Raw genomic sequence first — 288,358 nt, forward strand, 5'->3', positions numbered from 1 at the left:
AAAATTACAAAGACATTAAAATTAATAAACAATGAATGACAATGAAGATGAAGAAGCAAATCAACCAGAAATTTGCTTCTTCACCTTAGCCCTAAAAGTACTGAAATAGTCAGCAAAAAGGTCGGGACAATCATCCATACCATCGTAAAGACAGCATATACGCTCGATTGTACCATTAAAAGAAGTGTTGTTATGAAAAATTGGTGGATAAAAAAGATTTTACATCTGGTGAAACGGGCATTAACGTTAAAATGAATTTCGTTCAAAACAGATGTGTCAAGTATACCATTAGCAATCTTGTATAAAGTAACAAATCAGAAACCCTTCTGCGCTGAGACAAACTTGCGATTGAAACACAGGAGAAGAGAACAAACTACGACATATAACCTTAGTTGGCTGAGAACATTGAAGCTCAATTCTACACAGGATTTGAAGATTGCTTACCACACGAACTTATTTATTAAAAATACTTATTTCGTCACACACGCTAAATGAAAAATCAACCTTTTGAAATTCCAAAAAAAAAAACACAAACTTTTAATTAGTAAATTATCTGAAATCCTCAAGCGGGTGAAAGTTGAAGTTTCCAGGATCCGATCTTCTTCAAAAACCGTCCACCATATAAGTTCTAAGGTTCTAAATTTAAAACCGTAGCGAACATACCTTTACAAACATATAATTACATAAAAGACGTATTTTGTCACACTTCATGCTGATTGTTCGTCCAGACAGACGTTAAACCGACAGTACGCATGCGTGTCTGTCAACTGACAAGACAATGCGCATGCGCTGATTTATTATATTATTTAGTCTTTTCTTTTTGTAATTTTTTTCAACGCCACCATATTGGGCAGTTCAATGTTCGACGTTTACTCTTTCATCGTTTTACAGTTCGACGTTTACTCATTAAAAATTACATTGAAACAAAAAATCTGAATTATTCCAGCATCTACAAACTTAAAATTTGATACAAATTCAAAAATGGACATATAATGTGCACCAAGCTATCGATATAATGATTGCTATTATTAATTGATTTCATTTAAAATACAGCATATAAATCAAGTTTTGAGTAAAAAGGATATTATGGTTCAATATGAAGTATGTGGTTTTACAATTTATTGTTGTAGATATCTGAGGTGACAAATTTCACAAAAAAAGATTGGTTAGAAGAGCAAAGAAAGCGTACAAATCAAAAGTGCAAACATACATACTTCAAAAGCGGAAATGTTCCGTAATGCCCATTCTGCAACATTTCACCACTTTCGCTTGAGTTTTAAACGTTTTAACGCTCAGTGTAAATTTGGGAACATTAAATAAAATTTTAAAGAAAGTTAATTGTGACAGTCATAATGTCATATTCGATGGAAACATTTTTTTCCAATTCACCAAGAATAAGATATTTCACCTCTTCAAATTCCAAAAATAAATACTTATTTCTTTACTAACCTAATTATCAGACATTCCTCAAGCGGATGAATTTTGAAGTTCCCTTCCAAAATCCACGATAGTATATCAAATTTAATGGTTCTAAATAAATTGAAAACCGTAGATTTGTATAGCGAACATACAAAAATCTATATATAACATAAGAAAAGGCGTATTTCAACACACAAACGCTGATTGTTCGCACAGACGTTACACCTACAATACGCATGCGCTGATGCATTGTTTTATTTGTTTTTGTATAATAATTCTATTCAACGCCAACATATTGGACAGTTCGTTGTTCGATTTTGCGTTTACGTATCTTCAGAGTTGAAATAAGAAGACGCAGTTCAACGGAAACAACAGAATTCGATGATTTTGCTCGGGGTGAGTGATCTTTTCACTTCATGGATTTAAAAAGTTCACTTTTAATCAAGTGCACAAACGTATGCGCTAAGGCTACTAATCTTTGTATATGTGATATATTTTGTATATACAATTACCCATACCTCTACCCTACTACTCCTTTCCTTTTGGGCGTACTTGGGATATAATTCGGAGAAACTTTCGTTTTGTTCTCCAGCTACTACGTGATAATACGTCATGTCCGTGATAGCTGAAACAGTTGGGACTTAATGTTACTAATTACATAATGTGCGTGGTAGACATCATTATTTGATAGTTGCACCTCCTGCCCGCACAGATTTTAAACGGATGGCTCCTATTCCAAGAGCTATCATACTTCTATGCCTGAATGTGATATTTTCCACCTCAGTGAGTGTAAGTTATCGGAGATTATTCCATCCTGTCTGGTAGCCTGCGCTCATCATTATTTTTATAATTGTATGTGATGTATGAGTAGAATTTTGATCTTATCTCTTCCGTTTGGACCTCGCAGGGATATTTTGAATTTACGGCTTTTTCTTATTGTATATTGGTGCTGGCTGTGGATGCTAGACATTCCCTAGTATGTATCCTTTTATTTGTTATTTTTACTGTTGTTAATTGTTTTCACAAGCCTCTTCTATATTTCACTTCGCTCTTTCGTCTGACATTTGATTTTTTTATGAGTATTTATAAATTTAGTCTAAATATATACATATCCTTTGTCTCCTTTAGTTTTATTTTCGACAATTGTGACGCATTAGGGATTCCTGTAATGCCAAAATGGCCCAAACGTAAATAAATAAATTTTTGTATATGTAATAATTAAATGGTTCTAAATTAAAAACCTTAGATTTACTATATATAATATATAAAAGGCGTATTTCATCACACACACGCTGATTACACCTACAGTGCACATGCGCTGATGTATTATTATTTATTTATTTATTTGGAAAATTTACAGTTTATAAAGTTACATAGATTGATAGTAAAAAAAAACATAATTATGTTAAGTAAACCATTAATAATTTTCACATATAGGTAAATTTCACATATTATATTTGTTCTTTTGTTTTTAAATAGTAATTATAATCAACGCCACAATATTGGACAGTTTTTTTTTCGATTTTGTGTTTATGTACGTCGCTTCAGAGATGAAATATTAAGATGCAGCACAGCAGCTACAATCGAATTCGATGATTTGATCTTTTCACTTTATGGATTTCAAAAATTTTCATAGATAAGGGGAGTCTAGTCGAGGCACAATAAAACATATTTAATAGTTGCTCTTGTGGTGTACTGAGACCAACCCGCCGGCTTTTATACATGTTTGTAAGCCGCGCGGGTTTGGTCGTTGAGCTGAACACACTCATTGGTCGGTGAGCCGAGCTCTCCGATTGGTCGGCGAGTCGGGCTCTCTGATTAGACGGCGAGTGCCACGCGCTAATTCTTCTTGTTGTATTTGCCTTTTGCCTTGCCTCTTCTGTGTTGTATTGAGCTTGCATACTATTGTATATATATTTCCGCGATTTATTTTCAATTTTGAGACCACATCTTTCCATTTACACGAAACACATAAAAAAGGCATCAAGATCGAAACGGCGTGATGATGATTGGTTTGTGGCGTCCGTTCCGGGAATAAATAGACGCACGCCCCTGGCGTCGCGCAGCCGCACGTTTTCCCGGGAACATCGACCTGACGGGCGCTCGGCGTCGCCTGGCAACGTCAACCAGAACACTGACAACAACCGCGGGCGCCGGGTCTGCTGCAACCGACACTGGCTGCCGGGTCCCGGGGACCGGAATCTGCTTGCGTACCGGACACTACTGGATACCAGCAGACTCCAGTTCCCGTGAACCGGCGGTCGCCTACTGAATCCACTTGACCCTGACTAGGGTTCATGAAACATCTGCAACTATGTACTTTTATTGAAAAATTACACGACTCTTTTTAATCAAAGAAATAAAGTTTGAGAATCACCGGCGCCGTGTATTCATCGTTATCGAATTAGTGTTGCATGTTTCTGTGCTATTATCATCAACTGACGATTTGTGTTTTCCCCCCCATACTAATCAGCCCTTAGTACTGAAGGGAATTGCGTTAATGATCTCATCAATGTCTACATTTAACACGAATTCCGAATTGAATACTTGACACCCTCGGTGAAACGAATGTGGGTCGTGACCCATAGTTTGACAAACAAGGGACGATTTCGTGTCGGGATTTATGAGTATGTACCATAAGTATGTCAATGAAATATAAATAAATTTGGAAGTGTATGAAAAATTGTTTAGAAATACAAAAGAAATGCTAATGATGATTTATGATTTGGTCCGTTTTTAGTGTGTATACAACGCAAGGAAAACAAAGTAAAAAAGAAAAACAAACAATATGAACGAATGAATAGTATGAACAAAAGATATAATGTGGAAAAACAACTTTCAAATTTGCATATTGTTGACTAAACGCCTCATCTTGAGTGTGATGATTTACAAAAATTATTAGGTTTATAAATGTTGTGAGATCTGTATATTTCGTAGGAATATGGAAATAAAATTTTATTGTTTCTGATCTCCACAAGAATATTATACAGAAATATTGATGGAAAAAAATTTAAACTTTTGCAGCAGTAAAATTTTATTAATAAACAATATATGCACATAAGAATAACATTAATATAATATATATATCAATAGAAACCTCAACCGAAATAAAAGAAGAAGAAAAGCAAAAATATAAATCGACGTAATGGTATTGCTTAAGAATATTCAATACTTATGTTCTTAAAATATTTAATAGTTCAATTACAAAGAAAGTATTTGATAATACAGTTTATGAAAAATGAAATCTTATAAACGTGATTTTAAAATAAATCAAGCAATTCCTTAAAAATATCCAAAATATAATATCCATCGTTTCGTTTATGCGTATCAGATATGCATCACTATTAAAAAATCCTAAAAATCGTAAAATAATATGATACTTCCAATTACCACAATATCTCAATAGAGATATAATCGACAATAAAATGTATAACATTCGATTCGGATCTTTAAAATTGCTATTAATAAAGCATTTGTCGTATTTGATTTTGTTACAATTGACGTAAGTGTAGCACTAAAATAATTTCTAATGATATACATAATTATTGAATCAATTTTAAGCAAAAATTACATCCTCGGCGAAAGCACCCAAGACTCTGAACTCGTCATTTTTAATAATGACCCTCATCATTTGAAGAGTGGACGTTGAAGTGGATGATGGACGCCGGGCCATTACACGCAATACGAATTCCTTCTGAGATGCTGCGGGGAAAGGACTCGCTCTTGACGAAGACTTGGAAAAATCGAGGTCCCTATCAACGTCAGAGGCCTCTTGAAACATTTGCACAACATGAGAGCCAATTGGGCCACGAGCTCCACCAGGAAGATCGGCTTCTTCACCGCTGAGAACTTCCGAAAGAAATTTAATCATATCGTCGTCTGCAGAATTTTTACTATCAACTTTGAACTTCAATCTCAAAGACTTTGATTGAGCTATAGCTAATTCTATGGCGTAAATGTATTCTGAAAGCACTTTGTACTTTTCAGATTCCACACGTTCCCTGGTGAATTTCATAGCAGATGTCAATAATCTGTCAAACGATGGTTTCAACTGCGGAAGTTCGGGTCTATTTTCGCATTCTCCAGCCACTTTAGATAAAACGGCATGAGTTAGCGACGGCAATAACAAATCTACAATCTGAGCAATGTTTCTGGATTCTAAAAAATGTAATATCTTCTCTGCTTCAGTAGTATCATCGAAGAGTCGTCTTTGTCTCTTGGCTGGCACTGGTTTAGCAGATGCCCAAACTTTGACCCACATATTATCAGGGATGAGCATACGAGTGCTTAAATGACCCTTTTTTTCTCCGTCTTCGTTCTCTTCTTCGATCCAATCTCTTGGCGAATACCATCTGACAAAATCATCGAATATTCCATCAGGATTGGCCGCTTTGAATGACTCCATATCGGATAGTAAAGAAGCACTCATTATATTGGCGCGCATTTCAGATGCTTGAGCGTCAGTACCCAACTTCAACATCACTTCAGCATCTTGCTCGAGCTGGTCTTCAGTTTTGGGGACTGGTTCTTGAGTGATAGGTACATAAAGGGGTTCTCCAGTTTCTATGAGCTTCATATTGCCAAACTTTCCGAGACGACCGACCGGTTTATTCCATGGTAGATATGTCTTTTTCGATCCAGATCCTCCTTCGTTGTCTTCCGCATCACATTCGTAGAACTCATCTTCGGATTCCGATGATTGATCTTCATTTGAAACGTTGGTCAATTTGGCAGCTTCGTCTCTTCTCTTCCGTCGATCGATGCAGATGTTGATCATCTGCAATTTTTGATGCAGAAGGCACGTACGTGAATTGGGAAAGCCGTCCAAAAGTCTGCGAACACAAAAACAATAAGTATTACTTTTATGAATCAGACGAATCACTTACAGCGATATCGAATCTACCTTGTACTCATTGATCGATTTAGAAAATAAACGTTACTTTCTCTGGCGGTATACAGTGAAATTTATAGTGTCGTTTCATTAAAATGAAATCTTTTTTTTTTTTGCGCTTTCTTACTTGCACGTCGACATTGTTGTTTTTACTCTCAAAACGACAAACGTTTCCTCAATTTCTTGTTATTTAAAATGGGCATCTTTCGACGAAGCCAGTTTCCCAAGCTTCCCAAGAGCGGTAACGCACTTATGCAAAAACTTATGGAAGCCAAGTGGTCTTGCAATACTTATGACAAAGTTGATGTGTGTCATGGAAATTTCAAATTTTGTTTAAGTCCAAGTATCTATTATACATACAGACATTATTACAATCGATTATTACAATAGAAAATAGCAAGCGATTCATTCATTATTTGCAACATAGTAAACAAATGTTTCGTAACTAGAGTAATTTGGCAAATAAAAAAAAGGTTAATTTCTTTTTGACGAGCGAAGTGCGTAAATGTGGAGCGTGCGACGTGCACCTTGAACAATTGATCTTCAGATCAAACAATTATACATAATACCAAAAAATGAATTTACTGTTGTTCGCCAATGAACGTCTCAATTATTTTGGTTTCTAATGGGGCAACACCATCAGTTAACGGTAGACGTATAGCAGTAAACGCCAATGCAGAAACCAAAACAAGTCGTTTCAATTTGACGTATACCGAAATGTACGAGTATATATCGCGCCTTATCTGAGACGATTAACACACTTCGAACCAGAGCAGATACGAAACATCTCAAATGTCTGGCACAGGCTGAATTGTGAAGTCGAACATTGAAAACGACACAAACAAGTGGAACAACTGACGCTAGAATAAATAAATATCATAGAACTTTCTCGTATTTTTCCTTCGTAACATTGACGCGTAAAGTCAACTCGGTACACTTACATACATACATATATAAAACAAAAACAACCACGATTGATCGAGGTTGTATTTGTGGGAATTTATAGCATTGTAAAAAATATATGTCGACGTGTTTATTATGGCCTAATTAAAACCGAAATAAATAAATTATGATCACAAATTATGGCATTTTATTTTACATTATACATATGTATGTACATAGATTACAGTCGAAGTGTATTTTCAGTTGTAATACATTCCAACTGGCATTTTAGGTCATTTATATTCGAATACAATTACATATATCTCTACAAGCGCATATACATACACTTTCAACAATGTGCGCCAGTTGTGAATTAACAGTCGAGTTTTGACAGCTCTGATGTTTTTACGAATGCTTTAGAATTCAATGATGCGTTAATATTTGCTAGGTATTACGGACAAAGGTACCGTATTACGATAACTCTAAGAATGTGTTTAAAACAAAAATGTGACTTTTCAACTCAATTTAGTAGTCGAGTGACGTTTTCACGAAAACGTAACCTCTCCATACCAATTTATTGTTGAACTGTATTTTTAGTTGTAATTTATTTTGACCAGTTGGAATGTAATTCGGCATATGAATCAACTTACGTGGGTTAGACGGAATATATTCCAACTAGTCAAAATATATTACAACTGAAAATACACTTCAACTATAGCGGTAGTTGGTACTATGTTAGATGGAATATATTTCAACTAGTCAAAATATATATATTACAACTGGAAAATATACTTCAACTGTAATATAGATATTAAATAGAAGTAGGTTTACGTATATCACTACGAAAGCTTACTTTTTTATTATGAAAAGTATAACCATTGTAGTTCTGTTTTACAACTTGAGTTCTGAAAAATACATGTACATAGATGGTAAAAATTACAATTGGAAAATTTTTAATTAGAAAAAAAGCACACATTTATGTACCATTACATGTTTACTCAAGGCGCTATCTATGGACAAAGTTGTACATACATATATATGTAGCCACATATATATAGGTAGATACTATAGAGATGACAAATATGAGGGTAGGTGGCCATTGATGAACCGTTTCAATAATGAAATCAGATAAATTGGCAAACTCTGATTGGAAAAGATCGACCTGGAGTCACATACATACATACATATATCCAAGGTCTGGACAGCAACACCTGGTCACGGGTTCGAGCCCTAGCCTGGTGTTGCTAGCTAGACCTTGGATATATATGACTCCAGGTATATCATGCAGGGCCAAGGCTCAAACCAGTGGCCGGTATTGTATTTTATTAATATTTTCCCATAATATTTCAAAAGGAAAATTCACTTACTTATAGAAAAAATAAAATAAAATCCATTCGGGATTTTTTTTGATAACACGTATGTATGCATAATGATGTTGAAAATTATAGACTTGTATTTTATTTACTGGTAAGTTTTTAGTCTTTTTGCCAGTATTTAGATATGAAGTCAGTATTTATATTAAGTGGCCAGTATTTATACTAAACAGCTAGTATCCATCGTTCAGTATACAAGTGGTCAGTATAACTAATAAAAGTTCAGTATTTAAAAATAAATGGTCAATAGTTATGTTGAATGGTAAGTTTTATTTTGACCAGTATTACTTTTTGATTGAAAATTCCATCCAACAGGCATTGCTATTTGTTCTGGCGAATGTATATCAGATTTCCAATTTATTTTAGACTGTCAATTTGTTATTTATACTGAAATTTAATAATATAATACTGACCATTTTGTTAATAAAATACTGGCCGAAAACTGATTTATATACTAACCGAAATCTGATTTATATACGAAATTGATTAAAATACTCGCCATTTAATTTGTTACCAACAAAATATAATACAAGAAGTTCAGATAACTGTTTTTTTGTTAAAAAAAAATCTACTTCATGATAGTTTATGAACTACGACATCCATTAAAATATGTTAAATTTCCAAAAAAAAGTCATTAGAAATCATTGCTGAACTTCGTACGTCAAAAAGGTTGACTGGTTAAGCCTTAACCGTGCAAAGCGTTAAAAGTTTACAAGATTGACTAGTTTTTTTCCACCTGTCCATTTAATTCTAAACAAATAAAATACATTTGAAATCGAATGCCGTGGACCGTCAAACAAAAAACACAAATCAAAGATTACGATTATCGGACCTTGGAGAACGTGCAGTTCTCACGTTAATATTAAAACGAAGTAAAAGTAGTTTACAAGTGGGCTTTTTCAAATGTCGTACTTGTCTATTATATCCGCGTCCTTCGAATTACATACTTTACATTACAATTGTTTGTTTGTGATGTATTAAAAATGTGTATGGTCCGTTAAATAAAAACAATCAAATTATTATAACTTAGCCAGGAGTGTTTTTTGGCATGTGATCAAATCATCTCTCTAGTGAATATTCCTGTCTAATAAACGGCTGCCGTAAACACTGCCGTCATAATGCGACACTTGAAAGCTTTATTTGCTGGAATTTTCCATTTTTAAAAATACAAACAACAATTACGTCAATACGCGTTGTAGAAATGGAATAAGAACCGCCACTTAATCGCAACCGCAGTAAGTTTTTTCAAAATAATACCATACATAACAGCCAGAAATTGAATACATTTCACTTTCAAAATACATATTTTACGTTCATGCAAGACACAGAGACATATTACTCGTCCGCTATACGTATGTACATACATATATACATATATATCACTACATCAACTAGGTGAATACAAATTAAAAGATTCCCACGTGGAATACGGACAGTGTTTTGTTATGTAATATTATGCACCTGTGAAAGTAGTGTTATATGGAAACAACGGTACGGTATAATATGTAGTCTTAAAAAGACGTGAGAAAAACTATCAAATATTGCGCAAAAACAAGTTAAACAAAACTCTCCAATATTTCTCCATAATGTAGGTATACATATATTATTGTATAATACAAACATGTATTAAGTATACAAAGACTTATTTTAAAAATTAAAGATTTAAAGAACACTACTAAAAACCATGTGATAAATTAACGACACATTTTATTTAGGACTATTCAAGCTTCTAACTAAATATGTAACATTAACAGCCGGCAGTATATCTCGGTGGTTGCATTAATGCTAACCATCGAGAGGTTCCCGGGCTCGAGCCCTTGGTTGACCTTGATTGAAAATAATACAATCGAAGTATGTCTTGTAGTGCTGCTAGTCAGACTTGGATATTTATTACTCCAAGTCGATCGATTTCTATCAGATTTAATTGTTGAAACGGTTCCTCATCAAATTGACAAAACCATCCTACTTACTATTTGTCACCACTCTTATAATATGATTTAAAATGTATATATTTACAAGTGTAATACCAAATGTGTCGCTCAGGGGGCAATACGTTATGGCTTCATGGAAAAATTAAATTAAAATAGGCTCTTTGTGCTTAACGCAAACAATACTATGAATCTGCGTTTTCTTTTGGAGCGTAAATAGCATAAGATTCAATTTGAATAGGTCAAGGTTGCCAATTTGCTGAGATCATTTTGATGAAATCAGATAAATTGGCAAACTCTGATAGGAAACGATCGAGCTGGAGTTACATATGCAAAGTCTGGCCAGCAGCACTGGGCCAGGGATTGAACCCGTGCCTAAACGGGTGAAAAAAGTACACTTCAACCACTGATCTATGCCGCTGGTTAGAATATGATATATGTATAGTAGAATATAAATATATAAAAGAATATGTAAAAGATATCTCGATTGCAGTAAAATTGTCTACTACGTGCGTTCAAATTCGATTGAAATCCTATGCAACATTGTGTCTAGATCAGCGATTTCCAAACTGAGATTCGCGCCTCCCTGGGGAAGCGCTATCTAGTACAAGGGGAGGCGCGAAAAGTCAGTTTATAACATAACATAATAAAATAGTGTATACTTATAAATTAACTTTCAAAACATTACATTAAAATCCGTTCCTGAAACGCACGTAGTTTATGACTGATTGCAAGAGAAAATCCAATAATAATGAAAATACTGACGGTGAAACAAGTACAGATAGTAGGAATATAAGGGAACAAGGAAGTAGAAATATCAAGACAAGAAAATACAATTCATCCTATTCACAAGTGCTATTTTGCATAGATGGCTTGAAAAGACCAATATATTTGCTTTGTACGAAAGTTTTGGCTGGAGATAGTATGAGACCAAGTAAATTAAAATGACATATTGAAACTATGCATTTTGAATACGTTGGTGATCCCATATAATTTTTTCAAAGAAAACTAGACCAGAAGCAAACGTGCGAGAAAAAAATTGTTTGTATTTCATAAAATGCATTGCTAGCGTCGTATAAATTTTCTTACAGAATCACAAAATTTAAAAAACAACAAACAATAACATAGACATTATTTTTTCGGCAGCTATTAATATGGTTGAAATTATTTTAGGAAATAATGAGGTAGAGGGAGAGGCACTAAGATTGTTTTTTCAAAAGGGAGGCCTAGTAGCAATACGTTTGGAAACCACTGGTCTAGATGCAAGTTTAATTTTATGTAAGTATATGATCGAATATGTATGTAAGTATATGATCGAATTTAATACGTAAATAGGTATTATGTATGTGGAAATAGACCGAAGATTTGGCTGTTCTACAATATTAATAATGCCAGTAACCTATTTAAGGAACGTACACATTTGTACATGTTAGTAGTTAATTTAATATGAAAATATGTACATATGATTCGGAGACACTATTGGCCGCGAGGCGTGCCTAAAGTAGCACAATAGCTAGTTAGAAGTTCAAATTTTAGAACAAAAGGTTTTCTTGGTGCTTAATTCGAAGATGGAGTGTGGAACGTGCGTGAGTCGAGGCAAACGATACGAAATCAAGATTCCCGCGTTGTTTTTGACACGTATGAAATATGGCGTTCCCGTTAGATTTATGGTGCAAATTGCCGCGTATTAGAAAACCTGCGGGCAAAGTGTGCTGTGCCAAGAGCGAGCACCGATGAACAATCGTCGAGAGCAAAAAACAACGGAAACTGACGTGAAGACGTGTGAACGACCGTCCCCGAGCTCCGGAAGTGGACCACTTAACAACCCGTGGACAAAAGGTTGTGCACCAATTGCAGCTCAGGTGCATCGAGAGCGCACAATTTCGCACTCTTAACTGCTCAATTCAAAAGCCGTACAATAAAAATAAGCAAATACGCAAGTGAAACATTTAATGCTTCATTATCATCATCTTCAACCTTTGACCATTAAAAGAATCCCAAACGTATGTCATATTTCGCAATATTGCTCATTCGCATCAACAATGTCACCAATTTTGCAAGAAGTGCTGCAGAGTGCAGTTCGACTATCATCGATGGAATATTTGATATACTAGGCGCTCTGTCGATGTTGGGACAGTTGGGTATATAATTATATATATATATATATATATATATATATATATATATATATATATATATATATATATATATATATATATATATAATGGTAAATAAATTCATTAATCTAATATATAATTTCGAAAGAGACTTTGTATGTAACTATGTATTTATGTATGTAACTATTGTTGGTTCGTAAATCCGTGACGTCATCGAACAAATGAATATTCAAATAAATTTAATAAAACGTTAACTATTAGATTGGCCATGTTTAAGCGGTTTATATTACAAATACTGAGCGAAGCCGGGTAAAACAACTAGTATAAAATAAATAAACAAAGTGAATGATATACATATGGTTAATATATATGTATGTATAAACTGGTGTTGTACCCGATGACATATCATACATAGCAAGGGTGTTGACATATTAAGTTATTAAATACAAAAAAATTAAAAGAAATGTGTTGTCATGGTCATGAGTTCGAATTTTTTTCAAATACCTTTTAAATACATTTAATTTAATATTTATATTTAATTGTTTAATATAAACAAGGTAAAAAATACCTACCTACCTACATAGATAATAGACAGCATAATGGATCGGGGAAGCTATGCTTTGCGACTTGTCCTTTATTAGGAGTGAGCAGGGGTTAGGTGTGAACCTGCTGAATCATTGAGTAAATGCTGTGAAGCGACTTTGGCCTTTCATTTGGATCCTGAACCCACCCCTACGCAAAAATACTGTATAATTGTTTATAATAGGCCAGGAAAACGCATTGGGGGTAACCTGTTAGGCTTTCCTGGTATAATATGTATATGAATAAAATAAAAAATAAAAATAAATTATAGTTCAGGTGAATATGCCATGTCACACCCAATACCGCAATCTCAGTCGCTGAAAATGCAATTGATCTGATCAACAGCAACTACATATGCAACGAAGCTATTTCCATACTGCTACTCCTGGGTACTATTTGAGTCACTATTATCTCATTCGCCTAGCTATAATCTCCACTTCGGTCATACTATTCACCCACGTCTTTCTGTTTTGACATTTCATGACACCAAATTCTTAATGGTATTCCCTCTTTTATGCGGCCAGTAATTTATACGACCTTAATTAAATATATATAAACACAAATAAGTATTGAGCGTCCTGAAATAGAAATTCAAAGGTAATGGGTAGGTACGGTTATAATTAATTTAACTATCGAATTTCAGTGCATTTGAAAAGATAACCCGGCGACAATATACTGCAAGATTGGAGGATAATCATCTTCGGAGACTACATACATACATAAATAGAGGGTATTTACAAGAGGAGAGGCAGCAAGACGACGGGTTACCCGAACTAATGACACGGTTACCCAAATCACTGGACTCGCTTTTAATAGGATTAATTTGGGAGAGCATTGAGGTCTACGTGAAGGGTTACGAATGGCGTAAACAAAGCCGCAAAACCATACATGTATTTTGAATTTAATTCCACGACAAAAAATATAATATTATAATCTATTTTCAAACAGAGACATTTATTGGGTGGCTGCGTTTGAAATTCGGCGTTGACGACTTTGTATTTAAACTACACTTTTGAACGATTTCATTGTGAAGAAAATTACTAGGCCAGGTGAGAAAATAAACTGCCATACAGGTAGATGATGATTTGAAAAAAAAGTCGTGTCAATTGCATCATTAGAGACAACGAAGTGCTAGAGACAATAAACAATATTTTTACACGTCTTGTTAACAATGCCATAAGCGGCTAAGGTAATAATTACAACAAGTGGTAAATAATGATGTATTATTGTTAATGTATAGTTTACCAGAATGACTGTGAACCAATTTTACAACATGTAACAGCATCGAAGTGTCAAAAAACACCAAATTCACTCGTAGTGAATATACATATGTACATATATTGGTGACCAGAAAAATGCACTCGAGATAGTTGCACTCTCGCGACATCCAAACTTTCAAAGATGCACAAGGAGAACGAACCCAATATCATTCCTCAAAAAAGCGTCAAGGGATATTTGTATGTTATCCGAGGGTGCTAACCTTGTTTTGTGGAATTCTATTGCGTAGGTTCTTTTTGAGCGCCTTTGAAAATTATGACTTCTCGAAACTACGCTACTGTTCAGTGCAATTTAGTGCATCTTTCCGGGAACCATGTATATACATATGTATAATATACATATATTTACATATGTATGTACATTTTACAATACACAAAAATACAAAACTTTTGCCAGTGTTTTCTAATGGTATCTGCTTTCTTACCTTCATTTTGTTAGGATGTATTTTTTCTGTTGACATTTTTTAGAATACATATTTTTCAATGCAATAATTTTCTCCCTTTAACCATTAATTATAAAGATTTATTAAGAAATTGTCTTTTGTCTTCAGAATCTCACGCATTGTTATTCCGAACTTAGGAGAGACCGAATGATATACATATGTATTGTATAACAATGTATGTACATATATTGTCTACCGAATTATTTTATTTTTATTTTATTTATTTGGAAAATTTACAGTTTACAGTTTATTAGATTGATAGTAAAAAAAATATAATTATGTTAAGTAAACCATTAATAATTTTCACATATAGGTAAAAAAAGAAAAGCTCAAACATTTAAAATAAGAAACAAAAATGATAATAGAGTAAGATAGTTAAAGAAAACAAAAAAAGAAAAAAAATAGAAATAACAGTATAATAAAAATATCAGAATAATAAGAATAATAATATGATAAAAATTATGAAATAATATAAAAAATATAATATATAACAAAAAACAAAAAGACAAAATAAATACATCAAAATAAAAATTCATAATCATAATCATAAACTTTCATTAAAATTAATCATCGAAAAACAAATTTGCAATAATTACTCTAGCTTGTATAGCATTAATATTAAATAAGTCAAACATAGAAATTGTTAAGATTAGTGTGTTGACGGTGGAGCTTGCACGCCAGATGAATGAGCTTCTTCCATAATTAGAAAAAGTATTAGGTATGTAAAGGAGCTCATTACATCTAGTCATTCTATTTGGTACACGCAATGATAGTCTGCTCAATAATTGAGGACAGTCAATCGAGCCGTTAAGGATGTTCAAAATTGTTGAGATGTCAGCTATCTCCCTTCTTTTGACAAGAGGAAGTAGATGCTGACACCTACAAGCATCTTCATAGGAAGTATAGGTTAATCCAAAACGGCTACTGACGTACCTCAGGAATCTCTTCTGAATGCGCTCCAATCTGTCTCTTGCACCAGAGTAATCTGGGTTCCAAACTTGGGATGCAAACTCAACAATACTTCTTACGTATGCACAATATAGTATTTTGTATGATTTTATAGAAGTAAAGCATTTGGAGGACCGGATGACGAACCCGAGGGCCTTCGACGCTCGAGCTACAACATTGTCAATATGTTTACTAAAGGATAGATCAGAGTTTAAAAAGACTCCCAAATCCCTAATTTCCGATACCCTTGTGAGTCTATGTCCGTTAATTGAATGAGGAAAGTCAACTGGACATAGTTTTCTGGTGAAGGTTATGCAGGAGCATTTTGCTACATTAATTTCCAACTTATTTATGCTGCAATAAGCCTCTAGTCTGAACAAATCATCTTGTAGGGCCAAAGCATCATTTCGGTTGTCTATTCTCTTGAAAATCTTCATATCATCAGCAAATAATAGTACATTTGAATTCTGAAAACATTTTTCAATATCGAAGATGAAAATATTGAATAATAGAGGTCCCAAGAGGGAGCCTTGTGGAACACCAGAAGGAATATTCATCCATTTCGATATAAATCCATTTAATGAGACAGCCTGTGATCGACGCGTAATGTATGAGGTGAACCATCTATAGAGATCACCATGAATACCGATCTGTAAAAGTTTTTCAAGGAGAATATCGTGATCAATCTTGTCAAATGCCTTACTATAATCTGTATATATAGTATCAACCTGAGACCGATCGTTCATGGCATTAGTAACGAAATCATTAAATAGTAGTAAATTTGTTGTAACTGAGCGTCCTTTCTGAAAACCATGTTGTTGCATACTAAGAGATTGCGAGATAGCTGGAAAAAGTTGGTCGTACACTAATTTTTCTAATATCTTAGCAAATATACATAGCTTTGATATAGGCCTGTAATTGGAAATTTCGTTTTTTTTTCCTTTCTTATGTACAGGAGATATGAATGCTGATTTCCAGATACAAGGTACAAGGCCCTCACTAATAGATCTTTTATAGATAATGGTTAGTGGTAAAGTTAGGCTTTCAGCACATTTTGAGATAAAAATTGGAGAAATTAAATCTGGGCCTGCTGTTTTATGAATATCAGTTGATTTCAAAATATTTAATACTTTTTCACTTCGAATTTCAATTGATCCAATTTCAGAGGAAGATGTGACAGAACAGACGTTGGTTGGTAAGGGATAAGAGGAAGTCGATTGATTAGAGACCGGTTTAAGGAACGTCGAGTAAAAGAAGGAAGAAAACAAATTACAAATGTCCACCCCCGTATCAGCAGTAATGTCACCATGATACAGAATATGAGGTAGGACGTTGTTTTTGTTCCTTGATTTAATGTAGGACCAGAATGCTTTGGGATTCAAGGAAATGTCGTTTTCTACTAAAGTCATATAATTTTTGAAACATTCTTTCTCTAAAGTTTTTGCCCGATTGCGTAATAGTACAAAGGTATGATGGTCAGCCAGGTTGTTATAATTTTTGAATTTCTTAAAAAATTTGTACTTTTCCTTCAGGACTTTTTTTAGGGGTGCAGTATACCAAGCGGGAAATTTTCTACTTTGAACATGTTTCTGTGGGATATATTTATCCCTTAAATTATATATAAGATTATAAAATGAATTTACAGCATCATCAAGAGAAACAGTATGTAAATAAGACCAAGAAACAGAGTTTAATTCATTTTGAATCTCGTTATAGTTACCAAGATCAAAAAGGAATCTAGTATAAGGTTTAGATTTAAGTGATCGATAAAAAGTTAGATCAGCAGTAATTAACAGAGATTTATGATAAGGATCCTCAGGAACGAGAGGATCTAAACAGGCATCTACTACCAAATGTTCATTTGATAAAACTAGATCAAGAATACGGCCGAATAAGTTAAGTACTCCATTATATTGTTTAAAATTACAAAAATGTAATGCATCAATAAGAGTCATTTCGGTGCTTCTTAACGAATTGATAGGTATAAGTCCTCCTCTGGAGATATCCTGGGACCATTGGATGTTACTTAGATTGAAATCTCCAACAATTAAAAATCTATCATCCGGGTAGTTAGTTGAAATAGTAGACATGTTTTCAAGAAAATTAGTAAGTTGAGTATTAAAAGAATTACCTATGTTCTCAGAACATAAATACAATACACATATATGAAATTTGAGAAGGTTGCGATGATTAGTGGTGCTGCGTAAAGTGAGAGATATCCAGATATCCTCCGCAGAAGAGTGCCACTCTGGACGTGAAACAACTCCAAGTTCACGCTTAGTTGCCACAAGGCAACCACCACCACGTATTTGGTTTAAGCTAACATAATTACGATCTCTTCGCCACACTATATATCTTTCATCAAAGAGTTCCTGATCACTTATAGTGTCCATCAACCAAGTTTCAGTAAGCAAAATAATATCATAATTGGACATGTTTATATTTCGTAAAAAAATATCAGTTTTTGTACGGAGACCACGTACATTTTGATAATATAAATTAATAGAATCCATTAAGTGGTCTCAGAAAAATAATAAAAAGGTACTCACACACATATATATATGTGCATATACAAATGCATATAAACACATACACACATATGTACATACAATTATACACGAAAATACACATGTCAATATGTATGCAAACATAAAAATGAAACGTATTAATAGAGTAGGAAAATAAAGCACATGGAAATAAGGAACATGGAAAGTACACAGAATAAAATATAGCAATGTAATAAAAATAAGATAAATTGTAAAACGTAAATAGAATTGGCAATTGATGAGTACGTAGTGATAGACGTGTAGATATCTAGAAGCATAAATATCAGCAGTTATGTGTATATGAATATAAATATACACATACATACTTGCATCCATAGAAGCGATACGGAATTACCGAGCAAACCATCACTCGTGATAACAATTGAGTTAAAATAAAATTAATAAAGCGAATTATATAGTTTTTTGGCAAGTATTTGTTCATAATATAATAATAAACAATGATTTAGATGACAATTGATGATAGAATTGAAAATAAAGTGCGTTCAGAAATATAAGAAAGAACCAATAATTAATAAAGAAAACAAAAACCATAATATATGGGTAGAATTGATAGAGTGCATAAAGATAGACGTATAAGCCTACATGCGTAGGTAAGCATAGACATATGTATACAAATGAGCATGCATCAATAATTATAAACAAAGATATAGAACTATTGTTCAAATAATAATCATTGATGGTAGTAAATGAATCTGAACATTATCAATGTCAAGATGAAACGATACAATATAACATTTTGAAATATAACATCAACATTAAATAAAATGCTTATAAGACCGCTTTCTGATGACTCTTTGCTACATTAAGGTCCGTTTAGCACTGCACGTCAACAACTCGGCACAATACGGAAAAGACTACTAATATTCATACTATACTTACGGTGAACATACGTCCTATATTTAAGAGGACAGTCCTTTATTTCACTGCTTTGTATTTATTTTATAAATTTGCCCTTTTGTTCTTTATTTTGCAATATGGACTATCGATAAAAATAATACCGCCGATGCAATTCATAAATTTTATCAAGTATATTGTATCAAGTACATTGAGCAACGAAAAAAAATACCGGAGCGGAGACATTAATATTTACTAAAATTAAAAATAGAAAAAAACATCCGACTATTGATTACAATACTCACTTTTGGCATATTAATACTAGATTTTCAGCTGAAAACTGTAACAGCCAAAACACTGTAAAATTGCGCATTTTTTTAAACGTTTATATCTCGTAAACAAAAAGAAACCTACAAAAATCATTAAATGCCATATTCGAATCATGGTGGATTAAATTTTAAAATCTTAATCTAAGATTCTAATTTTAATCCACCTTAATTCGAATATTACAATGATTTTTGTACGTTTTTTATTGTTTATGAGATATAAATGTTTAAAATAAATGCGCAATTTTAAAATTTTTTGGCTGTTACAGTCTTAATACTTAATACAGGCTGTTACAGTTAGTAATACTAGACTCAAAATCTAGTATTACTATGCCAAAAGTGAATATTTTAATCAATAATGTAACAATGTAATGTACTAATTCGAGTGGTAAATGTCTTTTAAATTTCAATAATGTGTAATAAAAATGTCCTTTATTTTCTTTAAAAAAAATATAGTCACCGTAACTAGACTACACCGCCCTTTCCGGCATACTTATTTTGGACGAGTGCAAGGCAAAATCAGCTTACTTATACATACATTACAGACTGCGACGATACGGCGCAATATTGCTTGCATCGTATCGTCGAGTCAATGTTGTCACAATATGATGTTTCACATGCACAGGCCAGCACTTTCGTTAGCTCGAGTGCACTCGCCAGTATGACGTCGTGTCGTGCGTGAATATTTTCACCGTGGCCAAAGAAAGCCGTTTCTGCTTGATACATTTCGGTGACATATACATATGTATTTACTGCTGTATAATATGAGTAGATCGTGTCGGTTGCTACTGTTTTGGTACATCACATACATAATATGTAACATATAAATGTTCCCATATATGTAGAATGTAATAGGTTTTAGAGCTCTTTTTCCTATTATGCTGTATATTAACATTAGAATAATATAATACTATGATTACTAACAAAATTAAATTAAAATTGTAAAATAGAAAATGATCAGTGGATTAGTAGCTATTAAAATGGACATAAGATCTATTGTGAACATCTTATGTCTATATATGTACATCGTATTCGTAATAATAAAAAGCATTTAAAAATCAAAAAAATATAGAATGTACTGAAGATTATTTTTCGTATTCGTAAGTATTCTTCAATATGTTATTTTGATTGAATTCAAATTAGAATTGTATAGCAATTAGTGGTTCTAGTTTTTAGTTCAACAATATAGAGTTACCTAAGTCACGTTAAGAGTTGGTGAGCAACGTATAATAAGTGTTAGAGTATAGCTTATTTAGAATGATTCCTACCACATTTGATAAGCATCATCGCCAGCATAAAAATAATAAAAAAAAATTAGCACATGACAAAGAACAAACGCATGCGGTGCAGTGCAAGTAGTGCATTGTGTCGCACTTATCAGGCTGTATCACATACATAGCTCGCACGTCGCATAGCAAATTGTAGGATCGTCATCGTCGTCGAATGCGATGATCCCTCATCATAGCGACAACTAGAGCGCATCATCAGAATATCCCACCCGATAACCTAGATGTTTGCTCGATCCCTTTGATGTTCCGAATCTGTATTGTCGCGAATTAGCTGCGAGTGCCGTTGGAATTTAAACTAAAAGTAATATGGAATTCCAGTTCAATTCGTAATAGGTATCTGTGATGATTTTGAAAGCGAAGTGCGACCGAATATGCTACAATGGTCACAATCGCATTTAAGTAGACTAAGTCAGCACTTTCCTAGCGACAAATCTGACGACAAAGGACGTACGACATTAAAGGATTTTCACTTCTGTACGAGATTAAATGCTTTGCATGGGATTTGCAAACCGATTCGGCCGAGAAAAGGTAGAATAATCCGAAATAGCCATTATAAAATTCAACGAGCACATAAAAAAATATGTAAATATTGGAAAAATCACTTATCGAACATTCTCATAGCGCACGAACACCACGACCACGCTTCGAATTCGCAAATTCGGATGACCTAACGCTAAAAAATGTGATGATGTCAGTTTTGACATGTGAAATTAATGAAGAATAAAACCGTCTAAATTTAACACGTGATTGTGAAAAATTTCACAACATTTTTTTTTTTTTTTTATTTATAACAAGACGTAATTTTAAGGCATTTCCCGGATGGAGTCGATGAGCTCGATTTCGAATAATGTAATTATTTTACATAACACTCAGGTCTGGGTTCCAAAACCAATCAATTATACAGGAAATCCATCCGATCGAAACAATTGACCCTCACTAGTTCGTGGCCGCTCCACTGAGATTTTTCTTTTCGATAAATCTGACTAAATCTTTGCTGAAAGCATTTTTTCATTCATCCGTAGAATGTGCCCCAGCCAGTTTTGCTATCGATAAAATCGAATACATACATCGCATAGAAAACTCAATACAGTGCTTTATTACCGTTTCCTTTAAGCTATTTTTATGATAATAGTCAAAGCATAGTACACCACTAAGCATATAAAAAAAGTAAATATAAATAATAAAACACGTTCAAATAATTGTACAGAACACGGGATCTATCAGAACTAGGTGACGTCATATCAAGTCCCCTTGTATCCAGCTCGCGCACACGTAAGTGAGGATGTGCGATAAAAACAGAGAGATTTCCACGGTACTCCACTGGTAAATACATACATATATAGCTTGGAGCAGCATATCTTGGTGATTGCGTTAATGCTAACCACCGAGAGGTTGCCAGGTTCAATCCCGTAGGTTTACTTCGACTGAAAATAATTTATTCCGAGTATTATTTGTAGTCCTCGGATATCTGCGACTCCAAGTCGATCGCTTCTTATCAATGTTTGTCAATTTGTCTGATTTCATTGTTGAATTTCCTCAAGAAACAGGCAAAAACCATACTACCCACAATATCACCACAATTTGAATGTGATTTCAAAATTTATATATTATATATGTATATGTAGGTAGACATATGGGCAACCCAAAAAATTACATCGTGGGAAAATAAACTTGCGTTCATCGGCTATGCCGCCTTTAAAAAGTATATGTAAATAAACAAATATACCTATATAATTATGTATTTTCCATCAGTTGTACATAGGATGACACTTAGGTAAAACGCACATGCTATCTTTTTCACCTGATTTCGACCAATAGCATTTCGCGCATCCAAGTTCTAAGTCTGCATGAAATGCTATTGGTCGAGGGGTGGTGAAAGATATAGCATGTACGTTTTTCCTAAGTCTCTTCCTACAGCGGACCAAGGACAGTTCACGTAATACTAATATAATACAGAGGAAAACTTAGGTTTTCCCATGGAAAATTATTTCCGAAAAGTATTTAGGTGTATTACTAATATTTTACTAATATGCAGTACACATTTTTCAGCACCATTATTAGATTTGGGGTTAGAAAGCTACATATCTATTGAGAATTAGAAGTGTTACAAGAATTTCAAGGCTTTCGAGAATTAATTCCTAAATACATATATACGGTTATGATAAAGATTTTCATCACAAATGAAAGTTTCATTTTATTTATTAAACTTTACCACGACTTCAATATATTTTTTAAATACTGCACCTGCGTAGGCTCGATAAAATTATAATACAACGCATACCAAAATTATTCATACTTGAATTTCGAACGCGCATGCCAAATATGCAATTCGCTTTCGCGAAGACATAAATTTGCATTAAAATATCATTGTAAAACAATTTCGATTTCACGTACCCAAATTTCGTAAAGTTTATCAGCTGAAAACTAAACTTAAGCAGTTAACCAACCACATTTAACGAAAATTCTAATTAAGATAAACATTTAAGAATTTTCTACATATAAAACCAGCACTCATTATCGGAACGACTTTCGAACATTATTCACTCGAATCTCTCTTAATGTTCACACCTACTTAACTTTTTTGGTTGATTCGTTACATTGATTACGCGTAGGTTTACCACACGTTTTGTTTTGGCCCGAATTGTCTCCATTTACATACTTCACCATGAAACATATTACATTCGAAATCGAGTAATCGTCGTATATATGTATGTATTTATGTACATATGTACGTACACTTAAGTATTACCTCTGTGTTACCTCTATAGTATGTATGTACATTCATTGAATTTCGGGAAATATTACATGAGCTGCAGCATAGACCAGTAGATAGCGTGTAATGCTTTCAACTGAGTAGTCACGGGTTCAATCCCTGGTCCAATGCTGCCGGTCAGATTTTGGATATATGACTCTAGGTCGATTGTTTCCATCAGAGTTTGCCACTTCATCTGATTTCATTGAAACGGTTCCAACAAATTGGCAACCTTGTTCTATTTCTAGCAAAATTCAAGTTTTCAGCATCTCGAATGTTTAATTTATAAAATGCAAAAATGTTTGTCAAATTTATCCACACATGTCTCTATGATGCTCTGTAAATATCCCGTTTATGTTTAGCTGGTTGGAGCTGGTCAGAATTGGATATCTTTGACTCCAAGTCAATCGTTTCATATCAGAGTTTGCCAATTTATCTGATTTCATTGCTGAAACGGTTCCTCCAAATTGGCAAAATCCATCCCACCCGCTACCCACAAATATCTGAATTTGATACTTATTTATTAAGAGAATTATATACAAGCCTAAATCCATAGATGTCTCTATGGATTAATTAATTGTTAATTTCTTGTTCTTCAGCCTCTTAAAATACAGCGATTTATGTAATAAAAAAAATGCTGCAATGTTTGTAATTAATTGTCTAGGAAGGCGCTTTAGGCTCTACCTGTAAAGCCTTCCTGGTATATATCTATGTAAAATAAAATAAAATAAAAATATGTAGACCCCTTTTACAGTTGCCTCGATAATTATGTGTATAACCCAGCATTTATCTTCGTATAATATGCATATCACGTAGGGTTTCTAGCTAGGATACTAATCGTAGACACACGACAAAAAATATCTGATGTCTGAGAAAACGATATGACAAACAAATTACTACATGGATGAGAGCCTTTAAAGCTGAAACCATTGTTCGTCATTTTCTTCAATAAGTCCTTAAGAGGGCTGTACACCCGAAACCTTAATTTTGTTGCCGTTCCTTTCTTCGATATATATATTGAGTGAATGCGACAATATATGTCAATATATACATATATTGAGTGAATGCGATAGTTGCGCTTCGTCCAGATAATACGTATTTTAAATCGACAAAATCGAGGTTTCGTATTCTCCAGTTTTCTCCTCCGAAACTGGACCAATTTAAAAAAAAAATTCATCATCGGTATGAGAAAGATATTTTATATGTTTGTGTGCTCGTATTTTTTTAAAAATCAACCGTTAAATAAGCACGCTGGACTCTTTTCGTGGGTGTAAAAAGGAGGCGATTTTATAGATGTTTGGCGGCTCCTAGCTCCTATAAAAAATAACGAATCAAAAAAAGTAAAACCACAGAAACATTCCTATGGTGGATATCCATAGCATATTAAAAAATAATTTCTCTAGTGCCATAATTGAGGAAGGGAGAAGTGTAATACGTTTGTATGGACAAGGCGCTGGTGTCCAGCCCTCTTAAGAGGGCTATACACCCGAAACCTTAATTTTGTTGCCGTTTCTTTCTTCGATATATACATATATTGAGTGAATGCGACAATATATGTCAATATATACATATATTGAGTGAATGCGATAGTTGCGCTTCGACCAGATAATACGTATTTTAAATCGACAAAATCGAGGTTTCGTATTCTCCAGTTTTCTCCTCCGAAACTGGACCAATTTAAAAAAAAAATTCATCATCGGTATGAGAAAGATATTTTATATGTTTGTGTGCTCGTATTTTTTTAAAAATCAACCGTTAAATAAGCACGCTGGACTCTTTTCGTGGGTGTAAAAAGGAGGCGATTTTATAGATGTTTGGCGGCTCCTAGCTTCTATAAAAAATAACGAATCAAAAAAAGTAAAACCACAGAAACATGCCTATGGTGGATATCCATAGCATATTAAAAAATAATTTCTCTAGTGCCATAATTGAGGAAGGGAGAAGTGTAATACGTTTGTATGGACAAGGCGCTGGTGTCCAGCCCTCTTAAATTTCCCAGCTTAAAGCACAGTGCGTCAGAGACCCAAGACGCGATTGGGCGTGCTTAATGAGTGACACAACGCACGCGGGAGGAATTCCTCAAGTGCACCGATGCACCCCGACAGAACCAGTGGGTGGGTGGTGGGAGGAGGGCGAAAAAACAAAACAGAAAAAGCATAGGAAACAGAATGGTGGCCGTGATCGTGAGGCTCTACCACGTGGGAGAGGCTCGAGGCCGCGAGCGATGACCTGCACTCAGTGGTAGCTGAGTCGCCGCGGCAGTCGCTCGCACACGGAATGCTCCGCGTATCTTACCCCAAACTGACATGACCGATAAACAGTGATACGAACCAAGTGTTAAGACTACCACCCCGCAAAAATCTGTGCTATGATCGACAAGAGGTGATTGTGTTTCGTTGGTTGCGCGTCGCGTTGAAACTTGTGCCAGGACGATGAGGACTCCCGAAGGATCTCGGAGATCCGCCCGAAGGTGCTCGAAGGACTCAAACGTAAGACCACACTCTAATAATGGTATTCCAGTCGTGATTGTGCGCTAAAGGTGAAGGTCAAAACGTGAGCCGAAAGTAGGCGGATGCGCGACTTGTTGCCCTCGTTTGAAGAACCCCTCCGCGTCCAAGTTCGCAAAAGTGCAACGGATCGGTGTTACGTACTTAATAAACGCTATCTGACTCACCGATCGCAGTAAATTACGTGTATTCACACATTTTAACGTAACCGTTTTAGTATTTTACACCCCTTAAACGAGAACGTGAGAGTTTCGTTTGTGGGGCGTGCACTCGCTGATTAAACGCAACAGTTCAATTCAATTACTACAATGTGCTCTAAGAGCGATGAATCGGAAAATTTCTCTTTGTAACTCTTCGATTTTCAATGGTAATTTATTATTTAATTCAAAATTATCCAGTTTTGAATTCAAATTATACACATAATGCGCTTACAGCTCTGTAGTTATAATTCAATGAACGTATCTACATATGTAGACATGTTTAGAATATGTACGTGTAGGAATTGATGTAATACAATTATCTAATATCACAAAGAGTTAATATTATGGTATTATAACTATATTATCATAACTGATATTTGATTTTTAAATGCTTTTTATTATTACTAAATTATATTCGCAATGCATCTAATATCTATTTTAATAGCTACTGATCTACTGATCATTTTCTATTTTATTTTTGTTAGTAATCTATAGTTTTATATTATTCAAATGTTAATGTACAGCAGAATAGGAAAAAGAGTTCAAAAATCTATTTATAACTGATATAAAATATATTTAACCTTAAGAAAAAGTTTAAAAAAATATAATGTTAAATATTTTATTATAATCTACCCCTAATAAAAAGTTAGAAAATTAGACGTTAGCAACTTTACCAAAGCAAGTTGGGTTGAAATATGTATAATAAAAGTATCTTAAATAATTATGTTTCATTTAAAATAGTTACAATATGTCTATAATGCACTTTTATGAGATCATATATGTATTCTTATATTATATATAATAACTTATCGCACGCACTTGCTTTAATGTTTACAAAATTTATATCACGCTATAAAATTACTATAATAAAATACTCGGCATGAAAGAACGTCGTCTGCATGTTAAAATTTATCAAAACTTGTTTTTGATGATGTAGTTTTAACCGTACAAAACAAAAAAAAACTTATAAAGAGGAAAAATTCCAATGAAACCCAAATCATTAGAAACGAAAATCAAAGATAAATTTCGATACATTTTCAATATCGCACTTAATATATGTATTTGTAGTATAATTCGATAACGGTCTATTTTAATGCACTTATTAAATATTCGACCAAACTAACTGTAAAGTTTCACACGAATATTAAATTCCAAAAAAGTATAAAAAAATGCCAACGTATGATAAAATATTCCACCATAATATCGTTTTATAATACACGGGAATAATTTATTTATATATATACTATGTATGTATATGTATTTAAAACGTATGAATGAACACGAAATTTAATGACGATGCATCAAAATAAACAATCCGATACGTCGTATAAAGAAATACATAGAAGAAGAAAAACACCTTGAATATCAACAATGAAATTAATTATAATGACGAAAGAAAAAAAGCAAAACAAAGCAAATCGGATAAAATAGATCGGCCAAATATATATGCACACATTGCATTCGCTAAAAAAAATTCGAGAATGCGTTCGAAAATAATAATAATAAATGATTGTTAATTATTATTCGCTTCAATTAGTGGATAATTGTTTAGATATCGTTATGGTTGTTTTCACCGTTCGAGACTTTCGCGTTCAACGTTCGTAATAAACGTTATCGTTTCAAATATCGATCGAATTCCAAGCTCGCGTAAAATTTTGAATTATTATATGTATAATAGTATCGTGATTTATTCATATGGATTATTCGAAAATTTTCAAACAAATTGCGGCCAGCCGAATTTCGAATCCGCTTCCTACAAAAGGGTGAATCATTAATCGCACACGCACTAAATGCACTTTCACCTGTGCATGATTCAATTTTGTAACGGTTCTAAATTGTATTCATAAACTTTCAAAAACTATGAATAATACATATTCTGCGATAGGATAAATATATATTGCTGACATGTGTTGTGAATGTTTAAAGACTGATCTTCAGAACACAAAAAAATATTTTTTTATAATCATGACACGATATTCAAACTAAAATGTACGTAAAATTGCATACCTTGTGGAATTGAAAACAAATAAAACAAACATGTACGAGTATAATAACATTAATAACCTGATAAACCCTCTCACAAATTGTCCTTGGATATCTTTCAACAATCAACTTTCATTTAAGATTGAATTAAATTATAATCACTTTTTTATAATACATGCACTGTATAAATTATTTTGTAATAATAAAAAAAATGCACACAAAAAACATATCCTTACATTTTAACTACGGTGAAAGCTTAGTGGGTATGGCAACTTGTAAAGTATGGCAAAAATTTCATTAAATTGTCGAGTTCTAAAACTACAATTAAGATACGAATAATAGATAAAATTAAAAGTCGTCGACTTCAATGCCGATTTCTGCCAACTTCAGAAAGAAGGGGATATTATATTAGAGAAATATTCCAATTCACTAGATGGAAAATAATATACATATGAAGAAAACTAATTAGGTAGTATAAAAATAATAAATTTATATCTCAATACATGAGCCTGAACAATACAATATATGTGGCGGAAGTCTAATTTTCATTGGTTGTGGCTATTTGCAGGTACTATATCTGCGAATTATTTGCTATTTGCAGGTACTATATCTGCGAATTATTGGCTATTTGCAGGTACTATATCTGCGACAGGCGCAAAGCCTTCTGCGCATGCGCGTGAACTTATAATCCGATTATAATTTCTTACATTTAATGTACATATGCTACACTTGATTGAATTAATAATATGAAATAATTTGGATTATATTTTTTACTCTACGTCACTTTACGAGTTCGAACTAAATTTTAAGAGGTTTAAAACAAAATTTTAGCAGTAAACACGCTGGCAGTGACAGTTGCAGATATAGTACCTGCAAATAGCCAATAATTCGAAGATATGGTACCTACAAATAGCCAATAATTTGCAGATATAGTACCTGCAAATAGCCACAACCATTTTCATTTCCAAAAATACCATTTCTGTTTCAGTTAATTCATAAATTGCTAGCGCTTCTATTTTATTTATTTATTTTACATACATATATACATATTATATGTATGTATATCCCAGGAAGGCCTAACAGGTAAGCCCCAATGCGCCTTCCTGGCCAATTACAAACAATGCAACAATTTTATTAAGTCGCTGAATTACGAGACACTAAAAAAACTCGAAACTAACGATACATCTATGAATTTCAAACTTGTATATAAATCATACTTCAATTTAATGGAGGAACCGTTTCAATAATTAAATCAGAAAAAATGGCAAACTCCAATAGGAAACAATCGACTTGGAGTCACAAATATCCAAGTCTGACCAGCAGCATTACAGATAATATACTCGGAATAAATTCTCTTCCAATAGAGGTCAACTCACGGGATCGAACTCGGCGATCAGACATGCTGCCGGCTTTTAGTGCTTTTAATTCGATATGTCCAGAATCTCGGAAAAGCAGAATAAACGTATTACATGCCACCAGTATTTATTTTAAATATTTTTAAACGCAAAACATTATATTTAATGTTTTGCGGGATATTTTTCGAAATGAAGAAAAGTGGACATACGCCAATTTCAAATATAACGGCTCAAAATGTATATAAATAAATCAGGGAAGTCACGTTTGATCGCTGATTATATTCTATATTTGACGAAAGGCTGCCCATTTATCGACTTTCCATATTTTCTACACATTTGCAACGACTTTCACAATTATGCATCAAGAAAAATTAAACACGCATCGTGTATCGGTGGCGATTTTAATAAAAATATAATCTCACTATTTTATTACGCTAAATCGTACGGAACTATGTATGTATGTATGTACGAGGCACAGTTATCTTTTTTCTGAAGAGGTGAAGAAGCGGTCCTGACGAGAGCGGTGAATGATGTAAGGACCACTTCGCATCAAAGCGGTGATCCCACGCCAGACAACCTGGACTGGGTCGTCGAAACAGGTCGGACGAAGCCTCATCATCCTCGACAAGGCCGAATTCCTAACGAGATTCCCGACGAGGGCGTACCCCGATCGTTCAGAAACCAAAATTAAATGGAGACGAGACAGTAATTGTTGAGTTTACCGATTGGAGCTATACAACTGTTATCCAACGTTGTGGCTAAAAGCCAAAATGCGCAATCTGAACGATCTAAAATTTTAAGTAATTGAGCAATTAAAGAATGTATGTGTTTCTGCTCGTATCGTTCCATCTACACACACAATACATTCATACATATACATATGTTTCTGCTACAATTACTCGATTTTCAAGATCTTACATAATTGGAAATTAATTTCATGTACAAAAAACGTTACTTTTATATACCTATATTTTACAATACCAATAACACTGTTCGACACGAAAAATGGTTCAGAGCCGAGATATGACTTTTCTTATAGATCTATGCCCAGTAAACACGAATCTGGTAATAAAAAATGTTGATTGGCTCGAGATTCGGAGATATATTTGTTATTTAAATCGCGCGATTTTTCTATATCTTGGTGTTGTTCGGTCGATGTCTCAAAATCTGTCAATTTCCTGTTCAAAATAAATATTAGAATCTATAGTCGGGTATTTTATCTTTGATTTGTAGTACTTTTCAGCTTTCAAATCTCTCTAAGTAGTCGTCCAGTTTAAATCAAAAGTCAAAAGTACGTAATTTCACTCGGGATTTTTTTCCACTGTTAATACTATTTTATATTGAGTATTTTCTATTGAAGCATGTTTATTGGGATAGTGTTCTGGCCACACTATTTTGTTTTCGTTTAAAAGGGTTAATTGGAAGTGTGCTGAATTTTAAATCGGTAAAATTGCGAGCTAAAAGCTTGTACTAGTATTTACACGAATCTGAATTAAATTATTAGGGATAATATATTATATTGTCTTTATATGAGAATTAAATAAAATTCCACTTAGAAAAATCAAATTTCGACTATTCTTGTGGATTAATAACAAAAATTCGTTTATTTTATCGAGGTAAGCCAATAGAATTCTCATCTCTGATCTGAACCAAATAAAAAGTCGTCATTTTCGAATAGTGTAATCAATCAATTGATGCGTTTATTATTTAATGTATCATTGACGGTTTCAAAAGTTAAGATTTGCACTACATAAAGCTAATCATACAAGAAACAACGTATGAAATTGAAAACAGAGGCAACAAGTTTAAACATTTGTATTTCAACACATCAAAGGATATTTCATGTACATATAAGAAACACAAGATGAATCAACAGAAAGGAACGTGCTGTAGACAAAGGGAAAACATGTCATTGCATTTTACACGTATGCACAAATGTATGTATGTGGGAAGCACCAATGAAGATGTTGACACAAAAATGTCAACACTGTTGCTTTTATGAGTAGGTATAAGGCTTAAGACGATATTGAGAAGAATTTATGATTCGGAGTTTGAACATTGTTAATGTTAAAGCAACATTGAAATTGAAAACAATGAATCTCTCCACATTAGAGACGAGAAGAATGCGAAGCGATCTTATCGAAGTTTATAAAATTATAAATAACCACTACAATTGTTCCATGATTAACCTCCTTACGTTTAAAAAATACATTCATCTGCTAAAATTTGGAATAAAATACATAATCAATTAGTAACCCTAACCCATTCAAAAATAAACTTCATGATTTCCTAAAAATTAATGGATTTTTAGTTATTTTTTTTTCGGTTACTTCTATTTTTCTTTCACTTATGTAACTATTATTGTTTCTATCGGCAATTCAATATTTTCTTTCTTATTTTATACAATTTTCTACATTAGTTTTATTTGTTGCATACATACTTCATTTTTTAAACTGATTCACAACCCCCTTCAGTTCATCAGCTATCCCACCTCTCCCAAATATTTTAAATAAAACCACTCAACTCTACTCCAACCCAATTTACTACATATATTTTAAAAGCTCGACTTATGATAAGAACGCACTGAAAATATGTGAAATACCGTCATCGATCACTGTCAAAAAAAGGATTAAAGATCACCTAAAACACATCAGGGGGTGAGTCTTTCCATGGATCGCGACAGCGTGCTAGCGTTATTTATGCATGCGAAAAACACATTATGCGTACTTGCACCTGTATTGTGTCTACAACGAGGAACAAACCAGCAAAACATAAACCAGCCCAAACAAACGTACGTACATACAAGTGTGTACTCCAGACAGACACACCTTCAATCGACCGTACCCGAGTAGACTTGAAAAGCCTATACAAGCAGCCAACCTTTAAAACGGTCAAGAAGCGTTCAATTCTAAGTACACATATCTACAAACAGGGCATAGAATCGACTCAAAAAAGGCATAGAGCGATCGAATCGTGCAGAGCAAATACACAGTATCTATGGATGTACATAGAGCCGAAGGCAAAGAGCACGACAAACAACACGGTGCGAGGCGAACGTAACGGTTCCGGACGATCGGGTACCGGTGTGGGGCGCATTCCTCGCACCTCAAGTTCAACGTAACCAAACAATGAGTGGTGGACATGCAAATACTGACAAAGACGACATCGACGACCTGGATTCCTCGTCGGCCAATCGAAACCTTTTGCGGATGCGAGAGCGCGTGCCGAAACCACCTGTAATTTCGCCAGATCTCGTCGAACCCCGAGCCGAACGGGCGTGTGTGTGTTATTATTGAAAATCATCGATGCTAAAATTTCCAATATATTCCATGTACTTTCACGTGCTGTGATCGTGAAAAGTTTACGATGAAACGCACTCGTGTATTTTATCGCCTTCAATCAATTTTATAAAATGGAGTCTGCGTGCGTACATCATAAACCGTTTTTATTTCATACGCACTCCGCACGCACTAGAACGTTTTTAGGATGCTCATTACAACAGCAAGTTAAATCTATAAATACCTGCAATATTTGCATGTGCATATTGTAAATGTTGTAAACATACCCAGTAGAATATCTCACAGTGGTTAGCGTATTTGCTAGCGACTGACTGAGAGGTCCCAGGTTCGAGTCCTCGTTAGATCTCGATTGAAAAGCAATTTTTGTGACTCCAGTCGAACGACTCCTATCTAAGTTTGTAAATTTATTTGGTTTAAGGTTTGTTATACCAGTACAGATGTGCGTAAACAGCAATAAGGAAAATATTATTTAGTACGTTCTATATGGACACATTCATTCATAATGTGTATGTGAAGTATCCGAAACAGCAGCCGACACGATCTATTCATATAATACAGCAGTACATGTCATCGAAAAATACCAAGCAGAACAAGTTTTCTTTGGACATTGTGGAAATATTCGCGCATGACGTCATGTCATAGTGGCTAATGCACCCGTATTAATGAAAGGGTTGCTATGTGTATATGAATATTTTTGGAAACGTCATATTGTGCCAATATTCGACGATCCGGCACGTATCGTCATGCTGTGTAGTAAATATATAAGCCAATTTTGCCTTGCACTCGCCCAAAACAAGTATGAACGTGCCGAAAACGGGCGGTGCTGTATAGTTTGAATAGAATACGTCTTTTCAGTGCAATGCTGTGCCTAGATGTTGACGTGCAGTGCTGGACCTTAATTGTTGAAACAGTTTCACACAAAATTGACTAAATTGTCCCACCATTTATCACCAATGTCTAAATTCATACAAATTTCAAATTCATATATAATTTATATTATGAACGTTTGGCCATATGTGTCGATTTGCAGCAACCTGTTATGACAACTACAGTAAAAATGATAATATTGTTGATGATACTATTTGAATGTTGTCAAATCCAGCCGACTATTGGGAGAAAAAAAATTATTTGATTATTCAATATATCGAGATGATTTTAATTGCGATAGATTTCACATCAAGAGATCTTATCTTCCTTGATCAAAATCAAACTTCTAATATTGTATACGTTAAATACCTCTACGAATGTTTCCAATTGAATAATTTGTAAAAGTGCAATCCTAGCTTGGGATTTGCTTAAAACTATCAGCGCGCTGACGAAAAATGTTTTAAAAAAATGTAAAAATATTCATAATTTATTTATTTATATTACAAAAATACAACCCAAATAAAATAATGAATCAATAATAATAATAATAATATTAATTCTTTAGATTTATTACACATTAGTGGTACTACCCGGCTTCCTTTAGTAAGTGGAAATGAAATGAAAACCATGAAAAAAAATCTTTATTTGCTTTTTTATTAAATTAATTTAATTTGAATAAAAAAAAAATTATATTATTTAACGACCAACCAATCACAAACCTTTTTGACCAATCCTGCTAATCAGAAACGACTTTGACGACAGCCAATCAGAAACGAATTACAGACGTCGTTTCGGTTTTATATACATATAAGATAACCTATTCGCAATCACATAAACACAATAAAGAAATATCTCTTGATTTCGATTTGACTTGATTTAATAGATAGGACAAAAAAGCCGCAGTCTGCCTTATTTACATGTGAAATCTCATGCAAAAAGAGACACTAAATAACGCGCAACAAATCTCCATGCAAACGTTGCGTCAATTACACGCATTATTTCATCAAATGTCCAAGATACAAATTTTCCCTTTGTAATATATCATGTACAAATCCCGCAACGAGGTATGCATTGTTCAACAGTTGACGTTAGAGCGCTTTCCCACGTTTTCGCGAATTTCAATTTTCATGGATCAAAAAACATTCGAGATGGCTTTTCGAACCGATCCGCGTAAAACATTTCCCGTTCAGAGCGTTTAATTGAAACGCAGACGACGATCGAATTTCCAGCGTCGATCCGAAGAATAATAAATACATTACATTAATAAATAAATACATTACACATAAAAAGGTTCCGAGTTATTTATCGCCTCTATAAAATAATTATCGAAATTGAAGTGCCTTGCCGCATACTGAGCGGTTGTAGGCAAGTTAAATTTTCCGGTCGTAAATCGTCACGAAACAGTTGTAAAATTAAAGAGCAATAAACGAGAAAACGTATCGAGTTTGTACCTCGTCGTTATCGATCGTTTGTCCGAGACGCTCTGATTCGCAGACAGACTCTTCATGGAAAAATCTGCCACAAGAAAGGTACGCAGATCACTCTCAGATAAGAAAAAGTTTCCAACCGTGGTCGCTTGCGCAGTACCGATCGTGACTATATTAATACGACCGGTTGTGGTCGAAATCAAACACACATATCTCTGATCCAATCAAGTTACATTTGTGAATCCTAAACGGTTATAATCTATGATACAAATTGCGTAGAACAACAATTGGTGTTCTACAATATTAATAGATTCTACCAAATACATCGACGAGGATTGGTCTGCGGCGAGACAGTTAAAAATCTTTAAAACAAATATCAGGAGTTGAAAAACTTATATTTGAAAAAAAATGAGAAGCACTGGTACAGAAGATTCGTTATCTTTAATTTTATGCAACCGAATGCAAATGCATGTACATATTTTAAGGGGTAAACGGATTATTTTGGACATTGTGATCGAGAAAATCGCGAATACGGAATATCTGGCACTCGAATTCTCGTTAGAATGACAGTTCGCGTGGATAAACCTCGATGAGTGGAATCTTCGACTGCCAGATATTCCGTGATCGATATTTTAGTGACGTGTGCGAGGTCGCCTTGTGCAAAATAATCACCGAACCATTTTAAGGACTCAAAATATTGAACAAAGCATAAAGTACAAGGCTAAAACTACAACCGCCATAAAGCTTTATGACGGTCTCGCGAAAGTTTAATTACTTTATCTATGTACGTAGTAACAATAGATGAAGTTTTGTGATCATGCGAAAATTCGAACTCAAGATTTTGATTGGTTCGAACTCAGAATCGATCACTGATCACGTTTTCAAAATCTAGAAAATATATGTGTGTGTGTCTGTGTATTTGGGGATTTTTTGAACACCAATAATCCTATTGAACTGAAACTTAGTATTGGTTATTGAAATTCTTATCGACACGACGTTAATTTTTTTCAAATTTTTAAGTTGACCGGAAATGGTACCTCCCCTTATAAATATCCTCTTTTTTTGAAGTTTTTGAATTCAATTAATAGAAATTATAAATTAAATCTAGTTTTTTACTTTTGTCGACATTTACTTCATATTCCAATTATTTGGTTCAGCGAAATAAATTTGTGAACCCTGGGACTGAAAAACATTTCAATTATTTTCATTGCAATCGGAAAATTCCGCAAAACAAATACTATTTTATAATTTTGTGAAAAAAATGTAGGCCCCAATTAGGCTCTGGCAAAAACTTTTTTTGTAAATGTTGTGCCACGTGATGTTTAATTCTGAGTATGTTTTAATTCTTATCGGAAATAAAATATAATATATAGGAAATCACTTTTGTCCTGCGCGGCTAATTGGCGTGGCTTTTTCGGGGTGCCTTTACAAGCACATGAAAGTTTTGACTATTTTAATCTGAAATTGAATCATTTTCATCGAATTTATGCAAAGTAGACTGTCACTGACACTCTAAAAGCAGGAAATTTCCTAGCCAGTGGGCAATCGACGGAATTGACCGAAAGTTCTTTCAAAATTTATCATATTTTTCCAGCAATATGTACGATACGATACTATATAATTATGGTAATACAAAATTTAAACGCCATTTTTTTAAAGGACTTACTGGAAAGTTCAGAACATCCGTGTGGTTCAATCCAAGTCCATGGTTATGTGCATAAATATATTTCTTCATAAACCTCAAACCTTTCGAATAATATAATATATACATGAATGTATGTATATACTGTAATTTAATAGATAATTACTTCATTTATAAACATATAAAATAAATACTCTTTTATTTTATGTAAAATTTTAAATATTTATAATATATTATTATTATCATCATAGTAACAAAATAACATACGAGAGTCAGATAGTTAAAAACTAATGGATAATTACTATAATAAATCATAATAAAATACAATGATTGATTATAATTTAAAAAACGCTAATGAACGACTCCATTTCTAATCCATTTGCTATTGTCATTATGATTGATACACTCTTACTTTTTCGATTGGATAAAATTCAGAAAAGTCATTCGACAGTCGAAATCCCAAATACAGATCAAATCAACAGAAACAGAATAAAATCGCGCATTAGTATAAAAGTAACATGTCTAAAGGCTACGCGCGAATGATTCCAAACACTTGCATACATACAACGTGGAAAGTAAAAGATTGCATTTACGCATTTCGAAATCAAGACCGATCAGCGCGTGCAATGATGCGAATAATCGCCGCAGTGAATATCGAAAAAATTAATTGAACGAAAGCAAAATACAACGAGAGAGAGGAAATTAATTACCGAATATTAACGATTGGAAAGAGTAAACGAGCAAATTTTTAAATAATAATTTTATAAAATCACTATATGTATGTACGTATGTGTATGTATGTACCTAGTCGGACAACTATCGGATCGAACCGGTCAAATATGGGACAATCGATCGCAAACCGGTCACGGAGATACTCGATTGTAAGGAGTTGGTCTCGCATGCACAACCAGCCTGCTTCTTCAGTTGAAATTTGCCTGAAAGCAACGAGCAAATGCCGAAAGTGAAAATGTAGAACGAATAACGGGGCGGATCGGAAGACAACAACCGGTCGAATATTATCCAAAGGCCTCGGTTCAGTTTTCGTCACATCCGGACACGAAATTACGACGAAGACCCTCGTCAGATGCATATCAACGAGGAGATAAATGCCTCGACGCAGCTAATTGCACGCGTATCCAACCGGTGATTATAAACGCATTTCTGACAAAACAGCTTCGATATAATGTATTTACGCACATACCTACGACAACTTTAGCGACACTGTGAACTAATTCCGAGACGAAAGCATGCATGTATTAAGGCCAGTATGAGTGCACAGAGAAACGTAAATTACATATGTCCTTAGAACAAAGGTGACTAATGTCGCTGTTGCTAATCACTGAACGTTACGATTTTACATTCGAAGCGTAAACTTCAAAGTAAATGTATCGACAAGTAAATGAAAGAAAAAGAGGCAGACCCCTGAATCGATTGATGTTGAGCATAAATAAATTCATAGCACTATGGACCAAGGACAAAGATTCTTAACCGTGTTTCTGAGGTTTATTGTGTAATTTTTCAGACATGTTGCCGACAAATATAAGTCAGTTTATAGAAGACTAGTAATTAATACAATTATGTATTAGTGTAAAGGTTGTTACTACTTTATTCAATGTGACGCATCAAACATCAACTTATTCGATAAAGTCTTTCCATGTGTTTGATTTGATTTTGGAACGTGCTCTGCTCTCAAAAAAAAAGACGAGACGAACTGGTTGCCTCTTTTTTTATAATATCTTGACATACGAAACAACAATTATCTGGAATGTTAATGTCATAATATTCTAATTCAGTAATAATTATTTATATTTAGGGCAAAAAAATAGACATGTCCGGTAGTAATTAGTAAAGAAGAGAAAATATACATATAAATGTATGAAATAAGAATGGAGTGCTTTTGGACGAACGAACGCCGCTTTTAAATCAAAAATGTAACTTTGCATCAAGAAAAAGATCTTCGATCAATGTGTTTTGCCAGTAATGACATATAGATGTGAAAATTGAACCAGTGGTGTGCCGTGGAAATCTGCCCGTTTTAATCGCACAATATTATTTACATGTGCGCGTACAGGATACAAGGACACTAGGTGACTTGTATCCTGCTCCCTCACACAAGTGAGGCTATGCAATTTGCAAGTGCAAGACAAAGAGATTTCTACTGTATTGAACACCAAATATGTTACACAAAGTCCAATACACTCAAAGAAGTATTGAACGCTGTATGCTCGGCATAACTAGAAGATGTAGGAAACGGAATATGTGGGTGAGAAGTATGACAAGGGTAGTGGATATAGTGAAGAAATTGAAATGGCTATAGGCGGGTCACGTAGCTAGATGAATGAACGAAAGGTGGATAAAAGAAGTTTTAAAATGGTACCCAAGAGAATGTAAAATGATTAAAGGAAAGCCGCAAGGAAAATGAGTGGACGAAATCAGAAAAATGTATGGGGTGATGGATAAGAGTTGCGCAAAATAGAGACGAATGGAAGCGTGTTGGAGAGGCCTTCGTCCATCAGTGGATGGTGAATATTCGGCTGTCAACATAAATATAGAATGTATGGATAGGCCCTTTCATAGAAATTTGTGGACCTAAAACGTGCCATACGACGAGGGGGTTTAAGGGGGCTCGCAGGGTTAAAAGTGCGGAACTATTAGAACCAAACACACTATATTTTTGCTGTTTTGGAACCATTTTCATGGTGACGTTTTTGGCAAATAAATTCGCATCTACATATACATTATACATCGATGAAGACAACTTACACTGACCACTGTCAACGAACGACAATTAGAACCAATACATTTTGTTGCGACTTGGCAAGTGAAGGCGCTCGCATTTAAATATACATTATATATCGATGGCTGTAAATGAAGATGATGAATGCTCTAATAGTGAGTAAACAAAACATTACATAACAACAATACTATATTAAAGTACTGTATTTTGATGCAAGTTCACGATGGTTTATTTCGGCTTGTCATCGTGTATGTTGATTATATTTTTACGATACATATTATATTTAAGACACAGCTTGGGTATACTATACATATTCAAATCAATTAATTCAGGCATATATTTTATAGCAATGTACGGATTCATAAATACAATGTACATATTATATGTAGCGAGACACACGCTTTTGTCAAGCGAAAACTAATCGCATGAGCACACCTTTTACGCTGCTAAATACGAAAGTGTGCTAAATATAAAAATAAGCTGAAAAAGAAACATACATAGGTACGCAGTAGAAGGAAAACGATTTTAAAAAAGACTGATTACTATTAAAAGTGGAACGAACACCTCAAAGGAATCCATTGACGGAAGTTACGCATTGAAAACTTATTCATGCAGATTTTTTTGCCGAAATAATTTCATAGGAATCGTCTACTTTTTCGTCAATTCATTTCTCTTTTTTTGTTTAAATTCTTCTCTTAAAAGAAAATTAAGTGCTCAGACGTCGTCGTGGTTAGGAGCGTATTTGGACAATGGCTTCTTAACGGAATCGCGCAAAAATCGTGACTATTTATTATAGCCAGCAGCATAGCTCGGACGTTAAGCTTCTGCTTACCGTCAAGAAGGTGCCGGGTTCTATCCCTGAATGAAAATGAATTTTTCAGAGTATGCTGTTGGTCAGACCTGGATTTGTGACTCCAGGTTGATCGTTTCCTATCAGAGTTTGCCAATTTTCTCTGATTTCATTGTTGAAACGGTTCCCGGAAAAAAAAATTGGCTAAAAATCCTTCCTACCTACTATGTCACCACTATTTGAAAATTTGATGGATGTACAATAAGAATTTATGTACAATTCATAGATGTCTCGTTAATTTGCGAGTTTTTTCAGTGTCTTGCAATTCAACGAATTATAATAAAAAATGCTGCATTTGTATTTGTAATTGGCCAGGAAGGCGCATTGGGATTTTCCTGTAAGGCCTTCCTGGTATATATGTAAAATAAAATAAAATAAAATATAAGAAAATATAAACGTTACTTTTTTTATTTCTTTATATACGGCATTTCGCGTCATTGTTACTTCATAATAATTAGCTCAAAAGAGGCATTATAACGCGAAATACACTAACATGTATCGCCGTGTTGCCTTTTAATTAAAACAATACGTCATCATTGGAATCTCACGATTTTCGGAAATACCCTGACGAGCGAACGAATAAAAAAAATCCCAATTTATTTTCTCGTCTATACGAGTCCGCAAAAAAACAGATGATAATTAATTCCCGGCATCGCGTTACCCGATACTTCAAAGTCAAATCGGTCATATTTAAACAAAGAAAAAAAAATACATGAAAGCTTGTAAAAGTATAGCAATTTCAGACACAAGTTAACACCGTACTATGTGATAATGAATTTACAGTTAGACGTGTACCATGTGCGGTTGAGAAATTATCGGGTACCGGTTGTTAGTATACGGGGAACTAAGCTAACCGTTATTGCGTACAACGCGGAATACGCAATTCATTAATAATAATGCCTTGTAACAACTGAACCAGTGCCAAGGACGTCATACTGTTTGAAACGGTGCAAGTGCCCCTGTAAATCAAACAGGTCTGATCCAAGTCGATGAGACTTCATTTGGAATCATGTGTACCTACGCAGATGAAAAGTTGTGCAATCTATCAAAATGCAACATATGTATGTAAATGTGTAAGTTACTGTTTAAATACATCGTGAAATATAAATTCATCATCAATACAAAACCAGCGGCGTGGACTAGTAGTTAGCATTTTATGCTTTCGAGCGGAGTGGTCACGGGTTCGAGTCCCAATAGAGTCCCACTGCTGGCCAGACCTTAGTTTGTGACTCCATATCGATCGTTTCTTATCAGAGATTGCCAATTTTTTTGATTTATATTGAAACGGTTCCTGTAAAATTGGTATCTCATTTCTTATCTCTCTTCAAGTTATTCAGCGTCTTGAGGTTCGCCAATTTGATTATAAAATGCTGCAAAAATTTCTCCGTATATTCATATGTCACTGTGGAAGTTTGTATGAATTTGCATTGTATAAAATGCTTATGTACATATATGTATATATTTATTGTATTGTACCTGTTTAAGTGCATTCGTCTGTGCACTTAAACAGTGATTAAAAGTTATCTGTAAAGGCGAGTGTTCAAGTTCTATATAATAAAACAAAATCATTATATTAGTACTCACGAGGGGTATCAAAATTCTATTGATCAGGTTTTAAATATGTACATACATAGGAAACGAATACATGCACGATGGAACTGTATTAGTGAACAATTATTGTAAATATCTTATTTTATTTTATTTATTTCATAATAGGTTAAACAAAATAGCCACAGCGTAGTGCATATGTAGAGAGAGCTATTTTATGTATATCAGTAGATAGGTCGTGCTAAATTCCGGCTAAATACGCTGCTGGAGAGGTCTCGTGGTTATTAAAACACAGTTCTATCGTCTCCTATTAGAGTTTTTAGATTTTTCTAGCTTAGATTTTTTTGTTGTAACGGATCCAATCAAGCTGTCATCACGTCGATCTGACAGTCGATTCTGATGAAATTTTGATGATTTCGTTAATGATTAAATTCTTCTAGACTTATTTCGCAGACGTTTGCTTACTTTAAGTTAACTGTCATAGTCAGCTCACAAATATTGCACCACGTACTGTCAGTTAAACTAATAAAGAGTTTGAAAAAAATGGCAAAAATTCCCCCTACCAATAAAACTATGTACTCCTGTTGTCAAAAATACATTAAGTGCATAGTTCTCAAAGTAATAAATGATCTACGAATTCTCAAAATCATATCAATAGTGTTAGTAAAACTACTTAAAAAAAAATTTCATTATCAAAAATTATTAACGAAGGGATAAAACTGTAATGAAAAACGTGGCAAAAAGATAAAAGAAATAACATGAAAATTATATACATATATTATTTGTCATGTCATGATAAAGAAGATATAATGTACATATGTACATTATATCTAAACAATATATCTTTACCTTTACCTTTACCTTTACCTTTTTCATTTGTTTTATATTTGTAAATTTCAATTTCTTCTTATATTCTTTTTTATAACCTTTTCCAAATATTTTAATACTATAGTTTAATTATGCAATGTTCTACATATTTTGTCATGCCTTTATTCTTTACTTTTTAATTTGTTTTCCTTATATTTATCTTTTTCATTTTTGTAAAAATCTATTATTGGACTCGGATGTTACATATATTATTTATTTACTATTTGTTTTTTTATACATATCTATGTACATCCTGTCTGTTGATGTTTCAATAAATAAAATAAAAATAAAAATAAAAAATAAAATATCTAAAACAATAAAAAGAAATCGGTAAAACTAAATAAATATTTCAAATCACTCAGGAGCCTTGAATCGTTTGATTCAAAATAATACTTTTGAAACTGAGAAGATCTATATAGTAATAATAATAATCAAAAACTTTATTTTCATGCCGTAAAAATAACTGTCAAGTCGTGTTGTTGAAGTTTGATGAATAGTTCAAGTTGCTGACAAATCGAATTTTCCGCGATGAAACACGTTTTCAAACGCTCAATAGAAAATGTGAAAACTGCCACCAAGGAAAGGAAGACTCGTTGTTTAAATTAGATCAAACAACATCAAGATAATTTCACTAACGGAACACCGTTTCACACAGTCATTCAAAATTCTGATCGTCATAAAAAAAAAACACCGTTTTGACATAAAATAAGCATATGCTACACATATTTACATTCATTATAACATTAGCATTATGATATGTGTAAATAAATTATGCGATACAGAATCATAGCCGTCACACGGATAATACATAACGTAACACATTATATTATATTAACGTTAATTTCCAACACAAGCGCGAGCGAAAAGCACGGAAAATAAATTGGCATTAGATCAACCTCAATAGTTGAACATTAAATATAAGTATGGCGAAAAAAACACTACTTTTAATACGGTCTTACGATGTTTATCGGATGAATTGCAAAAAAAACCAAAACTGCTCTAATTTCAACGAAATGCGTTTAAATACCGCAAATAGCGGACAGTTAACTGGTTCGCTAAGAACAGTTTTACTACTGGACTTTAAATTGTAAACGGATCATAATTTACGCGTATTACTTTCTGTAACATGCGACAGATCAGATAACTGAAACATTTCAATTAACTATTAGAAGATTTAAATAAGAACCTTCAATTAGTTTAACCAGCAACATAACTCAAGTGTATATCGTATAATGCAAACAACTGAGGGGTCACGGGTTCGAGCCCTGTTCCGGTGTTGGTGGCCAGACCTTGGATATATGTGACTCCAGGTCGATCGTTTTCTAGCAGTTTTATAACTTATCTGACTTCATTTCTGAAACGGTTCCTACCAAATTGGCCACCTATCTAAATTTGTCATCATTATTTTGAACTTAATTTCAAATTTATAATATTATAAATTTACATATAGTATATACATATGTATGAAGTTGGACGTACATAGGTGTCGCCTTAAGGCAATCCCGCAAGACACCATGGTAAAAATAATAAATAAAAAAAATTATCCACTTGCTATTCCGTAAAAGGGATCAATAACTTTCCAAGGACCATCGTTAGTAAGAAAATCCTAGACATTGTTAAGATGAGTTGTAATATCAATTTCATCAATTTTATCAATATGTCCTCTTTCTTATTTGCTTTATTTTCCCAACAGGCGTAAAAAACATTATGGAGATTAAAATAATTTAATTACTATTTTTTATAATGCACCTGTATTTGTATATTTTTATAATGAGACTGTTATTATTTTTTGAATAATAGCACTGAGTAACAAAAAAATCACAATCACCATTAAATTACGAGAGCGGAAAAATAAATATTGAGATTGAAAACCAATTTTTATAAACGAAGTGAAATATAAAACTGGCCCAATAAATTATAACTCGAGAAAAAAATGAGTAAAAAAATGTACATATATTTTTGACTTCAAATTCGTTAGATAATTAATTAAAATAATTTTAAAACAATAAAAATCGATCAAAATCTCAAAGTCGAATTTTTGCATGATCACAAAGCTTCATCTATTGTTACTATGTATGTACATACATACATAGATAAAGTAAATATAATATATATTGATATAGAAAACCAATCCTTATAAACGTGGTAAAGTGAAAAATTAGCGAAATAAGCTCATGTCGCGGAAAAAAATTGTATCTTAAAGCAATAAAAAATCACAATGGATAGAAAAAACATCTGACTATTGATTCCAATACTCACTTTTGGCATAGCAATTGGCAAAAAATTGCACATTTTTTCAAACGCTCATATCTCATAATCGAAAGCAAACCAACAAACACCATTATCATATTCGAATTCAGTAAGTCAAACTTAGTAAAGATTGATTAGTCTCCGCTCCGGTAAGTTAAGTTGCTTTGTTTAGTTAAGCAGGTCTACAGATTATTATCTAAATATGATTTTTCTAAGTGGAAAGTTTAATATATTATCCCTATTAATTCAATTCAGATTCGTGTAAATACGAGTGAATACTAGAACGAGCTTTTAGCTCGGAATTTTACCGATTTAAAGTTCAGCACACTTCCAATTAACCCTTTTAAACGAAAACAAAAAATAGTGTGGCCAGAACACTATCCCAATAAACATGTTTCAATAGAAAATACTCAATATAAAATAGTATTAACAGTGGGAAAAATCCCAAGTGAAAATACGTACTTTTGACTTTTGATTTGAACTGGACGACTACTTAGAAAGATTTGAAAGCTGAACAGTACAACAAATGAAAGATGAAATACCCAACTATAGATTCCAATATTCATTTTGAACAGAAAATTGACAGATTTTGAGACATCGACCGAACAACACCAAGATATAGAAAAATCGCACGATTTAAAAAACACATATATCTACGAATCTCGAGCCAATCAACATTTTTTATTACCAGATTCGTGTTTACTGGACATAGATCTATAAGAAAAGTCATATCTCGTCTCTGAACCATTTTTCGTGTCGAACAGTATAATCGAAGACGCCCGAAGTCTTCAGTTATCATGATTATCATCCCCATCAAGATGCGCGTGCATTAAAAGCCGAAAGTTGACCATTTGAGATCGTCCATAATTCCAGGCGTAGACGTATTAGTCCTGTCGGAGACAGTTGGACGATAATCCGAGAATCGAAGTGGATCAATGTAACGGCCGCTGACCGTGTCTGACCGTCAGCCGTTACATGAACCGAACGGTAACGCAAACGGATCACTCACTAGGTCCAGTACGGTTCCTCATTGCACATTGCACTAAATTGCATCCGGACACATGTCTCGATTTCGTACAACGAAACAATCTCGAAAGAAAGTGAATCGCGTAGGATTACGCTCGACTAATCAGATGATCCAGTCTAGTACGAATACGCCACTTTCACGCGTGCGTAATAAATAGTGATAATTACTCAACGCTCAAAAGGTAAACTATTGACATTTGTATTATAATACATATAATAAACTGGTCCCGAGTGTATGTACGTGTTTGAGTAGGTATAACAAACGCTTAAAAAATTATATGCACGCATGTAAAGCGTTAAATAATTTACGTAACGTAACTTTCGGATATTTGTAGACGATTTCTAAAATATAATCTCGCTACTCTAAGAACCCCCTTTTTTTTAAGCTCTCCTCTAGATTATATACTTTCTATGAAGATAAGATATTTGATTGTATTCGATGAATGGATAAATTACAATATGCGTAGGCTCACACACACGAATTTGCAAGAAAGCACGTTCAGTGTGCGAAAAAAGACGTTGTGTAAGCTACGTCTTTTTTAGGAGAAATTTATTGTAATTTTTAGATACTATTAAAAATAAGTTTAATATACAGAATACACTTATCAAAGAAAAAACAATATTTGCACTGGGTTTATATTTTGTAGAACGTTTATATTATAGCGAGGTATTCATAATCTTATGTAGCTTGGTTCCTTTATGCTACTTTTATCGAATAAAAATGAACAAATATTCAATTAAAACACATACATATTTATCTATATGTACAAGCGAGTATGAAGAAAAGATTTGAGAGAACAAGTATTGATGTTTTTTTAATTACTAATTAAATTCCTCCGAGAACGCTCCCGTTGTTTTTTGTTAATTTTAGTATTTTAAAATTTTAATCTCATATTTCATTAAAATTGAATTATATTTTTTAAATTTTTGAGAACGGCTATTATTTGATTCCTTTGGGATTCTGTGAAAATTGGACTATTTTTTCAAGCAACGTCGCCATATCTCATTTAATTAACGTCCATAATTAAATGAATTTTATTATTTTTAGCAATTTCAGTTGCCGAATGAAAATAGAAAAATTGCAGTCTCAATTTAATATCTCAAATGCGTATAGCGTAAATTTACGACCGTTATAATTTTTTTTTAGTATTATAGTCAACTTACAAACTACTCGAATTCTATCGAAAAATAAATTTGATTTCACAATGAACGTTGTTGAATGTATATTCAACGTCAGATTTCGATTTCACAATGAACATAGGAATTAAACAAAAATGACACTTTATTGTATCCGATTCACGTCCTTGTGGTTATAACAATCTTAAGAAATTTTCGAAATTGAAGCAAAAAAAAATTCAATGCGTAGGATAATTTGTGGGTTCAGAGATAAAAACGTGACAAGACTGCCTACTAAAACCTCATGTCAGGGTCGCAACTATACAAAATTGTACATTAGCAAATCGTAGGACGTTTAAGCTCAGAACAAAATTAGAACCACAGCTCGTTAGAATATAAAAGATAAGCATAAAGCACAAGACTGGCCAGTTGCGAATGCATTATAAGATACATTCAAGGTTGCTATCGAAGCACAAAGAACGCAATCAAAATTTAAATGAAAAATAAAAGATTATCATTCCAGTTTTTGGCATACCTACTATACACATGCAAATTTTCCTCGAGTGCTGACCAATCGGTATTTCATTCCACCATCAATCTTCTTATTCGGAATTGATGGTAGAGGTGAAATCGTACAAGAAAAAAATCGCACGACTGATACCGTCATTAAACTTGCGCAATACATAATGCTCAAAGTTGCACAACCGAGTGTGTATTGTAAAAATTTGGGTGCGGCTTCTTAAGTCACGCACTTCATACATATATACATATCTCTCAAACTAGACATTTTCACTCTTAATCTGTATTGCTCAATAACTTATCAAACGTGATTATGTGATATAAATTTCCTATTTTATTTTCCTTTCAGATTATGATTTGGTTGCTGCCATCATTAGCATTGTTTAGTGTGCTAGCAGTTGTTGATGCACAATGCCCGTGGCAACGCGAAATACAAGAGTTGCAAGTCGCATGCCTATGCGCTTACAATCTTGGTCATGAACTTTCAGTGCAGTGCGACCAGGTATTATAATCATCCCATATATTTTTTACGTGGTATTACATCATATATTTCACGTATTAATCCATGGTAAATTGTTTCAACAGGTGGATTTTCCATTGCTCTTGAAAGCTTTAGATACCTATGCGAAAAATACACCTTTAGATCTGTTGTACATTAACAATTCGACTATAAGAAAATTAGATGACAATATTTTCATCAACCTTCGCATACACAATGCACAACTGTCCGGATGTAAGATAAAATCGGTAGGACCGAACGCGTTCCGAGGACAGGAACAGCACATTAAAAATTTGAACTTGCAAGATAACGAAATAACAGAAGTTCCCGTCGACAGTTTGAAAGGTTTGGCGAACCTGGCACTGCTCGACCTGTCCAAGAATAGAATATCGAAGATTCAGGACAATTCGTTCTCGACTCTGAAACGACTCACAACGTTGAAGTTGTCCGACAACAATGTAACGCTGACTGCGGGATCATTGAAAGGATTAGATGGCTCACTGAAGAACTTAAATCTGAAAGGAACTAAGCAAAAAAAAGTACCAGATTGTATACGAGGACTTAAAACTTTAGCCTTCCTTGATCTATCACAAAATAGTATAAGGGAATTGCCAGGTTTGGGTGGGATGAAGACATTTGAAGGACTAGATTCATTGACGGCATTAAATCTAGAAAGAAATCTCATACAAAGTTTAGGAGATGCAGCTTTTGCAGGAATAAGAAAAACTTTGAGTTCTCTCAGCTTACTGAATAACTTATTACCAGATTTTCCGACCAGTGCCATAAGCACTCTATCTGAATTACGGGTGCTAGACATAGGTTTCAATTTACTGACAGGTCTCCCTGAAAATTCTTTTGTGAAAAACCCATCGATCACACTTCTAGCATTGGATGGTAATCCACTAAATACCGTACCACAAAAAGCCTTTACACATTTGAACAACACACTGAGAGGTCTAAGTTTGGGAGGTAGATTTTTGCACTGCGACTGCAGATTACGTTGGGTCACTGAATGGATTCGAAACGGGGATTTACAAGTTACGTCCAGAGAGAGAAATCCACAGTTTTGCGGAAGTCCACCTCGTTTTAGAGATCGAGGATTTTACAGCATACAACCGGACGAATTGACTTGTTCGAACGACAACGAAGTCATCGGAGTTGCAACAGTAATTCACGAAGACATAAATACTACAGTGGCTGAGAAAAAGACTGAAGCATCAACCAGGTCAACTACTATAACCACAACTGCAGCAACGACCAGGGCTAGCACGCCCAAAACGACAACCACAACGACCACGACGACTACAACAACAGCGAAACCAACGAAAATCAGCACAACAACGACCAGTTCCTTACATACCAGATCTACGATACCACCATGGAAGCAAAATAGTCAACATCAGAGACCACCACTTGTCCTTGGTTTTCCTCCACAGAAATCAAAAATCGACGATTCGAACGAAGTAGTAGTAAAAAATGCATACAGACAAGACAACTCCGTTATAATACAGTGGGATTCGGATACAGCAAACATTTTAGGATTCAGAGTTGTATATAGACTGTTTGGAGACAAAAGTTTCAAACAAGGTCCACCATTGGAAGCCAGCGAAAGAGAATTTAAAATAAAAAATGTACCATCACAAGTAAGTATCAAACAATTTTTTTAAATATAATATCATATTAGTAACATGAAATAACTCTGGATTTTCATTGCAACAGGAATGTATAGTAGTCTGTGTTATTTCATTGGAAGAAATCAACGTAAGTCCAGATACAGTTCCGTACACTCAATGTAGGGAAGTCAGAACGGTGTCATCGGCAACGTCTAATATGGACAAAATAACGATTGCTGCAAGTGCTGCAATTTGTGGAACAATCGTAATTGCAGTGATAGTATTTGTGGCAGCAAGTCGTCGCAGATCTCGAAAAATGCACAATTTACACCAACAGCAGTTGAGTGGAAAAGCTGGACTTCCGATAGGCGGACTGCCCGTAAACTGCTGCACCGGGATGGGAACTACACCGAGCCCTGGAGGACCTTTATCTTCACTTGCTACTCTAAGCGCATTTAATAAGCATCAGGTATGCGACAATTCATAAGTTTAAAAGTCACTAAAATATGAAATTATACTAAGTTTTTGTATGTAAATAATTTTAGGATTGGGATCAAGTGTCAGCATACAGTGGAAGATCCATTCCGAGGGCTCGAATGTATCCAGAAAATGGCGCAGCGCTGATTTCAGATGATTTAAGATCACACGTATCTCATTTCAGCAATACGGGAGGAAGCAAACTTGGTAAAACTCGCTCGATAGCCGATGGACAATCACAACACAGTTTCTCAAATCATTCCGGAAGATATTTAGCCAATAGTGCTTTTCCAAGCAACTTAGTCAGTTCACGTTCAGGTATTCAAATTGAACCTTTAAAAATTTTAAATGCATATTATTCAATGAATATATTACGACGATAATTGAAATATATAAAATTTTAGATTTAAGACAGTCTCGACAATCGTTAGCCGGAGCTTCTGATCGCATGTCAAGAATGTCGTTCCCCGGTACACACATACACCATGGGGCACCTTCGGTAGCCTCGTCGTCAAGACGAGCTCGTCCCCGTAGTCGTTCAAGAGACCATACTGCTTTGCACGCCCGGCCTGGCAGCAGGTACTTCATGAATGATTACACATAATAATCCTACACGGCATTTGCCTACAAAATGTAAAAATCAGTATGCCTTGTTGGGCTCTCACAGATACAGCACAGCTGGATCGACACACACGCTCAACAACTACTGCGGGGATACATCAGACAATTGGACGGACCACGATATGGACATCTATATGGCCCGCAATCCCACCGCCCGGGGAGGACTGGTGCCATTATAGGACGAATCTTGTCAATGACTGAACTTTTGTGATTGCATTAAATAAACGGATATAAATAATGCACCGAAGTAGACAGTACTTTGGTACGAACGAACGAACGTATAGATACAAATGAACGCTGCTCAAGTGACGAAAAAAAAATAGAGTGTACCTGTAAATATAGATGATTTAAGGTGTGACGACTGTGGTGTATAAAATGTATTTTTAAGCATACAAATTGTGTGTGTACTATATTTAGTAATAATTAATTGTGAAATAAACTTCAACGATTAATATTTGATACTACTGAATTTTTAAATGCCATTTTATGAATTATTGGCCTTATATTTTTATATGGATAGTATTTTACGCCTAATAAGATTTCAAAACTGAAAACTGATTAAAAATAGTAACATGATTGCCTTATACTGTGAAAAAATTGTGTGAATATATGAATGAATAATTCTAATGCATATTAAATTATTGTAATACTAGTACATATGTATGTACTTTTATGAGAATTTAAAAGAAATGTGATTATATTTCATGACAAAATAGATCATTTAAAAATTGTAAATAATATAAAATATATTCATATACATATGTATAAGACAAATAAATTGTAAATATATTTTTTTCTAATAACAGTTAAAATATAAAGTTGATATTTATCATGTTAATCATAACAGACAACGAAAAGAAGAATGAGATAAAATGTTGGAAATCAACTAAGTTATTGTAAATCTTATGATTTCTCATTTGTAATCAATCTCAAAAAAAAAAAATCAGAATATTGACAAAATGTGTGCTTAGGTTTTCCTCATTTCAAATAAATTTATAAAATAAATTAAAAAATTTGTAAATTTTTAGATTACAAATCTTAAAAATCTTTATTCTTTCATTTTCAATCCAGAATAATTAATAATACACCTCCCCAATATATAGAATTTAATTGCCTTTTAATTTTTTTATAAAACTAAATTGCCTTTTAATTTATTTTCGTATATTATAAAAAATATAATATACGAAAATAAAAAAAAGTAAGGATGTCTGTGTGGGTGTTTTGAGTGCATCAATAAGTATAAAGATTTCAGAAAAACAAATATTATTGTATCGATTTCGATTCCAGTTCCAATTCCAATCTCAATCCCGGTTCCGGTTCCAAGTCCGGTATTGTTATTATACTGACTTTATATTGACTTTTTTTTAAATCATATATCATTTCCTTTCCGAAACTACCCGTTGAAATTTCACCGAGCACAACACTAGTATTATTATAATACGAGTATAAAATAAGAATTAAAACAAAGTAAATGACAAAAAAATGATATTGAATGAAAATATTTACATACCCTGGGATTACTATTGAATTTTCCCATCTGTACCGCAATTCTTGACAAAATTCATACCAAAGTTGAGCCACAGCATTTACACCACCCAATGCCTGAAAAACTTGAGCTGAAGCTACAGCTAACCTCCAGACAAGACTATTATTTGGACTGGCTTTTAATGTCTCTGCACCAATATTAAATACTGGTTTTATGGTATCCTAAAAGAAGAAACATCTTGAAATTATTTTAAATTTAATAATCGATACATTATGTTAAGGCTTTCTCGTTCATACTTACAATGGATTGCTCTTGATCCAATTTAATGTGTGAAAATAAAAATTTCAATAAAGAAACTACAATTTCGTTTGAAATTGGTCCAACTGGTTCTTTTTCAGAAGGAGTAGGCGATTTATCGAAAATTTTGGATGAAGTCATCATTGTAGAATTTTTCAATGGAAATCTTGAATTTTTTACATTAAAATCTAAGCTATTTGTTTCTATCAGCAACTCGCTTAGCATCGAATCATTTTTATATAAGCTCAAAAATTCATTATAAAATTCAAACAATAAAGAAGACGACTTATCGACCATTTCAATTTTCATTGAACACATTGGCGCTAGCAGTGGATCGAAGTCTGTATAGCTTTGAGAATCTACAACTGTATCATCCGACAACTGCATCCACGTAGCAAAAAGTGAGAACGATTTGATAGGATCGTACACTGCTCCAAACGGCAATGACGAAAAATTACTTATTCCCACACTCTGTCCGTGCATGAAATCAAAATCTGGCGGTTGCTGAGTCCAAGACAACGATGGCCAGTCAAATAAATAATATGAAAATCGTGCCGATATATGAACACTATCTAACGACACCGTAGAAGCGATTTTCCCTTTGAATAAATCCAATATTCCAATCAGATTATGACACTGAGTTGGAATTCTGCGTAAGTGAATGGTATCAAATTTTAGACATAATCCTTTACTTTCACAGATGCCAAGATAGCAATTTTGCCAGGCTTCTCGACACTGAATAAATATCGGTACTTCACAACCAGTATTATTGACCGCGATTGTAATGGAGCTCAAGAGTAACTTAATTCTTCTTTCGCTGACAATATCACCAAATGACAAGACAACAAAATCTCGTAAGCCAAACCAAACTGCCAAAGGAGGTACGTCATTTATATATTTGTAACCAACGCTATCGAAGTCGTTTTCTGATGTGTATAAATCTGAAAAAGCCTGACAATATTTTTCGTTTTCTTCAATATTGTGAGTGCTTTTATCCACTTCCGGTAACATTAACTGATAGCGAACTATTGTAAATATCTCTTCGTCAAAAGTAATATTTTCCTTGACAATTTTCCAAGGGTATTTATGGAAGTCTTTATAACGTAATGGCCGTTCCTTTGTAGTAAATGCTAATTTCCATTCGTTTATTGCTTCTTCTATTTTTAAAATAAATATTTCCCATTCCGACACAGCTGTAAAATCTTGGATAATCAATCCGGACTCTTCGATTTCTTCATTCATTCTAAAAATACAATTGAAAAATATAAAATGAAATGAAAGCAAACTGATATAATTTAAATAACAAACATCATACTTCTTGAATTTTAATTATAAATTTATTTAAAATTCCATGTGTTTTAGCCACGGTTGGATGTTTTACAGAGCAACGTACATTCTTGACAATAAACACCAGCACCACTCTGACAGCTGACAAATGACAAACGAATGAATGTTGCCAGTACACATTAAACATCTTCACATTAGGCCAATACTACGACAAAACTTTGTGTACAAAACGGTAAACGAATTATTTCTCACGGTTTGGTTATTATTCCGCACAAAGTGATCTCACACACGTCACTAAAATCTCGATCACGGAGCATTTGGCAACCAAAAATTCCATCCATCGAGAGCTAACCACCCGAACTATTATATTAAAGAGAACTCGAGTGCCAGATATTCCGTATTCACGATTTTCATGACAACGATTATCGTGTGGGCGATCGCAATGTGCAAAATAATCCATTTACCATTTCTTACATTGCGATCGCGCTTTCGACAAATCAGCATTCGCCCTCTTTTTTATTGCAATTTTTTGTTTCGAATTCTTTATCAGCACTCTTTATAATTTAATTATAATTTACCGACTTGCATGTTTACAAATAAATTACATTTTTGAAAAAAATTGTAAACAATAATATTGAAAATATGATATACATACATGATCAACAGATTTCGACCTGTTTAAGGTCTGTTCATACTTAACAGCACTGCACCGTTTCAAATATGTCATTTTATTACATTTCTATTCATATCTACCTACACGTCGCGGTCACGTCACGTTCACAGCACTTTAAAAAATTTAAAATTTTTTAAATATTTGCGCCAAAACCATGTCGAAAGACTGAACAGCTGTCAACTGTCACTATCGATAATTGGTCCAAAACAGCAAAACAGCAAAGCGGCAGACTCATGGCACGTAATTCGCGTGTATATTTCCACGATGGCCAAAAAAACGGATACGATACGTTGACGAATGTTGCTGTAAGGTATGAACAGGAAATGTCGGGTACTGCTGTAAGCCTGCCGTGGCGTAAACGTGACGGTTAAAATGAACATACCCATACAAAATGTACCAAAGAATACTTTTCGTACGGCCGGATACCTGCTGAAGTCGGTACGTGCTGACTAGGTATGAACAGACCTTTACGGGGTTTGTAGGGGTTCTCCTGGTTCTATACTTGTCGATTCGCAGCCAGCTATACCAGCTGGCGGGCAAAAAGCTCGAGACCAGGTCACGAAAGGCACTCTCGTCGATGCTGGCTGTGGCGAGGTCTTTTCTTTATGTAGACGGCTTTTGACTGTTCTGTTAACAGATGCGTGTGAAGAGGGCGGGAGCTCCAGGAACTATAGAGCTACTACTAAGCTCGACTGCACTTGGGTTCCTCGGCTCAATTCTTGTGATGATAATAGGACAGAAGAGCGATCTCTCGACCGTGTCCGTTGGAGGTCCGATGAGAAGAGAGCGCGTTTCTTCTCGCATTTATTATTCATGTTGCGCCGCGCAGCAAATGTTTTGCCTAGTGTGCGTGCTGCCATTCAAATATATGGGAATAAAAAATACTTCCTGAAGCATTAGCAGTGTATGTGCTGCATGCGTATTTGGTGTACAGCCGGACTAAGAATTGTGTCTCCAGATATGTTTGAATTGTAGCATGGATATGATTCATACCTAGTCAGCACGTACCGACTTCAGCAGGTATCCGGCCGTACGAAAAGTATTCTTTGGTACATTTTGTATGGGTATATTCATACCAACCGTCACGTTTACGCCACGGCAGGCTTACAGCAGTACCCGACATTTCCTGTTCATACCTTACAGCAACATCCGTCAACGTATCGTATCCGTTTTTTTGGCCATCGTGAAAATATTACCGCGAATTACGTGCCATGAGTCTACCGCTTTGCTGTTTTGCACCAATTATCGATAGTGACAGTTGACAGCTGTTCAATCTTTCGACATGGTTTTGGCGCAAATATTTAAAACATATTTAAAAAAAATTTTAATTTTTTACGGAAATATTTAAAAAAATTTGTCCATCATCCATAAGCTCCTTATACAGTGTCCAAAACTCTCCTTCGGTTTTTCTATTTTTTAACATGGGATGCACATCAAAACGCCTCCGTGCTTTTTTATTGCCTTCTTGAGTTTCTTCTTCCAACAACAGCGCGATTATACATAATTTTTCGTTCGATAAACGTCGAAACATTTTTGCCGACTTGTATTCTGACGCGTAGCTACGAATGCACGTGTATGCATTCATATTGCAAGTACTCGACGATACGACGTAAGCGATATTGCGCTGTATCGTCATGGCCTCTAATGTATAAGTAAGCCGATTTTGCCTTGCACTCGGCCAAATTGCTGTAAACGTGACGTGACCGCGAGGTAGATATGAATAGAAATGTAATAAAATGACATATTTGAAACGGAGTCGTGCAGTGCTGTTAAGTATGAACAGACCTTTAGTCTTATGATTCCCTAAAAATATTTAAGTAAAAAGAAACAAATTTTGTTTACTTTCATTATGGAGTGGTAGTACTGCATGTCTTGTATATTGGCTATCCGACTGTCATTGTTCATTGTTGACGTTTGTGTTGACGTTTATCAACGGTAACCTGGGGAATTCGTGACACTCGAAGCTAAAATGTCGAACGAAAATGACAGTGGTGGTGCAGATAATGGCACTCGTCTTTCGGTAGTATGGCGCGCATCAGAATTCGTTAGAGCCGTCACCAGCGCGCTTTGGTCTCTACGAGGCGCTGACTTGCTTACGGATGTGACATTAAGTTGCGTGGATGGCTCTGTTCGTGCTCATCGAGTACTCCTAGCCGCATGTAGCCCCTACTTGCGCAACTTATTCAAAGACAACCCTTGTCAACACCCTATACTTATATTTCGAGACATTAGTCATGTCGATTTGGCTGCATTACTTCACTTCATGTACCACGGTGAAGTCAGTGTGCCCCAGCAGAGACTCGCCTCGTTCCTCTCAGCTGCAGATCTACTGCAGGTCCGTGGGCTCACACAAGAGACTGCCAACGAAACCCACACACCCGACAACACTCCCAAGGAAGACAGAGACGTCAAATGTGTTTCACCGAAACCCAAGCGACGCAGAACGTTCAGTCCCACAACTGTAGTGGACGATTCCCTTGAGATACAGAATCCAAGCTCTGTCTGCACGGAAAACACGATAGAGCCGACTACTTTAGAATATGCGAATATTTGTGATAGCGAGAGTGTCCTAACAGACTCTGATTTAAAACCTAAATCCTTAGATCCAGACAATATTTCTAAAGGTGAATACTATATACTGTTTCAATATAATATGTATTTAAAGTTGATACTCATTTGTAATTAACCATTATTTTAATGACCTACAGACTCATCAACAGACTTCACGCTGCCATTAGACAATTTATCTGAAGAAACCAACCAAGGTAAATAGACGTATCAAATTGAAATAATTTTCCATTCAAAGTGTTACGATCGGCCACACACTTGTTTGTAAGTGTTTATTTGAATACATTCGCTGACTAAATCTGAGCTGGATTGTAAACAAACACCTATTTTAAACGATTCTACGTACCGATGGCACACACATGCACTAAACGGATTCAGAATAAGGTGGGAGTTTGTTTTCAAAAATATGGCTTTTGCTTTATTTGAGTCAGTTCTGGATTTATTCTCTTCAAACACTTTCCGGTTAACTTCGACATGAAAGTTTACGTTCTCGCTTTCTTTTTATCGAAAATTTAACTAACAATTTTTTTATAACTGTTAAAATGGAAGAACTTATTGCTGATAATCTATCTGATTATCCACCAAATTGAACTTTGATTAGTAGTGATAATTATTTTAACATCGAAAGTGATAGAGAGTATGTGGATGGGATTATGATTACAACTTTAATCTTCCGAATCGATAACAACACCGACTAGATCAATGACAACCTTGAGGCCTGTAACGGTTTCTGAAGATGATTTACGGTCAGAAGTAGATGTTCTGCCAAAACATGGAATTTGTAACAATTATGTAAAGAAAAGTTTTCAAAAAAACTAACAAATGAACTAAGCAGGTGTGCATGTATTTAACAAATTGTGCGATATTTGATGCATATGAATATCACTGGGATAAAATGAAGCAAAAAACATTATCTGGACTGTTGCAGTCAATTGAGGAACACACACTACTATCGAAGATACTATTAGTGAACCTTCGAAACGAGCAACAAGAATTGATCCACAGTACAGATTGTCAATGGATTTCAAAAAACATAAATTTCAACGGATTGCAGGCTTAGGAAGACAAAAATGTTCAAAGGCTGTGCAGTGTTTGTGTCAAAAATAAAGTAAGAAGTCTAACCAAATATAGGTGTGGATTATGTGGTGTTCTTTTACATTTGAGACTGTTTCCAGAAATATATGGACTTGACAGATACTGATTTCTTGTGAGTAGAAATTATGTTTTTACGTATATTATATGAATACTTGCATTATTTTGTAATGATAACCCATTCATTGTCAGTGGGAAATAAATTATGTACTTTATTAACCTTATCAAGTTAAACTTCCTACAAAATGTTTCAGGTTTTGTTCAACACAGACGAAGCATTCAGCGTGACATTGAGACAAATCTGTTAAATACCAGATTAAAATGAATATGAGAAACCGAAGCAGACAAATCCACACAGTGGTGCTCAGATTTTATTAATTCTCGATTTGCTCAATTTTTTATACTGACGAAGCATTTAGCGAATTCTCATGTAACGAAAAAACTGAATTGAGCATTCAATATAAATAATACAATTAGTATTTGTGTGTAAAATAAACTATGTATTAAAATTTGTATAAATGATTTAAAAAAAATACCAAAACAAAAAATGGGTTAATTATTCCTGTATTAATTTACAGTATGAAAACAAAGAGTATACAAATTTTAGAGTTTTGGCGATTTTAATTTACGAACTTCTTTTCGAGAATTAAAAAACTACCGTCGAATGCTCATTAGCCTAATTAGTGAGTACAACGTCCATTAAGCAATAGCATTATTTTCAGATGGAGATGAAGTGAAATTTCGCTGCCAATTGTGTTTGAAAAGCTTTAAGCATCCCATATCGCTTTCCCTTCATAAGGACTCCCACGCTGGAAAAACGCAATGCCCAATTTGTCATCGATTCTTCTCACGCTCATATGATATGCGATGTCACCTGACCAAAATCCATCAAGACCAACCGCCAGAGATTAAACTGAAAGTGACAAAATCCTCCCTCGAAAACAACACTTAGCAAATAGTGTAATTCCATGATCACGCAGTGCCTTATGATAACTGAAAGACTGAAATTACATTTCACTTATTTACTTCAACTTTAAAAAAATTGTCCAAGACAAGAATGTTATAGGTCAAAATAATAGTTAAGCATTTAATTTAATCTAATTGTGTGAGACACCAACTTTCTCCCTGATTTAATGTAAGAAACTGACATGTACAATGTGGAGATACAGGATAATAAATAAAAAACAGTATGTTAAAAAAACAATAATTAGTATTTTCTTTATTTCTTTCAACATTAGTTTCGATAATATGTTCATAAACGGATAACAATTTCTTCAGGATCTGGTGTCTTCTTAGTATGTGTGTGATAATGAGACTTGTTTCTTCAGCAAAACTTCTTGTTTGAAATAATTTATTAGTTGCATATATGTCCAACGTTGTCATATTGATGTAAATTTCAAGTTAAAAAAACTCGTCCAGGTAATGAATCGTTTCTTCTTTGTAAAAGTAAAACTGGCATCATATAAGAGTTATGTGGCAGGAATGTTTGGAGAACTGCCTTTCCCTTTCAGCTAACGGTTTATACATATAAAGATTGCAGCACATGGTGTAACCAAACGAAGAGACCAGCTGGGCTTACAGGCTGGATTTCCCTTTACCCACCTCGACGCACTTTTCCTCGTCAGGCCATCAGAGGCCTGATAGAATATTGTCAAAAGTAATTATTGAATAAAAACACATTCTTGTATATCATACCTTCAATAAAAGTGTAAATTAAATCTCATGATAAATATAATGACTTCCTTTGAAAGAGCAAAAATATAATGAAAAGAAATATATAAGAAACTAAATAGTGACGTTTCTAAATTGCAAACCCTCGACAAATAGATTTAATTTAACACATTTTTTTGCATTTCTTTGGATACTATTGTAGTATATATTTTAACAAAATCAATTTTCATCATAATTTACGATAATGAAAAAAATATGTTAAATTAAAGTTTTTATATACTTAAAAAAAATCAAATTTTGATGTGTGAAATACTTATCCCTTAACTAAACCTGATTACTGAAAATATTCGAATTCCCAACATGAAATATCTACATATAAACTAAGTTGTACACTACCGTTTACCTTTTCTGCAGGAAACATGCACAAATTGTCCTCTATGATTGATTACTTAGTAAAAACTTACTCAAAAGAAAAATCTGTGCATATTAAAACTTTGTAGTATGAACGATCAGATATTTTATCAAAATGATTATTGCATTTTGATATGGAAATCTTATGCTAAATTTTATTTTGGAGAATATCAAAAGAAAAGGGGAATTTATAAGGAACCGACCATAGTGAGTAAAACTCTGCTATGACTGGTCCACTCTAGTTGCAGTAGATCATTGTCATTTGACAGCTCAGATGCACCCTATCTATGTCTGTGGCCGGACGCATGATGTGAGGTATGTCGTGACATTCTATGTTCCTCAGCTGCTCTACGCAACTCCTCCATTCGTCTTTCGTGTTCAGCCATATGTTTACGTCTTTGTTCTTCTTTCACTAATATCTAAAAAACAAAAACGACAATCAATTACGTGTAATTAAATTATAAGCTTATCATTAAACTCTTTAGTACAATTCCACTTACAGTCTCTGCATTTAATGGCAACCAATAAATACAAGGAGTTGCCTTTGTCTTTTTAAATAAATCATCAAGCAGTTTAGAGGGAGCTTCTTCCTCTTTCTTTTTAAATTTACGAGCTGAAAATTTAAAATTAAAATATATCAACACATATTCAATATGCGAAATTGACGAAAAAATTAAAACGAAATAAATATGTACCAGGAGAAGGACTTCGAGATTTGGTACGTCTTTTCCTTCTCTCTACCTCGTTAGGATCACGATGTCTGTTATTATGTCTATCTAAAAACTCATCCCTTCCATCTCCTTTTCCAAGATCCCACTCTCTGACAACTGTTCGTTTTTCAAAAGTTTTTTCATCTAATTCCTGTAAAAATATAAACAAAACAAAATGATAACAAAATACATTATTTCAATATATTCCAAAAGACAAAAGAAGCCAAAACATACTATTCCTGAATTTTTCACATCTTTAATAGAATCTTTTGGCCAAGCCTCTACAACTCCAGGTTTGTCTTCTTCAGTGCTAGCAACAGCTTCATCCATAGATTCTTTTGAACCAAAATCTACATTGAGAGTTTTAGGATTTGAAACTGGCCAAGTGACCCCGTGTAAAGCGTGTCGAGTCTCAATAGCTTCACTAAAAATTGAAATAAACATTAAAACACGTATAAATGTTTAAGCAATCTACAAGTGGCTACCATATAAGAATACTTACTCTTCCGTTTCATATTGTACATAACATTTTGACTTTATTTTGTCAATCCAAAATCCATTCTCGACTATTTTGCCAGTTCTCTGTAATAGGTTCTTCAATTGAGGCAATGTGAACGGCCTGACAAGGTTTGTTATATATAATACTGTGGATGATTTGTACTTTGGTGGACTAGGAGGCGATTGCAACTTTGTTGCTTCTTCATTTATAATGGATATTTTACGATGAGATAGACTACCGACAAGATCTTTATCGACTACATTTTCAGAAACACTATATTTCCCATTCGTATTCGGACTATTGTCAATGACGATCTTTTTTGGTTTAACTTCCACATCCTTAATTTTCATATCCGATAATATTTCTTCGGCGCTCACTGGTTCCACATTTGATATCAAATTCTTTAACGAATCAGTAGATATATTTACAGAAGGCGCTTTAATTAATTTCGGTCTAGATCCCCACTTCCTTTTCCTAGACGAATTCGCCGACACAGCCTCTACCTTATGCGTCTCTTCAACATCATTCTTTACAACGGGCGGTGCATCGTGCACCGAATTATTCGACTTCGGCTCATCCCTTTTAACATGCCGAAGCGGGGAACGACGAGGCGGAGGAGTTTCGCTTTTCTCAACAATCACAGGAGGTTCTTCATCGTCAATTACTTCAGACTTTTTCGCACCGACCTCTTTAACCTCCGGTACATCTACAGGAACTTCCGCTTGCGAGTCTGGCTTTTTAACTTCGACTTGCGAGTCTGGCTTTTTAACTTCGACTTGCGAGTCTGGCTTTTTAACCTTGACTTGCGAGTCTGGCTTTTTAACTTCGACTTGGGAGTCTGGCTTTTTAACTTCGACTTGCGAGTCTGGCTTTTTAACTTCGACTTGCGAGTCTGGCTTTTTAACCTTGACTTGCGAGTCTGGCTTTTTAACTTCGACTTGGGAGTCTGACTTTTTAACTTCGACTTGCGAGTCTGGCTTTTTAACCTTGACTTGCGAGTCTGGCTTTTTAACTTCGACTTGGGAGTCTGACTTTTTAACTTCTACTTGCGAGTCTGGCTTTTTAACCTTGACTTGCGAGTCTGGCTTTTTAACTTCGACTTGCGAGTCTGACTTTTTACCTTCGACTTGCGAGTCTGGCTTTTTAACCTTGACTTGCGAGTCTAACTTTTTAACTTCGACTTGCGAGTCTGACTTTTTAACTTCGACTTGCGAGTCTGACTTTTTAACTTCGACTTGCGAGTCTGACTTTTTAACTTCGACTTGCGAGTCTGACTTTTTAACTTCGACTTGCGATTCTAGCTTTTTAACTTCGACTTGCGAGTCTGACTTTTTAACTTCGACTTGCGATTCTAGCTTTTTAACTTCGACTTGCGAGTCAGACTTTTTAACTTCGACTTGCGAGTCTGGCTTTTTAACTTCGACTTGCGATTCTAGCTTTTTAACTTCGACTTGCGAGTCTGACTTTTTAACTTCGACTTGCGAGTCTGGCTTTTTAACTTCGACTTGTGAGTCTGAATTTTTAACTTCAACCGCTTCCACAGAAGTGGTCGCATCGGCAACTGCAATAGGAGGATCGGGTGATTTTTGATCGGTTTCTGTAGACTCTGCAATAGGTTCAGTTTCAACTTCCATGGGTTTAGGTTCAGATATGGCTTCTACTATAGGCTCTGGCATTGTGACCGGCTCCGGAGGAGTTATCGTTTTGACTTTTTCGTCTTCTATAGGTTTAACACGTTCGACGGATTTGACGGGAGCTTCTTCAACGATTGGGTCGGGCTCAGGTTCTGTAATTTTTTCCGGTTGTTTAGATTCTACGGGTTGCTCGGGTTTTATAACTTGTTCCGGCTGTTCAGATTCTACAGTTTTCTCAGGCTCTTTGGATTGTTCCGGTTCTTTAGAATGTTTCAGTTCTTTAGAATGTTCCAGCTCTTTAGATTGTTCCGGTTCTTCAGATTGTTCTTGTTCATTAATTTGCTCCGGTTGTTTTGATAGCTCGGGTTGTTTTGATAGCTCGGGTTGTTTTGATTGCTCGGGTTGTTTTGATTGGTCGGGTTTGTCCGGCTCCTCGGATTTTTCAAGTTTCGGTTGGTCACACTGTTCAAGTTGTATGGACTGTCCTGGCTGTTCAGTGTTGCCAGGTTGATCGCTCGGCTGGGAGTGTTCTGATTGGTGTGCGCGTGCGACTTGAACCGCCACTTCCGGTTCCGGTTCCGGTTCGGTTTCCCCTTCCGAGTCGGCTTCGGGCTCGGGCTCCGGCTCGGGCTCGGGTTCGGGTTCGGGCTCTGGCTCCCGATTGGACGTTCGCCTGGAGCGATGTCTTGATCGTCGCCTCTCGTCGGGCGAGTGGTGCGCTTGTGCAGGCGTAGCAGCCGGCGTGTCGAGGTCGCGTCTGCGCGTGCGCGTCTCCACCTCGGAGGGCGCGGGGGTGGAAGGGGTGGGAGGGTTGGGTCTGGCGAGACATATTTTGAGTTTGTGCGGCTCGCCCGGTTCACCGCCGGCCGTCTTGACGCGCCAAACCTGCTCGGAGTCGGAGCGGGCGTCGGCGCGTTCGCCCGCGGAGGCCGACGCGGCCGACTCGCCCCCCTCCGACGACGACGACTTCTTCCGTTTGCGCGACGGCCGCCCGCGCTTCGGCTTCTCGCTCTTCTCCGGCTTCTCCGACTTGTCCGCTTTCTCCGCCTTCTCCGGGGACGCCTTCGCCTTGTTGCGCTCGCTCTTGCGCCTCATCGTCCCGCTATTCGCGACCAGCTATCGCCAAACCGAGCACCGAACACCGAACACCGAACACCGAGCACCCACACCCACACCCACAATCACACGACCACCACAGCGCGCGCACTCGAGAGCGACCGCGCGTCGTCGCTGCCTTTCTTCTTCTTCTTCGCAATAGCGCAGGCCGTAACGCACCAAATTGCGGCCATCACTTTCGACCGAATGTACGCGTCGTAATTGATGCGGTGATTATGTACATCCCAAATGTGAATCGCTACCAGGATATACGCCACTACGAAAATCGCCGAACGGAAAACTCCCCAAATATTGTTCAGCAAATCCTTTTTCTTGCAAATCTTACGCTATTTTTATTTTTGTTTTTTATTTTAAATCTCTAAGTTTTTCTTTTTTTTTTTTACCTATATGTGAAAATTCTTAATGGTTTTACTTAAAATAATTATGTTTTTATTATCAATCTATGTAATTTAATAAACTGTCAATTTTCCAAATAAAATAAAATAGAATTACCGACTAGAGTCGGTTCGGTGATTACTAGTCAAATATGAACCGGTCACAGGACAACCGGTCGCTCTAGATCGGTCATATATGATCACCCATCACACTAAAACTGGTCACACCCTAAAACTGGTCACGATAAAACTGGTCACACCCGAAAATTGATCACGAAAAAACTGGTCACACCCAAAAATTAGAAATTGGTCGAATTTTTGGGTATGACCAGTTTTTTCGTGACTAATTTTCGGGTGTGACTAGTTTTCTCGTCACCAGTTTTAGTGTGACGGGTGATCACGTGTGACCGATCTAGAGCGACCGGTTAAGGTCTGTTCATACCTAGTCAGCACGTACCGACTTCAGCAGGTATCCGGCCGTACGAAAAGTATTCTTTGGTACATTTTGTATGGGTATATTCATACCAACCGTCACGTTTACGCCACGGCAGGCTTACAGCAGTACCCGACATTTCCTGGTCATACCTTACAGCAACATCCGTCAACGTATATCTGTTTTTTTGGCCATCGTGGAAATATACACGCGAATTACGTGCCATGAGTCAGCCGCTTTGCTGTTTTGGACCAATAATCGATAGTGACAATTGACAACTGTTCAATCTTTCGAAATGGTTTTGGCGCAAATATTTAAAAAAAAATTTAATTTTTTACGGAAATATTTAAAAAAATTTTGTCCATCGTCCACAAGCTCCTTATACAGTGTCCAAAACTCTCCTTCGGTTTTTCTATTTTTTAACATGGGATGCACATCAATACGCCTCCGTGCTTTTTTTATTGCCTTCTTGAGCTTCTTCTTCCAACAACAACGCGATTATACATAATTTTTCATTCGAGAAACGCCGAAACATTTTTGCTGACTTGTATTCTGACGCGTAGCTACGAATGCACGTATATCAGTGGCGGCTCGTGATAATTTTTAGTGGCGGGGCTGCACTGAAAAGATGTCTAAAAAATGTCACCATAATTGTTCTATCATGTCATAACAGGACAAAATAAGCACAATTTTTAGCGTACGACCACTTACATGTGGATTTAAGTACTATTGAAAAAAAAACTAGCAAAATTCACCACCCATTAAAGGGGTGCGTCCAAACGCGATGAAGATTTCGAAAAATACGCTGCTACTCCAGTAAGATTGCTAAAAAAAATTCGCGCTTGCTGGTTTCGCGACCCGGCTTTCTCAACAACTAAATTAAGTTGATGAGCATAACAGTGAACGAAGTGTGCATTTTTATAAGTTTGTTTCAAAATTTTCTGTACACCTCCCCTCTCTCCGCTCATTACAGCGGCACCGTCGTAAGTTTGAGCAATAAGTTTTTCATTGTCATCGTTTAAAACTAGTTTTAATTGTTCAGTAATGCATGCGCTCTTATTTTCCGGATTAAAAAAAACCCCAAAAACTTTACCCCCTAATTCGTAACGAAAAACATTAACCTGTTGACAATGCATCGATACATCGGTTGTTTCATCTGCCATAACAGCTAGATAAGTTGCTTTTTTTTTATTTCAGCACTTATTTGTTCCCTACACACGTTCAAAATAAAATCTTAAAGTTCATTTTGAATAGTTTTTGATGTCCCTTTAAAAACCGAAGAAGTTTGAAAATGTTTTTTTAAAGAATCGTCGAAATTTTGTGAATATTCTAGAAGCCCCCGAAAAACTCCTGGATTTTTTGAATTATCTGTTTCATCGTGTCCCCTCATTGGCATTTCAAATTTACCGCAAAATTTAATCAATAATTTTAAATAAAACATCCCGATTTTTTTTGACGTTTTCGTTATGCTTATCTATTTCCCGCCGACAAGCTTCGCTTAAATGGGTTTTTATGTTAGCCGATCACAAAATCGTGAGATTACACACATTTTTTAAGTGTTCGACACTTCCCTCGTGTTATTTAATTTTATCGTTTAAATGTTTTAAGTCAATAACTCCTGTTTTATAAATGTCTGGATTAAATTTTCGCGAGTAACTAAAAGATCTACTAGTTGCAGGCTGTGAAATAATTAAATTGGGCGTGAGGCAGCCTAATGCTTTTATAGCGACTTTTTCGGTAAGTTCTAGTCGCGAAAAGTGCAAATTTTGTAAATATTTTACTGAATTCTTTTTTTCTTCCATTTTTAAAAGAAAAAAAAACTTAATATATTTAAATAAAAATTACGAGAAAAAGTTAAACAGATTTGATAAAATTTTGCTGTTATCAAAATGAAAACGACTCACCGAAGATTTGATGAGGGCTCGTACACAACCAATTAAGAGTAACGAAAACGAATAAAGCTGTGATCGTGCGATTCAACTAATCAAATGTAAGATCAAGCGCGCGAAATCTTAAACAAACTGACAGATGAATGTCGTTTAACAGGCGAAGGCTGCCGACTATCCAGCCCAAAACGCCAGAGTGAGTGAAAGAGAAAGAGCTATCTGCAGTTGCAAATAGCTCTTTCTCTTTCTCGTTCCGCAACTCCGGGCTGCGTGGCGTTCAGGGCGGCGCTGTAAAACTTTACAGCCAGTACAACAACATTTTAATTCATCTGTCACCATACAAGTTAGTAGGGTCTTCGAAACGGTCAACATTACTTACAATATCACCCTTTTGGATATGGGTGATATTGTAAGTAATATTTACTCTGTCGAAGGCCCCAATAGTTCGTCCACCCAACTAATAAAAAAAATATCATTAATAAATAAAATATTAAATGTATTATTAATATATTTTAGAATTTTATAGGAGGGGCTGCAGCCCGGCAGCCCATTAGGACGAGCCGCCACTGACGTATATGCATTCATATTGTAAGTACTCGACAATACGACGTAAGCAATATTGCGCCATATCGTCATGGCCTGTAATGTATAAGTAAGCCGATTTTGCCTTGCACTCGGCCAAAGTGCTGTAAACGTGACGTGACCGCGACGTGTAGGTAGATATGAATAGAAATGTAATAAAATGACATATTTGAAACGGAGTCGTGTAGTGCTGAAGCCGTGCAGTGCTGTTAAGTATGAACAGACCTTTATCCTGTGAGTGGTTCACATATGACTAGTAGTCCGTTTACCATTAGAGTCAGTGGTTCTTAACCTTTTCAGTGAGCCGCACCCCTTTGAATCTGAGAATATGTTCCCGCACCCTCTGGAAAAATGAGTTTTGGAATCTTTAATTTAGAAAAATACATTTTTTGTAAGGTTTTTTTTCTTAGCGCAAATATATTCCACTTGACACTTTTAACAAGGGCTTTTGAATTGTTGCGCCACATAATTTCGTGATTGTACCACTGGCATCACATCGAGCCTTCTTTGACTTCGAGATGTTCAGACTATGACCTGCACCTTCACCACCATGCACATTGTTGAAATGTTCTAACAACTTTGATGGTTTAAGATTGGAGTTTGAAAATATCTTGGAACATAAGAAGCATTGAGTTCGTTGTGTACCATATTTTTGTGTTGTACAAGTGAATCTGTAACCAACATAATCGTCATTCCACCGACGTTTTTTTGACATGGCGGGGTTTATTACGGTCAATTAAATAATAATTAGAAAGAAAGTAAATTCTTACGTTTGTGTTATCATTATACATATTCTATTCGGACTTTAATCACTGAAAAATTAAGTATGTATTTGTAGGAATATAGCACAACTTGTGCTATTACGAATCAAAACCAGTGTTAAACAATAGCTATATAACACGCGCCTCGAAAACAGGTCAACACGTGTCCTGGAAATGAAGACAAAGCATCTGCACACGGCACGCTTCAAGTCAGAACGTATATAAAGCGACGCACCAGCTCCCAACACCAGAGTGAACCTCTGGAGTTCAACCAGCTCACTTCTTCGAAGCTCAACCTCTTCGTACATACAATAACCATTGTAACCATTGAACAAAGATAGACGATCCTCTTACAAACACAAACGGTGTTTTCTAAGACCGGGACACAGTCAACACATCTGTCCCGCATACTAAATATTTGTTTATGCTTTAAAATAGTAGATAACGTTTGAAATCGAACTTTCGCGTGTGTACACATGCTAGTCTCAAGAAGTTTTTGCTAAAATGCCAATGTTGCAAAAATAATTGTAAACAGTATACCAGTAGAGACGACGGTGTGCAAATTCTGAGAAAACTGTCGTTATTATTTGCGAGAAATGAGGAGAGATCTTGAGGCGATATCCTGCCATAAATTATATTATTTTAGTTCTAGCTGCCCAAGTGCTTTCGTCCCGAAAATAATTAGCCGATATCATCGAAAATCAAAATAATTTTCAAATATCACAAAACTAAATTTATTTAAATTTAGGAACGCCTCCCGCACCCCCCGACATGCCTTCTCGGTAAACGGACTACTAGTTATATGTGAACCAGTCACAGGACAACCGGTCGCTCTATGTAGATCGGTCACACTAAAACTGGTTACGAGAAAACTGGTCACGAGAAAACTAGTCACACCCCAAAACTGGTCACGAGAAAATTGGTCTCACCCGAAAATTAGTCACGAAAAAACTGATCATACCCAAAAATTCGACCAATTTTTAATTTTTAGGGTGTGACCAGTTTTTTCGTGACCAATTTTCGGGTGTCACCAGTTTTCTCGTGACCAGTTTTAGTGTGACGAGTGATCACGTGTGACCGATCTAGAACGACCGGTTGTCCTGTGACCGGTTCACATTTGACTGGTAATCACCGAACCGCCTTCTCACACCCCGTGGGGTGCGCCCACCCTGGTTAAGAACCACTGGAGTAGACGTATGAACTTCGCATGTTACGAACTCGTGTGTCCGTATCACCACGCGGAGTTCATATATATAACCAGCAGTATGACTCGGTGGTTGCGTTTATGTTTAGCAACGATAGATCACTGGGTTCGATCCCGTGCTAATCTTTCATACTGCTGGCTAGACTTGGATATTTGTGACTCCATGTCGATTATTTCTTATCAGAGTTTGCCAATTTATCTGATTTTCATTGTTGAAGCGGTTCCTCAAATTGGCAAAAATCATCCTACCCGCTGTCACAAATATCTGAATTTGATTTATGTACAATATGTAAAAAAAATATGTACAAATCTAAATTCATAGATGTCTCTATGGATTAATTCATTAATTTATTAATAATTAATTTCGTGTTAGGCATACCTGGTATATATCTATGTAAAAATAAAATAAAATATCGGTATCAATCAAATTTAAATTCTTGAACAAGATGGAATATCACCGGTATCGCGACAGTTGAAAATTGTAGAGATCGAATCAAAATAAACAATGCTTGCACACATTTAAAACTTTGGCTCTCTGCTTTGTTGATAGTTTATCCACAAATTTATTAAGAAAAATTGCCAAAATCTGACAATCTAATAACCGTTTCAACAATGAAATCAGATAAATTGGCAAACTCTGATAAGAAACGATCGACTTGGAGTCACAAATATCCAAATCTGACCAGCAGCATTAAAGATTAGCACAGGATCTAACCCCGTAACCTCTCGGTGCTAAATATAAACGCAACCACCGAGCCATACTGCTGGCTTTTTATATTTAATATAGACACTGACCACTTAGTTACTAAACGATGAATAATGTCCGTTTAATATAAATACTAACCTTTTTTATTGTTTATACTGACCACTTATTTACTAAACGATGAATACTGTCCATTTAATATAAATACTAGCCTTTCATAATTACGTGCTGACAAAAATACCAAAAAACTATTGACTTAAGTTTAGTTTTCATTTTAAATCCATGTTCAAGTTATTGAATAATATTTTACACACATTAAAATGCATTTTTTGAATGTCTCGAGGTCGTGGCTTTTGTGAAATTTATTTCTAGCAGCATATCTCGAAAACCATCGAGGTTTACGGGTTCGATTCCGGGTTGACCTCAATTAAAAATAATTTATTCTGAAGTATTTCTGTAACGCTGCTGGCTTCATATTGTGACTGAAAGTCGATCGTTTCCTTTCAAAGTTTAATACTATGGGTGTCGCCCAAGGGCAACTAAAGGCAATGGCGTCATGGAAAAATATAACTTTTAAATAAATCAATTACATAAAAAGGTGTCGCCACCCGAAAAAAGTTATGGAAAAGCGTCTAAAAAAATATAAATTTGGAAATAGCATTTTATATTTTTTAAAATAAATCCTTTTTCAATTGAAATCATTGATAGAGCTGTTAATCGCTCTTGATTCATATTAATTCCTCCCAAGAAAAGCAATAAAAACATCGTGGTTGAAAATATGGTGACCAAACAAATGCTTGAAGAGAACGCACGACTATTGAACGAGTATTGAATGCAGCATCAAGTTCAAACAATGGCAAGTGAACTTGTAGACTACATACTAGTGTCCCGCATTTGAAAATTCAACATGTGCGCAGGAGCACAAGCTATTGGTTCTTACTTACGTATAGGTGGCATGACGCCATGAATAATATGCTATTTCTTTCCCCTCGTGAATTCTGTGTCTGACGGTAAAATAGGAATTTGGTGTACTTTTGTATTGCATGGTTTTAAGTTGGCAGCACTGGCTTACTCGCAAACGAATATATTCTGGGTTCGGTGATTACTAGTCATATGTAAACCAGTCACAGGACAACCGGTCACTTGTGATCACCTGCCACACTAAAACTGGTCACACCCTAAAATCGGTCAACCAGTTTTCTCGTAACCGTTTTTAGGGTGTGACCAGTTTTAGTGTGACCAATCTAGAGCGACCGGTTGTCCTGTGACTAGTTCACATATGACTAGTAGTAGACCGGCGCTACCATATTCTGCGATGGTTTGCTCGTCGTCGTTTGATAAAAAACACACTGATATGTCTTGTCAACTTTTATTTGTTTTGATTCATTTTAATGCTTATTACGAAACTACGTGACAGACGAGAAAGTTTGAGCTATTAAATGTTTGTGTATGTGTTAAATAGAGTAACCCAGTGTTGCCGACTTAAATTTATTCAATAATAAAGAACCCATCCCTACTTGACTAATTCTAGCTGAGCACTTAGTCATTTAAAATTTTCAGTGTCAATGAATGTGGAAAGAATATGTTGAAAACCACTAACTTACCCTTTCAGATACCACTTTACTTAAAAAAGAAAAATGGTTAGCTATTATTGCTGCAATAGAAGCTATTATTGTACAAAATATGTACATACTTATTTTTTATTTTATCAAATCATTATTCGAACATTGAGCGTAATTGAAAATTGGCTACATCTGTGCACTGATCCACTTTCAATTACCGTATATTGTATTATTGAGATTGTGGTCTAGTATTATTTGATCAAGCATGTCCTACTTCAAACGGACATAGAAATATTAAGCGAGGGATGCGTCTATTAAAGATCGAATAAAAATCATATAATATATTTCATAGTTATATTCTTGCTATTGGCAATTTCATTTTATATGGAACATAATGAAAACATGCGAGTAATATAATTTACAATATTGGTTATACACATAAATTGATATACCAAAATTACTCAATTGAGAAGAGATTTTTTTGTTTATTATAAATATTTTGTAAAAGTAAACTTACATTTAAATATATAATTTCAAAGCAATGAAAGGTCAAATGCAATATTAATTTCCATATAATGCAGTCTACTTTTAGTGAACGTAACCGATCGTATTTCATGTTTCATTTGATAATATTTGAGATTACATATTTAACAACTGTATGCAAAATAATCGTTTTCGTACATAATGTAACTAAAGCTCTCAAATTCAACGAAAAACTCGTTCTCAAACTAACTAATATATGTTTAGTAATAAAAAAGCGATTAGTTACAAATGAATAATTTTGATATATCGTAATTTCAAATTCATTCAAAACAAAATTAAATCGCAGCAGAGATTTCAACAATTGCTGTTCCAATTTTATTTATATAACTTATAATGTCAACATTTCCTGGGTAAATATAATAAAAACAAAAACATTTAGGAGTTAAAGTTAAACTGAGTAAAAATATTCTTTTGGAAAAAATTGTTTAAAAAGATTCTACGAAATTATCATACACATATACGGAAATCAAAATTAGAAATATTATAGCGTGTCATGGAAGTAAATTAATCGAATTTCTAAGAACTGCTCTGTATGTGATCTCGGGCTATTTACTGAAAATAAATATGATTATGATACAATTTATAATTTTAATAACAAAAAAACAAAAAGTGTACTTCGGTGGAAATTTAAATTTAACACATCAATTAAACAGGTAATATTTAACTTCAAATACACAAATTTTTAATTTACAAATTGCTTTTTTATCACTTAGGCATAGATTGCTATTCAAACATTTATAATTACGCAGTCTTTTCTGCAATGTAGCAAAAAGTATAAATACACAAAATCGTCACTTTAACACTTCACTTATTCATAAGATATTATCACACTTATAAGAGAATTTACTAAACAAAAATAAATGATAGTACAGTAAAATACTGTGAAAATTTAGCAAAATTTGACGTAACTCAACTCATTCAATAACAGAACAGAAGCCAATGAAAACAATAAAAATTGGTTTATCATATTATTAATTTAGTCTTTGGTACTAATTGATGAATGAAACTATTTACTGCCAACTTTGGTTGCTGTCATTTTGATCATCATCAGATAATGTGACTAATTCCAAAAGACCATCGTTATGATCCTTCACTGAATGCATATCGTGTGAAGATTTGCGCTTAGCACGTTTTGCTTGCCACAATTCTTCATCAGCTGGTGTTCTCTCTTTTCTAAATTCATATACCAATGGAAATATGCGTTCAATAGCAGTCTGTACATCCCCTACGCTCCTGGCTGAAAATTACAATACGAATTAAGACACCTTATTAAAACTAAAAGTAGTTTTGCTCGAGTATTTGTGTCATTAGATAAAAATAACTATAGCACAATATAACCTCTATAATAAAACCACTTACCAGTCACGGTTACACTACCAGTTGAAAATATTTTTAATGTAGCTTTGGGATTCGTTAATCTATAAGTAACTCCAGGATGTAATTCTGGTTCATAGCTGAAAGCAATAATTAAAATTAGGCTAAACATTTCAACACATCTGTACGTGCAAAAGCTATGAACAAAATATAGCTTTGAATGCTCAAATGAACTTTACAATTTAATTAAATAATAATTAATAGTGTGCAACTCACTCTGCTTCTCTATGTTTTTGAGAAAATGCAGTAATTTTAATCGCAAATGGCATAGTGCATGTTCCCAAAACATTAACCACTCGGAAATTGTGAAATTTAGCTTTGAATCCAAGTTTTTGGAGACATCTTGCATAACGTCTAGCAGCGATTTTCGCTTGAACCTCGCTGGTGGCTCCGGTGCACGTGATGCGTCCCGATGACCAGATGGACGCAGTCGTGTAAGGCCGCCGTAGTTTCATTGTGACCATTCCATTCTCTCGCCTAAACTCGACATTCACTCCTGTGAGTGCTATCTGCCTTAAATTTAAATGACACCGTACACTGAAACTACAGACTACATTATTGATTATAATGTCTATTTCCGGAGCTTCTTCAGTCTCTTCAGAATTTGTTACTGTTTGGCAGTCAATAACCGCCTCATTAGGCTGGTCTCCCATTTCATGGTTGGTTCTATCACTAATTGGCATTTGATGCGAGTGTACAATGCCGGGATTACTACTCAAATTATTAATTCCATTCTCTTGAATTACTGTAGCCATAACAAGGCACCAGAAAACCTATAAAGAAAATTTCATTCTATGAATAAATTTTGTCAAATTATCAATAATGATTCATCAGTGGAATGCTTATGAGTAAATCTTTTTTTTTTTTTTTTTTTGTATAAATAAGTATATTAAATAAAATATTATAACATTAATTTTTAATATGAAAATGCTGTGTCATTTCTCACCAAATGCAGTAGAGTGCATATTTAGTTTTAGGATAAATATTGATTTTTAATAATTTTCAATTTTTTTTTGTATAGAAACTGTGAAGACTTGTAGATCAAGGTGAAAATATTTAAGAATAACTTATTATGAAAAAAACGTGCTAATATACATATATTTATTAAAACAATTTTGACTGAAATCAGCTGATAGCAAAATGTTTGCATCATTTATAACACGGCGAAAACTTCTTACCCAAAGAACAAAGGCAAATCAGTTCAACATAATACAATACAAATAGAAAAATCAATAATGAACAATAGATAATCCTCCATTTTTCGGTTTTGCGAGATTTCGTCCAATCAATGATGCAACGATTCCTATAAAAGTATTATAAATAAATCGATAACTGTAAAAATATACATCATTCAATTCGCCGAAAGAATTGTAAAAATCACGGTTAGAATCGTCTTTTATGTAAAAAAAAATCAATTTTCAAGCAAAATTTCATTCAACTCCGGTTGTCGATTTTTATCAGTCGGTGAGCTTTGTCTAAATACGCGATTCAAACCGTGTTCTTCATCCTACTGCGAACTTCAATGAAACGAGGTGTAGATGTGCGAATTGAACTCTATGTCTGTATTAAGAATAGAGGTCAGTTTTAAATAAGAATGAAAAAGACTAAGAGGTACCAAGGTTTTGGGTGGACGAATGCATCGAAAATCAATCGATCAAGGGCTAGAAATATTTTCGTAGGGAAGAGGAGCCAGTCGACGAGCGAGGTAGGCGATGATCAATAGGACGGTTTGATGAGCTGATGCGTCAGGAGTAGGAGAGCTAAAGGTGTGCGAGGAGAGGGAGAGGGAGAGGGAGACGAGCGGGTGGGTGGGCGTGCAGCATCCGATTGTAGATGTGCGCACAAATCGGAAATCGTAAATCGGCGATGGACGTTCGCAATTCCCCGTTCGATGTTCGATGTTTGATGTTCGATGTTCGCAGTTCGGCGCTCGCCAGTGGTTTGCTAGTGATTCGGCGGTCGCACCAGAAAAGACATGAGGGTGTCGGGTGGGGAGACGGGAAGACGGGGAGGCGGGGGGGAGGGAGGGCGAACTCACCCGGCAGTCGGGGGGCGGAGCGGCGAAGGGGCTCCTCAGCCTCGGAGGCGCCGAGGGGAGCTGCGGGGAGAGCGGCGAGTGCGGGGGCGGCGCGCGAGCAGCAGGCGCGGCTGAGCCCCGCGCGGCTGGCGGCCATATCCCACCCACACTTACCAACCACCCGGCTCGACACCCACCTCTACCAACGCAACGCCGCTGTCTGTTTCAGCGCTTGATTCCGGCTTTGTCTCGAAACATGATGCGGTCTTCTTTCATCTTCGCCTCCACTCTATATGCAAATTGTATTGTTAGACAGGGAAGGTATGTTGACCGTATCCCGGTCTAACGAAACACGTGTTGTGTAGTTTGAAAGAGGATCGTTTATTTTTGTTCAATTTGGTATTGTTACGTACGCCGCGGATTAAGCGAATAGAATCCCAGAGACTGTGTGACCGAACCTATGGGACAGGATTATCTGTAACGGATATCTGTTAACGGATTAACTAAATGCATACCGTGAGACCGGTGTAAGTGGTTTTAGGGATTAGCGACAAGCTAAGTGCATGAAAGCTAAACAATGATTGCACTTCTCATACCGTGGGAAAACATATCCGAATACGTGACTATACAGTAGGTAAACAGATTAGACGTCCTGAGAGATCTACCCCTTATAAGGCGGTACGTAGGCGATATCATGTCATTCTGGACGGAGCATTGGCAATGCGTGTATCTCCTTAATCATCAATAAATGCTGTGATACGACTGTTGGCCTTTTACTTGGATCCTCCACCCACCCCTACGCAACAGTATTGTTACGTACGCCGTGGATTGAGCGAATTGTACTTAGACCAACGGATATCTGTTATCGGATTAACTAAATGCATGCACTTACTTCCAATGATTATATCTGGACTCTAAGTGCATTTAGGCTAAACAATTGTGGCGGCTCGCTTATACGACATGGTCGAGTTTGGTTGCCTTCCTGCGAGTGGGGACCAACCCGGCTGGGTTCGGAGAGCTACTACTCACTCTGTCTTCAGCTGTCATATAATAAACACGTGCATTAACATGCCAGTCGTCTCATTCGTTCATCCCCCATAGTATTTTTTTTCTTTTCTTTGTGTAAAATGGTATTTTTTTTTGTCCGTATAAATAAATAAATATACACAATCATTTTAATGTAATGCGAATTCATACAAACATTCACAGTGACTTATATGGAAAAAAAATTGTAACATTTTATAATCAAATTGGTGACCTCAAGACGCTAAATAACTTGAGATTAGCAAAGATTAGGGAATTAGAAGAATTAGGGAAGGATATGTCAATTTTTTACTGGAACCGTTTTAATGAAAATCAATAAAAATTGGCAAACTCTAATAAGAAACGATCGACCTGGGGTCACAAACCAAAGTCTGGCCAGCAGCAGGTCTCTAGTGAGACTCGAACCCGTGACCACTCTGCTCAAAAGCATAGTATGCTAGCCACTAGTCCACGCCGCTAGTTTGTGTATACAGTTTATTTGTTGTGCTGTGTCGTTGTAATCGTGTTGACGTGATCTTTGTACATAGTTGCGTTTCACCAAACGTCCATTTTTGTGCGATTTTTGAAAGCCCGCAACGTTCTAATTACCCAAAAAAATATATTGTAGTAATGTAGTACAACGATCCTGAATCTATCTCGATGATCTCATCTACTCCATAATACACAAGTCATACCATTTCATCATCGCGTTTCTGTACAAGCATGCAGAGCAAACCTTACCCGAAAGATTTCCATTCACATCGAGGGCAAAAACAAAAACAAACGAGGGTAAAGATAAAGAAGAAGAAAAAGATTTTTCGCATTGATTCCGCTCCATGACAAAAATGTCGATGCGGTGCAAACGATCGACAAGCGCCAGACAGGCTGAACCACAGATTAACGACACGTGTACCTTATGCGTGCGCACTGCTCCCGAAATACCTACCCTGTATACGTTCTGTGCTTCTGATACTTTAGTTCCAAATTTTTCCTTATTAAACTCGCCAGAAAGATCCAACTCAATTTTAATAATTACCATTTTAATAATTGCATCTGTGCACATCGAAGAGGTTACTCGTCATCTGATGTGCAATATATCATTCGTGAAGTCGAGAATTGCGTTTAAAGCATCCATCCAGTTAATCTGTGGTTCAGTCTGTCTGGCGCTTGTCGATCGTTTGCACCAACCCCAAAAATGTATGCCATTTTGTAAATGTGATATTCATCGCTACACGGCCAGCTTGAACAGCAGGCATCAATTACTTTATTTATAGTATAACAAAAATTAAATTAATATACTTTGTGAGGACATTGCGACATTTTTTTAATTTGTGTGAACTTTGCATATTGGCACCACTCATATGTTGGTGCCAATATGCAGAAAGTCAGCCAATATGTTGGTAGGTTCCACGTTTTTACCTTTCCGTCATTCAACAATGTTCCAATAGTAATCCTACACTCATATTATTATATTCCGTTCATATTTAATTATAAATAATTTTTCATTCAAGAATGAACCTCCAATCCTCCACTAAGCTAAATGAGAGCATCCAAATTATGTTCATTAAAATACGTTTATTCTATTTTTAGAATGGGGCAGAGTTTTGGGATTTTGTTTAAAGGTGGCGCACAATCTAGGGACGTCACCGAACGAACCTATAAACGACGAAAGATCAGTATAAATATCGAGTTTACAAATAGAGGCGTCGAGCTGGCTGTGCAGGCACAAATAAATGGCGTGCGGTGTGTGCGTGTGCATGCGTGTGGGTGTGGGTGTTGTGTCGCAGGGCAGCCGCGCGTGGCGTCCGTGTAGTGAAGTGTCGGGATTGGTGGTTGGTGGTTGTTGGTTGGCTGGTTTACCGGTGGTGTAGCCGTTGTCGCGGTGATTCCGGTCTGCGGTGGCCCCCGAAAGCGCCTCCGCCCCCGTCCCCCCGCCCCGCTCCCGCGAAATGGGGCGCGTCAGGTCAGTGCTTCCACCCTTTCTACTTCTATCTCACTGCATACTGCGTACTGCGAGTCTGCGAGGCCGCATTTCATCGATTAGTATGAACGCCGCTCGCCGCTCGCCTCTCGCCTCTAACCACTCCTTACCACACATTATTTACATTATTCGCTCGATTGCGTGATCGCTTTCGTTCGTTGATGCTTTTCAAATTCCAAATACTCGTTCGAAAATTAAAACAAAAGACTCGCGAATCATCCGAAGCGACTTTTGATCAAACATCTTGAATGTCGTGCATTAGCCGCCGTATGCTTTCCTAAAAATAAAGATGTGTGAAATTTTCAAATAATTCACAAAAATGCTTTTCATTTTATATATGTATTTACGTGTATAGCTTAAAATATGTCGCTCGGGTTTTTTTTTTTTTTATTTCCAATTATGTGTACCTTTTTATTAAATGATTTATTTATAGATATTATTATTTAACAATTTACACAGCTGACACTCTTCTACCATTCATACTGCTGTCTATATATGGAAGACTTGCATCAGAAGGAAAAAATATGGTTTCAATTCAGAAACACAACATATCCATATTTGGATGTAATTTTATCCAAAGAAACTTATTCACATATGCTATTTTTTTTTCGGTTTTTTTTCTTCATATATTACAATAGCAAATCCAATTAATCGCCCTCATAATTTTTTCCAAAAAAAAAAAAACCATTTCAATTTGTTATTCATGTATGTATAATAGTTACTCATCGGTATATATATATATATATATATATATATATATATATATATATATATGGTAATAAATTAAATTTTATCACAAAATTTATTTTGTGAAATAACTACAACCCCGTTTTAATTTACAGATTTGAATTATGAACCCTTTTTATTTTTAACTTAATTAACTTAGTGCCTTATAGTACATAACAATACTCTTCTTAAAAGTTATTTTGATTTCCATTTTAAAATTAATTGTAGATTTTTCATCGATAAATGCCCCGATGCGGCGCATCTTTTGCTTACCGGGTAAAGCCCTGATTATACTAATACTAGTGTTGCACCCGATGAAATATCATCTCATGGGTGTTGTATATTAAGTTATTAAATAATAAAAAATCAAAAGAAGTGTGTCGGTCCTGTGTTCGATCCGCACACGGTCGAATTTTTTTTCAAATACCTTTTAAATATATTTATATTTAATTGTTGAAAATGCCCGAAATGAAAAAAATTTAATATGGGTACTTATTGATTATCTGATTGCGCACCTGAGCATCGAGTATACACATTAACCGGCAACATAGCTCAGTGGTTAGCGTGTAGTGCTTTCTACTGAGGGGTCTTGGGTTCAATTCCTGGCTCGGTGTTGCTGGTTAGATCTTGGCTGTATGTGACTCCAGGTCAAAGTTTTCCAATTTTTCTGATCTTACAGTTAAAACGGTTCCACCATATTGGCAACCTATTCCCGTGCTTGGATGCTCCCGTATAACCAGTAAGTAGCAAAAATCGCATTAGTCACCTTACACGATCAATATTATTGACGATACCTTATCATATTGACAATAATGTTGACCATGTATGGTGAAGATATTGATGGTTTTATGCATTTAAAAGCTCACATGGTCAAAAATACTGTAATTTTTTTGGTGTAATACCTATTATTAATCGTTTCAACTCTCGATATTGATGAAATTATGTGATTGTCTGGATATTTTGAAATCACACGAAGGGGATACCTGTCATTAATGCTAATGGCATGCATTAATGACAGTGTAAGGTCCGATAAACAGAGATAGAGGTAAATGCGTCAATAATATTGAATGTGTATATAGAAACTTTATTATGAAAATGAAAGTTTAAAATACATGTACAAGCAGTACCTATGTAGTTATATTATTGTCTATTTACACATTTTCTCATGTATCACAATCGGAGTTACATTTGAAACATCAGAATCAATTTTGGATTTTTCTGAGTCGTTGAAATCTGAATTCGTCAGATTTTTAATTTAATTTAATTGATAGAAAGGCTTAGGAATTATGTTTAATTTTCAAAATCTATTACTTTGTGATAAAAAAGCGGACTTATAGGGGGGGGGGGGAGGGGGGTATTACACTTTCAATCCAGATCGTAATTCTAGCATCGGGGATTTCAAAACAACCCCAATTCGCTACTGATTATCACGATACTGACAGATTATTCGATTTTTGTAAAGGTGTGTTTAGACTATGTAATATATCTTGCAACAATATAAAATAAACAAAACAAGTCTATTAATGAATGTATTTTTCCAAAACTATGTAGTTCCATTTTCTTCATTGTTAAAATGTAATGCTCACAATCTAAATGCCAAGCTACAATCGAAAATACTCAGCAGTTGGAGATTTCCATCGAGAAATTCTGCTATGGTTATAAATACAGAAATTCCATAAACATTGACATGTTCAATTCATTTTTTTTTTCAATGCTACCTGGAAAGGCTTCGCGGGTAGTATTCTTGTTTATTTTTTACATACTCATAAAAGGACGCCTATCGGCGTATTTCAGACTCATGGACTTGGTCAGCACTCAAAGGGTTAACATCTTTATATATGTAGTATATTTTGTGATATTTATCGACTTTGATTCTAAAAAAATTATATATGTTACATTTTTATATAAGAATAGATAAAAGTTTAATTAAATCTATAACGTGTTATGTTTAGTCCTTAAAGTTAATTGTATTGTATTAAATAACTTGATTCACATTACAATGTTGGTGTGATCAATTAGTATGTTTGTTTATCATACTACAAAATATGTGATTGTTCTGATTTTTATTAATTTTTTATTTCAGAGATCGAGATAGGGACAGGGATCGTGATCGCGACCGCAGCAGAAGTAGGAGTAGGAGTCGAAGAAGAAGCAGAGATCGTGGTTGGGGTGGAGGCGGAGGAGGAGGAGGCGGAGGCGGAGGCGGAGGTGGCGGTGGAGGTGGAGGCGGAGGAGGCGGCGGTGGTGGTGGTAGAAGAAGTAACCCTGGTGCAAATTTAAGAAAGCCTAAGTGGGATCTCAATCGTTTAGAACCTTTCAAAAAAGAATTTTACGTGCCTCATCGTAATATTGTAAACCGAACGCCGTCAGAAATTGAATTGTGGAGGAAGGAAAACGATATTACCCTAAAAGGAAAAGAAGTGCCAGCTCCTGTATATTCTTTCGACGAGGCTGGTTTTCCTGAATATGTAATGGATGAAATCGATAAAATGGGATTTAAAGCGCCCACACCGATACAGGCACAAGGTTGGCCCATTGCACTGAGCGGTCACGACATGGTAGGAATAGCCTCAACCGGATCGGGGAAAACTCTCTCATATATCCTTCCTGCGATAGTTCACATAAATCATCAACATAGACTACAACGGGGCGACGGTCCTATAGCCCTAGTGCTGGCGCCGACTCGAGAATTAGCCCAACAGATACAAGAAGTCGCCGATAAATTTGGTAATACGTCTAAAATTCGCAACACTTGCATATTCGGAGGCGCTCCTAAAGGTCCTCAAGCCTCCGATTTGACGACCGGTGTCGAGATCGTAATCGCGACTCCGGGACGTCTGTTAGATTTCTTAGAAAGCGGTCGTACGAATTTGAAGCGCTGTACTTATCTCGTGCTGGACGAAGCCGATAGAATGTTAGATATGGGCTTTGAGCCGCAGATCCGTAAAATTATTGAACAAATACGACCCGATCGGCAAACTTTGATGTGGTCCGCCACGTGGCCTAGAGAAGTTATGAATTTGGCAGCTGAATTCTTAAAGGATTACCAACAAATTAACGTAGGATCTCTCCAACTAGCCGCTAATCACAACATCCTTCAAATTATTGACGTTTGTATGGAATACGAAAAAGAAACTAAATTGAGTACACTATTGAAGGAAATAATGGCAGAGAAGGAAAATAAAACAATTATCTTCATAGAAACTAAAAGACGAGTAGATGACATCACGAGAAAAATGAAAAGAGATGGGTGAGCCCCTCTGAAATTATTACACATTTTTGCTTCTATAGCGCTGCTACTTTATACACGTATACTTAATTTGTGAATGTTTTAGATGGCCTGCAGTTTGTATTCATGGTGATAAATCACAAAACGAACGTGATTGGGTTTTACAAGGTATGTACTTAATTATAGTTTGTCCGCTGTAGGAAGACATTCAGGTAACACGTACATGCTGTCCATTACAACCCCTATCAATAGCATTTTGATTTAGTGTCGCGTTGCATTTTCGTTAAACAATACAACATTGTAAGTACGTCTATAGAATTTAATCTCTTGAGAGTTCTTGTGTTCATTATAAATACTAGCATATTTCTGATAATATCTTCAATTGAAAAAAAAAGACAAGTTATTAATGGACAGTGCTGTGATTTTTTTATTAAACTGCGTGAGTATTTCGAAAACGAGAGAGATAAAATCTCATTCAATGAAGGTCGTGAGGAATGATTTAGATATCTATTTGATACTATTTGTCATACAAAATGTAGATGGACAGCAAAATTTACAGTGATATTTTTGAAAACTTTAAATTAAATTATATCTATTAGTAATATTGTATAGTTGACTCGTATTTTAGAGTCCGCGTATTTTTCACAAACTAACGGAAAAAATAGTAGGTTTTGTAAACTAAACATAGCTCCTAGACCTTTCTATCAATTTAATTGAAAATTTGTAATACAACTTCTTTATAGTTGTCGTTGACTGTATGAATTATTAGATCAGAATTTCTTAAACTTTGGTGATTGCTGTATTTAATTTTGTATAAAATTTATATATGTACATATCAATATATTTTCACATAATAAATTTATATATCTTACGTATCATTTTGTGTGCTTATGGGAACTGGATATGAAAATATCGGTAGTGGATATCGTGTGTGTGGACGGCGACAATGAAGTTTGAAGGATTTAAAAACACACACTGTTTTGAATGGCGTTTTATTGAAAATACAGCGTATAAGTTTATTGATATGAAATAAATAAATAGTAAAAATAAATTCGTTTTTATGTTCTTACAATGTTACATTGCATTTCACGAATGGGGACAGTACGTACCATTTACCTAAATCTCTTCCAACAGCGGACGAAATTTCTTGGTTGTTTTAAATTGAACAATCCGATATAGTGTTGTTTTTTCTTTTTCGACAGATTTTAGAACAGGAAAAGCTCCAATTCTCGTTGCAACTGATGTTGCCGCCAGAGGTCTTGGTAAGTATTTTTAATTTTTTACATTATGTTATTATGTTTTAAAACTTTAATTGCGTTTTGAGTATCAATGTTTTATATTTTTTTTCTTATTTTAATCTAATAAATAATCTTAAATAATTTAATTTTTTTTAATATCTAATTATTATTTCATTTTATATGTAATTTGATTTATTTTACATTAAAACAAGAGAAAATTCTATCAATTAATTTAATTCATCAATTTGTTGAACTCTTTCCGAAATTTTAAAACTCAATCATTCTTTTGCAACATTGCATATACAATACAATGTACATATACATATATCACAATTGTTTTCAAAATAAGTTTTTTTAATTAATTATAATTGAATAGTAACCGATGTAGTTATATTCTTAAATTGGAATTAAACTAAATGACAATTTTCTCTTATTTTATTAAAATATGTTTTATTCTATCAAATAGTCTTATATTTCTAAATGAAGATCTACATGATGAAGCTCACAACGTGGCGATTTCTTTTGCAGAGGCACAAAGCACACTGTATCACTTGTGCCTCTCGTGAGAGATATTGTGGCCCCCTAACGGGAGCCCCCCACCGTGGCACCTGGCCTACCACTCCTCCTGTGTTAGTGCAGCAGAGTAGCATTGGCAAGTGCATGGGTGCCTTATCGTTGCACCTCCGTACTGTCTTTGCGCCAAAGCCCTGTCCTGCACTGCACGCGAGTGGGGCCGCCACACTTCACTATCTGTTGTAGACACAGTAAGACCTGATATTTCGACTTCATTTACTGACATTAGGCCTTCTAAGAAACAGGGTTTTTTATTTACAAATGTGAATTTTATGCAAAATTCTGTGAACATGTGGGGGTATGCAAGACCATCAAATCATTCTATATTAAAAAAAAAAAAATCGTTTTATTTAACATCAGTCTCATGTGTATGATTGATTGATTGTATGTATGTATGTATGCATGTGTATGTGTTTTGAGGGGTAATATGTATATCTACAGAGAGTGTTAAATGTTTTATCCCGAGACAGCGTCCACCCTTAATTTTTAATATTTCTTAAACCCAAATACATATTAACCCATTTATACCTATTATATTCCATTCAAAATAAGTCATTATCGATTCATGTGTTTGTTGTTACATTTTCTGATGTGAACACGAGTGTAATGGGAATAATGGGTCACTTATGTTGTTAAACTATATCTCAATACATATTGCAATTAAATCATCATTTTAGCATTAATTTTAGACCCACCAAACCAAAAGTTTCCACAATATTTATCCTGAAACACTCTCCAGTCTCATGTCAGTACAGTTGATCTTAAAGTTTTGTTTCATTTTTCGTTTCAATATAATGTTTTCTGTATTGGAGATTCTTTCGGGAGATATCATAACAGACATTTTAATCTAGGAATGATAATTTTATATTTAATGCTACGAATGAACCTTATTATGCTGCATTTATTTGATCTTCAATAAATTCGTGTAGCGCAAAAAACTTGACTTTGGCCAGCCAAATATTTTATTTTGAAAGAATTTGATTAATTTTCTTGTCTAGTTAAAGTATTCTACATTTTTTGTATACTTACAGAATTAACAAGTATTAATACATCAAAATTTTGTACAACTTATATGTTACAGTCCGAGTGTACATTTTGGTCGTTAATGAACATACAAGTTTGTTCATATGTTACAGTGAAAGTATATTTCAAGTGAAAATATATTTTCACTAGTAAAAATATATTTTCACCAATTCAAGCAGTGAAAATGTATCCAACAATGAGTTCACGACGTTTAACTCTATAAATTTAACCCTAACAACCCAATCTTAAATGAATAAGGCCAACCCTTACTTAACCTAACCTGTCTTAACTCTTAAATAATACCAACCCTTAACAATCTAATCTTAAATGAATAAAATCAACCCTGAAAATGTAACTTTGAAAGGTTATGATCTCACTAAAATATAATTTCACTGTGACACATACACAAACCAATTAAGCCAGTTATAGTGAACACAAATAAAATAACAAATTAACAAACCGACTGGTTTGTTTATGCACAAACCATTGGGCACAAGTTTAAGTACTGTCAATCGTTTGTCCCATCCTTATGTATTACCTTAGGTTGTAATATTATAAAAATAACGGTAATTATAGCAATGATGTATGTAATGTAGTTTCCATAGGACTTTTCTTTTAAATACTTGACGTTTTGAGATGAGATGGTTTTGACGGATAAAAGTTTCATAAGACGCCTGGTGAATCTATTTGAAGATGGCGCTTGACTGTTAACATTTAAACTAAAACTTGTAGTTCGTGTATGAACAAACTAGTATGTTCATGAACGAACACTTTGACTGTAACATACATACATGCCAATATTAATTTTTTAATGGATGTAGACCACTTTTATAATAAAATGCTGTTGCCATAATTTTGATATTAGGTCATGAGTATAAAAGAAGTATAAAACTAATTATTTCTTTATATAAACATAGTTTTAAACCGAAGATTTGTGATTTTATCTGAAGACTATTCTTTCGATAGTTTAAAATGTGTTTAAGTATGAAAGTGAATATAAATCTCAGCTTAAACCTGTGTTTATTAAAATAATATTTACATTAAAAATTCCCCATTGGTTTTGTTATAGATTGAAACTGCACAAAAATATTTTTCCCAAATTTGACATACATACATATATAAAAAAAACCCCAACAAAATCCGTGTTACAAATTTATGGAAATGAAACCCCCCCTCCCCCGAGTGTTCATTCATGTTTTTACTCAAACCCTACTGTTACAATAATTCAAATATTTGTTGAAATACACAAATTGTTGTTGTTTCCGTTGATCATTCGATGTAATTGAAACTCACATTTCAATAATATATGTATTTATTTACAATTATGACAAAAACTTATTTATGTTTACTGCAATATATATAAATGTATTGTGTTTTTTTTTTTTTTTATTATAAACGTATTACTCTGCTAAGGCAGACAGATTTAAGGTGTACTCTTGATTTTACATATATTTGATGATTCAAATTTCTTTGAATGTGAAAGCTAAGAATTAATGATTGTGAAATATTTTATGCATTCATTTAATGTTATTTTATTTTTAAGACTAAAGACCTTTATTTTACATGTTATTTATTTCCAATTTTAATTATTCAGTTTAATAATTTTAAGTCAATAATTCTAATTTCACTTTCATCGTTTATTTTAGGTTGCCCTAATTGTAATTATTTGTGGTTTTTGGTATACAGACAGTCTTGGGTTTTTATTCTATTCGGTATATACATATATAGTTTTTATGCATGTCTCGTATGCATCTAATGGCGAATATATATTTTTTTATTTCACTTTTGACTTACAATCTGTTAGAGATTAAGCCAAATGTAAAACTTTTTAATATTTGTTTTTATAAATTCAGTGAACTTCACCAAGGCTGTCTTTATGCTAAAAAAATTTCTTTACATTGAACGCCCCGAATATAAATTTTGAAAAATTAAAAATAAGTTTTGCCCTCATCTTTATCAATATGTTTTCTTTGCTTTTGAATGTGTGTGATTTGTTTTAAATTTTAAAATCAAAGTAAATTTTTTCAATTGACCGTTGAAATTTAATTGTATTATTGATGTAAAAATATTTTTTTATTTATTTATTACAGATGTAGATGATGTCAAATTTGTTATAAATTTTGACTATCCAAGTAACTCGGAAGATTATGTCCATCGAATAGGACGAACTGGTAGAAGGGATAAAACTGGAACAGCGTATACATTTTTCACTCCATCAAATTCAGCAAAAGCCGGAGATCTAGTAGCTGTCTTAAGGGAAGCAAAGCAAGTTGTGAATCCAAAACTACAGGATTTAGCGGAAAGAGGTGGCGGTGGTGGAAGACGTACGTCTATGTGTTTTAATACTTTGATTATTTATGAACTTTTTATGCGTTGGTTTTGTGACGTAACTTAATCGATTGCAGATAGAGGACGTGGCGGTAGAGGTCACAGGCGTGCAAGAGAACGCTCAAGATCACGCAGTCGGAGACGTTCACCTCGACGACGTTCCCGTTCACCCCGACGCTCGCGTACTCCCAGACGATCTCGGTCTCCACGACGATCGCGCTCACCAAGACGTTCACGATCTCCGCGACGTCGACGTCGATCTTCATCGCGCAGCTCTTCCAGTTCTCGTGAGACTCCCAGAGAAAGATCAGGCAAGTCAGAAGCAGTTACCACCAGTCATCAGAGCAAGCCACTGCTACCAACACCTGGGGGGGCGCTTTCGCCTAGCGCATCGTCTGCCGACACGGACCTTACCAAATCGAGTGCTCCTCATCCCCTTCAAGCGTTTCCCCAACTCTACAATATGCTTCAACAAACGCAACGTTGTATAGGGAGTTGTCAATCCCCCATATTGAATACAATATTGCCAAATGAAATTTCAAATAGTAGTGCAATTGTCCCGAATAAAAATCCTCCAATAAACAATGATAAATATATTCCGGAGATAGAAAAGAAACGTCCTCGTCCACTCTTGGAATGTCAGATCTCTAAGCCGTTAATTGAAAACCAATATCCTAAACCTCTAATGGAAATTGACTTCTCGAAATCAATACCAGATATGAAATATTCAAAGGGTACTTCACATCAGAACAATCATTTAGAATCGCCGGATTTAACACCGCATTCACATTCTACGCAGCCGCCACCTGTAAATGTTGTAAATAACCGGCCAAACGTTCAACCTATGAACATTCCACCCCCCGTGTTGAATCCACCTCATACCAATTTCATCCCCAACGGTAATACATTTCTACCAATGCCACCGTTCTATCCACCGGATCCGCATTTCACTGAACATAATTCGAATACTCCAAACCTTGGATTCCTTGGTTTTCCTATTTTCCCATCCCAAACGAATGGTAATGGTCCAATGCAGATGAGCTGGGCTGCGCCGCCGCCTCCCCCACCACCGCCTGAAGGCGGTACACCACAAGGCCCGCATTCGGGGGTCGTACCACCCCCTGCCTCCTACGGGCGGTCCAACTTTCGTCAAGGACGCCGCTAGGATTCTAGACATGAGGTTTGTTCTATCATACATGAGCATTTTTGGCCTGCAATGTCACAGCTTTTGTGAACTGAGCTATATATAACAGGCACCGGGCTTTTTGGAAAATTGATATCTTGTTTACTACATTTTGTAAATAACCTTAAAACAGGTAAAATTTCACAGTGAAAGTTGAGGTTTCACGTTTTCCAATTCACGTTTTAATGTTGGAACACTATTTTATTGTTTCAGGTAATGGATACCTTGTGGGAAATTCGTATTGGAGTGCTAGGAGATAAGTCACGAATAGTGAATGTAACTGCGTGGTATATTATAACCAGGAAGGAAGATGCTTTGTTACGGATTACATGTACATGTACTAAGGAGTTTTTTTTATGTGGAAGGCGACTAATTTTAGATGTGCAATTTCTAACAAACCAATACAGTTTAATACATACTAAATAATGCATCGCTTCTTGTATTTCATTGACTAGTTAGTTCTCATATTGATTTTACTCAATTTTTTTTATCCACAGAAAGCTTAGCAAAGGAATAGCTGCCCAAAAATATTCTTCAATTTAATTTAACTTTTCCTGCATTTTTAAATTTGTTTTTGTTTTTTTTTTTTCTATACTTTCCATTATTACAGTTTATGAATAACTTAATGTAAGATAAACAGTTTTGTAGTCTTGTAAACATAATGGTTGATTAGATTGTAAATGTTAACATTCCGTAATAATCATAACTTCTGAATAAAAATACAAACACGATATTCATTAAATTACAGGTTGACTTTGTTTTTTTTTTCTTGTGAGAGTCTTATAATGCTGAGTATATTTGAGATTCCATAATTAATCAGTTAACATCATAATTAAAATCAAAATATTGATAAATCCAATGAAATTTGTATTTGATATCACCGTATATATGTGTGCATATATTTAAAAGCTTAAAAGATTAGTTCATTGGCCGAGTAATTTCCTAGTATGTGTACTGACTTTGATACCTGGTTGTGTGAGCTCTGTTTTGATGGAAATACTTTCGAAATATTTGTCAAGTGTTCAATTTAAATTGGTAATTAAATATAAACGGTCGTTTCTTTTTTTTTTTTTTTAAAGCCAATACAATTATTGGTTTAAAATGCATATTTTTTCCCGAGAGAAAATTTTCACAATCGTCACAGACCACATGCTTTCACGATAAAGTTGAATATTTTTCTACACATACTTTAAAAACAAAAAGATTTTTTTGTTATTGTGATATTAATAACCAAGTTCGATTTAGTCATATTTTCCACTATCTGTTTAAAACGTTAGTATCGTTTATTAACAACATTCTCATTAACTTTGACAATTGTAAGAAAAAATAATTTCTAGAATAAAACAATAAATTTATACCTATGTTTTATTTTCCCTTGTAAATTTTATTGTTTCAGTTTGATTTTCTACCACTGGGCTCGTTCAGTCCAGCAATTTGTTTTTTTCTAGCCTAGTTACTGAAATATTATATTTTTAGTGTCTATTAATACAGTAAATACACAGCTTGATATGACCGTTGGAATTTGGTTGCTTTCATGATTATTGAATTAGATTGATAATGTACATGTTTTATTTTTTTTATTATAACATTGATTTGTATTCAAATGAAGGTTTAACATTGATTCAGGTAATATAGTATTGTCCTCAATGGGTATTTTTTTTATTTTCCGATAAATGTTCATAAATAAGTTGTATGAATTCTGGAAAAACAAATAGAGAACATTAAAAAAATAACACACATTTCTTTCTAGTTCATGAAAACATGATCAGTGGTCGATTCTGAGTTCGAATCAGTCAAAATCTGGAGTTGGAATTTTCACATGATCACCAAACTTCATCTATTGTTACTGTTACGTAGGGGTGGGTGGAGGATCCAAGTAAAAGGCCAAAGTCGTGTCACAGCATTTATTAATGATTAACCTTTCCATCATGTATAGAAATGAGCGTCACAGCCCGATGGGGGGAACTAAGTGACCCCAAGAATTTTAAGTCCAAAGTTAGGTTGTTTGATACACAAATTTATTGTCAAGAGGTTTTAAATATATTGTAACTTCTTAAGGAGATACACGCACTGGCAGTGCTCCGTCCAGAATGTCTTGATATCGCCTAAGTACCGCCTTTATAACGGGTCGGTCGCTCCAGGCATCTTCAACGTCTGGTTTATTTGCCTATTGTTATGGTCACGTACTCGGATATGTATTCCCACGACATTCGGTACCACGGTATCGGTCACTTCTAAGAAGGGACCAATAACGGCCAACTCGGTGGCCATTGCTTAGCCTACATGCACTTATTAATGCTTGTAACCAATTATAACGGTCGCGCAGTGTCAGGGATGCGTCTCGCCCTAATCCGATTGCACTTAACCGGCGGCTGTTTTTAGTATACGTAACATTACTATGATAAAATAAAAATAAAACCCCCGAGGTACTGACTAAAACTATCGGTTGGCCAGTGCTTTCATTCGCCCGATCCTCATAATGTTTACATATTTCATGCAGTGGTATAATATTGGGAGAATCTTAAACATGAAGGTGGCTACACATGTAATTGCATGCTTCACAAGCATACATGATCAATCATTTTGTACAAGCATGCAGTGGCGTCGCTAGAGTTGGTGTTAAATGGTGTACAATGCGCTTTGGCTGCTCTTTATGGTTTTCAAGAGAAAAATGCGAAAGAAGAAACGTAGGATGTGGTGTAGACTGGTTTATATTAACTTGAGTGAATTTTAAAGGCAACAAATTAATGTTCATTATTTTAATCAACTTCGGTAAGTATATAAATCAGATTTGGCCAGTATTTTATTAACAAAATGGTCAGTATTATATTATAAAATTTCAGTATAAAAATCTGATGCATACATTCTCTAGAACAAATAGAAATGACTGTTGTCTATCAAGATCGTATCAACCTTGTGGTGATACCAACCAAAAAGTAATACTGGCCATTTGTTAAAATAAAATTTATCATTTACATTAATACTGATCTTTCGTATTTAAATACTTACCAGTAAAATAGAAACCAATTTAAAACTAACACAAGCTTTACATAAAGCTTTACATACAAGCATTCCATCACGCTTGCGCAAACATTTTATGTACAAGAATGCAGATGAAAATTCGGTTCGATGATTACTGGTCACAAAGTCACTAAAATCTCTAACGGAACATCTGGCAGCCGAAAAGTCCATCATGCCAACGAGAACTTGAGTGCCAAATATTGCGTATTCGCGATTTTAATGGCAAAAATTTTCTGTGACCACCGCAATGTGACTAATAATCCAATTACCGAAAATTCAAAGCTTTAAGCCACTTGTACGATCAAAATGCTATATCATGTATGCATGCTTGTCAAGTCTGTATCTTGAATTTCCATCTGCATGCTCGTGTAAGTGAATATTATTCGTAATGATGATATTTATTACTAGTGTTGTGTCCGATGAAATATCATCGAATAGGTTATGGCATATTAACGTATGACGTATTTTCTGTTGAGAGCCCGCCACGCTGAAAATTTTTCCAACTAGAATTATTTAGAAGTCCGATATAAAAATTGTAGCTGATCCAAAAAAAAACCCTAGAACTACTGCCGAGGATTTTGAGTTTTGTAAAGTTGTGTTTAAACTCTATATCTTGCAACAATATAAAATAAACAAAATAAGTATTAATGAATGTAGTTTTCCAAAACTAGTTCCATCTTCTTCATGGTTGTTAAAATGTAATGCTCACACTCTAAATGCCAAGCCACAACCTAAAATACTCAGCAGTTAGGGATTTCCATCGCGTAATTCTGCTATGGTTATAAATTCAGAAATTCCGGTGTAAACGAATCTTTATAAATGTGACAAACGAATGACACGGATTAAGGTATGTTCATACTTAACAGGACTGCACGGCTTCAGCACTGCATGACTCCGTTTAAAAGATGTCATTTTATTACATTTCTATTCAGATCTACCTACACGTCGCGGTCACGTCACGCTTACATCACTTTGGCCGAGTGCAAGGCAAAATCGGCTTACTTATACATTAGAGGCCATGACGATACGGCGCAATATTGCTTACGCCGTATTGTCGAGTACTTACAATATGAATGCATACACGTGCATTCGTAGCTACGCGTCAGAATACAAGTCAGCAAAAATGTTTCGGCGTTTATCGAACGAAAAATTATGTATAATCACGTTTTTGTTGGAAGAAGAAGCTCAAGAAGGCAATAATAAAGCACGGAGGCGTTTTGATGTGCATCCCATGTTAAAAAATAGAAAAACCGAAGGAGAGTTTTGGACACTGTATAAGGAGCTTGTGGATGTGGACAAATTTTTTTTAAATATTTCCGTAAAAAAATTAAATTTTTTTTAAATATTTGCGCCAAAACCATGTCGAAAGATTGAACAGCTGTCAACTGTCACTATCGATAATTGGTCCAAAACAGCAAAGCGGCAGAATCATGGCACGTAATTCGCGTGTATATTTCCACGATGGCCAAAAAAACGGATACGATACGTTGACGGATGTTGCTGTAAGGTATGAACAGGAAATGTCGGGTACTGCTGTAAGCCTGCCGTGGCGTAAACGTGACGGTTGGTATGAATATACCCATACAAAATGTACCAAAGAATACTTTTCGTACGGCCGGATACCTGCTGAAGTCGGTACGTGCTGACTAAGTATGAACAGACCTTTATACGACCCATGTTCAATGCATTTTTTTTCAAAACTGCCTAGAAAGGCTTAGCGGGTAGTATTCTTGTTTACTTTGTATATGATCAAAATACAACGTTTTTCAGACCTATGGACTTGTTGGCAAAACGTCGATCAGCGTTGGTCAGCATTCAAAGGGTTAAGCTATTAATTAAAAAAAAAGAAAAGTGTAGGTTTTGTGTTCGATCCTCACGCGGTCGTATTTTTTTTTTAATATATTTAATTTAATATTTATATTTAATTGTTTAATATGAAAAACTACCTACCTACATATAAACAATATAAAACACCATTAGAGAAATTAATTAATTAAATACTTTTTCAATAGATGGCGCTAAATGCCCAGAGACTTATTTCCCTAGAGGAAACATTAATAACAAACAGTATATATAGGTGTTTTTCGTTCATCTGGTATTATATTCGTACGTTTTGTTGGCAGTGCTTTTACATATGTCGAATCAAAATGACTATTATAGTACGGCGAGTGTTATCTCACACAGACACACAGAATAACGCTATTATACATGGTTCGGTGATTACTAGCCAAATGTGAACTGGTCACAGGACAACCGATCGCTCTAGATCGGTCACACGAGATCACCCGTCACACTAAAACTGGTCACGAGAAAACTGTTCACACCCGAAAATTGTTCATGAAAAAACTGGTCACACCCAAAAATTAAAAATTGATTGAATGTTTGGGTGTGACCAGTTTTTTTTGTGACTAATTTTCGGGTGTGAACAGTTTTCTCGTGACCAGTCTTAGGGTGTGATCAGTTTTAGTGTGACGGGTGATCACGTGTGACCGATCTAGAGCGACCGGTTGTCCTGTGACTGGTTCACATATGACTAGTAGTCCGTTTACCATTATACATACATATACGTACATGATATGATTGATTCTGCTTTTTGATTAAAGATGTAATAAGTGACTTAATATTCAAATGAATTTCTTCGTTCAGTTGATAACACTGAGCAACAAAAAATCACGTTTTTGAGTTACCAGAGCGGAGACCAGCCAATCTTTACTAAGTTTGACCCGCTGAGATGGCAAGTCCGTCGCTTACGCGCGTGTGGTGGAACTCTCGTTTGCCGTCTCGCTTGCACAAACGCTTGTGTTATACGCATTACGGGATCTGAATGAAAATCTTTCTTACGCAAAAACCGCTGGAGTTAGTACGTTTAGATAAAAAAAAAATATTGGGATAGAAAACCAATCCTTATAAACGTGGAGAAATAAAAAATTTGCCAAATAAATGAAAAATAGCACGGAAAAAAAATATATTTTTGAATTTTAAAATTCGCTAGACAATTAATTAGAAGTATTTTAAAGCAATGAAATATAAAAACTAATAGAAAAAATATCTGACTATTGATTCCAATACTCACTTTGATCGGAACAATCCTAAATTTTGAGTCAAACTTAGTGAAGATTGGCTGGTCTCCGCTCTGGTATTTTTTTTTGTTGCTCAGTTTAATTATGCAGCATACCAAGATATATTTTCAATTTCAATTCGTGTTTTATATTTATAAACCAAGTCAAAATCAGCCAAATCGAAATATTGAAAGTGACGGCCGTAAAATTTGGAGCTACGGCCAAAGAGGGCCTGACTGAAGGGTCGGGCGCAGGTGCCAAAAAGACAAAAGTGAATCTAGCCAAGAGATAAAAGTTGAAAGATGAGCAACACGGCGGTGGCGGCCACCTCGTGCGCCCCCGACGAGGAGTCGGAGACCGGAGCCGGAGCAGGCTCGGCCGCTCAGCAGGTCAGTCATTGGCATTGGCATTGTCGTTGATTCATTACGAGATGAGCGCGATGTGGAGACGGTCGGTCTGCGGAGTGGCGGGGGCGCTCCGTGACCCGCTGTCGGGCTCTTCGGTGCTGGACCTGACGCGGGTGGTGGCGGGGCCCTTCTGCACGCAGCTGCTGGGCGATTTGGGCGCGAAAGTGTTCAAGGTGGAGCGGCCGGCCGGCGGGGACGAGACGCGCCGTTGGGGCCCTCCCTATGTCGGCGACTCTGACGTCACCTGCTACTTTGTCTGTCTCAATAGGAACAAAATGAGTGTGTGTGTCGATCTGAAAACTCCCCAAGGTATCCAACTTCTTTTCCTGGGGACTACTATGATTGCACAAGTCTTTCGACCACCATAACTCGATTGGATCAAACCTTTGTTTATTTTATCTTTATACTGATAGCAAGTTGGTATTTCGATCCAGTTCTTTTACACCTTATTTGTCAAAGTGTAAAAAGTGACCATTTATAAACGCTAACGAACATTATAAAATCATGGATGCACATATTTTAAATAATTTATACATTTTCTTGTATGCTCTTATAACATTCATCACAAGACTGGTTAAAATTATACCGTGATAAAATTATATGCGATAAGCAAACATTTTAAAGTTTCAACGTTCGATTGCGTTTTAGCATTGTTCATCTAAGAAAGAAGTCATTCAGGAAAGTGCATTTGTTCCTGGTAAACGGAAACAATATTCAACTTGATTGCCAATATTTTTAAGGAAACATCATTTCCGCTAATGGCTTTGAATATTTCAATCCATATATTAGATACAAAAAAAGTTATATTGGATGAAAAAAAAAATGTACTGATTTTATCTCACCCCTTATCAGGACAGATACCAAAAAAATCAATACCATACTTGTAAAACCAAAACATATGGTCACTTTAAAAAATTTTGCAACTTTTCTTTTTCGTAGAATAGAAGTAGAATGCATATAATGGTCATTGTTAACAAAAGTATCGTCTAAAAGCGAGCCATCGAAGAGAGAGACGGAAAGTCAGAAGAGAGACAAAGTTTAGCAAACAATGAACAAACTCTGCCGCGCAGAGTTTTTGTAGCAACATTTTTTGAGGCTGAGAGAAATTCTATGCATTCTACTTCTATGGTTTTTATATATCTCTAAACCTAGGTGTTAACTCTCTATTTCTATCCTATCAAGTAGTTCAGCCTCTATATAAGTAATGAGATATAACGTCGTAGAACGAAACACTTGCTTAGGAGTGAAAGGAAACTCTGCAATTGTTGGCTAAGTAAAAGTCGTTTGCCATTTGGATTTTGAAGTGAAAATATTAAAGACCTTTTATGCTCTCGATGGTAATCCTGTTCACTACTTTCTGATAGGAATGTTTAATTCACTGTCAATCATTAACTTATCCAACGGCTATATTTTTCCCTTATTTAAAAAAAATCCACTTTTCAATTATTCTCTCACACCCATTTTAATGTTAGGAATCATGAATGCTATAAAATAATGTGATACAATAATTGGAACAATCACTTCAGTTGACCTAATTTACATATACAATTGCCCTCAACAACTTTTCCTTTCATTCATAAATATTACTAATTAATTCTTATAATTACTATTTAGTGTGTTTAGTTTGACTTGAAATATAATTCGGACTCACAAATTGATACGACTTTTATATGCATATGTTTTTTTTAGCATAATCAGTTGACCTTCTCTACAATTTACTTTTCGATTTAACATGTGTTCTGACGTCATGTGTCAACTGCGGAACAGAATCAGTATTTTATTCAGGAAGGTCAAATTAGTATAACAATACCATAAATTGTTAAGTGTAGAAACAAGATGATTTTAAAACTCAAATATTAAGCTAATGTTTATTACAAAAAAAATTACATACATAGGTCTAATTATAACACAGCTATATACAGTTCAGTTCTCATGAAAGTGAATGTGAAATAACCAGTATGTTGTAAGATTTCTGCAGCTTAACTTAACATTTCATATCTACATAAAGCATGCACTAACTATTGATATAAATTATTAAATAAAACAAATATTTTTACTTTATAATTTGTATAACGTTTTTTTCTTTTTCTTTATCAATCCAGCAATCTTAATCATATAAACACATCAACTTCATTATCAGAAAACGTTTGCGTTCATGCTATTTTACATCTAAGCTGTTCAAAAAATAAAGAACTCAAATAAAATTATTTGAATGTAACTAATAATAATTTGTTATTAGCTAAAAAAAGAAAATTGCTGTAAACTTTTAGGAATATCCATCATACATGACCTGGCAAAGAAATGCGACATTTTGGTCGAAAATTTCGTACCTGGAAAATTAGATGAATTGGGACTCGGATACGAAAAGTTGAAGAAAATTGCACCACATCTTATTTACTGTTCTATTACCGGATTCGGTCCCGACGGGCCGTATTCCAAAAAGCCAGGGTATTACGCACTGTTAAAATAATTAAAATATTAAAATTATACTCACGTGTTGAAATAAAATATTGTTCAGGTACGACGTAATAGCTGCCGGTTATGGAGGATTGCTGAGTATTACGGGCGACGAAGGCGGTGGACCAGTTAAACCAGGCGTCGCTATGACCGATATAGCTACGGGGCTACACGCTTACGGTTCTATCATGGCCGCTATGCTTTTGAGACAGCGGACTGGTAGGGGTCAGAAAATTGATTGCAATCTCTTGTCCACGCAAGTCGGTAGTTTGATCAATTTGGGATCCAATTATCTCAACGCCGGGGAGATACCGGGAAGATTAGGAACAGCACACGCCAGCATCGTTCCGTATCAAGCGTTTCACACAAAAGACGGTTACATTATCATCGGTACAGGATCTGATGAACAGTTTCGAGCATTGTGTAGTATTCTAAACATCAAACATGTATCCTACGATGAAAAGTTCTCGTCTAATAAAATGAGAGTCAAAAATCGTAAAGAACTTCTATCGTTATTGGAGAGTATTTTCTCTACTAAAACCACTGATGATTGGTTGAAATCGTTGAAGGGTAGTCCGTTTCCTCACGGCCCAGTAAACGAATTCGATAAAGTATTCGAGGATGAACATATCCGTAGTATAAATCTCGTCGAAGAACTAGATCATCCGACAGCTGGGAAAATTAAGGTTGTCGGGCCACCGACAAAGTTCAGCGATGGTGGTAATAGAATTAGAATGAGACCTCCATTACTAGGAGAACACACGGATGAAACACTAATCGATGTTTTAGGCTATGATAAAGATAAAGTATCATCACTTAGAGCCGATGGTATAGTTTGTTGAGATTAAAAGTGATATTTTTAAAGCAAACACCATTTTTTTTTTTTAATATTTGGTACACATGTGATTATTATTAAACACGTACTCGGTAATATAAATTTCAAGATAAGTGTGCGATTCAACAAGTCTGTTTACAATTGTAATACGTTATCAAATTACGCACATAAATAATATACCATATTATGTTTGATTTGTCGTGATAAATTGATAAGTAACTTTTGTTCTTTTTTTTTTAAGCAGAGGTTTAGTTCTGTTATGATTTAAATAAATTATATTTGTTCTACATATATTTGTGTTTTTATTTTTTAATTTTAAATATAAAACAAAGACTGTTTTTGTGTGTAATTCGTTTTTCATTGGCTGTCGTTAAATATTCATTTTTTTTTCGATTCACATAAATTTAATAAACAAACAAATTAATGTTATGAATGCCAAGCGAAGCTTATTTGTAACCACTATTTATGATATACATACATAGATTTAAATGACACAACTCAAAACCTATGGAAAAAAATTAGACATCCATCCTTTTAATCAATACTCATTTTACTATAACCACAGCGTAGTACAGAGCATCTCAACCCAAGTGACGCGATAGTTTTTTTGCCGCGGGTTCCACTTCTAACGCGTGCTAGTGATTATGTTACAATGTTAGCTAACGTTTTGTCACCTATGTATGTACGTACTAGCTAGCGACTGCCGATGAAGTACATGTGTATGTCTGTAGCTGACAAAACTCTACGAGTCGTAAACAATGTGTGCCGCGAATATCAAGAGGTTGCATGGCTCTGGCGTAGTGCACCGATAAAGCTATCGCATACTAGTAGGTTGTGGGTTCAAGTCCCGGCCAAATACGCTGCTGCCGAGGTCTTGTGGTTATTAAAGAAACATATCGACCGTCTTCTGTTAGAATTTTAGATTTTTCTAGTTTTTAATTATTGTGATGAATCCAATAAATCGGTATCCCCTCCCTCAGTTACTTGCAAATTCGAGTTATTAACATCTCGAATTTGTTGAATCTTATAAATGCTACCCACATAATGTATTTCTCTCAAATTTGCTGATTGTCAATAGATGTCTCTATGATATTGTTGCATAGAGGGTGGATTCAGGATGCAAATTAAAGGCCAGAGTCGCTTCTAGAGGTCCACACTGAACCACCGCTAACTCCAGAATAATCTGATCTACCGTGTGTACCACCTTATAAAGGACAAGTTACACAGCACAGCTTCCCCGATCCATTAATGTATCAATCGTCTAGGCACTTAAAGGTCTATTCTGGCGAGTCTATTGTTTACGCACGCACTCGCCCAGGTCTGTGAGAACTCCAGTGTATCCTTTGTTGGGGCACTTACTGAGTCCCGTTAGCCTAATGCGGGGTCTGTATTGTTTTCCCACTAATGCACTCAGACAGTGGATACTCTATCATGTTTCCACGTTACAATATTATATTATATTCTATGTACTGTTATGTTTGAAAAATTGTTAGTACTTATGAACAAAACTTAATCTAACCATATGTGTCATCTTGGGGTGATTCTTGTCATGGTACATATAATGTATGTAAAAATAAAAGACATCTTTTGACAGTTTTATAATAAATAATATCACAATGTTATTAAAAAAAATTGAATAATGTGAACTTTCATTTTCAGGATACACAACCCTCTACAATTGCAGTTTTAACGTTGAGGAAACCTCGTGTGGCTAAGAAAGTCGAGTGGTCAAACGACACTGTTGATAATGAAAATATGAATAAGAAGAAATCAAAGTGTAAGTATATCCCGCATAAAAATCAATTCAATCAAATAATACCTTGCTTTACATATGTATTTTAATTATTTAAAATTGTAGGTTGTTGCATATATAAAAAGAAAAAAGAATTTGGTGAATCAGATTCAGAGGATTCCGGTGACGAATGTGATAATTGTTTTGGCCATGTCGAAAGGAGAAAAAAGCAACCTAAGCCACCCGGTTCTCCCGATAACCAAGATCCGACTTAATTTTTTTCTAAATATTCTATTTGAAAATGTAATTATTCCTTTTGTAAATTATGTGTATTTTATTAAATTATATAAAAAAAGTACTGATAAAATTGTTAACCTCCTGGAGATGGCTAAGTAAGATGTGAACGAGTGGAATTTTAAAATTCATTATGGTAAATATATTGTGTTTATATAATTCAAACTATTTATAAGAATGTTGTTTTTATGAAAAAAAAACCTTCATTGTTCCTCTCTTTTGTAAATATCAAATGTATTGTCTACGAAATAAATATACAAAATCCAACACATTAAAAAATTTAATGTTAACATTAATTTAATACAATTATTAATAAATATGTATAATAAGATTCATTTAACAGATAATACGCAACCATTTGCTATATTTTTTTAGATTTGATATGTGTATAACATCAATTTCGCAAGGTATGAAAAGCAATTCCTTCAGTTTGACCCCTACCGCCTATTCTCAGTCTTTTTGTATATGAACGGGAATGCCACACCTGTAAGCATTTGACACATTATAATTTTTAAACAATCGACTCTGCAAAACACTATACAAATAAAACATTACCCTTATAGAATAGTCATCACAGACGGTGACGCACATGTGTGGATTGGTAGGGTTGAATGCGATTGCATTAACACAATCAGAATGCGGTAAAAGTGTAAGGCAGATTCCGTAATGTCTGTCCCATATATAAGCAGCACCTTCAGCACCACTGGAAAATACAAAAAATTTGATAAAAACATAATTTATACAATGGAAGAGTTGAGGATTTTGTAATACAAATGGATATTGGAAGGTTTGCTTATTAATCATTTATTACCTAGCTACATATTTATCAGAGACGTCTAGGAATATGAAAAAGCATCCAGAGTGTGATGTATAATCTTGTTGAGCTCTGAGCATTCTCCCGACGATTGTAAGTTTAGTCAGATCTATAACGTGAATATCAATGTGTGAAGCCAACGGAGGAGGCGCTAGCGGATTATTAATTATATAGTCAGGAGGCCATGGACGACTGTTTACATAAAGATATCTGAAATATAAAATATTTTATAATACAGATTAAAATTGAAATAAACAAAATCGTCATTCTCCCCGCCTTACTTATTATCGGGAGACAGGGCCATGCCTATGATGTGGCCGCGCATGTCTATCACTTTGTCCGGCACGTCGAACATGTCTTTGACGGCTTCAAAGTCTTCCCAATTTGGATGATCGCCTTCTTGACGTTCCCTCTCCCTGGCAAGTTCTCGCTTGCGAGCCGCGATACGTTCTTTTATCGATGGTCCGGGAGATAGTCGACGGGGAAATTCGATCTTGTCGATTTTTTTAAAACCTATACGATGCGGTGTATAAGTGTCGGCACCAATGGTGAATATAAGTAACTTATTTTTTAAATCTTCATCTTGACTAGATCCACTCCAACTGCCCGAGTCGGTTTCGCTGGAACCCTATTTAATGGGATTTTTTTTTATTTAGTATGAGATTGAGAAATGGTAGTTGACACTACTATAGTTTTGTTTGATTTTATTGTAGCATACAGTCTACATCAATGTTTTTACCAATTGTAAAACAAGTTAATGAACTTTGGCCTTTGAAATGTTGATTTACAACTTTTATCATTGACTGATTCCAGGGTTGTGGAGTCGGTTAAAAATTTTCGACTCGGACTTTACTTTATGATTCGACTCCGACTCCGACTCGAACGATTTTAGTAAAATTAACTTTTATTGCCAACGAATAAAATTATTAGTAATGAAAATAATAGCGATTTTCAAAATATAAAGGAATTAAAAAAAGTCACTAAAAATTGACATGTAACCCAATTTATTGAATTATTGGTATTGAAATAAGTATAAATAAAAAGTAAGTGCATTCATTGTCTACGTGTATGAATTTCATACATAAAACAAATCAATTCAATGAACAAAAGTATGAGATGGAGGAAACAATCGGTTTTGGCCAAAACACATCAAATATGATTAGTTAAACGATTTTATTTATAATGCAATTTAAATTCATGATTTTTAGAAGGAAATTATTAAATTTCAATTTATTAATGGATTTACTTCAATAAAAGTGGAGAAAAGGGGAAGAAAAATCGAACAAGAGTAAACTGCTACTTCCGGTTGACAGATGCTCACCAAATTGTATATATAAAATGATATTAAGCTTAACCTTCTAGATATGAAATTTCAGTCCAATAAACCAAAAGATTTCTGAATAAAACATAAAAAACCTTGATTCTCTGAGTAAAAGTACTACTTCCGGTTGAGGTAAAAATATTAGGGTATGAAATTTATATTTCTATTACATGTAAAAAAATTTCAATCTGGATTCAAAAACTTAAAAAAAAGAGGACACCTATAAGGGAAGGTACCACTTTCGGTCAACTTAAAAATTAATTAAAAATGAACGTCTTATCGATAATAATTTCAGTAACTGATAATAAGTTTCAGCTCGATAGGACGAACAGTATTCAAAAAATACACAGACATTTTTCTAGATAGTGAAAACGTGATCAGTGATCGATTCTGAGTTCGAATCAGTCAAAATCTCGAGTTCGAATTTTCGCATGATCACAAAACTTCATCTATTGTTACTACGTACATACATAGACAAAGTAAAAAATAATAAAAAAATTCAGTTAGTTGATTTTTTATGACTCCGACTCCAACTCTGCTTGAAATGCTCCAGCTCCACAGTCCCGATTAATTCTAAATGACTAATGAAACCGGTGGCCGAATCAAGTACATACCTCTTCTTCAGATTCATTTACTATAGCTGGTGATGTGTATTCCTTATCATAAAATATTGTCATTTGACTGTTAGTTCTTGGTCTAAAAATATCCTCATTTGGAAGATGTATAACATCTTCTTTATTAATATCATCATTATTCCATTTGCAATCGCCAACCAATAAAGATCTTAAAAATGACACATAAATACATTCAGTGGCAAAAATTTATATAATCAGTAAACGTCAAACAAAGAACATACCTAACAGTACTAGCATTTGGATTGTAGAATCTATATAGTTGTGACAGTATTGGAGTATGTTCAGACTCGGGCTCTTGGGACGCTTTATTTATCCACAGGAAAGTGGCACTCGTCAAATGTCCGAGCCAGTGCAATTCACCAGACAGCAAATGGCTTTCGCTAATCCAACATCCGAATATATCATACGGTTTATTTACAACTCTACACTGTAGCAGAAATTCATCTATAAAAAAATCAATCGATTCTTATATTGTGTTACAATCTAAAAACGATCAAGTGGACATCAAGAAACGTCAGATCACACACACACACACACACACACAGACGATATGTTTTGTTAATTGATCACAGCTGTGGTATTAAATTATCAACATGAATTGTTGGCTGTTATAATTGTGTATTATGTAAGGAGGATTTCAATTTTATCAAGCTCATACAAACTTTGTAAAGTGAACACTGCGATTTCACCGGAAGTGCTTAGGTTGGACCCAAAATGAACTCCGCTAACGAGCAACAAAGTATCGGACGAATTGAATTGCGTAAATTGGGTATACTTCCAACTGAACTCCTTCATATCATGTTGATATTTTAATGTACATGGATACGATGAGTTCCACACCTGAATAACATTACGATCATACAATTCACAAATAACATTACCAGCTTCGAGAGGACAAAACTTTACTGTAAATGAATATGTTTTTTATATTTCATAGAGGTGTTTGAATATTGCACTCTCCACACTCGTAATTCGTGTAGTCTATTACCATGACTGTTCCGTCTTTGGATGTGGTTGCGAACATTGTTCCGTTGTGTGCAAACGACACGTGCAAAACTTGATTAGAGTGAGCGTCTATGCACTGGGTCAAGATTATTGGTATATCGCGCGATAGGCGCTTGTATTCTTCCAGCCATCCTCCAGATCCTGTAAAACAATTTGATTACTTTAAATTAAATTTGTGATTTTTTTTTTGAGGATACGGACGTTTTTAAATTATGCACATTTTTATGAACACATTATTGCACAATTTCATGTATGTACATATATGTTACAGTCCCAGTGTTCACTCCGGTTCGTTCATGAAAATACTAGTTTATTCATACACGAACTGTTACATTGGTTTTCGTCAGGCCCGGCCCGAGTATATATGGCGTCTCTAGGCAGATTGGTTTAAATTTTTAAACAATCAATTTCATAAAAGTTCTTGAAATTTTATGTTGAAGAAAAATATATTAAGACAAAAACAAAAAAAAATATTTAAAATTTTATTCAAAATAGGCGCTTTTTATGTATAAAAAAATAAAATACGGATAACTTTGTATAAATTCGGTAATGAAGACATTAATTTATATTCAACAATGAATTGAAGAATTTTATAGAGTGACATTTCTTCTATCGTATATGATTGGTTAAGATATTTAATTTCGTGAAGCAAATCCATCCCTGATATATATGTATATATACTTACATATGTTACAGCGGTATTTTATATAAAATACAATTCCAAATTACCATTTGTACTGACGAGAGTTTGCTGTTTTACAAGTTTATTTGTGAGTCGTTGATATTTGACAGTCAACTTCTTGCGTTCCTCGTAAATTATAATATTTTACAATCAGTATTGTGACTTCGAGTAAACAAATTAAGTTGAATATAGAATGTTTGGGTCTACCTCACGGGACCGAAAGTGAAAAGGTCGAAAAAGCAAATATCGGAAGGCAAAGATCGAAAAATCTTAAGTCGAAAGATCAAAAAAAAGGGGTGCATGGTAAACGGTACTACGTACATATATTATATATAATATATATCAGTGGCATGCGGTGAAATTATCTCTCTTTTTGTGATACAGCCTTGTTTAATGTGCGCGCGCAGGATACGGGAGGAAAAGCCTGTTCCTCTTGTTCCTGTTGTATCCTGCTCGCGCAAATTAAGTGAGGATGTACGACGGGGGGAGAGAGACTTTAACCGCACGCCACTGATATGTATACTAACCGTTTTTCATATGTATGCATGATAAACGAATATTTTTAACTTTTTCACGGTCACCCAGAATGTTTTATAAGTTTAAAGAAAGCCAAATTATTTTTACAATTTAATAATCGAAAAAAGAAAAATGGGGGCGTCTCGTAGCGCCCCCTGTCTATGGCGCCCTAGGCATATGCCTAGTCTGCTGCCCCTTTGAGCCGGCCCTGATTTTAGTTTAAGTGCTAACAGTCAAAAGCTTAAGCGTACATACACAGAAACGATTGAGAATATTTAAACCTACTATGTCTAATACCTTGTGCTTTGTTATTTTGTGTACACTATAGGGATATAGCACAGCTTGTACTATCCTAAATGAAGGTCGATGATCTCATCTATTACCCCATAAAACAAAAATCATATTCGTTTTCCTGTAAGAGCATATAGAGCCGACCTTGCCTGAAATATCTTCGTTCACACAAGGGCAAAGACACAATTCGATTCGCTCCACATAACCAGCGGAATAGACTGGTGGTTAGCATATAATGCTTTGAACCTAATGGTCACGGGTTCAAATCCCACTGGTTTCTGCTGGCCAGACCTTGAATATGTGACTCTAGTTCGATCGTTTTCTATCAGAGTTTGCTGTTTTATCTGATTTTCATTGAAACTGTTCAAACAAATCGGCAACCTTACCCATTTTCTCGCAAAATCTTGAGTTTTCAACAACTCGAATTTCGCTAAATTGTGTAAAATGCTACAAATTTACAAATTTGACCATAGATGTCTCTTTGAATGTTAATTGATTTGTTTGCTTTGTATAATGCTGATAATGCCTGTATCAAATGTTCAATGTTTCTGGCCAGGAAGTCGCATTGGGGTTACCTGTTAGGCCTTCCTAGTATAAATAAAAATAAATAAATAAACAACCTCGAGTGTATGAACATACTAGTATGTTCATAAACGAAATGTACACTTGAAATGCAACAAATATAACTATTTGGATAATTTTCATAACTGTTTTCCTTACAATTTTATAGTTTAACGAATGACTTGCAAAGCTCTGGTAACTTTCAGTTTATTTTTTTAGTGTTCTGTATTTTCACCGAGACAATTTATTGCCGAATATGAAAGATTAAAAACAAATTTAATTAGTGTATCGTCAGTTGAACGGCATCAGTATTTCGAACGTTTGAAATTGTGCTCACGTAACGATGAAATACACTAAAAATCTAGAACAAAACTTGATAAGAGACGTTAGTCCTATTTCGGGAACTGTTTTGATAATTTGCTATGAAAGGTTACCTCATAAGAAGTGTGATAAATATTGTACAAGAGTAAAAAATGAGTAAGTGATTGTATACCGATTGGAGGCGAATGTGGAGTGTGGCCGAGATGGAAATCCCTGGTGAGGAGGTGCCGCCACAGGAGCTGGTCTGTAGCAAGTCTGTGCCAGGAACGACAGGTGCTTCCTGCAGCCAGCACGTCGTGGGCATCCAGCCAGGACATCCATCGCAACACCACAGGCTCAGGTGCATCCGCCCATCCAGCTGGTGAGTGGCTCATCGCGCCCCCCCAACCCCTCAGCCCTCAACCCCCACCCCCCAGCTCTTGCTCCTGATCCCGCAACACCAAAACCATCACTAAACGGGGTTGTCATATACAAAAAGTTCAAAATCGCACTTTCATCAATCAAAATCAACAACTAAAAGAGCTTTTAAAAAGGCGTTCATCGATCTAAACAAAATAAAAAAAACCACTACTTGCATTTTTTAACAAATGAGACAGTGAATATTTCAAAATGAATTAAGAATCGCATGTAAAATAATTCTGAATGACGTAAAGATTTGGCCATGCCGGGATGATTTTAGCGCATGGCCACACTATCGCTGACATTTATCCAAGCAGCGATTTTTAAAGCCATGTATGATCGTTTATTATTAAATAATAATTTATAATGTTATGCGAATTTATAAGCATTAAAAAGATGTAAATACAAAAAAATATGAGATTGAAAATTGCTTTATTACTTTATCTATGTGTGTAGTAACAACAGATGAAGTTTTGCGATCATGTGAAAATTCGAATTCGAAATTTTAACTGATTCGATCCAGAATCGATCACTGATCCGTTTTCATAATCTAGTAAAAATGTTTGTTTGCGTTAGTATGTGTCTGTGTATTTTGAAGATTATTGGAACACTGTTAATTATATCAAACTGAGACCTAGTATCAGTTACTGAAATGTTTATCGTTGACATATATATCGGTGACCTGAAGTGGTAGCTCACCGTGTAGGTCTCCTCTTTTTTTCCTAAATCATTCAACGGATTGGGCTGAAACTTCATACATTCTAAAAATTGTGATCGCGCGCACGACAATCGTTGCCACAAAAATCGTGAATACAGAATATCTAGCACTAGAGTTTTCGTTAGTACAATATTTCAATGATTAATGGAGTTTTTGGGTGCCAGATGTTCCGTGATCGAGATTTTAGTGACGTGCGAGAAAACGCTTTTTGCGGAATAATCACCCAACCTCTAAAAATATTGCATTTATTTCCAATAAAATTTTTATTACCGAATTTTTCCATTCAAATAAGAGATGCTTTATAATAGAAAGAATGTTAGAATTGAGTTGATTTTTTTGGAAGGTATTTACCAAAACTCTGTTACTAGGAAACTGTTATTGATTGTTGGCAAAATGAGCTTTTGTGTGGATGTCATATCAGAAGACTCTTTCTACGAGAATTTGGTATTAGGAGTAACAAAGTCATTAGGTAAATTATTTTTTACAAAAATTTTAAAATTTCAAATTTATTCAAAACATTTAAAGTTAACAATTATTCAGAGTCAAATCAGAGAGTTGCTAATGTTATTGTGGAACGTCGACTGCCCGTAGATAGGGTAGCTCTTTCGTCATGGGAACAACGTCACTCTGTATCACTACCTGATGATATAAGACAGTTTTATTTATCAACGGATGGCTTTAGATTAAAGTGGAGTTTTCAATATTCAAGTTAGTATTGGAAGAAATATCAGAGGGTAATTTATAATACGGTTAAAGTCTGTTTTATATAATTTAGATGAAGAGTCACTGCCTGTTGGAAAAATCAATATCAATTCTTTAAGCGATTTAACTCTTTTACAAAACTCAAAAGAATTACTCGATAATTTGCCGAATAATCAAATTAATGCAACCGACAAATCGTCTCAAATAGGGATTAAAAGTAAAATATTTGAATTGGACGAATATAAAGGAAGTGGAAAGGTATTATGTACATTTAGTATGAAAGTAATTTGATATGTTGTTTTATAAACCTTATAATTCTGTACATATATATATAATATTTACATCGTAGGTTTGTTTAATTCACTCTGAAAATGCATGGTCAATTTGGCTGCTTGATATTGAAGGAGGATGGACATGGTTGGCTGATACATTTGTGTATTATTTTCGAATGGCTTTAGTTCACCAAGGTCTACCAGGATGGCAAGCAATGTTTTCAAAGATCGGTTTAGCACCATGGGCAGAGGTAGTATCATTATATTTAAAGTAGATATGAATAAATAATTTAAGCAATGTTAGAATTTTTAGCAACTTGTTTTACTGATGGCACCACATTTGCTGATGGAAAAAGGAGAAAAAAACAGTCGACTTGTGGGATCTACAAACAACGACGCTCCTCTAAATCACATTGACCCTAGTATTTTTAAGGTGCCAGTGAAACATTCAACACGTGTAACAAATACAAAATAATGGATTTATGTATTCTTCATTTATTTGTCAACATAAACATTTTTATAATCAATCATTTTGTATCAAAGCATGTATAATAAATTTAGCCCTTGATGCAATATAAAGTTTTGCTACTTTTTTTAATGATTTTTTTATGCATTTACAAAACATGGTAATATTTTTTCATTTAAAAAAAATTGCACTGTTTTAAATGTAAAGTTTAACATACATTTTAGACGAATATTCAAAAAGCTGGTAAAATGAAATTCATTATATCACATAATAACAAGCAATATAAAAACGTTAATATGATTAAAATGTGTATAAATATTTATATCATTATTTTCATTTAAACATTTAAATATCAACAAACTTTAAATGGCAAAAGACACAAGTCTTTATATAATGAACTAATAAAAAGATAAAACTGTAGATATTATAAAATAATTATACTTAATTAACATATAGCAGATCTTTAAATGGACGGAATAAGACAATAAAAACTAATATCTAAATATTTCGAGTAACTAACAGACTTCAAACTTAACACAAAAATCTAATTAGATATAGAAAATTAATTGCGAAACAATTTATTTCTACGGTAGTAATAATCCCCCGAGTAATGATTAAAACAAATACAGCAAATAATTGCAAGAGCAACTAAAATAAATTTTGAACACAGGATGGATAATAATAAATCTACAAAAGATTATGCTCCTCGTATTCAATACTAATTATATTATAATATATGGAATGATGGCCCATTTAAAACATATTAAATATTTTACGTTATTATTTTTCTTCAAAAGGAATAACATTGTACATATGTATAAAAAAAGAAAATGTAGATTCATAATACAATATTGGTATAATGTGTAACGGTGAAAAAATACACAAAACAGTCTTGTCAAAATATAATAATTATACTAAATTTCGATTTAGTACCAACAATTTATTTAATAGACCCAATTGACTGGAACCCATTGATGATCAGTGGACAGCGAATCCAAGGCTTCTACTACTCTACGAAAGGTAGCATCAAAATCTTGATTCACAATAACAAGGTCTATGTATTTTTCATATGTACGTTGTAAGCAAGCACTTTCTTCTAAAGTAGTTCTCACATCATCGTCCTGAAATCAAATCAAAATTTTGTTAAAAAAAATTTAAATAACACAAAAATTAAAAATTAAATTGAATACTTAGAATATTTAAATCAAAATGTACCTCGTAAAGTGACGCAAGTGATTCCAAAGTACGGGCTCTGCGAGAACTGAATCGTATAGAACTTTGTCTGTCAAACTGGTAAAACAAAGAAAACATGCCAAAATAAAAATTAAAAACATGCCATGAAAAACAAAATTTAAACACAGAGAAAAAAAAATTAAGGTAATCATAAAAAATGTATGGAAATTAAATGACACAATTTACATGCTTTTAATTTTAGCTAAATGAAATACAATTATGTTTTAATTTTTATAAAATGAGTCTAATAAAAAATGATGATTAAATTGCGTATTACACACAGCAGATCGGTTCTTATTTTTTTTTTTTTTTGCATATTTTTATAGAATCGATTTACCGTGTTATAGGGGGGTTACAAAAAGGCACAAAATGCAATTTCCAAAATCTCGAAATGTAAATGAATTAATTTCAAAGTAAATATAATCTAGTTGATTTACACAATTTACATAGCATACATATAAATCTATATTATATTTTGGTCTCCCTCACGGGACCGAAAGTGAAACGCCCGAAAACGCAAATATCGGAAGGCAAAGATCGAAAATCGAAAGATCTTAAGTCGAAAGATCAAAAAAAAGGGTGCATGGTACTATGTATATATAATATATATGAGTGGAATGCGGTGAAATTATCTCTCTTTTTGTCATACAGCCTTGTTTAATGTGCGCGCGCAGAATACGGAAGGAAAAGCCTGTTCCTCTTGTTCCTGTTGTATCCTGCTCGCGCAAATTAAGTGAGTATTTACGACGAGGGGAGGGACCTTTTTTTTGTTTTTCGACTTAAGATCTTTCGATTTTCGATCTTTGCCTTCCGATATTTGCGTTTTCGGGCGTTTCACTTTCGGTCCCGTGAGGTAGACCCATTATAATTATATTACAGCTAAATTCAAACATAAGAAATTAATAATTAATAATTTAATACAAAAAAATACTCAACAGCACATGCAGTTGAAGTAAAATATATTTAAATATACCTGTAGATTTCGGCTAGATGAATAATTGAGATTCTTCAACTGTTCCATACCGGGTGCCGCTACGAAAACGACATACGGAAGGAATGTAGGCGAATTGTACAACAATTTTAAAAATGCCGGAGAACAATCCAATATGCACATTTTACCTAAATAAAAAATCTAATTTAAAATTGACACATTACAATTGACTTACTTAGTTACTAATTAAAAAAAAAACCATACCACTTTCAATAACTGCTCGAATTGCATCAAAATGAGTACCATACAGGTGTCCGTTATGTTCGCCATATTCTAAGAATTCGCCAATTTTGATCTCCCTTTCCATATCTTCACGTTGTCTGAACCAATACGTGTGACCGTCAACTTCCAAAGGTCTCATAGGTCGTGAAGTATCTACGAAAATAGATAACGTCATGGAAAAACATAACACATAAGTACAAAACGAATCAAAGTGTTGAAATATGTCTTACGAGGAATTATCGATCCGAATTTGGAAGGATCACTATTGATCAGTCGCTTTTTGAGCGTACGGCGGCCAACACCTTCACAACCAATAAGAACCAGAGTTTTTCTATTGAAAGGAGGCATGCGGGTTACTTCTTCGTATAGAACCAAATCAGCACCATCGAAATCACTGGCACTTCGAGATTCATAAACAAACTTTCGCTTCTTTTTAGATATCTAAAATAAAACAAGGCGAATTAAAATTGTTCTAAATTTTGCAATATTTAAGATATATGTAGGCGTCAAAATAAACTTACCCAAGTACCACAAATGCCAATTTTATGAACGAAATCAGCTTCCGGTGGTACGAACGCCTTACGACGTTCTTCCAATTCAGGCGATGGCACCAAACCGACAACATCAGGTGTATCTAACTTACAAGCTTGCCACCAATTAGGATCTTTTCTATCAGTTATCTAAATTAAAAATAGTTGAAATCAATATCGATATATACATATAATTCATATATGTCATAGTATTATCATTTACCTGTAAAATATCGCCTCGGTTGAAAGGCAAACCAATTTGCCTACATGGTAATAGTGAATCACCCGATGGATTGTATTCAAACAAAGTTCTCATATAGCACTGTAATACAAAAATAAATTAGCATTATCGCACTCATAGAATTATTTTTATATTATACACAGTTATTTGTATATATTAGTCATTGCATTGCTATGCAGATAAAGATACGTCTTATAGTTATTATACCAATCGACAGGTAATTGAAGAGTTACAACGCCCACACAGCGTTACAATTGAAAACTCATCTTATTATATGAACGTAATTTATATCCGATTATTATAGTTACCGTCAATTTATTGATTTGATTAGGCGTTGGGTGGATGTGATTGTTTGGTCCGACTTTCAATGTTATATGGTCTCCGGCACGAGCGCATTCCGCTTTCAGTTGTTCCGGAGAACTGATGGGAAATCCGTTGACTTCCAATACGACGTCACCGGGACCCAGAAGACCTTGTTGAGCCACAGCTCCGCCAGCCAGCACCCTGGCGACCACCAATTGCCCATGCTCATCTTCGCTCACCTGAAACATTCCACATGAATCATAACGGTTAATAGATTGCGCAATAATATAATGTCACCTCATAGTTTGGTACAATTGAGTAATTGAAAAACAGACCTAGTGACCCTTCTACCCACAATCAATTAAATGTTGACGCACTGCGTAACGCAATGCATGCAAAATTTTGATAATTTTATAACCGCTAAATTTGGCAACTATCTCACGGTATAATATTCTGGAAAAGTTGTTTTTTTTTTCAATTTTCACCCAACTGTAACGCCAAGCTATTTGGCTAGTATTTATTAAAATAAATGCTTATAAATAATGAACGAAACTTATTGATATTATTTAAAACCTAAGCCAGTTTGGTGGTTGCGTTAATGTTAAACATCAAGAGGTTCTAGAGTACGAGCCTTGGGTTGACATTGATTGAAAATAATCTATTGCGAGTATTTCTATAGTACTGCTTGTCAGACTTGGATATTTGCGACTCCAAGTAGATCGTTTCCTATCAGAGTTTGCAAATTTATCTGATTTAATTGTTGAAACGGTTCCTCAGCAAAAATAGGCGAAAATCATCATACCTGCTATTTGTCACCACTATTTGAATATGATTTCAAATTTATATATGTGCAAGTTCAATACCATAGGTGTCGCTCAATGGCAACCCGTAAAGGCATAGAGATCGCTAGGGGTTCTGAGATATCTCCCTCCCCCCCTCTTATTACACTTAAAATATTTTCCAATTATAAGAGATATTTTTTATATTAAGTATATGTATACTGTGCATACAATTTTGATAGTACTAAATCAGAAGCGTTAATAAAAATATGAAGGATATACATAAAAAAAGAATATACTATGTTAGATCAGAATAAACTTCGCAACGATACATAGTTCATATCGCTAAAATGCAATACGTATTTTTTAAAACAGGAAAAATTTGAATAAACCACTTTGTATTAAAAAAATCTGTTTTTGAAGGTCACGAGCATGAGAAGATGGAAGCTAGAATGTTCGATTGAAAACTGATTTAGACTACTGAATGGAGATGACAGCCATGCTTAGTGCATTTTCGGAAATGCGTACGTGCGCGCATTGACTTTTGTTATAGTCTGCTATATTTTGAGAAAACATTCAAAGTAAAACGTAATTTGCACACCAAATTCAAGGCAACCCGGCAATGATTGTTCTAGTTATAGCCAATAAGTGTAAATATAGAGATTCTCGTAAATGTTGTTTTTAGTAAAATAATGAACGCTTTCTTATTCAAAAAGTGATTCAACTTTCATGATGTCGTATTGGATTATTATAGAAAAAATATAATAAATCCTCAAAAATACTGGGGCCCTGTCCAGGTAAGCAATTCCCCCACGTGTGCGTAAAACCTTTAGTTAAGTTCTAAATACTAATAGAAATAATGTGATAAATTTAATAGAAAGTTTGAAGTGTATGTATATTAGAAAATTTCTATATCTCATGAATCATGATAAATGACGAATGATCACACCCACTATGATTGCAAATTTTAAAAATAAACAGTGTTGAGTTTGTAAACAAATAACAGTATCTACGACTATGTATTACATAAATGGTAATTAAAGAATATTCCGCTGTAAAAATAAATAGTTTGTTCTATTCGATTCTATCTAGTGTCTAATTGGAATTCTTACAGTGAGACCGAGAGGTTGGTCTGGTTGTTTTCTGATTCCGACAATCTTCACGGCGTCTTTGGCCGGCATTTCGCCGTCGTCTCCAACGAACACTGAATTGTCAATAGTGTCTTCAGGAGAGCCACCGCTTGGCAGACGCGTCACCCAAATCGCACCGATCTTGTCGTGCGTGTCTATCAAAGCCTGGAAAGAGAGAAACTGTTGAGCACATATTGGGTTAAGTGTGCGAGAGGGACGGCAGTATGATGCTTACTCTGAAATGCGGTTTGGAGAGTAGGATGGCGAGTTCAGCTTGTTCTATGGTGCGTATGTTGGTGCCGCGATACTCGCTCAGCTTCTTTATCAGCTGCAGATTGTTGAGGCAGTGCGGTCTGACGAGTTTCGGAGCGTCGGTGGGGTCGTGGGCCTCCTGCGAGTTGTATTTGACAGCCAATGACACTTTGTACCAAACAGTTTATAACCAACGGCCAACACAACAGACGCCAACGGCGCGAGTGACGCAAAGCACCACGCCCCCTAACTGGCGCGCCCGGAACTTAACAATACTGTACACAGCCATATACTGGCCGTGTCCCAATTTTTATCTTTTGTCAAAATGAGGTTTTCATGATATAAATCAATCGTTTATATTAATCATACAAAATTTTGTTCATAAAATTTTCATAAAAAGTCTATAATCACATATAAAACCGAGAGAAATCTAATGGGCAATAAAATGAATAGTCATTTATTAATTAGATAACTGTACCGATTATATTATGCAAGCCCACTCATATGGAAAAGGGATTTAATAATTTGGCTGATAGACATTAATATGTTGTACTCGGGTCTACCTCACGGGACCGAAAGTGAAACGCCCGGAAACGTAAATATCGCAGATAAAAAAGAGGGTCTTTCCCCATGTCGTACATACTCACTTAATTTGCGCGAGCAGGATACAACAGGAACAAGAAGAACATTCTTTTCCTCCCGTATTCTGCGCGCGCACATTAAACAAGGCTGTATGACAAAAAGAGAGATAATTTCACCGCATGCCACTCATATATATTATATATACATAGTACCATGCACCCTTTTTTTTTTGATCTTTCAACTTAAGATCTTTCGATTTTCGATCTTTGCCTTCCGATATTTGCGTTTTCGGGCGTTTTACTTTCGGTCCCGTGAGGTAGACCCGTTGTACTCATAGATTAAATTAAAAACTTTATATATGACTACGGGTAAACGGATTATTGCGCAAGTTGCGATCGCACGCACGACAATCGTTGCAACAAAAAACGCGAATATGGAATATCTGGCACTCGAGATATCATTAGTACAATATTTCGCGTGTGTAGTAGCTTTCAATTGATGGAGTTTTTGGGTCCCAGATGATCCGTGATCGAGATTTTAGTGACGTGCGCGAGATCGCTTTTTGCGGAATAATCACCGAACCATGAGTACTACACTCACAGTTCAGCTGTTATATTATATTTTAGTCCAATTGTAGGCTTTTGTATTTACTATCACCATGGTTTCGAAGTTATCATTTTAATTGCCCAAATATATCTACATTTTACACCAGGTGAGTTATTGGGGTAGGTAATATAATTTTAAGTTGGTACTAAGATGAAAATATACATACATATATTTAAATATTCTAGCTTTAAAAATACCGTATTAATAAAAGCATATATTCTTTTGGTTTTCCCGAAAGAAAGTCAATCCATGGAATATAATTTCGCTACAAACTAACTAACCAAAAATTAGAATATTAGGCATGAATCATCCATTTCGAACGTTTAAATTTTTTTTTGATTTTATCGATATAAATCTTCCTCAAAAAATTTACGTGGCAATATAAAAAAAGAACGTGGTTCTTATTGGTAAGCTAAATGTTCTATTTCAATTTTGATTATTGGAAAACTAAATGAAATGGGATATCATATGAAATATTATTAAAAATAAGAAGTTTCTAAGAACTCAATTTCATTGTTTATTAATTATAGAGCGATTTTATAATTGTCTTAATTAAGAACAAAGAGATTGAGTAATCTTAAGAGTATTTACCTTTACTCTGTGATGTTTCGGGCTGTCTAATAAACCTCGTAAAAATATTTCTTCTGTATTATTTAGATTTATGACTTCTTTTACTATTTCCGGTTCTTCTTTTATTTCTGTAAAAAATAAATTGGTAAATAACAACAGCGAACATATTTCGTTTTACGTAATCTGATATTATACCGTCCCAACTGGAAAAATATGTAATATATGTATGTATATGCATACATATGTATGTAGGTACAAGCGTATTCTAACGAAATCGGAAACTTCATCAAATACTTTCAGCACAAAACAAACAAAACTAATCGAAATCATTTTGTTATTTTACGATTCACGAATTGATACAGACATAATGTATTTATTGTATGCGATAAAACGAATCGTTTCTTTTTAACGACGAGCATTATGATCGAGAGTAAAATTTCGTCCCCATGATTGACTTTCTCCACGAACACGTGTAAAACATTAAACAAACACGAAATATGAAAAAAATTCGCATTCACCACCCACCCTTTCTCCTCCCACGCGAAACGTGAGCCGACACTTTGAATTACGACTACAAACAACGAGTGTTTTGAATGAGTTGTTATTGTCATGCAATGAAAACCGTCAACGAGAAAACCAGAACACGACCCAAATCAAATATTGTATTTTACTAGGCACGTTCCCCGTAACTCGATCGGTGCTTGCTGACAAATAGAGTGGCATTCGGCAAATAATCCCAGATTCAATAATGAAAATACCAAAATAGAACGTTAACATATGTGAAAATGTCAGACCATTTGAACTTCATCCACTCAATACGTTCGTATGAACCCATAAGTGAGCTACATACATACATACATATGTATGTCGATAGTCGAAACTTAAATTAGTCGCTTTACGATTTTACGCAGTATGTAAACACGAAAGGGTATTAAATCAAATCTGATCCGGAATCTAACCGTAGTATTTTGCTAAGCAAATACAATAAAACATTTACGATGCGACTAAGTCGAGTGTGAGTGAGTAAACGTGCTCGGCAAATACCACGTTTGCTCTGCGTCAATCAAACCACTAATGAAAAAAAATATTACCGAAGCGTAAACAAGGGTTGAAATATATTACAAGATTGACGATGACTAGACGCAGTATAATAATAAAATTTATGATAAATTTTCACACCTATAGATTTATTTTTGGAAAATGAGCAACGATCTTTTGATACGCCTACCTTTGCACGTGTACGTACATATATTATTATTCCCTTTATATTCTTCCGAGCTCATTATTTTTAGTCACGTTGCAAGCACGTGATTTCGCTCAAAATTAAAAATATTGATCGGTGACCTTTGAACTATAAAAAGAAGGAAAAATTCACTTCGTATTAATACGAAAACGAAAAATAGAACGTTGACATTTTAATTGGCTTAAGTTGATCGTATGAAAAGATCACAGAAATAACGTTAAAAATATATATAGAGGATATAAATAAAGAGAGTTGTTTGGATATATTTATTTTTAATGCATGCGTTTCATTCCGATCTTCTTCAGCTCTTATTTTTGTATTATTTTTGAACTTGGCCAGCGATGTTACGAACAACACACATCGCGTGTCGTTTGTCCCCTGCATTGTATTCGACTTTGCATTTTCCTAACACGCACACAATGCGAAAAAGCTCACTGATGAATAATATGAAAATGGGCAATAAATACAACGGGGGGCAATTCTCCATTGTTTGATCAATACTTTTTGAACAGATTTGAAAAATCTTCGGACGAAATTTTGTTCGGGAAATTTTCAAATTTCCCTCCACTTTTACGAAGTTTTTTTTTAATGGATGAGTTGAGGGGGGTTTCAGGGATCGTGTGATAAATTCTGGAATGTACTAACCGTCTCCACGGCGACGTGCCGACGTCACGAAGTCCCGGAAGCCGCGGCTATCATTTGTGAACCTGCCCCTCCTGCGACTGATCATTTGTCCCGAGAGTTGTTTTCCGGCGGCGGTTGATGATTTTCCGGAAAATGTGCCGATCGAGTGTGCTGAGGGGTGTCCAATGGGTAGAAAGTCAGTGACACATGTTACGTGGCACGCGACGAGGGGGCGTGTGGCACGCGGCGAGACGTCGGTGTCCCGGGTGGGAGTGGGCGTCGCGACGCTCGCTTACCGACGTTTCGAGTTGCCATATCGGAAAATTACGAGAAAAGCTCTGCGCGGAGCTTTCGCGCACAACTTTTCCGCGAAAGCTCCGCGTCGATTCCGCGAAGCTCTCGCGTCATGGCCGCTTATTTTTCGTGGAATGTGATGCGTGTTTGCCAATTTGATGTTGCTCAGACACACTAAAATAATACCTGATGTGTTGAAAAGTAAAATATCAGAGTTGGTATTGTGCAAAAAGTATATTATTCATTTAATATTTTTTTAATTTATCTATATACGTATTAACAATAGATGAAGTTTTGTGATCATGCAAAACTTCGAACTCGAGATTTTGACTGATTCGAACTCGGAATCGATCACTGATCAAAAAAGATGCGGTGCAAACGATCGACAAGCGCCAGACAGACTTAACCACAGATTAACGATACGTGTACCTTATGCGTGCGCACTGCTCGCACTTACACTAAGCAAAATCTACTATGATAAACACAAACAAACAATAAATCTATTTGTTATAGTCCAAGTGTTACTCTGGTTCGTTCATGAACATACCACTTTGTTCATACACGTATATACGTATTAACAATAGATGAAGTTTTGTGATCATGCAAAACATCGAACTCGAGATTTTGACTGATTCGAACTCGGAATCGATCACTGATCACGTTTTCATGATCTAGAAAAAAAAATATGCGGTGCAAACGATCGGCAAGCGCCAGACAGACTTAACCACAGATTAACGATACGTGTACCTTATGCGTGCGCACTGCTCGCACTTACACTAAGCAAAATCTACTATGATAAACACAAACAAACAATAAATCTATTTGTTATAGTCCAAGTGTTACTCTGGTTCGTTCATGAACATACCACTTTGTTCATACACGTATATACGTATTAACAATAGATGAAGTTTTGTGATCATGCAAAACATCGAACTCGAGATTTTGACTGATTCGAACTCGGAATCGATCACTGATCATGTTTTCATGATCTAGAAAAAAACGATGCGGTGCAAACGATCGACAAGCGCCAGACAGACTGAACCACAGATTAACGATACGTGTACCTTATGCGTGCGCACTGCTCGCACTTACACTAAGCAAAATCTACTATGATAAACACAAACAAACAATAAATCTATTTGTTACAGTCCAAGTGTTACTCTGGTTCGTTCATGAACATACCACTTTTTTCATACACGTATATACGTATTAACAATAGATGAAGTTTTGTGATCATGCAAAACTTCGAACTCGAGATTTTGACTGATTCGAACTCGGAATCGATCACTGATCACGTTTTCATGATCTAGAAAAAAACGGTGCGGTGCAAACGATCGACAAGCGCCAGACAGACTTAACCACAGATTAACGATACGTGTACCTTATGCGTGCGCACTATTCGCACTTACACTAAGCAAAATCTACTATGATAAACACAAACAAACAATAAATCTATTTGTTACAGTCCAAGTGTTACTCTGGTTCGTTCATGAACATACCACTTTGTTCATACACGTATATACGTATTAACAATAGATGAAGTTTTGTGATCAAGCGAAACTTCGAACTCGAGATTTTGACTGATTCGAATTCGGAATCGATCACTGATCACGTTTTCATGATCTAGAAAAAAAAAGATGCGGTGCAAACGATCGACAAGCGCCAGACAGACTTAGCCACAGATTAACGATACGTGTACCTTATGCGTGCGCACTGCTCGCACTTACACTAAGCAAAATCTACTATGATAAACACAAACAAACAATAAATCTATTTGTTATAGTCCAAGTGTTACTCTGGTTCGTTCATGGACATACCACTTTGTTCATACACGTATATACGTATTAACAATAGATGAAGTTTTGTGATCAAGCGAAACTTCGAACTCGAGATTTTGACTGATTCGAATTCGGAATCGATCACTGATCACGTTTTCATGATCTAGAAAAAAACGATGCGGTGCAAACGATCCAAAACGAAGACTTAGCCAAAGATTAACGATACGTGTACCTTATGCGTGCGCACTGCTCCCACTTACACTAAGCAAAATCTACTATGATAAACACAAACAAACAATAAATCTATTTGTTACAGTCCAAGTCCAAGAACATACTAGTTTGTTCATACACGTATTATTGGTTTTAGTTTAAGTATTAACGGTCAAAAAAAGACTTCCATCGGGTATCGCATGAAACTTTTAATTGCTAAAGTTTTTGAGCTGTTAAATCATTTAAGATGTCAAAATGTGAAATAGGAAATCCTATGGAAACCAAATCACAGCCTTGCTATAAATCCTGTTTCCGCTGATTTTTAAAATATTACCACCCAGGGTTCACATACATATGTATATTAGAGGATAAAGAATGGAGGATGGGACAAGCGATTGTGAATACTTAATGTTATAATATATATAAAAACGGACTGTCGCTAAATATATTTGTATATTTGTATATTTGTATATTTGTATATTTGTATATTTGTATATTTGTATATTTGTATATTTGTATATTTGTATATTTGTATATTTGTATATTTGTATATTTGTATATTTGTATATTTGTATATTTGTATATTTGTATATATGTGACGGACGATCAACCGTCAACCAGCATTTTTTTCATATTTTTCATATTTTTCAGTTTTTTCATATTTTTCAGTTTTTTTCAGGTTTTTTCAGTTTTTTTAATTTTTTTCATAATTTTCATTTTTTTCATAATTTTCATTTTTTTCATTTTTTCAGTTTTTTAATTTTTTTCATTTTTTCAGTTTTTTAATTTTTTTCATTTTTTCATTTTTTTAATTTTTTTCATTTTTTCAGTTTTTTCATTTTTTTCATTTTTTTCATTTTTTCAGTTTTTTCAGTTTTTTCATTTTTTTCATTTTTTTCATTTTTTCAGTTTTTTCATTTTTTTCATTGCCGGGGGCGCTGGCGGCGCCGAAGGCGTCAGCGGCGCTGGGGGCGAAGCCCCCGGGGTGCCGAAGGCATCGGGGCGCTGGGGGCGCCGGAGGCGTCGGCGGCGCTGGGGGCGAAGCCCCCGGGATGCCGAAGGCATCGGGGACGCTGGGGGCGAAGCCCCCGGGGTGCCGAAGGCATCGGGGGGGCTGGGGGCGCCGGAGGCGTCGGCGGCGCTGGGGGCGAAGCCCCCGGGGTGCCGAAGGCATCGGGGGTGCTGGGGGCGTCGGCGGCGCTGGGGCCGAAGGCCCCGGAGCGACGGAGGCATCGGGGGCAAAGGCGTCAGGAGGTCGGCGATGCACAAAACGTAATTCGTAATTCGTAATCACTTCGTAATTCGTGCATCAATTTCTTTCCGAAACCAGTCGATTCAATATCTTTAACTTTATTTTTATTCGAGTTTCAATTCCTTTTCGAAACCACCCGTTGAAATCAACGGGTCCAACACTAGTACTTAATAGTTTCTGCATTAACAAACTAGTTCGTTTGTTGATTTGTTCTTTTGTGTAAAAAAATAACTGGCCTGATTGGTTAATGTATGAACAAACTAGTATGTTCATGAACGAACGAAATTTACATTTGAATCGTAACATACACAGGTATACATACGATGCGGTGCAAACGGTCGACAAGCGCCAGACAGACTGAACCACAGATTAACGTCACGTGTACCTTATGCGTGCTCACTGCTCGCACTTTCACTAAGCGAAATCTACCCGAAGTCCCAACATACCTACCCTGTATACGTTCTGTGCTTCTGATACTTTAGTTCCAAATTTTGCCTTATTAAACTCGCCAGAAAGATCCAAACTCAATTTTAATAATTACCATTTTAATAATTGCATATGTGCACATCGAAATGTTACTCGTCATCTGTGCAATCTATCATTCGTGAAGTCGAGAATTGCGTTTAAAGCAGCCATCCAGTTAATATGTGGTTCAGTCTGTCTGGTGCTTGTCGATCGTTTGCACCAAACCCAGAAAAAAAGTGTGTGTGTAATTTTGGGGATTTTTGAACATCGTTAGTTCTAGCAAACTAAAACTTAGTATTGGTTACTAAAATTCTTATCGACACGACATACATTTTTTTCGACCTCTTAAACATGTGTGCTCTTCACGAAAAAATTCAAGTATAATTCTTGTATTAATTAATGTGATCAAAATAAAAAAAATACTAATTTTAATAAAAAAAATAAGTGGGATTTTTTCCTCTTAAAAAAGTAAAAAATGTTGTGAACACGATTCTTTCCACACCCCTGAACGTAGCAAGTTGTAAATTTATATTTGTATTCTTTATGTACCCACTAACGTAACAGGTTTTGGTCAGAATTCCTAAACCGGAAGTTGTATTTTTTTAAAACAATATTTCATTATTTTATTTTGTCCTTTTAAATTATTTTTATTTTCTTGATATTTAATGCGTATAATAACTATAGTGATTTTAAGTCAAAAAAAAAAAAAGTTTGAACAAAATCCGACATCCTGAGGTAGAACTGTTTATTTTGTCATTTTGTTATTTTGTCATTTGAAGTAGAACTTATGTCATTTTGACATCCTGAAGTAGAATTTTTGTAAGCTTTCCTACATTTGCGCTCAATTTGTATCGAAAATACTTTCATAACCGTTACGTGTGAACGTGTATGTATGTTTAATTATTGAATTTTGTTTTGTGACCTTCTTATATTCCTCAAATGCATAGACAAAGTCATGGGTTGGTCATATCCGAATTTTTTTTTTACCATGGTGCCCATTCAGTGGTGGCTCATCCACAGCATGGCTCGGTGGTTATGTTGATACTAAAGCACTGAGAGGTCGCCGGGTTCAATCCCGTGAGCTGACCTCGATTATAATCTATGTAAATGCTGCTGGTCAGACTTGGATATTTGTGACTCCAAGTCGATCGTTTCGTATCAGAGTTTGACAATTTATCTGATTTCATTGTTGAAGTGGTTCCTCCATGAAATTCCTCCTGCAAAAACCATCCTATGTCACCGTCATTTGAATGACATAGATGTCTCGCTAATTTTTATATATTGTATGTATATACATAGGTAGTATTTGTAATATGCTTATTTGTCTGTATTTTTATTATACTTACACGTATGTCACAGTGACGCATTAGATCATTCGTAATGTCACTGTGGCAAAAATATGTAAAAAACAAAATGGTAAATATGCATGATATTCTTGTCGTCCATACGGGCTGCGGCCTGCAGCCCTCATAGTATGTATGTATGTATATATGCATGTTATTTTTGTTTGCAATTGGTCAACGATTCATCTCTGTGCCCCCCCCCCCCCCTATTGGGAATTTTCACGAGCCAGCTCGTTTTTAGCTCGTATATGCATGTTCAGCTCAATGTATGCATGTACCTTCTCTATGAATCCGTTTTAAAAAATATATATTTGTGGTTTAAAAATATACGAGTAATTATGTAATTATTTGCGAGTACAATATATTTTATCTAATCTAAAGAAAATATGAAGAGTGGCCTGTACTAAGTTGATGATGATAACTATATAGATGATATCAATTTTGAAGTGAAAAGATTGGAAACCTTTGCTATATTTTCATATTTATTTTCTGGGAACACTTTACCCTGCGATCAATTTTCCAAGTGAGCAATATTTTATGTACTATTTTCAATTTTATTTTACTTGGATATTCTTACGATAATTTTTTCGTCCTTTTCCTTTTTTATCAAAAGAATAAATAAGGCGTGTGCAAAATGGAAAAGAAGCACATTTTAAGTATACTGTAGAGACGTCAACTGGTCCATATAAAGATTTAAAACGCTCACCGCTCTGGTTCTCAAACAAAATAAAATAATATTCAATTGATATCGAAAAAAATTACTGTTGCTTATATATATTTACTATGGTGCCGTTACAGGTTTCCCCAAAGTTATACATACATACATATGTACCATAGAGGTGCCAAATACAGTGTAGGTGACCAATTTGGTGAGGAACCGTTTCATTAATAAAATCAGATAAATTGGAAAACTCTGATCGAGGAAACGATCGACCTGGAGTCATATATAATACATACATACAAATGTATAAACAAGGTCTAGCCAGCAACACCGACTCAGGGCTCTTACTCAGGTTTTTCAATATAATAAAAATTAAAAGAAAGGGAGGCAATGAGTATTCGAGGAAATCTGACAATAAAATGTAAAAAAGATGCTTTGGTGAAAATGTAAAAAGACAAATGGTTACATATAATATGTGGTTCGGTGATTACATCCCAAATGTGAATCACTACCAGGATCGCTCGCGCGGGTCTCCTGTCGCATAGGAAAATTTCCGTACAGAAAACTACCCAAATATTGCTTTTTTTTTGAGCAATATTTGGGGCAGTTTCCTGTACGGCAATTTTCCTGTGCGACGAATTTTCGTCCGATAGGAGATCCGCGCGAGCGATTTTCGTAAATGATGCTTCTATATATTCAATCGCTTGAAGACCAGTGAAATAAATTCCTAATAAGACTGTTAGTAAGAGACTTTTGAAAGCATTAGAAAAATTGTTTTGCGCGAGCGATTTTCGTAGCGGCGATTATCCTGGTAGCGATTCACATTTGGGATGTAACCCGTTTACCATACTATGTGAGTATATTTATATATTTAATTGAATTAGTTTATTTTCAATATTGCCGATAACAATCAACTTAAGCATAATTTTAATATATTATAATACATACATATATGAGTAGATTTTTGCGATCGACTGAATAGGTATATGTATGTACATACATAATTATGTTATATAAGCATTCAATCGAATCAGAGAGGTTTGTAGATATTTATTGAATTATACTCGTTAATGTTCAACAACAAGTCAACATTGGAAAGTGGAGAACGAGAATAACTTGTTTTCAATCTAACAATTACTGATAACGACTCGGCTGTGGCGCGTCATTTAGTTCCAATCGCATCTTCACAGTGGAATAACGTCAACAAAAACAGCGGACTACATAAATAAAATACAGTTAACCTATCAGTAACTCAACATCAATTTATAGTGAGTTTTAGTTAGATCAAAATCATTTCAATATCTTATCTACTTCTTGACTGCGTAAATCCACTGACTTATCTATGTACTGCACTATGTAAATCTAATAAATTTTGTATATACATTACAGAAACGCTCCATTATACCATGTCGGAACAATTTCAACTCGTCGACTATAACTATGGTAAGAGTTCAGTGAAATTGTTGCACTTCAAGAAAGATGGAGCTCGCCACAGCATCAGAGAATTAGAGGTTCATACTAGTCTAAAACTAAATAGCATAAAAGACTATTTACACGGTGATAATGGAGACATTGTTGCCACGGACACACAGAAGAACACTGTGTACGTGCTCGCCAAGAAGCATGGCGTCAGAACACCAGAGGAGTTTGGAATGCTATTATGCAGACACTTCTTGGTAACGTACCCACATGTGTTAGATGTCAATGTCAAGGTGGAAGTGTATCCATGGGAGAGATATGTGAAAAATGGAAAATCGCATAATCACGCATTTATCTTCTCACCCACAGCCCTGAGGACTGCTTATGTTTCGCAAAGTCAACAAGGTAATTATGCAATGACAGATATGTATTATAAATGTTAAATGTTTTTTTGCTCATGGTATCAACAAAACGAACGAAAACTGCTAAAAACATGGTGCATATGTTAGTTTTCCAACGCGTAAACGAGCTCCCATTGACAATGATTTGTTGTTAAGGTTGATTAGATACAAATGACCTTCACTCGGGTCAGTGGTTTCTAAACAATATTAATAATATAACTTATATGTATGTATTTACATAAGTATATTTTGCAAATTTATTATCAATGTCACGTAGTCACAATGTTTTTCACAATATATTAATTATATATATTACAATAAGAGTGTAAAGCTCGCTGATGTATATATTGTCTAGTATGAGTATGCATCGTCAAAATTATCTAGTAATAGTGTACACGGAAGACACAATTTTACCCTAACCTAAAATCCTAGGTAGCATGGATGTAGTTGTAAAATTTATATAGTAGATTGAATCTTGTTAATTATTGTCTATTTAGTATCAATCCAACAATAAATTGGTTATTTGAATACAATCGGTTCTATTCTTGAGTATAAAATTCAATGAAAGAGAAACGTCGAAACCAGCTTATCTGTCAAACTTTGATCAGCTGTCTTTGATCAGATAATTTACTGGTGCACATCGGCAAGTCCATGAATTTGCTAGCCAGTTTATACATTATCTAGTATAAACTATATCTGTATAAAGAGTATCTGTGAAATTTCAGCGTCGTAGCTTAAGCTAAAAATCAAAGCCGGTGTACTTACTAGACAATGTATACATCTGCAAGACCCGATGCTTTTACTGTAGTATATATATACATGTATATGTATATATATATACTACAGTATATATATATACATATACATGTAGTATATATATATATATATATATATATATATATATATATATATATATATATATATATATATATATATATATATACATGTATATGTATATATATGTATATACTACATTAATTTTATTATATCAATATAACAATATATATACATACATACTCATATTTGCCGTTGTCCGTCTTTACGATTGTTCAATTGAACGTTCACTAGATTTTTACGATAATAAATTTGCACCAAACTTAAAATCCGGGTTTAATAACTATCAATGTATTTTTGTATTCAGAAATTTTAAATATATGTACATATGTACTGATATGTATTATAAATGTTAAAAAATCTGTTGAAATGCCATTGGGCAAAATATTAATGTTGAATAATAAAATGTGAATCAAAATTAACTTTATACCTTTATTATTTTATTAAAAGTTTGACAAAATAATTTTAATTTTTCAACTTAATTACATATGTACATATAATATATTGACAAAGTAGGATAAGATGAATTCCAAATTATGAAATTAAATTATTTTTATACTTATGTACATACATACATAGTAGTTACGTGACAGAAAAATCTGTTGATAATATCAAATTTCTTGTTATCTTAGTACAAAGATGAGGTCAAATTAAATTATATAACATCTACTAAAACCAGACCAAATTAAATTTGCTTTCTGTAATTAATTTAATTTCTGTTTAATTTACAGGTGTACCTAAAGTCAAGGCAAGTCTGACCAATCTTCGCGTGTTGAAAACGACTCAATCGTCATTCGTGAAATTCGTAAGAGACGACTACACCACTCTGCCTGATGCTGAAGATCGCATCTTTAGCACCATCGTAGAATCCAACTGGGAATACAATACGATCTCCGGTGTCGATTTCGATAGATGTTGGGAAATCGTTAAGGATTCCATTTTGGAAAAATTTGCTGGTTCGCCAGACAGAGGTGTACCATCGCCTTCGGTTCAGAACACGCTGTATTTGGCTGAAAAAATGGTTTTGGAAAATGTTAAACAAGTAATGTATTCTTCCTTACTTTTCATTTTGTGCTTTTATTATTTTGAAAATTGTATGAATTTTTTATTATTATTCCAGATATCTAACATTGAAATGATTATGCCCAACAAGCACTACTTCGGTATTGATTTTGGTAAATTTCCCACTCAACTAACCAATGGTGCATCCAACGAAGAAGTTTTACAACCTGTGGATAAACCGTCTGGATTGATCCGAGCACGTTTGAGCCGACAAGATACGATGAGCAAGTTATAAACTATAATATGTAGTTGCAAGTTATGAATTATTATTATAAACACAAAATACACTCCAAGTTTGTTATTAGCTGTTGTACAAAATTTTTGTATTTAAGTAAAAATATATATTTTAATATTTTTCAATAGTTTTTGGTAATTCTACATATTATATACATATGTACGTGAAGATGCGTGAAGTACCGATGTATATGTATTTATACAAAAAAATGACTTTTTACGATTTGTATATTATATTGTATATTTTTAAAGGAGTTTCTTATAATTGAAAAATAAAACAAAATTGATTAAATTTTTTAAATTATTTATTCCTACAACACAATGTCTTATTACATTTTTAAGAGAACAAACTATTTAAATACAAAAATATTTAAATTGAGCACTACATATGTATGTAGTTTAATATTAAAAGTAAACTTAAATTCAGGTTTTAAATTTGGGCTTTTTTCTATTCTTCAACATATTAATATCATTCTATTGAAAAAAATCACAATAAAATGTTTAAAAAATTAACCATCACAAACTATATGTGTGTGTAAATATGCATGTTCATATATATGTATGTATAAATATACATATAATATAATGAGCATATTTATTATATAATAAAGTTTTATATATACAATGTACATACATTAATATTTATTACATTAAATCACAATAAGCGCCTTCTTCATATTACATACATATGTTTACATAACTTCTATATTAAACACATACTCCACAATATAAAACAACATATAAATTTTGTATATTTTAAGTAGAAAAATAAGTTTTACCGATTTAAAACTATACGCCGAACAATTCCTATGCATACATATATTTATTTACCTACAATAATTTTGGCAAACGAAGTACACACTTACACACTTACTAAAAAATTAAATACTATACTATTTATATTGTAATAAACATACAAATTAGATATATTAATTTTTAAGTATATGCACATAGTATGTAGTCGTCTCTCTACATATGTATGTTATAATATTTTAACATAGTACCAAACTTGCAATAAACATTTACTGTTCTGTGGCATTGTGAGAGTAAATACATACATAGTATACGCGAATATATCCCAAAAATGATAAATATTCTAACAAATTTTTACGATGCGCCGGAAGCGAAGTTATATTTTAGCCACGAATGCATGTACATAAATATAAAATTAAAAATTAAAAAAAGCAACAAAGACACGTGTTGCTTAATCCGGCTAAGATCTGCTGGCTACCGTTTGGGGATGCGTAACGACCCGTTTTTACGGTCTGGATCGTTTTGGTTCAAGAGCGACCACTATATGAAATAGGTACATTTTACGACTATATCAAACTCGAAATGCTTCTCCGATAATAAAGTGCTGGTGATACGTACATCTAGCCGAGGTGCTTATCTCTCGGAGTCGGCGTCCCTGTAAATCCCGATAATACGATCGGCCATCTGGTACAGTTCTTCCACAGTCTGAAATCAAGAACGTCTAGGATCAGAAGTAACATTACGTGGGTGGATTTTATGGAAGATCAGGATGTTATCAATGTTTTTTTTTAATATGATACTATTGGCATTCGTATTTTGCTACTGGAAAGATTTGGCCATGTGAGTGTATGTAGAGGCGTTGTTGAAATCTACTTCGCTCCATCTAAAAATATCGATTTGCGGTAATATTGCTCACCGACAAAGTGAAATGAAATTTATAATCAAAGTGCACACTCATTGGTTGAAAATTCACGGTATCGTTATTATTATATTAGAGTTATATATTTTACGCGAAAGTTTCATTCATATGAAACACGCGATGTTTCAGCGAATTCAATTTCGCAAAAACTCTTTCCGGACTAGCCAATTAAATATATGATAAATGTGTCTGGAAAATTATTTTTTAATTTCATTTATTTTTTAATAAGAGTTACATACAATATACGTAAACCAATAAGACCTATTTTGATGTAAAACATGACATTTTGCGTCAAAACAGGTAATTTTAGACTCGTAATATTTCATTAAATTCGAGAATTATTTAGGTGTTTTTTGTGTTAAAATTGAAGGTTTATACTCAAGGAAACTCTCAATGACTATTATTTCAAAATGATTACGGGAACATGTAAAAAATGTAAATTTTCTGAAAATAAAGTTTTCCCCATACAAACATCCATTCCGAGCGCGGCGCGTTTTGTATGTGGACTTTTGAGCGAAACGGCGACTTTGAATTCTAGTTAAATATATGAAATAGATAAATATTAACTGTTTATTTTTTTAAATACTTTCTATTAAATAATTCGATTTATAAACACTTTTAAAATCGAATCTATTCTCAAATAAGAGATAGATATATGAAAAACCTACTATTTCGAAATTTTTGTCGAGATAAATCGATTGGTTGCAGGCACAGGGCATTGTTTAAAATCAATAAAAATTTTTGTTTAAAGTTTTCGACAACTTCCATCGATGATAAATCAAAATTCGCGTCTTTCGCTCCCGCCTTATATTCATATCTAAACACTTCTAATCAGAAACGCAACCAAGATTTTATCTGGGAAAACTTCTATTACTTTTCTATTTCTTAATTGGTTTTGAGGGGGGGTGCAGGGCCCTCTCTGGGTGTGTTTCAATCAATCAAATCTTACATATCTCGTTTTGATTCAAATTTCAAATTATCTTCTGAATGTGACAGCGCTTTTTTCTCGCAAAAAATTTTGATCACTCAAAAATAAATAAAAGTCTTACTAATGTGTATGTATGCACCTTTATATAAAAGGAAAATTTGTAATATATTCTGAAGTTGGAGATAAATTTGTGACTACTTTTGAAGTTTAATATCGTGTTTAAACTTTAAATTTCTTAATCTTACCGTCTGAGTATTAAATGAGCATTTGATAGAAAGCATGTTACAAACGAGTCGCCGGCTTTCAATTTATAATAATAGGTATATAGTATGTAATATAATACATAGTAATACGAGGTCCATATACATAGTATGTACATATTATATGTGGACCTTGGAAGCGTGTTTCGATATGAGGTAGTTTCATATACAATTTAAGTACCTTTTAAATATATAAATATTCTCGTCTAATAATATGTTAATCTATAGTTATGCGGTCATTCAGTAGCCAAATCAAACAACTTGAATATATTGACATCGAAATATTAAATTGAGTAACAATATTGAGATTAATTCAAAATGTAGAGTTATTCTGATATGTATATGTAATGAATCACCTTCAGATATATTTTTGACGTATGTATATGAAAAGCTCATGGCTTTTACGGTTTACGATCGAATATCAAAGGTAAAGATTAATTTTTATATGTACATATGTATGTATTAATAATAAAATCAAAGTTACCATTAATTCTCTCAGTTCCTTCACGCTCTCGTCTTCGTATTTATAAGCTGTCGTCGCTTGTGGAGTGAAACGTTTTGTTTCAGTAGATTTTAATGCTTCATCTTTATCGTCATTCGTCTGATCTGGATATTCAAATATTTCATCATTATTTCTGCACAAATTGCTCTCCTCAGAGTCTATAGATGTCCCCGGTTCGCTTTGAGTCCCCTTGCGGCGTGATCTTCTACCTTTCTTGTGATAACCGTCAGCTTTCGACTAAGAAAATGATCAAGTTAAATACAATACAATGATGAATTGAATCAATTGATGATTTTTATACCTTTTTCAGCTTTTGTACTTCTTTGTCGACGACCCTCCAAAAGACAAACACTGGATGCTCGCGTAATTCCGGTGGGCAATCTTTCATAGGAGTTTTTCCGCTCAGCAGAAGTTTCTTGAGTCTTTCCATCTCATCAGACTGAAAAAAAAGTTATTTTTAGATTGAATCGATAGATTTAATTGAAAATTCAAAGATCATCTTTTTTGAAATGTTGACAAGCTCGTGTTGCTATGTCTGAAACGAGTTGGACTGTAAATTAGTGAACCGTCGTGATCTTGTTCTACGATAATATCAGCCGCAGACAACATTTTATAAATAACGACACTTCACCCTGGGCAAAGAACGTCCCATAAAGATGTCTACTTCGTTATCAGATTAGCAAGCGAAGAAACCCTTATTGTTTATTGCGCTATCGCAAGTTTGTTCAATTGCGAATTGTTTTGTACGGCGCGCAAATGACACGGTCAAGGTTACAATGCTTTTACCCCACGTACATACTCGGAATTGAACCTGTAATTTCAACGAAATAAATTTATTCCTTTGCCAAATCGAATATGTAAATGTATACTCTATAAGATGAATATTACGTTTGAAAAAAAATACATTAAGGTAGGCATTGCGGTATCGTATATTACGTCACATCACTATTGCGCAATTTGTATGGAAAATTGTCAAATTTATATATTTTATTCGATATGTGACATTTATGGGTTTTGCGGTTTTGAAGGTAAGGTCGCTTGTATTGGTTTTTGTTCATCTTTCAAAATTTATATACATTTGTATGTTTTATATGTATTATAATTATACGTATTTTTATGTAACCAGTTGCTCTATGTATAGAAGTTCCATCGTAGAAATCATGAAAAGTTTACATTTGGAGTTGATTGAATTTAAGATATGTAGATACGGTTTGGAGAGATGATGTTAAAATAGCAACCAAAATGGTACAGAAGAGAATGATTAGATACGACATAGAATATATATGGAATACATTAGACATATATACATACATTTTGGCTAGGAAATATCTTTTATCAGTAATGAAATATTTATAATGATCATACACTCAAATTTACCAATAATTTTGATCATTTTAAGTTGTATTTAATAGCTATAGTTGTGCCCGTTAATTCTTCTGACAACTGTAATATTTATCTTTTGAAATCTCCATATACATAGCGGTACATATGTACATCTCTTTCATTTTTATATAGCCAGCAGGATAGCTCGGTCGTTAAGCTTCTGCTTGGCACCGAGAGGCGCCGGGTTCGATCCCATGAGCTGACCTTGATTGAAAAGTATTTTTCTGAGTACATCTGTAGCGCTGCTGGTCAGACTTGGATATTTGTGACTCCAGGTCGATCGTTTCCTATCAGAGTTTGCCAATTTTCTCTGATTTCATTGTTGAAACGGTTACCGTTTAAACATTGGCTAAAAATCTTTCCTACTTACCATGTCACCACTATTTGATTAATCTACAATAAAATTTATGTACAATTCATAGGTGTCTCGTTAATTTGCGAGTTTTTCAGTGTCTCGTAATTCAACGACTTGCATAAAAATGCTGCATTGTAATTGGCCAGGAAGGCGCATTGGGGTTTACCTGTAAGGCCTTCCTGGTATATACATATGTATGTAAAAAATAAAAAATAAAATAAAATAAATATTATCAACATGATTCACAGCCATTCACCACCCACTTCAACACGCTTCCATTTGTGTAATTTCATGTTTTGAGCAACTGTCATCCTTCTCATTCAACACGTTTTTCTGATTTCAACCACCCATTTCTCCGTAGCCTTCTTGCACTCTTTTACATTCTCTCGGGTACCATTCGAGCACTTCTTTACTCTCACCATTACACCAACCACCTTTTTCATACTTCTAACCCACAAATTCCGTTTATCTCTCCTCGTTATGCTAAGCATACAGCTTTCCAAATTTCTATATTATATTATATCAAATGAGTGAATTTTCAGTGATATTTTAGTACTGGCTTTGAAAAATAATTGAAATTGAAAAGCTATTGAAGGAGTCGAAATCAATTCTTTAATCAAATCTAGAAATTTTTACACGAAAATGGGTTTGTCATTGTAAATTTGATAGCTTAAAATACACACGAGGTATTTAATATTAATTTTTACACTGGCTTAATTGGTAAACCTTTGAATTTATAAGAATTCATGGTTCAAAAATATATTCTATTTCTTGATAGTGGACAGAATTAGTAAGTTGTTACTTTTATATTTACTGGAAATATTTGAATGATCAACTGTTTAATCCATGTGTGGATTTTTGGCCGAATGGACACTTGGCCGACAGACACTTGGCTGAATGGACATTCGGCTGACAGACGTTGGGCCGAACGGACATTTCATTAAAATTTTATACTTTTGATAAATTTAAGCAATTGAAAATTTCATTCGGCCAAATGTCCGATCAGCCAAATGTTCATCAGCCTATTGACCGTTTGACCGTCAAGTATTCTATCGGCCAATAGTCCGTCAACCATTAAAACTACAATAAATGAATAATAGAAATGAAGTACTTTTTCAAAAACCATTTACTACGTAGTAGACAATGAAAATAACAGTCATTGCGAAACTTCCACGCTAAAAATTGAGTACGCATTAAAAAGAAAACATGGAACCATTTGATCTTTTCGTTAGTGTATTTTTTCACATATGTATTTTCATAGTATATTTTCACTATTTGCCAACCCATAAGTGCGCTAAATTACGATCGAGCAAACGTGCCCTTATTATGTCAATTACTCGGGGCACACTAAACAGACCCCTCGCATACCCACATTCAATAAGTGCCACGACCAAAAAAAAATCAATATAGTCGTCTGAGCGAGATTTTCACCAATTTTTGCCATTACATATCAATAAAAAGTCGCATCGAGAGAATGACACGCGTTATTACAGACACGTAACGACCGTGACCCTTTCATCCCCCACCCGATATGACTCCAATAAATAAACGGCTCACGCAGTCGACTCCTCGTTATTGTGTGTCGCGAAACGAATACTTGCGAACTGTCGAGACGAAACAAAACAAACGAAAAACTCACATAATAATGTCGACGAATGAATACGTCGTTTTGCGTTATTGACGATGTCGTTGTCGAAATTCTGGTGAACTCGCCGACCGGGGATGAGGGCGCCGTACCAAAAACCGATGTATTTTATTGTTTTGATTTCCCGATAACGGACTGAGTTTTCGGTATGTGTGTTTCAAGGCTTCACAGCCGTTTCATTGTCATATTTGAGGTCGAATAATTTAACAAAAAAAAGGGCAGAAAGGTGACATGCGACCCGACAACCGACACACTTGCTCACAATTAGTGTCACAACAATGACACCATTTTCTTTCGCGAAAATTGATTGTCGAGCTTTGACCTAAAAAAATATACACACATACATATACATAAGTCGAAAGGGTTGGTTTGTTATACAAATGAGATAGTCGTGTTAACACGCTTGGTTTCCATACATACATATGTACATGCAAATATACATACATACTTACACACACCCGTCTAATATATGACATCAAATTCAATGTGCGAAAAACCCACGTCGGGCAATGTTCAAAAGCTAGTTTTAGGACTTAGTAGCGATGAACACGCAAAACTGTGTGTGGTAAAAGATTTATTATTTGTCTTTTTTGCTATTCGATTTACGGCGAAATCGTACGATGTTTCGAACGTCGTGTTTAATGTAGGCTTTTAATAAATGATCCGTTGGGTCATAGACTTACTGTTGGGTTGAATTCGAATACACGTGTTAGTTGTATTATTTATTGACTTTATAATGTATAATTTTTCACTGTTTTTCAAAATTTTGACCTTCCAACAAGGTGTCTATTCCCTTCTGGTCTAAACACAGTTTCCCTAAATACAACTTGTTTTAGAACGTCGACTTTAAATAGTCTTTAGTTTGAAATGTATGTATAAAATGTATCATTAACGTTAAAAATTGTAAATAGGTTTATGAACTTTTTTCCTTTTATGCTGTACACCTTTATTAAAATAAAATAATACATAATAATATATATGTATGAATACATATAGTAACGAACAATAATAAGTGGTAACATGATCAGTAGATCAGTAACTATTATAATAGACGTAATATGTATTGTGAACATGATTTATTATCATTAAAAAGCATTTCAAAATCAAAAAATCTAAATATTTTTGAGGTAATATGAATATAACATGATTTGAATTTTCTAGAAGCCTAATCCATTACATTTGCAACAGCTGTGATAGTTTCTGAAATTTCCCGGGAAAAACTTCCCGGAAACTCGAATTTTTCACCACATCGATTCTGATATTTTGGAATTTGAATTTTATATCTTAAGAGGGCTGTACACCCGAAACCTTAATTTTGTTGCCGTTCCTTTCTTCGATATATATATTGAGTGAATGCGACAATATATATCAATATATATATTGAGTGAATGCGACAGATGCGCTTCGACCAGATAATACGTATTTTAAATCGACAAAATCGAGGTTTTGTATTCTCCTATTTTCTCCTCCAAAACTGGACCAATTTTAACAAAAAAATTCATCATCGGTATGAGAAAGATATTTTCTGTGCAACCATGCGCGTATTTTTTTTTAAATCGACCGTTAAATAAGCACGCTGGACTCTTTTCGTGGGTGTAAAAAAGAGGCGATTTTATAGATGTTTGGCGGCTCCTAGCTCCAAAAAAAATAACTAATCAAAAAAAAAAAAAAAACGATAGATGCATCCTAATGGTGGATATCCATAGCATATTAAAAAATAATTCCTCTAGTACTATAATTGAGGATGGCAGAAGTGTAATACGTTTGTATGGACAAGGCGCTGGTGTCCAGCCCTCTTAATAAGAGTATTAACATAATCTAAATAAATTGCATTTAATATTATTGTATTTGATACTCGATAAGATTATGTATTACTTATTCTCAAGCATAAATCTGGCGAATGTTGATAATTTTACTATAAATCTCGGGAATTGAAAAACACTCCCTAATTAATTTATATAATGCACATATCTAGAGACGTGGACTCTGAAAACCAAGATGATCAGCCGCATTGAAGCTTTTGAGATGTGGGTCTATAGGCTTATGCTGAAGATTCCGTGGACCAAAAAGATATCAAACGAAGCTGTCCTCGGCATGATGGGGAGAGGCAGGGAACTTGTTTCTGTCATCAAGCGGAGAAAGATGGAGTACCTCGGACACATGATACGGGGTCCAAAATACGAATTTCTCCGTTTGATAACCATGGGAAAAATAGAAGGAGAAAAATGGATTGGCAGGAAAAAGTTATCTTGGCTTCGAAACATGCGCATGTGGACCGATATGAGCGCCGAAGAGCTGTTCCGAGCCGCTGAAGACCGATGCGGATATATTCAAATAATCGACGAGGTGGTCGCCAACGTCCGGATGCGGACAAGGCATTAACAAGAAGAAGAAGACATTACATAATTTATAATACGAGTTTTTATACAACTCGATAAACGTTAGGACTTTCTTGAAATTTTGACCTTTATAAAATGTTATGCAAACATTTTAAAGCTTCGAAGTTCGAATATTTGGTAACCCTAGTACGTTTGTACAATATGTAGGGGAAAAAAATCACGTAAAGTTCATTCACCAGATAATCTGATACGCGTGATTTATATAATACAAAACACAATATAAATGAATTAATATACGATCAAAATATATCAACGTTTTATAGCGCATCCCTGGAGTGCTCATAGCATGCGAGGAGGGTCGTAGTAATTGGACGGCAAACATTTGGGATTCGATACATGCTTAAGAGCAAGTTATCCCCCTTATGGGACATATTACCTATGTATTTACTACATACATACATATGTATATATCACACTCGCAGACAAATACATACGAAATAATTAATTTATAACGAAAAAATTGAATAAAATACCGAAAATGGTGAAATGAAAGTTGATATTTTATTATATGTATGTGAGGATGTACATTTAAAAATTCGTTGTCTTCGTTATCTTGAATTTTTTCTTTAGTGAACATCATTGGAATTAGCAATAGTTTTATTTACTACGGTCATTTTCAAACAAACTTTCAATATTTTTACTTTATCTATGTATGTAGTAACAATAGTAACAAGTAGTAACAAGTTTTGTGATCATGCGAAAATTCGAACTCGAGATTTTGACTGATTCGAACTTAGAATCGATTACTGATCACGATCTTTTCATGATCTAGTTTTATATGCCTCTTCTATGTTTTAACGAAATACTGCGGACTGACTATAAATCGCCCGGTCAATTAATTATGATGAGGACCGTAGAGACCAAACCCGGACCTTTAGAAAATTATTATTCTGGACCTTATAGAGTGGAGGGAGGGGGGGGGGGGGAGGGGACTTATTCGGAAATAAAATATTCATATTTTCGACTTTTTTAATCTATATTTTTCGCATGATGCCATTACAGGTTGCCCCTGAGCGATACATTTGTTAATACATAAATTTTTGAAATCATATTCAAATAGTGGGGACATAGTGGTAGGATGGTTTTTGCCAAATTTATGAGGAACCGTTTCAACAGTGAAATCAGATAAACTGGCAGACTCTGGTAGGAAACGATCAATTTGGAGTCACAAATATCCAAATCTGACCAGAAACACTGCAGAAATACTTCGAATCATACGCTGTTTGATTCTTTCATCCCTTTTATTCCAGGGTTCGAGTCTGGAATAAAGCCCATACCCATACTACGCTACCTACATACATACATACATACATTACCCATACTATGTTAATCATACATTTAAATCATTTGAATATCAAAATAAACAATATCTATGTAAATACCTTTAAGTTACGCTGCAGATAATTTTTTTTATAAGAAAGCACATTTTTTGATAGCATAAAAAGTCTAAAATTATATAATTTCAATGTTTAATTTTTTTTGAATTCTTTTATTTCTTTTCTAAGGAATTTTATCCCCCCCCTCTCTCATTAACAAAATATCACGTTTTTTAATTACCAAAGCGGTTCTAATCAATCGTTACTAAATATGATCCACTGAATTTGAATATGATAATTATTTTTGTTTTTTGTCTTCTTGTTAATACGATATGAGCGTTTAAGAAAATCCGCAATTTTTACAGATTTTTGGGTATTGCAGTTTATAACTCAATATCCAGTTTTTCTTTGCTAAAAGTGAGTATTGGAATCAATAGTTGTATAATTTTTCTATTTATTGTGATTTTTTGTTGCTTCAAAATACGTATAATTAATTATCTAGAGAATTTTTAAGTCAAACATATTTTTTTTATACATTTTCTTTGTTGCTTAGTAGACAGCGTTACTCTTGCTCCATCCAACGATGAAATAATCTCCGATTTATAACGATTTTAAAAGCGAAAATTATTGGTGTCGTGTTTACCGCTAACATGTACGCACAAAAACACATATGTATGTAGTTCTACGTCAAAAATAAAAATAGCGGAATCTCACCTGTCTGGCGGCGATACGTTTCTGCAACGCTTCTTCGGCGAGGAGTTGGACGTGGTCGCGCAACCGTTGCATGTGGTCTCGGTCGGTCAGTGGCTGTTGCAGTTCACGTGCACCGCCACCTAACCTGCAGCACGAAAATGATGCACTTGAGCGCGAATCGGGCACGACGACGAGCACGACGAGCCAGCCGTTCGGCTCCGCGGGCCCTTTCTTTATACACAAACAATTGGTTGGGCGGAAAGGTCGCGCAGGACCGTACCGGTGTAAGCAACCGCCGTTTGTCAAGCGATTGACTACGACAGGGGTGTTTAACCAATTTATCGAAATTTTCGTGAACATCATCATTACTGGATGATTGTATGGAATTGTGGAGAAAATTGGAGAAAATGGACATATTCATTCGAAAGATATACATATGTATTATAGATAAATTTGATATAATTGAATTTTTTATTATTTTATATTATTTTCATTTTGACATTATTTATTTATAAATTATGAAAAAAGTATCAATATGCGCTGCTAATATGTTGAGAAGATTAAGAGGGCTGTACACCCGAAACCTTAATTTTGCTACCGTTCCTTTCTTCGATATATATATTGAGTGTATGTACATATATATTGAGTGAATGCGATAATATATATCAATATATATATTGAGTGAATGCGACAGTTGCGCTTCGACCAGATAAAACGTGTTTTAAATTGACAAAATCGAGGTTTCGTATTCTACTATTTTCTCCTCCAAAACTGGACCAATTTTTAAAAAAAAATCATCATCGGTATGAGAAAGATATTTTCTGTGCATCTATCGGCGTATTTTTTTTAAAATCGACCGTTAAATAACCACGCTAGACTCTTTTCGTGGGTGTAAAAAAGAGGTGGTTTTATAGATGTTTGGTGGCTCCTAGCTCCTATAAAAAATAATTAATCAAAAAAATAAAACGATGGATGCACCCTAATGGTGGATATCCATAGCATATTAAAAAAATAATTTCTCTAGTGCCATAATTGAGCTAGGGAGAAGTATAGTACGTTTGTATGGACAAGGCGCTGCTGTCCAGCCCTCTTAAGGGTGAAAACACACAGAGTGGTATGGGATGTCATGTGTCTTTGGCTTCCTGCTGTGCACTTGCATAATTAATATGTTCGGGAGGTCGCACGTGTTTGCATATCCATCTGCAACCGACTTTTTTTCCAATATGGTTTTCACCGTTATTGATAATTGCCAAGCAAGGATAAAATATCACCGAAAATACTCCAGGGGGTGATTTTTGGGACTGTATACCATTTATATGGGCTAGGGGTGCTACGTTTATGTCACATGTTTAAAAGTGCATATCTAAAAAAACACGTCCCACATCCTACTCTGTGTGTTTTCGCCCTAAGGGCGGCACATGAACGGCACATCGTGTGCTCGGGTAGCCGCTGTGGGGGTTCTCCTACATTTCTTCAAATATGGGATACACCGATATCGATTACTGTCAAGCAAGGATAAATACAAGGATACAATTTTACCGAAAACAGTCCATTTGGGGTGGAGCGTGCTGGGTGTTCCATGAATATGTGCCCATTTTTTTCGCATGTTAAAAATTATCTAAAAAAAACCACGTGCCACGTACATCGTTGTGTTTTTTCGCCCTAATAGAGGCGAGTTCATAATATCGGTTGTGTCTTTTACAGGTAAGAAAAGTCTATAATATATGCATACATATGAATGTACATATAAGCCCACTTTAAAGTTCAATGAAGTCGACTAATAAAGCCCTCGACATGAAACCACCCCCCCCCCCTCTTAAAGAATGCAGTCTGAGAGACCCTTTCATCGGAGAACAAGATGGTTGTCCAGCAATATAGTACTAGAACAATTACTGATCTATTTAAAAAAACCACAATTTACCTACCAGTATCAAACAATAACAGCCCTTAAAAAATAAATAAAAAGGAGAAGAAAATATGTTATGAGCACGCGTAACATATGTACATACATATATGTGTCTGTTTATATAAAATTGAATTAATTAAACTTTTTCAAATATTATAAATATTTCCTCTTAAGGGCACGGTTTCAAATGATAAGCGAAGTCTGCAAATTCCGATGAATTCGTCGATGAAATTCACCAGACAATCAAGTACGTATGTATGTATGTACATATATGTTCTTATTAGAAGCACAATTATTTTTTATTTTTAATCACTCTTTTTTTTTTGGTGACTACATTAAATTTTTCCCTGTGCCCGAATTTTCCCTTGGCGCCCATGCTTGTATATGTAGGTATATATAATACATACATATATGTATACAACTTATCTAAATCACAAAGAGGATTCACAAAAGATAATTTAAAGAATTATTTTTTAATTAATACAATATTTTTAGTTTTGAACCATTGTGGCATAACAGGAAGAACCTAATGCGCCACAATGGCCTACATTTAAGATATAAAAACAAGTAAAATTAGTAAAAAGCAGAAAACATGGTAAAATAAAATAATAATAAAAAAGTATAAAAAAATAAATATATATATATATATATATATATATATATATATATATATATATATATATATATATATATATATATATATATAAAACTAGCCAAGTATTTTCAGCTAGTGTAGCAAGCTTTTGCTTCTGTGATAAATTTTATATTTCGCAGATTTTGGGCAATTGTTTCGTGAGTCGAGGAGATGAAATCCGGACAAATAAATTATCTGAGGATTCTAATAGGAAACTATCCAAAATTTGTTTCAGATCGGTGATACGATTTAGAACAACTACATAAATGAAAATGAACAAATAAACAGTGTTTCTAATTTATATTCGTAAATTTTTGTATACATATACTGTCTCATTCTAATCAAAAATTGCGGTTAAAATTAAAACTATGTACGAACATAAAATTGGATACATAGTTAATAATAAAATCTTAACTACTACATACATATGTATGTAGTATATTAAAAAATTGCATTGAGAGTATACGAATTCAAAACCAATAGTAATTTTTCAGAATATATAGAATATATAGATTTACCATTCACGAAAGTATAATTACATATACGAAAAACGAACCCTTCCTTTTGGACATTTCAAAATTTACATACATACATACATAAATACATTTGTACATATATTCATATATTGATACGATATTATCTTGTGACTATTTTTATTTTTTTATGGAATATGGCGTCGGAAAAATCAACATAATATGAACAGAAAATGATGGATTAACATTTAGCGTGCAATAATACAAGTGAAAGTATAATTAAATTGAACCATATAATAAGCACTATAGATATTGGCCGTATCTCAAATATGTAATGTTTCCATTTTCATGATGTATGGGACATGTAGTCGTAAATAATCCAGAGAGAATTATAGTCATATACAATATATAAATAATTTTCATTTATACACGTTAAAAATTTGGTTTCACATACATATTAAATAAAACGTCGTAATATAATAATAGCAGATGAAAATTTTAGCAGTTGTAATTTCATTACACTGAAATTTATGAAGGAAAGTTACAAATTAAAGGATTAAATTGAATCATAGATTTACTTAATAGCTGTGCCGAGCAATTAGCAAACTAGCAAATCTACGTTAGGTATTTACGGCGTTTAATATGCTTTTAGCTACATATGTACATACATAAGGTACGAAATATCTCATTTCATTTACATATGTACATTATATATACATACATTAAACATAATATCTAAACATACGTATGTACATATTATGCATTCTAATAATGAAAATTTCATATTAAATTATGTACTTTGCTTCTATATTTAGTATGAACTTACATAAGATTTAAATACGTATATTATATATATATGATATTATTATAGTCAAATTTATATATATATATATATATATATATATATATATATATATATATATATATATATATATATATATATATATATATATATATATATATATATTAAGTTTGATAGCTCTGGCGATCGTTTGGTGTAGTAAAAGTTTGGCTTGAGACACACCTGTCACCACCCCGTTTGCCACCCCTAAGACACATGTGCTGCATCGTTTGAATTTCCGTGACTCACCCTTGTTCGCCCATGCCTTTGCCAAAACCGTGAAAGATTAACTTTTCGGGTGGTTCAACCAGGATATTCTTCGTACAATAAATAACGATGTGTTTTTCGTCGTTAACGGCGAAACGTTGCATGTCAATGGCTACACACGTCACGAATTAATGCTTTGACGGTTCGGCGAACCGTGAAATCCAAAACCCCTTCGACTTAATTGGTATTTCCAAGTGTTTAAAAATCGCTTAACGGTCACGTTTATATTCGCCGAATTTTGAACACGTGAAATATTATATACGGTTCGCGAATGATTGATCCATGCACAAATCACTCAATTCTTTAACATGGACTTCGGTATTCCGCTATGGAAATTGTTGGAAAACTTTTTCAATATTTCAAACGAACTTTTCCCCCCAAAACTCTAATAAATGTAATGAAAATGAACTTTTCATAATAAAATACACTTAATTTGGAATGTCATAGTTGTAATTCAGCGATGGCGTCACGGAATGGTAGTAATTTAATAAAGAAGTCACGTAAATATTTTAATTTAGATTATATTATAAATATTTCAGTATCGCTGGTACAATATATTAATATTTTAGATTAATTGTCAGACTTTCAATCAACAAAGAGAACGCAAGATGGATACGTTTCAGAAGTTTTTCTTCTACCTTTGTTGGCTCTAATGTCACTCCATTTTACCAATGTCAGAATTAGATTGCTTCGTAAATAAAGCAATATTTGTAATAAATTATAATGCAATTTATCTATGAAATATACTTATAATTGTAATATTAATTTGAACTCTCTGAATTGTATTATTGAACTCGTGCGAAAATTGAAAGACAAATTGTCAAGAATTTCCTTAATTATTCACGTAACTTTTTTTGTATTATTTCCGTTCAATTTATTTGGAAATTATCAATAGTAAGATGACTTGGAGAAATTAAAAAAAATAGGTCACATTCAAAGCAAGTTGAAAAAGAAACTAGTTGAAAGCAATTTATTGAGACTGAAATAAAATAGGATGTAACCATTGTTAGAGAAATGGGTTAGTCTTTTATCATTTTAGCGTCGATTGTATTCTATGTATTTCGTGGAAAAACATCGCGCAGTAAATATGATTCATTTAAAAATCAATCAAGTATTGATTATTAAAATCTTAATAAACCGAGAAGTAAATAAATACCTGAGATCTAGCGAACCTTCCGAAAGCAGCCTTTCTACGGGATTAGAATCTAAACAAATAGACCAATGTTTTTTTCCATTTCTTTTCAATTTTCCAATTTTTGCAGCCGTCAAACTTTTCTGCAGCTGTTTCTTCAATTCATTCTCGTCATAGGCGTCGTTGTTTTTATCTCTCCATTCTCTACCGACCAAAAGATCGATCGTAGTCCAAAATCCCGAATCGGAAGCAGTTGAATGAAGACGCTCCATAATTACAAAATTTAGAATGAAATAACACCACTCGATTTAATTATGCGAATGAAAAGTCAACCCTTTTCAATTTTAGAGGAAATTTTCAATGATTTAGCGCTCGTTTCGAGTGGCAAACCGTTCGTAAACATGGTTGATTGTGTTTTACGGCACTTATAAAAGTACGACGCCTTTTATTCGACGTCGCGGCGCCTATCGGTGCATTGACATGACACCATTTTTCATATGACCATCAGACGATTAAATAATTTCGGTACTAGTGTGTATTTTGACTACAAACTTCGTCAAGTAATACAAACATATATTTCGCATAGAAATAGTATGATTAAGGCAAATTTATTTATGAAATGTGATTGAATTATACATTGAATTCAAAGAAACATTGCCGAAGGAATTCCTTATAATAGAAATAAAGTACTTACGTACTAGCAGAACTTGAATCATAATGTAAACAAATCAGAGTAGTTTTAATTAACTTTCCCTTTATAATTCATTCGTATGTTGTATTTCTTTGACCGTTTCTTCAATGGGATTTCTTTCTGTAATCAACATGCGGATTATTTTTCATTCACTCGATTAATTCACTCCGATTCAATCTATTCATTGATATTTTCAATTCCATCTACTAATTTCATCTACATAAATATTAAAGATAATGTAATATAATGAATACTCATTGTAATAAATACATATAGCATAATCGAGGTAAAGGTAATCCAGTTCACATGAAATTCAAATATGAATCGGCTTGAATACCGATTTAATTTGCACTTGTTATTCATTATTAATTGACAACAAGTACAATTTCAATCTGAATTTCTGAATAGATTATAATAATTTATATACTCATTAAAAATATCTGTATATTGAGCGTTTATTTTTAGGATTTGATGATTTTAATATTGGACATCAGAAAATTCAATATATGTACGTACATACATACATAAATTGAAACAATCAAATATTTTTCCTGTTGAGTTTTAGCTTCTCTTCAGAATAAATAAAAAGATAAATATTATTATTAGCATTGTTGTCCGTTCTTCACTTTCCGAATATATGTAAATGCAATACTTGGCAATACTAAATGGTTAAATTTTGTGATAATAGTGTACTATATACATATATGTATATATGTAGGTAGATAAAAATGAATGGTCAGTAAACCAGTAAGTATTTTTTGACGAACCGGCAATAGTCAAGCAGTCGGTGACGGATAATATAACTAACTGATCATTTTTTTACTGACCGAATAAATACAGGTAATAAATGTTATGGATTTTCATACTATTATTATTTTATTACAATAAAACATATTCATTAAGATTAAACGTATAGCAGCAACTTTTAAGAAGATGATTAAATTCAGTGTTTTAACTATCAAATATTCTACAAAAAAAATAAATCATTATTTTTATTTTTATACACGCATAAATACATACTTTCGTCACCTTTGAAAACGCATCGCGTATTTATATGAATTGTAAATCGGTTTTTCCTATTATTTAATTACACAAGTATACACCCATTTTATGTTTTTTTTTTATTTTACACGACATATATGGTCAAACATTGTACATATGTAAGTATTGCAAAGTATTATTCAAGGCCAATTACAAACATCGATTAAACAATCATAGACATACCTGTGATCGAATTTGCAGCATTTTATAAATTAGCGAATTTGAGATGCTGTAAGCTCAAATTTTGCTAGAAATAGAACAGGATTTAGAGAAATAGAACCGTTTCAATGAAATCAGATAAATCGACAAACTCTGCTAGGAAACAATCGACTTTGGGGTCGCATATCCAAAGCCTGGGCCAGGGATTTAACCCGTGACAACACAATTGACAGCATTACATGCTAACAACTGATATATGCTGCTGGTTTAATGCTTATGTTGTATACACTAAAATAAAAAAAATAACAAGAAAAATAGATAATAATCACTGGATCATAAGTAAGGCTTCCAATCCCGGGATCCCGGGATCCCGGTGTTTTCTATTACCGTGAATCCCGGTGCTGAAACTAGTCTGAATACCGGGATTACGGTGCTGAATAAATTTCTTTAAAAATATTATTTTTACAAAAATAATAAGGAAAAATCATAAAACAACATTATATAATAAACAATAGCGGGATGAGCAATGGCAATCGTAGTCCATTTGTTTTCTCTGACCCGTTTTGACGCCGCCTTGCGAAAAATACTACATACAATAAACCAGAGGTGGGATTTTTTCTTTTATAAAAGTTAAAAATGTTGTGACAACGATTCTTTCCACGCCCTGAACATATTTAGCTGAATATTTATATTTGTATTATTTTTATACTAACAGAGTTGATAAGGTTTTGGTCGGATTTCGTAAGCCGGAAGTAGAACTTTAGTCTTGCGTTAGTTTTCCTACATTTGTGTTCAATTTGTATTGAAAACGCTTATAGCCGGTATGTGTGAACGTGTATGTATGTATGTACATACATATGTTCGATTATCGAATTTTGTTTTTTATCCTTCTTATATTCCTCAAATACATAGATAAAGTCGTAGGTTGGTCACATCCAAATTTTTTACACAAAGTAAATGTAATTTGAGTTTTTTTTATATTAGGTGGATTGTTTCGATGAATAATTACTAGACGGTACAAACTATTTGTAAAAAACGAATCAATGAATCAAAGCGATGTTTTTTACTTTGTTTAATTACATTTTCGGGTGTGTTTTATTTAATCTTAGAAATTTATGGGTACGAACCGAAAATTTTAAGAATGTAGCAAACTCTCAAAATTAGTACGCCAATATGGGAGTATTTTTGCGTGAAACATCGGGAGATTTTGCAAAATGCAATTGAACGTTTTTGAAATATGAAAACATGCAATTGAATTTTTTTTCTTATACATACATACATTCGAAATCCCGGTGCTAACACCGGGATCCCGGACTCGGAAATTCCCAGCACCGCAATCCCGGTGCTGAAGTAACATTCCGGGATTGGAAGCACTAATCATAAGTTATTAGAATAGACCTAAGGTGAACGTAATAGTTACTGCAAATCCTTTAACCTCCATAATATATATTTTTTGTGAATGAATGCTATTTGCCGTTTTAAATTGACTGCAAGTTAAAAGCACGGTATTTGAACTACACCTAGATAAGACAAACTGCGTGATAGCAGCCAATATTGCATATCGTTCGTTTCGCCTGCTCACTGAGCCATGGTCACCCTAATTCTGGAAGGTGTGATTATATTAGCCGAGGTGCAAGTCATGGCAACCCTTTGGAAGTAAACAGCACGCGAATCAAGGGTGTGGGGTTCGAGGTCAGCCCACTCCAAAGCACTGCAGCACAATAATTAACTTCATCCGATGTTCAACGGATTGTTTTATTGCTCTGTTGTCCCAAATAAGGTTCCACTTATCATTCAACCATCAAGCTCATATCTACATAGTTGAACCGAAGAAATGTGTATTCAACGTACATTCATACATACATTGTAGGTACACGACAGAATTTTGCCATCCAAGTTCAAGTTGCTAGCATATATTGTTTATGTACATATATATCATATTTATTATCAGGTAGTACACGAGGGAATTTCCGATCTACCCTGTGAATGGAAGGTCGACCGCACCTTCGCGGTGAATCGATCATCAGCTCTTTTCATCGGGTATGATAGGTGGTATATCTCGGTATCATCTCACCTGTCAAATTCGAGGCTTCGATACTCATATTCCTTGAACTGAGTTTGAAAATAGATTCGACTACATCAAAGGCGATAGGTTGTGATTTGCAATTAAAATAATCGTATGAATAAAACAGTCGATGATTAACGTAGGTAGGCATTTCCTTAAATGGTGCAATCAATTGTAATGATTTAGATTGATATTTCATACGTGTAAATGTGCTATGTACTATTTTTTATCGCTTCGAAAATTGTCAATAGCAACACGTTGATATTTAAAGTTTGTTTATTCATTTTAGTGAAAATAAAAAGCATTGTTTCAGAACGGCTTTGTGTTGATTTATGACGTAGTAGGATGAAGTTGAAGCAAGTGATATTAATAAAAAATATTTTTTCACTGACCGCACCTTTCAAGTACCGCAAGGTCGGTAACTCTCTGTAATGGTGATTAAGCTGATCAACGGAATGCTAGAAATCTTTTTTACCTATATATATTTTAACTATATGACATTTGAAATTTCCATTTTGAATTTTGACTTGTGTGTATTTATGTTGAAAGAATCGGAAAACTGCCGGAAAATATCCTCACATACACATATACATACATACATACATGGTTGAATTAGAGAATGAAAGTTATTGCAATGGTTATCAATATATTAAAACGCATATTATTATCCAGCACTGCTCGGCACAGCACTGCACGGAAAATACTACTTCTATTCATACTACTCAGCAACGCCCGTTTTCGGCACGTTCGTACATGTTTTGGACGGGTGCAGGGCAGAAACGGCTTATTTACAAATACATAAATTAAAGAGGATTTTATCAAAATAAAGAAAGATCGAAAACAATTTATAAAATAATAACACTCAATATCACGTATGCAAAATATATACGCATCGGTCGTTTTCGTAGTTTTTAGCCACGGAGATGTCGCTTTCGACAAAAAAAATGTACGAATTTGAAAAAATCGATACTATCGGTATTTCTTTTTTTAATACCGGTATTATCAAAAGCTTATTTTCGCTCAAATACCAATAATACCGGAATCAATACTTTTGGTATTGCAATCCTTAATCATAACCAAATATATATTAGGATTACATTTTAGACATACATACATACATATACACCATATATGTAGGAGTTTTTAGACGAATAATATAAAACAACATTTTGGGTACTTACCCCTTTTTCGTCTTGATTAATTTAATGTAATAAAATAAACAAACATTTTCAAACATGTAATAAAATAAACAAAGTATTTTTTTAAAACAACTGAATTAATATTTTAAATTTAAATACACATGTGTACGAATAACATTCAAATGCATGTATGTTATATACATATAAGGATTGTAAATAGGTTTTTGAGCTCTTTTTCCTATTATGCTGTAGATTAACATTAGAATAATATAATACTATGATTATTAACCAAATTAAATTAAAATGTAGAATAGAAAATGATCAGTAGATCAGTAGCTATTAAAATAGATATAAGATTTATTGTGAACATAATTTCGTAATAATAAAAAGCATTTAAAAAAAATATACATATATTATCCAATTTTAAATATGTAAAATTTATTGTGACTTCTAGACGCACTGTAGTAACAGTATAATCATCTACTTTGTTTATTCAAAAACAATAACGATGTTTATGAAATGTCGTCAAGGAAAACCGTAGTAAATTTACTACATGTTGTATATAAAAATTGCGGTATTTTTTTCAAAAAACCTACGTATATTATACCTATGTACATATAATATATAAATGTATTCCGTTTATTTTATTTGTAATTGAATTTTTTATACTTAGATTGTGCGCTATTTATTCAGTTAAAAATACATAAAACAAAAACAGATACATTTTTCGGAGAATTCTTGCAGAAGTTGTATATTTTAAAAGGGGAAAATTGATTAAAAGAAGAATGAGAATATACGATACTCGTTTGAAAAATACGTTTTAAATTAAAATCAACACATTTTATAAAAATTGACGACGTTTTACCAAAGAAAATTAATTACAAGCAAGCTCGATGAGTTTTATCTTATTCTTTGTGTCAAAGAACTAGATCAGTCCATTCCGGATCAATTAGTATATAAGGAAGGATCGGTTTCAAGCATGACATAAACCTCCCGAGATCGACTCGAGAAGTAATCCACCCAACGAGTTCCAATATGAAGGTTCGTATTACATAACTTTCCATAAAACTTCACTATAGTTATTTTGATTTGCATCATACAATTTATCTCGATTTTTAGTTTCTTCTTGTAGTGTTGAGTCTAGTGGCCATGAGCCAAGCAGCCACTTATGTCGATACTGGCTTCAAATCTTTTCCATTCGCATATCCAGCCTTCGGATTTTCCGCCCCATTAGCTTACTTCACTCAACCTCAAGTGGTCGCTCCAATCGTACAACCCGGGTAAGAATTTTTTTCAAATTTAGTCAGTGTCAATAAATAGTAAATCACAAAAAGAGCTGACAGTAAAACCATTCCATTACAGGTATGTAGCTGCTACTCGTGGATCCCTTCACATAGCACCCCTGCCTGACAATACTCCTTATGCCAGCCACCACTTGAACTTGGCTCCGGCACCTGGAACTATCTAAATTTCTTCTAGTATCACTCTCTAATTTTTTTCTTGTATTGTGTATATTTGATTCTGATTAAAATACTGTATTAAAAATTATCAGCCAACAATGAAATAAATTGAAATCAAACAACTTTTTTCCGAAAAATTTTTGTATTAAAATTACAAACATAATAAATTTCAGAATATTATTTAACATTTGGTTTGGTGATGTTTTGAATGCTTTCTCCGGAAGTTGTCAAAATATCACTTTTGAAAAGTTGTGATGGTGGCGTATTGGATTTACTTAATACCGATTCATAAAATGTAATTTTCTTTTCATTTTTAGTTGCTTTTACATCTAGTTCGCTATTTTCTGATATACTATGAGATGTAGATTTCCCCGGAATATTTTCTGTAATAGTAGAATTATCCTCCAATGAGGAACGAAATTCACTACCTACAACTTTTCGCCATTCTAGAAATATTCTAGGATTACTTGGACCCCAGTTTTCCGCCGGCTTAATCGCATTTTTCAAACGCTGCAAGAAATTTCCTTAATTATATATGTTACAGATAAAGTATGTATACAATTCGTGATTTATGCATTTATTAATGTACAATATGTTACAGTCTAAGTGTAAATTTCGTTTGTTCATAAACAAATTTATTTATATATGAACCAATCTGACCAGTGAACGCAAAATAACAAATTGAAAAACAAACTGTATAGTTTTTTCATGCACGAACTATTAAGCATAAGTTTTAAGTATTCTCGATCGTTCGTCCCACCTACATATACATATGTACATATGCTTACTCTGGGTTGCAATATTTTAATAAACGGGAATTATAGCTACGTCGTAATATGATTTCCATAGGATTTCCATTTTTCCATTCCTTTTGTTAGCTCAAAAGTTTCATGCGACATCTGGCGAGTCTATTTGAAGATAGCTTTTGATTTTTAACACTTAAATTAAAATCAATAGTTCGTGTATGAACCAACTAGCATGTTAATGAACGAGCCAGAGTGAACACTTGGACTGCACATTGTACATGTAGGTACATGAGATAAGTTTCTCAGTATACACGGGAAAATGTATAGAAATACATATTTACTAATCACTAGTGCTCTCATAGGGTTGCCAGGCGTGGACGAAACTACCGACAATCCATCGTGAGCTTTAACTAAAACGTATAGCTAATTTATACGTATGTACATATATTGAGTAGAGAGAGTATATATTGACGAGAACAGCGTATTTTTTAAATTCGAAACAGAGAATTAGTAAGAAAATGTATATGTATATAAATAACTGAACTGTTTTACCTGAAGTAGAGATCCTTTTTCTTTGAATATTGTATATATCATAAATAGTGGAATAAATATGATTGACATTCCACTAATACACCAACCTAATATGATTGTCCACTTTGGATATAATTCCCCTTTATATTTTAATTCCTCATTCCATACTATTGTCGCAATAAATAAAAACTGAAATTTTATTATAAATGTGTGAATACAAAAAATTTGATATAAACATAGAATTATTCGATAACTCACAATAAGAACTGTAGGAATCATATATTTCCAACAGAATGGCCATATCCAGTGTATCTTTTGTCCACGCATGAATTCTATATCAATTACGAATTTTTTGGTGCCATATATCCATCCGACAATTAGAACTTCTATGAAACAAATTACAATAACAGGTACATTAGCCGCGTATGAATCCATCAATTGAATACAATACATCCCACCCTTAAAATGAAAAAAAAAATGTACAGATAAAAATTTTAAAAAATTGCAATATATATATTATGCACCTATAAATAGGTACGTATTATTTACATATACTAACATTAGTGGTTAAAATAACCCCTACAAAGAATGTAATAAGGCAAGCGTACAAGGCTGTTTTTGATTTATTTGTTAAGTGATCCGGATATGCATCGCATACTGCGGATACAATTGTTTCGAGTTGAACAAACTAAAACAATTACTTAAAATCAAAAAATGTGTAGCCTAATATGACATAAATTTTACGAATATGCTCAAATATGCTTAACTCGAAAGAGTTTTACGTAGCTTCTTGAAAACTTAAAAAGTTATGATGAATGGTAAGAGAATGTAGGAAAAGGAATCGGATGTGATCATTGGACAGATGAATTAAATAAAATTAATTTATTGAATACAACATGAATAGTGAAAGGTTGACTGAACCGATTTATATTATACAGGGTGGTCGACAAGAAACGGAAATTTTTGTAATGAGTAATACTTGGCGTCCGAAGAAAGTAGGAACCTGTGGTGATAATCCTTTAGCTTCATTCTCTATGCTATTTAATATTCATGCCAGTAATTTTGAATATAACCATAATTTCGAAGACGAGGAATCAACAGAGAAAATGTATGGTTCCAGCAAAATCAGACAAGAGGTCTACATATGTACTGACCATACAGCCAGAACTTCACTGGCTGTAGTTCGAGCGTTGTTCCCTATTGGCTAATTTCACCTGACCTTTCCACGTGTGATTTTTATATGTGAAGTAATCTTAAAGCACACAGCACACGTGCACGAAGGAAAGCCATTCACACTGGAAGAAGCGAATATCACAATAAAAAATCAAACTGAACAAATGGAAACATTTGAAAGAGTGGAGGCGAATTTCCGAAAATGGCTCCAAACGTGTGTTCGTAAAAATGGTCATCATATGATGAATACAATTTTTTGTGAATAATATAAATAAATGAATGGAATACGGTTTAATTTATAACTATCCGGTTCTTATGAACCAACCTGTATAATTTAATTTATTTGTACTAACGACGGTGTCAATTCCAATGAAGAACAACATTAAAAAGAAAAGGATTCCCCATAAGTGCTTCAATGGCAACAATGTTATAGCAGCTGGATATGTGATGAACACTAGAGCTGGTCCTGCTTCTATGACTTCTTCAACAGAAACACCTGTTCTCTCAGACATGAATCCAATGACAGAAAATACAGCGAAGCCTGCGAAGATACCAGCCGCAAAATTTAACGTCGACAAAACTAAAGTTTCACTGAAATTTTTACAAATAAATTAGAAGTAACATCAAATATTCAAAACAAATCAGTGCAAAGCTTACATCAGGTTATTGTGCGAGAATTTGTTATAACTAGCCATATTGACTATGCCACCCCAACCTGGCCCAAGCATGAAAAATGTTTGCACGGAAGCATCAGACCAAACCTGTGAAAAATCATCAAATTATAATATTATATTATATTTTTTTATCTTTTTAGTGAAAGTATTAACCTTTAGATTTTTCAGTCTATTCCAATCGGGGTAAATGAAAAATTTGATACCTTCAATGGCACCAGGTAATGTTACACCCCTACAGAGCAAAACGATCAGAACGAACATAGGAAATGTGCACGTAAAATATGATGCTTTTCCTACTGAGTTAACACCTTTAGATACACAAATGTAAATGATGAACCATGAAACTATATTAGCCAATATAATCGGGCAGACAATTTCACCCAACTCTCCTATGCTGTCTGATATCTTTAACACTTCATGACTTGAAAAACAAAATAAAAAAAATAAAATGTGTATCGTTATATTATAACTTATTCACGTGAATTTGGGCTTTTTTCTTAGATAAAAGAGAGTGAGTCGTATGCTACGTTTACATTTAAAGGTGACGGTCAATTCAAATAAACTGCCTTTAGCTGAGAAGAAAGCTCAAAATAAATACATAATTTAGATATATTGTATATACTGAAAATATTCATCGACTGCTATTGTAACATTCGTATTATTTTTAATTAAACCTGGTATATCGATGTTGGGATCATTTATCTGCAAATACATACAGTTCAATACTAGAATATGCATATTTTAAACGAATAAAGTATATAGGGCAAAATTTCCATCGCAATTCTTACATCAACACAATCGGGTGTGTTCCAGAAATGGTTACACGATGACCATGATAGTTCTTTCTTCATAGAGTGAGCGATGAATATTAAGGGATATGTCAAAATCATACCATAATAGGCATTGCAAAGCGTATTCATGATTATCATTGCATAGCCAGCTCCTGAAAATTTGCAGTATGTTATTTTATTGCATGATGTTTTACACCACTTTTAGTACTTGTAATTTTCACCTCGAAAAAACGGTGACATTCTAAACATTGTGATACAACCCGTATTGGAAAATTGGCCGATGTTCGCCTCCATATAATATAGGGGAATTCCGCAAAAAAACATCGTCAGAGTATATGGAATTAAAAATGCACCTGTAATTAAAATATACATGTACATATGTAGATGTAAAGGGTCTGAAATTTTGACTAGTAAGTAAGTGTAAGTCTTTTTAGAAATCATATTGTATACGACCTCCTCCATTTCTGTAGCATAAGTATGGAAATCGCCAAATATTTCCAATCCCTATGGCGTATCCTAGAGCTGAAAGTATAGATTCAGTTTTTGAACGCCAAAATCCTCTAGGATTATCACCTTCAGTCTGAATTAATTAGAAACATTCCACGGGTTATTCATCTATTTATTTGATAAATGTAATATTGATTATTTATAGTGTTTTTTTCTTACAAAGAATACAGATGCACGTAGTCCATAGACCTGAAATAAAATTCACCATGACGTAAATGACAATGTGTTCTGGATTACTGTCTTTCTTATTTTTATTTATCTCACCCTCCTCATCTTAGCGTATTATTTATCTTTCGATATGATTTTCTGTGTGTTATATTTATATTATTACTATGATATAAAAACAATATGAAAAAACAAACAAGTGACAATTTAATTTTTTTTATTCAAATATTAAACAAAGCTCTGTTTATTTGAATTAATTATAACAAATCAATTAATTTTATCATATTTTCACTAATCGGTCGTTATCAATCTTCAATCAGCAGATTTTATATCCATTGGCAGGAGTTTGTTAATTAAATTTCTCCATTCATTTGCATTATGTTGATCAATTGGACACCAATCTTTTGTTGGTTTTATTGAATCAGTGATGCGCTATAAAGTAAAATAAACAGTAAAATGCTCCAAAAATATGAAATAATACCAATTAAAACACTTACCTTCGATATGGGACCATTTTTCTTGAAAATAAGCAGATAAAGCATATAAATTGGAATGCACAATAACGACAAAGCACACATTCCCCAACCTACGACTATACTCCATCCAGGATACGCCACATCTTTGTAAGTTATTTCTTTATTCCAAATTATTGTCGTTACGAAAATAAACTGAAATCAGAAATATAATATTATAAAGGCAACAAAAAACTTTGATTGTTACAGGGGCTGTGGAGTCACATCACTAACAACTGACATGTAACCTAATTTACTGAATGTATTGGTAATGAAATAAGTATAAATAAAAATAAGTAAGTACATTCATTGTGTATGTGTGTAAATTTCATACACAAAAAAATCAATTTAATTTCAAAAAATGAGAGCAAAAATAAGAATAAAAAAGTATAAGACGGAGGAAACAATCGGTTTTGGCCACAGGACATCAAAATACATATGTACACGCGATTGAACGATTTTATTTATAACGTAATTTAAATTCATAAATTCATTAATAAAGAAGTTATTAAATTTCAATTTATAAATTAATTTATTTCAATTAAATTGAAACCTATCTAAAACCAACTCCAAAACAAAGTTTTGGATTTGTTTTTATAATTAAATAGTACAAAAATAATTTTTTTAAACTATTTGTTTTTCACCTGTCATTATTTATTATTTCATTTTTTTTAAACGTCAAGGTTGTTTTATTTATGTTATTTGGTATTTTTGTATTTGATTACTCCATATTTAAATATTCATTCATCGCCAAAAACACAGTTGTTTCATGTTCATCATAATCTAAGATAGTTTCTTCCATTGTGGAATCATCAATACAAGAAGGATACATTCGCTTCGTAATAGTTTCATGCTAGGATATACATACATTCGCCTTTATTAAACCATACAATGACCATTTTGATTGAAAATTTTCCCGGGATTCATGATAAGTATTCACGGGACACGAGACATCGAAAATTCCGTTAGTTCCCGGGAATTTTTGTCCCGGGACGACCCGGGCGGAAACCCTAGCTACGACTTCGACTCAGCCCTGGATTTTTAAAATATATATGAAGATTTGATACAACTCACCGTTAAGGTTATAGGGTTGACGTACTTCCAAAGGACTGGCCAAATCCAATGTATCTTTTTCCCGTTCATAAATTCTGTATCACGTACAAAATTCTCACAGCCATAAATCCATCCGACAATTAGTACTTCTATTAAGCATATCATAATTACAGGAATGGAAGCTGCATACCAATCCATCAATTGTAAGACATACATGCCTCCCTTAAAAAGAAGTAAAAAATGTACGCGCAAAAAGTATTCTAAAAGCATTGTAAGTTAGATTTACGTAGTTGCTTACGTTTGTAGTGCAAATCATTGACGTAAGGAAAAATAAAACACATGAAAAGAATGCCAATAATGATTTTCTTTTTCGGAGTGATGGATACTCATCAGCTATTCCTGACAGAATTACTTCTAATTGCACAAACTAGAACAAAACTTATTTTGGATCAAAAATACATAAATTCAGAAAATAGATAATTAAGATTAATGGTTAAACACACTAACACAGCTGTCTATTCCTAGTAAGAACAACATTGCGAAGAATATGACGGACCAGAAATTCGGCCAAGGAAGCATCGTTATAGCAGCAGGATATGTGACAAACGCCAGAGAAGGTCCTCCTGTAGCCACCGTAGCAACTGGAAGTCCTGTTCTTTCAGCCATAAAACCGACAACCGAAAACACCACAAATCCAGCAAATATACTCGTACTGCAGTTGACTATGGGTACCAATATAGAGTCACTAAAATTAGACGTTTTGAAAAAAGAAAATTTGTTTATGGTTAACAAATAGAGTTAATTTCAATCAAATTAGGTAATGCTAATCAAGAGATTGAAAAACTAACGAGAGATTGTTATTTTTGAATTTGTTGAAACTGGACATATTGACGATTCCACCCCAACCAGGTCCAAGGGAGTAGAATATTTGTATAGCTGCATCGGCCCACACCTGAATTGAACGTTTAGTGAAATGTATGTACATAGTAGATGTTGGATATTGTTAGCATTTCGTGCTATCTGGTATTAGAAGTTTTAAAAATTCTCATATGCGATTTCGATATCGTAGATGTATAGAGGTATACCTTGAGATTTGTTAACTGGTTCCATTGTGGGTATATGTAAAATTTGATTCCGTCGATAGCACCGGGTAGCGTGATCCCCCTACAGAACAACACGAAAAGTATGACAAATGGAAAAGTGGCCGTGAAGTATACGACTTTCCCCACAGACTTCACTCCCTTTATGATGCAACAAAACACGATAGCCCAGGAAAAGGCGTTGCCCCAAAAGACAGGCCATACTACCGATCCGATTTCGCTAATATCGCTCGATATCTCCAAGATTTTGTTGCTGAAATAACAAAAAATATATATTTTTTAGATTTTCGTATGTATATGAGATTTTTCATATTTAAAGCGTTCTTATAAAGGGATGCGGTGCATCCGCTCTAAAATCGCCAGACAGATTAACGGACGGCCGCTTTAAATGCAATTCTCGCCTTCTCGAATGATAGATTGCACATCAGATGACGGGTAACCTTTCGATGTGCACAAAATAAATTATTAAAATGGTAATTATAAAAATTGAGTTGGATCTTTCAGGCGAGTTTAATAAGGCAAGATTCGATAAGATAACTCGCCTGAAAGATCCAACTCAATTTTAATAATTACATCTTGCACATCAATGCACATCGAAAGGTTACCCGTCATCTGATGTGCAATCTATCATTCGAGAAAACGAGAATTACGTTTAAAGCTGCCGTTCTGTTAATCTGTCGTTCGTTCATCTGGCGATTTTAGAGCGGATGCACCAAACCCTTTATAAAGTATTGTATATTAATTGATTTGTATTTTGTTTTGTACAATGCTTGTGGTTCTATCCGGTTTCGCTCGGTATTTGTAATATAAACCCAGAGAAAATTTATAATAATAGAAGTGGCTGTAGGCGTTATATTGTTGTCAAGTGAGGATTGTCCACAGACATTCGTAAATAATTTTAGCATCAGTCGTATTTGATACTTGGTGCTCGACGTATGTCCGATAGAAAACTTCTCTGTTTGTTTATATTACTCGCAAGATGGGCAAGTGCATCGTTAAAAATTGCACAATGCATTCAAAAACACACACTAAACAACATGGGATTCATTTTTATAAGTAAATTGATCTGATTGTATTCCGTGCGTTGTAGCGTAGTTATGGAGACGTACCGCGTAATATTGACAGAATTTATTTATTCGTAAATGCCCTTCTATTATTATAAAATTTCTCTGTATAAGCAGCTTAAACAAGGCTAATAGTAATAGTAAACATTCATTTGTTTTTTTATTAAATTTATTTGAACATTTAATGACAGTCAGTCAGAAACGAATTTGACGACAGTCAATCACAATCGAATTACACACACACAAGGAACGGTCTTTTTTTATGTGCATATGTATGTACAATACTATTGGTGCTACCCGGCTTCGCTCGGTAAATGGAAATGCAGTCTAGTAGTGAAAATACCGTCGAACCATGAAAAAAAATCTTCATTTATTTTTTTATTAAATTTATTTGAATCGAAAAAAAAAATATTATTTAATGACCGACCATCACAAGCAGCCAATCAGAAACGAATTACAAACATCGTTTCGGTTTTTTATACATAAGAATATGGTACATATGAGACGCTATGTTTAAAAGTGGCAGAAGTCCAATTTTCAGTTCAAAAAACAATATTTCTTTGACTTAATTCACAAATTGTTATCACTTCTATTAATTAGATATGTCCAGAATCTCGACAAAGCAGAATAAACGTATTACAGGCCACCAGTATTTTTAAATATTGTTAAACGCAAAACATTGTATTTAATGTTTCGCGAGACATTTCTCGAAATGAAGAAAACTGGAATTATCACAACGGCTCATATGTCAAGTGTTTTCAATAAATAAAGAGGATATTGAAGCTTCACATTAATGGTAGAATTTGTCTTTTTTTGTTCATTGATAGAGCACACGACTGATGTGTACAGACCACCTCAAAAAGAAAATGTATTTTACAGTCGAAATAAATTCAAGAATGCTAAAATAATTTCCGAAACACGAAGGACATAATTTAGATAATAATTTACCAAGAAGTTTGTAATAAATTTTATGTCTAAATTTGAAGATATGAATAAGCGAATAACTTTTTAAGCTGTTGGATGAGGTAAAAATTTCTAGAAAATTCTCAATTCTTTAAGATTCGTATTTAGATATGGGCTATAAAAATAAATGTCAAGACACAGTTTTTTTAGATAGTTTTACACTTGCAAAAAAAAAAACGCTAGACGTACTCCGGTACGTCAAATCTGTACCATTGCGTTTCTTCGCAAACCTCGCCCCCTTGGAGTGTTTTCATTGATATTTAATCTTTGTATTTTCGTAAGTTTTACAGTGATTCCCATATTTGAAGATATGTAGGAGAAACTTGTCAAAATAATAAGATTGTATGAATTAATAATAGCATGAAGATACGACTCTCACAGCTGGAGTTCACGTGAATTTTTTTCGATACATATATTAAAAGCCAAAGGGTTTTTGGTAGATTTACTCTATTAAGATACACAATACAATTATGTATATATGTACAAATTAAGTAAAGTTAGTAACAACTGAAAGCTTTGGTATTAAGTATTCAATTATTTAATACTGATGGTTGAAAAGTCTGAATCCATACGAATCCATTTATTTATTTCATGTAAAATAAAATAGAGACATTTAGAATGTAATATGAAAGCTATATAGGTTTTTAAATTGAATTTAAGATTAAATAAAAAATCGTTTATACCTACTGAAAGAATTCGTCGGCTGGTGTAGTGACAGTCGAATTGTCGAATATGCTAGTATTGATTTTGTCACTACCAGTCAACTGAAAATAATAAAATTGAATTGTGTTCATAAACATCGCAGAAAATGGATTTCTACGGAAGACTTTCCCCGTATAAAGTTATATTATAATATATCGCTTTTATTGTGCATACGTTCACCATGCAAACTTACTTTGATGCAATTTTCCGTATTCCATGGATTGTCGCAGTTTTCCCACGGCAAAATACTACCAAATGATTTGACTATGAATAGCAGTGGATATGTCAATATCAGACTGTAGTAAGACGTACATATGATGTTCACGATGATTATTGCATATCCGGCACCTAAAAGTTTCATTTAAATTTAACTAATATGTAATTGCCATCAATTGACATACTTTTTTTCTTAACGTATTGTCACCTTTAAACAATGGAGACATTCGAAACATGGTAATACATCCGGTGCTGGAAAACTGTCCAATGCTTGTTTCCATGAAATATAAAGGTAGTCCACAAACGAACAACATTATGAGATAGGGTACCAAAAATGCCCCTAAAAATATAACGTACCTAATTTTATATATTGTTTTAAGAGGCATTGTATAATATATTAAACTGATTGAATTTGAACCTCCTCCATTTCTGTAGCATAAGTAGGGAAAACGCCATACGTTTCCGATGCCTATGGCGTATCCGAGACAAGTTAATATAAACTCCCTTTTCGTCTTCCACGTTCCCCTTTCATTTCCTCCATTAACCTAGAAACACATTTGTTAAATTCGAACACCTAAAGACTATTTAGATAAATGTATTAGGTATTCTGTATTAGCTCACATCATTTTCAGACGGTTTTGATTCGTTCTTGATCATGTCCAGGTATCGAGACGATCTCCAGAGACAGACTGTTGTTTCACAGTCATTACGAAAAGCTGACGAAACTAGTCGACGGCGTACTTGAATCTGAATGCTAGAAAATTTTGATGTAGTCATCTACATAACTTGAAAGGTAATAAGGATATGTTTATTATTCAATTGAAATGAATCGTCCACCTCCGACAACGATTATTAAAAATCCTTGCTTATCCAGTACCGTTATTTCAAGATTATAAGCAATTGCATTGTGATTTCACCGACCAGTTGATAGCAAAATTGCTTTTAAAACTGCACTTGCAGAAACGTGTTTCGTTTACTAAATAATTACTAAATAATGAATTACATGAAGTATGTAGTCTAAAAATAATATTTTTACTTTAGTGACTACATACTGAGAAAATGGAACGATTTATTTATTAATTATTTATATATATACACAGTGGCGGACTGGGACTGAAATTAGTGCATGCCAGGAGTCAAAGGGGGCCCCACCCAGGGTTAAAAAAATTGTCCTCCCCCCCCCCTTTCTAACGATTCACTCCATAGGATGAACAATTTCTAAGAGTTTTACCAGAGGCATACCACTTAAAAACCAAAAAATACTTGTTTCGAAATAATAAAACCTTTTTTTTTCAAAGCACATAGCAGCAATTATTTTATTAGTTTACCCAAAAGCAACATACATAAGAAATAAACGTAGCATTCATAGATTCGTAGTATATCATTAATCATTAAATTCATAATATTTTCTAAAATCACACTATTCCTTAATTTAGGGGGGCGCGTGCCCCCCTATGCCCCCCCCCCCAAATTACGTCCCTGAAAACAATGCATAATATTTTCAATTAATGTTAATCGAAAATCTGGATTTTGGGAAGGGGGCCCCTATCGTATATTTTTTTATACATGGATGTGTCTACATAGATTAGGAATAGATTTTATATTCGGAAACTGTTTAAAATTGTGTATTTAAATCTTACTATATCGTCGAAGTATAATCAAATGTTACTTTGAAAGTATGAAGTAAATTTAAATCGAAGGTTGATGATGAATCGTTCTATCAAAATTGTTTCAAGCAATTCAGTTTATATTATTCGCGGAAATTTGTTTATTCCCATTTTTATTTCAGTAGGTAGTTGTTACATAGGTATTGGTATATACATTCTTACATTTCGAGCCTAATAAAAAAAGTTAGCCGATCCTTGGTCTGTTAAAGCATGTATTAGTTGTTTGTGTATATCGTAAGAAATTTGTTTTGTTGAAATACCCAAACTTTAGGTCCCAAAGTGCAATATCCTATAAATTTTTACATACGTGAAATAGTTAAAAAGTTATTTAATTTTACTGAGGGCCCATATTTTCCAACAGATAGTGGGGCCCACATGCCATTGGGCATGTTCGCTTATATGGCCAGTCCGCCACTGTATATACATATGTATCCTCTGTATGTGTTTAGATTTATATTAAGGTGACCATTTTTTTCAAATTCAAAACCAGGACATTTTTCCAAAAACATATTTCTAAATACTTCAATTATTTAAAACAAAGATAAAATAATCATGGACGCACATTTATAAAAAAAATGAATTCATATTCTTGAATGCTCTTATAAAATTCTACCCAAGACTGGTTTAGTAATTAGAATATATTTTAAGGTTTCAACGTTCAATTTCGTTTTATCATTGGACTATCAAAGTTATCATTATCGTTGTTCATCAAAGTAAAAAATCCTTCGGCTGGTGCATTTGTTCCTGATAAATTTGCCAAAATTTTTGTAGTTGACATAATTTTTGCTAAAGACTTTGTATAAAAAAATTTATTACATAAAATGTATACTCGTTTTATCTCACGACTTACCAGGACAGATACCCAAAAAACCAGTACTGTTCTGGTAAAATCAGTACGTATGGTCACCTTAATTTATATGTATAATTATTAAATCATAAATTATAAAATCAGTATATATTTCGTATTTTGAACAACAAACTTCTTTTGTATATTTTCACATTTTTCACATGACATCTTTAGATAAAAGTTCAAACTAAATTTATTAATCAAAATCAGCACCTATTGACGAACCTCTAAACTAGTTTTCTATTCTAGACGTGATTTTCATTTCTATATTCTTTGCTGTGAAATAATTTGAAATATTCCAATAGATAGCAGAAAATTCAAATTTAGTTTGCATTCGCTTTTGAAAATACGTACGTAATAATAATCATAAAATTGTAAAATTAAGGTAAGGTGAGGGTGGGAGAAGAGGAGAAAATTAAGTTACGGAATAATTAGAAAACACCATTTTTTATTTATTTATAATAATCGTCTATCAAAGTATTACATAGTTAGCTATCATTTAGTATTTTCAATACTATGATAAACACAAACAAACAATAAATCTATTTGTTACAGTCCAAGTGTTACTCTGGTTCGTTCATGAACATACCAGTTTGTTCATACACGTATTATTGGTTTTAATTTAAGTATTAACGGTCAAAAAAAGACTTCCATCGGGTATCGCATGAAACTTTTAATTGCTAAAGTTTTTGAGCTGTTAAATCATTTAAGATGTCAAAATGCGAAATAGGAAATCCTATGGAAACCACATCACAGCCTTGCTATAAATCCCGTTTCCGCTGATTTTTTAAATATTACCACCCGGAGTTCACACACATATGTATATTAGAAGATAAAGAATGGAGGATGGGACAAGCGATTGTGAATACTTAATGTTATACTTAATAGTTTCTGCATTAACAAACTAGTTCGTTTATTGATTTGTTCTTTTGTATAAACAAATAACTGGCCTGATTGGTTAATGTATGAACAAACTAGTATGTTCATGAACGAACGAAATTTACATTTGAATCGTAACATACACAGGTATACATACGATGCGGTGCAAACGATCGACAAGCGCCAGACAGACTGAACCACAGATTAACGACACGTGTACCTTATGCGTGCGCACTGCTCGCACTTACACTAAGCGAAATCTACCCGAAGTCCCAACATACCTACCCTGTATACTTTCTGTGCTTCTGATACTTTAGTTCCGAATTTTGCCGTATTAAACTTGCCAGAAACATCCAACTCAATTTTAATTACCATTTTAATAATTGCATCTGTGCACATCGAAAAGTTTCTCGTCATCTGATGTGCAATCTATCATTTGAGAAGACGAGAATTGCGTTTAAAGTCTGTCTGGCGCTTGTCTATCGTTTGCACCAAACCCGTATACATAATATGTATTCATATAGTTTTACTTTTTTAGCCTTTAGTTATAATATGAAACGTAATCCTTTCATAACCCTTCAAGAGATTACGTATTGTAATTGAATAAATGTTTGAAATATTATAAAATACAAAAATTACGATTGAATAATCACAAGTGAATGACTTTCATAGCATTTCGCTTCAACGACATATCGCTAACAGGATTTAGCGTTCACAGTAGCTTAAACACGTCACCGCGTCGAGTATTCTAAAAGAGGGAACGAGCACGAGGAAACGTGAATTTTTGGGGTTTCCACATCGAACAATGCGATGACTGAGTATATCGCAATATTCAAAGCAGCGTTACAAATCACCGCAGAACTCAATAGAATCGCGTCAAATCCATTCAATCGGAAAAACTCACAAATTTAATAAACACACTTGGACGAACGACGATATTTTTTTACAGTGGCAGCACTCGAACATGTGACGTCAGCGCGACGCTTAAATTCCCTCAACTATAAATACGTCGAAATATTCTTTCACATCGTTTCGGACACGGGTCGAATCATTCACGGCGATGTTTACATTAATTTGTAGCGATTCGTAATAAATTGAAGCAATAACAATGTTTGTCCTTTGGATTCGTTTCATTGATCTGATTATTGATCGAGTACAAAGTTCAATTACCGCCAATATGGCTGTCGGTAAAGTAGGAAACTGCGCTGTCATTGTGCAGATGTCGCTGATGCGATTTTAATACCATATTCACATTTTGCAGTTTGTTTGGTGATATTTTGTTCAGTCACTCGTTCAGTCGTCTCGATCGTTTTGCTGTTTTTTTTGCGAATTGCAGTGATTTTGCGAATTAATTCGAAGCGCCCGTTTGGATTCTTCTATGACGTAAGTCAAACCAAATATAAATTGGAAATGTTTCTATACAAAGAGGTCACAGTTCGACAACGCCTCACTTAACCTCACTACACGCTCGATATAATCGTATCGTTACTCCATTTTGTAACATGTTTACGAATTTAATACATTTTTCTGCTGCTTTGCAATTATATAATTTGTATTATATATTAGACGAATTTTTGTTGTACGTGGTGTGGTGTTCGTATAATATAATGTATGTATGTCAGCGTTAATCGCGCTGATTGAAATTAAGTAATTTTGTGCGTCGGCAATATTCTTAAAAGTGATACTAACAATTGTCATTGTTTTATATAAAATATACACATTTTATGCTAAGAATGCGCATGAAATAATAAAAATGGCTAAGGCGGTGATGCTATCACAAAAAGCCAGTTAGATTCAATAATATGATCAATTCATTTTGTTAACATGTCAATTAAAGTATTTGTGATAAACAGTTTATCTCGTTACAGATATCGAATTATTCTGTTATAAATATAAATATACATATATGCGAATTTACCACTCCTTTTTTTTTAACTGCTAATGAGTTCTTAAGAATTTATGAATATAATGTTTATTTGGTAGTAGTTTTATTCTCAATTACAGTAGAACTAGCAAAATTTTTATTATTTATACAATTGACAGATAATATTGCATTTTTTTGATGATATATGTATGTACGTAAATTGCAGAAAGTCATCTCAATCTCATCTCATGCCCGACTTGCAGAAAGTCATCTCAAATTCGATTGTTTGTAATAAATAAAAATAATTCTAACTTGCATCCGTAGTCTTAATATGTAGCTTTCGGTTTAATTTGCTAATCGGACTGTTCTAATGAACGTTATTAAGTAAAAAGACTTCTGTTAAATACCACATAGCATCGATTATAAGTATAGGGTAGATGGTCACAAAGGTAATGGAAAATCGCAATAAATGTTAACAACGGTGTTGAATGCAAGAAAACAATAAAGAGTGTTTTTCTATGAAGTTAAAAATAACTTTAAAAGAAAATTGCCCTAATGACTATCTAATAACTAATTATAATGCGCATGTTTTTAAAGGTTTTATTTAAGTTTTTGGTGTCTCTGAATTTGGTGTTCGTCTTATAATCACTGTCGAAAATGGTAATTGGATTATTACGCACATTGCGATCGCCCAAAAGGCAATTTTTGCCATGAAAATCGCGAATACGAGTTTGGCACTCGAATTCTCGTTAGTATGATGGTTATCGTTAGTATAATGGAATTTTCGGCTGCCAGATGTTCCGTTATAGAGATTTTAGTGACTTTTGGGCGATCGCTTTGTGGGCAAAAATTACCGAACCGTCAAAAATTCAGTTGCCGTTGACGCTTCGCATTTTAACGGCTCGGTGTTTTTCAACTAACAAATCGTATAAAGATGACTTGACGAAGGCGTATGAGGTCTGGTTGTGGATGGACAGCCATCCATTGAAACCTTCTGATTAACTGAGTACCTTCATTGAAATTTAAAAATTTTGATTTTTTAAATGCTTTTTATTATTACGAAATTATGTTCACAATACATCTTATATCTATTTTAATAGCTACTGATCATTTTCTATTTTACAATTTTAATTTAATTTGGTTAGTAATCACAGTATTATATTATTCTAATGTTAATCTAAAGCATAATAGGAAAAAGAGCTCAAAAACCTATTTACAATCCTTATAAATGTTCATAATACATCTAATACATAATATTAATTAAAGACTCTCTAAAGTCGATGACCTAAAGCAGATTGTGTTTAGGTAATCTGTGTTTATACCTGAAGGGTATAGACATTTTGAAATTTAAAAATAAAAACTTAGTATTGTATAGACTTCGGCTGGGACTCGGAGCGCTATTATTAATTTCTTAGAAAAATCATAGATTTTTTTTTGTTCTATTACTTTGAAAACTGATGAAACGGTCTAAAATTGCTCTGACGAGAAACCTATCTCTAGTGTTGTATGAAAAGTCATGAAAAATATGTCTATAGCGCATTTTTCAGTGGTTTTTTTTATGTACATATAAGAGTTGTAAAGTAAAGCTAAACCCAAGTAAGTAAATCTGGGTGGCCAGACGATTGAACACACGACAAAAGAGCACACGAATATTGCACACAGTGACAAATTAACTTATAGACTACTGAACACAACCGCTAAAAGTTTGAAAAAGTATGCAATACAAATAAAATAAATTTAAAACACTATTTTGTATTTTGTCATGGAACCTTATGTAAATCTTAAAATTATATCAACATATTTATTGGAAGTACATTTACAATTATTCGATACATCTACATATATAGTTGATAGAATTGTGAAACTATGTGTTGGTAAGTCGCGCGTATATAACGAACGTGTACGGGCGACTTTAGTCTATATATCTTGGCGGAAAATTTCAACTTTTACTCATTATGAATCGAATCGAACAACCGGTTGCACGTCGTATTACAAACCACGGTGTATGCAAACAATTAACCGATATCTTGTCGTTTATGTCTGTTACTTTTATCGATAGACAAATATTATTGCATTGTTCGCAAAGTTCGCCGAATGGTAGAGCAACTTGCATTTGAATATCGAGAACATGTGAGTAACCAAAAAAAAAAGCTTTTCAAAACCAGAATGCTTTATTAATTTTATCAGTTTACAAATATAATTTATCGATGTGCAATATTTGGTGATTCAATTTTGCATCATATTATAAAATTAAGATAAATAATCGACTTTACATATAGCATTCACAATTTGGGCGTACATAGTTTTGATTAATGGAACTATACGAAATATTTTGGCACTGCATACAATAAATAGCATGCAGTATCAACAATACTATCATAACAGTATCAACAATACTATCATGTATCAATTTTTAAAAGTTTATACAATGAAGATTTGTGTCAATATTAGAAAAAAAAAAGTACGTCTCTTACATATATGCTTTTATTGTCATTCATAAACACCTTGTTGTTATAATTATAATTCATAGAACTGATAAAACATTTTAGAAGATTGTATTTACATTTACATATATATACATAGTCTCAATGACCCAGTTCAACTTCTAATACATGCTATTTTTTATGTAATCAGGTTTCAAATGCTATCATTATATTATATGTACATAATTGCAAATATTTTGTGTTTTTATAATTTAAAGTATATTTTGTAACTATTGAATGTCTGTGTATTAATATTAAAAACGATAAGGGTCATTGATAATATCTGTATTGATATCGAGAAATATATATTTTTTATTCGAATAAAATACTCTTACAAGTTTTTATTGTGATTTTCAATTAATTACGATATTATTATATTTAATTACGAATAAATTATTTCATGTGCTTCACGCATTATCTTGCTAATTAATAATAAATAATTAATTTGGAATTTTTATGTTGCACTTTGAGTCGTGCAAGACGGATTATTATATTAATATTAAATTTAGCATCCACTTGCCATACCTATGCATATTTGAACCCGCCAATGCTTTACGATTTGTTTAACTTTTTTTTTAGTTTGGTTTGATGGTACTCGTATGTTATTTGAACAGGTTTACAAATCTACCAATGCGAATGGAATAAACCCATGACTTGTTCGTTCGGTTACGCTTGACATATGATCGTATGAATTTTGTTATATTATATTTCTTTATTGAATCATTTCTTTAAAGTGATGCTTATCTCAAGATTATATATTGACAAGGTTATAATTTTTTTTACTACACATTTATAATGTATTTCTATCAGTAATTGTCACACAGCTATTTTCATTGGAAACTGTTTTGCAAGTTTTTTCGTCAGCATAGACACGATTTGCATTCAATCATGGAGTATTTCTCTGGTAAAGTAGTTTAATACGGTAGTTATTCAGGAAGTTTCTAGAATATATTGTAAAATATTGTCTGCTTCTAATTGTAACAACGGTTTTTTTTTATATAATTAACGCAATTTTGATTAGAAATAAACGTTACTGGATTTTTGGTTTCATTTTTAGATTTGTTTGCTGACAATTGAATTAAATATTGATCCGTTTAAGGTTCGTTTATATCAGTAGAACTCAAGCCGACAACTACATACATACATACATTATATACAGGGGCGTCATTTCAGCTTTTCCCAGAGGGGGGCAAAATTTATTTGACCAGTGAGGAATTACTTTCTGAGGTGGGGGGGGGGGGGTGTATTATGATAAAAAATGGGTATAGCATGCTGTCACTTTGCATTCATTAATAAAAAGACGCTCTATCCCTTTCGCGCGCTTCTGTGTCAGTGCGAGAACGCGCCAACTCTCAGTAACATACCTGTACATGTCAATGAAACGTATCAAGCAGAATCGATTTTCTTTGGCCTTTGTGGAAATATTCACGCGTGACGTGAAGTCATAGTAGCAAGTGCACCCATACTGATGAAAGTGTCGCCATGTACATATGTATATATGAATATTTACGGAACTGCACTCCTCCAAAATTAGTATGAACGTGTCGAAAACAGGCGGTGCTGTATAATATGAATATACGTAGTCTTTTTCGTACAGTTGTGTGCCGAGCTGTTGACGTGCAGTGCTGGATAATATAAACCGACCTTTATTTGTATATAATTCTTATTGATTGATTTGCTTCGTAGTCAAATTTTGCCCGGATTAATTTCGTGTATTATATATTATGAGGAAATAAAAATTGGACTTTCGTATATTTTTTGCAATGCGTATTACGCGCAATAGTACTTGGTGCTTGTTACAGCCGTTTAATGCCCGATTTCCATTAAAAAAATATTACATTGCTAAAAATAGATTTGAAAAAATCATTGATTGACTAAGTATTGTAGTATACACTCATAGGCCATCAGATAAATTGAATACCAAGGATATTTTTTGCATATTCTTACAGCAACTTCGTACAACAAAGGCATCAGAGCGTGACCCCATCAATCGTTTGTGATGAATGTTGGTGCAAACAGCTCGTATAGTCAGATACTTACCGAGGCCAAGTTCACAGCTGTAGATTATGGAGTTTTCGCATCAATGCTATTGCTATCTGCAGCGACGGGCCTTTACTTCGGCTGCAAAGGACACTCAAGGACGACAGACGTCCAAGATTATCTCATGGGAAACAGAAACATGAAGATATTTCCAGTAGCAATGTCACTAGTCGGCAGGTGAATTTTCCCAAAATACATATATAATTTGACTGTTTGAAATTTGTTTAGAATCGATTTGATAATGCTATCCATTTGAGGCGTTGTTTTACAGTACAATGGCTCGTTAAGTCAAATGCAGTGGCAAGGTTATGCCAAACTACAATAGTGCATTCTGTTTAGGTCGGTCGACTATTTTTTTTTTATTATTTCATATTATGTTGCTTATTGTCGATGTCCGACTCAGCTATATTTCAGGTGTGACAGTACTCGGAACACCGGCGGAAATCTATAATTTTGGAACTCAGTACTGGATGATAGTCGGAGCCATCTTGGGTAGTGGAATTATAGTTGCCACTGTCTACTTGCCAGTGTTCTCTAAGCTGAAGCTGCAGTCTTCATATGAGGTGATTATCGAATTGAAATTGAGTAATATTGTTCGATGCATTTTCAAAGATTAACGTCATCGCAATTGTACTCTGTTTGGTCTCTAAGTATGTTTTGGCCCATGGCCAAAATTCGCAATGCATAAATAATCTCAAGTTCGCACTCACCATTCGTTAATATCTGAATATCCTTGAAAATGGAGATCTGTCGAACTATGAATGATGTACAAACAAAGCTTATATTATACTTTGTCATATAACAAATCATTGAATGTCTGATACTGTTTGTCTTATTAATCTATAATCTTTTTAATAGTATTTGGAACTGAGGTTTGACAAATCGCTGCGTACAATGGCTTCCATCATGTTTTTGATTGATGAGGTAATTATTTTTATATTTTACTACATATGTTTAAAAATATTATGTAAATACTTGACTTTGATAAACAATTGTCATTGATATGAATGCATGCACATACATATATATGCAAATGAAATACTTAATCTTACAATATATGAATTTTAAATTTCAGATTTTGTTTTTACCCGTTCTTGTGTATGTTCCGGCATTAGCGTTTAATCAAGGTGATATGAAATTTGTTAAAACATTTACTTTATAATAATTCATATTTGTACTAATGAATAGTTTATCTAATATAATATGCAATACTTTCAGTTACCGGGATAAACATTCACGTAATCGGCTCTGCCGTGTGTTTAGTTTGCATTTTTTACACAGTTTTGGTAAGACTGATTTTTATTATAAACGAAGTAAGTTGTTTAAATTTGTTTCTTATTAATATTAAATTAAAATTAAGGGAGGACTTCGAGCTGTTATCTGGACTGATACATGGCAAGTCGGTGTGATGTTCGGCTCTGTGCTATTAGTTGCAATATTAGGAACAATTCAAGCCGGTGGTTTGAATAATATTCTGGAAGCTGCTTCTGAAGGGGAAAGACTCGAATTTTTTAAGTATATACTTAGATTATTAATTCAAATAATGATTATGCATTAATTAACATGTTTATTACAATATTTTTATCATTTATCAATTATTATCGAAACGTAAACATGTTATTGATGCCATTTTTAATATTATTTTCCAAATTAAACATATCATACTCGTATAATAGTTCAATTGGTAATACTTTGTTGTTATAGTTGGGACACAAATTTATATCACCGGCATACAGTGTGGGGTACGCTGTTTGGAGGTTGCCTGTATTGGACGGCATTCAATTCTGTAAATCAAACAATGGTACAACGGTACATGGCTCTACCTTCACAAAAATCGGCTGTAATGTATGCTTTAATATTTATATAATATGGATTTGTATGACTTTGCATTTTCAATTCTATATTTTGATACAATTTCACGGATGTTAGGGCAATTGGACTGTTTTCTGTCGGAGCAGTGTGTGTAGTATCACTTTGTTGCTATTGTGGTCTTTTAATCTTTGAACGATTTGGAGCATGTGATCCAAGAGCTGCTGGATTGTTGCAAGCAGATGACCAACTTTTGCCTGCTTATGTTGCCCTCAGTGCTTCCAATTTACCTGGAGTAATAGGGATCTTTGTGGCTGGAGTTTTTGGTGCTGCTCTCAGGTTATTTGTGATAAACAAACATTTTCATTTCTTAAACTGAAGTTTTACTTTACTTTTAAAATTTTACGTTAGTTTTTATGCATAAATTTAATGATATCTAAATACACATGAATGTTATAAAATATTTATATTTTAGCTCCATGTCTGTTGTACTTAATTCATCCGCAACTGTAGTTCTAGAAGATATAATTCGTGGATTATTTGGAAGAAGACCAAATTCTAAGTATGCAACTTTAATTGCAAGAGGAACTGCAGCCATATTGGGAGTATCATCACTCGGTGCTTTATTCTTGATTGAACGTTTGAGTGGAGTATTAAGTGTAAGTTTTTTATTCATTTGATTATACTTAATAGAATAGTATGATATATGTATTTTGAATTTAAATTTTGATACTTATGCTATTTGCTTTAATATAATTTTATCTATATCATGTACATATTTTATAGGTTATAAAAATTAAACTTTATATTACATAATTAGACAATATTATAAATGCCTTAATGATTAGTAGTTTTTAAAAACGATATTATAATGGTATCATTAGGTAGCAACATCTCTATCGGCAATTGCTGCAAGTAGTACTTTCGGTATGTTTACCTTGGGAATGTTATGGCCTTGGGCAACTCCTCGTGGTGCTTTAGCTGGAGCCATTGTTGGTGCCTTAACTGGTGGATGGGCAGCTTTGGGCTCTCAAACTGCTGCTGCTCAAGGGCTTGTTCCACCGGATCGTCGACCGCCGTCTCTCGCCGGTTGTACGGACATATTCAATGCGACAAATATTTGGCCAGATATTCCTATGGTATATAATAAATTAATACATGTAAATTTAAGATATTTTTTTATTTACTTTGATTATTTTTTTGTAGGCACTTGATCCTGAAACAGTATTTCCATTATATAGAATCTCTTACCACTGGATTGCTCCGATAGGTTTGATAACTACACTCGTCGTTGGTGTAATTGTATCTGCATTGACGAGAAATCATGATGCAGTATCCTCGTTAGTATTATGCTTCTTATTTTTTATGCTCACACATTTTTGTAAGCTAATTAGTGAACATGTTATTATTTTTAATTAGATTGGATCCAGATTTACTCTCGCCAATAATATATAGATTTTTACCAGAAGGTATAATGAATAATGCTGGAATATCAACAAGAAATCGAAGAAGTATTAGAAATGAAATTGCAGCACCTACCATTGGAGGAATAACTCCATCTACCACATTTAGTTTGTTACTTGCTGATCAAGTAAAAATACCACAAGTTCGTTAATTATTTTTATTACACAACTATTTTATATTATAAGTTAACTAATACTCTGGTTATTTTTTAGAAAAATGGACAGCGTCATTCCCAAATTATCTGACGCCAGTATTCGTAAAAGTATTATTGATAAAACATTTGGATCCTAAGCAAATTGTATGGGCAATTCCAAAAAGAGCTTTAATTTTTAAAATAAAAAAAATTTGTTACTTACATGAATAAATGTTATAATTAGTAATGATAATATTTGTATATTGTATTTATATTTTACTTCGGTTGAAGTAATCGAAATTTATATTAAAAAAATGAAAATTTAAAAAAAAGAAAATTTATGCTGTGTCAAATTTTAAAAATTGATACTACTTGTCTCTTGTGTTGTATTATATTTGAAATGTAATGAAAAATATACATGTGTATTGTTTAAAATAAATTTTATCTTTTGGAAGGAGTAGTGTAGAATAGTTTATATATATTTACAACAACGGGTGCCAATATAATGTGTTGACATTTTGGGATCCAAAAATTTGAAATGACATTTTTTAATATACATAAATTTATATACATATTTTTATAGTGTTAAAAATAAAAGAGTTTTTAAAAATATTTCAAGCTATTTGTTTTTTGATATCCCCATCATTCCCACGTACTAGTATTAAATTTATAGTTTTGTTTTTTGAATCATAACTACACAGATTATCCATTTCCTACGAGATAATTTTATGTGTGAAGAGGAAAGTTTCCCCAGGATATAATTGTCGGAATGTCTGAACTAACGGCTCACCATCGGCTACACCCCCAACCCCGTCATCCGCGCGTAGATAGAAGCTTCTGCCATAATTTCATCAGGGAAAAGTTGCCAAACAATGGTGTGGGGGTGTTCAGGTGAGATGATGCTGTGGCGGCTGCACCGCCTTTCAACCATTACAGTTTCCAAACTGTATGCAAATCATACCGACTTGAATGCGAACGTGCCGCCGGAAAGGAAGGAAGCGGCTTTAGAATATGAATGGAAAAGTGAGTAAAAGCTGTAATAACTCCCGCACGTTGCCGGAAACCAGGCGAGCTGAACCATTCCACAACATTTATCATATCAACTTTCCGGAATAATGATTCATCTCCTAATGCACCGTAACATTCATTGAAATCTATTGAATTAATTTTTTTCTATGGAACAAATATGTATGTATGTTTTTAGACGTATATTTCTATCTTTTTCGTCTCTACTTTCGCTGCATCATTTTTTTTTACTTTATTAATATTACAAGCCTCTTCTATGTTTGCCTTCGCTCGTTCGTCTGACAACATTTGGATTTGATATCCTACATTCTTCCGATCGTTTTGAAACTTTGCCATTTTGCGCGGTTTGGTCAACAATATATATTCAAATCAAATCCGCCAGTACGATGGTGAAAAATAATCGTAATAGATAAGTTTAAAAAAATGCTATAATTTTGACCATCTTGATGTCTAATGGTAAGTTGCCATATTTATTTTCCTTTCTGCCACCCTCTCACTTTGTCAGATTTTAATTGTTTGTTTAAACGCCTATAGCTTTTTCTTTTTCTCACTATATCGTATACATTTTTTTAGCATAACATTCATGGTATGACATTGAGTTTAATATGACATAATATTAAACTGAAATGCCTCAAAGGTATATATGTATATTCATGTAAATTTAACAATTATTGAAAGTAGTCAACCCCTGAACGGGAAAAGGATCAGTCAGACTGACAGAACTACAAGTCCGCGAAAGAGGGATGGGGGAAGATATTTATGAAAGTCAGTCATGCCTCTGAAAATACGCAAATCGCGTTCATTTAAATGTAACAACCCGCTATGCCGCCGACAGTCCTGGATTGAATTTTAAGTTTCGCAAATTTATTTTAATGCTCAATTTTGAATTTGTAATTGCAATTGGCGTGCGGTAAAAAGGTGTACGAGACAACACGAAGAATTTAATTCACGCGGTAGTTCTTAGCACTCGTGACGTTTCTGACACGTGTGATGGAAATACTCGCTGGAAGTTGTGACGCTAAGTGAAAGTTCACGTTGTTGCTCAAACTGACATGGTGATGAGAAGACTCTTAGCGTATTTGGCGAATCATCGTGCTAAAGTTTCTTGTCAATTTCAAATTACTATCACATTACATCACATGAACTTTTCAATGTATACCTACATACATACATATAAAATGATTCCGCTGCTATTAAGATTTGAAATGCAGCTATTAAGTTAAACTTTCGTTTGCAACCAAGGGAGGAGTTCACACCGGGTGCCGGGAATTTAATTACTTGATCGCTTAGAACGAGTTGATGGGATAATAGTAAGGACAGCAAAATTATCCTAGAACTGTGTGCATCGGTTGGAGTTGGCCATTTTCAAGCCATAATCAAGTATGCGATTCATCAACTTCTACAATAAAAAGCTTTGGAATTGAGTCTTTGTTAAAAACTGACGAAAAGAACGTTTAAAAAAGTCATCGAAAAACTTAAGGTTGCCATAGTTTGTCGAATTATATAGAAATTTATTTTGTGATGGTGGAAAATTTTGAAAGGAGTTGATGATATATGTAACTGCGTAAACTAGTAATAAATTACTAGTGCTCCTACCTATTAAATAATTTTCTAAAAGGAAAATTAATACTAAGAAATAGAGATTTTCGATTTGTTTATTACTAGATTTGTGTTCAGGCGGGACTAAAGCTACATTTTTTTAAAAATAATGAGAATAAGAGCCGTTATATATGAAAGTGCCATAAGTACACATTTCTTCATTACGACAAATATCTTGCAAAACATTGAATATAATGATTTGCGTTTAACAATATTAAATACTAGTGGCCTGTAATACGTTTATTCTGCTTTTCGGAGATGTCGAACAATTTTTGAACATAAATAGTGTTTTTGGAACTGAAAATTGAACTTCCGCCGAATAGTTTTTATTATCAGAGAACATGAAAGACTTTGACTAAATGATATTGGTCCATTTCTTATAGATCTCGTGTCCAGTCAACCAACAAATCTAAGCTCCAATGACTTATTTTGCTAAAAATAATGTATTTATATTTTATTTTTACCATAGGTTGCCCCAAAGTGACACATGATCAAACTTATACATAAATACTCAACACATTATATGTACAATGTAGTTCTATTTAACAATCGACAAATTAGGATTTGCGAGAAATGAAGGGGGGGGGGGGAGAGGATGCCGATATTATATTATAGCTTTACGAAATGCGAAACGCGCTCATATTTCAAGTATAAAAAAGTATTAATATCGCATCTGTCACGAACAAACGAACGAACGGTGGATATATTTATTTTGATTTTATTTTTACATATGTATGTACATACATATAAACCAAGAGGGCCTAACAGGTAAACCCCAATGTGCCTTCCTGGCCAATTAAAATCATTGCAGCATTTTTTATTACAGAATTGGATTTAATTAAACTTGTACATAAATTGTATTCAGATAGCGGTGACATAGTGGTTAGGAACCGTTGGAGGAACCGTTTCATCAATGAAATCAGATAAATTGGCAAACTCTGATAGGAAATGATTGACTTCGAGTCCAAGTCGATCGTCAAATATCCAATATGATAAGGATAGATGCGCATTGACGCGACATGACACCCTTTTGTGTATTCAAATAATCCCCAACAGGAACCGTCATCGAGATAGTGATGACTAAAGCCCGGACCCAGAGGGCGCCGTTCATTGTTAAGACGGCTGTACACCCGAAACCTAAATTTTGTTGCCGCTCCTTTCTTCGATATATATGTATATATTGAGTGAATGCGATAATATATATCAATACCTATGTATATTGAGTGAATGCGACAGATAATACGTATTTTAAATCGACAAAATCGAGGATTCGTATACTCCCATTTTCTTCTCCGAAACTGGACCAATTTAAAAAAAAAATTCATCATCGGTATGAGAAAGATATTTTCTATGCAACTGTGTGTGTATTTTTTTAAAAATCGACCGTTAAATAAGCACGCTGGACTCTTTTCGTGGGTGTAAAAAAGAGGCGATTTTATAGATGTTTGGCGGTTCCTAGTTCCTATAAAAAATAACTAATCATAAAAATAAAAGTACAGATGCATGCCAATGGTGGATATCCATAGCATATTAAAAAATATTTTTGCCTAGTGCCATAATTGAGGAAGGGAGAAGTGTAATACGTTTGTATGGACAAGGCGCTGGTGTCCAGCCCTCTTAAAGGTTTGCCGAACCTTTTTTACAAAGCAATTACAACAATTGAACAATGAGCGGCGCGCCTTGGGTCCGTACTCTAGTTATGACGTAAAAGGCGGCGTTCGGACGATGCTTTATGGACAAAAAATGGTATTGTCAATTACTATTGTCACCCTTTTTTATTTGCTCTCTGGCTTTGTACGGTAATTTAGAGGTCTATTTTATTTGACGAGTATCCGTCGAAGGCCTATCTTCGGGCTGATGAGTAGCCAAAATAGCTATTAATTAAGTTAGTCGCGTCGCGTCGCTCCATATCGCGCCATTGTGCACGCAGCCCAAACTACCACCGAAGTGAACTTTATTTGGAATAATAAATGAGCGATGCATCATTTTATACACGGGGGAATATTTCTTCGAAATCCGTACCTGGGCTTCTTGTCAGCAGCAGATGTCGACCCGTTCCCACCCACCACACCGCCGGCTTTTCTTAATTCCCGAACAATTAACGGGCGCTTCTTGTGGGCTCGTACCCCTCCCCCTTTTGCCCCCCTATCCGCAGAATAATAATTTTATTAGACGTATGAGGAAGTTGTGACGGAGGGCCTCCGAAACGTTGACTAATGCCCCGCAGCTGGTCCTCCCTGGCACACCACACCACGTTTTACGATCCACCCCCTTCGCCAGCTTGTTTGATGGCTCCCAATTGCCACGGTATTATTTGCGTTTAATGTCCCGCACCGAGGACGTGTTGAATGCGAGTCAGTTGCGTGCTTTACGACCGCAATGAAAGGAGGCTTAATTTACAGCTTCGGCCAAGGAGTGTGTCCGTGCTGTGGAAGTGCTCAGAACCTCAAAAGCAAACTGTGCCTCTTCCTGTCCAATAAGCTTGTCTTTGCACATTTTAGTTAATTTGCAAAGACAAGCTTGAATTAACCCAAAAATATACATATATAAAAAGTATATTGCGCTACAGTGCTCAATCTATTTAGTGGTTTGTTTATTGATAAACTGCAGAAAGTGCAGAATAGAGCAATGCGTGCAATTTTGAATGTGAGGAAACGTAAGAATGTAAGAAGTATGTTAGATGAATTGAAATGGTTGGATATTAGAAATAGTCTTAAATTAAGCACTTTAAAATTTATATATAAGCTAGATAAGAATCTATTACCCAAATATTTTAATAATCATATAGTTAGGAATAGAGATATACATAATTATAAAACTAGAAATAGGAATAAATTAATTATAGGTTAAGAAAGCTAAAACTGCAGGAGGTGTTTTCCACAGAGGTGTTCAAATATATAATGCCCTTCCTGAGAGCATTAGAGGTGCTAGTAACATTGGTGCTTTCTTGAAGGGTGTTAATGGATACCTCTGTGGAAGATGACGTAATTATGTATGTAAGTTTGATAAAATGTTATGTTTGTTAATTTTGTTAACTATGTTATATTATAGTTGTTAGTTTAAGTTTCATATTGTTAATTGTGAATAATTCATTAGCAATTTGCTATTTAATAATAAATAAATAAAAAGTCTCATTTGTATCCATTGGGTCTACCTCACGGGCCGGAATGTGAAATTACCGAAAACGCAAATATCGGAAGGCAAAGATCGAAAATCGAAAGATCTCAAGTCTAAAGATAAAAAAAGGGTGCATGGTAAACGGTACATACTCACTTAATTTGCGCGAGCAGGATACAACAGGAACAAGAGGAACAGGCTTTTCCTCCCGTATTCTGCGCGCGCACATTAATACGGAAGGAAAAGCCTGTTCATCTTGTTCCTGTTGTATCCTACTCGCGCAAATTAAGTGAGTATGTGCGTGAGTATGTACCGTTTACCATGCACTCTTTTTTTATCTTTCGACTTAAGATCGATCGATTTTCGATCTTTACCTTCCGATATTTGCGTTTTCGGTAATTTCACATTCCAGCCCGTCACGGAGACCGGTATCCATTATATATTAACTACGACCATAGGTGCCACTATAGACTGCCCAAGTTGATATATATGATCAAACTTTTGTACATAAGTACCGAATACCATAATTACATAAAATGATTATACCCAAAATATGAGTTAAAAACACTGTGACAACGCCTACCACTCAACTCTTTCGCTGTGGAAGTCACTATAGTAGCTCCTTCGAATGTTGATGTTCCTCTTCTCAATTCATCGAGCAAAACTAAAGAGTTGATTGCAAAGCGTATCTATGTATGTATATTGTTACTGCTTTACTCAATTCAATCAAGAAGGTCGAATGCCCCGACATTACATCGTCATCGTCATCGTCCAGTCTTGCAAATATTCCATCGATGACTGTCAAACTGCACTTTAATGTCTTTTTTGCAAAAATGTTGAGATTGTTGATACAAATTGACGATTAAGTTAATGACACTAAAGATTGTATTCAATCTGTTGAATACAATCACCTTTCACTATCACTTATTTTTACAAGTTTTTTTTATTAATACGACACTACTTATAATTATATTATTATATATTAATCGTTTTTCCTAGTGAATTCTCGGAGACAAATTTAAACATATCGCAATTGAATATGTCCGATTTTTAAGCACACTGGTTATATTTTAATTTTTGCGAAACACAGACACTTTTACGCGACTGGAATATTATAAAATTTAGCACGTGGTGTTCGGTAGTGGATAAGTTTAATTTTAAAAATAATATGTTTGAAGATAAAATATGGTATTTGTGATCAAAGTTTTTGTTAAATTTGATTCAAATATGAACATACCCCGGAAAAACTTGGATTTCGCTCGTAAATATAAAACTTTCATCGCCTGAATATTTCTTGTTCGAAAAATCAAAGGATAATGTGAAAGGAATTGGATACTTATTCAAACAAACGTTCGTGCAAAACTTCCTCTTTACGTGTCATACATTTTAAAAAATGTAGTTTCTCAATATTTAACCGTTTATTTTTTCCGATTCAAAATTAATATATGTATGTATGTATGAATTGCGGCATTGATTTTGATTTTGCAATTATTAAATTGTTTTATTATAATTAAGCTAGGTAAGCTATTAAGTCATGTGAAAATGTAAGCTTTAATTCGAATGCTAAGCAGTTTCGTAAGATAAAAATTGTTTTTAAACGCAACGCTGCACAATTGTTTAAATACTACACAATTCGATTAATTTGTGCATACTTTCATAATATTGTGTCGATTTTTAACGGTATTCTGCAAATTAAATGTCCGTTCTATTTTCACAATGTATGGGTATTATATTATTATTTTATCGCGTAACAGTTAAAAATGAATGAAAGGCCACAGCAAAAATATTGTGAAAAAAATTGCCAAACAAGAGTTTTTTAATGTTTCACAATTGTCAATTCGTATCAATAATCCCAACATTTTTAGGCAAGAAAGGCAGTAGAGTGCAGTTTGACAATCATCGATGGAATATTTGCAATACTGGACGATGATGATGACGATGTATGTATGTAATGTCGGGGGGAGTCGACCTTCCTTGTTGAATTTAGTGGAAAAGTTGAATGGCAGGGTTTGTCACAATGTTTTCAACTCATGTTTTGGGTAATTATGATTCATAATTTATGAAACACCGGATAGACACAGTGTTTTTTCCAGGAATTGGGGTGGTTTAGCTCTATTTACAAAGCTAGAGTCCAAAAAAAAAAACGTTCGGCGAACCTTTAACAATGCAATGAACAATACGCAGCACTCTATGGGTCCGTTTTTTTCAAGACGGGACCTTGGTTATCAGGCCTTTAGTAATTATGGTATTTGGTACTTCCATATGTACAAAAGTTTGATCATAAGTGTCACCTTAGGCCGCCTGTAATGGCACCTATGGTATTAGTTAATATATAATCTTACTTGTTTGATTATATATTAAGATTTTCAATAGCAATAATAACATTTCAGTCAAAAAAGTTAATACGATTGTATATAAAATATAAATTACTATCGCTTTAGAGAAAGATAATTTTATTTATTTAATAGTTTTGGACCATTGTGGCATTACAGGAAGAACCTAATGCGCCACAATGGCCTACATTTGAAAAAGATATAAAAACATGATATAAAAACAAGTAAACTGTAAATAAAGAAAAAAAGCAAAAGCAGAAAACATGGTAAAATAAAATAATAAAAAAAAAGTAACAAAAGGAAAATAATACATCATTCAGAGAGAAAAAAATAACAAAAGTGTAAAAATTAAAAATAAAATCCATAATTCCCATTCTTTGTTTACACTGAACAAAATTAAAATAGTATATAAAAATATACAAAGGAGAAAGAAAAAGTAAAATAAAATAAAACAAAATATAAATAAAAATAAAATCACAGCGAGGCCCAAATGGAAGAGAGTAGATTAAGATTCCACTCATTCATCACATTCAAATTAAGAAAGTAATGATGAGCGCAGGTTACCAGATAAATATGTTAAAATAATATCCGATAATCTACGCTCCCCAAGGTGGAAAATATCACATTCAGGGACAGCATATCCATAATTCCCATTCTTTGTTTACACTAAACAAAATTAAAATAGTATATAAAAATATACAAAGGAAAAAGAAAAAGTAAAATAAAATAAAAATAAAATCACAGCGAGGCCCAAATGGAAGAGAGTAGATTAAGATTCCACTCATTCATCACATTCAAATTAAGAAAGTAATGATGAGCGCAGGTTACCAGATAAATATGTTAAAATAATATCCGATAATCTACGCTCCCCAAGGTGGAAAATATCACATTCAGGGACAGCAGCAACGATTTCATTGAGAAGTCGAATAGCTCTTGGAATAGGAGCCATTCGAAAAAGAACTGTGCGTGCAGCAGGTACAACCATCAAATGATGATGTCTACCACGCACATAATTATTAGGGACATAAAGTCCCAACTGTTCCAGCAACAACGGGCATGATGTATTACCATGACGTATTTTATTTATGTATATCTAAAATAGGTATACCTAATATAAAAAAATAAAATAAAATGGAAATCAAACAAAGGCATATCTTCACCATAATGAATAAACATTCGAAATACGTAAAAGGTCACAGTGACAAAGATGCGAAAGGCAAATAAGTGAGTGGGGGTGACACGTGCGTTAGTTCACCTGCTATTTGGATAAACAACGGGCCGTGTTAAGCTCTATACTGAGAGGGCCCCAGTGTCAACCGGGCGCATCTCTCGGGGGCCAATTATGCTTAATTGTGGGGCCCCCGCAGCCTCGTCGCTGGTCCGACGGCTCTCTTTACAATGTCGGGGGCCCCGTGTCACCAGCCCTGGCCCTTAGACAAACCGACTCTCCTTAATTGGCCTGGGACAAGGAGGTGTCCCTCTCGCGACGCGCGTCCTTCTTCGGAAACATTCCACGCATCCTCCGCGAAACTCAAACAAACATTTCTTTCCTTTATTCCATTTGTTTCTGTCTTTCATTTTTTTTTTTTTTTTTGGAGGGCGAGATTCGGTCATTATCGCTATAAGTTTATTATACGTGTGGGGTGGAAGAGTAAATACTCGGCAGGCAATAAATATTGCTCGTGCGCGTGTGTGTGGGAGGATTAGGGGAGGGTCCCCTCTGGAAATCTGCGGACAGTTTGTTCACCGTCCGGCACGTTATCTTTATTGGTCCATTAGATACGTTCAGACACTGACGCGCGGTGTCCAAATTGTTCACGGTTGATTTATTGGAGACACGTTCGACGTGTGTTCGCCCCCACGGAAAGAAAAGTCGAGGAAAAAGAGACACTTTTAATGCTGTGAATGGTGGTGGAAAATCTTACTTTTCTCGCCGAGTTTTTTTCTCTCTCGTTGTGATTGATTGTATTATGCGAATAGTAGATCTTCAAATGAATCTACTTTAGTTAATATTATAATATACGCATTTATTAACTTTAATACCATGTATAAATGCAGGTATTTTCATTCATAAGTATGTCGGAATATTCTTCACTTTTTTTTAGATTTTTTTGGTTTTCCAATAAGTACATACAAGTCTCACGCTAATGCTATAGTTTATTTTTTAAATTTAAAATTAGGTTGAAAATACATACTAAACATATATATACCTCGACTGTAAGAGGGTGCAATGTTTTATTAGGTTTATCGGTTTTAAGAAATATAGTAATAAAATATTTTAAAGAAATATTAATATGTAATATATAATTTCGAAAGAGACTTTGTATGTAAGAAACATTGGTTGGGAATTTCGTAAAAAAGTCAAAATTTCTATGACGACGAGTTGATTTTTTTTTCGATTCAAATAAATTTAATAAAAAAACAAATGAATATTTACTATTAGATTCACCATGTTTAAAATACTGAGTGAAGCTGGGTAAAACAACTAGTATATAATATATATAAAAACGCACGCGATGTATGTTTGTGGGTATGTGCGATTGCATCGACAAGTATGGAGATTTCAAAAACACGAATTTTAGAATACCAGAAGTATACGTTATGCATAGGGATGTGGCGTGACGATCGATTGTGTCGAGGAGACGTGGGGAAATGGGGTAGTGGGGAATTGGGGGGTGTGGAGCGTCTGACATGTGCTCCTGATATTGAGCACCTGACTTAGAACGGATGACGTCAGCGTCAGATAAGCTGAGCGTACACACCTACACATCTGCAACGAATCCTTTTCCTGAGTCTACATACCTCGTTCAACTTGCAATATGTCAAGACCCTTTTTAGACAAGGTTTATTTTGTCGTAAAGTTTTATATAGTGAAATACTTATTTTACGAGATAAACATATATTATTAAAAAAATATACTAAGAATTGATTTTTAAACATTTTAAAAATATTTTTAAGATGTGTTAATAGCTTAAAAATCTATAAATGATTACAATATGTCTCGTTTAAAGATATTATATACATGTATACAAAAAACATTTTTTTACACAATATACAAACATACATACTCCTGTTGAGAAAACGAAATATTGAAAGTTCGTAGAACGGAGCGCACCGCTTTTTCCTACATGTTGTGGAAAGTCTTTCTGAAACCGCAAGCTCAATGAGGATGAAGATGTTCGTGCGTCTTGCGGTCCATGGATTGCGCAGTATCCGCCTCCAACATTTCGAAGGCATCTTAGATAAAAATTAAAACTTTTTTAGTCTTTGAGATGCTTATATTGCAGTTTTGCCCCATTAAATATTATAGTACAGGTTTTCCACCTCAAATAAAATATTTTCCATTTCAAATAAAATATTTTCCATTTCAAATGAAATATTTTTCATTTCAAATTAATACAGTTTTTAAATAACATTTTATTATTTTCATATTTACATGTAATCATTATTCTGATTCATTATTAATTCATTATTAAGTTTATGTTTGGAAAAGAGATAAAACAGGAATAAGAGAAAATTAAATGATTACATAACGCTTTTAGCATACATACGTATATAATAATTTATAACACTTCTTTAGCAGCTGCTGCAGGCAATTTCCTATACATATTCATGTAGTATTTATTGCAATTTGTCGATGTAACAGTGGAGACAGACTTTTGTATGATCTACACCAAATTTAATCAGATCGATGGGTACGCAAACTAATTCCTGGCAGAACATTTAATCTTAGAAAATACTTATTCAATGGTGAGTATGGAGGTAAGAAAATTAAAAAATGATTTGAACGTTCAACCAGCTCACGCATTTCAGGGATATGGTGGATGCTGGCGTTGTCTAACACTAACGATACTTTTTCAAGATCATTTTTTTCTAATTTCTGCAACCATCTTTCTAGAAAGTCGCAAAAAATATTGGAATTAACTGTGGAGTGCTCAATAATTTCATGCCACACAATTCCATCAATATTCATTGCCGAAATCAATAAAAAATTAATTTGAAATGGAAAATATTTAATTTGAGGTGGAAAACCTGTATGCTAATATTGGAGTAAAGATTCGACCGGCCAATTGTGCAGATAAGATATCTTTCATCATTATAAAAATGTAATTATTCAATGATGTGAAGCGGATATCTATATACATATATAAAAATGAATATCTGTCTGTGTATCTCGAATAGGCTCCTAAGACACATGTTTACGTTGGTAACCAGCTTGCGCGCACGCATACCAACGTACAAATACATTACGTACCATTCATACCAACCTGACATTACGTACCACTCATAACAATCCTAGATATGTATATACATAAATCAATGTTTGTATGTCTGTCACGTATGCGTTCATATACTTTACTATAATTTATGAAAGTATGAAGCGCCAGTGTGTAGTTAAGGAAATGTTTACGTTGGTAACCGACTTGCGCGCACGCATTGCTAACGAACAAATACATTACGTACCACTCATACCAACCTGACATTACGTACCACTCATAACAATGTTTGTCTGTCTGTCACGTATGCGTTCCTATACTGTACTAGAATTTAATTAGATTATTAAGTATTAATTTGAAACTGAAACATTCACTTATCGAAACGCATCGAGAAACGGAAACGGGAACGGGAATTGCATGCGTTATTGTACGATGGAACGATGGAACTTTCAGGATTTGTTGTATGCATGTCGGGGAAGATTACTGCGAAAAAAAATCACCCAAAAACGAGAAGGGAAACGAGAAAAATGGGTATGAGTGTCATTGCAACGTAATAATTTCAAAAGTTTTCGCGTCGCGATCTGCGTTGTTAGGTAAAATAAACAAACAATTGCATTATTTCAAATGTGTTCGCTGCCTGCGTTTTTTCGACAAATTTTTTATTTTTATTTTTTATTTTATTTTACATATATACCAGGAAGGCCTTACAGGTAAACCCCAATGCGCCTTCCTGACCAATTACAAATTTACAAATTACAATTCAGCATTTTTTTTTTATATAAATCAATGACTTGCGAAACACTGTAAAACTCGTAAATCAATGAGACATCTATTAATTTGTACACAAACTTATTTTATTTTATTTTATTTTTTTTTTATTTTTTTTTTTGGTGGTAAATCATCACCAGCGATATCGTTGCTCTTCAGATCATGTACGGGCACTACGGAATCATCACTCCGTCCCCAAAATTGTGAATTGGGCTTCTGAATCTCTCACATTCAGAACACCAATTCGTGAGGCTTTTTTCGCTTTAAACGCCTCTGCTGGTGAGTTGTGTCCAATAGCTGCAACGCTTCTATGTTAGGGTGACTTATTTTATTGTACATTAATTAATAACAAATCATAGGTGACATATCGTATAGGAGGGATTTTTAGACATTTTTTTTTCTGGGAACCGTTTCAACAATGAAATCAGAGAAAATTGGCAAACTCTGATAGGAAACGATCAACCTGAAGTCACAAATCCAGGTCTAACCAACAGCATACTCTGAAAAATCCATTTTCATTCGAGGCTCGGACCCAGGGATCGAACCCGCCGCCTCTCAACGCTAAGCAGAAGCTTAACGACCGAGCTATGCTGCTGGCTAAATGGGAACGGGAACGAGAACGGGAACGGGAACGGGAATGGGAATGGGAACGGCTAATGGGTTCAGCTAGTTCTTTTATAAATTCATTGAATGTATTTGTCGTTTTTCATCAGATAAGTCTAGTACAAGTGTACGTGTATTTAGGTATAATAAAAACGTGTAAGGACGATTGAACACGTTGTTCCGTAACAACATTACATCAGTGGGTAGATAGACAATGGCGTTAAGCCGCCATTTGTCCTGCGATGGCGGCCCTCCAATGTGCCCTCCCAATAATCCACTTACACTCCCGTCTCTAACTGACTGAGATGATCTCGTTTCGACGCGAGCTTTTTTAGCCGCAGCGAGCTTACAAAAGCTCCCCCTTCCGCGCTATACTCCAATTCGTATAAGCTCCCGTTCTTCCGTCGGGATTTTTTTTACAACGTTTTCACTCTTTTACAAAATCCTTTTCGCTTGAATCGCGCTTTAAAAGCGTCTCTTGCTCACAGACTGGGAACGAAAACGTTTGTAGAGGGATAATAGGTGTTGTCATCCTCCCAAAGCTGCAGTATTTTCACCAGAAGATAATTTCGTTTATATTTAAACATATTTTCTGTTTTTCAGTTACGGCTACATTTGATTTATTTTCTAGTCTATTTTTGTAGGTAATTTTTCAATGAAAATTAGTTTTATTGCTCTCGTAGTTCATCAACCTAATATCCACTCCCAACTTCTTTGCTTTCGTTAGTATGCTCTGATATAACATTCGAGTATTTCCTTTGTTCGTTTGCCTCCGTTTTATCTTACGAAATGTTTCAGCAATGCAGTAGATATACATACATATGTAGTATCTACCATCTCGGTTCTACTTTCAAGCGTGTGTTTGTCTTTCGATCTTTTCTTGTTTTTGAAACATTACATTATTTTATGTTTTTCTGCTTATGGATGATTTCATGTACATAAATATGTATAGTTTTTTAGCTATGAACATACAAATACACATATGAACGTATCGGTTACCGGAAATATGCACTAAATTGCACGGAATAGTGGCGCAGTTTCGAGAAGTCCTAAGTTTCAAAGGCGCTCAAAAATAACTTACGCAATAGAATTCCACAAAACAAGTTTAGCACCCTCGGGTGACATACAAATACCCCTTGACGCTTTTTTGTGGAATTCTATTGCGTTAGTTCTCCTTGAGTATCTTTGAATGTTTGGATGTCTCGAGAGTGCAACTATCTCGAGTGCATTTTTCCGGTCACCGAACGTATCACATACAAATAAAATAAAATAAAATCCGACATTGGCGCCGTCGACACCAACAATATTACTTACAATATTATATAAGTAATATTGACGACCCCATTTGAAATTATTTGATAGAAATATAGAAAGACGTATTTATTTATTTGAAAATACTTGGGAGAGGCAGCATAGCATACCTAAGGGTTTTTTTTAATTATAATAGCAAAACATATATAAAATAAAATAAATACAAGAATCAAAATAAAATTTAAAGTTAAATTAAAATTAGTGAAATGAAATAAAAATAAAAAAGAACAAGAAGAAAAAACAAAAAAAAGAAGAAATACAAAAAACCCATTAATTTTTAGGAAATCGTCAAGTGTATTTTTTAAGAGGTTTAAGCTACTAATTCATATGGTAGACTGTTCCAAATTTTAACTACTTAATTTATAAACAAAGTATTCTCTAATTATTTTGTATAAACATCTTTTTAGAGTCTGAGAGGACTTTAGGAAGTTATTCATGGGATAATTGTGGTAGTTGTTTATAATATTGTAAATACTCATTTTCATATTCATCGTTGTTTTAAATGATTCATGTTCCAAATTCAATGGATTTTCTCACAAACAACAGAACGAAGATAAATTTGAACAGTTTGAAATGCTCCAGATTGACTTCCTCCCACTCCCTACATACAGAGCGTGGCTATTCTTCGCCACTCTTTGTGGTAAATCCCCTATAATTCAATGATAACATCGACAAATAAAGGAGGATTTGCGTCGAACGTTGAAAAAAAACTAGCAAATCTGCAGAATAGCCGAGCGAAAGAAGCGCTTGTGCAGCAATTTGCTTTTTGATCCCTGGATTTTCGACCGTTTGATGTTAAGGCAAAGAAAATCGCCGAATCCTCCCTATATACTTGCGTCAATTGTACGCATAAAATTTTATTTAAAAATAAATTGCTTTCGAGTTTTAATTTACCTTGAGCCAATTCTATAATACTTTGTGCACGTAGATATAGCAAATAAACGGCGTTGTATCCTCTCGAAAAGGTATACGACAGTTAGGATTTGCAGCACGGTAACAGCTCGTATATTTATCCTGTGAATAAGGGGATGGGGAGGTGGAAAAGCAGGAGGTTCATGACGGCGACTCGGCCAAAGGCCACCGTTGGAATTTTTCGGTCTATTTATTTTTAAAATACAAATAAAACGATGGAGGAAGGGGGGGAGGTAAAACCGGAGCGGTCAAGGGGAGTTTCGCGTCCCTATTTAATTACCAAATATGCCCCGTACGGCAGGGGCGTCCGTTTAATTTACCCGACTGCAGGGTGGAGGCCGAGAGGTCATGGGGTAGGGTCCAGGGCGACGGCACTTCAGACGGGCACCGAACAAAAGAATTTAATAATATAAAACGAGCAGAGTCGCGCGGCATTAGTGTAAACGTGTAAAGTATTCGGACGCTGGTAGGGCTATTTACAGCGGCATTATTCGGTCCAAATGAAAGCTCGCATACCTGGTGGTATGCCGGCCCTGGGGCCAAGGACGGCCCTGGACTACGTTCGCGCCAATAGTCAACTTTTACGCGCCCCTATGGCGTAGATAATACAACAATACCTTGGAGAAGAGAAAACTACTGCAATTAATGAAAAAATGAAAAGTATGTAGTTACATATGTTTGTATATATCAAATACATAAAATTTATGTAAATAATTCGAAAATTGAATTTTTATATTAAATATTTTTAACCACTAAAAATCAGAGAAAGTCACTAATTAACAGTGTTTGGAACTCAACAGCCTATATAGGGGCCGCGCTTAACAGCCAATGAGGTCTCGCGACTAATCGACCAATAGATTTCACTGCTTGGGTGTACAGGAAGGAATTGTTTTGTGGATTCACTCAGTGAGAACAAACTCACGTTTAATCAAAGGCCCATCGACGTCCTAAAGATGCATATAGGCTAAGTTAGTTTAAATTTTAGAATTAAGTAGTCGTAGATAGTCTTAGCTTAAGATAACTACCTCAGTTACATATAATAATTATAATTCAATAAATTGAAAATTTCTAACAAAATGGACTGTTTTAATAATTTAAGCTTTATTGATTATTAAAACTAGTTTTTAGAAAATTTTGAAATAAGTGAACTCTAAACGTTAAATGAAAATAAAGTCTTCTTCTATTTCGATGAAAATATTCATTCAGTTTGGGGTGAATGCAAAAGCGTTATTCGTGTCGTGATCAAAAACTTTATTTTCATGTTACGTAATTTCAATTAATTATTGAATCGTTAAGTATTCTATAAAATACTCTTAAAAGTTAGTATTTCACTATCATTCAATTGTCAAAAATTATTATTTCACTAAAAAGTAATTTTCGTAGTGAAAATATAACTACATATACCCAGTGAATGTGTAATTTGATATGAATTCACTGAAACGTCATTATAATTATGATTTAACTGCTGATATAATTTCACTGAAATATGTATAGACTTTGAATGGTTCAAGTTTGTTGTATTTGTTTGAATTCAAATATATTTGAATAATTCAGCTTTGATGATATAATTTCACGTGTTTGTAAAGATGACATAAGTTGACGTGTTTGTAGAAGAATAAAAGAAACTTCATTTATTTTAAAAATCTATTTTATATTGTCTTTTGTTACATAAAATGTAGATATACTTTTAAGACTGTATATAGATATTTCTTATGCAAGAATTTATTTTCAAATTGTAGTGTTCCAAGTTCCTTATATGTAGTAGCAGATAGTCTCAAATTAACAGAAATATATAGAGCTTCTTATTAAATATTTTAAATGAAAAATTGAAATGCCAATGTTTGCTTTTACAACAAACGTAGTACAATGTCCGGTTAAGAGAGCGGAGGGTGCGCGCGAGCTTTTCCGTTTTCAAAAAGAACTGTAATTCACGCTGTGCTTACGCCGTGAAAACAATCCCCAGAATTGCACATTGGATTTCAAATATGAGAGTGGGTAGCAACCCGATGGGGGCTCTGCAAATGCGAAAATCCCAAACGTTTTTCCCCGGCCGGTTGTAGCTATTTATCGTAAGACACAATGGGACCGCCACGATTTAATGCCACTGCCCTAAAAAACAAACCAAACGACACTTCTTAATTCGCCACACATGTGTGTTATATAAAAGTCGAAAGTAATAACGAAACCTTTAAAGTGGGATTTGAACTATTGTTGAAACGTGCAATAATAGCTTTTGTTTTACATTTCAGAAATACATATTCTCATTCGATAACTATTCAATTGTTTTGAAAATATCATTCAAAAAATGATCCGTATGACAAAAAATACGAATATTAACATTAATAAGACAATATGTAAAAAAAACCTAATTAAGAAATCACCAATTCTCTCCGTAAACTTTGATCATGGGTATGGCAAAGTGCTCAATCTGCCATAGCGAGAGCGGGGCGAAAATAGAAAAAAACGATCAGAACAGTGTGGACGATAGAAAATGCAGTATTTTCGCGCAGGAAAATGCAGTATTTTCAAACTTGTCTATTACGATTATTTTTCACCATGTTAATTGCGGACGTCATTTCCACTTACATATATTGATAACCAAACCGAGCAAATTCGCAAAGTTTGAAAACGATCGGATAAAAACCCAAACTTCGTTAGACGACAAAATCGATTCTGAACTAAGAAGAGGTTAGTAAAAAAAATATTACTATTCAGATTGATTTCTTTTGGAGTTTGTAGGCCAAACGACCGACCACAATGCTAATTATTATATTTTATTTTATTTCATAGAAGTGACGAGTGCACTTTAAACAGAAAAATACAGTCAATCGATCAATACAATATATAAAGCATTTTATACATTATACAAATACAATAGGAGTCATATTGGACAAACTGATATGTATGTGTGTAATCAAGAATCAACAAATTCGATATTAAGCGAATTTGCGATAAGTAATTTCACAAAAGTATGTATGTAGGGGGTCTACCTCATGGGACCGAAAGTGAAAAGCCCGAAAACGCAAATATCAGAAGGCAAAAAATCGAAAGATCTGAAGTCGAAAGATCAAAAAAAAAAAGGGTGCATGGTAAACGGTACTATGTATATGTATATAATATATGTATATGAGTGGCATGCGGTGAAATTATCTCTCTTTTTGTCATACAGCCTTGTTTAATGTGCACGCGCAGAATACGGGAGGAAAAGCCTGTTCCTCTTGTTCCTGTTGTATCCTGCTCGCGCAAATTAAGTGAGGATGTACGACAGGGGGAGAGAGACTTTTACTGTACGCCACTGATATGTATACTAACCGTTTTTCACATGTATGCATGGTAAACGAACATTTTCGACTTTTAACATTCGGTGCGGTGACGATCACCCGTATGTCGGTAGCATATTTATAGTAATCAACAATTTCGAGATGCTAGAAATAATAATTTGCGAGAAATTGAAGGGGGGAGGAAGATGCCGATTAGTTGGATCTGTCACAATAATCAAGCTAGATAATCAGAAAATCTAGCAGAAGATGGTCGATCTAGGTTTTAATAACCACCCAGATCTAATCGAATATTTACTAGATTCCGGTCGGGACCTGAACTTTAAGATAGCTGAAGCACAAGATAACAATATTTTGGGTTTGGTGCATCCGCTCTAAAATCGCCAGATCAACAGAACGGCAGCTTTAAACGTAATTCTCGTTTTCTCGAATGATAGATTGCACATCAGATGACGAGTAACCTTTCGATGTGCACAGATGCAATTATTAAAATTGAGTTGGATCTTTCTGGCCAGTTTAATAAGGCAAGATTCGGAACTTATCGAATCTTGCCTTATTAAATTCGCCTGAAAGATCCAACTCAATTTTAATAATTACCATTTTAATAATTGCATCTTTGCACATCGAAAGGTTACCCGTCATCTGATGTGCAATCAATCATTCGAGAAGATGAGAATTGCATTTAAAGCAGCCGTCCGTTAATCTGTCGTTCAATTTGTCTGACGATTTTAGAGCGGATGCACCGCATCCCAATATTTTCAACTTTTTTAATACTCGGTGGAAATGATTCAAAGGGTTTGTGGAAATGATTGTGCTATATCCCCGTTTTGATTTTTTAAAAATATTTTCTTAAAGAGTCGATCTACTTGGGAGGGGTTGACTGTATTTATGTGCATATATGTATATGGGGTGTTAAGCTAAAGAGCTCAAGGCTCAACGTTCAAAAGCTTTATGCAAATATTCAAGTTTCGCTTATCAGCATGTGATATAACTCTGAACGCGAGAAAATGCATAGTTTTTGAATTTAGCAGGGGTACATTCGGTCGAGCGTGACACTTCAAAGTGAGGAGACATTAGTTATTCAAAATGGCATTAGCGGAGCGAGTCCCGGCTCAAAAAGCCCTTGCAATCCCTTTTCTGGTGGGCTTCGTCAGAGACGGGGCTAATAAGGAACCTGCGCGGTGTTTGAGCGGCGTATAGTTTTCGGCACTAATTTCCTTTGGTAAACATTAATTTGCGCCAACAAATAAGCGCCGGTTCGCGTGGTCTCGCACTCTCTCGCAAGTGGGGTATAATATTTGAGCGGGCCCTCCCGAGCCGGACAGGCCAAATCCTATTTGCTTTGAATGATTAAAGGTGTGTATGACCATCGCAAAGGGAACTTTGCAGATTCGCCGTGTCAACAGACGGCTGATATTTGGATACCTGGGCAAGCCGTGTTTATCGTTCGCTGGACGAGAGGGCATATTTCATTTCATATTTACCCGACCCGGACAAACCGACCGCCCACCCTCTGTTAATCTGCTCCACTTACCGCAGTCAAGAACGCTTCAACTTAATTCTCTCATATATCTACCGGTATCTACTTTTCTATATTTGACTTTCGCAAATATACAGCATTCGGGCAGTGTTTCGCTTGGTTCAAAATTTTGAATGTTTGAGGTGTTCAAAGAATCTGTACTATAGAATGATATTTTTATGAATTTTTGAGACAAGGTATACAAAGATAGACTGTCTGCCTTAGCCTTAATATCATTCGAAAAAATATTGTTAATAAATTAAAAAATACTGAATTTTTTTTAAATTTAGCTATTGATGAATTTTGCAAAAAATTAAATTAAATTTAAAATAAAAATTGATCGTTTTTTGGACAGCATCACTGGTTGAAAAGTCACCGCACGACACTGGTATACATATACATATGTACATACAAGTGACATACATAATATGTAACTAATATGAGAATTGTGTATCTGTTACATTGAAATTGGCGTTTCAGTCAATTGATATCCCATTACACATTAACTGGGTATAGTTATATTTTCACTAGGTAAATTACGTATTCACTGGCCCCTATTAGTGAAATTATAATTTTTGGCAGTTGAATGAGCGAAATACCAACTAAAGATTATTTTATAAATGCTTTACGGTTCAATAATGAATTGATATTACGTATGTACTATGAAAATACTGTTTCTGATTACGACGACGCGAATGATGCTTTTACATTCAACCCAAACTGAATGAAACACATATTATCGTCGAAATTATAATTTCACTGATTCAGATAGTGATTGCGGATGTAACAATAGAATTACAAAATCAACTTTTTAATATATAATTTCACTAGTGAAATTATAATTCAATAAATTGGAAAATGTTGACAAAGTAGAGTGTTTTAATAACTTGAGCTATTGATTATTAAAACTAGTTTTTAGAAATTTTGACACGAGTGAACTCAAAATGAAAATAAAATATTTTTTTAATTCAACGATAATTAATGTGTTTAATTCAGTTGTGGTTGAATGTAAAAGCGTCATTCGGGTCGTCGTAATCAGAAACTTTCATACATATGTATTATGTAATATCAATTAATTATTGAATCGTAAAGTATTCTATAAAATGATCTTAAGTTGGTATTTAACTATTATTCAATTCTCAAAAATTATAATTTCACTAATAGGGGCCAGTAAATATGTCATTTTCGTAGTGAAAATATAAATATACCCAGTGAATGTGTAATTGGATATGAATTCACTGAAACGCCAGTGTAATTATGATGTCACTGCTATTATACATAATTTCACTTAACATATCCAACTGTTAACATTAAGATAATCCATTAGTTGATTTGGGCAGATTCTATGAATGATTTTTAATACAAAATAATGTGATATATGACCATCTATCTTTTTTATCGGTATGTGAAAGAAATTTTACTGGCCGATTTCATTGTTCAATTTTACTGACCATTCGTGAAAAATTACTGGATAAATATTTATATTAATCGGATCACTTATGTATGTATGTATGTACATTGTATATTCATTCATGAACATACTGGTTTGTTCATACACGAACTATTTGTTTTAATTTAAGTGACAATAGTCAAAAGCTATATTTAAATTGACTCACCAGGTGTCACATAAAACGTATGGCTCTCAAAACTTTTGAGCTGTCAAAACCTTTGAGATGTCAAAGGTTTTGACCAAGTATTTACATAAAAGGAAAATTTTATGGAAACAACATTAAAACGTTTCTATAATTCCCGTCTCCGCTAGTATAAAAAATATTGCAATAAATGAGCCAAATTATTGAGAATACTTAACTTATGCCTGATAGCTTGTGCATGAGCAAATAGTTTGTTTGTCAATTTGTTATTTTGTAAACACTTTAACTGACCAAATTGGTGCGTATATGAACAAGCTAGTATGTTCATGATCGAACGTAATGTTCACTTGGATTTTAACATATACTTTACATGGCATACTATAAAATGCTTATCATATAATAAGTACATAAATATTTTTGGAAAGACATGTAGTTAAATGTGAAGGTGCTTTACATTCATATTTCATACGATTAAAAAGGGAAAACCTAAGAAATTATTTTAAGCAATTATTCATTGATTTTTAAATATAATTATAACTATGTATATAACTTGAAATTTAATGCAAATATGTATATGTATTTAATACATACATGAATTGTTATAAATAATTATGATCAAAAATGTTATTTGATCGTTCACGTGAGGAGGTATTTATTTAAATCGTGAAATCGTATAAAATGGATATTTTAAAATATTTTCAATGTAATCACGGGACTTCCTCTTAACTCCCCTTTCTATGGAGTACAGGTGGGGGAGGAAAAGGGGTGGGAGACGCATAAGCAAACAGGGGATCTGGCCGGTACTCTTTTTGTTTGGGCCGCCGAGCCAAAGCACCAGAACAAGCCTTTTCATAGCGACTAAACGTTCGGAATTAATTCCCAACGCTTTGCCTAGCGAACAACGAACGCTTTTCGCCTATTTACTCTAACATAAAAAGCTCTTTTATAATATTCCTAATTAAATACGCCATTCCGGGAAATAAACCCGCTCCCGGACTCTTATATTATATTATATTTCCACGCATTGTGCTCAACTCAACCGGTTCCGTACGTTTTAATTGCTAAATTAAACACGAATTGACTCAAATATGCCCACGTCGAAATCCCTTTTTTGGTCCTAATAATACGTTGTACTCGTATTGTTTGAAACAGCATTTTCCCTCGTTAAAAATTATCTTATTTACTTATTTTCTGTTTTTTTCAGTCATTTGAAACTTTTCCCTTTTGATATATGTATATTGTATTTTACAGCAGAAACTGTCAACATTGATATTTCGTAAAATTTAAGGAAACCAAATGAGGATCTGAGACCATATATTTCATATACATACGTACATACATATATAGCCGTCACTCTGCCAGTAGAGCAACAAATAATCAATTTATTGTAAGGATTTTGAATTTGAATTCAAGACGAATTTGAAACTTTTTGATGTAGATATGTTTGTTTTATTTGAAATTTATGTATATTATTATCAGGGGATTGAAGAATTTTTTGCCACATCAATGCCATGTTTATATTTCTGTTTTGTCATTGTAAGTTATAGTATGATCTTGAGTTTTTATGTTATTGTCAATATGTTTCAAGTATTCATAAATTCTGAATGAATATTCTAAATCAACCACGAAGGGGGTGTCAACTCCAAACTACTAGTGAAAGGGTATTTTTATAATTTATATTTTCTTATGATGCCATTACGGGTTGCCCTTGAGTGACACCACATTGTACATTTATAAATTTATAGATTATAAATTTGAAATCATATTCAAATAGTGGTGACATAGTGGGAAGGATGGTTTTGCCAATTTGATGAGGAGTCGTTTCAACAATGAAAACGGATAAATTGGAAAATTCTTATAGGAAAACATCTACTTGGAGTCACAAATATCCAAATCTGACTTGCAGGACTGCAGAAATACTTCGAATAAATTTTCTTCAATCAAGACCAACCCAAGACTTGATCCCGGGAACTTCAGAAATATATTGCTGGCTAATAAATCATCAACTTAAATATTTTTATAGAAGCTGGACTCAAGCCATTTTCAACAATAACAGTTGTAGGTACAATTAAATTAAATTTATTTTGTTCATTTCATGGTGATATTATACTATTTTGATTTGGTATTTTCATGAATTTACAAAACGGCATCCATGTTTACCTAATTTTAGAATGAACTCATTTTTTTCAAAATTGGACTTACACCACTTTCAAATATGACGCAGCTCATATGTATGTACTCTACAGACTTTAAAAAATTCAAACACAACTTACATTCATAATAATTAATTTATTGAATCTACTAAAGTTTTTACAGGTACTGCCTGTCCCCGTCTATAGTTCCTTCTTACAAAAACTGGTTTGATTGAGGTACTGTAGTACCTAAAAATATATGTACATACATTTGCAGGTATTATATACGATGGGTTTGAGTACCCAAAATTAAGTATTTAGCCTCTATATTCGATCTACTAGAATGAAATTTCCAATTTAACTGTCATATGATGTTTTGCTTATATGTAAATTAGATGCCATTGAGATTTCCCGAATCTCGAGTACATATAAATCATATTATAGTATACATATGTATGTATGTATATCTGCAATATCAATAAAGATGTAATTCAGTTACATTTGTCAGTTCTTTCGAATACACGTAATTCGCGAGGTGTTTCCGTGGGTTTTGGCGGTAAGCCCGTCTCGCAGACAGGTGACACCTCCCGGGGGCCCCGACATGGCGGCCGAGCCTGTCTCTCAATCCACGGGGGCCCCCTCAGACATTCCCCGGAAGCTCTCTCTACATCTGTCATATCAACAGCCACTCGTTAATGCCCACCTCATTCGCAAGAGAAAATTCCGGTCGGTTTTTCCCCGTCCCGTTTGACTGACTGGCTGACTCCCCCCCGGCTCTGATAACTTCGTGCATATTTGACGAGTCGATTATGTAAATTGATTTCACTTCTGGCGAACAAACGCAACGAGGAGGGTATTATTTTTTATTAACCGTTTCCGTTAGGTAGGAAGATGTTCCTCGGAAGGCGCTGCATAATTTATGCGGTGGGCCGCAGACTCTTTCTTCCATCCCGTAGACTATATTTCGATATTTTAAATTTAAAGCAGACTTTAAAGTCGGCGAATTACGGATGCTTTTGCGCGAGCTTCGGGATGCCAAAGATGTGAAATTAAAGCGTACCGACACCCACGACTGCTAGAATTTAAATTCAGTTAATTTTCTTTCAATATTTATGAGATGTGCAAATCGCACAGAACATTTTGTATAAGCATTTTGCTAAGCTAAAGCCAAAAAATTCAATTAAACACGGTCTGAGACAAATTTTGTACTTTGTACTTATGTACATATGTAGATATATACTTTGGTATTAGAATTAGTAGAAATATTATATCTATCGAACAACTTACCATTGATGCTTTTATATGTGCATTCTCAATAACAAGCGTTTGAAAATTATTATCCGGATAGAAAAATAATAAGAGCAGGAGAAAATTTCCCAAAGTTCTTCTCATATTTAAAAAGACGAATTTACTTGTACTGTTTGTAATTCTTTTCATCAGTAAATATAATCAGTAAATTACATATATTCCAACTGCTTTTGAATTATATAATTGATAGTTCTTTAAGTAAGATCCTATTTCAATGTGTAATCAAATCCATCCGTAATTCTGCATTATTTTACATTAATCTCTGTTCTACCAACTATTCCTGTAATTCCTTTTTTTATATTGATTAATATTCCCCATCATATAGATCCATTCTGTTGGTCCTTTTCTTTAAATTTCTATTGTTCGATCATTTATCTTAGTAGTAGTTGTAGTAATTATATACAAACATATATCTCATATCTATCATTATTCAATGCTTTGAAGATTTTTTTTTTATATATGTATGTATGTAGCTGGGAAAAATACTTGAGTAATTGAAGGCGTGTTGCAAAGAATGATTTTTATATATTGTCCAACATAAATGAAATGAAAATTTTGAATCAACTACATAAATATTTATGTTAAATGGTATTTAATAGTAAAATTCAAAAAACACGTAACATTATAATATAATTAATATCTATAGAAATACTTGAACTACATACATATATAATGTATATGTAGAGGCAATTTATCTCATGGCCTGCACATCCCAAGCCGGGCCGGGCCCCAGGACTAGCATCCTTAAGCCCCCAAAAAAAGTTGAAAATTTAAATTAAAAATCATGTCATAAATATTTTTCACAATTCACACTAGGAGTAATAAGATTGAGGATCACCTGATAAGTGATAACATATGCTTTCACAAGTTTCAAATAAAAGTCATGGTGTAAAAACAATAGCTAAGGTATAAACGACAAGTTACTACTCTAACATAACTATGAATTACGAAGACGAAAGATACTTCTCAATTTCGTAATAAATTTAAAAAAATTATCTCGCTGTTGGACCCCTCGTGACTTGGGCCCCAGGGCTAGAGCCACGGCTGTCCCCCCCCCCCCCCCCCGATGCCCAGGCTATGATTTATCTAATATTATTTTCAACTTTTATCAGTTTTAAGGCGAACTAATTCAAACAGAATCTAGAGCACGTCATAATATAAAAATAACATTCATACTTAATTGGAAATACATATGTATATAAATTTTTATATTTGATAATTTATTTTAGAATTTACTGAAATGTGTGTGGAAACAAATTGGATTGATCATACGATATGAAGACGTCATTCCTCGAGTTGTTCGCGGGGCACGGAGACAGCGGAGAGTTTTATCGGCAATTCAATTTGCGGTTTGTTGGCGGGTCGGGGCCCTCGAGTATGACGTTGGAACTAAATAATATAACTGTGGTGGAAGAAGGAGGGGATGAAGGAGATGGGAGACCCTCGGGACCCCGTCGCCCAGGTAAAACACCACATCAAATATGCATCCTCCTTACTCTGGATCCGTTTGACGCGAATAGACAGGCGGACTAGCGGGACTTGGCCCATTCATATATGAATTATTACTATTTTTTTTTCATTTATTTGCCCTCAGTTTTTCCATTCGAGAAAATCAAGGAAATGCGATGACTTTAAATATGAAACAATGCACTTTCGCAATCACAATTACATACATAGTATGAGCAGAAAGTAATTCTATAAACGATAACTTCAAATATATGAACATATGAAGATAAATATGGACTTTCGTGTAAGAAATGTATATAATAAAATTTGAAAAATTAAAACTAAATATTCGAAAGCATGTACTTGAAAATTATCGTATTTTTAGTGCTATAAATGCATATGTCATTCAATGTATGTAAAACGAATTAAATATACAAATGAGCCGTTATATTTGAAAGTGGCAAGATAAAAATTTGTGAACTAAGTCAAACAGAAATAGTATTTTTGGAACTGAAAATTGGACTTTTGCCACTTTCAAATGTAACGGCTCATTAATGATATATAAAATAACAATGCTACTTTTTTTTCATCAAGTGACAATAAATGACTATATAGGTATACCACAAATGTAACAATATGACATAGGCATTTCCTGCATTAAGGTGCAAATATATGTATGTAAGTATGTATGTACATATATGTACACAAATTTTGCATATTTCTACATATATCAGCGATGTTTGGAAGAAAAACGGTAACTCTAAAATTAATGTTTTTGCAAGGCTTTTCCAACACGCTTCCATTCGTCTTTTTTTGGCCAACTGTCATCCATCTTATCCCACATATTTTTTTCTGATTTCATCCACCCACCTCCCTAGTGGCCTTCCTTATTCTCTTTAACATTCTTTTGGGTTCCATTCGAACATTTCTGTCGTCCATCTATCGTCCGTTCTTCTGGCTACGTGACCCACTCATTGCCATTTCTTTACTCTCACCATTACATCAGCCACTTTGTCATACTTCTAACCCACGTATTCCGTTTTCTATCTCTCTTCTTTATATCAAGCATACATCGTTCCATACATCTTTGAAAGCACAGAACTTTATGCAACATTCTGGCGGTCTATGCCAAAGTTTCACATCCATACGTAATCACTGGCAAGACACATTGATCGAAGATCTTTTTCTTCAGGAAAATTGGTATTTGAATATTCATTCATTCGCCCAAATGCACTCCACCCTAATTTCATACATAATATATATGTACATTCATACATTCAACCGTATATATTTCATTGAATGTAAAAACTTCTAGAGCTTGGGACTGAAAGTTTTAATGCATTTTTTTAAACGCGCATACGTATTATATGAAATACATGAAATTGTTTAACATTTCAATTGGGATTTATGTTAGAGAAACGAACGAAATAATCAATTTGCTGCACAAATTGTACAACAACATCACAAAACTTACTTTATAGCCTTACACCTCAGCTATAAATTCAATTGCATAGTATTTTAAAACTACTCATATTAATAATTTAAAAAAATAAATGAGTTTTTACTATTTAAATTAGTTTTAGAAGTTGACAATTTTCTTTGCCGCACCATTGTATGTACAATGCAGTCTAATCTTTTAAAAATATAAAGTCAGTTGGATTTCCAGACGAGTCCAGATGTGTTTTACGAATTCACCACTCCGCGTAAATGAAGTTTGATGAAATTGTGTGCTAAGATGAGAGGTCACGCGCGTATGGGGTTGCTCCAGGATCCGAGAGGGTTCTGGCCACGTCATCTCCGTCACGCGAGTGCACCTCCACTTTACCATAAACGTGAGCCGTGACCGATGAATATTTTAGTGAGGCGGCCAAATTGGTGAGGCCGCCCTGGGGCAAGCCTATCCCTCGCTTTCCGATAGACCGAACGGCCCTGTTATCATTTATAACCTACGTGACAAGCGACTCTGCACAGAAGCGCATCATATCGCCATCATCGCTTAATTATATTACGAATATATACCCAAGTCAAATTTAGGGATCGCACGTATAGGGAAAATAATAAATTTCGTCTACTTCAGCATATGGAATATTCAATTCAGAGCAAAGCGTCCTCCGCGGTGCGAATTCTTAAAAGGAACAAGGGGTCCTTTCCGTGTCTCTCGGGAGCGTTTTTGAATTTCAAAGGGGGGTGCTAAATATTAAAACGAGAGCTGATTTCGGTCACGCTGGTACAACCTGACCGTCTCTCGTGTGACACCACTAACTGAATACGAATCGGTCTAAATAAATCGTAGACTAGAAAAAGGAAAACTCAAACGTATAGGATAGTTAAAGTGTGGCTGAATATGCTATGAAGCGCTATTGTATTCATATATTTTTTATGATATTTCCATAGGAAAATTGTGATTTAAAAAACCTTATGAAAATGGGCAATTTATCAATTAGAATTACAAACGATTTGTTAAAAATTTAATTTATCAGAAATAATTAAGCATTTCAATTGGAAATAGTTCTGCAAAAAATATTTGATTATGTTTTATCAATTGCAATTTCATAAAGTTAGCAATGAAAGTATCACATATGTAGATATATTTATTTGTTTTATATATGTACAAAAATTTCAGTACCATTCTCTCTAATCGTGTATACTAATAAACAGTATTGAATAATGTAAACAATTATAAAAACCAACATCGAAAATGTTTTAAAATATGTAAATAATTATCACTACACCACTAAATATATTAGAATAACGAATAAATAGCGTTTAATGATGAAACGATAGGTTGAAATAGTCAAAATACTACATTCATATGTTTATGGGATGGATCCTATTTGCAGATCTGCCAGTAAATTGTTTCATTACATTAATAATAACGATCATAAAATGTCTGTTCATTCCGGAAATCGCCGCCTAAATATATCCTCGACCACGAATGGGTTTCGTGTTTGAAATTGAACAAAGGCACACACTTCACTTGTTTCAATTTAATTTATTGAATTCACTTGTTATTTTTTTATTCAAATTTAGTCGACAAGTAACGAACGATTAGGTACGACTGTTTTGAATATCATCGTCATGAAATTAGTTTGGCGCACGATTATTTTATAATTTTCTCATATAAATACCAACATATTTGACTTGTACTAGTGCGTTTTGTGTTACAAAGTGAATAAAGTGGTTTACGTGCGCGTTTTATAATAACGATTTTTCGTCGAGTACCGTCGCCATTTTATTTCGCGTGTGGTAATAAAATCATTACTTTTAAATATCAAGTTTTGAAAGGCGTTGCCTATTAATATCAGTGTTTGTGTGATTGTGTCAGTTGTGTGATATATGCGCTTACATACTCGTATATATGTATATTGAAGAATATGAAAATTCGCTCACAATGTCGCTATGGAGACCACATGCAGTTGGTGAGTTTAGCACATTGTTTACTGTATGTATACATGTATATTTTTTTAATTTACGTAAAATAAAAGAACATTTTTTTTATTTCAGCAAAGGTAGAATAACCGTTTAACCAGCAAAAACACTCATACTCGTAAGCATATTTTTATTAAAAATACATGTATAATTTTTTTCTTGTTTGTATTATGTCTATACATAGAGGGCGCATTTTCTACGATGGACCCAGTGGAAAATTTGCGTCATATCAAGGAAACGTTAAATAAAAAAATTAAAACCTGTGCCAATCTGTGTCAAAATTTCAAAAAAGTAGGATGTTTTCAGATATACATATGTATATAGCCAATTTGGTTACGTTGACCATATGTACGTCCTTTATTTAAGAGGATGGTCCTTTATTTCACTGGTCTGTCCTTTTTATTTATTTATATTCTAAAATTGCCCTTTTGTCCTTTATTAATTTTGATTACACCGAGCAACAAAATTAAATACCGGAGCGGAGATAAATCAATATTTACTAAATATGAACCACTAAATTCGAATATGACAATGATTTTTTTTTTTTTTTTTTGTTTATGAGATATATATTATAAGCGTTTAAAAAATGCGCAATTTTTACAGTCTTAGCTCAAATTCTAGTATTGCTATGACAAAATAGAATATTGTAATCGATAGTCTTATGTTTTTTCTATTGATTGTGACTTTTCAATGCTTTGAAATACTTGTTTTTAAATTAAAATAGTTTTAATTGTCTAGCAAATTTTCAAAGTCAAAAATATACTTTTTTCCATGATATTATTATCATTGGTTTTTCTATCTTAGTATATATTATTAATCTAAACGTACTAATTCGAGCGGTAAATATATTTTAAATTTCAATAATGTGTAATAAATTGACCATTTAAAATTCTAAATTTGATATGCTAATAATTTATAATAATACATACATATACATGTACATATGTTATAAACTTATAAAGCATTTTATAAAGTTATAAAACGATTCTTTATATGTCCTTTATTTTGGTCACCGTAAATGTAGTACATATATGAAAAAAACCTACTTTATACAATAATATACATTTATATTTATTTTTTTTGGAATAGTTCCGATTATTTTACTTTTATATTTAAAAGAATGAACACTTATTAATCATTTATTTCATTTTAATTGGGTCGATTATGATAAGTTTTGACTGTTTAACGATAATTCAAAGTTGCTGTTTTGCAAGGAATTCCCGTATAAATCGTGACACGTTGAAAACGGCCATTTATTTGTATGGTGGAAGCGGCTTTTAAAAAAAATTGAGCTTTTTTGGGTTTTTACCTTTATTCTGAGCCAGGGCTCCCTAGACGTTTTGGGAAATGGGCCGTTTCGGAATTTCAAAATGTATGGTGGGCCGGTTGAAAATAACTTGTTGGAATCCAGTTTAAAAAAAATTGCACATGTGTAATAATTTTACATCAGAAATTTATACGTAATGTGTCTACATACATCGAAAACAGCGAATTTTGGAATTTGGAAACAGCTTAAATTTGAAAAGACTATTAAATTTGACAAAATCTGCAAAAACTATTTGCACACCCACCAGCCCATTAAAATCGTGATTTTTAATGATTTTCGTAGTTTTTCTTTCTAGTTTAAGCACCACTTAGTAGTTTATCTTTTTTTATTCACCCTTATCATATAAACGGGGTTATTTCATATTAAAAAAATCTTACGAGGGATGTATTTTTACATAAGGTAAACACCAGCATCGGCGCGTCTCCAGTCCATTACCAAATGTTCTTTAAATATTGTTTCTCACTTCTCCTATTTATAAGGTTGGGGTTCCCTGTTCTAAGCACAAAACAATTTATGAATTTAATGAACTATAAGCAGGCTTAAATATCACGATTTAGCCGAATGGTTAAATCGGCCACAGGGCATCGCTTAGAATTGACTTTTTTCTGATACGACGCATGTTTTCCACTTGGTCCATATTGGGAAATTCAAAATTCATTTTTCGCCCCAGCCTATACATATGTACGTACGTATTATTTGTATATTAGTACATAGATATGTAGGGACACTTTTCATAATTAATATTGTTTTCAACGTTTTTGTTTTTGATTTATATTTATTTACAGCGATGTATATAAATTTATATAATTTTACGTTTTAGTAAAAAACATTCTGATAGTTCGTACCTTAAACTGCATGATTGCTCAACAAAGTCAATCATTCTTAATTATAGGTATAATTGCACGTATGCATTTTTTCGTTGCATTGTGTATTCCTTCGATGTGTTGGTATCAATCTAGAATGGAAATCAAATAGATTTTTATCGTGAATTTCATTCAAAGAGCTCATTCGAAGCGTGGTCCATTCTCGGCTAACATGGCGCATCTTTGGCCGGATAACGAATCCGGTATACGGCCGTTATATTATATTTCAATTATAATAAATAGAGAGACGGTGAGAGTATAGGCGAACTCAAGACAAACTGTTTGATCAGGTGCCGTTTTAATTAGCGTATGCACGTGCGTGGTGCAGCGATAGCAGTTAATTAATTCCGCAAATCGGATACGAGTGCCGCAAACTAGCACAAGTTGCGATCACCGGTTAACAGCTCACCCAGAGTTATCCACTTTGCTAGCAGCGTCCCTAGAGTCATCTCTGACGAGCAGCAGATCCTCGACATGTTTACCAGATACGGGCTATCGGGACTGTATTAATTACACACACATAGGCGCCCTCTGGAAACTCTCGGCAAGATTGTGTATGTATATGAAATTACGGGACGTCTACTAATATATTTCGTAGGGTGGTTTCGTTAGCTTCGTCCCGATCGGGCTTTTTGATGGATATATATATATATATATATATATATATATATATATATATATATATATATATATATATATATAAATAATAAATAAATATTCTAGCGTAATGATTGTTTGCTAAGTGGCCGGAGGTGACGTGACAGACCGGCGTTACTTTTTTGTTTGCGGCCGCCCTGAATAAATAAACACTACAGTGGATAGCACTTGAACCACTATTTGTGTGACGTTAATTATGTCCTCGAGTCTTACAAATACTACACACTGTCCTTTCGACAGCGCTCCTCAAACTAGTGTGACTATTTCCTGTCGAATGGTCCGGTCCGGTGCGGAAAATTTTGGGAAAATCTTACAAAACTTACACTAACACACGGTACTGATTACTTTTTTTTCATTTGGTCATGATTTCAATGAGCATACATATGTTAAAAATTGAGCAATTTGTGTTTTATTTGAACTGACATCTAGGCGTTTTCACTCAGATATTTTCTAAATTTAGCTTCATATACATATGTATATATTCAATACGATTTTGATTTTAATCGCGTCATTTATTCACCGTTGTTGTAAATACGCTAGTGTATAATTGATTTCGAAGAATAGTTTAAGTGTTGTTATTGATAGTCGCAGAGTATTACGAGTTTCCATTTAGAGCGGCAAATTTCAAAGAAAATGTGGCAAAGAGCGGCAACGCGAGGCTAGTAAACATTGACTAAGTTCTGGTGGTTTGAAACAACAATTAGATTGCTCTCATCATGAGTGCCGAATTTGTTGACATTTAACTAAATTCTGGCTAGTTTTAGTGATTTTATTTGTTGAATCGTTTTAAATTAATAGTAATAAATATGGTAGAAGTATACATAGTTTTATTTATAATGAAAAAAACGATAAATGCATATTCAATATTTCAATAAATTTGTTCAAGATTGATTTGAAATATGATAAGAACACATGTACATACACACACTAACGGATTCAGAAATTGTCAAAATATAATAAAAATTAATAAAAAAATCTTGTTCAAAGCCATAATTTGTAATTTGGCTTATTTTTACATATATAATAGCGCGTCACTTTCATCTTGCATTAAACTTTTATCTACCTGAAAATATCGTAATAGAAACAATAGAAAATGAAAATAGTAAGAACCAAAATATATTTATACAAATCAAAATCTATTTGGAATAATGTATTTAAATATGTAAAATCAAAGAAAAAGTATGTACATATATATTAAATTAAATTCATCAACGAGGGGGGAGGGGCATAGCACTCATAACACCCCTCTTGGATTCGCCTATGAACATACATATGTATGTTTAAATAATTTGTTTCTGAGATTCTGCTTTTCCACAATTACCTTAAATGTATCAAAATATGTCACATTTCCTTTCTTGTTAAAAATAAAAATAAACGCGTTTGACAATATTTGTGTGGTGGTATTGACAATATTCGATAGTGGAATTAGATTTAGCAGTTGTTAAGTCACTCAATGTCGGATAGCACCGTAGATTTATCACTGAAACTTCGGTTGAAATTCGTGAATAAATAAATATGTTCTCGTTCGAAAACAACGATGAAATAGAACGTTTGGTACGATTTCGACCCTCAAATATTTACATTGGTTCATTTCGAAAGTGTATGTTTTCAGTTTGGTCTTATCAATTAAACCTGTGAATCCGTATCCGATGATTTAAGTGTAGATTCAGTGTACATACATATGTATGTATGTAGGTTTCTGGTTAGAAACAACCCCACAAGTATTATACGTAATGAAAATACGCGGGATATTTCGTTTATAAACAAAAGTCAAACACATCAAAGCCAGTATTTAGTAAGTAATAAAATTTTGTTTAATCACCTGCAATATACGAGTACAACCCGCCTGTGTATGAATATTCGTTTACGTTCAGTTTACGACTTCAAAAGTAACACAAAGTACACAAACTTTGTATGTTATGTTTTATTACAAATAAGCGCGCCGGTGCTAAAATAAATCTTCAGTCGACCAGCAGACTTTGTTACATAAACTGTTTCAGAATTTATGCTCTATATTTTGTATATGTGAAGTCGAATTTAAAAATACGAATACACGCAGATTAGCGTTGTCTAGGTATTTTCCAAATTTTTATTTCTTAGAATAATTTCGAAACAGTTTTTTTTTAAATTACTCACTTGCTAACAATGTTGAAGCAATGAAACTAAGGGTTGTTGTGTCGCATAGGGAATAGCGTGCATTTTCCTTTTTTCACTCGGTCGTTGTCACAGTCAGATCACTTTCTTGCGTGTCAAATTACAGAAAATTGTTACTTTGATGACGAATTCATGTTTATAAATGTATCAGTGTGTAAATTTTTTTAATTATAAATCATATAATGTTTTATCCAAAATCAATTTTGTGAGATACCAAACATTTACAAAAACAAATAGCTGGCTGAAAATTTTAGAATTCTTTTCGTAAATACATACATACATAGCTTAGAAGATAAATAATTTTCTATAAATAAGTCAATACTTACTTATTACAAAATAAAATTTCACGGAAAACATTCGGTCGAAATACAAAGAATTCGTATTCTTAATTTCAATTTGTTCCATTTCATTTCATTCTATGTCGGAATATTTTAAGGTCAGAAGCTTAATTTTATGAAATCCAAGTGTTTTACGCAATTTCTTGCTTTGATACCTGGTTGACTACAGAGCCGACGAGATGGAGGAGGGGGGGAGAGCCGGGGTAAAGTTCCAGGGCCCGTATTTTTCTAATAGTTTTGATTTTTAGTTTGTCATAGGGCCCGAAATTATTTTTCCCCGGGCCCGGGATTTCTCTTGGCAGTCCTGGTTGACAAGTAGAATTTAAAAGAAATGTACAAATCAAAAATAAAAGTTTTGATAGTTATCTAAATGTGGTCAATATTTATTAATTAGTGTGAAATTTGTGCATGTAAGTAGTATTTGTTTGTTATTTTAACGATTTGAATATATGTATGAAACGTGAGACCGAAAACTAATTTAATTGTTTAAAGACATCCAAATTTTCTCAAAGATGCTCAACGAGAACTAACGCAATAGAATTCCACAAACAGCGTCAAGGGGGTATTTGTATGTACTCGGATAAAGGGTGCTTTTTTTTTGCAATTCTATTGCGTAAATTCTTTTTGAGCGCCTTTGAATATTAGGACGTCTCGGAACTGCGTTGCTATTCAAGTGCAATTTAGTGCATCTTTCCGGGAACCAATGATAATTTGTCGGAAAAACGCAGGCGGCGAACACATTTGAAATTATTCAATTGTTTGTTTATTTTACCCTAACAATGCAGGTGGCGACGCCAACACATTTGAAATTATTGCGTTGTAATGCCACTCATTCCTGTTTTCTCGTTCTTGTTCCCGTTTTTGGGCGATTTGTTTTACAGAAACTATCGCGGGCGTACGTACACACTAGGGATCCCAAATATTCGTCGACTTCTATTATTATTCTAATAACTATTCGAATATCGAATAGTAAATCAAGAGCTATTCGAATATTCGAATATATTCGAAAAAAAAAAAAAAAAGTAATGACATATGTACATATTTACTAAGCATCGATCACACTATATTTATATATGTAGTATATTAAAATTAATAACACCTAATTTTTAATTAAAATTAAAAAAAAAACTAAAATACACACATAAAATATAAGTTTGTAAAATTGAGAAAATTGCAAATAAAAATAAATTTACTAAATATAATATGGAAAAATATAATAAGGTAAAATTTAGTTTCAGAAAATGATATATCAGAAATAATAATGCGTTGATGTTTCATTGTCGAGTCTATTTCTAATTTTTGTTTTCATCCACCCTGCAGGCAAAAGTAATCGTTCACACGCTATTGATGTAGGTTTTATTGTTAATAAGGCACGATATAGGATATCCAGGCTTTTTGTTTTTGCTTTCAAATTTGTCGAATTTTTTGAAATCTTCTTTTATTTATTATGCTATTTTATTTTTGAAATGGTTTCAGTTCAGGTATCAGTTCTTGCTCCGTAATTGTTCCTAAATTGTTAGTGTTAATTTCAATTTCTTCTATGTCAATAGAGTTAGTAGAGTTAGTGCTTTCTAAAACTAGTATTTTTTTCCATCAGTTCAATTGCAAATGATATAATTTCAGATTTTGAAGCAGTTTTAAAAATTTCGTCTGATTTTGGAATAATTTATTTAGGTAAATTAGTAATGTTATTAGTCTAGTCACCGGACCCAGAAGGTGCCGCGTATTGTTCAAAGGTTGTAAATGCATTGTTAAAGGTTTGCCGAGCCTTTTTTACAAAGGATTTACAACAATGGAACAATGGATAGCACTGTGACTATTCTACTTCTAGACTTATTAGTAATAAATCTAGTAAGTAATAAGTTATTACTTATTACCGTCTTATTGCGTCTTTCATACGTTCTGTTTTCTATTTTTGGGAAGAATTCTGAGAATCGGCACGTGGCATTCAATTGACGAATATATGTATGTACTTGTACACATGATGTTAAATACACACAGTACATAAATTTAAAATAAATTTGTGTTAACGAATATGATATAAATTTACATGTATTGTAAGATCGTAGACCCGTTACAATTTCGCTCCACAATTATAATAAAAAATTTACGACTTTTGATGATTCCTCAACCTTGGTCTATTTTAAGCAACATTTTCTTTGAAATATTTTCACAGAATCCTTAAAAAGAATTTACTCAATTGCGAAAAGAAGGCGAAATATGTCATGTATGTAGATATTCTTTTCGACTTTGCAAACGCTGTTCGACAACTTTTATTCGACAATACCGAATTTTCACGCAGATATCGTAAATTTTTCCAAACAACGCTTATACATATGTACATATGTATGTGGATCTAACTGGATCGCGAATTATGAACAGCAATAGTTTGCACACGATTGACGCGATGACAGTCATCGTCGCGGCGTCCACGTGACGCGCCAATTAGCTCCGGAAAATATTTACGTGGAGCGGGCGCAGTGCGCGGGCGGGGGGGCGTGCACTCGAAGAAAAGCGGAGACGCCCCTCTTGGACCGGATTGGTCGGCCGGCGACGTGGTGGGGCGTGTCTCGACCGGCGGGCCCGCCCACCAAAACACGCCCCGTGTAGCGCGCGCTTCAGTGCCGCTGTTGCCACGTGCCAAGACGCTGGCTGCTGCAGCTGCACCTCACCTGCACCACCTCACCTCACTCGCCACTCGTCACTCGTCACTCGTCACTCGTCACTCGTCCTTCACACCTCATCATCATTCGAACAATTTATTGTCTTGCCTCCTCACCACAACGACGACGATCACTCTTCTCCGTTCTCCGTTCTATAATATCTATGTATTATATTGAAAAAATAAAAATACAAAAACAATACAAATTTATTCAACTTTGTATTTCAAAGTACGCCGTGGTGTCAAAATAGCACTGTACAATTCGATTCATTCTGTGTTCACTACAATTTGCTGGAGAAAGTGAATCGAATACTTCGATTTATGTATGTTGTTGGTACACTAGTTGTTTTACCCGGCTTCGTTCACTATTTGGAATAATATTTTATATTGCTTTAACGTGGCGAATCTAATAGTAAATATTCGTTTGTTTTTTTTTTATTACATTTATGTGAATCGAAAAAAATATATGTAATATTCAACCAATCTTTTATTTGTTTTCGATGTTACCAACCAACCTTATAAACATACGTACGTACAAAGTTTATTTTGTATATTATATGTACATGGCTGTAAATTCAATTTGTAGTCTGTCCATTTTTATTATTCGTACTTTCAGTATTTGTTTCCGTGGTGTTTATATCGAATATGGATACATAATTGCATAATTTCGAAAGAGGCTTTGTATGTATGTTTGTTTATTCCTTTGGTTTATAAAATCCGTGACGTTCAATTTAATAAAAAAACAAATGAATATTCAAATAAATTTAATAAAATGTTTATTATTAGGTTGGCCATGTTTAAGCGATTTACATATATTACAAATACGGAGCGAAGCCGGGTAAAAACACTAGTATTCGTTAAATTCGAATCAAAAAAGAAAAATATTTTTTAATTTTCAATTAGTTCTTTCGTTATGTAAACTACATACATAGATGAGAATAATGAATTTTAAGTCAATGCACACATGGATAATTGAATTGAAGGTAATGTTTGTTTAAAATGAAGAGGCATTGTTTGAAGATTATAAAATGATCAAATTAATTCATTGCATAATAAAAAAAAATGTAAAAAGAGTCGCATTTATAGGCTAATAATGGTCTTAAAAACAATTTGCATATTTATAAATTTAATTGAATTTTTTTTTTGTAACAAAAAACCCAGTCATTATCTGATCAATTTTGGTGCAATTTTAGCAGATTTTTTTCGCGGAACGATAAAATGATTAAAACTGGTCGTTCGTTCACTTGTTTTTTTTTCTCTTTAGAATTGATTGATATGGTATGTAATTCTATTAAACGATCGAAATTTTGACTGATAAACGCTAATGTTTGCGTATGAAAAAAATGTATACGGAAATGTAATATTTAGCACGCCATTATTATAACGCAATGTTTTTGAAATGAATTATTCATCCGATACGATACGGCGATTAGATTTTGTTGTAAAAATTGTGGAATAAAAAAATAAATAGTCCAGAAAGTTTTGAAAGTGGCGGCGAGTGGCGCCAAAGGAGACAAACACCTGTAGCCATCGCGGTCGCGCGCGCGTTCAAATAACAAAGCCACGTGGTTATCGATCGGGCCCGCACCATACGCCCTCCCTCTACACGTGTCTAAAGTGAATTGTTACTTTGCAGAACTCTTCGAATTGAAACTGTAAAAATAATAAAAAAAAAAAACAAAAATGATTTAAAAAATAAAAACATTATCATCATCTTTGAAAGTGACAGCAGAAAAAAGTCGGAGAATCGCCACCGTCAGCCGCTAAAGAATACACGTAAGTATCTGTTATCCTATTGCACGTTTTATTACCATTGAGAATGGCGGTAATTTAACACCGTACGGTCGACACGAAACCGGGTTGGTATCGAACGGGTCGGTTTGTGGGTGTAACCGCAGCTAATTAAAAGGATCATTTGAGTCGGCTGAGTTGCGGCCGGTGATTCGCGGAACGATTAAGACAGTTAGGTGATGCGTGCAACGGCCGAGATGCAACCGCAAACTGCAGTCGGAGTATCGTCGCGTGCATAATATGCACAACGAGAGATAGTCTTAAATGCTAATGCGAATCGAATTCGAAAGTGTTGCGTGAACTCCTTCTCCAAGGACGATCATGGCAGGCCAACTATCTACATATGTACGTATCTATAAAGTGAACATGGCCAATGCTTCGAATGTTGAAATAATTTCTTTGCTAGGTATCTCCAGTCTATAGGTAGATAGTATTTTCGAGAGCAGATTTTAGGCGGAGTGAATTTGAATGATGCGTGTGAGTTAAGAATGGTCGAAAGTGAAAGTTTGAATACGATGGACTATGTCATCTGATAAGTATCGATGATCATCTATCTTAGTTACACTTTCACCTTCGATCATCCCTAGCTCTCATGTATTTATCGTAAATTATCACAGTTATTGTATCAGATGATACTAAATATTTTATCGTCTACATAAATTCTAAACGATTTATATACAATATAATGTATGGCACTTTATATGATTACATATTAAAATAAAATAGAGATGTCTAATAAAAACAGTTCCAAAATGACTTACTTGGGATACTACTGTATTGTACATATGTATGTACATTTTATATACATATTTACAAATATATAGTAGTAGTTGTCAAATTAATAAGGTATATAGATATGTATGTGTATTCTTAGTTAATGTTCTACATTCTACATATATGTACATACATATACATATACGTTCTACATTATACATTATCTACATACATATACATATACGTTCTACATTATACATTATCTACATACATATACATACATTTATGTATATATTATACATATAAGCACTTATTGGTTTTAGGTACAAATCTTATTGGCATACGTATGTATGTATATTTATTTTGTGATTACATATGTATGTTTATAATTAGAATTATTGCATCAGTATTTCATAGATATTATTAATACGTGAAATATACTGTAATAAACCTGGGCAGGGTATAAGATGTGAGAGGAAAGAGGGGGAAAACCGTGCGAACAAGTTAGTATTACGTCTTCTGGCTCATCACGATCTTGCCATTACGATCGACGGCGGTTATTGTAACGAAAAAATTTATCCGATTTTTTTAACGTTCAACCGGCACGCAGATGTGAAAAGTTTGCCCACGCCTGAACTAAAATAAAACAACAGATCAATACGCTTATTGAAGCATTAACTATTTCCTCTTATTTTATATAAGTAAACAGTACTGCACGATTGCCTATTTCACGATTGAACGATTCCGGTTATTGATTTTTTCCCCTAAGATCAGTTCTAATATAAACCTATGTATGTATGTACATACAATAAATTGGTATCGATACCATTTTGGTCCGTTTTATCGATAAAACAATACTTATATAAGGTACGAACGAAACGCGGTTTGAAAAACGATGGTGGAAATCCATCTCACTAATCGTTATCCCATTCACCTGTAGTGATCGCTCTAATGACACTCACCCCCCTGCACCATATCAACTTTCCCGTTCCTCCCCATTGCCGTGTCCCTGTCGCTCCCACCTCACAGACACTCCATGTTTCATATTCCATCCGGTCACTAATTGAAGGTGTATAATGCATTTCTTCGTGCGAATCTCTCACACCGTCGCGTCGTTTAATCTCTAAGGACGGCGTTTTTCAAACTTGCAATACTAACACCACCTTTGATTTGTGTTAAATATACGTTCAATTCGCGAAAAATATTTTTGTCTTTCGTTTGTTTGATTTTATCTTTAATTTATACCGAAAGCTATGTACTTATGAGCCGTTATATTTGAAAATGGCGGAAGTCCAATTCTCAATTCCAAAAACACCATTTCTGTTTGACTTAATTCAGAAATTGTTACCAATTATTTTAATTCGATATGTCCAGAATCTCGGAAAAGCAGAATAAACGTATTACAGGCCACCAGTATTTTTAAATATTGTAAAAGTCAAAATATTAAATATAATGTTTTGCGAGATACATCATAGTATGTTTCAAAATGAAGAAAAGTGGACTTACGCCAATTTCAAATATACGGCTCATTTGTACAGTGAAGCACGAGTGGATCCAGAAATTGGTCAAGAGGGGGGGGGGGGGCATTCAAATGAAAAAAATTATACATAAATAGATCTTGTAAGTCATAAATTGTAAGGACTTATTTTTTGCATAAATATTAGCGCGAAATGTCACTTTCATCTTGCATTCAAATTAGTCCATCTACTTGAACAATCGTGCAATTATGTATGTATGTATTAGAAATTTAATGATTCTTTCCACTCAGATTTGCTGTGGAATGATGGTGGGACTTACGAGTTTGGAAAAATACAGGAAGGAGGTTTGGGTTCCAATGGTTTTCATAACTACTATGTATATCTTCACTTGATCATATGTGTGTATGTACATTCACGCGTGTGTATGGAATCCGAATTATAATACCACCGTTTAATTTATATGTAAAAAAATCTGCTTAAAATCGTTTTGAAATAATGATTGAAAATGCGGCCAACCCTGTCGGAGTATCGCTAAGCGTATGTACACGTTGGTACAACAATTTCAGCCCTCAGTCTCATTAAAAGCAGCACCCTCACAGTGTTTGAAGTCCGATTAGTTTAGTTACTTGTAAAAGTGTTAGCGGAACCTGCTGCTGCTGCACCTCAGCTCCTCTCCCCCCCTCTCCCCCCCCTCTCTCTCTCTCTACCCGTCTCCAGCGACCCTCCACCCCGGAGGGCTGAGGGCGGTTCGCCTCATTTGTTTACTGCAAGTAGGTATGCCGCAGTCCGTAGAGCATTTTAATAATACAAAATAACAAAAAAAAAAAAACACATTGACCCCTCCCCACCTCTTCCGCCTACTGATTAATTAGATTTTTGTATATTATGTATATGGAAATATAATTGGACACAAGTTAAAGTTACGACAGAATGAGCCGCTTAATGAGGACACTATTCGCATATATGCATAATATATATAGTACATATTAATATGTAAGTTTATGTATATAAGATTTGTAATGTATTTAGGTATGTTTTATTTTCGTCAAATGATTTTCAAACTAAAATTATCCTGGCATGGGTGTGAGACACAGTAGGGGTGGGGTGGTTAAGAGTACGTAGAACCAACAGGTTGGTCTTCTAATGATCCTCTAATGATTTCTTCGGCTTCTACGTCGTTTATTATCGAACGACTTCTCTATATATTCATACGAGACTGAGCATAAAAATAGTGTAAATAATGAATGTACGTTTTTGTTCGATTTTATTTCCATCCATTGTGTGCGACACAAAAGGGTTATAAATATGGAATATTATTTTTATTTTCAGTTCATTGTAGCATCGCGCGGTGCTATTAGATAAATCATCATTATACTTTTATAAATAAAATTAAATACATTTCCTATCGTGAATAAATTCAGACGCTTCGTGGTGTTGTGACTCGTACGAAAACACGATTTGATTTGATATTATTTTGATTAATGACAATAAAATTTTGATAAATAAGGTGCGAGAATGTTTTTGTCGTGTAACATGAGGCATAATGCAGGACATCGTCAAAATACGCCAATTACCTCACTAATGAGACAGTGATTGATAGAATACCCGAGGAAAACACGTATGCACATTTACACAATATTATTTTATACGTGCGGTTGCAGTAAATCTGAAATGCGAGCTAAATTACTTTCAGAATCTAAATTGACCATCATATCAATTTTGTTACCTAATTTTAGCAACAAATAAAAAAAAATCAAAAAAAATATAATATACCATTTACCATATACATATGTATGTATGTAAATTATGTCAGGGTATCAACATTTGAAACTGTCTTTTCTGAAATAATCTGCCTTGCACTATCTCTGGGAATTGACTACATGAAGTCATCAGTGTTTTCTAAATATACTTCGTCAATTTCCCAAGCCCCCTACCCCCTTCCCAATAAGCTTTTGGAACATTCTCTAAATAAATCATTTGCGCATTGAACATGAGATCTCTCAATAAAAACCTTTTGAGATCTCTCAATAAATAAAGGTTAACTTTAATTTCCAAGGAATTTTCGCATCTTATGTTTTTAATTGTCTCTCCTTGTTCCACCTACATAATATAATTTCTTATACTCTTGATAGGACGTTGTTGTTTACTATTCAAAATTGATGTCCATTAGTTAGCTATTTCACAGAGTCTCGACTTTTTATCACTGGGATCTCTAAACAACGCCGACTGCTTCTATTATCTTGTCCAAGCTATTATTCTGTCTTCCGTCTGACGTAAATCCTACTCCCAGAATATTTTTGCTTGTTTGAGTTGAGCACTTCCAATGTAGATTACATACATTTGTATGTACATACCGTTGATTCGATCTAGCGATGATCGCAGTTTCAGATTTAGCTTTGCCGATTCAATGAAATTGTCTGCTTATGAGCATAGACATGCATGTGTGGACGGAGCGGTGTCGATAACACGATCTAGTCGATGTGTTTTCAAAAAGTCTCATTTGTAGAATGTACTATGTAATGTCCTCGAGACTTGGTCCGTATGGATTATGTTGGAAATGGTTGCAAACTTCTGCGCCAGGCTCGACGATCGTAAACACGTCAGATCATAACTCGCAGAGTGCGGGAAGTGTCCGGTTCCGTTACGGCCCCGTGAAAGGTGCGTCTCAAGGTGTGGCATTAAACGAGAGAGAACCACGGTTTCAACTTTGTAGTTAATGTCACCGTCTCAGGATATATACGACGACCAGATTTGAGCCGTTTAATTGGACGGGACCCTGTGTTGTCGCGACTCGAATGACCCGCGACCGTTTTATTGTCATCGCCGTGACACCCATATCGTACGAATGTGACGTGGTAAAAAAACGCAGGTTATTTAATTGGGAAGAGTTTCCGTGACGATACATACATACATATGTCGAATAGGGTGACCGTGACTTCTCGTGAACAACTAGGACGTGTGTCAATCAATGGTCATGTGTCCTGCACTCTGACGCGCATTTACATACATATGTACGTATGTAGTTGCGTTCTTAATCGACCCACGAGCTTAGTGATCCGCCGATCAGGGTAATGACGTGTGCCACCAGAGTTAGATACATATACATATGTTTATGTTACAGGGATTTAGTACTAGCAGTGAAAGTATACTTTCACTGACTTTTTAGGGAATTCATATTTCGAAGACTTTATTTTTGATACTATTAATATTGTGTCTTCTTATTTTACCTCATAAATGTTAAGTAACAACAGAAAGCAAATTTGATGATGTTTGACCCACTTTTGAAGTTTGTCCAAATATAGCTTCATATGGGGACCGTTTGATTCCCGAATAGAATGCCCTACTTTTTATAAATTGAACGGGCCTTTCTTCCAATTGGTTCTGTGATGATCCAGCATCTAAGTTGGCGGCATGTTTTCAATGTCCTGATTTGTGTGATGTGATTTCACCGAAAGTATACATACATCAGTTGGCGAAAGAATACTTCTACTAGTGAAAGTATAATTTAACGGGGGGATACAGATTCATTATTTTATTCTATTATTATAACATATATAATATGTACATAATAGCTTTGTTGGTGGAGCTTTTGAATAGGCTTGCAAGACTTGTGAAAAGAGGATAAGCTAAGAAAAAAATTAAACACACCCAGGCCGAATAGTAAGGGGCTAATAGCGTTAGTGATTTTTATCATACCTGCACATGTGCATATATGTATGTAAACATATTTATATACGTCGTATATCCTCGAGATATATAAGTGTATGTATTTCGTAACTAAAATTATTTACTATACATGCAATATAGATAGTACGATACTTTTTAAAAACACATAACTGTCTTCTTAAAGAATCATTATAATTCATTCTTTCATTATAATTCAACTTTTTATTATATATTATTATAATGATGTGTACGACATTTGCATAATATGCGCTTTAAAAAATATTAATTTAACCGCTTCCACTGTTTTTTCGCTTTGTTTATATAATGAATATGAAGATAAAGAAATACATACTCCAAATTCGCATTATTGTTTAATATGCAAAAAAAGCGAAATTAATAATTCAAAAGTCATTTTTATAATTTGATATTGTGCAAAAAACCCTCCCCCACTTATTTACGCTCAAATTGATCGGACGAAGATAAACGAAAATGTATATTAAAAAAGGTAGTAATAATACATCGAATGAAATCGATATCGAAATACGCAATTTAATTTTGGATTTGTATAATTTTATGCGATCTTTTTCTTATCTCATCTCTACTAGGGCAGACGCCTTCACTGTTAAATCAAGAAATTATGTTTAAATCATGAAATTTTTTTGCTGGGCATTTTCAGCTAAACACGCATAGGTCACATTGAAGATCGATGCTTTGGCAAATCCCAGACATATCTGGTCACCCTATCCGTGAACGTCCCCAATACTCGTATTCCGGAATGGTGAAAAGTTTTTATTATGTTAATCAAATCCTAGCTGGGGGAGTCAAAGGTGGCGGAGGGGATGGGGGGAGGGTTGTGATGTGTCGGACGTGTCTGGTTTCGGTTGTTGGCCAACTACATAGACAGGTGGGATATTATCATGCCGTTATCCTGCAAGTTTTTTACGGGTACCGATAAGACCGACAACTTCCTAATTACGACAGCGACGTACATAACTGCGAGTCGTTTTATGCCCGACCGTCGCCGAAATTGCGCGACAAAACTAGTTTTATCGCGGATTTACTACATCGATATGGGGAATTTTTGCTAGATTTTACGTGTCGAAAGTGCATCGTTCATTCACGACGTGCGCAATATCTTGGGAACTTTTAAAACAAGTTGTAAATATATTTTGGTAGTTATCACTCGAGGAGGTTGGTTAAGAAGCAGTTATTTTCATAATGAAACTTGTTATATTTCAAATAATATTTCATAATTGCACTTGATTTGTATCCGAGATTAATTTCAGTTCAGTTGCGTGCCGTGGACGTTACGTTGTCCTCTGTATCCTGCTCGCGCACACATAAATAAGGCTGTGTGATAAAAACGGGGAGATTTTCACGAGACGCCACTAACTTGAATTGTATTGTTTTATGCTCTACTTAATATATACATATGTAGTTTTAACTCTGTGCTATAAAAATATATCTAAATGTTTTGCTCAGGTTATACATACATATATGTATGTACATATGTATGTATGTATGTATATATGAGTCTTTATATTTGAAAGTGGCGGAATTCCAATTTTCAGTTCCGAAAACAATATTGCTGTTTGACTTAATTCACAAATTATTATCACTTATTTTAATTCGATATGTCCAGAATTTCTGAAAAGCAGAATAAACGTATTACAGGCTACTAGTATTTGTAAATATTGTAAAACGCAAAACATTATATTTAACATTTTGTGCGATATTTCGCGAAATGAAGAAAAGTCGACTTGTGCCAATTTCAAAAATAACGGCTCATATGATGATATTTTTTTCGCCTTTACCAAATCGTTCATTATGGCGAAGGTTATTCGGTTTATAATATGATGTCAATTGTCTACGGTACATGTTGCAAATTTTCAATGTACATAAATTCTTTAAAGTTTGTAATTTTATCCCACATGTGTATGTAAGGAAAATCTATAAATATAATCGGTCTATCTAACCCACGAGAAAATTCTTATTATTTTTTATGAATTGTGTGGTATCAGTAGATTTTATCGATTCGTACAAGATCGATAGAGTGCTTGCGCATGTAGAAAGTTCAGTGTCGTTCATCTGATTCTGTTTAGGCACAAGAGACTTTACGAGCGGAGATTACGATCGTCGACAATCTCATCTCACGTGCGTAAATACACACACATACATATAAACAAATAAGTGGCCCAATAAATAGGGTTGTAACGCCCCCACACTACAAACTCTTTCGTCGATAAACTCATAAATTGATGGTTGTCCTCCTTCGTTTTCATGTTGTCAATATTAGACCCGTCAGTCTCATGAATGTATTTGAGAGAAATTCGAACGGGGAACGCTTGGGATTTTTACTATATGTGATACATATACAAATATGTTCGGCAAAATTCTACTCCACATTCACCGAATTAGAAACTTGACATTCGAGTGAACTATGACTGGGTCAAAATAAAAATATTGGCCGGTTCTCTGACGCTGTGCGATCAATCACGGCACTCCTCATTGATTGCATATTTTGTATGTTGTTTTGTTTTGGTTTTGTAAATTTTAATCAATTAATTTGTACCTCAGAGGTCGGTATTTTGTATTCAATTATATTTATGTACCAATTTGTCTCTGTCAACACGATTGAGATATAACTCGAGTGCGCGAGCAAGGGTTATTTAATACCCGACGGGTCGCTTATTGACGGGGTATTTTATGGGGTAGATCTAAATCGGGATCTCGTTCTCCCCCCGCCGTATCCGAGGAATGCACATCCTCCCTAGGATTCCCGAGACGTTGCTGCATTCATTTGGAGACATTTGAAGTATGCATTCCTGATAAACGGTCGAAGGGATGCGCTGGAAGCACATACACACATAAATACACGTGAAATCGACGAGATTTATGTACATTCGTGTAATTTTAAACGACTAACACGATACGTGCGTGCTCCGTTTACGAATGGATTAGTTGTTTTTTTTTCATCTCAAATTCAATTTTCCTAAACGGTGATGTGTTCAAAGAGTAAAAGTTGCTTATGGGGGTGTTTTTTTTGAAATATTTACGAAACGTGGCCGTTAGCCGTGGTCATCGGATAATCGTTGTTTAATCTCTTCTCAGAGTTAAAAATACGCACAAATGAATATATTCATTTATTTTTATTATAATTAATACTTGTTCCATTCTGCGAAATCTAATTAGCTATATAATATTTATTGTTCACAAAATATTTGCATAATGCAATTAAATACGCGCTATGGAGAATTAGATCGGAAAATCCTCAGTAGAAAAAAAATTGTATAATAATAAGAAAAGTCTTCAGTTACTACAATAGTTGTAAAAATACCAGTAGCCACGATTGAAATTTATAAGACACTTTCAATTAACATAAATTACGTTAATTGCATTCTGAGATTACGATGATCTTATCGTATTCGCATAAGAATCAAAAATTTTATGCTATACATTCTAAAATGGTACGTGGATAGTTTTCAATCTAAATAAATTTTATCAAGAGTTACATTGTAAATTTAATTTAATTGTATTTTTAACATGTGCTTGAACTAATTTAATAAGGTTACTAATTCAAAATAACGAGATTTATTATGATCGTGTTTCTCATGCTCGTTAATGGAATACAGTAGGTAGGCATATAAAAGAATTGCTTAGTTTTCAAATTTTTTATACATGTGAACAATGAATATTCGTAGGTACATATATTTGGATAAAAAAAATGAACAAATTTCAGACGCGATCGGGAAAATGTTTTTCACGGTTGTAGGAGAGACGCGCGCCTATTGTGTGCGAAGAGGCCCCCCCGCAGTTTCCATTTAAATCGATCGCTTTTATAGCCAGAATGCGGGCAATAGTCGTGAAAGGCTTATTGATTTACAACCTTGTGTTTTTGGCATGAGGCGTGAGGATGTCTAGCTGTTGTGAGCTCCAAACGACAATTTATTCGAACTGCGTTTTTAATGCGCGCTCAATAAAATACCTACGAGCGGACAGATTTTCTCTCACGACTAGAGCGTATTTTCATACGCTGTGCTTTTGACGCGATACCAATTAATAAATCTAATATACACCTACATTAGTATTTCTATTTGAATATACATATGATATTTGGTGTGCTTGTTTATATTGTTTTATGTTTCGTGGCCGACATGGAAATCGGTCGCCAAAGACGTTGACCAATAAATATTGAATAGTATATGGTCGGTGATCATTTGAACGAAATTTATCGATATGCATTAATTAATTCCTAATAATGGCAAATAAACTGTTTCGATATTGTATGTATATCTTTAATAGTATAAAGATTTTGTTCGATTTGTACGAATTCAAACTAAATTCGCATCACCAATACTATTTGTTACATATTCAATAGGCGGATGGTATGCCTACCGCTATCGCCCTACTGATAATAATAATAATAATAATAATAATTAATTTCGATGTCACTGTATCGGATATTTATGTACAGGAAACCACTGTGGTATTTATTTATTTATTTAAATAATAATTCTACTGTCCGGTTTCACGCGCACGCTTGATTTGGATACATCGTTTTTTTCGAACCGAATCGCCATTATCTTACTATGATCAATGAGGTGGTCCTCACCCCTAATGTGGGGGCGCGGTTGCGCGTGCTACAGGTGCTTCACTAATGTCACGAGTGTTGAATTATTGAGCAGCACGTTATTCGTGGCAACCTCGAATGTATAATATTATATGTACATACATACATATGTACGTATATATGCATTCATGTTTATTGTTTGCCGGCACTGGCGGGCGACAATTAATAATTGAATAACAGTGAATACAGCTCGGCGACACTTTGTCGAAGGGCTCCTAGGGCGCAATGTGAACTACAGTTATACTTTTCGCTAGATATGTACAATGTATGTATATGATTTCGCAACCTCGCTTGAGAATGGACAGAATGACTTTGGACATGCAATGTCGTTGGTTACATTCTGCATGAAAATGGCACGACTTTTGATTGGACGAACTGATTAATTGGATTCGATTAAGCATAAGCGGGTCGGGTGTGCGAATAACGAGCCGCTTTGCCAGCTTAAGCTAAAAGCTTTCGTGTTAAACGTATTACTTTATCTAAAACGATCACTGCTTTCGGTTTCGTAACATTAATACTACAATATTTTTGATCACACAATACATTACTCATACTCAAAAATGATTTTTCTATATAGAAATATTTCAAGATATGTTTATGAATTGAAATAAATATATAATATCTTCTACATATACATAGGTGTATGAGTAAGAACTAGACTAGAAATTGTACATTTAAAAAAAATCATATTGGTTTGCTGATTTGATTCATACATACATATATGTATGTACATAATTTTTGATCAGATGCGATGCCATCGTATGTATGTACATAATATATGTACATGTAAGTAAAATGCTAAAGCCTGTCAACTGAAAATAAATTTTTGAGCTTTTTTTCCTATTTCGGCTTAAACACTATTAATATGAAATTATATTTCCTATATTATTATGAACACTGGCAAAAAAAAAGAAAGTGTAAAATATATAATGATCACTGGATCAGAAGCTATTAAAATGGACATAATTTATATATGAACAGTAAAAAGCTTTTAAACATTAAAAATAAGTAAAGAAAGCGAAAGAAAAGATTGAATTATTGGAATTATAAAAAGACAGATTTATAGTAAAATGTGTATCAAATTTTGTTATTATTAGTAAGATAGAGAATAATCAAAAACTGCTTCATCAATATTTTAGGAAACCAACGAATGATTTCCTGAAAAAAAATATTACGTTGTTTTATTTTAAACGGGGAACAATGTGTTGCAGTTGCGAATGTGCATACGGAATTTCAAACACCCGATATCGAATTAGAGTGGTTTCCTTGTTGGTTTAATAGGCGAACTTAATGGCGTGATTTTAATAACACGCAAATATGATTGTGAAATATTGAAAATTGTTCTTGTTTTTTCGTGCCACCCGGCAGTTTGGCCGCTGGGCAGCAATCACGACGTCGAAGAATAACTAATGAGCACAAAATCACCCTTAATAAAAAATGTGTGTAATTTAAATGTCCCTAGGGGAGGGGGGGGGGTGGAAGTGGACAGCGATATGATTATTAATTCAAATCTGAAAAACGGCATGTGAGTGTGACTCACGTGAGTGGAAGCGCACGCCATATGAGGGTTAAAATAAACTTCAACATTCCATTCTGATATTATATGTCAGTTTGACAAATATTTAATAGGGTGAGACAATAAAATTTTGTCGACTTCCAAAATTATTATCTTTTTGTTTATTATTTAATACTAGCTGTATTACCCGGCTTCGCTCGGTATTTGTAATATAAACCGCTTAAACATGACTAATCTAATAGTAAACATTTTATCAAATTTATTTGAATAGTTTTATTTTATATAAATTTATATGAATACTCGTTTTTTTGTATTAAATTGACTTTCACGAACAAACAAACATATATAGCAAGTCTCTTTCGAAATTATATGTATACCAGAATCCGGCGCCTGCGCCCCCGGGGACTTCGAATCGGCGCCTATGAATCGAAAAAAAAAATCGAATGACGTGTCGTCTACGAACCAACGAACGAAGGTTAAATACATACATACAAAGTCTTTTTCGAAATTATATATTAGATGAAAATACATATGTACATACATGATTGTATATGGCAGGGCAGGGCTGTGGAGTCGGATCAAAATCTTCCGACTCCGACTTTTTGTTGTGATTCGACTCCGACTCCGATTCCAAACTCCGACTCCAACTTGAATGATTTTAGTAAATCGACTTTTCTTTCCAACTTAAAAAAATATTAGTAATGAAAATAAAAGCGATATTCAAAATTAAAAAAAAAATCACTGGAAATGGACATGCTATGATTTTTATAAAGAAATTATTGAATTTCAATTTTAGTGGATTTACTTCAATATAATTGAAGAGTCGAGTTGACACATACTGTAAGAAAATAATAAAACTGTCGGTTGAGTTTTCACGACTCCGACTCCACAGCCTTGGTATATGTATGTTTATATAAAAATACATTGTGCTTTTTACTTTAAAACACGACACACTTTTATGATTGATTTTCTAGTTATCCTTATATCGGTCTTATGTATACTAGATTTATAATAATTTTTATAGTTTTTCATCTGTTGTATGTATATTTATATGAAAATATAAGAACTTTTGGAATGTAATAAAATGATAATCATTACAAATACATATGTATGCATGTACATATACATATGTACATATATGCATAGAAAGATCGATGAGTGTCATTACCAATTACATCACTTTTCAGTGAGATATTTCATATTCATAGTGCCTATTACACCATTATTTCAACATCATTAAGTTATAGTTATCATTGTATAATACAGTCGTCCAATATCACAGGATATCTGGTAAGGAAAACTTTACACAGTATCAATGAGAAAATATGAAATAAAATAGTTTTAGTTTGATAGTATAAATACGATAGTGATACTAAAATTATTTTATTTGTTATTTGATTGTTATATCACATAGAATACACATGTACATATTGTACGTTGAAGTCGTGCACAAGGTATCGTTGCATATCGGATATTAATTGCAACATTGGCAGCTATGGCTGATGTCGGTTTCGTGCCACTAATAAGACACTATTATTGTTTGTTTCTAACTCCGGGATGTGGTCGTTATATGAATAGGTATGTATGTGTATGTTTGTACGTACGTCAGTTTCGAGCACCGGCCACTTCATTGCCGGTGAACACGAAAATCGCACATAATTTACATTGAAATATTAGCCGTGTCCGACGAAACTGGGTGAAATCGGTCCCTAAAATTATAGCCGGGGCTGAAAAATTAATAGGAAAAACTTGACGCTGTTTTCATCATCGAAATTTTCAAAGCAATACGTTTAATGATAGTGAATAATGAGGTAGGGTTGATACGGTGCTAATGATCGCATCCGAAAATACGGCTCGAACTATGAAAGTATTTTCTTGTTAAAAATAAATTGAACGGTTTTTGTTTTTCCTCTTTTTTATATTATACAACAACCCTCGACAGTTAAGCGGCACGATAACCCACTTAAGTCTCCGGAGCGGTGTAACTAATTCACTTTTTATAATGCTTTAATCGATATTGCTCTATGAGTACACACGGTGAAATTCATAGCATTATTACTAGTTAAATGTTATATTTTAAATGCGCTAGGTGGTGTTCGCCACAATTGCCAATTATAGCTGACCAGCATACATACACAGTTTGTTATATGTTTTTAAAGTCATTATGAGGGTAATGCATGGTGCAAGTACATGTTTAGTCGAGGATCGGTACCTATCCTAAATTTCGGCAAATCAGGGTGGATCCTTGTATCGAATAGCGTTTATGACTTTTTTTGTAAAATTGCTTATCAAAGGCTTATTAAAGGCTTATTAAAGGATGTATCACTGTAGAACAGTGTGCCTAAATGAATGTCATTACTTATTAGTAATGAATATCATTAATTAATACTTATAGATAATTATTATATACGAGTGGTGATGATTTTTCAACTCACGCGGAACGATGTGATAGATTTGTCATAGAGAACTTTTCATGAGATATTTTTCTAAATATATATATACAATGTTTATGTACGTATGTATTGTTCTATGCTTTCGCAGCACACCTAGTAATCTTTTAAAGTATTTAAAAGATTTATTTTCAAACATCCATTCATATATAATATGTACATATATTATACCAGCATATCTTTATCCAAAACATCGAAAAATAACTTTAAAAATATGTGTTTCTTTAGTTTAAAATTTGTCTTTTTACAAAGGAATTGATCGATATTCCAAAATAGTATAATATTCATAAAATATTTCGAATCCCCAAATATTAAAATTCTATATCCATATTTCTCAAGTTGAATTTTTCATTTAATTGAATAACACAATGATCTATATCAGGGTTTCCCAAACTTTTCTGCAATGGAACACTTGGCAAACTCGGAAATTTTAACGGAACACTTAGCTTATATTTTAGGTTGGGTAATTAATTCCCAGGGCCACCGAGAAGAATCTCGGGCCCTGGACAAATAATTTCGGGCCCTATGACAAACTAAAAATAGATATAGGTATTTTTAATATGCGAAAAATATATCAGAACTATTAGAAAAAATACTTATTAATAACTATAATGTAATACAAACATAAAAATGTGAATATATAAAGCATTTAATGACTTTGATGAATTAAGTCCTTGAATTGCATATCTTCTTGATATCAGGCACAATATTGGTAAGTTGCATTCTACATAATATATGGTGTGGCGTCGAGCCTGTCCCTACACTTTGACTTCGTTGCAGCATAATAGGAAAATCCCGCTTCAAAATAAATAGGTTGTAGAAAACGGAAGTAAAACAATAATAGCTTGTTTTGAAAAATTGGTGTACTTTTCTGACAAACTCACCCAGAAATCATTTAAAGGTTGATCTTTGTATTTTTGTTTCAAATCAGTCACTAATTAAATTAATTACAGGTTTAGCTGTCACGGAAAATGGATTCCGAACCCAGGAATCTTACTAGTTTTCGGAAAATATTGCAAGAGTTGTTTTCATTTCAAGAGCTATCGTATAAAAGTATACATAGTTGGAGAGAATGAAAGTGCATGTCTTAAGTAACAAGGCCCGCTCGCATTTTACGACTACGAGTCCACGATACACCAATATACTTCGAGTTGGGAGTCGGCAAATGTGGTAAAGTTGGGCAATTGGGCTTTGACAGTGACATTATTTTGATTTCGGCGCAATAAGAGTTCAGAGAGAGGGCTCATTCATGCGAAAAATGAAATTAATTAAGGAGGCGCACAAAACGGCCGTTCAAGATGTTAATATCGTTTGTGAGGTTAATTAGAAGCCGAGCAAAGTCCTTTGGGCGTATCCTGAGGACGGGTGGTGGCGGCGTGCGGCTTCCGGTCTGCCGTCTCCCCGGACCTGAAAAGCTGATTGCCTGCCTGCCCGCTGAAGCCGGACACCCACCGGTCAAATTAATCCGCTAAATTAATTTCACCGCTCGGGAATTATTCAGACAGTTTTCAGAAGCCGCCGACGAGCCTCAAAGAAAAACCTCCCCGCACGCCTGGATATTTCGTAGCTCTTGACCTTAGAATTCGCTGATATACTACATATCTATATGTACATATACATACATACATATATCCACTTTCAGTTTGAAATTATGTATTTTTACTGATTTGTAGCGTAAAAGATCGAAAGAATTTTAATTCGAATGGTTGTTTAAGCCGATCAAACTTTTCCTTTGACGTTTTAGTTTTTTTCGTTTTCAATTTTCTGCAAAGCCTCATTCATTTATGTTTATAAATATATATGTATGTATGTGAAAAGATGTTGCCTAAAATTAAAAAATATATGTATGTATAGCTATTGAGAATCTTGAAAATATTATTCATTTATATAAATACTAGTGATTTTACTCGGCTTCGCTCGATATTTGTAATATAAACCGCTTAAACATGGCTAATCTATTATATATAGTAAACATTTTTATTTGAATATTCATTTGTTCCATAAAATAAATAAAGTAAACGTTTAATTTTATTTAAATTTATTTGAATATACATTTGTTCGATGACGTTACGGATTTTACGAACCAAACAAACATACAAAGTGTCTTTCAAAATTATATATTAGATATATGTACATATGTATGAAGATGTTGCCAAAAATTAAAAAAAATATATATATATATATATATTAGTTATTGAGAATCTTGAAAATATTAGCTATTGTGCTATTGCTTAAATAAAATAAATAAATAAATACAAATGTGTGCAATGAAACAACGATCCAGCGTATCTATTAAGGTTTCTGATTTTTTCGATTCCCGAGACACGAGACGGAGCTTGGGATCGTTCCCGAAATTCCCGGGATCCCGGGAATCAGACGACGCAAAAAAAAATTCCAATTTAATTTATTTTTTATTAATATAAAATTTATTTGATAACAAAATATTAAAAAAAAAGAAAACAATACATATACATATTTACGAAATGGAAAAAATGTAATAATAAAAGTAAATGTATTTGAAATATCTTCTTAAGAATACTAAAATATTTAAATGAGAATCTGAAAACCTATTTCTAGATTTGAGACAAATATTTCCAGTAATGGAAAAAACTCTTTCAGTTTCCGTAGAAGTTGATTTTAAAGCTAAAAGGGACGGAAACATTTATTTTTAATTGTCTGTTCTTTCTCTTGTTCGCATGTACATATTATGTAAAGTCAGCTATTTTTATTTACGTTATTTTGTAGATTTGTCTTTGATAATTCATTATTTAATTCTTCATTCATCTATAAACATCTTGAAAAAATTATCTCATCTTCATCAGACACTAAAAAAGTTTCTTCCAATTTCTAACCGTCAATAAAAGTACATAGGATATCTGAAAAATATGAATCAATTGCTGATTTTGAATAAAAATATTTAAATTGAAAAATTTAAACACTGTTATTAAACATAAAATGCCACTGATTAAAATTAAAATTGATTTAGTTTATATTTTGATAAAATGCATTAGTTTCGTGATGAATAGCTTGAATATTAATTATAAAATTTTATATGAGATAGAGCGATTGGTGAATAGGCCAATATCGATTATAAGCTCGTTTTAAATCGGGCCAAAATTAAATTGTTCCTACTTTCATGTTGAAATATCATCAAAATAGTTGAAAACTATTTGCTTAATTAAAATTTCACAATGGCATGAAGCCGTCCTGTTATTTTCGAATTTTAATCTCAATTCCGTTCGGTTCCTCACATTTTAATAACTCTTCCGCACAAAACCAATGATAAATTGTTTCAAAATTAATTTTCCAAACTTGTCTAACTTTCACCTATTTATTTTTTAAACGTAATTACATAGCCTAGACAAGTATTTCGATAAAAAATAGATTTAAATATAACACAACATGTAGGAGGTGTTAAGTTCGCGGTTCACCTGACATTTTTTCTATCAAATTCAATTTAATCGCAGATAACACACGTTGTACGTGTATGTACGGTCGTTTGAACCCTTGTGAAGGATGGCGAGCGGTCAAAAGACAAAAAAAAAACGATTTTATTCTATTTTTATTATTTAACGGTGCAATTTCGTATGCAAATGTATCGACACGTAATCGTACAATATCAACGTATAGATCTGGCACGAAATTGCATAGCCCCAAGGCGCCGAGCAATATATAAACGTCTACGTCGAGATTTGGCCGGCGAACAATTCGATACCACTAAGATTTCCCTTATCGAGTTATGTATCTTGGCAACCGAATCGGGCGCGATTTTTGCTAAATTTTAATTTGCACAGAGTATGAAACATTTCTTGCGATTCGCTGACCGCAACTCGCTTGACGCGATCAAGATCTGCTCGCGCTTATCATTTGCATATTTGCAACGATCTATTTGGCGAATAACGTATAATTTCGACTATCAACACCGCGTATCAACGTTTTTATTGCGATTTTGAATATTTTGGTTTATCCGTTGGAATCTCGAGCGCGAGGAAATTTATTACTCATTCCGGGTGAAGAGATTTCGCTCTGTAGCTATTTATTTATCTTATATGGTTTTTTTTTATGTTCGATAACTCTAATTATATATTGTGTCGGTCGGTATAAACAATGTGTGCTGAAAATGTTTACAAGGTATTAAAACAAAGTAGAGGAAGGATTTTGGAAGGCTGTCGAGGAGGCCGTCCCCGACACATGTCCTGGAGCTATGGCGGCATTCTGACGATACAAACTCGTGATTATCTCTTCCAAGTTAAAGCTCTCGCCCCCTGTAATTTAACGCAATAATTTATTGAAATGAAATGATAATGTTTTGTCCCTCGTGGGGTACCGAAGAACCACTCACAGGGCCGATACAACACTTGTTTACCAAAGTGCGATATGAAATTTCGATTATATTTTCTTTAAGTATGTACATATACATAGCTGAATATAAAAATATACGCATCGACTAATCGATACCAAATTTTATTTAACGCTTTAGAATTCTAAATCTAAATTCGAAAATAAATTTGAATATTCACTTTTATTCTTTTTTTTTGTGATTTTCTGTTGTTATTTACTTATTAAATCAGACATTTTATTTGCTGATACTGCTGAAATTACGAAAAAGTAATCTGTAATTGTCTTAATGGTTTAATTCTTCTTTAGGTTTATAATTAAAAATGTGTAGGTGTAATTGTTTTTATGAATTAATTTTGTAAATTTTGAATTCTTTTAAGAAACGATTTTGAAACATTTTTTGGCTTGTGATACCCCTACTAAGCGGCTAAGACTATGGCCGGAGGCGCACAACGTGTCGGCCGGGCGGCTTGGGGTTCAAACCCAACCTGTTATTACCCTACGGGAAGGCGCAGATCTCTGTGCGATATCACAAAATAACCATAAAGTGATACCAACAGTGTCGGGGTGGTGGGTGGGTGTATCAGAAAGCAGACGAGGAGGATGGGGGAATGAAGAGGTTTCAACAATGCATCGGCATTCGATCACGTGCCGAAACAGATTATCCACATTTTCAACGCGACAATACACATTCCGGAACGAACAACTGATTATGCACGTGATAAATTTTGATTTTTATATAGCAATACGTATCTTAGATTGTATTATTCTCTATTTATATAAATTGATTTGCTTTAAACAACATTTGAACATATTTATATAAATGTTTCAAACCATAGAAAAAATCGTACTAACATTCATACATAGGTACATATGTGCCAATACATAGGCATGAAAAGCAGAGTTGTTGAAATATTCTATGAATGACAGTAGTCATGGGCATGGTGAAATTTCGACGTAAATTTCCACGATTGTGGTGTGGTTCTCGAGCATTTTCCATATTGTTGCGTCTGTGTGCGTAGTGCGGCCATTTGTGGTCTTTTGATGGCGCCGCTTCGGCAAGAGTTACGGCGGCTAATTCACGTGATAAGTGCATTGTTTATGCGACGTTGAAAAATAACACGTTCACCGACAAACGAAAACTGTCGGCGGTGCAACTACTATATTCATGAGCCCAGAATGTGTGGTAGGTACGAGCACTCTGACGTCGCTATCTCGACTCGATCTGACAGGAAAATATTACTGACGACGAAAAACCGCCCAAAAACCCGTGCAAGTATGACGAAGATTCACTCCAGTGCAAGGTGGTCGCGGAGGTTTTTCTCCTACTGTAACTGTAACATACTAAATATGTAAATTTCTTTGTTTAGATACACAGTGTGTTGTGTAGATCTGAGATAGTACGATAGCCTTAATTTTCACTATTTTTTCATTTTGTTTGATCGATTTTATAGTCTAATTTTAATTAAAAGCTGCAATGTTAAAAATAAGGCAAATTAAAATTGAGGCATAAATGTATGTATGTACATACATATACACGTATACACATATAAAATATTTTACAGAATTGCACCATGATATAACACGCTTTGAGTAACTTATATTAATATCTAGTCGGTACTAAATATAATACATAATATAATAAATAAATAATATATATATATATATATATATATATATATATATATATATATATATATATATATATATATATATATATATATATATATATATTATTTTGATGGGAATATTTGTAGTTTTCCGGTCATTGGCGAGGGTGACTTCAAAAACCAACTCAATGAACAGTCAATGTTATTTTAATTACATTTACATGTACTGCCAGAATTGCCAGGCGTTGCTGGGAGAATTGAAATAAAAAAAAACATTAGTTTTTTATTATAGAATATAGAGTATAGAAATTGAGGGGTTTAAATTGGAAATTGTCGGTCTGCATAGTGGAGCAATAGACAAACGTTCATCTTCATTTCGTAGATATAAATAAATGTATACACATATCATCACTTTTAACGCATTTGATTTTTGCAATTTGATTTTGTGTATCAATATTTTAGCCTATATAAATTGTATTTATTTATACAGGTATACACCCATTTGTATTAACACTACGTTAATGGTCAACATTGTACATTAGTATTATTTAAGGTCAATTACAAATAGCATTACAATCATCACCATAGAGATATTTATGGACAAATTTTAATTTTAAATATCGACTAATTATGCGATGCTCTAAACTCAAATTTTGCGATAAATGGACAGGATAGCCAATTGTTTGGAACCGTTTCCAATGCAATCAGATAAATTGACAAAGTCTGATAGGAAACAATCGACCTTGGAGTCCCATAGCCAATGTCTGGATAGTAACAGAGTCAGGGATAGAACCCGTGACCACACTATCGAAAGTATTATATGCTAACCATTGATCTAGGTTGCTGGTTAAGTGAGATACGTTAGATGAAATTGAAATTGCGGACGATGGCCTCAACTTTAATATTGTATATACATATATGTATGTATGTATGCATATAAATATATTATTACAACTTCAGTGCCGTTAATTCTAATAGTTTTTTTATTTTCTTGAAACGCTGTCATTACAATTTGTGGTCGCGAAATTTTTCATATAACTTCATTTGATATTATTAAAATTTGAAAAACCATTTCTAATATGCACATAACAAGTCACGTTTTGGTTAACACTGTTTCTTTACAATTTCAATTATTCTTGCGAGGTTTACTTTATTTTAATTGTTGAGCTTTCGATTAATTTAAATTCTAGTGAATCTTTTTATTGAAGTTCAGAAAGCCACGTGCCGTCCTCGTCGTTGTGGGCTTCCCATCGGCCACAATTAGTCCCAACGAGGCATTATTATGACGACATCACGTTGGTGGAAGACGAACGACGATCGAGTCGCAGACGTGATGCTCCGTTTCTGAGGATGGCCGCCACAAAGTGAAGACGTGATCTTCCGATGATGCTGCGCCACGTGGCTCCTTTGATTCGCCGACGATTTCTTAGGAAATTCGCCGAGCGTGCCCCCATCTCATCTTCATAACGTCTCAGATGATGAACGTCCGCTGCACATTCGTATGCATTTTTAAATCTACATAGTACGTATACATACATAGGTATATATTATGCACACATTGTACATACGTAGGGAGCATTTATATTTTATTTGAAACGGTGCGATTACGCGTACAATAACGCAATTTGCATATATGGATGTACGTATGCATCGCAAACGGTGCGAAACGGAGCCTTATTTTTTATCTCGTCGCCGTCATCGATAGCACACCTCAAACGGGAGGAAAGGGGGAAATCTTTGCATATTCTAAATTAACATAAATAACCGACAATTACGCCGCATTTCAAAATTGGACAGTATAATTGTAAAGACGCAATTATTTCGCATGCAGATCGTGGATATCAAATGCGCATGGTCGATTTTGAGAATTGCACGAGTGCTGTTTAGTTTCGTCTTTGTCTTGAATGTATGTATGTATGTATGTATAAACATATTTAAATTTGGAATCTTTCTTGTACATAAATTGACAACATTTCTAATGCGAGGCCGGAAATCAATCTGGTCAGTTTCACAGTGGGGACAAATTAGTGCGGCAATCCCAAAGGGAAAAACTTCGCGTCTCATTAGCATCCGGTTGGGTGTCTTTCTAAAAAAGTCGTACAAATGTGTTTCTCATTAATGCTTTTAGCATTACAAACAGCTGAAGATTTCGTTAGACGCGCTAGTGATAAATATACCTATCTATTGCTCAAGATTTATGAATCGAAAATAATACAATTTTTATAAAACGTTACTTCATATTCTGAAGATCTGAGATAATTGAAAGTGATAAGGTACATATAAAAAAATGTCTTAGGATGTCGGTTGAGTTTTGATCGTGTAAATTTTTAAATATAATTTTATGATTAAGGTTTCGGAAAATCAGATAAATTTTACTTTTGGCATGAATTTATTGAATAGATCTAGATCTTAAATCTTAAAATAAAAGTAAATCTTGCCAATAACTAAGTACCTACACAATCTAATATATAATTTCGAAAGAGGATTTGTATGTATGTAAGTTTTGGTTCGTAGAGTCCGTGACGTTATCGAAAAAATTAAATTTCCTATGAAGACGATATCGATACTTTATGATCCTGTAAGATTTCATGAATTATGTGGGGTGATTAAGTTATTTTATATTGAACGCATATGTACATACATTGTATTAGAATTCTCGTACATGCAGTTTTATATATTATATTAATATTAATATGTATATATGCATACATAATACATATGTAGATAGGTACTAACGAACGTCTACAAAAGTTTTAAACATTACAGAATCTCGAATTGGCACAGTCTTTATTGTTCTCCTTACGATTCCCTGGCGTGAGCTAGTGAACATGCCAGTTTACATTTGTATAAGTGAGGATTTGCCCCGGCGAATGCAAAACACCTACAAAATCTGCATTGGAGCTAACATACATACTCCTCTGATTGCTGAGCCGCAAAGTATATGCCAAAACTAATGATAACCTTACTAGAGAAATCCGTAGTTATTCTATTTAATAACGCAATGTAGGCTTCTAATATTTATTCATTTTGCTCAATTCTATATGTATATGAGCCGTTATATTTGAAAGTGGCATTAGTCCACTTTTCTTCATTTCGAGAAATATTTCGCATTAATGTACATATATGTATAATGTATACAAGTATTATAATGTTTTGCTTTTAACAATATTTAAAAAAAAAAATGTGGCCTGTGTAATACGTTTATTCTACTTTTCCGACGTTCTGGATATATTGAATTAAAATAATTGATAACAATTTGTGAATTAAGTCACACAGAAATTTGTTTTTGGAACTGAAAATTGGACTTCCACCACTTTCAAATATTTTATTTTATTTTATTTTTATCTTTAATTTATACCAGGAAAGCTTAACAGGAAACCCCACGCACCTTCCTGGCCAGAAACATTGTATGTACATTTGATACAAATATTAATACATAGTAGTATACAAAGTACATAAATACATATCAATTAATATCCACAGAGACATCTATTGTCAAATTTGTAAATTTGCAGAATTTTAAACAATTCAGCGAAATTCAGTAAATACATAACAATTAACATCCACAGAGACATTTATGGTCAAATTTGTAAATTTGCAGCATTTTATACAATTCAGCGAAATTGGAGATTGCTGAAAACTCAAGATTTTGCGAGAAAATGGGTAAGATTGCCAATTTGTTGGAACCGTTTCAATGAAGATCAGATAAATTGGTATACTCTGATAGGAAATGATCGACTTGGAGTTACAAATATAAGGTCTGGCCAGCAGAAACCGGATTTGAACCCATGACCACTCTGTTCAAAGCATTATGTGCTAACCACTAGTCTATTCTGCTGGTTATATATATATATATATATATATATATATATATATATATATATATATATATATATATATATATATATATATATATATATATATATATATATATATATACATATATATGTATATATACATACATATATATATGTACATATATGGTTCATTTAGATTTCTCAAATATTAATAGCACTTCTGTCATCTGTCAATTGAGACAAAAATCATCTTTCAACTAAATGATTTTTTTTGCAGTATTAATGGGAAAATTGCTTTGAAATTAAGCCGTACCAAGTTGATATTTTATTATAGTATTAAATAAAGTAATCCTGATTGAAGACAATATTACAAGTGTTGAGTATGAAAGTCAACCACAAAAACAACCGCGTTTTACGTGCGTGTGTCAACGTTTAGTAAGATCTGCTGCTCGCCTCGGAGTTATAGTGAGACATGCGGTTAATTCGGTTAACACGTTCTAGTCGTCGACGGAGGAGACACAGTCGTCCCTCCTCCGGTTAAGAGGTTCATCTCGACAATAATAAAGTCAGCACGTAGAAGCGCAAAAAACGCACACGTAAGGTATTCCCTAATGAGACAGTTTTGTGAGGCTCGCCACCACCAGGGGAGCTCGAAACCGGTACGCGAGCCGCTCCCTTCGACGACGATAGAAATCGAACGCATTCTTCCATTCGAACTTCTTTAATTGCTTGCGAGTAACAAGCAGTCGGCAATGTATTTAATATGTGTGGGGTTCGAATTTCGTCCCGATGAAAGTTTGTCGACTGCTGGTGCAAATCTTCCCCTCGATAATTACCGACGTTCTCACACACTCCTCTCTCGTAACTTGAGGCAATCAAGTTTATTTCGAGAACAGATCCATCATACGCTACAACTTACCCACTCATGACTTTTCACCGAGATGGGGTCTCAAGTCCTCGGCTATTTTTACAGTTTACGATAATCTTAGTGCATCGCATAAATTATTTGAATAGGGACGTGGCGATAAGAGTGGAACTTCTAATATATTTAGCTTCAGCATCGTCATTATAAGGCTGATAATACGTCTCCGTGAGAAGATTGATGTTTTCTAAATACGTGCCCTACGTTGAAAGTCGCACGGATTGCGAGAATTCTGAAAATTCCAATGGCTGTAGAGTTTATATAGTGCTTGAAAGATTAGCATTTTGTTTTGTTGTATTATTAGTGTTTCAGCTGAATAACAATAGACTGAATCTTCTAGGTGCTAAAATTACTGAGTATGATTTCAAAAAAAGTTTTAAAGCTCTGAAAAAAAGATTATGAATCAACGGTAAATATTATTCCATCATTTAAATATTTAAATTTTATGTCAGACGTGACATAGTTAAGACTTATGCTTTTTGTTCTAAAATATTTTTGTTGCATTAACTATTCACGAGATGAACTCGTCTTGAATCCTTAAATTCAATTATTTTTTATCGTATCCACTTTTTACGTAAATTTCTAAGAATCGAATTGTATTTTCTGTTGGAACCGCAATTGGCATACTTGGTAGCAATTTAATATCATTAATTGCGTCTATTTATTTGAGATAAACTGCTTCGTAAATCATTTTAATGATATCCACGTTGTATTGTTAATAATTCAGATCGCACACAAATTGATGTATTTTTGTTCATTAACGTTAAAGTTCAAAGGGAAAAAAAAGCTTTAGACTTCGCGGCCAAATCATTGACGTACTCTATCACTTTCAACTTAACAGAATTATGTTGTTTCGTATTCTTGAACATGAATTTAAAACTCTTTTTTATGTGTAGTTGAAACCGTGCCAGATGTGATTATTAGATTGTCAGATTTTGGCAATTTTTCTTAATAAATTTGTGGATAAACTATCAACAAAGCAGAGAGCCAAAGTTTTAAATGTGTGCAAGCATTGTTTATTTTGATTCGATCTCTACAACTTTCAACTGTCGCGATACCGGTGATATTCCATATTGTTCAAGAATTTAAATTTGATTGACACCGATATTTTATTTTATTTTTACATAGATATATACCAGGAATGCCTAACACGAAATTAATTATTAATAAATTAATTAATTAATCCATAGAGACATCTATGAATTTAGATTTGTACATATTTTTTTACATATTGTACATAAATCAAATTCAGATATTAGTGACATAGTCGGTAGGATGGTTTTTGCCAATTTGACGGAGGAACCGTTTCAACAATGAAATCAGATAAATTGACAAACTCTGATAGGAGACAATCGACATGGAGTCACAAATATCCAAGTCTGACCAGCAGCATTAAAGATTAGCATGGGATCGAACCCAGTAACCTCTCGGTGCTTAAAACCTAAACATAAACGCAACCACCACGCCATACTGCTGGCTAATAAATGAATTAATTAAATTATGATTGGATAGGTACTAAACTGAACATGCTGTAAATCAACTCAGCGCCTGCCACGCATCAAATCCGATGAATGGACACTTTATGGCCAGCCCTTCAGTAAGATGTGTGTATTATTTTTGTAATTTTTTACGTTGTAAATTTAGCGTCAAACTTGACTTTTAAACGAGAACGATGAATACGGCCAGACAGATATGTGACAGGCGCTTTGTTGCACGGTGAAAAAGGACAAAAGAGAGAGGAGGCGTAAGGAGCAAGCGGTCTGGATAACAAATGGACATTTGGTCGCGGGTCTCCTTCGCGCCGAAACGTCGACCGAGGCCGGGAATGTGCGTCGCGACGAAAATAGCAAAAGCGTCGCGCACCGGAATAGCTCGCTATTTCCGTGCGCAAACCGCACCAATTAGCCGCCGGGGAAAATGCGCGTGTTTACCTGTCCCCGGCACTTAGACGGTTAAGCCTGCGTCCGTTGATTACTCTGTTTCTTAAAATTTCGCCGCTCGCAAACTTGATTCGTTCATTTTTTTGTTGACGCAATTAAAAAAAATACCTGATTTAATCTGACTTTTAAAATTCCTAAATGAGTGTCATTTTAAGAATTTTAAATAACGGGTTTTCGATCGCTCTCTCGTCGTGACGAGCAGAGTTTTTTTTAATCTTACAATTTTAAAGTTGAAGTTGAAATGGTGTGTTTCAATTACATACATTGTATCTATTGCTGATGATGGATTCTTTATATTGCCGATATCAGGAAAACCGAGCTTTTCTCGCTAAAGATGATGATTTATTTATTTCATTTCAATGTTTGGCTCTTTTGTTAACGTGGGCGTGACTTGCATCTGGCATCTTGCTCGCACAAACGCCAGTAAAGCACAGGTATGTTGCTTACATCTGCTTGCGTGTGCGCGAGCAGGATGCAAAATGTCGACATGTCACCAGTTTCAGAGACTATTTCGTTTTCCCATGAGAGATAGATACTGGTTTCATTGTAAATTGTCGGTGAGAAATAAGTGAAATGAAAAGTTTCGGCAAATTGTTACTGTCAGTTTTCAAGAAAAGTAGAATATGACTTTTGAAAAGGAAGAATCGTCTTGATCTAGTTATAATTAAATGGGGATCAAGAATGCGAAAAAATATTAATAACCTCTAACTAAATAGGAAATATCTGAAATATAGCGAAATCGCTATTATTTTTTATTTTTTTCTCAATTACTTAACATAGTCGGAATTTTACTATATACATAAAGTGTGAAAGAGGAAAAAAATAGGACCAAATATTCTGAAATTTTCATTAAATTTTAAACCAATTATGCTGACTCTTTTTTTAATATGTTTTTGTAAAGTTGCACGGTTGGGAATAACTGATCTGCAACCTGTATTTTTGCCGGAACTTTATTTTATTTTAAATGGACACAGTATTGCCCAATGTAATAAAACGAAGCGTAGATATGCTTAATTTTCGTCACTACTAGTGGAAGAGCATTTTTTTACAATCATGTTTTTCAATTCGAAATTCAACAAATTAAATTAATTTTCTTTTAAAAAAGCTGTATGTACATTTTAATTTAATGGATATATTGACGTTAGGTTCAATATAACCATTAGGCTAATCCGCACGTTTGTACAGTTTTCACGGCGCGTATTTTCGCTTGAGTTTAGCTTGTTATGTACATATGTATAAGCTAAATTAGACGTCCGGTTGAGCATCGTCGCTAAAACGTTCGTTTATCTTTTGTAAAACTTGGTCCATATTTCACTATAAACGCCTCTCGACTCGGCCAACTTTCGTTTTAAAAGTCGATGCGGGACGAAGTTGCGCTTTTCGAGATGTTATTTTCGAGTTTTTAAATGTGGCACACGCGGCGCATCCGCAGTTGCATCACGTAGGTATCGCATCAAAATACACTTTTATGCGATATTTATTTTATATCATCATTATCGGAAGGAACATATAAAATGTTCCCGTCCGTCCGTTCGCATTGAGTTGTTCTCGCATGATTCGCGCATTTTTTGTTTTTTATTCGACGGCACATTGTAATTTCAAATTGCATATAAACGCTTTTTACGGCCATTTCGTTTCGTCCGAAACGGTGTATCGGAACGATCCATCAAATGCACATATATTATTTTCGTTTCCTAGAATAGTTTTATTTATTATATAACTGTTTTGAATCACTAGTCGGGAACAGAATTTTTTACTGTTTTTCACGTTAATGGATAAAATGTTTTATTTCACACCAATAATTATATATGTGGATATATGTATGTATGTATGGACATATGTGTATAGATTTTTACTTTAATTATTTTTAATTTAATACTTGGACATACCTACATACATATGTACATACATACATAGGTGGCATAGCTGATGGACACAATTTTTATATTTTCCTATGATGCTATTTTCGGGTTACCCCTGAGCGACATCTATGGTATTAAACTTGTATATACATTTATGGACTGTAAATTCATAAATCATATTCAAATAATGTTGACATAATGGTTAGGATGATCTTGGTTTGTATTTTTGGAGTAAAAGCATAAGTCAGACAAGCAGCACTACATAAATACTCGCAATCATCAATCTATGCTGCTGATATACTTTTGGTTTCGATTAAAAAAAAATGAATTCCATAATATCGTAATTGAGAAAAATTTATTCAAATAATCCCGAGATTGCAGTTATTTGAGTATATATGTATATACATACATATGAATATTTGAATATTATACTGGTTTATGTGAATTTGTATAAAAAGAACACTGATTCAATAAATCTTGACATTTATTTATAGTAAATGAATAAAAATGCAAAATTCATTAATGTAGTTCTGGATCTTAATTTGTTAATATCAAGGATCTGGAGCAACCACTTTTTTTAGTTGCTCCGCTACAGCTCTGCTCCGGCACATATGTATGTATGTAATTATTTGCTCCAGCTCCGCTCCGCGCTCCGGTATATTTTAATAGCCATCATAATATTTATCAACTTTATTTAATTGTTTTATTAATTTTATTTATATATGTATTTACATATGTTATAAAATAACGAAAAAATATTATTTATAGACAATTTATTTATTATTAAAATATTAAATATACAAATAATATAGCTAAACTAAATGGTGGGCATCAGATTATCTCGAAGTGGTAGCAAAAATAGAAAAAAATAATCAAGAATATAATTTGATTACGATTGATAGTTAAAAAATAATGTAGGATATACATTCATTTGCATAAAAAAATAATAAATGAAAAAAATTATATAACACGATTAACTCACAAATTGATGATACAAAAAATGAAAAAAAAATTAAGAAGTAAAATGTGTTTTATTTTTATTTATTATCGTTAATTCTTTTGAATAAAATTGCAGACAAAAATCGTCTTTCATTCTTTGCCTTTGTTCACTAATTTTGATGCGTAAAAAAGTCGTTCGACACTTGCTTGAGTGGTGGGTATACTATGTAGATGCAATTCCACACGCTGCTCGAATGTTAAAAGCTTCAAATACAGATTTTACTTTTAGTCTACCTATACTTTCTATAACATAATATCAATCTACTTGTGTTTGTTTTTCAATTTCTAAAAAGCCTTTTTCTATAATATATTGGGTATTGCTGGAACTCGTTGACGTTCTTCGAGTCTATCAAATTTCCTTTCAAAATCTCCGTCTTCTGAGGAATTAATGTGTGTATTCATATTTTGAGATGATGGTTGAAAAGTGAGGTTATGCATCGCTTGGCAGGTTTGCCATATGTCAAATGATGTCAGGGTTACAAACCATAAAATATTAAATTAACCATAAATTAAAAAACAAATAAAAAAATGCATTCAACCAATTTTTAAATTTTGAATGAAATTCTAATAAAAAAACAATATCGGAGCAGTGGAGCACAAAAAGTTTCCGTGCTCCGGCACCGCTCCTGCTCCGAGCAAAAACTCGTTGCTCCACTGCTCCGCGCTCCGGCTCCGCGCACCGCTCCAGATCCCTGGTTAATATATACATACATATGTACATATGTATATGTATCTATATAATTTTTTATGTTTATTTTTTTTTTACATATATATGTATGTACCAGGAAGGCCTAACAGGTAAACCCCAATACGCTTTCCTGGCCAATTACAAACATCGATATACAATTTGTAGAATAATTTTAACAAAGAATCAGAGAGACATCTATGGATAAATTGTTGACAAGTTTTTGATAAACTAACTCACATTTGAATATATTTGCCTAATTCCTCAATCGGACCTCAATCGGAAACTACTGTATCGCATCTTCCGGTTCTCAATGATGATCCACGAGTGCTCTCCAACGATGAAAACTCCACCTGGTTGTGGGACATTGAGAGCGTACCGGCGGCTTTGAAGAGCTCACAAAAACAAAAGGGAACTTCCTTTGGTGCAAATTTAGCGTGTCGGGCGCAAACAGCGGATAAATGGATGTCAATTGCGCGTGCAACGAGGATGGCCTCTTCGGAAGACGACTACGAGCTGATATCGGCTCGAGAGCACCCTCCAGTTCGAGATTCGACCGACAAACACTCGAGTGTCAACCGCCTGTGTAGACACATCAAAAGCATAAAACTCGACAAAACCAAACAAATTACCGCAATTAAAAAAAACGTGATTTTTTACCGCCGCGGCTCTTACAAGCTTCGGTTAAAATGTTTATTTTGCGGAACAAGTACGATTGATCCCCTCTCATGACTGAGTGTATTCAAAATAATCCATTGCATTGAATGCATACAGAGTGATTTACGGATCGCTGACAGCTTAGTGGTGTGTTCATCTGAACCCATAATTAAATTTGAAGAGATGAAAAAATAGCAGGTAAAAATGCATAAAACAAAAGATATCAGGAAAATGCCGTATAAAAATAATATAATAATAAAACAATTCAGTAATACAAATATAACAATTTAAGTCCTTGACATTATATTGATATAAAAAAAGAAGAGGTGTTCTGGCGTTGCATCACAGCATTTATTTAAATAACAGGCTCTTAGCGTTCATCATAAACGATGTTAAGTCAATTCCTTGTCGACGTGTGGCTTTTATCTTACACTATTTATATCGTCATGATTGATGTAATTATACTTATTTGTGAAAATGTGAGAAAAGTATATACAATTTGATGGAATCTTCCTCATGATGAGTGAACCATACTTGAATGCGTAACATTCTAAAATAATTCCAGCAATTCATATATGTACATACACTCAATATCACCATACATATAATATTTCGTTGCAAATATACCACGTAACAATTTAAACCATTATGCAACTTTGAAAGAAGCAACGGGTATTCAATTTAGACCAGTGCTACTCAAACTATGGTCCGCGGCCCAGTACTGGTCCGTGTACCGGCGGTAGCCAGTCCGTGCACAAATAAGTAAATAAAAAATAAAACAATAGCTTATTATAACGTATATATTAATTAATTTCGAAGATAAACTAATTGATCTGACTACAAATGAAGAATTAAAAAAGTGTTTTGAAACCACAACTTCACTTGCACTTTAAGAATATGCACTGAAACTATTTTACCTTTACGAGACTGGTTTCTCAACCATTAGTTTAATAAAGACAAAATATCGTAAAAGTGTAGATATTCATGATCCATTACGTGTGGAATTAATTGTCCTCGATTAAACCACGACTAGATAAGTTATCTAATAACAAGCAAGCTCATTTCTCATTAGTTTTTTTTTCATTTTCATTTTTCATCTTTGTATAAGTACATACATATATGATATATAGATATTGTACTTCTTATTCAACAAAATAAATTTTACTACTTATATTTAATATTATTTTTATTTGTTATATGAACAAATTTTCACTCATATTCATATATAACTTTTTTATTTAAAAATATGATGCTGGTCCGTGAGAATTACTGAAAAATATATGCTGGTCCGCCAACTGAAAATGTTTTCAGTAGCACTGATTTAGACTCAGTGAAGCATATACATATGTAAATATGTATTTGCTGATGTTTGGTATACGTTTATGGATTTTTTGTACAATTCAGCATGTAATCGGTTTGCGCTCACATATTGTACGAATGCGACATATGTATGTACATATACATATATACCCGGTCTCCGTGACGAGCCAGAATGTTAAATTACAGAAAAAGCAAATATCGGAAGGCAAAGATCGAAAATCGAAAGATCTTAAGTCAAAAGATAAAAAAATGGGTGCTTGGTTAAACGGTACAACCAACTTATAGTTAAACTGTGTTTTCAGTTTTAATATATTTTGAACAGTTGGAATGTAATTCGCCATATGAATCAACTTACATGGGCTAGACGGAATATATTCCAACTAGTCAAACTTTATTACAACTGAAAATTCACTTCAACTACAACGGCAGTTGGTACCAGGTTAGATGAAATATATTTCAACTCTAAGCCCGCTTTAAAGGTCAAGGAATTTGACCATTAAAGCCCTCAGCATGAGGCCACCACCCCCGCAACGAATACGGTCTAAGAGACCCTTTCGTCGGAGAACGAGACGGTTGTTCATGAATATCGCACAAGAACAACCGCACATCACTGTTCTAATAAAAAAAACCACACTGTACATAACTAAGTACAAAATAAACAACAACGCATGAACACATAAAGCGCGCATGCGTTAGGAAATATTTCAACTAGTCAAAATGTATTGCAATTGGAAGATACACTTCAAATGTAACATATGTGGGTAAAAGTCGGAATTCTCGACAGGGGCGGAGACCGCTAGGTCGGAAGGGAGGCTCGGTCGACCCGCTCCTTCCCGTGATCGGCTACCCTTTGCGAAGCCAATAGTATTGCCGTGCCTTGAATTAACTCGACTTTTACCTAATGAAATACTCCGACATATACTGCCTGGTTCGCATATAATTTCGGACGGTTGGTCTCCGCCCCTGTCGAGAATTCCGACTTTTACCCATATATGTACATACATATTTTGCAAATTCTTATCAAAAGCACCCGTTGGAATATCAACGGGCACAACGCTCACTCTGAATGAAAATATTTCAATATAATATATTGTAATATAAAATCGCAGCAGCTCGGCGTCCGTCCGTAATTCGGGCGGCAAATCAGCCCATCGTCGTTTAATGAGACGATAAATTGTCGGCGCGGTCGCCGTCGCCAAAACCGATCGAACCAATTTAAATACGTTGGTAACGAGCAGTGGACGCACATCTTTAATGGCGTTTTTAATTACGGCCCGCCGGCGATATCCGGCCGTGATCTGGCGGGAGTGGCCGCACCCCGGATAATTAGCACCGCGAGAGGAGGTCCCCCTCCTCTCCATGGACGAGAGGAGACCAACCTGCCAGATAGCCCGGCCGTTTATCTACCGTGCCAATTAAGCCAACGATCGGGGACTTCGTCATTGTATAATTCTTCTTAAAGCCTGATTTCAAGTGTCTCTCCCCCCCCCCACACCTCCCCCCAATTCAAGTTGACAAACATTACCTTCGGTTACAGCATACCAAGGAGCTAAAATGGTACTTCAATGATTGACGAGGATAACCGTTAGAGAAAATTTTGCACGAAGCTGTTTCAACAACTGATTAAGTTGATCTAGAATCCATCTAGTTTTCAAATTAATCATTATTAGTCAAGATTGGTCAATTACATTTCTGTGGTTTAAAGCAGAGCTACGCAACCTCTTGATATTCGCGGCACACATTGTTTACGACTCGTAGAGTTTGTCAGCTACATACGTACATATGTATGTACTTCATCGGCAGTCGTTAGCTAGTCCCAGTGGTGTAGTGCTAAATAAAAAAGAATCAGGTCGGTGTTTAATTTTTACAAGCCCCGCCCCCCGCGCTTTTTTCTTTACTTTAAAAATTTGTATCCTAATATTGGTAGTCTAAATATTTATAAAAAAAATCAAATAATAATAAACAAATATTCTTACTTGTTGAAATTATGATGTATTTTTTTTATATTTTACAAAAACTTCCATAATATGTACATCATCTCCAACATCTTTGATTTTGCAAAGCCCGTGTTTGTGTGTCAACAGCAACATTTGCTTTTAGCAATACTAAAACCATGTACATATGTATGTATACAAAATTTTATGTGAAATTTTAGTCAAAATATTTTTAATTGTACTCTAAAACAGTGTTTATATCAATCAAAGTACCAGGGCGGCGACCTGGCCCGACTACATCACTGGCCTAGTCCGTACATACATAGGTGACAAAACGTTAACTAACATCGGTTTTCTACATCACACGCGATCTCACTTGCACGCGTTATATCGATGTGATGCTCGCGGCACCAAAAATGCCGCGTCACTTGAGTTGCGATGCTCTGGTTTAAAGCATGACTTTTTTCCGAGGAATTGATCGCTAATATTCCAAAATAATAATGTTCAGAATAAAAATTGCCAGATATTGAAAATGACTGGTTTTTTTCTCGCGGACCATAAATAATACATGTTTCTTAAATTGAATTTTTCATTCAAATGAATAACGCAATGATCTACAAGATAGACATCGTTTATTACGTGAAAATATATTGAAATTTTTTACAAAATTGAATACACCAATCGCCACAGTTTGAGAAATACTGGTCTAATAATTCGTACGGTCGAAGACAACTGTAAAGAAGCTGTATGACAATTTGTAATTTAATTGATATACAGGTTTAGGAGTTATGTTTAATTTACATAACCTATTCCAGTGGTTTCCACGGGACTCCGGAAACCCGTTGTTAAAAATTAAAAGTTTCCGAAAACCTGTTATTTAATCTAAAAATTCATATAATTTTAGTCAAAAATTTATACAAATCTTGAAAATTTAATGAACTTTCATGTAATAGTGCCTTGGACGAAAAAAAAATGTATTCATACATATTATATATTCAAAATAATTTTTTTCAAAGAAAAATTGGAAATCCGTTATTCCAAAATTGGGGTGACACCACTGCCTATTACCGTTACCAGGGCCGGCTAAAAGGGTAGCAAACTAGGCACGTGCCTAGGGGCGCCATGAGGTGCCCTCATATTTTCTCCTTGGCTTTCTTTAAACTTATAAAACATTTTATCGTTAACTTAATTTTTCTACTCGAAGTATCAATAGTGATTGTAAAATATTATAATTTACGAGGAACGCAAAAAGTTGACTGTGAAATATCAAAGACTCGTCAAACAATTGACTGCCATCAGTACAAGTGGTTATTTGGAATTGTATTTTAATAAATAGAAGAATTGATTACAAATTTTGCATCAGCAAAAACCAGAAAACTTTTTTTTTTTTAAATATTTTTAATGGTTTTGGAATATTTTATTATTATATAAATGTCTACGTAAATATGTGTTATATTATATTGTAAAAGTTAAAAATTCAAAATAAAATGGAATGAAAAATAGTTTATAAATTTAATGTCTTTTATAAAATACATAATGTCCCACAATAACATGATCTATTTGCAAATTTTTTTAATATTGTATATTTAACATAAAAACTATTTTTCTTAAGATATTTTTTTTCAACATACATATGTACCTTTTCTAAAATTTATTGTTTAAAAAAAAGGAGAGGGGCGCTGAAAACCAATCTGCCTAGGACGCCGAAATTCTCATTTTGTCATTTTGCGAAAAATGCTTAGAATCTCGTAGATAATTTTCGGAAAATTCAGTTAATATTTTGAATGTTGTTGTTCATAATCTACGCTTAGTAGTGGATCTGCACAATAATGTACCATTGAAAATTCCACCGTCGTTCTCATGATTGAAAATCGTATTCTTTCTTCCTCCATTTGTTTATATTATACATTTTTCAAACATAAAAGAACCATAGTTGGTTGTTGTTAAATCTTGCCCATCTTTGACATTTTCAATCACTGTCAATGACCACACGTACCACTTTTATATGGGGTTTGTCGTTTTCTCTCCGACAAAATGTATTCCTAATATTACAGAAGATACTAACAATGTAGATAAAGCATCATGTGCTTCGATAGAAATCAAAGCTTAGGAAAACTGACTTTTGATTAAGAATATCTGAAGTTGTGGGATTGTTAATTTTCGCTTGGCTGTATTGGATTTATTTTAATTATATTTGAATTTTGTCACATAAAGACTTATTTGTTCTTAAATACTTGATAAATATTAACTTATTTTTATTCGTCTACGAAAAAATGAAACGGAACAAAAACGTTGTTCACCTCCGTTGCCACATACATACATATAACAGTTACATTCAAAATATCTCAAATTCACACGTACGTTTTATTTTCCGTATGACAGACATGTTCGCACTAAAAAGAAGAACAAGCGCGTTATAGTCTTCGTCGTTGACTATCACTAAGTGGTTTTTCTAAGTGCTCCACCACCAGTAAGCGACAGAACAAATTATCTAGTTCATATAACGGGGTGGCAATTACTTTTTTTTTCCACCTGAATGCAAACAGAACTAATCGCTACAACACACAACTTCCTGAACGAGTGAGTAAAAAACCCGCGTCGTCGTCGTCGTCATCCTCTTATCAATCAACGATACGAACCCAGAACACGAGCGTAATAAAAACGGGTTCGTTACCGATGCTTAAAAGCCTATCGTATCATTGGAGCGGTTCGACAAGCAGGTGATAGCGAGACCATCTCCTCCTCCTGCTCCTTGTGGCAAACAGGTGTTGGCTCATTAATCCCCATTCGAAGTTCGCCACACGTCCGCCGTCTAACTCGCTACTTCTCTTACCTTTTAAGGAGTCGGTTAACTGAGTCGGCTCTCCTCTCTCGTCGACAAATCTATCAATTTGCAGTCTCCGAAGAGGAGTCCTTCGAGTGTCGTTGGCAGGTCGCGAATTCCGACGTCGCCGGTGGTGCCGGAGCGAGCACGATGAGTTACACTCGATTTGCTAATTGGACGCCATTTGTAACTGACTCAATAATTAGATATCCGCTCATCCCTGAAGCTGGATGTAGCTGAGCGCGTGGATTTTGAACCCTGTTATTAATTATCGCTGATGTTATACGCCTGTCAGCTATCGCTTCGCCAGCGGCACTCGAATGACGCGCTCTGCAACTCTCCTCTGCATATTATCGTCGTACGTACGCGTCACGTTCAATTAAACAAAATACAATTTGCACTCGAAACTAACCCACTAATCTTCGCAAAATTGCAAGTATGCAAATAGAAGTGGCTTGCAGGAGTTTCGAGAGAGCAGTTCTTCAAAACATTTCACGATGTCTTTCAATGGAAAGCATGTATGTACATATTATGTACATATGAGTAAGTAGTTGATAGTGATATATCTAGGTATATTTTTTAAGAATGTTGATTATTTTCCATGTATTTTAGTCGTCTTGAAAAATTTTAGCATTAGAGAAAGGAACTGGAACTGACTTTGTCAAAGTTCCAGTTCCGGGTTTCGGCTAGTCGTATCCGGGCTCGGGGTTTCAGTAATATTTCTCCAGGTGTGTAGTAAATCTTCCACAAAATTATAGAAATAAATAAAATTGTATATTAGATAAAGAACTAAAGAGGTCTGTGGCATATATCTCGAGTACGAAATGTCTGGCAATATCTCGTGTACAAAATGTTGGTACTGTAGCTAAGAAAGTATATGTATGTATGTACATAAAGGCTACTTAGTAAAAAAAAAGATTACTTGTTAAATTTTATAATTTTGAACACAGCCTATTCAAATATTTTTTTAATCTTAAGAATGAAAATTGAAATATCAAGATCTTTTAGATGATGTAAATATAGAATTAGATGCAGATAAATTGAATGATGATATCCGCCTTCTTAAAAATATTATTCCTTAGTCAAATCGACTAGATCTAACGTTTTGGTAAAACCTTATGGTTTTCAGGGGCCAAAAATGTTAACTTATGAAATTCTTCCCAATAAATAAAGCTCTTCGCATTGCCAAGGATTCGAATCCCAAAAAATCCCAAGACAAAGGCAATAGGGAACAGATAAGGATAAAATCCAAATATCTTCAGACATAAAAATCTGAGGAACTTTCTTTGGACTCGTTTCAACATCAGGGAGTAACGATTTTGATAGGGTGACCATATAATAGAGTCAGATTTTGTGTACAATATAACAGACGAATGGCAGCGAGACCAAAATCTGTCGTATTACGGATCACGAATCCAAGAATTTTGTTGCCCTATCACAGATATTCCCAGTGTGGATGTTGAAACTCCAACTATTTTCCAAAACAATTTCCAGATCTGATATAAATAATTCTCGTAAAATAAGAAAATCATGAAATGTGTACGGATACTAAATAAGAGAACGTGAGCGAGAGTAAGAAAAAACCCCAACATTTTATGATATTGAAGGGCAGTTTATTGAAATTAGCCCATTCAAAAATAGAATTTAAATCTTCCTGCAAATAAAGAGCGTCAGGTAAATTAATTACTATCCTGTAAATTTTTAGGTCATTTTTATTAATAATAATTTATATGAATAAAATATAAACAAAATATTTTTTGTCATAATCTCCTGGTGAGACTGGTGAGACTGAGTCTGGGGTAACAACCCTAAACTTTGAATGCAACTGTGTAAAAAACATAGAAAAGCATTGTAAAAATTACGTGCAATATGTCAACAGAATTGATTGGCAGATCGCGTAATTCATAAGCTGATCCATATAAATGAATTATAATTTTCAGAAAAGATTTAAGCTTATCAAATACTAATCTCACTGTATTGGATTATATCGTAAATAATCCAGAAAGTTGTCAAATTGATCCGCACGCATACATACGCTTAAGAGTGCCTGATTCTCCTCTCTGTCCGTCGCTGGACAGATAAGTCCGGGTTAATTAAAAGGAACGATGACAGTTGCAAATAGCCAGTGGCGTTCGCGGGCAACCTGATTTATATCTGGGACCTGCTATTGACTTGCCCAATTAGCGTGCTCGCACATCTCTCACACATGTCACACTATTTTTCAAAACGGACCCAAAGAAATACGCGCTCTCATTAAAAATGTGTAAACGCTGGTGTAGAACTTACATCGACACGCATCGCGCATACATTCGTTATTTCCAACAATGTAAACACAAGATGTCATCTTCATTGGCCAATCATGCACATATCGTCTTGCTTACTGACAGGATCCCGAAGTCAACCATCGCAGTGATGATCTGCAAAGGCAGGCTGATTAAGATATCCAAGTCGTTGTTGAAATAACAACCGTGTGCTGATACGGTGTAAATTGGCCAAATGACGGTTCTTTCCAAATGATCATAATGGTATACATATTAGTTATGGAAATACTATCTACATGCAGCTGCTGGAATCGAAAAGCTCTATTCGCATTACCTAGAAGCTTTGATTTTATTAGCCTGTACGCGTATTCTAACTGGCGCGCTAATTGAAAGGAATGCGCGCGCGCACGATACGTATGCGTGTCGCGGCCATCCTTCTCGATTAGCTCGTGCCAGGTCTGTCGACTATTAGCCTTAAGCAAGTGCTTTAATTATATGTATTACAAATCAATCATAATGCTTATTTTAACGGACGTAGCATTTATGCAAAATTTTAAATTAAATAAAAGCAGGTGTTGCTACGGTCAATGATGTAAATTAAATAATGACGACATTGAATGTTCTTCTTAATTATCAAAAGGGTAGAGTAATGACAAGTAGGTATATACATATCGCCCATTTCAAATGGTCACTGCGTAGAATATTTAAATTTGGCATTGTATTTTTTTTTGTATGATTGTACTTAATGTATAAAGTTGAAAGTTTAAGACCAGTGTCACTTCAAGAAGATATTATACTTACATATGTATGTAGAATGAGACGTATCTACATTGTGTTGGTCGTTATAATATTGTTGTAAGAATACGTGGGTTAGAAGTACGACAAGGGTGGTTGATGAGAGGAAATAAATTGAAATAGAAATAGGCGGGTCGCATGACTAGAAGAAAGTGCTCGAATGGTACCCGAGAGAATGTAAAATGGTGCAAGGATGGCCACAGGGGAGATGAAATCAGAAAAATGTGTGGAATGTGAGAGTTGTTAAAAACATATATGAATGGTAGCGTGTTATGATGATGACTTGTGGATGACTTCGTCCAGCAATAGATGGCGAATGGCTGTGAATGATGATGATTATGATTTCAATCATAATCATGATAAGGAATTTCTCTAGATTTATCTTACATAAGTAAGTTATCGGCAGAATAAATATAGACAATCTGCCTCTTCCTCGTGTTTCATCCACATGTCAGACTCTCTAATTATTTTTATATTTATAAAAAGAGTTCGTCTAATTTCAGGTTTAAGTTTATTTTTGCCATACGATCAACAATTTCTTTAGTATTTTGTCCTCTTTGTTTCTTTTGTAAGTAAGTGTCTGTGACAGGAACTAAGAAGTTGCTCAGTTGAATTTTCGACTCTTTTCTAGGACGATTACTTATACTTTATATTCGAATCATGTAAATAATTAGTTATATATTACAAAATATGGGAATTGAAAGTTAAATAATGTTTCTCATTCTAAGATATTCTTTTACTATTCATTTTAATACAAAATAGTCAACAGAGTTAACGACAACGTCTTTTAGATATCGTCTCACATATTTTCATTTGTACTGTATTATTGTAGAATAAGTTTATGAAATCCAGTTGGACATATGCGAAGATCTAGTCCTCGCGGGGATTTGTATTATAATCACTAATCTCAAAGTATGTTCTTCAACATAGCCGTAACAAGTTGCATATGCCATTCAGTATCCAAACATAACCTACTTTTTGCATTATTTAGATTGCATTCCGTATTTTTGATACGGTGCAGTATGAATCATTCGAACAGTGTATTTTTCATAGGTCTCCTTCTCGCATAACAAGCTGCCGTTTCGTTACGTGAATAGTAACCGATGGTAGAGTGGCCGGATGACTGTGTCAGTTAAGACGTTGGGTCTCAGCCAAAAAACACACGTCTATAAATTAGCTTTGAACGTCTCCGCTCGTCTGAGACCGCGTATTTAACCGCGGGGTAACGACGCCCCTTTCGCCCCCATACTCCACCACAAATTTACGAGACGAGACTTCTTCTCAGATCGGGAGATCCTCTTCAATGTCCTCAGAAACTTGTCGCCTCTAAATAATAATAAAATAAAACACATATAATATATAAATATGTACATATATAAATTCACCGAATCGTTCGCGTATACTTGTCAGCGGGTCGCTTTGAGGTTGCGCGGTAAATATTCCCCGTTTTTGTTTTAAATTCGCAAACGTCAAAACAAACGGCTGAAAATTGCGCGCCTCGTGCGAAATTATGACGCGTTCAAATTACCGTTTCGTCGAGTTTAATTATTTATTATTATTATTATTTTGACGATCATGCAAATTTATCGCACAGCAAGAAGACGCTTTTCACGCCCGATACCCGCTTGCAAGTGGGTGAGTGTATTTTCAATGAATATAATTAATGTTTCCTTTCAGGCAAACAAAGGCGATATCGCGATTATTATGCATGTGATTGTAATTCTTTTTTTGTTTTGTTCAAAAGGATATGCGCAAAAAGTGACATGATTATTACTGTGTTTCAACAAAGGAAAATGCCGATTCAAATGTATAATTAAAATGTATATATTTACGTAAACGTATTCAGTATTCTTTTCTGCTGAGACTATCTAGTTTGGTAATCTGCTTCCTTTGTATCTACATACATATGTATATTTGGTGTTGGTGAAATATGTATGTATGTATATATAAAAATTAAATATTATATTAATGCAAGTTTATTGTAAAATTACAACAATTAAAAGAAATCTTGTATAAGACTTGACCTCTTATCTTGTATTGTATATACATAGTTTTTAAATTTCTTGGGAAATCTGAAATTGTGTTTTTTTGTTAATTGCAGGAACTTGATGATAAAATCATTCAATGAAAATTCTTATCTTTCGTTTAATAATTACACACTTTGGAAAGAGTATACTTGCATATTTTTAATTTGGTATCTTGTTTAAATATCATTAAAAAATGCTACGCTAAGATTTTAAATCAAGCTTTTACTACATTAAAATTAAACTATGCGTCATCCTTTCAAAGAATTTTCATAATACTTTTGCCTAATTTTTTTTTACCACTGAACTTACGTTAAAAATTGATAGATATTTGATGTCGTGGAAAATCTAATAATGACTCCAATGTAATATGTACTAAAAAAGCATCTACATATTATATAAAAAATAGTTATTTAATTATGGTCATTCCTTGAATCGTCTACTCTGTATTTTTTCGATCATTGTGGCGCATTAGGGACTTCTGTAATGCCACAATGGTCCAAATTAAAATAAATATCTTATTCTATCTGTATTATAACTAAAGCCCGGACCCAGAAGGTGCCGCGTATTGTTCAAATGTTGTAAATGCATTGTTAAAGGTTTGTCGAACCTTTTTTACAAAGGATTTACAATAATGGAACAATGAGCGGCCCCTTGGCTATCCTACCTCTAATTATAACTAAAGCTCGAATACCGAGTCAGAATGAGTTTAATGATTTCACGTCTCAGTTTTAATATCTACATACATAGTGATAAAATTTTGTTTAAGATTGTGTCATGTCGGCTTGGTAGATTGAAGAATAAAATTTGACATTTACTTTTTTACCTAAAAACTGGAGGATTTATAGACTTACGATTCATTAAATAAGTCGCCAAGTCTTTGAAGTCATCAAGAGAATTTTATTTTTATACCGTTTTTCGACCATGATTTTATATCTGTATGTGTTCTAAACTTAATAAACAAAATAAAAAGAGGTTTTTATATTTTAAAGAAACATCACCGATCAACAGACATATAAAATATATGTATGTATGTAGGTGCATATTTTAAAGGAAAGTGTTGCCGATATTGCTATTATGAAAACACACTATGCACACAATGATTCGTCTGTCTAATAAACCGCCGGTCGGAATTATCATCGGAAAAATCGCATTGGCGAGAATTTATCATTTTTTTATAGTGGTTTGGGCGTTTCACGAGAGATTTAGGTGTGCGTTAATGAAGATGATTGGGGCGCGCTGTCGGAAGACGCGTGTCCAACAAGCCGCGGTGACAACTCGCAATTACCGAACGACCGCACCTCCCACGCGAACCACACTTTTACAAACACACGTGTATAGTGTCGCGTGACAATTTACTTTTCCATTTGGGAAAATGCTATATACGTATCCTTGAGGTGTGACCAAGTCAATCGTTCAATCGAGCCCGTGCTAAATTCACCAGTTTAACTTACATATGTACATACATACATGTCCCGCCAATTTATTGCTCTTTTTTATATCGAAGCTAAACGTTTCAGATAAGACGCAAACGTGTGTATTAAATATATGGAATTTCGGCAAAGTACAAATTGTGTGTTTTGTCGTTATCGGAGGAATTTCCCTACGACGCGAATTCCCGGCATTCCGTTGCGCGTAAACATCTCCAGAAATCAAAAAACGTTTCTAGTGAGTTTTAAAAAAGCTCACCGTCAGAACTGTCTCGAGATTAATTGCACACAACGCTTAAATATGCGCACTTCATTAATTCTCGGCTAAACAAGAATTTCCTTCGATAGAACTTGAAAATAAATTTCATGGAATTTTTCCACACATAAAAATGTATTTAAATTATCAATCACGGAATACGTGCAGACGATGCGTTAATTATAAGAAATTACTAAAAAGTGTACGTTATTTTATTAATAGGTTTAAATTTCTCTTTTTTTTCTCTTTTGTTCATAGTTTTATGTACTATATATTTTAGAGTGCGTAATCTATCAAGTCGTCTCCCGTGACGGTGCACTTCGCTGATTAATTTGATGACAACCGTTGTATGGCAGAGCTATTTTTAAAGAAGTCATCAGTCCGTGATGTTAAAATGCATACATTTGCATACCACGAATGCTTAATAAGCGTCCAAACGTACGTATATGCAATGAATAATAACACCGATGATCTAACATTATAGGTAATTTTATGAACGTCATGAGGCGCTCAATTTTGATTATTTTAATTGGCCGTCGGATGTTCGCGAAAACTTTCGCATTAAAAACGTTTTAATTGATTTATATCACGCCAATGGTAGAATATTAAATGCGAATGTAAATTGTGCATGTGTGGCAGCATTTGCATATGAAACATTTAAACATTTTACAAAGAAATCGTAGATTCATTTGAATACTCGGTAAATTGCTTAATGGCAGCGATTTATTTATGTTCGAAGCACGCCCACTAAAATTACTTTTAATGATGAAGTAATAAAACTTAATGTTGTCTACAATTACACGTCGTTTTTCATGTAATTATCACGCTTCAGAAGTGATCTATTTTACTGCATTCTTATTATGATTCCTAGCAACCGTTTTCACTTTATTGAATTTTCAACACCGATTGTTTCTGGACGAATCATTCCAATCTTTCGACAAAAAAAAATTACTTTTGCAAAATTATATTTAAAATATTTGTATTATTTTGAAAGGAGTTGGAATAAACATTTCAACCAAAATTTGACTGTCTCTGATCTACATATAGATATGTACATATATTATATATGTATGTATTTCAAGTATGTATTGAGTGTCTTATGTATGCATTGAGAGTCATATATGTATGTATTGAGAGTCATATATGTATGTATTGAGAGTCTTATGATTCCGACTACTACTTTACTAAAGTTTCGGCTCTGATTCCAAAACGAAGTATTTTAAAAGTTTTCCATTTTGGCACGTGTATGTATGTTCATGTGAAATCTTGAGAAAATTTGGACTATGACTTTGACTTCAATTCCGACCCCAGTATTTACAAGGCTATATATCTGCTCAACCGGATTTCTGGTGAAATTGACCTCTTCAATATAAAATATACTAATCTGGTTGAGTGGTTGTTGAGGAATGCCAGTGGTTGATTTTGCCTATTTTAAATATGAATGATTGTTATTACTTTATCTATGTTTTTTTTTTATGATTTTATGATTTTAATGATGTTGTGTCAATATTGTTATTTTTATAAGTTATTATTACTGTTATGATGTTATTATTACTGAATGACCGGCCACAGTGACACAGGACCGCTCTGTAATGTCACTTTGGCTAATATGTTAAATAAATAAATAAATAAATAAATAAAGTACGACTCTCGCTTTTCTAGATCAAATTTTGTACTCCAAAAATATAAATTTGAATATTTTTAAATATGCCTGAATTCATGCAATGACAATTTAAAATTTATTATGATATAAAATAAAAATACTATCTGAAGTGGATTCGTCTTGTTTGTTTAGAACTGCTAATCTTGCGGAAATCATTATTTTCATTTCCTCAAGATTAGCAGTTGTACATTTTTTTTTTTTTTAAGTTGCTGTTTTATAAACCACTAGTAACTATGTGCACGCATTCGTGCACTTAATAGCACATAAATAGTAAGCATTGCTTAAAATACTGCGCATTATCGTTGTGACATATGTACGAACAATCAGTGTGACGAATTAACCATTTTATATACTATTGATGTGCTATCGTTATTTTTACAAGCTTTTGATTAGCTTTCTGTTAGTTTCATGATATTCCTGCCCGTCAAAACTTTGTGATTTGATTTTGAACCACATCCGAAGTAGCAAAAATTAATAGTTCGGATTATCCGGTCCCGTATTCCGCAGCATTAACCCGGATAATCGAGAGTACACTTGCGAACATTATTTGAACTTTATACAAAATTTTTCCCATAACTTTGAAGCATAATTGTAGAGTTTCTGCTAAAAACTTTAAAGATTATTTATATACGAGAGATAATCTCAGATTCATTTCAAAGGCGACAGCTTTCCTCGACGTGACTACGACCACCATGTAGCCTCACGACTAGTGTATGTAGGTCTACGTCAAAATCTCATAATGCATTTTGACTATTTGCACTCCAACTCCAAAATCACCCACTACATTGCTTGTATATGAATACATACAATGTTATTATTGGTGCGGATTCGCGCGTGATTCTGCCAGTCTGTCTGATTCACCGGCTAACCCGTAGACTGCGGCGTACCAAATTATGCGCAGAGATGCGATCGCCGCGACCACTACGTCGAATGGTCGCCACCCCGTGTAATTGATAAAAGTCGGCGTTAATGGCGAGCTCTGCTGGCCGCTCACCTGCGTAATTAATTACCGGCGCACGTTGACCGGCCCGCATGCATATTCATTCGCTTATTTATATTAACGCCGGGAACACATATCCAATTACACACACACACACACACACACACAATCAGCATAGACGTGTGTAAAGTAGAAGTGCACGTTCATATATTGGGATTCGAACCCATGGGAACGCCGGAAATCCGTGCGTCTATTATCCTCATTATCCATTGCGTTCGTAAATTAATTAAGACCTTTTCCTTACGATTGTGTTGTTATGGTAATTCTCGACTTTTCAAATTGATTGCCTCTCTTGGCTGACGTGAGTTTATTACGCGTGTGTACTAACTGTTTCTTTGGATGATATCGTGTTATTCTGTTTAATTTATTTAATTTGATTTAAATGCACGTACTCTTTGGGCAATGTTTTTTAGACTGTATAACCGAGCGGCTACAAGAATGAAAAATAAATACTTGTTTTGCTTGTTAAGGTTTGTTTATACCAGTACAGCTCAAACAGCATTTCGAAAAATATTTTTTTAAATAATCCGTAATGTGTACGTGGCGTATCCGAAACAGCAGTAACCGACACACTCTATTAATATTATACAGCAGTACCGAAATAGTACAGTACAGTGACCGAAATCTATCAAGCAGAATCGATTTTCTTTGGCCGCTGTGTAAATATTTACTCATGAGGGGAAGTTGTAAGTGCTATATGTAAAAAAAACCCGTACTAACTAATGTACTGTCATGCGCATATGAATATTTTCTGAACGTTATATTGTGATAATATTGACTCGACGATACGTCGCAAGTAATATTGCGCCGTATCGTCACGCTCTGTAATGTATGTATATGTAAGCTGAATTTACCTTGTCCAAAACAAGTATGAACGTACTTTAAAACGGGTGGTGCTGTATAGTATGATTTTAAATAGTCTTTTCCGTACAGTGTTGTGCCGAGCTGTTGACGTGCAGTTGCTGGATAATATAAACGGACATTTAAGGTCAACAACATTAGATTAGTGTGACTAAACTAGAAAATGTTGATAAATATACATATATATAAGCAAAATGAAATTTAATACACGAGGTATATTTTTAATCTACTACTGGAACGGCAATCAATCGAAATGGAAAACATGCCGTCGTTGTTGATATATTAAGAGGGCTATTCACGAAGCGATTTATCGGCCGATAAATCGCTGGCTACAAAATTTTTCGTAACCAGCACAACACTACAAATTTATATCGAGCAACAAATCTCTCGACTATTTTTTTTTTGTCAAATGCAATTTTAGGATCAAATCGCTTTCAAGCGATCGTAATAAATCTTAATCGTCAGTCAGTAGTAGATCTTGCCATAGGCGCACTTGGGGGGATGAACCTGGAATTTACAATACATAGTACATTGTTTAAATTCAAACAATCTTTTAAAAATTTTTAGTGTCTGAAAAAAAATGGTATTATTTATTTGGGAGGGGTGGGCAAAATCAAATTGCACCCCAAAGCCTCCAATCGAGTTGATCCGTTACTGCGTTCAACTCCTTACCGAGTCCTCAAATGACGATGTATTGTTTTTTGAAGAAAGGCCGCATCTGTTTGCATATATGTACGTTATTAATTGCTACAGGATCAATGATCAATGAAAAATCGATCGATTTATCGAAAGGAAAATTGCTACGTCAATGGGTTACATTAAAATCATATTCAAAAACCTTACAAAGTCTGCCAATCCATATATTTATCCAATTAGTATTTATTTTACAGGAATCATTTAGTGGTTAAATTTCCATGAAAAAAATAAGAAAATATATTCAAACGAATTTCAAAAATATTGTAATTATAATTCTGTACACCTTTATTGTAAAAAAATTGTTTGTCGTACATAATTGAAAAAATAATAGACTATGTTCATATTAAAATAGCTACATGTTAAATAAGCTAAAAAAAACCACGGCAGACAAGAGAATTTAAAATAAAACGTCAGTCGTTCACGATGCTTTCCACGGAAGCCGTTACTAATCAATCTTCACTATTGACATTTGAATCAAATGTCAGCTTTCAAAAATCAACCGTCTAATTAATTGTCATTCATAGCAATACGTTCCAACATTAACATTTAGTCACAACATTTAGCAGCACGATGACAATACAGTTATCATTACAAATGTCGATCAAAAAAATATCTTGATTTAATATATGTCTCTCTTTTGTTACAGGTAAGTGTGCACCAATCAATGACAACCACTTGAAAGTTAGCACTGGCTCAAGGTATTTTATTTTATTTGAATAATTCCAAAGACCTGTATGATACCGATTGAGATCTCAATGTTGAAATGAGAGTCGAATGGGATTTTTGGGGATGGAGGAGCCGATATGCTGGTCACGTGCGAATCCCATAACGTATGCATTATTCACCATCGACGGTAGACCGCCATCGCCACACACCATCACACGCGGATGCTGCACCGTTTGCTTTCTAGAATTATTGAAACATCTAGACTGCGAATCGATATGATGCATTTCAAAAATTCATCGATTCCCGCTAACCGGAATGCAAACTTTCACAAAGCATTTGCCGCCGATCGGAACAGGATCGAATTGGTATTAGATACATACATGTCATAGCATTTGGAGCGATTGTTTGGAATTAATTAATTTGTGAGTTGTTTGCATGGACGTTTTACATGTAAGGCTATGTGTGTAAATGTTATCATCGCCACCATTTCTCAGTCGTTATTGTTTATACAAAGTTTTTGTTCTCACAAAACGTGCCACTGTTAAACGTTATCGTTGTGGGAACCGTACCGTTACACCAACTAAGAGGATAGATACCGTGTAGAATACATCCTGTAAAGTAAAAAAAATATATAAATATGTGTATACATAGATAACGCCTCCATGAAACCGAAGTGATAAAACGATGCTAAAAGCTATACCAGCCTTGTACGTAATTATTTATTGTAAATTATTTTCGTTTTGCGAATCTTCAGCTGTCTTTCATATTAAATATGTATGCAACTAAAAAATTGTAATTTGATACGCCCACTACTGACTCTTGTCGAGTATAATTTAATGTTTTTTTTTTTTTGGTTTTAATAATAAAATATTTTTGAACCGTTTTATGATCATTTGTTTCTTCTACGTGAATGCGTCAAGTGAAAGTACACATTGTTTCGGATTGCATATATAACTCGTAATTTAATGTATATATATTTTATTATTTGTTTGATTATTATGTGTATTGAACGATAGAGGCTCTCGCATGTGTGTACATATGTAGGTACATATTTTTATTTTTATTAAAAATTTATATTTTCCCATGATGTCTTTACGGGTTGCCCCTGAATGACATATATGGTATTAAACTTGTTCATATGTAAATTTATAGATTATTCATTTTGAAATCATATTCAAATAGTGGTGACATTGTGGATAGGATGGTTTTTGCCAATTTGATGAGGAACTGTTTCAACAATGAAATCAGATAAATTGGTAAACTCTGATAGGAACCGATCGAATTGGAGTCATAAATATCTAAGTCTGATCAGGAGCACTACAGATAATACTAGGAATGAATTATTTTCAATTGAGGTCAATCCACGGGATCGAACCCGGGAATCTCGCAATGGTTAGCATTAATGTAATCTCCAAGCTACATATATACTGCTGGTTATGAATATATTCGAATATTTTTTGTTTGCGGTGCATTGTATTATTTAAAAAAATATATTTTAAAATGAATACTGGTTGAACTTGAAATGTGGTGTAACAGAGAGTTAAATATATGTATCAATTGGTTTTTGTGACATAAAGTGTCAACATTGCATATTCCATAAAATAGAAGATTTTTTGAAATTGATCAATATAAAATGCTGTATAGCTGTACTTATTCAAATAGATATTTGTTTAAAGTGGAGTAGTTTTCCTTGTAGATAGTATGCATGTAACTTTGGTATTGAATCGGGAGTGTTTTGTTTGGGGCTGTGGGGTAGTGGGAGGAGATGGGGTGGCATGCAATGATGCAGCTCAGCCACGAATGCTGCACATACTTTGGCGATAGGAACGCAATTGAAATCGTATCGCTAAGACGATGCCAAAATAATTTCGTAAACCCGGTTGCCAACCGAACCCACAGACCGATAATGTGGTTATCCAAATCTGAATAACTGAAAGATAATTTAGTGCCCAGTTTCGCCGATAGACTATTGCCGTGCTTGGAAACAATAAATTTATTTGGCGTTGTTCGTATTGTGAGTGTGTATAAATGTACATATGTATGTATGTGCTTTCCAAGATAGGGGGTGGTTTGTTAGTCGAATGCGTTTGGAAGCAGCCAAGATATCTGCAGAATGCTACGCTCAAATAGACGTAGCAATTGTTTTCGAACAACAAACACACCGCAAACAACGATAATTCCCGAAACCTCTCCATATGCACATTCCGCAAGAAATTACATATCTTTAGGATGTGCGTGATTTATCGTTCGCTAAATTGTAATGGCGGTCAATTGTTGGGTTGCTTTCCCCAAAGAGAGTTTTATAGGAAAGGGCGTGCCACTAAAATAAATTATTATTATTGTAAAACCCATTTCGAATCTTTTAAATGTTGCATTGTTATGTAGATATTTCCACTTTTAAGTATACATCACAGTGAATGGATGTCAGTTAAACACGTTTTTATAAATTTTTTGTGTGCTATAGTGCAACGTGTTGTAGCCGGGTGGTCTTGTAGTAGTATATATGAAGTTGAGGCATTCCAGGAATATCCATAACGCATCCAGAACATTTTAATATTCCAGTACTGCGGAAGCTAGCCGGCCAAGATTCAAAACCTATGAATATATATATATATATATATATATATATATATATATATATATATATATATATATATATATATATATATATATATATATATATATATATATATATATATATATATATGTGTACATACATAAGTAGAATATTCATGAAATGTACATATAAATATATATATATATGTAACTGCGAAACCTATGCACATTTTGAGCTTCTGTCGCAACTCAAACTATGAGAAACATTCGTTTGATTTTTCAACACTGAAAATGAAATAGTAAAAGCTGTCTTTGAAGTGGAAAATAGCCGTTGAAACTTATACTCGGTAGACCATACTTTGTAAAGAAGCAATCGGGTCTTTCAGCTCGGTTAACTGAAGATTTACAGGTCGTAAACTACACCTCTACGTGTTTGCGCTGGGTTATTTCACTTCTTAGAATCATTCATTGGCCGCCGTTAATAGCTACTCGTTTAATTTAACCCTTTCGACGCGGTAATCTAAATGGAAGTTAGACATACATGATCCTGGTTTAATTTATACATGCACATTTTGCAATTTAAAGACTTTTTACATTAAATATCAAAATGAAAAAATCACACCAACTTGTTACCGTATTGCCATTTATTGTACCTATTCAGCAATAGCTAACCGAAAGGTCTTAACACAAAGATTTTGTGATAAGATAAATTCACTCAGATCATATCCACAAAACGCGATCAGATCTTTTAGTTAAAAAAATATGTTGATAATCCAGCGTTTCAACAACAATATGTTAAGAAAAACCATATTTTGATATTTCGAACTCATCTAGAATATCGACAAATATGTACATATATGTATATGTAGGTATCTATTTGAGATTTATGTTATTGTTTCAATTTTCGAGTAGACTTATAAATTAAATATCCTTAATAAAATTATGACCTCCAATAAAGAGGAATTTCCGTGAAAAGTAATGAAAGTTTGATTCTATATTTTGAAATAAGAAATATTAAGCTCAAGAAGTTCTCCGAAACCAAAGGGTTAGTCAGTATAAAATGTCGAATATTAGGTGCATCATATTGTTTTATTGTAAATTGTTCGTCTTCGAACGACTCTCGGAATATGTATATTCGTATACAAAGTAGAAATTGAAATTTAAAGACGCTTCTCGCGAACAAGCTAATAATTTCAACATTTTATCCGAGGGAGTTGTAAAAAATGAAATAAAGTCGGCGATTTTCACATCTTTACGATACCACTTTAAGTTACGAATTCGCGCGCATTTTACAAGGAAGATTTTGGTGCTTTCGAGGTCGACTGAAAAACAGGAACCTGAGACTTTAAACTTGTATTAAAACTGTGTACGTAGTGCGGATTGATCTACTACGTATGTTGGGGAAAATTCGCTTTACATGCATAAAATATAATTCACGCCTTTTGAGAGCGTTTCGTTCGTACCGAAATCTATTCGTTTTAACGGCGCTTTTCCGTAGGCTTTACGAGCACGAGCGGACTAATTAACGAATTAATGAAAAATTTGAAAACGGCCCCGTTGTACCCTCGCGGAAGTTTAATTGCATCGATAAAATTGGCAGAGGCCATGTTATTATATATTTTATAACTCAAATAACCAGCATGTTGAAAAATGACGGGAACTCGAGCATTATACACAAGTACGCATACGAAAACTTCCATCAAACGATCGTAATAATTTAATTAGGCGGAAATGTATAATGTAATTATATTAAATATTTTTCTGTTAAACAACCTATTTTGAGCTTAATTAATTCGAATAAACAAACTATAACGAGATCAACCATCTAAGATAGCAGCGAGACAATAGTCACATTCGGAACTTTGCGAAATTACAACCGACTTAATTCGGTCATTTATATGCATAAAGACTATGTAATTAATATAATTATTTTTCTGAATATTATTTCAATTATCTCATATCTTTATTTACCTGAAATAATTATGGTATTAATTTTTGTATGTGCATTCCATTCTGACGGAAAAAAATCGATTAAGTACACTCTCATTTGTATATTACATGGTAAATAGACCTCATCGGAAGATTTTCACTCTAATTAAACTCAATGTATCTATATACATATGTACGAGGTAGTCATTCGCCAGCATATTAAAGTCGTAAAAAAGGGTTGTTTGATCTATCCCCGAAAACAATTTACATATTCTTCCCGTCGGAGCCTCCCTCACACGTCCCGTCCGCACCCCCCACAAACTTGTTCGTTAAATTATTTAATTAAAAGCGGCACAAGTTTTTATTATTCGTCGAGGGGGTGGTGGGTGGAAACGCCATAGCGGTGCAACCGAGAGGGGGTAGATTTAGTACTGGACAGGTGCGAAACGGAAACAAACTTTTCCGCTCTGTCATACATATGTATGCCGTACCAAATTGCCCAACTTTTTTTTCGCAACATGATGTTTCTGCGCGTCAATATGTCGTGAATAATTACATATAATACGTACTTATATTCGTAATAAAAATTCTAAACTTAAATTAAAAGCAATTACGGATCGTATAAAAAAATGACTATAATAAATAACAAAAGTTCGTTGTTATGAATTCTGTATGCAAAAATTTTATATGCCTCCGTGCATATGTTTATAAATATTATATAATGTAATTTTGAATAAATTGTCGTTCCAGTTCGGTTCTTGCAAAAAATAGCAGCTACAAAAAGGGAACGCTAGTCCACACATACGTACATAAAAGCACGTTCATTTTTAAATGAAAATCTAGTATGTACTTAGAAAGGGATAGGGTATATTCGTGGTTATGTAGCACACACATCCACCCGATCCAAATTAATCCTATAACTCTTAAACTTTCTCGTTTTATTACTTTTCTGATTCACTCAATTGAGAATGAAAAACCCAATTACTTCGAGTACAATAAATTCTAAAAAAGAAATACGAAAGTAATTGATTTTTTTTTAAATACTACACCTGATTTCAAGCTCTACTACTTCATTGTTGCTGTCGCTTTGAAATGAAGTGTTATAAGGAGAATACATATTTGTAGATCTACATACATATGTAGGTTTATATAATATCTTGAGAATGTATATCATTATCGTCTCCATATCGCTACATGTAAGGCCCTTAGTGAGAAAAAAAGTTTACTTTCAGCGAATGACGTGTTTTTAGCAAGGCAATTAGCTTCACTTCGTAATTGATTCGGTATCTTTTCCAACAGTCTTCCGATCGTTTTGAAACTTTGCCATTTTTTATTTTCTATTTATGTGCATGTATATAACCGTTGTACAAATAACCGATATTTATTCGCTACGTTTTATTAAAATTTTGTTTCATCCACGCCGCTAAGTTTAAACGCTTCAGTTGACTCATTAAAAGCGAAATTTTTAGTCGTAGTGCATGCATGATCTTACAGAAAAAAACTTGTTAGTTTAAGGCTTTGGCACATTGCGTAGTAATAGATATGTCTCGACAATTACATCAGAAAAAATCGGAAAATTCGAAATGAATCTAGACTAGATTTATCACTACCAAAATTTCAGTACATATGTGATATATAATATGTGTGATATATAAACCATTTAGAACGATGAATGGTATTAATGATTATATTAATCAAAACATAAACAAGTAAATCGATTTCAATGTTTCCCTTTACACCATAGTATTAAATTTAAGCTTCTAATGAACGATAATTATTAATAGTCTGAACAAATGAAACGTTGCATTCCAGATGTTGGACATCTCGTGTTTGTCTATTATTATCGCGGATATTACAACCACGAGCCGCCTCTCTTCATTTTCACTTGGTGGTGAAGTGGCTTACCAATTAAGATCAGTATCGTTTCGAGCGATGGCTGTTTCGACCCCTTCCCAACCAACAACTCAAATCACTCCCCTGCGTGTGTGGTCGATTGAGATATCCTCGACTCTGGAGTGCAATAAATTTTTACCCACCTACAGGAAATATCCTCAACACATAACGATAATATAGCAAAGTATCTGATTGTATATTTGACTTTTTAAAAGTATATGTATTATTATGTTTAAGTCGTATTAAGGGTGAATGTGAGGTTATTACGAATATGCATATGTACATATGCAATTTGGAAGACATATTTATGTACATAGGTACATACATATATGAAATTGAAAATGCAATAACAAAAAAAATGTTTTCATATTTTATGTTACGAACACAAAGAGTCTGCGCGTGAAATACTGAAATGTGTTCAACAATATATACATACATACATATATACATACATACTTACATACAAAATCTATTTATTATATATTATTATGATTTGCTGGATTTGGATTTGGTGTCAGAAATGAGATATAAATTAATATTAAAAGAAATAATGGATAATGGTGTGTTTGAACTACATTACATACTGGAGTAGAATAATTTTGAAAATTAATCTTTATTGTTATCTTTTCCAACAAGAATAATGATCGTGAAATATAATATGATAATGCGTTAATAATCTCGTACTAGACAAGGAATCCTATTTCACTTCAGATTTACATATGCAGTGTGATTTTATTCAAATTATTATCGTATAATCGTGATACCGTTAACTCTTTTGTCGTTCAGATAACAGACGGTAAATATGCATACTCGTTATTCGCTGTAAATACGGTTTTCGAAAATGTTATCTTGTCGAATGCGCAATTCGAGTTTCGTAGAATGATTTCAGATTTTATCTACACGGTTGAAGATATTATTTAGAGTTCATAAAAATTAATAGACACATTCGCTTAAACCCGTATGAAATGAACATTGTTCGTAATATTAACGTAAATTGTATGAATTAGAAATTCAATTTCAAAACGGCCAAAAGTGACGCTTACCAAATTTAATAACCGCGTCCATAACGTATACAAAAATAGCGCGAGAACGTAAATTAAAGATAACCCGAAAATTTGACGACTTAATCGTCGTAATATCTTTAAATTTATGTTATTCTCACATTATCATACAAAATGATGTTGCTCGAGTGTTCCGTTTTCGTATACACATATGTAATTATGATTTAGCTTTTCCGACAAAACTGCGCCTGGACAACAATTAAAATACACATTTATCATTTTTTTTCTGTTTTTTTCGATTCGACCGAGTGAACCCTTCTTGTATATTCGACTGTCTTAATAAGACATCTTTAATGATTCTTGACGTTACGCCGCCGTTCTTCATCTTATCCCAAATGACCCGACAGCTGACTTCAGGAGTAGACAACCATCACCTTTTCTACAAAAATAAGTACAAAGAGTTTATTATACGTATCTAAAAACAACGCAATAATTTACAATTAGGCAACTTCAACATTGTATCTAATTGAAACTATCGCAATGACTCCTACTTATACAGTGAGATGGACCACAATATATGCACGTATTTACATACATATATACAGATAAATATGTAGTAATGATATAATCTTGGTTATGTATTACAGCGATTTTACAGTATAACTAATTTATTGAACTATAAACTCTACTAATTGGATTTAAAGAATTAATATCAACCACTTATAACTATATAGAAAATAAAGTAAAAACAGTATTACGGCGCAGACACACATAGTGGTGCGTAGTGATTCTGATTTCTCGAGAAATAAGAATTCTTAATTGAACTCGAGAATTCTCAAGAAATTTTTGATAAATGAAAAAATGTATATAGCACAGTAAAGTATTGTTTATTCGACATATTGGATTCAAGAATACAAATATATGTTTTCGCATTATTGGTATGTAATTTTTGTATGTATTATATTATCTTAGTGTATACACAATTAAAATAAAACAACTAGAAAAATAGTAAAACATTTCAATTTCATTTTATTAATTATAACATTAATTTACATATCTTATCTCTTACAACGTTGATTTTATTTTATTATTACATAATATGTATGAATTAATATTAGATATATTATTACATATTATTTTTAAAATATCCCTTTAAAAAACACATGCCATCTAAAGTAGAGACAGACATTCTGGTTCTTTATTTTGTTCAGAAATTTTCGGCCGTGGAAAAATTTCTCTCGTTTTGTGTTGACGGTTGGTTTAATTGACAACAAGGCTTCAAATAAGCACTGTAAATCATCTGTACTCTTGCCCATCGATTCAAATATACTAAATTCTTTCTCAATTAATAACCGTTGCTATTTTACAAAATCAACATGAAAAGTAAACCTTTTTGGTTTACCAAAAATGAAAAATATTCTTAAATCTTTTTGCATTTTGCCGATTCCCACTATATTCTTTCCGCCTACATATTGTTTCACAAATGTATGGTCACACAAGTATGGAAATACTAGCACCATTCTCAAAATTTTGTTTCCGAAATACTTTAATAAATGCAGAAAAAAGAAATTGTAAAATTAAATTCTAACAAATATATATATTTTAGAATATTAATGTAATCATGTGCTAATTGTAATGTAGTGTGACTTTACATTATTTAATGTTGGTGATCTCTGTGAGTAACATGATTAAATGACCATAAAGAGCTCTTGCAGCATTCGTTATTTAAAATACGTAACAGGTATCTAGTGTCTGATCTGGTTTCAGTGCAATCAGATATATCTCCTGCTAGATCTCTGGAGATCTCTCCACTTCGGAAGAATGCTGTCCAGCGTCAATGTCAAAAATAATATTCCGTTGACCTCGAGGTTGGTTTGAAGGATTGCCATGTCGTGATACAGAATTTTATTGTTACTTTAGTCAGTTCAATCCTCACTCCGTGTAGATTAACATCGAGAAAATGCTCCAGGATGAGATTACGAGATAGGCAGGGGGTCTAACTTTAAAACGATAATTTTATTTATTTTGATTTGTATCCATATCGTAAAAGGAGTTTTGTTTTCTTTACACACACACATACATATTTAATAAAGACGTGAACTAAAAAAACGATCTACATATACATACATATGTACATTCATACATAAAAGTAGCACATATAATACTAAACGAGAGACTGGAGTCAGTGCAGAGCCTATCGTGAAAATGTGATCCCCTCTTCTATGTATTTATGTAGGTACATATGTATATGTACATATCAATGTACACGCGACAGTACCACTCCTAACATAAAACTGTTGAAACTACAGTTCTTAAAGAATCACATACATACAATGTACTATGTAGAATAAATAGTACAGGATTGGTCAAAAAATTCGTAAATATTTTATTGTTTCTAATTGTTTTTTTGTGGAGTTTGGATTTTTTACTACCATGGTGGAACTTATTAGATTTAATTTGCATAAATCGTTGTGCTACTTTCGATGATCCACAAGGTAATAACATTAAGTCAATTTCAACCATATGGGAATACGTGTAGGATCAGAATTGAATGATTCGATGATTAACCAGATACGATCGGATTAATTCACCACTGTTGACAGTGGTGGCACTAAACGCCACTGATTCAAACAGATTAGCATTCGGGTTCACCGGTTAAGTGGCGGATGTTAGCCTGCAATAAAAAATAATTTGTCGCTATAAAAGCGACGACAGATAAATATCTCCCAGCTTACCGAAAACCTTATCTCGCGCATTTCACCACACAAACACCATAACGGTCTTGCGTCGGCGATTGCGTAACCCGCAACTGTCGAAGAACACATCGCAACGGTGACACGGCCCAACCCATGGGCATTTGATATACGCGGTGTATTATATTAATTAGCAGGTATGCTAATTTGTAGTCGGTGATGTATTGTGACCGGCTCGGCCAGTCGACACTGAGATAAGATCGAAGAAACGGCTCGATCGTTTCGCCTTATCAAAAGTGACAAAACGCTGTTCCTTTTGCACCTGAACAAATTAATGACTACCATATTTGATAGAGTGAAATTAAAATTGGGAAGGAGAAAAAGCATGGTCTGGAAAAAAACTGGTTTCGCGCACGTCCCCTATAGCCAGTAGCATGATTAATTGATTCGCGACAAGTCGATGTAGATGTTTTATTTATTTGCACAGTCGACTCTTGTACGGAATCATTGGCCACACTCTTATCATTCGTATATATTATATAGTATTTTTTTACGTGATTGCTTCATGATTTATACGGAAAGTATAAAATGTATACATAGATGATTGCTATTTTATCGTTTCGAAAATGTTAATTCCTTAAATTGTGATCGCTGTTGGTGTGCTCGGCTATTAATTTTCAACTCTTTGGGCTCGGACTCTCATCAATTACTCGCAGATGACAGAATTAATTAGGGGGAATTTTGACTAATTTCGGTCCAAGTTCGAGGCACCCTAGTGGCCGCTGACTTACACAGAATGATTGACGTGCCCCCATACACTATGATTAATAATTGCTTCGAAAACAATCAATCGCTTCTCTGTTGAAGTGTTAACTTTTTTAAAATACACACTGATTCTGTTTGAACAAAATAACCTTTTTACGTATTAGGTATTTTTTAGTGTACATAATTTTTTTCACATTATCCAATACATGTTTTTTTTTAGTTTGGAACCGGGCGCAACGTGGAAATAGATAGCTTACAATTAGATCGGACGTTTTAGAGTTTTATCATGACATTGCGATGTTAAACGCGATACTAACTGATCATTTCAACGTCATAGTGACGTTGACATCTCGCTCTATCTGTCTATTATATCAAACATTCAACATCGTACTTGAATTCGTGCAAAATTTTATATGAAACTTGCTTCAAATCCGTTGAGGAAATCATTTTTAGTATTCTTATTTGCCAACCAATTAAACGCACAAAGATAATTTAGCAGATAAATGGTAAACAAAGCTCTTCATATATGTATGTTTGTAGTAAATGCTACTCAGAGAACAAAAATCTGAAAATCTGTTCAAAACGGTTTAGGTTCTGTAAAATTAAAATTAAAATTATGGTCCACAGTTTAGAAGTTCTCCAAATAAAAATTTTAGATAGATAAAAGATAAAAGGCCACGAAGAATGAAGACTTTGGAGACTGGTTACGAAGACTGTTTGTAGAGTTTGGAAATTGGTTACGGAGGTTCTATGATAAAGGTCAAAGTTAAAAAATGAATCGATATCCAAAAAGTTCTCTCAAAATATACATATTATATATGTACATACATATGTATGTACATACATTTGCTCTAGCTCCTTGCATAGGAAAAATTTATATTGTCGTCCGATAAGCGAAGGCCATCTACATATGTACGTGTTGTTGCATACAATGTGTAGAATGAAAGTGCAAAATTGTGTTTAACTTTGATAAGTCATACCTTCATAAGTTTGACCGCTGAGGATCATTAGTCGTGCATAAAAGCTTATAACTTTGCGACGATGTCACAAAACTTCCTCGAATTGTTGACTATGGTGCGGCCACTAACTGATATGACACGTACGCCATCAAAATTACCACAGACGAATATTAATAGTCCCACATTATAACGGCCATTAATCAAATATTTACACGCTTTCAATCATCTTTAATTATTTTCTTAATTATGCAGACATATTTTTTACGAATGTTTTGAAACCGGGCGACTCTTTGAATCAAATGCCAACTTTCAGTAGCTGTTTCTGGTGCTTTGTTTTGGTTTTTTTTTCTGAGAATGATCATCGCAATTAGTGTCTTCGATCAAAAGCTAATGACGTTTCATTGCCAACGACGGCAATGACAACCGAGACGAAGACTGCGAGGAGCTTGGAGTGTAGGAGAGTCCGGCTCTGCCCACGCCATGCCCCACTACAATGCGATCATTTCATGCGCATTAGCCATTAAAGCCGGTGTTTGATGAATGGCCGCGTGGCCAGATTTTATCTGCGACTTCGTTAAAATAGTTTGCATAAGTGGAGTAAGGCGACGAATTTACGACTGTGGCGACCCAATCGATATATTCAGCACGCGCACCTACCTACCTGCCGACGCTAATTGAGTGCAAATTGGATTATTGATTTATCTGCTGGTGCACCATAAAAAATAATCCACCGAGCGGCAGTACTACCGCCTTGCCTGTCTGTCCATATTAGAATCAAGTGAAAAATTAAACAATTTTCACAATCATTAGATATTGTTGGTGTTGGCGTATGAAATATTGGTAGGTTAGGTTGTGAAAGTAGGTAATGTGGCAAAAAAAAACAAAACTGCAAATTGCATGCATTAGTATGAACGCGTGTACATAAATGTCAATGTGAATGAATCACAATTTTTTAGGATTTTTATTTATTTTAATTTTAGATTTCCATTTAATATAATTGTACGTTTAGAAAAAGTTCTTGAAATTATTTATCTACATTTGATATATTGGAGTTATATCATCATTAAATTTTCTACAGCATTCTGTTTCTTGGAAAAGGTTTTCTCCATAAATTTTCTTTTGATTTATGAACGAGGCAGAAATGATGAAAATATAATATACAGGTAGGCAAAGGATCATTATTTATTTATTTAACTGTTTCAATTACGGCTTGCAATACTGATTTATCAGTAAATTTTAATTGCAAATAAATTTTCAATTTCTCTAGCGATAAAATCTAATTTCGGATTTATAATTCCAATAAATTTCCATTCGCAATAAGGACTATGTATGTATGTATATAAGCTAAATTTTAACTTGAGGAATCAAATTAAAATTATTTTAACAAATAATTTTTTCAAATTCAATGAGGATTCAATCTTATATAGCAACGTATAAATATCAAAGCGCATCACAACATATGTACATATTATATATGTATGTACGTGTATTTATTCATGTGTATTTATTTTGGGGAAGATTTTAAAAGACTAGAGGTCTATTCATATAGCACGTACCGACAACTGTACGTAACCGGCAGTACGAAAAGTATTCTTTGGTACCATTTATATGGACACCATTTATATATTTAACATGGCGTAGATAACAGCGAGTAACAGCAATAACTGACAAAACATTTCATACGATACAGCAGTGCATGTCACCGTAATCGTAAGAAAATTCGGTTTTCTATGGCTACTGTAGAAATATTCACGCATGGTGTGACGTCATAGTAGCGAGTGCACGCGTACTCACGAAAATGTGCATGCCCGTATGAAAATTTTCGGAAACGTCATATTGTGACAATATTGACTCGACGATACGACGACGCACGCAATATTGCGCCGTATCGTTGTGCTCTGTAATGTATATGTAAGTCGATTTATCCTTGCACTCGGCCAAAACTTGTCTGAACGTGCCGAAACCGTGAGCTGTTGTATAATATTAATAGAATTACGTTTACGTGAGCTGCTGTACTGTGCTGTTACCGTGAACTGATGGATGTATGGATTAAAAATTCTTAAAATTCTTAAGAGTTTAAAATGCTAATTCTTTAAAAACTATCGAACCAATTTCAAATAAATTCGGGTCAAAATTTTCATCCTGTAAGAGGCCCTGTTATACATATGTATGTATATTCCGGTGACCAATCGTACGTTAAGCCGAATTACTGATATATTTTATTATATAATTGGCTTCGACCCAAGTCTCATTTCAACCAATTATATTTGACCCTCAATTTGGGCCTCGGGCACGTTTTAATAAGAGTGCGATATTCACATTTGACCACACCATTCGTGCACTGTAAATTAAAACTAAGAACCACAGATATTGTCCGTATATTCAAATACGACGAGAAAAAAAACCCGAGGAAGAATTGATTATCACATATTTTCGTTCGTTATGTGAGATACCGCCCACCGTAGCGAGGCGCCTGGGTCCACCGCCTGGCGAGGTGGGCAGGTGAGTGTGCAGACTCGCGGTCCAGTCCAGGCCATCGATCATCGCTTGTCAATTATTGGTGGTTGCGGTGCCCCCGACGTGTTCATTTGGCCACCGGCCCGTTCGCATTATCATAATGAAATGCAACGGACGAGGCAGCTCCGATGCAAATCCAACTGCAGCGAAACGAACCCGGTAGCGACGCGTCCGACCTCATTCATAATCCGAAACATATATTTTCAATTTTCTTTTAGAACCCGTTGAAATACAGGTGAAGCCCACGATAGGTAATTAAAAGGTATTAAATAGATGAATGTTCATAAATTCAATAAATCATTCAATTGATTTACACTCGTACACCAATTTACACTAATATTGGCACGCGATTCGTATTGATAGTGGTGTAGTGCTAAATAAAAAAGAACCAGGGCGGTGTTTAATTTTTATGACCCCCCCCCCCTCTTTTTTCATCACTTAAAAAATATGTATCCTAATATTGGTAGTTCAAATATTTATTAAAAAAATCAAATGCTAATATTAATAAATATTCTTGTTGAAATTATGATGTTTTTTTTTTTTATATTTTGCAAAACCTTCATAATAATAAGTAACATAATAACTAAATGAAAACAAAAATATAGAAAAGATATTGGAAAAGAAGAATTACAAAAATCTTCAAGTTTAAGAAAAACTTATACATAGCTTGTTTTTAAAAATATTATGGTTTTCAAAATTTACTAAATTGTTTGGAAGATTATTTCAAACTTTAACCACTCTGTTTGAAAAGAAGGAATCTCTGATCAATTTATTCGATTGTTCTTTTTGGAGTCTGAGAGCGTGACCTCTAAGATGAGTGTTTTCATTGAACGTAATGAGTTTGGACATAAGACAATTATGATGATTATTAATTATTTAAAGACTTCGATTAAGTCGCCTTTTATTCTTCTCGTCTCAAGTGTTATTAATATTAGCCAAAATATATTTTTTAATTTTACTCAAAACAATTTTCATATCAATCAAAAGTGCCAGGGCGGCGACCTGGCTCAAAAAGAAGCACCAGGGTGGTGACCTGCCCCGATCTGGCCCGACTACACCACTGGTAATAGGTTAGTATCGTGATAATCAGTAGCGAATCCAGGTTGTTTTGAAATCCGCGATAAAAGAATCACGATCTGTATTATTTTATTATTTTTATTATATGTATATACCAGAGAGGCCTAACAGGCAAACCCCAATGCACCTTTCTGGCCAATTACAAACAATGCAGCATTTTTAACTACATAAGTCGCTGAATTACGAGACACTGAAAACTCGATATTAACGAGACATATATGAATCTTAACTTGTACATACATTTTATTGTACATTAATCATACTCAAATAGTGGTGACATAATAGGTAGGAATTTTTTTACCCAATTTAATCGAGGAACTGTTTCAACTCTTCGAACTGAAGATCAGATCGAAGTCTGACCAACAGCATTACAGGTATGCTCAGAATAAATTATTTTCAATCGAAGTCAACTCACGGGATCGAACCTGGCACCTATCGGTGCTAGGCAAAAGCCTAACCACCGAGCCATGCTGCTGGCTAATATTGATAGTGTAATACCCCCTCGTTGGAAGAAACACATATACCAGCGTACATATGTATGTGTTGAGGTTACATTATAATATGAGCTGTGGCTATTTTTTATGTGATTCAAAAGCAATCTTTAATCCGATACCTATGGCCAAACTTGTACATGTTTATGTACTATATATAATATAAATTTGACATTATATTCAATCAAATAGGGGTGATTGTACGCGGACTTTTGCCGAATAGACCTTTAGCCAAACGGACATTAGGCTAACTTACGTTTGGCCAAACGGAGATTTGGCTGATAGTGTATTGAAATTACTCAAAATTCACTGAAAACAGATACGTTATTCAGAAATCACCTCGATCTCAATAAAATTTGATATTTTGATAAATTTTAACAATTAAAAATTTCATTCGACCTAGTGTCCGTGCGGCCACGTTTCAGTCGGCCAGATGTCCATTCGTCCAATAGTTCGTTAACCAGTGGTTACAAATTGATAGTTGGTAAGGGCCGGTCCGCACCTTGCGACTTGCGAGCGACTTGGTTGAGGGCGACCAGACCAATGCATGCAGGTAGATGGGACATGCCACACCCGTCAACTTGTTTGTCGCTCACATTTCCATACATTTTTTCGTGTCGCGCAACTAGTCGGCCGACAACGTTGCACAGTGCGGCCTGGCCCTAAGTGAATTTTGCGAGGAACCGTTTCAAAAATTAAATCGGATAAATTGGCAAACTCTAATAAGGAGACGATATGTGACTCCAGGGCGATCGTTTCCTATCAGAGTTTGCTAATTAATTTGATTTCATTGAAACAGTTCCAACAAATTGGCAACACTGTCCAATATTCTACAAAATTTAAGTTATCAGTAGAGGTAGGATAGTCACAGTGCTATCCATTGCTCGGCAAACCTTTAACAATGCATTTACAACCTTTGAACAATACACGGCCCCCTCAGGCTCCGGTGACTAGTTATCAGCATCTCGATATTGCTGATTTATAAACTATAAATTGTTCATTGATGTTTATTACTGGCTATGAAGGCACATTGGGGTTTAACTGGTTAGGTTCTTCCTTTCTGGTATACATATATTATACATATATAAAATAAAATAAACAGTTTTTCAATGTCGATTCACTTCATTTATGTCATTAGAAAACTCCGCTCACATCTTCCTCTTATATGACTTTAAGCCGTAATGAGGATAATGCTAAAGATTAAGTCGCCAGCCCTCTCGAGATTCAGCTATTCGAAGAAGTCGCCAAAGAACGTCTTGTTATCGTCTTGACTTCGATATCAAGCGTAAATCGGTCCAACGTGTTGCGAATCTTCTTCTTCCTCGTTTCCCCTCCACACCATAAATCAGTACGAATGTCTTCACGCTGTTCTCCCTCTTTTCGTCACGTGTCCGTAGAACTGAAGAACTTTAGGCCCATGTAATATAACATACATAACTCATACATGGTTATTTGTTAAATTAATCAACACAAAATTTTTATATGAAAGTATATGTACATACATATTTATATATACGTGAAATGTGAAACATTTCAATTGAAATAGTGCTTCATTTTGAAAAGTCATAGAAATTGCCAATATTCGGATAGGTATTTTTATTTTAAAAGTGATGTACACTGTACGTATTTACATGTCTCATGAGTTTTTGATATAAAATAAATACAACAGCGTCCAATCTAAAAGCGTTATTCAATGGGATGCAACACCGGGCATTTTATTTTGTTCAGTTTTGTCTTTATGCATTAATTAAGGTGTATTTTTATATTGGAAAAGAACCGTCCACGTTTGCAATTAAAAATCGCGTTGCGAATACATATACACACATGTACATTCGTTGACAGCGTGTAAGTAATCTTGATAACGATGACATGAAGACATGCAAAGAGCAGAAACGTGCCCATTACACGCATATCTTACGGGCGAGGATTGCCTGCAAAGTGTCCAGTTATTCAAATGAATAGTTTACGAATCTCGAATTCCATTAATGAAAATCCCCGTAATATTCGCGAGTCTATATTTATTTTTACTCGTCCGTTCTCGAGATACGCGAACGAACGTCTTCGTATAATATTATAATAAGGTCGTCGCGTTCGAAGGAGGGAAAGGCAAAGGGTTTTCGTAAGACCCGTAGGGAGATAATAAAACCTCGGCGGTGTTTGCGGAAATACGATAACATGAATACTTGATGGTCTCATCCGCGAGCGGCGCATAATTGTTCGTTCAAGTGTCAACAAAAAAGCCCTAAATAATTTATTAGCAGCAGACGTGTAAATTAATAAGAGCCGGCGGCTGGGGGGTGGTCGGATCGCGGGGGTTGAGGTCTGTTCGGATGGCGGGGCAGAGCACAGAGCCGTGCGCGCATTGTTTCAGTTTAACGACAGGGGGCCGCCCCGCGACAGTTAAACAGCCCGCGGCCGTAAAGCCTTCGCTTTATATCATCGCGGACGAATTTGCGCGATGAACCGGCAAAAACCGGCCTGTCAAATAAAACGGCATTCCCCCCCCCCCCGCCCCTCTCCTACATCTCTGTCATTTCCCCTCTCCAGCTTCCACCCTATACCACCGTTCAAATACCGTTTTATTTGCTTTATCAATGGGACATAAAATAGGCCTGGCAGGAGGTTATACGCCCTCCCTTGCGCATAGGTATGCCTATATGTATCAAAAGTTAGGACACAATGGTGTATCTGCACTGTTGATTCGCGGATTTTTTTCAAGCTGGAGCGCTATCCAGAATCTTTTGGCAAAATCTAGTGCATTGAAATTATATTTTTTTGATTTTTATAAGTTTTATTTAGCATGCCATCCAACAATCAAATTTTTTCTTTATACAAGTACTTACTGTGGCCCAGGTCATGGAAAACTCTCCGCCAAACGATTTCAGGCCAATTTTTATAGGCTTTGGCCCATTTCAAACGTGCACGCATCATTTTCTTCGTGAGGAGCGGTTTCTTCGCGGTTTCTTCTTGAGAAAAGTCCACTCTTTCTAAGACATCGACGTATAGTTTCTATTGAAAACTTTTCAGCGACGTCTTGTCTGATTTCCGTTGCAGTTTTGAATGGGTCGTGTTATGATTCGGTCGTTAATAAGCGATCTTCTCTCATAAAAGTGTTTCATTTATTTTTCGATGTGACGTGTCCAGATTCTTGTATTTTTTTTAATTAAAAAAAAGTGGATTTGGAACATCTTATTTTTACTGAAATCGCTTACATGGATATAATCAGCTTCTCTTCGTATGTGTTTTTTCAATTTTTCTGCATGCTTTTTCTGCATGCAGTCACAAACGAAAACGATCTCAAATCAAAGATGGGGTAGAGTGTGATGCTAGATGATCATCACTCAACGGAAAGACCGTTGAACTTTTTTGGTTTCCAAAAGCACGTTTTATATATTAAAAAATATATGTATATTTATGTATTTTTTCTATATTTAATATGTTTAATATTTTAAGATTTTATAAATTAAAACGTTTTGTGTATTAAAATCATAGCGTTTTTACATGTAAAATACCCAATTAAAACACCAGTAAATATTTTAATGATATCTACAAATATAAAAGCAGCAAATTTTGAAATCGTATATAGTACCAAAGTTCACTTGAGATATTTTTATTTGATATTAAATGCCTAATTTGGAATGGATATTAATTTTATCGGAATTCTAAAATCTATTGGAATTCTTTCTACAATATAACTTTATATTTTGTCACGCTTCTTCGAAAACCGATCGCTCTCATATTACGGTCAAACAGATGCGATTAACCTTGCATCTGACAGGTCAACGACGATAACAACAGACATACATTAAGTAGTCTAAATTGATACCAACGAGTCTTATTAGTGTTTTGACGTTGATGTCATTCCTATTCTCACTTGAAATTTGATCACACCAATTCAAAATCATTATTTTTAATTTTAAATCAAATCCCACCGGTCCCCGCACGTCTCTGGACTAATCAACGTGCACCGGTAGACTCGTGTGTGTGTCGATTGTGGACAACAATCGCACGGGTCGACCGGCGTGTCTTAAATCAGTTAATGAACCAGTTTAACACTATTTGCCGTGATCATTAACACGCAAGATGCGGTTTAAGAGCTCCGTTTTAGTACAATCGGTAACGTGCCCCCCCCCCCCCCCATACACGTACACAAACACGACTCTCTCCACTTATTCATTAAAAATTACGAAAAGTGTACACGATCAATATTTAAATCGTTTTTATGCAAAACTGAAATTTATTTAATACGGGGGTGTTAAGTAAAATAAACGTGTTTCGCTCGAGCGCGCGACGGCTTAAGCACGCATACTTCACACGCTCGTGTAGTATTTATTACGTGTATGTGTGTATATTTTTTCTTAATTAAAAATGCATTAAAACGCATGTCTTACATCTTTATTATGCGCGTTTGTCCCTTTCAATATTAAATTGTCGTCATCGAACCGCTAGTTACGTTTGATCGCCGAGCGAGATTTACAACCACCGCGAGTCAATTAAGCTTTCAAGACAAGGTTATTTATTGAAATTGCGAAGCGTTTCGTTTTTCCCGCCAACGCGAAAAGCTCATTTAATTCCATGCCAATTTAACGCGCCGCAGTGTGTGTATGTGCGAATTGTATTTTTGTAATTATTCTCGATTTAATCTGACAGCCGCTATGATCCATGGGAGCAGACTATGTATTGAGAATTAATAAGAGCGAATTTTCAGATGACTGGATTCACATTGACTGGATTCTTTGGAAAATCAGCTGAATGGTTTAACAATTAATTTGAAATGGTTGGCAAATTTAGATGTTGGTGGCAATCAAATCAACTGTTTCTAATTAGTTCCTTTTCTGTAGACATTCTTATATGTATATGTATATGTACATATGTAGGTATATATTATACATAAGTATCATTCAGTCTTACTTTATTTTTCCGTCCAAAAGACATCGGCAAAGATACTAAAGATTATCCTTTCTGGATATTTCACGATGACAGATGAGAAAAATATTTATCAAAAAGTGAAGGGGAACCACTCGAAATCAAATCGACTTTTAAAGGGGCGTCCTGTCAAACTCATGGCAGATGTAAAAAGTAAAAAAACAACACACAGACTGTTAGTCTTTCGTTATCTTTTGGAGAACATGAAAAGGAATGAAACGATAATGACTGAAGTATGTTTGTACTAAAACATTTAAATAATTAATTTTAATAAGTATGTAGGTATATACGTATTTTATAAGAAAAAGTCAAAAACCATCACAGAAATTGATTTTTTTTACTAGCCTCTTCTTACTTCACTTGCGATTTTATCGTCTGACTAAATTTGGGTTATTATCCGATCGTTCAAACGTTGCCATTTTGCTCGGTTTTTTATAACATTTCCTACTCGAATCAAGATTTATTTTTCTGTCTATTCTATGTAGAAGACCTTGTTCTGCGTAATTATTTAAACATCTCATATTTTTTAAACATTAAAAACATATCATATTTTTTTTTATTATTTCATTTTTACTATGTGTTTTAACAGATTCGACACCTTTGACCAAACTTGTACATATATATGTATGTACTAAAAAAATATTTAAACTATACATTTTACAAATAAAAATTTGAAATTATATGCAATCAGAAAGTGATAACAAATAGAGGATATGTAGTTAGGTAGCCAAATTTGTGATGAAAAGTTTAAGCAATTCAATTAGATAAATTGGCAAACTCTGGTAGGAAACGGTCGACTTGGAATTACGTGTATCCAAAAAATTCCCCAAAAATACTTAAAATTATACAGTGTATGATTCTTTTCAATCGAAGTCTTGCTAGGGCCCGAAACCGGGACTTCTTAGTCGCTAGCAATATATGTACATATATTGTAATTAAAATTCAGTATGATTCTTTTATGGTATGAATATGACTTCATGTCAAGCACGTTCTGCAAAAAAAAAAACAAAACCAAAAAGGAAACAAAGTAAGCATTGGTTCGGTTGAAAGCATGAAATTTTCTCGGAATAAAATTGATGAGAATTTATGTTGAAAGTCGAAGTTATGAGGCGGCAATCGAACGAACCCAGTCACGAGTGCGACCGGCTCAGGTTAATTGTATGTACTCGAGATCATTTGTCTGTATTTATTGCTAATAAAAATATTGGAAGGGAGAATACAGGCATTGTGTATGGGGGCGAATACGGCCCTGACTTCGCTCACGGACCAGCATCGTGGCCTGGCCCTAAACACCATTCCATGTTGTGTTGAACAGTGCGCCTGACGCCGATAATTTGTTGGACTCTCACTCCCACAAGCCGGACTCCAATCCAAAAACAATGACCATTGTTTCACGCCGCGAATTGCTTTTGCACGCGAGGTGCCCCAACCTCGACTGGCGAAAATCACCTCGAAAAATTGTCACGAATGTATAAAAATCCGGAAAAATTAACGAAAAGCCTTTTGAACAACTTTCAAGGTGCATTCCGTGGAGCATCGACAATTCCTGGAATTTGACAAGGATCAATATCAATATACTATGACGGAATCACTAATATCCACACTAATGAACTAGTCTCTCGTTGATGTCTCTACTACGGGTAACTTTTTTTTAAAACAGTAGACTTTAAGCAATTCAATTAGTTTTTTACAGCACATTCGATTCGATTCAATATACCATATTAGGATCCTGCTTAACTTTTAATAATATTTGTCTGAAACTTCATCTAAATCTATCTGTATATATATAAAATTGAATTTCTGTGTGTGTGTCTCGAATAGGCTCCTAAACCACGGAACCGATTACGATGGAACTTTCAAGATTTGTTGTATGCATGTCTGGGAAGATTTTACTGACGCGAAAGTAAAGCTATCCCGCCTTCAACGTATCACGCCGCGAGTGTGACAATAATCGTGCCACGCCTACCTCGCACTCGAATGTACTGACCATTCAGGGCTGTATCACAAACACACAGCGGATGGCCCACATCAACAAATATATCTATGTCTGTGGAACGGGAACGGAAATTGCACGCGTTATTGTGGCATTGCAACGCATGCCGGATTCAGCTAGTATTTTATAAAATGCATTATGAACATTTATAATTATTTTAAATATGTTGTTGAGCTTCTTTCCTATAATAACATTAAAACAGCTTTGGGGTTACGTTAATGCCAACTACCAAGAGGTTGCCGGGTTAGACCCTGTGGATTTACCTCGATTAAAAAGAATTTATTCCGAGTTTTTTTATAGTACTGCTGGTCAAACTTAAATATTTGTTACTCCAAGTCGATCTTTTTCTATAAGAGTTTTCCAATTTATCTGATTGTTGAAACGTTTCCTTATCAATTTAGCAAAAAATATCTTAGCTACTACATACATATTGAACCACTATTTGAATGGAAAATAAAAAGTGCTACTGCACCGCAAAGACAATTGTCAATTATGTATGTGTATAATTAATTATGTACTCGTACTATAATTTCAGTTGTCTGTAATAATAAAACAGGTTTTAAATAAATACAACTGACAATTGAGCCGTTATATTTGAAAGTGGCATAAGTTCACTTTTCTTCGTTTCGAGAAATATTTCGCAAAACATTAAATATAATATTTTGCGTTTAACAATACTTAAAAATACTGATGGCCATTTACTCTGCTTTTCCGAGGGTCTAGACATACCGAGTTAAAATAAGTGTTAACAATTTGTGAATTAAGTCAAGCAGGAAAAGTGTTTTTGCAACTGAAATCGGACTTCCGCCACTTTCAAATATAATCAGTGGCTTAACTACTATGAAGCGGGGGT

General features: G+C 34.1%; 17 protein-coding genes across 34 annotated transcripts in view; 10 read left to right on the plus strand and 7 right to left on the minus strand.

The window, feature by feature from the left end:
* Window positions 1–4,209: 4,209 nt before the first annotated feature.
* Window positions 4,210–54,282, minus strand: Rab3GAP1 (RAB3 GTPase activating protein subunit 1). The gene is made up of 4 exons (XM_077429228.1): window positions 54,130–54,282; window positions 52,818–54,057; window positions 52,542–52,738; window positions 4,210–6,251 (listed from the first exon to the last, which is right to left on the minus strand). The coding sequence occupies exons 2-4, from the start codon at window positions 54,054–54,056 to the stop codon at window positions 4,976–4,978; spliced, it is 2,712 nt and encodes a 903-aa protein (XP_077285354.1). The 5' UTR covers window position 54,057; window positions 54,130–54,282; the 3' UTR covers window positions 4,210–4,975.
* On the plus strand, window positions 25,636–51,342 carry haf (leucine-rich repeat and fibronectin type-III domain-containing protein hattifattener). Of its 2 annotated transcripts, none has more exons than XM_077429227.1 (7): window positions 25,636–26,117; window positions 48,171–48,323; window positions 48,407–49,963; window positions 50,040–50,402; window positions 50,479–50,728; window positions 50,815–50,989; window positions 51,078–51,342. In XM_077429227.1, the coding sequence occupies exons 1-7, from the start codon at window positions 26,061–26,063 to the stop codon at window positions 51,208–51,210; spliced, it is 2,688 nt and encodes an 895-aa protein (XP_077285353.1). In that variant the 5' UTR covers window positions 25,636–26,060; the 3' UTR covers window positions 51,211–51,342. The 2 variants fall into 2 exon arrangements, with proteins under 2 accessions (XP_077285353.1, XP_077285352.1); XM_077429226.1 differs by having other exon boundaries at window positions 25,860–26,117; window positions 51,055–51,342.
* A 2,071-nt stretch (window positions 54,283–56,353) lies between the features above and the next one.
* LOC143911023 (uncharacterized) lies at window positions 56,354–59,635 on the plus strand. The gene is made up of 3 exons (XM_077429726.1): window positions 56,354–57,398; window positions 57,483–57,539; window positions 59,157–59,635. The coding sequence occupies exons 1-3, from the start codon at window positions 56,744–56,746 to the stop codon at window positions 59,384–59,386; spliced, it is 942 nt and encodes a 313-aa protein (XP_077285852.1). The 5' UTR covers window positions 56,354–56,743; the 3' UTR covers window positions 59,387–59,635.
* Window positions 59,636–59,766: 131 nt separating this feature from the next.
* LOC143911021 (uncharacterized) lies at window positions 59,767–64,653 on the minus strand. Of its 5 annotated transcripts, none has more exons than XR_013260523.1 (7): window positions 62,577–64,609; window positions 61,729–62,522; window positions 61,461–61,650; window positions 61,212–61,377; window positions 61,017–61,129; window positions 60,720–60,935; window positions 59,767–60,071 (listed from the first exon to the last, which is right to left on the minus strand). XR_013260523.1 is itself a non-coding variant. In XM_077429725.1 (7 exons), exons 2-7 carry the CDS (start codon window positions 64,452–64,454, stop codon window positions 60,798–60,800), a joined length of 3,063 nt encoding a protein of 1,020 aa, XP_077285851.1. In that variant the 5' UTR covers window positions 64,455–64,475; window positions 64,523–64,615; the 3' UTR covers window positions 59,767–60,797. The 5 variants fall into 5 exon arrangements, 3 of the variants coding, with proteins under 3 accessions (XP_077285851.1, XP_077285850.1, XP_077285849.1); XM_077429725.1 differs by having other exon boundaries at window positions 59,767–60,935; window positions 61,729–62,630; window positions 62,901–64,475; window positions 64,523–64,615; XR_013260522.1 differs by having other exon boundaries at window positions 61,729–64,653.
* An 8,824-nt stretch (window positions 64,654–73,477) lies between these two features.
* On the minus strand, window positions 73,478–76,211 carry LOC143911048 (TATA box-binding protein-like 1). The gene is made up of 4 exons (XM_077429767.1): window positions 75,936–76,211; window positions 74,114–74,670; window positions 73,883–73,977; window positions 73,478–73,760 (listed from the first exon to the last, which is right to left on the minus strand). Exons 2-4 carry the CDS (start codon window positions 74,650–74,652, stop codon window positions 73,534–73,536), a joined length of 861 nt encoding a protein of 286 aa, XP_077285893.1. The 5' UTR covers window positions 74,653–74,670; window positions 75,936–76,211; the 3' UTR covers window positions 73,478–73,533.
* A 2,471-nt stretch (window positions 76,212–78,682) lies between these two features.
* Window positions 78,683–94,070, plus strand: LOC143911049 (uncharacterized). Of its 3 annotated transcripts, none has more exons than XM_077429768.1 (7): window positions 78,683–78,900; window positions 81,728–82,894; window positions 82,980–83,041; window positions 84,076–84,135; window positions 87,798–88,031; window positions 88,113–89,215; window positions 89,432–94,070. In XM_077429768.1, exons 1-6 carry the CDS (start codon window positions 78,887–78,889, stop codon window positions 89,198–89,200), a joined length of 2,625 nt encoding a protein of 874 aa, XP_077285894.1. In that variant the 5' UTR covers window positions 78,683–78,886; the 3' UTR covers window positions 89,201–89,215; window positions 89,432–94,070. The 3 variants fall into 3 exon arrangements, with proteins under 3 accessions (XP_077285894.1, XP_077285895.1, XP_077285896.1); XM_077429769.1 differs by having other exon boundaries at window positions 89,716–94,070; XM_077429770.1 differs by having other exon boundaries at window positions 88,113–88,346.
* Window positions 94,071–95,482: 1,412 nt separating this feature from the next.
* Window positions 95,483–101,318, plus strand: LOC143911053 (E3 ubiquitin-protein ligase PPP1R11-like). The gene is made up of 3 exons (XM_077429775.1): window positions 95,483–95,687; window positions 100,657–100,774; window positions 100,856–101,318. Exons 1-3 carry the CDS (start codon window positions 95,601–95,603, stop codon window positions 101,002–101,004), a joined length of 354 nt encoding a protein of 117 aa, XP_077285901.1. The 5' UTR covers window positions 95,483–95,600; the 3' UTR covers window positions 101,005–101,318.
* Window positions 95,516–100,560, plus strand: LOC143911052 (succinyl-CoA:glutarate CoA-transferase). The gene is made up of 3 exons (XM_077429774.1): window positions 95,516–96,014; window positions 97,976–98,153; window positions 98,224–100,560. The coding sequence occupies exons 1-3, from the start codon at window positions 95,729–95,731 to the stop codon at window positions 99,002–99,004; spliced, it is 1,245 nt and encodes a 414-aa protein (XP_077285900.1). The 5' UTR covers window positions 95,516–95,728; the 3' UTR covers window positions 99,005–100,560.
* Fbw5 (F-box and WD repeat domain containing 5) lies at window positions 101,235–107,853 on the minus strand. Its single transcript, XM_077429773.1, has 9 exons — window positions 107,342–107,853; window positions 104,782–104,939; window positions 104,456–104,633; window positions 104,015–104,237; window positions 103,773–103,941; window positions 102,119–102,465; window positions 101,835–102,047; window positions 101,579–101,726; window positions 101,235–101,507 (listed from the first exon to the last, which is right to left on the minus strand). Exons 1-9 carry the CDS (start codon window positions 107,541–107,543, stop codon window positions 101,418–101,420), a joined length of 1,728 nt encoding a protein of 575 aa, XP_077285899.1. The 5' UTR covers window positions 107,544–107,853; the 3' UTR covers window positions 101,235–101,417.
* Window positions 107,854–108,679: 826 nt separating this feature from the next.
* Window positions 108,680–109,735, plus strand: LOC143910743 (tubulin polyglutamylase complex subunit 2). The gene is made up of 6 exons (XM_077429341.1): window positions 108,680–108,755; window positions 108,812–108,915; window positions 108,969–109,020; window positions 109,062–109,246; window positions 109,338–109,511; window positions 109,574–109,735. Exons 1-6 carry the CDS (start codon window positions 108,680–108,682, stop codon window positions 109,733–109,735), a joined length of 753 nt encoding a protein of 250 aa, XP_077285467.1.
* Window position 109,736: 1 nt separating this feature from the next.
* vari (MAGUK p55 subfamily member vari) lies at window positions 109,737–119,300 on the minus strand. Of its 2 annotated transcripts, XM_077429771.1 has the most exons (12): window positions 119,054–119,300; window positions 117,187–117,293; window positions 115,391–115,546; window positions 115,138–115,320; window positions 113,252–113,485; window positions 112,926–113,024; window positions 112,694–112,852; window positions 112,403–112,613; window positions 112,155–112,325; window positions 111,933–112,078; window positions 110,942–111,016; window positions 109,737–110,847 (listed from the first exon to the last, which is right to left on the minus strand). In XM_077429771.1, exons 1-12 carry the CDS (start codon window positions 119,136–119,138, stop codon window positions 110,671–110,673), a joined length of 1,803 nt encoding a protein of 600 aa, XP_077285897.1. In that variant the 5' UTR covers window positions 119,139–119,300; the 3' UTR covers window positions 109,737–110,670. The 2 variants fall into 2 exon arrangements, with proteins under 2 accessions (XP_077285897.1, XP_077285898.1); XM_077429772.1 differs by lacking the exon at window positions 110,942–111,016 and having other exon boundaries at window positions 109,743–110,847.
* Window positions 119,301–126,031: 6,731 nt separating this feature from the next.
* On the plus strand, window positions 126,032–129,300 carry Uro (Urate oxidase). Its single transcript, XM_077428550.1, has 4 exons — window positions 126,032–126,303; window positions 126,425–126,859; window positions 128,421–128,731; window positions 128,810–129,300. The coding sequence occupies exons 2-4, from the start codon at window positions 126,442–126,444 to the stop codon at window positions 128,984–128,986; spliced, it is 906 nt and encodes a 301-aa protein (XP_077284676.1). The 5' UTR covers window positions 126,032–126,303; window positions 126,425–126,441; the 3' UTR covers window positions 128,987–129,300.
* A 22,114-nt stretch (window positions 129,301–151,414) lies between these two features.
* Window positions 151,415–151,986, plus strand: LOC143911064 (uncharacterized). Its single transcript, XM_077429788.1, has 3 exons — window positions 151,415–151,527; window positions 151,606–151,766; window positions 151,849–151,986. Exons 1-3 carry the CDS (start codon window positions 151,522–151,524, stop codon window positions 151,952–151,954), a joined length of 273 nt encoding a protein of 90 aa, XP_077285914.1. The 5' UTR covers window positions 151,415–151,521; the 3' UTR covers window positions 151,955–151,986.
* Window positions 151,987–152,123: 137 nt separating this feature from the next.
* Window positions 152,124–156,641, minus strand: LOC143910744 (sodium- and chloride-dependent glycine transporter 1-like). Its single transcript, XM_077429342.1, has 16 exons — window positions 156,633–156,641; window positions 156,528–156,557; window positions 156,315–156,441; window positions 156,083–156,214; window positions 155,859–156,013; window positions 155,693–155,772; window positions 155,224–155,491; window positions 155,054–155,157; window positions 154,722–154,987; window positions 154,397–154,475; window positions 154,203–154,260; window positions 153,783–153,911; window positions 153,482–153,682; window positions 153,331–153,412; window positions 153,041–153,102; window positions 152,124–152,456 (listed from the first exon to the last, which is right to left on the minus strand). Exons 1-16 carry the CDS (start codon window positions 156,639–156,641, stop codon window positions 152,124–152,126), a joined length of 2,115 nt encoding a protein of 704 aa, XP_077285468.1.
* Window positions 156,642–156,734: 93 nt separating this feature from the next.
* LOC143910582 (sodium- and chloride-dependent glycine transporter 1-like) lies at window positions 156,735–162,890 on the minus strand. Its single transcript, XM_077429113.1, has 12 exons — window positions 162,765–162,890; window positions 162,562–162,688; window positions 162,352–162,483; window positions 162,121–162,275; window positions 161,913–161,989; window positions 159,184–159,451; window positions 158,947–159,050; window positions 158,606–158,843; window positions 158,397–158,525; window positions 158,120–158,320; window positions 157,031–157,201; window positions 156,735–156,965 (listed from the first exon to the last, which is right to left on the minus strand). Exons 1-12 carry the CDS (start codon window positions 162,798–162,800, stop codon window positions 156,846–156,848), a joined length of 1,758 nt encoding a protein of 585 aa, XP_077285239.1. The 5' UTR covers window positions 162,801–162,890; the 3' UTR covers window positions 156,735–156,845.
* A 3,856-nt stretch (window positions 162,891–166,746) lies between these two features.
* SLC5A11 (Sodium/solute co-transporter-like 5A11) lies at window positions 166,747–175,933 on the plus strand. Of its 4 annotated transcripts, none has more exons than XM_077430288.1 (15): window positions 166,758–166,919; window positions 171,833–172,100; window positions 172,181–172,262; window positions 172,338–172,486; window positions 172,782–172,847; window positions 172,999–173,050; window positions 173,142–173,209; window positions 173,284–173,438; window positions 173,628–173,768; window positions 173,853–174,071; window positions 174,208–174,391; window positions 174,617–174,871; window positions 174,939–175,072; window positions 175,152–175,338; window positions 175,409–175,933. In XM_077430288.1, exons 3-15 carry the CDS (start codon window positions 172,232–172,234, stop codon window positions 175,439–175,441), a joined length of 1,674 nt encoding a protein of 557 aa, XP_077286414.1. In that variant the 5' UTR covers window positions 166,758–166,919; window positions 171,833–172,100; window positions 172,181–172,231; the 3' UTR covers window positions 175,442–175,933. The 4 variants fall into 4 exon arrangements, with proteins under 4 accessions (XP_077286412.1, XP_077286414.1, XP_077286413.1 ...); XM_077430289.1 differs by lacking the exon at window positions 166,758–166,919 and adding an exon at window positions 169,353–169,530; XM_077430286.1 differs by lacking the exon at window positions 172,181–172,262 and having other exon boundaries at window positions 166,747–166,919; window positions 172,327–172,486.
* A 37,945-nt stretch (window positions 175,934–213,878) lies between these two features.
* Window positions 213,879–288,358, plus strand: part of LOC143910264 (LIM domain transcription factor LMO4.2) — a 361,988-nt gene continuing 287,508 nt past the window's right edge. For 2 of the 7 annotated variants that reach the window (XM_077428663.1, XM_077428665.1), the window contains exons 1-2: window positions 213,879–214,250; window positions 215,557–215,696. The gene's annotated coding sequence lies outside the window, so the exon portion shown is untranslated. Of the gene's footprint in view, window positions 214,904–215,556; window positions 215,697–288,358 lie in introns of all 7 variants that reach the window. The other 5 variants (XM_077428660.1, XM_077428666.1, XM_077428661.1 and 2 more) reach the window with 4 other exon arrangements.

The sequence above is a fragment of the Arctopsyche grandis genome, chromosome 4 (assembly GCF_051622035.1).
Source record: "Arctopsyche grandis isolate Sample6627 chromosome 4, ASM5162203v2, whole genome shotgun sequence".
Lineage (NCBI taxonomy): Eukaryota > Metazoa > Arthropoda > Insecta > Trichoptera > Hydropsychidae > Arctopsyche > Arctopsyche grandis.

Excerpts from the sequence above, each read along its gene's own strand:
- LOC143911052 (XM_077429774.1), top strand. The coding sequence starts at position 95,729 with ATGAGCGCGATGTGGAGACGGTCGGTCTGCGGAGTGGCGGGGGCGCTC. Across the intron at positions 96,015-97,975 it reads CGATCTGAAAACTCCCCAAG|GAATATCCATCATACATGAC; the intron begins GTATCCAACTTC and ends GTAAACTTTTAG. Across the intron at positions 98,154-98,223 it reads CCGTATTCCAAAAAGCCAGG|GTACGACGTAATAGCTGCCG; the intron begins GTATTACGCACT and ends AATATTGTTCAG.
- LOC143911049 (XM_077429768.1), top strand. Across the intron at positions 82,895-82,979 it reads AGAAAAATGAAAAGAGATGG|ATGGCCTGCAGTTTGTATTC; the intron begins GTGAGCCCCTCT and ends TGAATGTTTTAG. Across the intron at positions 83,042-84,075 it reads ACGTGATTGGGTTTTACAAG|ATTTTAGAACAGGAAAAGCT; the intron begins GTATGTACTTAA and ends CTTTTTCGACAG.
- vari (XM_077429771.1), bottom strand. The coding sequence starts at position 119,138 with ATGATCAGTCGCAGGAGGGGCAGGTTCACAAATGATAGCCGCGGCTTC. Across the intron at positions 115,321-115,390 it reads TCTCCAAACCGCATTTCAGA|GCTTTGATAGACACGCACGA; the intron begins GTAAGCATCATA and ends CTCTCTTTCCAG. Across the intron at positions 111,017-111,932 it reads CATCTAGCCGAAATCTACAG|TTTGACAGACAAAGTTCTAT; the intron begins GTATATTTAAAT and ends TTGTTTTACCAG.
- SLC5A11 (XM_077430286.1), top strand. The coding sequence starts at position 171,883 with ATGAATGTTGGTGCAAACAGCTCGTATAGTCAGATACTTACCGAGGCC. Across the intron at positions 172,487-172,781 it reads AGCTGCAGTCTTCATATGAG|TATTTGGAACTGAGGTTTGA; the intron begins GTGATTATCGAA and ends TCTTTTTAATAG. Across the intron at positions 173,210-173,283 it reads GCATTTTTTACACAGTTTTG|GGAGGACTTCGAGCTGTTAT; the intron begins GTAAGACTGATT and ends ATTAAAATTAAG.
- haf (XM_077429226.1), top strand. The coding sequence starts at position 26,061 with ATGAGGACTCCCGAAGGATCTCGGAGATCCGCCCGAAGGTGCTCGAAG. Across the intron at positions 26,118-48,170 it reads GGTGCTCGAAGGACTCAAAC|ATTATGATTTGGTTGCTGCC; the intron begins GTAAGACCACAC and ends TTTTCCTTTCAG. Across the intron at positions 50,990-51,054 it reads CACGCCCGGCCTGGCAGCAG|TATGCCTTGTTGGGCTCTCA; the intron begins GTACTTCATGAA and ends TGTAAAAATCAG.
- LOC143911053 (XM_077429775.1), top strand. The coding sequence starts at position 95,601 with ATGAGCAACACGGCGGTGGCGGCCACCTCGTGCGCCCCCGACGAGGAG. Across the intron at positions 95,688-100,656 it reads CAGGCTCGGCCGCTCAGCAG|GATACACAACCCTCTACAAT; the intron begins GTCAGTCATTGG and ends TTTCATTTTCAG. Across the intron at positions 100,775-100,855 it reads GAATAAGAAGAAATCAAAGT|GTTGTTGCATATATAAAAAG; the intron begins GTAAGTATATCC and ends TTAAAATTGTAG.
- LOC143910744 (XM_077429342.1), bottom strand. Across the intron at positions 155,158-155,223 it reads ATAGACTGAAAAATCTAAAG|GTTTGGTCTGATGCTTCCGT; the intron begins GTTAATACTTTC and ends GATTTTTCACAG. Across the intron at positions 153,103-153,330 it reads AAAGTGGACAATCATATTAG|TTAAAGCTCACGATGGATTG; the intron begins GTTGGTGTATTA and ends TATACGTTTTAG.
- Rab3GAP1 (XM_077429228.1), bottom strand. The coding sequence starts at position 54,056 with ATGAATGAAGAAATCGAAGAGTCCGGATTGATTATCCAAGATTTTACA. Across the intron at positions 52,739-52,817 it reads TGGATCAAGAGCAATCCATT|GATACCATAAAACCAGTATT; the intron begins GTAAGTATGAAC and ends TTCTTCTTTTAG. Across the intron at positions 6,252-52,541 it reads AATTCAATAGTAATCCCAGG|ACTTTTGGACGGCTTTCCCA; the intron begins GTATGTAAATAT and ends TTGTGTTCGCAG.
- LOC143911023 (XM_077429726.1), top strand. The coding sequence starts at position 56,744 with ATGTCGAACGAAAATGACAGTGGTGGTGCAGATAATGGCACTCGTCTT. Across the intron at positions 57,399-57,482 it reads TCCAGACAATATTTCTAAAG|ACTCATCAACAGACTTCACG; the intron begins GTGAATACTATA and ends AATGACCTACAG. Across the intron at positions 57,540-59,156 it reads ATCTGAAGAAACCAACCAAG|ATGGAGATGAAGTGAAATTT; the intron begins GTAAATAGACGT and ends CATTATTTTCAG.
- LOC143910582 (XM_077429113.1), bottom strand. The coding sequence starts at position 162,800 with ATGATCAAGAACGAATCAAAACCGTCTGAAAATGAT. Across the intron at positions 162,276-162,351 it reads AATGTCTCCATTGTTTAAAG|GTGCCGGATATGCAATAATC; the intron begins GTGACAATACGT and ends TGAAACTTTTAG. Across the intron at positions 159,452-161,912 it reads CCAGCCGACGAATTCTTTCA|CAACAAAATCTTGGAGATAT; the intron begins GTAGGTATAAAC and ends TTGTTATTTCAG.
- LOC143911064 (XM_077429788.1), top strand. Across the intron at positions 151,767-151,848 it reads GCTCCAATCGTACAACCCGG|GTATGTAGCTGCTACTCGTG; the intron begins GTAAGAATTTTT and ends ATTCCATTACAG.
- Fbw5 (XM_077429773.1), bottom strand. The coding sequence starts at position 107,543 with ATGAGCCACTCACCAGCTGGATGGGCGGATGCACCTGAGCCTGTGGTG. Across the intron at positions 104,634-104,781 it reads CCAAAGACGGAACAGTCATG|GTGTGGAACTCATCGTATCC; the intron begins GTAATAGACTAC and ends AATGTTATTCAG. Across the intron at positions 104,238-104,455 it reads CGCAGTGTTCACTTTACAAA|ATGAATTTCTGCTACAGTGT; the intron begins GTTTGTATGAGC and ends ATTTTTTTATAG.
- LOC143911021 (XM_077429723.1), bottom strand. The coding sequence starts at position 64,454 with ATGAGGCGCAAGAGCGAGCGCAACAAGGCGAAGGCGTCCCCGGAGAAG. Across the intron at positions 61,651-61,728 it reads GTACAATATGAAACGGAAGA|TGAAGCTATTGAGACTCGAC; the intron begins GTAAGTATTCTT and ends TTCAATTTTTAG. Across the intron at positions 60,936-61,016 it reads TGCCATTAAATGCAGAGACT|ATATTAGTGAAAGAAGAACA; the intron begins GTAAGTGGAATT and ends TTTGTTTTTTAG.
- LOC143911048 (XM_077429767.1), bottom strand. The coding sequence starts at position 74,652 with ATGGCTACAGTAATTCAAGAGAATGGAATTAATAATTTGAGTAGTAAT. Across the intron at positions 73,978-74,113 it reads CAAAAACATAGAGAAGCAGA|CTATGAACCAGAATTACATC; the intron begins GTGAGTTGCACA and ends TATTGCTTTCAG. Across the intron at positions 73,761-73,882 it reads TGGTAGTGTAACCGTGACTG|CCAGGAGCGTAGGGGATGTA; the intron begins GTAAGTGGTTTT and ends TGTAATTTTCAG.
- LOC143910743 (XM_077429341.1), top strand. The coding sequence starts at position 108,680 with ATGAGCTTTTGTGTGGATGTCATATCAGAAGACTCTTTCTACGAGAAT. Across the intron at positions 108,916-108,968 it reads CATGGGAACAACGTCACTCT|ATTAAAGTGGAGTTTTCAAT; the intron begins GTATCACTACCT and ends GGATGGCTTTAG. Across the intron at positions 109,512-109,573 it reads GTTTAGCACCATGGGCAGAG|CAACTTGTTTTACTGATGGC; the intron begins GTAGTATCATTA and ends TAGAATTTTTAG.
- Uro (XM_077428550.1), top strand. The coding sequence starts at position 126,442 with ATGTCGGAACAATTTCAACTCGTCGACTATAACTATGGTAAGAGTTCA. Across the intron at positions 126,860-128,420 it reads TGTTTCGCAAAGTCAACAAG|GTGTACCTAAAGTCAAGGCA; the intron begins GTAATTATGCAA and ends TTTAATTTACAG. Across the intron at positions 128,732-128,809 it reads TTTTGGAAAATGTTAAACAA|ATATCTAACATTGAAATGAT; the intron begins GTAATGTATTCT and ends TTATTATTCCAG.